Source organism: Doryrhamphus excisus, linkage group LG9 (assembly GCF_037039965.1).
Source record: "Doryrhamphus excisus strain RoL-2023G ecotype Guam linkage group LG9, RoL_Dexc_Guam_v1.1, whole genome shotgun sequence".
NCBI classification, from domain to species: domain Eukaryota; kingdom Metazoa; phylum Chordata; class Actinopteri; order Syngnathiformes; family Syngnathidae; genus Doryrhamphus; species Doryrhamphus excisus.
The window spans coordinates 18,504,339-18,755,027 of record NC_136365.1 but is presented as its reverse complement, the minus strand read 5'-3'; the positions used below and the strand labels follow the sequence as shown (position 1 = coordinate 18,755,027).

At 41.8% G+C, this 250,689-nt stretch overlaps 10 protein-coding genes, 1 long non-coding RNA gene and 17 other non-coding genes across 36 annotated transcripts; 23 read left to right on the top strand and 5 right to left on the bottom strand.

Moving 5' to 3' along the window:
• Nucleotides 1–10,542: 10,542 nt before the first annotated feature.
• LOC131125187 (protein CutA homolog) lies at nucleotides 10,543–14,037 on the top strand. 2 transcript variants are annotated; one of them, XM_078793555.1, is made up of 7 exons: nucleotides 10,543–10,630; nucleotides 11,132–11,207; nucleotides 11,447–11,565; nucleotides 11,681–11,740; nucleotides 12,844–12,889; nucleotides 12,981–13,030; nucleotides 13,137–14,037. In XM_078793555.1, the coding sequence occupies exons 2-7, from the start codon at nucleotides 11,145–11,147 to the stop codon at nucleotides 13,234–13,236; spliced, it is 438 nt and encodes a 145-aa protein (XP_078649681.1). In that variant the 5' UTR covers nucleotides 10,543–10,630; nucleotides 11,132–11,144; the 3' UTR covers nucleotides 13,237–14,037. The 2 variants fall into 2 exon arrangements, with proteins under 2 accessions (XP_078649681.1, XP_057922503.2); XM_058066520.2 differs by having other exon boundaries at nucleotides 11,417–11,565; nucleotides 13,137–13,932.
• A 1,371-nt stretch (nucleotides 14,038–15,408) lies between these two features.
• On the bottom strand, nucleotides 15,409–18,053 carry sst3b (somatostatin receptor 3b). The gene is made up of 2 exons (XM_058066645.2): nucleotides 17,319–18,053; nucleotides 15,409–16,065 (listed from the first exon to the last, which is right to left on the bottom strand). The coding sequence occupies exons 1-2, from the start codon at nucleotides 18,045–18,047 to the stop codon at nucleotides 15,427–15,429; spliced, it is 1,368 nt and encodes a 455-aa protein (XP_057922628.2). The 5' UTR covers nucleotides 18,048–18,053; the 3' UTR covers nucleotides 15,409–15,426.
• A 7,304-nt stretch (nucleotides 18,054–25,357) lies between these two features.
• LOC131124971 (ras-related C3 botulinum toxin substrate 2) lies at nucleotides 25,358–32,608 on the bottom strand. 2 transcript variants are annotated; one of them, XR_013628141.1, is made up of 7 exons: nucleotides 32,452–32,608; nucleotides 28,956–29,027; nucleotides 28,734–28,851; nucleotides 28,163–28,225; nucleotides 26,410–26,569; nucleotides 26,204–26,348; nucleotides 25,358–26,089 (listed from the first exon to the last, which is right to left on the bottom strand). XR_013628141.1 is itself a non-coding variant. In XM_058066045.2 (7 exons), exons 1-6 carry the CDS (start codon nucleotides 32,484–32,486, stop codon nucleotides 26,208–26,210), a joined length of 579 nt encoding a protein of 192 aa, XP_057922028.2. In that variant the 5' UTR covers nucleotides 32,487–32,606; the 3' UTR covers nucleotides 25,358–26,089; nucleotides 26,204–26,207. The 2 variants fall into 2 exon arrangements, 1 of the variants encoding a protein (XP_057922028.2); XM_058066045.2 differs by having other exon boundaries at nucleotides 26,204–26,338; nucleotides 32,452–32,606.
• cyth4b (cytohesin 4b) lies at nucleotides 25,358–43,144 on the top strand. Of its 5 annotated transcripts, none has more exons than XM_058065921.2 (14): nucleotides 25,358–26,304; nucleotides 26,504–26,587; nucleotides 34,952–35,034; nucleotides 35,107–35,177; nucleotides 36,216–36,279; nucleotides 37,292–37,410; nucleotides 37,609–37,689; nucleotides 38,034–38,146; nucleotides 38,331–38,479; nucleotides 39,971–40,082; nucleotides 40,285–40,361; nucleotides 40,430–40,501; nucleotides 40,589–40,743; nucleotides 40,840–43,141. In XM_058065921.2, the coding sequence occupies exons 3-14, from the start codon at nucleotides 34,981–34,983 to the stop codon at nucleotides 40,925–40,927; spliced, it is 1,155 nt and encodes a 384-aa protein (XP_057921904.2). In that variant the 5' UTR covers nucleotides 25,358–26,304; nucleotides 26,504–26,587; nucleotides 34,952–34,980; the 3' UTR covers nucleotides 40,928–43,141. The 5 variants fall into 5 exon arrangements, 4 of the variants coding, with proteins under 4 accessions (XP_057921904.2, XP_078649680.1, XP_057921636.2 ...); XR_009128943.2 differs by lacking the exons at nucleotides 25,358–26,304; nucleotides 26,504–26,587 and adding an exon at nucleotides 34,089–34,166 and having other exon boundaries at nucleotides 40,840–40,981; nucleotides 41,076–43,144; XM_078793554.1 differs by lacking the exon at nucleotides 25,358–26,304 and having other exon boundaries at nucleotides 26,448–26,587.
• fam83fb (family with sequence similarity 83 member Fb) lies at nucleotides 42,754–51,141 on the bottom strand. Its single transcript, XM_058065572.2, has 5 exons — nucleotides 50,469–51,141; nucleotides 46,787–46,954; nucleotides 45,080–45,201; nucleotides 43,314–44,053; nucleotides 42,754–42,994 (listed from the first exon to the last, which is right to left on the bottom strand). The coding sequence occupies exons 1-5, from the start codon at nucleotides 50,943–50,945 to the stop codon at nucleotides 42,948–42,950; spliced, it is 1,554 nt and encodes a 517-aa protein (XP_057921555.2). The 5' UTR covers nucleotides 50,946–51,141; the 3' UTR covers nucleotides 42,754–42,947.
• A 2,947-nt stretch (nucleotides 51,142–54,088) lies between these two features.
• On the bottom strand, nucleotides 54,089–54,705 carry LOC131106407 (uncharacterized). The gene is made up of 3 exons (XR_013628065.1): nucleotides 54,563–54,705; nucleotides 54,372–54,423; nucleotides 54,089–54,143 (listed from the first exon to the last, which is right to left on the bottom strand). It is a non-coding gene; the product is annotated as an uncharacterized LOC131106407 (long non-coding RNA).
• An 18,933-nt stretch (nucleotides 54,706–73,638) lies between these two features.
• cacna1ib (calcium voltage-gated channel subunit alpha1 Ib) lies at nucleotides 73,639–203,734 on the top strand. Its single transcript, XM_078793552.1, has 37 exons — nucleotides 73,639–74,004; nucleotides 96,723–97,101; nucleotides 114,538–114,649; nucleotides 118,318–118,451; nucleotides 127,730–127,827; nucleotides 132,085–132,244; nucleotides 133,235–133,577; nucleotides 134,982–135,074; nucleotides 140,122–140,458; nucleotides 142,024–142,433; nucleotides 148,517–148,668; nucleotides 150,878–151,063; nucleotides 151,196–151,313; nucleotides 152,240–152,395; nucleotides 152,722–152,809; nucleotides 153,006–153,166; nucleotides 156,131–156,201; nucleotides 156,380–156,821; nucleotides 158,836–158,936; nucleotides 163,610–163,733; nucleotides 164,654–164,722; nucleotides 169,065–169,370; nucleotides 170,439–170,564; nucleotides 170,647–170,736; nucleotides 173,403–173,595; nucleotides 174,267–174,418; nucleotides 175,875–175,984; nucleotides 184,811–184,944; nucleotides 188,825–188,895; nucleotides 190,697–190,775; nucleotides 190,843–190,964; nucleotides 192,877–193,305; nucleotides 193,972–194,112; nucleotides 194,431–194,565; nucleotides 195,821–196,001; nucleotides 198,139–198,350; nucleotides 201,152–203,734. The coding sequence occupies exons 2-37, from the start codon at nucleotides 96,737–96,739 to the stop codon at nucleotides 201,719–201,721; spliced, it is 6,771 nt and encodes a 2,256-aa protein (XP_078649678.1). The 5' UTR covers nucleotides 73,639–74,004; nucleotides 96,723–96,736; the 3' UTR covers nucleotides 201,722–203,734.
• trnar-ccu (transfer RNA arginine (anticodon CCU)) lies at nucleotides 176,907–176,979 on the top strand. Its single transcript has one exon. It is a non-coding gene; the product is annotated as a tRNA-Arg (tRNA).
• On the top strand, nucleotides 177,195–177,267 carry trnar-ccu (transfer RNA arginine (anticodon CCU)). Its single transcript has one exon. It is a non-coding gene; the product is annotated as a tRNA-Arg (tRNA).
• On the top strand, nucleotides 177,718–177,790 carry trnar-ccu (transfer RNA arginine (anticodon CCU)). Its single transcript has one exon. It is a non-coding gene; the product is annotated as a tRNA-Arg (tRNA).
• trnar-ccu (transfer RNA arginine (anticodon CCU)) lies at nucleotides 178,035–178,107 on the top strand. Its single transcript has one exon. It is a non-coding gene; the product is annotated as a tRNA-Arg (tRNA).
• On the top strand, nucleotides 178,330–178,402 carry trnar-ccu (transfer RNA arginine (anticodon CCU)). The gene has a single exon. It is a non-coding gene; the product is annotated as a tRNA-Arg (tRNA).
• On the top strand, nucleotides 178,615–178,687 carry trnar-ccu (transfer RNA arginine (anticodon CCU)). The gene has a single exon. It is a non-coding gene; the product is annotated as a tRNA-Arg (tRNA).
• On the top strand, nucleotides 179,739–179,811 carry trnar-ccu (transfer RNA arginine (anticodon CCU)). The gene has a single exon. It is a non-coding gene; the product is annotated as a tRNA-Arg (tRNA).
• trnar-ccu (transfer RNA arginine (anticodon CCU)) lies at nucleotides 180,037–180,109 on the top strand. Its single transcript has one exon. It is a non-coding gene; the product is annotated as a tRNA-Arg (tRNA).
• Nucleotides 180,335–180,407, top strand: trnar-ccu (transfer RNA arginine (anticodon CCU)). The gene has a single exon. It is a non-coding gene; the product is annotated as a tRNA-Arg (tRNA).
• trnar-ccu (transfer RNA arginine (anticodon CCU)) lies at nucleotides 180,730–180,802 on the top strand. Its single transcript has one exon. It is a non-coding gene; the product is annotated as a tRNA-Arg (tRNA).
• Nucleotides 181,409–181,481, top strand: trnar-ccu (transfer RNA arginine (anticodon CCU)). The gene has a single exon. It is a non-coding gene; the product is annotated as a tRNA-Arg (tRNA).
• Nucleotides 181,723–181,795, top strand: trnar-ccu (transfer RNA arginine (anticodon CCU)). The gene has a single exon. It is a non-coding gene; the product is annotated as a tRNA-Arg (tRNA).
• On the top strand, nucleotides 182,441–182,513 carry trnar-ccu (transfer RNA arginine (anticodon CCU)). The gene has a single exon. It is a non-coding gene; the product is annotated as a tRNA-Arg (tRNA).
• Nucleotides 182,751–182,823, top strand: trnar-ccu (transfer RNA arginine (anticodon CCU)). The gene has a single exon. It is a non-coding gene; the product is annotated as a tRNA-Arg (tRNA).
• On the top strand, nucleotides 183,000–183,072 carry trnar-ccu (transfer RNA arginine (anticodon CCU)). Its single transcript has one exon. It is a non-coding gene; the product is annotated as a tRNA-Arg (tRNA).
• Nucleotides 183,445–183,517, top strand: trnar-ccu (transfer RNA arginine (anticodon CCU)). The gene has a single exon. It is a non-coding gene; the product is annotated as a tRNA-Arg (tRNA).
• Nucleotides 183,674–183,746, top strand: trnar-ccu (transfer RNA arginine (anticodon CCU)). The gene has a single exon. It is a non-coding gene; the product is annotated as a tRNA-Arg (tRNA).
• Nucleotides 203,735–212,300: 8,566 nt separating the features above from the next.
• LOC131139653 (arf-GAP with dual PH domain-containing protein 1) lies at nucleotides 212,301–221,575 on the top strand. The gene is made up of 11 exons (XM_058089454.2): nucleotides 212,301–212,611; nucleotides 215,718–215,848; nucleotides 215,913–216,004; nucleotides 216,772–216,854; nucleotides 216,929–217,041; nucleotides 218,140–218,286; nucleotides 218,367–218,450; nucleotides 218,525–218,587; nucleotides 219,988–220,059; nucleotides 220,169–220,397; nucleotides 220,581–221,575. The coding sequence occupies exons 1-11, from the start codon at nucleotides 212,533–212,535 to the stop codon at nucleotides 220,607–220,609; spliced, it is 1,122 nt and encodes a 373-aa protein (XP_057945437.2). The 5' UTR covers nucleotides 212,301–212,532; the 3' UTR covers nucleotides 220,610–221,575.
• Nucleotides 221,576–221,585: 10 nt separating this feature from the next.
• On the top strand, nucleotides 221,586–222,673 carry uts2r4 (urotensin-2 receptor 4). Its single transcript, XM_058089467.2, has one exon. It carries the CDS (start codon nucleotides 221,597–221,599, stop codon nucleotides 222,635–222,637), a length of 1,041 nt encoding a protein of 346 aa, XP_057945450.2. The 5' UTR covers nucleotides 221,586–221,596; the 3' UTR covers nucleotides 222,638–222,673.
• A 1,299-nt stretch (nucleotides 222,674–223,972) lies between these two features.
• lgals2b (lectin, galactoside-binding, soluble, 2b) lies at nucleotides 223,973–227,398 on the bottom strand. The gene is made up of 4 exons (XM_058088336.2): nucleotides 227,334–227,398; nucleotides 224,916–224,989; nucleotides 224,682–224,841; nucleotides 223,973–224,294 (listed from the first exon to the last, which is right to left on the bottom strand). The coding sequence occupies exons 1-4, from the start codon at nucleotides 227,334–227,336 to the stop codon at nucleotides 224,148–224,150; spliced, it is 384 nt and encodes a 127-aa protein (XP_057944319.2). The 5' UTR covers nucleotides 227,337–227,398; the 3' UTR covers nucleotides 223,973–224,147.
• An 848-nt stretch (nucleotides 227,399–228,246) lies between these two features.
• Nucleotides 228,247–234,861, top strand: gtpbp1l (GTP binding protein 1, like). 3 transcript variants are annotated; one of them, XM_058088335.2, is made up of 14 exons: nucleotides 228,247–228,270; nucleotides 228,943–229,135; nucleotides 229,670–229,781; nucleotides 230,106–230,286; nucleotides 230,390–230,573; nucleotides 230,661–230,825; nucleotides 231,365–231,488; nucleotides 232,178–232,292; nucleotides 232,717–232,861; nucleotides 232,925–233,107; nucleotides 233,403–233,538; nucleotides 233,642–233,820; nucleotides 233,882–233,998; nucleotides 234,075–234,861. In XM_058088335.2, exons 2-14 carry the CDS (start codon nucleotides 228,947–228,949, stop codon nucleotides 234,189–234,191), a joined length of 1,947 nt encoding a protein of 648 aa, XP_057944318.2. In that variant the 5' UTR covers nucleotides 228,247–228,270; nucleotides 228,943–228,946; the 3' UTR covers nucleotides 234,192–234,861. The 3 variants fall into 3 exon arrangements, with proteins under 3 accessions (XP_057944318.2, XP_057944316.2, XP_057944317.2); XM_058088333.2 differs by lacking the exon at nucleotides 228,247–228,270 and adding an exon at nucleotides 228,583–228,678; XM_058088334.2 differs by lacking the exon at nucleotides 228,247–228,270 and adding an exon at nucleotides 228,644–228,789.
• Nucleotides 234,862–250,689: the final 15,828 nt, after the last annotated feature.

Genomic DNA, 250,689 nt, shown 5'->3' with positions numbered 1-250,689 from the left:
TTAAAGAAACATCGATGGCTGCACAGCTGTCTAGTGGTTAGCGCACAGACCTCACAGCTAGGAGACCAGGGTTCAAATCCACCCTCGGCCATCTCTGTGTGGAGTTTGCATATTCTCCCCATGAATGTGTGGGTTTTCTCCGGGGACTCCGGCTTCCTCCGACATTATTAGAGCACTCTAGACATGAGATAACACCCCTACAGTCACCTTTACACTCTTATTACTTATTAATCAGCTACTTAAGGCATAAATAAAACTCCTGTTGCAGTGACTGTGTTCCGGTGCTCGTACAGGAACAGAATAGGTGACAGACAGGAAGTGATGTTTGGACGTTTTTCAAGTTGTCACATGTTTTATAGCTATTTTTTTTCCCCGGGTACTCCGGTTTCCTCCCACATTCCAAAAAAACATGCTAGGTTAATTAGCGACTCCAAATTGTCTATAGGTATGAATGTGAGTGTGAATGGTTGTTTGTCCAGGAGACCAGGGTTCAATTCCACCCTCGGCCATCTCTGTGTGGAGTTTGCATGTTCTCCCCGTGCATGCGTGGGTTTTCTCCGGGTACTCCGGTTTCCTCCCACATTCCAAAAAAACATGCTAGGTTAATTAGCGACTCCAAATTGTCCATAGGTATGAATGTGAGTGTGAATGGTTGTTTGTCTATATGTGCCCTGTGATTGGCTGGCCACCAGTCCAGGGTGTACCCCGCCTCTCGCCCCAAGACAGGCACCCCCGATGACCCTCATGAAGAAAAGCGGTAGAAAATGAATGAATATTTTCATCGATGGCTGCACGGTGGTCAAGTGGTTAGCGCACAGCTAGGAGACCAGGGTTCAATTCCACCCTCGGCCATCTCTGTGTGAAGTTTGCATGTTCTCCCTGTGCATGCGTGGGTTTTCCGCTTTTCCGGTTTCCTCCCACATTCCAAAAACATGCTAGGTTAATTAGCGACTCCAAATTGTCCATAGGTATGTCCATAGGTTTACTAATGTGCCTTGTGTTCTCTAAAAAGTACTTAATGTTATTCAATTGGGGCGGGGGGGGGGGGGGGGGTGTATATGTTTATCTCTTTGGCAAAATTAGTTTCATATATTTCGGCCCATTTTTTGGATATCAGCTTCTTGTTGAATTAGCGCTAAGGCAACCAAAATAAGCCATCACAATCCTATCACTATTTGGCAACCTTCTGTTGCAGTGCAAGTGCAGTGCAAGGGTACCTAAAGGGGGGCAGGGCGCCATGTTGATTGGCGTACAGGGAATGGACACTTCCGGAATGGGAAGAAGACCAAAAAAAAAAAAAAAAAAAAAACAAGAATGGTGTTGTTTTCAATCGTCAAACACATTCAAGTCTTCTTTTGGTTCCTTTGCTTCCAGAGACGTGTTATTCCGTGCTGCCTCCTCGCGGTGGTGAAATGGACAGATCCCAAAAGCAAGGCGACACATGCTAGCCCCCCCACACAACCGCAAACGCACGTGATTGGCCCGCTCGGCCGTCACATGATGCAGACGGCCGCAGATGCACACGCATAAAGACGTGCAGTGAGTGCACCGCATGGCCTGCAGCTACTGGAGACTTTTTGCTTTCATTGTGTGGAAGATTGAAGGCGCATGCTAATGGCTAGCGGCTAAAGCTTTATGCGCGTGTTCAATTACTGTTAAGAATCTCTGCAGCAGCGTGTGGACTCTCTCTCTCTCTCTCTCTCTCGCTCGCTCTCGCTCGCTCTTGACAGAGCAGCTGTGTGACGCGCTGTTGTTGCAGGCTTGGAGTTCACCTCCCACACATGCGGTACTAGCACTAGCCGCCTGCTAGCTGTGGGCTACTTTGCGCCGCTACAAAGCACTGCAGAGCAGTTTCTCCCTTCCTACACAACATTTGAAGGGTTTCAGCTTTCATAGCGGCCGCTCGCTGCCGTGGTTACTAAACCGGGCACTTTTAGCCTCAAGAGGGAAGCGTTTAAACTCAAAACGGCCGTCCCACGCTGCAGGTGCCGGCAGTTTTCTTGGATGCTGCAAAAACTCTCCGATAAGCTCAGGATGTAACCGAGCACTCACCAGTTTACCACAAATCATCATTGACCTTTGACCTCAGATACTTCACACACCTTGAAATCTCTATGCACATCACCACAAATAATCCAAGCCGATTACTTGAAAAATACTACTGTTAGAGTGCAGGAAACTACAAACCAGGAGGACTAGCAATAAAGAAAATATAAGGCTGGATGGATGGTACTGAAATGCTGTCTCTGTCCAACAGAGGGTGACAGAGGAGTCCAGAGAGTGGCTGATGTCATCGCAGCGCCCCAATTAATGTGTTGCTCAGATGCAATGCATTATGGCAAGAATTTTTTTTATTTTAAACTCGTATCGGTATGTTTTTGTATATTTATTCGTGACACCTTTCGAATTATAAGTTGTTGTGTAAAACAAAATAAATGACACAGTGAGTCATTTTACATTGTTGTATATTAATGACCTCTTGTAACTGCATGGCGATCGAGTGGTTAGTGCGCAGGCTACACGACTAGGAGACCCGAGTTCGATTCCACCCTCGGCCATCTCTGTGCGGAGTTTTTTTTTGTGCGTGGGTTTTCTCCGGGTACTCCGCTTTCCTCCCACATTCCAAAAACATGCTAGGTTAATTGGCGACTCCAAATTGTCCATAGGTATGAATGTGAGTGTGAATGGTTGTTTGTCTATATGTGCCCTGTGATTGGCTGGCCACCAGTCCAGGGTGTACCCTGCCTCTGGCCCGAAGACAGCTGGGATAGGTTCCAGCACCCCCGCGAGCCTCCTGAGGATAAGCGGTAGAAAATGAATGAATGAGTATAAATATAGGGGTGTTATTTCATGTCTAGAGGGCTCTAATCATGTTTGAAGGTGGTAAACAGCGACCCCCGTGAGGATAATCGGTAGAAAATGAATGAATTACTATAAATATAGGGGTGTTATTTCATGTCTAGAGAGCTCTAATCATGTTTGAAGGTGGTAAACAGCGACCCTCGTGAGGATAAGCGGTAGAAAATGAATGAATTACTATAAATATAGGGGTGTTATTTCATGTCTAGAGGGCTCTAATCATGTTGGAAGGTGGTAAACAGCGACCCTTGTGAGGATAAGCGGTAGAAAATGAATGAATGAATGAGTATAAATATAGGGGTGTTATTTCATGTCTAGAGGGCTATAATCATGTTGGAGGTGGTAAACAGCGACCCTCGTGAGGATAAGCGGTAGAAAATGAATGAATGAGTATAAATATAGGGGTGTTATTTCATGTCTAGAGGGCTCTAATCATGTTGGAGGTGGTAAACAGCGACCCTCGTGAGGATAAGCGGTAGAAAATGAATGAATGAGTATAAATATAGGGGTGTTATTTCATGTCTAGAGGGCTCTAATCATGTTGGAGGTGGTAAACAGCGACCCTCGTGAGGATAAGCGGTAGAAAATGAATGAATGAGTATAAATATAGGGGTGTTATTTCAGGTCTAGAGGGCTCTAATCATGTTTGAAGGTGGTAAACAGCGACCCTCGTGAGGATAAGCGGTAGAAAATGAATGAATGAATGCACGGATTGGTCAAGATTGGCTCCTGCCAAAGAAAGAGCTACCATTCATACTATTTAAAATGTGACCCATGACATTAAGAACCTTAGTCTAAGAGCTGAACGTGTTTCATTAGTTTAATACATTCACAGTAAAGACACGCCAGGCGTATGAGTGGTCCTGTGTGGTCCTTGAAAGAGTTGAGGACTTCTTAGGACGTTTGCTCCATCAATAATCCTGTCGAGCAAATGTCATTTCTTCCAAATGAGTGTTGGTTCAGCGACGTCCTGGAGGCTGATATCATTTTGCACGCCGGAGGAATGATGAATACGGTATGTGCTCCTCAAACGACGAGAAGGAAAGAGCGGGTCTGCCGTGTTGGCCGCACTCCCTACTCTTCCTCCTCCTCTGGGGTCTAAAGGACACGTTTAGCATTCCGCTCCCCTCCTCATCCTCATCCAGCCACGTCCTCCATCCCCGTTGCTGCACTCGCTGATGGCCGCAGAGTACGTCGAGTGTTTGTTGTTGTTGTTGTGAACGCATGAAGGTCAGGACAATTGTTTCCGCTTCAAATGTGAAGAGTCAGCCGATGAGCTATGATTTATGTCTGCATGCGCGGGAAATCTGATTTAGCTCCTGATGAATGTAAGTGTCGCACAAAAAAAAAAAAAAGAAGGTTGATGGCAAATATCCGTAACGCTAATCTACTGCTTTGACATTGCAGGACCAGGATGAGGTAATGCTAACCACCCATCTCAAGTCACATGACTCTTTATTACTTCAATGTCATACAACATTCTTCTTTAATAATGCTCACTTTTGGGAAAAACACACTAGCTCTATGTGCACTTTAAATGTGAAAGTCATGCCTGTTACACTTGCCATGCAGTACTATTTTTTATTCAAATAACCCATTTAATTCATTCAATGCTGTGGCTGTAGGTGACTTCCCTGAATTTTTGTGTCATGAATGCATCTTTATCTCTCTCTGCATATGCTTGAAAATATTGTTGTTGGTGTGAAAGAGTGTTACACTTGTTATACTGTCATTTGCATCAAATCAACTCATCGGCACTATTAATGCTGATGCAGCATATTACAACATTGGTTCTGTTGCTTCTGCTGTGCAATACGCAATGATGAAAATGAGCACACCCCCAACTTTCTCATGCACTCCAAAGCATCAGGGGTCTCAAACTCAATTTACTTGGGGGCCACTGGAGCTAGGGTTTGGGTGAGACTGGGCCAGGTTTTCCAAAAAAAAAAAAAACGCATTTATTAAAAACAAAAAATTTTTAAAAATTTGCTTTGGTTCCAATTTTCTACGATAAAAGCTCTGATAAAACATTCCACTGTTCTCAAATATCTTACTTTTTATTTTTCTACACAAAATAAGATGAAAAATAAACAAATCAAGAATAAAGAAAATCAATCAATCGGTAATAAATAAATAAATATAATAATGATAATAAAACGGCAAATAATAAAAATTTAAGAAACCACATATAGTTGGTGGGTAGACAAATTATTTTTTTCAGATTAAAATGAACAAAGCATTATTAGAGCCCTGTAGACATGACAAAACACGACTATAGTCACATTTATACTCTTTTTATTTACAACATATTGCGCAACTGCAGGGTCTTGAGACACATGCTAACTCGCAAACTAGAGAGCTAGCGACCTAAACGGTAGCCTTCAAGTTATTTCCTTTCAACTTAAATCGCCAAAAACTTACCACTTCCACACGGATAGGGAGAATAACTATTAACAGTTATTTAACCTTTAACATGAACATTAATCAAACGTAATAATTTTTTCTGGGTACATGATACCATACAGCATCCATATCAAATTTGCACGGGCCGCACTAACATTAAACTTTCATATCAAGGCTGGGGGGCCTCAAACTAGTGTCCTGCGGGCCACATTTGGCCCGCGGACCGCATGTTTGAGACCCCTGCCAAATCATTATAAGCAAAGGTTTGGTGACACTTTGCCATACCACAACATGATAAAGTGTCTCCAAACGTTGCTACAGAATTCCAAATATCGCCTACTTCCAATTAGCCAAGCTGTCCTTTTTAGCTAGATCAATGGAGCAAACCTCCAAGGCCCCCCTGGGAGGCAAATGTTATGAAGTGTCATCACTTTGTGTGGACAAAGGCCGCGGCGCCTGCTTGAAAATGTGTCTTCCAGGTGATGATGTTGCTAGGCAACAGACTGCAGCATGCAGACTGCATTGTTGTTTTAAAAGCGCCGTGAAAGTTTCGCTGGGCGTTAGCTCAGGAGCTCGAGACTCCTTCCTTGTCGTGTCTGATACCTTCAGCCATCTTCCTTCTGTTTGAGCTTCTGTCTGCTGGCGTTTTCTCTCTTGATACGCTGCCAAGTGTTTTTTTTTCCGGCCTTCCCCCCCCTCCTCATTCTGTCCGCGGCGGCCTGAGGGCGAGTTGGGGCGTCGAGTTCTTCTCACTCTGCTCGTCACTTTCTGCTCTGCATGAATGATTTTGCTCTTACCTGCCGCAACCTGGCCTACTTTGTAACTTTCTCCTCGCTTCTTTTTCTTCTTCTTGGCTGCTAACCACACCACAGCTGACAGGAAGTGGAAACTCGTACGCGTTCAGTCGTTTTTAGACTTCTATTGTTGTCACCATTTGTGGTGGTGTTCCTGATGTCGCTCAGAGTGTAAAAAGTACCTCATGTCAGTGGAAGTCATTGTATTCAATTACTCTATATGTAGAACGATGACTAAAACATGATTAGATATAATATTTAATATTTGTAATGCAATCTAATGTAATTCAAGTAATTTATTTTCTTGAAATTAATTTAATGTAAATTATAATAGAACTGAATGATGTGAGGTTTATTTCAGCATTATATTGGCGTTATAATAGTAGTGGTCAAGATTGGATATATTTTCTTATTAATTATGTTTTTAATTTCATCTTACTTGTAAGTAAGTGATTGTACTTTCTGTGCTGAGCATAAATAGTATTTTTTTTCATGGGGGCTCATTTGGGACTGCAGCCAACCATAGTGAGAGCCATTATCTACAAAAATACACATACATTTACTAGGAGAAAAAATTCCCCTAGATTAAAACGTGGCTTAAACATGATTTTATCACACCTGAGTACAATTTCTCTAGCGAAACTCAAGCCTGATTGCTGCCACACTTGCTGTCAATCAAGAAATCACTGACAAAGTGAAGTACGCAAAAAGATCTTCAAAAGCTAGACGTCTTGCTGGGGCCTAAAGTAATTCATGAACCAATGAGAAAATAATTGAGAAAATGTTATCAAGTCATTTCTGAAGCTTTAGGACTCCAGCAAACCACAGTGAGAGCCATTATCCACAAATAGCAAAAACATGGAACAGTGGTGAACCTTCCCAGGAGTGGCCGGCCAACCAAAATGACCCCAAGAACTTATCCAGGAGGTCACAAAAGACCCCACAACAACATCCAAAGAAGTGCAGGCTTCACTTGCCTCAGTTAAGGTCAGCGTTTGTGACTCCATCATAAGAAAAAAACGTTCCAAGACCAAAACCAATGCTGAACAAAAACAAAATTTAGGCTCGTCTCAATTTTGATGATCCTCACCACCTTTGGGAAAATCCTCTGTGGTCTAACCAGACAAAAATTGACCTTTTTGGAAGGTGTGTCCACCATTACATCTGTTGTGAAACATCACAGTAAGAGTAAAATATGGTGGTGGTAGTGTGATGGTCTGGGTATTTTTTGCTGCTTCAGGACCTGGAAGACTTGCTGTGGTAAATGGAAGCATTGATTCTTCTGAAGGAGAACGTCCGGCCATCTGTTGGTGACCTCAAGCTGAAAGCAACTTGGGTGGTGCAGCAGGACAACGATCCAAAACACACCATCAAGATGTATAAATAATATATATTCCCCATTCTTGCAGGGTGATGTAAACAGGATCACATGACTAAAACGTCAATCGGGGCTGAAATAGAGTGCGTACGATGTGGAGGAAAGACTGCCTCCGATTATCTTGATGGACGTCACATATTCAAGGTCGGGACACAAGGTCAAAGAGCTAATTAGCAGACAGCATGCGCGTCTGCGTCGCCGAGCCACGGGCGCCGTTTGAATAAGCAGATAAGCGATGAGCACAATGGAGGCAATGAGGGCTAATTGCTGTGGGTTCTTTCGTCTGGCGGAGGCCTGAATCTCTGCACTCGTCTCCAGGGGGGCCACACACGGGGGTCCCAGAGGTGCTCCTACTCTTTAACAGGCAAATAATGGGGTCAAAGGCAAAGGCGCTTTTTTTTCCCACAATAAAAAGATGGAGTCAATTAAAGCATATGGACAAAAGTATTGGGACACGCACAGGACGCACAACGATTTGGCTCCGACACATTTTCATCACAAGTATGACAGCTGGTTGAGTATTGACCGAGGCGTTCAAACCCCACCCCACCAAATTGTCCATAGGTATGAATGTGAGTGTGAATGGTTGTTTGTCTATATGTGCCCTGTGATTGGTTAGTCAGGATGCATTGATAGTATTATGACTTTTATTCATTTTCTAAGCCTCACTCGGTGTGCTGGAGCCTATCCCAGCTGAATTTAGGCATGAGGCAGGGTACACCCTTGGGCACCTGGGCACACAAACAACCAATACTGCTCACATTCATTCATACCTATACAGACAATTTAGAGTCGCCAGTGAAGCATGCATGTTGTTGGAATGTGGGAGGAAGCTGGAGTACCTGGAGAAAACCCACGCATGCACGCACGATCTCCTGACTGTAGATGCACCGTGCACAAAATTATGACATAACATCCCATAATATTATGTCATAATATCAACAATAAAAAATATTTGAGAAAAAATGAAAAAAAAGACGGTTGCACGGCGGTCTAGTGGTTAGCGCGCAGACCTCAATCCCACCCTGGGTTCACTATGGGCCCCTGGGTGGGTTTTCTCCGGTTACTCCGGTTTCCTCCCACATTCCAAAAACATGCTAGGTTAACTTGCGACTCCAAATTGTCCATAGGTATGAATGTGAGTGTGAATGGTTGTTTGTCTATATGTGCCCTGTGATTGGCTGGCCACTGGTCCAGGGTTGTACCAGGGGTGTTATTTCATGTCTAGAGGGCTCTAATCATGTTTGAAGGTGGTAAATAGTGACCCTCGTGAGGAAAAGCGGTAGAAAATGAATGAATGAGTATAAATATAGGGGTGTTATTTCATGTCTAGAGGGCTCTAATCATGTTTTGCATGATCACAAAACTAAATTGGAATCAAAAATTATATTTAATTAATCCACATGCACTCCGATTTCCTCCCACATTCCAAAAACATGCTAGGTTAATTGGCGACTCCAAATTGTCCATAGGTATGAATGTGAGTGTGAATGGTTGTTTGTCTATATGTGCCCTGTGATTGGCTGGCCACCAGTCCAGGGTGTACCCTGCCTCTCGCCTGAAGACAGCTGGGATAGGCTCCAGCACCCTTGTGAGGATAAGCGGTAAAAAATTAAGGACTGAATGCAGTTAAGTGCTCGCTCGACTGTAGTTTTGCAGATTTTGAGGCGGATTGGTCCACTTCCTGTTTGTATGGGTGTTCACCTTCAGGGGTTTGGGCTGTAGATTAGGCCGACACACCTGATAAAGCGAGTAAAGAAATTAGGTCCCGCTTCTTCAAATAACATACTGATCTGAATGTGATCGTTTTCCCTTCAGGGATGCCTTTTAAAAAAAAAAAAAGTCAACACATGAAATATTTGTTCTGAATGAGCGCAAATGAAAGAATCTGGCTGGGAATGAGAGAAAAAGCAACAAGTTCTCCGCTGCTACTGCGAGCTTTGCCGCAGATGAAACAGCAAGCATTTGGGAATGGATGTGCACAGTGATGGTGCAGTTCTTCATCCTCCTCCTCCTCATCATCATCATCCACACAGGCTACACGGCGTCAGCGTCCTTTGGCGGAGCTTTGCCACCGCGCTTCTTACCGCTTGGCCGTGTGCACGTTTAAAAGGGCCGCTTGAGGCTGATTAGAATGCAGAGGAGGACGGCTCTGCTGCAAATTGAAAACATATTGATTCTCCTCATGCTTTGCCGTGGGGTGGGGGTGGGTGGTTGGTGTGGGGGGGCTGATAGACAGGCAGAGAGAGGGAGGAGAAGAGGATAAAATCTGCTAATAATACAGAATGCGACTACAAAACCATGCAGCGCTTGCATGTCTGGACACTGCTCACTCAAATCCAGTGGGTGCGTTAGAGGGGGCTTCGTGGTCACCATGGCGATGGGGGTCAGGTCAGTGTATGCATCCTGGGAATGTATCACGTCCAGCTGTGGCAGGGAGAGGCCACAGGACGCGGACAAGGGAGGACATAACATGTACAGATGTGCTGACTGCACAGTTTCCATGGGAACAAGCACCCCCCCCCAACACAGATCCCCTCCTCCTTGTGTTATCACTCCTCATTGGGCCGGCAAACGCTTGACAAGCAACGCTAATATGTCTTCCTGCGTCTTTATGTGCATCCGTGCACACCCAGTGGAGCTCTTCGATCAACCGCAGCTCCATTTGTTTGTGCGTTGTGTAGCTCATTCCACTAATCAAAGATGGGGAGAGTGTGTGAGGGAGGTGAGGAGGATGTTATCAAGCTGAGTGGCTGCTTACCCACACACCCACACACACACACACACACGTACACACATTGATTTAGGGCAGGTTTGTGTGTTAAAGACTCCCAGAAGCTGATCATCAAGCTCCTTCTTCATTCTTTGAATGGGCAAGTGCTGAAATGCTGCCCCCCTGTGGCTACTTTCTGCCGTTGCAGGGTTTAATCGTGTTCTGCAAAATAGTGCTTGCAGTTCAAAAACAAACAGGTAAACAACTCACTAAATATCATCACAAAGGTTAAATGGCCAGAACTGTGTCAGCTGTGCAATGTACAAACAATGTAATGTCTTCTGGTGTGTTCGATCTCCGCCAGCATTCAACTGCTCCAATTTACAGTTCAACACAGTCACGACCGCTGATGCGCGACAGACGGCAGTTGATCCGCCACACTTTACGGCAGTCCATGTCGCTCGTCTGCAGTTAACTCAGCAGGTATGCGACCCACAAATAAATGCCATTTAATGTAGGACTCCGTTTTTTAGCCTGTAGCTGATAATTACGTCAATTTCTACGGCAGAGTCTTACGAAGCCCTTTATTAGCAATCGCTTCTAACATTAGCTAACTGATAATCCAAACAGAGCAAGTAACAACTGGACCAGGAGCGCAATACCTGTTCAAATTACTTGCTTCTCAGCTTTTTACAACATTTTATACTTGTGTGAATGTACAAAAAAGTGTAAATAGAAATATCTTGTTATTATTCGAACAATAACAATAGACACCTGGCTGCAGCCGTTAAGCAAGCCGACTAGGTAAATCAGTTTTGCGCTTCAGAGCCACATATTCGTCAATTTATGAAAAAATTGTATTCTATTGTAAAACAAACCGCGTAAAAAAATTATATATAAAATTATACCGCCAGTCAGACCCTGCGTCAGTATTAACATGTAATGCCCATGCAGTAATATGTTAACGTGATACTTCTCTACCAGGTGTGTTCTGGTCATGCGCATTGGACTTCCCCGTGTAGTGGCGCTGCAAGGTGGATCAACTCGAGCTTGTTTTCTGGTGAGAAAAGCTTGTAATTTATGTTCATTATTCTTTCATTACTGCTTGTACAGCTCAATATAAAATAAAACTCTCTGGAATTTGACCACATTTATTTTATTTCGAGTTTATGATTGTGTTTGATCTTTGCACCTGTATTGTAGGACTAATAAAAACTAACGTTATCTTTTAAGTTTATGCATGTGACCACGCTGCTTCCTCCTTTCCAGACAGTTCTCCTGAGTGTGTTTATGCTCCAGCTGCTGCGGACTGTCGGAGTGAGGTTGTTCACCATGGCGTCCGAGACGTACACATCGGGGACGCACTCGGCGGCCTTTGTCACCTGCCCCAATGACACGGTGGCCAAAGACTTAGCCAGGTGAGCTTAAGTGCTGTTTTCTGTCATTTGTATTCCATTTGAACAAAGAAAAGGACGATTGCCGCATTTCCCCCTTTCATTCTAATGATTGCTGTGTTCGTTCTGTGTCTCACAGAGGTATGGTGCAGCAGAAGCTGGCCGCCTGTGTCAACATTGTGCCCGCAATCAAGTCTGTGTAGGTTTGCAACTTTTATTTTGAAAGGCAGAATATATATATTCATTCATTTATTTATTTATATATATATATATATATATATATATATATATATATATATATAGGTGTAACAAAGTGTTTCCTTCCTGATTTATTAATGTTTGTAACACTTAAATGTTTTAGAAAGTAATTTAAATGAGTCAATGACAACACATACGTTTATTAAAGGAGAAAAAAAATGGCCATCAGGTTAAAACATGGCTTAACCATGATTTTATCACACCTGAGTACAATTTCTCTAGCCAAACCCAAGCCTGATTGCTGCCACACCTGCTGTCAATCAAGAAATCATTGACAAAGTGAAGATCTTCAAAAGTTAGACATCATGCTGGGGTCTAAAGAAATTCATGAATCAATGAGAAAGAAAATAATTGAGATCTATCAGTGTGGAAAATGTTATCAAGCCATTTTTCAAGCTTTGGGACTCCAGCAAACCACAATGAGAGCCATTATGCACAAATGGCAAAAACATGGAACAATGGTGGACCTTCCCAGGAGTGGCCGGCCAACCAAAATGACCCCAAGAGCGCAGCCAGGACTTATCCAAAAGGTCACAAAAGACCCCACAACAATGTCCAAAGAAGTGCAGGCCTCACTTGCCTCAGTTAAGGTCAGTGTTTGTGACCATAACAAAGATACTGGGCAAAAACGTTCCAAGACCAAAACCACTGCTGAACAAAAACAACAATTGTCTTGGCTTGTCACAATTTTGCCAGAAGACATCTTGATGCTCTCCAAAACCTCTGGAGGATAAAACTATGTGATCTGACCAGACAAAGAACTTTTTGGAAGGTGTGTGGCCCATTACATCTGGCGTAGAATTAATGCCAATTTTTAGAAAAACAACATCACAGCAACAGTAAAATATGGTGGTGGTAGTGTGATGGTCTGGGGCTGTTTTGTGGACTGGACTGGACCGGATGGCCACAAATCAATGAGAAACACTCTTTTGGTGACGCTGGAGTCTTACTGCTTTCTTACTTCATGTAACATCCTGTTTGTATTCTTCGTCTTACCTTCTTCTGTGAACATCTCTTGAAATCCTTAATTTGTGAATTGTCCAGTTATGAGTGGCAGGGGGCGATCCAGGAAGACAGCGAGGTTCTGCTGGTGAGTGCCAATTTCCCACTTTTGTGCAAGATGTTTTTTTGTCCTATGATATTTAATGAACACTGTCACCTGGTTTTTCCTCCACTGCTAGATGATTAAAACTAGAAGCTCCAAGGTTCCTGCTCTCACCGATTACGTCCGGTAAGCATTTGTTTGTTATCGTTGTGACCGAAAACACATTATACCGCCATGGTTAATGCAGTTCAACTCCCAGCTTTAATTAATGGCGCTTCTGCTTTGCTTCCAGGAAGAACCATCCTTACGAGGTGGCTGAGGTCATCAGCCTGCCGATAGACCAGGGCAACCCCCCTTACCTCAAGTGGATTGGAGACATTGTGCCTGAATGAGGACATATTCAAGGATGGGTGATTATGCAAAATACTTTAACGTTTAAATGACTTCACAATCCATTGGCCTTTATGTGAAATTACTTCCGACACACCCCTTTGCACCAATTTAATAAATGTCAGTTCATAGATTTGCCTTTAGGGGGCGTCACAGGTCTTTGCTTTCAATCATCTGTACATTTTCAGTTCACTGAACCACTGAACAGAGAGTAGCGTTTTATTTCTTATGACTAAATATGTTGAAATAAAACAGCTCAATATATATTTTTACATTCACTTGATGACATTCAAATGTTTTGAAACACCCAGATCAATGATTAGACGTCACAAAAACTAGAAACAATGTGGAGTGATGCTCTTGTCAAAGCTTGTCAATCAGAATTGATTGTTGATCAACCACATCCTCATCTTTCTTCTAATGTGTCTACACCAGGGGTTGGCTAACTTTTTGACTCATGGGCCACGTTGAGTTAACAAAAATTATCCGGGGGCCAGAAAATATATACACACACACTATTTTATGCTTATAATTTTAACATTATGCATTGAATTAGTTGTCTAATTTTATCTGTAAAAGTGTCCTACTATCAGCTGTAAGTTCTCATGTCTTTTTTTCATTCATTCATTTTCTGCCGCTTATCCTCACGAGGGTCGCGGGGGTGCTGGAGCCTATCCCAGCTGTCTTGGGGCGAAAGGCGGGGTACACCCTGGACTGGTGGCCAGCCAATCACAGGGCACATAAAGTATTCCCATATAGTGGGATTCCTTATTCATAAATGTGGATATTTTCATGGTGACAGCATAGAAAACCTGGTTACGACCTTCTAAATATAGCTGTTAACACTATTAGAGCCCTCTAGACATGAAATAACATCCCTATAGTCACCTAATATAGTAAACATTCATTCATTTTCTACCGCTTATCCTCACAAGGGTCGCGGGGGTGCTGGAACCTACCCCAGCTGTCTTGGAGCGAGAGGCGGGGTACACCCTGGACTGGTGGCCAGCCAATCACAGGGCACATATAGACAAACAACCATTCACACTCACATTCAAACCTATGGACAATTTGGAGTCGGCAATTAACCTAGCATGTTTTTGGAATGTGGGAGGAAACCGGAGTACCCGGAGAAAACCCACGCATGCACGGGGAGAACATGCAAACTCCACACAGAGATGTGAAATTACAAAATTGAATTAATTTTTTTTTTTTTTTTTTTAAATCGGACTTGCAAGTCATGTTGCCAAAGTTGAAATACTGGCGGGCCGGATTCAAACGATGGGTGGGCTGCATGTGGCCCGCGGGCCGTAGTTTGCTCACCCCTGATCTACGCTATAATAGTATGAAAGCAAACTGTGCTCTAGTATCCAAACAGTATTGGTATCAACAGCTATCCAAATTCATAGGAAGTGATAGTAACCTTAATTGTAATCTGCAGTTAGCATAAACATATGCCTTGCAGTGGCTTTGGGTAACTACTATGTCAAATTTGTACACTATTCCATCACGCCGTTACCACATAACCCACACAAACATTAAAGTACAGCATTGTGTAAATGATCAACATGCACTTTTGGGGTGGTCGTCAAGTAAGCGGATGCTTCACATACAAACATGCTGGCAAATCCCAACAAATCCCGGTCTTCCCAATGGCTGCATACATGTTGATCTACTGTACATTGCACATTTCACAAGGTCCTCTGGTTACGTACATGTTCCGTTCCTGCGACTGTCATGTAAGTCGGGTTCGTCGAAGCACAGGATATATGTCCAAATGTGAACAAAACCAAGCGATGGCTGGAAGCTGAGTGAAAATCATGAAAAGGTTAGAGTTCAATGTGAGGCCAGAAGTGGAGATATAGTGGTTCAACCTACCTGACTCCAGTCAGTGAAGGGGTCTTGTTGATTACAATTCGCTGAAGGTGCCTTGCAGACTCCTTGCAGCACATATATGGGACCTTTTTAAAAAAAAAAATGTTTTTCCAACATGAATATTGTCTTTATTTCTCAGCTGGTAAAAAACAAATTCCATAGAAAAGTCTGTGAATGTATGCCACCCAGTGGACGCTCTGTTTTTGTGGGTGTGTGACTTAACTTTGAGCATTACGTGAAACTGAATCGCAGACCACCAGACTGACTACCAAGTCATGACCAGAGTACCGAGTACTACAAGAACCCACCCTAGAAAGTCACAAGTAGCTGATTTCCAGCACTGACTTGTTCTCCAAAAGTGCACCAGGTTGCGACGTACTTTTTGGATCCGAACCTTTCTCTGCTTGCTCTCCGTGTTTGGTTTCCATACCGTAGTCCCCTGATTGTAGTATCTTCACATCCGGCATCCTAGAACCTTCTGGAGCATCTATACTCTTTCCATTATGTGATGTTTTGATTATTTCGATGATCTGGCCGCCATCTTTTGTTATTTCCTGTCGCTGACCGGCAAATGTGCTCCTTTGTCTGTGAAGCGCAATACCACCCCATTCCTCAGTGGGCCGCTGTAGTTCGATGTCGGCTTTGTCATGGCTCTTAACCCGACGTGATGTGCGGCACAGAGCCTTGCGGAACCCCCGTTTGAAGTTATCGGATAGGAAGCCGTATAGGATGGGGTTGGCACAGCTGTTGGCGTACGACAGCACCACCACGAAGAAGTAGAGGCCTCGGAAGTCGCCCGGCAGCACCACCAACAGGTTGACGATGTTGAGGGCGTAGAAGGGCAGCCAACACATCACAAACACGGCCACTACCACCACCACCATTCTGGTGATCTTGCGCTCAGATTTCCTGCGGCGGGACGACGAGGCTTGTGCACGTTTCCCAACGCTCCGTACCTTAGGAAGAGCAGATGGACACAAAATGTTGCCTTAGCTTGTGTACATTTTTTGGTCTATAATCTATAATGTATAATCTATAGTGATTGCCTATGAAAACAGTTTTTGTCATTTTAGGTGTAGAAAATAATCGAAATCTATATAAATAGATAAAATCACAAATATTTAAACTTGCTGATATAGTTCATCTTCAAACAACTAAAATAATGCATAAGTCTAAAAACAACCAATTAGCTAAAAATGTCATCCAATACTTCTCTACAAGAGAGGAGAAATATGATCACAGGGAAGAAGTACATTTGAAACACTTATATGCTAGGACTACGTTAAAAAAGCCATAGCATTTCAGTATGTGGAATCAAACTATGGAATGGATTGAGTGATTGACACTTACTATGGTACCCATTATGTCATTGGATGCTCATATCACCTAGTACTTTGGTATGTGACAAAAAGTAAAAAAAAAAAGTAAATTAAAAAAAATATATTGTAAATTTTTTACATTTGTAATTTATTATTTAAAAAAAAATTAATTTTTATTTTTTTAATAAAATAAAGTTAAAAAAAATAAATTATATTAGGAAAGCAGGAAGTGAACAAATTTAACAGTTATATTGACACTTACTATGGTACACATTATGTCATTGTATCATCATATCACCTTGTACTTCGGTACGAGGTACATTATTAAAAAAAACAAAAAAAAAACCTTAAACTGTATTATGGAAAGCAGGTAGTGAACAAATGTAACAGTTACTGATTGTAAAAGTACCAGATGGAGGGGTAGGATTTAATAAGCTTTGCTTCTTCCTACTCCTTTTGGACATGTGGAACTGTGAACTGATTATGGGATGCATTCAATTGTAATCTGATGCATGTTCAAATGAAATAAAACCATTACCACTACCATTAACAAATGGCGAATGAAAGGGAAGTCCGCTGGGGGTAATCAGGGTGACACAAAAAACGAACTACTTAGCAATCAAATTAAACCAAGAATGATGGCAGAAAACGTTTTATTCGTAGTAACTGAAACCTGAAAACATGCCAAGCTCAGAGTGGAGAGGAGCCAGATGAGGTGGCTTGGGCATCTCGGTGGAAAATCTGCCTTGAACGCCTCCCCCAGGGAGCAGGGACCGTTGAGCAGCTTCCTTGAAAGGATTGCCATTTCTCATGCATTTGGATACACCAGTTGATGTTTGCTGAAAGTTAAATGAGGTACAAAGTCGCGGCTGGTATCGTAACTGCTCTACCTTGATGACGATCAGCAGGTAGCACAGGCAGATGACGAGCAGGGGGCAGAAGAATCCCACAGTGAAAGTGTAGACGATAAACGAGGTCTTCCATAGCTCCGCCGGTTCGGGCCAGACAATGCTGCAGTTGCCGTCGTCCTTCAACACATCGGCGAAAATCACCACGGGAAGTACCACCACAAAGGACGCCGCCCACATGGCCATGCTGATGGCCTTGGCAACTCGAGGACGGCGCCACCAGCTCGAACGGATTGGGTGCCCCACGGCAAGGTAGCGGTCTACGGACATTACGGTGAGGCAGAAGATGCTTGTGAACTGGTTGATGGCGTCCACCGTCATTACCACACGGCACATAAGCGAGCCAAATGGCCAGGAAAGCAGTGCGTTCTGCACCGCCAGGAAGGGAAGGCCTAACATGAAGAGTTCATCGGCGATGGCCAAGTTGAGGATGTAGATGTTAGTCACCGACTCGTTTTTGGTGTAGTTGACCACCACATGAATCACCAGCGTGTTACCCACCAGGCCGACGGCACAGACGATTCCATAGATGAGAGGGATGAAGATGCCGGCCAAACCGGGGAGGGATTCCACATCGGTACAGTTGAGACAAGTGGCATTGAAGAACGAGGATGTGTCATTGTCCGAGGCCAGGAGGAGGGACTCGGACGTGGAGGTAATCGGAAAGTTTGAGCGAGGAGAGGCATCCTGGGTGACCTGGATCAGCTCCATGACGGCTCAGAGGAGTCAGTTGTCAGCCTGCGAGCAAAGGACAACGATTACATTGATAAAGGCAAGAGTCGAGTGACATCACAACCTTTCTGAAAACAGTCACCTGACCTGAGGAACTCCTCACTTCACCAAGGATGGAACTCAAGCCAAAAAAGTCTGAGCTTGTCAATTCAAAAAGGAAAGAGGAGCCCTTAACCCCTTTTTTCCCAATTGGAAAAAATCCTCCTTCACACAGAGCAGCCAGTAAGAAGCCTCAGTGGGGGTGAGGGGGTGCATGGTGAACATCACCAACCCTAACCCAACACAGCTATCCCGGGTGTGGTGGCTAAAGTTGCACGAAATATCCACAACAAGTAGGAGTACATCCTGGAAATGGTCGCCAGCCAATCACAAGGCACATATAGACAAACAACCATTCACACTCACATTCATACCTATGGACAATTTGGAGTCGCTAATTAACCTAGCATGTTTTTGGAATGTGGGAGGAAACCGGAGTACCCGTAGAAAACCCACGCATGCACAGGGAGAACATGCAAACTCCACACAGAGATGGCCGAGGGTGGAATTGAACCCTAGTCTCCTAGCTGTGAGGTCTGTGCACTAACCACTAGACCGCCGTGCCGCACCATTCATTAATTAATGTCTGAAAAAAACGCAATATAGTGAGGGATTGACAATCAAACCGCAATGTTCCGAGGCACGACTGTAATAATCTTATTAGATTGTGTGCCTAATAATATGACCCGTAATGATATATATGTTTACACTCAAGGTGTCATTAAACGGGTCAATGTGTTGTTCAAACACTTCAATGGGCTGGGCTGAATACAAAAGTGCTAATCATCTTAGCATGCCGCCATCACAACAAAAACAAGCCTCGCCATTAGCGCCGGCGCTTGTTTTTTGCGAAGCCATCCGGACTTCTTAATGACCGTAATGCTGCACACAGGCACACCCGCATCCCTGGCGCTGATGGCTGATAATTGATGGATTGGAACAAAATGTAACAACCTATGGAGGCAAAATGGGCTGTTTTGACTGCAGGGCCGGAGTCCATGGTTATGAAGATAGAAAAAGCTCAAAGAGTTCTGAACACACCACGAAAACATTTATTTTGGTACTTGGCGCATGTGAATTATTTCATATCATTTCATTTTCTGCCGCTTTTTCCTCACGAGGGTCACGGGGGGTGCTGGAGCCTATCCCAGCTGTCTTTGGGCACACCCTGGACTGGTGGCCAGCCAATCACAGGGCACATAAAGTATTCCCGTATAGTGGGATTCCTTATTCAGAAATGTGGATATTTTCATGGTGACAGCATAGAAAACCTGGTTACGACCTTCTAAATATACGTAGCTGTTAACACTATTAGAGCCCTCTAGACATGAAATAACACCCCTATAGTCACCTTAATAGTCACCCAATATAGTAAACATTCATTCATTTTCTATCGCTTATCCTCACAAGGGTCGCAGGGTGGTGCTGGAGCCTATCCCAGCTGTCTTCTTCGGGCGAGAGGCGGGGTACACCCTGGACTGGTGGCCAGCCAATCACAGGGCACATATTGACAAACAACCATTCACACTCACATTCATACCTATGGACAATTTGGAGTCGCCAATTAACCTAGCATGTTTTTGGAATGTGGGAGGAAAATCAGAGTGCATGTGGACTAATGAAATATAATTTTTGATTCCAATTTAGCTTTGTGATCATGCAAAACATGATTAGAGCCCTCTAGACATGAAATAACACCCCTATATTAATACTCATTAATTCATTTTCTACCGCTTATCCTCAGGAGGGTCACAGGGGTGCTGGAACCTATCCCAGCTGTCTTCAGGCGAGAGGCAGGGTACACCCTAGACTGGTGGCCAGCCAATCACAGGGCACATATAGACAAACAACCATTCACACTCACATTCATACCTATGGACAATTTGGAGTCGCTAATTAACCTAGCATGTTTTTGGAATGTGAGAGGAAACCGGAGTACCCGGAGAAAACCCACGGGGAGAACATACACAGAGATGGCTGAGGGTGGAATTGAACTTGGGTCTCCTAGCTGTGAGGCCTGTGTGCTAACCACTCGGTCACCATGCAGCCCACAAGAACATTTAAAAAAGCAAAAATGGAAAAATCTGCAGTAATTTTAAAAACATTAAGTTCATTCATACCTATGGACAATTTGGAGTCGCTAATTAACCTAGCATGTTTTTGGAATGTGGGAGGAAATCCCACATGATTAGGAAATGATTAGAGTCGCAGGGGTGCTGGAGCTTATCCCAGCTGTCTTCGGGCGAGAGGCGGAGTACACCCTGGACTGGTGGCCAGCCAATCACAGGGCACATATAGACAAACAACCATTCACACTCACATTCATACCTATGGACAATTTGGAGTCGCCAATTAACCCAGCATGTTTTTGGAATGTGGGAGGAAATCGGAGTGCATGTGGATTAATTAAATTAATTTGATTCCAAATTAGTTTGTGATCATGCAAAACATGCGGCATACCAAATCCAATGCATACGCCCGGTGAGAAGTAAAGCATATTATAACGAGCTATTATCTTTGATAAGGCGGACTGTTTGATACATGCAAATATTAATACAAACAGACTACGTGCAGCAATTAACTGCAGCGAGAGTGCATGAACACAATAAACACAACAACAAAGACAACAGCAATGCATGCTGGGTGATTTCCAGGAATAAACAAACACCTTGCTTTCTTTTGTACATGATGTGCAACATGCAAAGTACAATTAAGTGAATCAACACACACACACACACACACACACACACAGTATGCGTCCTAATCTCGTGCAGCAGCCTGACGATTCTTTTGTTTGGACTTGTATTGTCTCCGCTACCTAAAACTTCCCATGAGGTGTTGCTATGGTGATGGAGGGTTAAGACAATGCCCAGAAGATCGCAGAAAAGGGAACCCGCCGGTTCGGGTAGAGATTAGATGATTGTTCAAGTGGCCGATGACTTTAGAGACCTCCCGTCGAGGCCTGCCTCCCATAATAGCGGCTGTCGGTGCAGCGAGGGCACTCTAATGGATTCAGATTGTTTTTGCGGAATGCCCACACTGTTCCACCTCGCAACCTCGCAGCAGTCTGCCATTTGAATTGACTGCGGTCACAAAGTACAGTGTAGTCAATAAGTGTGCTTATTAAAAATATTTACATGTGGATGAATGGATGGGTGATAAAATCAAACCTTGCCAGTGTTGCCAGGAAGTTGGAAACATACACAGCCGTGACAGGCAAACATTATAATAAAAAACATTATAATAACACAGCGACCGTTGTGCCAGTACTCAACTCTGAATCCCAAGCGTCACTTCCTGTCCACACGCAGAGAACAGATTTGGAAGCATGAGCCTCGTTTATGTCTTAAATGGCATATTTTCTCTGATTTGATGGACTATGTTGGGTAATATGAGTGTAAAGGTGACTATAAAGGTGTTATTTTATGTCTAGAGGGCTCTTATCATGGTAAAAATTCTATTTAGAAAGACAAACACATTTTCTACCCTCTGAATATTACAATATTTTATTTTATGTTTATTGCTATTGAATTGAATTTTGTCTCTGGTGTCTTTGGACAGCTCTTTGGTCTTCGCCATGTTACAAGTTAAAGTCTTACTGATTGTATGGGGTGGACAGGTGTCTTTATGCAGCTAACGACCTCAAACAGGTGCATCTGATTCAGGATGATACATGGAGTGCAGGTGGACTTCTAATGGGCAGACTAACAGGTCTTTCAGGGTCAGAATTCTAGATGATACACAGGTGTTCAAATACTTATTTGCAGCTGTATCACACAAATAAATTGTTAAAAAATCATGCATTGTGATTTCTGGATTTTTCTTTTTAGTTTATCTCTCTCACAGTGGACATGCACCTACGATGAAAATTTCAGACCCCTCCATGATTTCTAAGTGGGAGAAATAGCAAAATAGCAGGGTGTTCAAATACTTATTTTCTTCACTGTATATATTATTATATGTACATAGTAATCTTGGGAAATTACAAAATTATTTTTTTTTCCATTCCTGCTTTTTTGTAAGTTTTCAAATATCTTTATTCTTAATTTTTTTCTGTGAATTAATTTTTCAGAAATTATAGCTTTATTTTTTACTTAATTTTTTTTTACTTTTTAAAAATTAATGTTATTCCTTTAAAAAAATAAGGGATTTTTTTCTTGAATATTTTAACTTTATGCTACTAAAAATATATTTATTTCCTGACAATATTACACAATATTCACAATATTCTCATAAAGTTACAACAGTTTTTTTTCTCTCAATATCTGGACCCTTTGTACTGAGTTGTGGACTCCTATAGAGCAGCTACACACAATAACCCGCACAAAAAGCTTTCTTTATCTTCCAGAATCTGCACCTGTTCCAGCTGCTTTTACTTGGATTTGTTTATTTCTAGAATAGGATGTGGGGCATTAAAAAAATTGGTGTTCAAAAACACTTTAGGCACCTCTGCTTTATTAGGTACACAATGCAATCAGACGCAACACACACATTTTTCTGACTTTCAAGTGACAGTATTAATCGAGCACATATCACACATTAATTTTTCAGAAATTATAACTTTATTTTTTACTTAAATTTTTAGATGTTATTCCTTTAAAAAAGTATTTTTTTCTTTAATATTTTAACTTTATGCTGAAAATATTACACAATATTCTCAGAAAGTTACAACAGTTTTTTTCTCTCAATATCTGGACCCTTTGTACTGAGTTGTGGACTCCTACAGAGCAGCTACACACAATAACCCGAACAAAAAGCTTTCTTTATCTTCCAGAATCTGCACCTATTCCACTATTTGTTTGTTTCTAGAATATGGCGTGGGCCATTAAAAAAAAAATTGGTGTTCAAAAACACAATAAAATAAAGCAGCACCTCTGCTTTATTAGGTACTCAATACAACACACGCAACACACAAATTCTTCTGACTTTCAAGTGACAGTATTAATGGAGCACATATCCTTAGAAAGACCTGTGGACTGACGGGCAAACAGTGGAGAGTAAACTCCACCGATGCATCCATCGTCTTATTCCCCGAGGAGCTTAACGTGCTCATCAATTCTGAAGCCAGCACGAAAGCATCAGTTACTCTCAGGAGGATTGATAATGTGTTCATTCAGTGAAAAACATTCTCCTGATTTCATGCCAGTGATGCTTTCATGGAGTTTAGTAAATGCAAAAAGCCAATATATATCTCTTTTCAGTCATCGATGAAAGATGAAGATGAACCAATTTTAAATGATTCTTCATCTATCTCATCTCTTCTTGTAATCCTTCAATAGGCAACATGAAAACACGCACTGACCCCGCCTCTCATGATAACACTCATTTAAAATCATGAATGCATGCGCCACCATGGAAAAAATGCACTTGAAAACATGATTTATTACATTTATTCCATTAATTAAAATAATATGACGATTAAATAATAGTAAATAAATCAATATTAAGGTTATTTGGACTAAACATAACAGAGCAAAGATTAGAAAGCCAAATAAAGCTTACCTGTGTTGCTGCTGAACCTTTATTAATCTCCGAAGAAGGACTTGAACACTGGAGCCCCGACGCCGAGCCGCACAAACCCCCTCTCTGCGCTCCTTCCCTCCCTACGAGTGTGTGCGCGTGTACACCATTGTGATGCTAATAAAGTATTGACCACGTGCGTTTGATGCGCGTGCACGCATAGCAGGCTAATGGGGGGCGGGGAAAAAAAGGTCAAAAGTCAAATCATGACATGATCGTTGCTCTGAGTGATCGATATTTAGAACTTGTGCAGGTTTTTAGTCATCTGTATTGCGTCAGTAAGCAAGATGTAGATATGATGATGTATAACGTACATTTGGTATAACAGTGTGCATTGAAATTGGGGTGCGCAAGACCTGGCATTCAGGTGCAGGTGCCAGCTCCAGGTTGTGCAGGGGCGTCAAATGGCAGCTGACCCTGTGGGGATGTTGCAGAGGGCATCCCTCATGACCTGGTCAAGTAGAAGCAATATATATATATTTAAATATCCGTGGCCTTTACAAACTCTAGAATAATATTAATATTATATATAATATAATATTAATGTAATGGTTTTATTTCATTTGAACATGCATCAGATTACAATTGAGTGCATCCCATAATCAGTTCACAGTTCCACATGTCCAAAAGGAGTAGGAAGAAGCAAAGCTTATTAAATCCTACCCCTCCATCTGGTACTTTTACAATCAGTAACTGTTACATTTGTTCTCTTCCTGCTTTCCATAATACAGTTTGTTTTTTTTTATTTTTTACTTTTTTGTCCCGTACCAAAGTACGAGGTGATATGACCATACAATGATGAATATTAATAAAAAAAGATTAATAATAATAATAATAATAATAATAATGTTTTGGCAAATTATTAGTATTTATTTGGCAAATAAGGTTTTTATTTTTAATTGTTTTTTTTTTACACAAAATAACAAATGATAACAAATGATGTTTTGTATGATGCTTGGTTTGCACACATCCTAATACAGTAAAGTCTCGTTATATCGATATCGGTTAAAACGAATTACTACTTATTACGATACTATTTTCATTTCCCGGCAAATTTCTAGTCTTTTATGATATAATTAGCTGCGTTAGTACGATACCCAGTTATTATGATAATCCGGTTACTACGATGCCCTTTTCATCTCCCGCCAGCCAATTTGGTCTGCTTATATCGATACAAAAGCAGCTTAAATCAATCTTTGCTTAAGGATTTCAATACCAAAAAAGAACACGGCGAACGGCTGCTTCCAGTCAACTTTATTTTTCACACTTCCACCACCAGAGCACAGCACACACAGCGGAAAACACCCGACCCTCGCGCCTACCCCTCCGGGTGGCAACACCTTCCCTATCGATAGTTCCGGGGTGAATTATGTCCCGGTAACCGGTAATCACTACAGCGTAAGTTTATTTTTATTTACTGTAGTACAAAATGTATTGTAGTACAAAAGCATGCTAGATACGCAATCCATGAACTCAAGGAGAAAATTACATGCCATATCAAAGATCCGCCCACTTTTAATGCAGTTCGGCGCAGGATCGGATATATGGATAGTCCGGTTATATCGGTATTTTTTCCGACTCCCGAGAATATCGATATAACGAGACTTTACTGCATATGAAAAATAATAACGCACATAAAAGAGTACCTTTGAACAATAACACTATTTTAGCTTTTAAAATGCCATTTCAGCTCAAGAGCTTAAAGAAAGAATAAAAGAATGACTTGGCTGCTAATCATGTAGGTCATCCTGACAGTGGGTGGCGCTCTAATGCGTTGGTTAAACACACTAATTCAACATATGAATATTATGCAATACTAACTTTCTCTCTGGTACATTTTTTTGTCCTTTTAGTGCGGCCTTCAACCTTTATAGTATTCCATATATTATTCCATCCATTCTACCATATGTTGCAGCCTGATAAAAATAAAGCCACGGGACTTTGGACACGTCTGCCTCCGAGTGTGCAAGTGTTCCTGAAAACGTCCCTTGAGCTTCTAAGACAACAAAGCCGGTCTTGGGTTAATTTGTTTTCACAAACAATGCTAATGACTGCGATTAATCCGCTAGCTGGTGATCAGCGGTGCTGCAGGCAGGTAGCAAAAATACATTGAGATGAATGAGACGGCGGCTGCGCTCATTCATCTCGCATCTCATGATGATGATGATGATGATGATGACGGGGACGATAACGCTAATGATGATGAAGCACAGGAATTATCGGTTCCCGTATTTTAATCACAGCAAATAACACATTCATCATTCATTTGATCCAAATACAGCTTTGGGCGTTAGGAATCTGTCAACATGGCGTCCACTTGGATTTGGACTTTTTGACGTTAATAAGGGACATCAACAAAAGTATTGGGACGTTGACGGGCGAATTGAATATCTTGCTTTTCCAGTTGAGACGTCAAACGCAGCTCATGTTTGTCGAAATTCTTCTGGCACATCTGGAATGTTCTAGTTGAAAACAGACAGGCTTCGCTAGTCAGTCGGATCGTTTCAACTGTAATGTCAGCACTTTTTGCTCAAGTAGCTACGCTAGTGTTGCTAACGTCCATTTTGAGCTTTTACCTCCTCAGAGCAGGAGACACGCCTTCTTCTTGGCTTTGGGCGTCTGAGGAATGAGGACCGCTCTGATGGCTTCATCAAACACCGTCTTCAGACCTCTCTGGGTGAGCGCTGAACACTCCAGGTACTTCACTGCATCTGGGACACACTGTATGGACAAAAGTATTCGGACAGCGACAGGAAACGAGCAAAACGTTGGATTTGGTTACCGATCTCCTTGGCCAGAGCGAGGCCTTGCGGGTACGTGATGGGCGACAGTTTCTTCTCCTTCAGCTTGTCGATGGTGTCCTTCTCGTCCCTCAGGTCCAGCTTGGTGCCAACCAGGATGATGGGGGTGGACGGGCAGTGGTGGCGCACCTCCGGGTACCACTGATGCGGGGAAAAGAGGTGAGTAGGAGTAGTTGGTTGGTAAGTAGCTGGTGACTGCTGATGGATGGAGGCGGGATGCCGTGCATGGTTACTTAACGCTTTGATTTGCTTGACATTTGTACGCTCGGCTGCCTCCACGTCATTGATTGATTGATTGATTGGGAACGTGGAGAAGTGGACTCGCGTCGATGCTGCCCACTCCACTGTCCTTTGCATTTTTATTTTTTTAAACTTAAAGAATGAGTCGGAAAACTAGTTCCTGCTTGTTCATATGTTTGTTAGCTAGCAGGCTGCTTCCTGGTTCATGAACCAGGCTCTGTCCAGACGGCGACTTCCTTATATGGGCGTGCCCGGGTACAAGCTGCTAGCTGTACAAGCTTAGAAAACATCAAAAAGAGTAAAAACTTTTTTTTTTAACTGTAGATGTTTGCTACTTTGCTACTTCCTGATTCATGGACAATGACAGATGATGGACCGTACCATCTTTTATTCTTTCTCAAGGGAGGGAAGGTTCCGCTGGGATTAAAATAGCAAAAAAGAATATTCACTCATTTTCTACCGCTTATCCTCACGAGGGTCACGGGCATGCTGGAGCCTATCCCAGCTGTCTTCGGGCGAGAGGCGGGGTACACCCTGGACTGGTGGCCAGCCAATCACAGGGCACATATAGACAAACAACCATTCACACTCACATTCATACCTATGGACAATTTGGAGTCGCTAATTAACCTAGCATGTTTTTGGAATGTGGGAGGAAATCGGAGTGCATGTGGATTAATTAAATATAATTTTTGATTCCAATTTAGTTTTGTGATCATGCAAAACAATGATTAGAGCCCTTCAGACATGAAATAACACCCCTATATTTATACTCATTCATTCATTTTCTACCACTTATCCTCATGAGGGTCGCTGTTTACCACCTTCAAACATGATTAGAGCCCTCTAGATATGAAATAACACCCCTATATTTATACTCATTAATTCATTTTCTACCGCTTATCCTCAGGAGGGTCGCTGTTTACCACATTCAAACATGATTAGAGCCCTCTAGACATGAAATAACACCCCTATATTAATACTCATTCATTCATTTTCTACCGCTTATCCTCAGGAGGGTCACGGGGGTGCTGGAACCTATCCCAGCTGTCTTCAGGCGAGAGGCAGGGTACACCCTGGACTGGTGGCCAGCCAATCACAGGGCACATATAGACAAACAACCATTCACACTCACATTCATACCTATGGACAATTTGGAGTCGCTAATTAACCTAGCATGTTTTTGGAATGTGGGAGTAAACCGGAGTACCCGGAGAAAACCCACGCATGCACGGGGAGAACATGCAAAATCCACACAGAGATGGCCGAGGGTGGAATTGAACCCTGGTCTCCTAGCTGCGTGCTAACCACTCGATCACCGTGCAGCCGCAAAAAATAATATAAAATCCGAAAATTTCGTGGAACATGTTGAATGTTTACTAGCAGCCTACGTGATGTGGATGCTACCATTTTAGTCCAGGGGAGGCAAGGACTCTCCTGTGACACAAACGTCAACAAAAGAAAAATCAAAAGAAGTTTGTAAACAAAACTCACCTTTGCTCGGACATTCTCGTGCGACGCCGGACTCACCAGGGAAAAACAAATCAGAAACACATCCTGGACACAAAAAAAAACAAACACATAAAAATATGCTATTAGAATATTCAAGCAAGTTTGATTGATTATTTTTTCCAATTTTGCTTTGTCGAAACTAAATTGACTTCAAACGGAATTAACCCAAGTTGGCCTCTAGGTGGCACAAGGCGTTATCAGCGCCATGGCTAACCCGTGGATGATGCTACATTGAGGGTAACGCCATGATCAGTACATGACTGCAACCCGTGAAAATATGCCCCCTGCTGGCTGGATCTATATTAATATAACTAAAAACAAAATTACATCGAGAAATGTTCTGTGCTTCATTCGTGCTGCCCACCGCATCCAAACGCCTGGAGAGCACTTCGAAATCGCGCTTACGTCAAGCGGTTTCCATAGCGACCACGCTCGTTAAATTGAGAGCAATAATGCATGGCATTCTAACTCCTCGCTGGTTACCATGGAGACAAACACCACTTTTGAATGACATGCCGTATAATAACAGGTTTGTTTCTTTGTGTGTGAGTACCGTCTGGGGGTAGGACAGGGGGCGGAGCCTGTCGTAGTCCTCCTGTCCGGCCGTGTCCCAGAGGCCCAGATTGACCGGCTTGCTGTCCACCATCACGTTGGCCGAGTAGTTGTCAAAACTAGAAGAACATGATTGATTGGGTATGCGTGTCATTCCGATCAACACAGTTGGACGCACAACGTAGCAACAGCTGTGTGTGTGTGTGTGTGTGTGTGTGCTCACACTGTTGGAATGTATTCACCAGGGAAGGCGTTGGTTGTGTAGCTGATGAGAAGACATGTTTTCCCAACAGCCCTAAAACACACACACAAAGACAAAAAGTGAACATAATATATACTACATATTGTACTCTACTACCCAATATACAGTAGTAGTAGACATCATACAAGAAGATGTTCCTTTTTTTTACTTCCAAACAGGAAATAATATTATGCTAGTATTAGCATGTTAGCAATGCAAACATTCTAACATTAATAAGTTTAACACCTAGAATAATAGTGGTGTTTATGTAAGTGCCTCGCTATTGGAAAATGGCTAGAAATGCTACCATGCTAATATTAAGCTGCTGCCAATGCTAACATGCTAATGTAAGCATGTTAACAGAAGTGTTTATATAATTGCTTAGTTATGAAAATGGCTACAAATAATATTATGCTAGTATTAGCATGTTAGCAATGCTAACATTCTGATGTTAATAAGTTTAACACCTAGCATAATGGTTAAGTGTTTATTTAAGTGCCTAGCTATATGAAAATGTCTAGAAATGCTACCATGCTAATGTTAAGATACTACCAATGCTAATGTGCTAATGTTAACAGAAATGTTTATATAAGTGCTTAGTTATGAAAATGGCTACAAATAATATTATGCTAGTATTAGCATGTTAGCAATGCTAACATTCTAATGTTAATAAGTTTAACACCTGGCATAATAGTGGTTAAGTGTTTATTTAAGTGCCTAGCTACATGAAAATGGCTAGAAATGCTACCATGCTAATGTTAAGATGCTACCAATGCTAACGTGCTAATGTTAACAGAAATGTTTATATAAGTGCTTAGTTATGAAAATGGCTACAAATAATATTATGCTAGTATTAGCATGTTAGCAATGCTAACATTCTAATGTTAATAAGTTTAACACCTAGCATAATAGTGGTTAAGCGTTTATTTAAGTGCCTAGCTACATGAAAATGGCAAGAAATGCTACCATGCTAATGTTAAGATGCTACCAATGCTAATGTGCTAATGTTAACAGAAATGTTTATATAAGTGCTTAGTTATGAAAACGGCTACAAATAATATTATGCTAGTATTAGCTAAACAATAGCAGTGGCTATTGTCTCATCAATGTAACATTACTGACACCTAGTGACTATTGTAGAGTACTACATATATCACAACCTCTTTGAATGTATCTTCTGAATGCCGCATATTTGTATTTTACTTCATGTAGCCATTTTTACGCTTCAAAATGCATAATTTATGAAAGAAATATGTACATTTGCTTCAATACACATATAATTTTGACAAACAGTAGGTCGTATTCAACCATGAAACAGCGTGATTTATACATTTATATATTTTTTCAAAATATCTGTAATTGTATGAGAGTAAAGTCAAAATATTACAAGAAAAAGTTGCAATTTTACAAAAATAAAACTCCTCTCTATATATTAAAGGAAGATGAGAAATAATGAGGACAATTATGAAAAATAATGTTATTTTTGTCACATACAGTGGGGAAGCCAAAATATTAAGAGGACAAAAAATTGAAATATTCGGAACGAAAAAATATATGGTAAAAAATGAAGTTGGTACTACTAGGATTTTTCACTTATATGACAAAGCTGAGTGTTATATGATTTTTTTTGAAATATATACCATAGAACATGCTTGCATATCTACATGTTACTTCCTTTCATATTTCACTATATCTTTGGTAAAATAAACAGAGTCAGTGCCAGCACGTGTGTCGGTACGCGTGTGAATCAGAAATAAGGAAGTGTTGGAGAAAACAGGAAGTGGGTGGATTTAAAGCATCACATATGATCTCTTCATGGGGATGTGTTGTTGCGTCTCATCTTCTGTAACCACCACACAGGATGTTAGAATGAGGTCTATGTCAAACGAGTAGATAAACATTTTTACAGCGGAGTGGTACGGTCCAGGAATCCAGCATGTCTATTGGCTGTCTTTCTCCATCAAGCAGGAAGTAGCTCGCTAATTAACAAAGAAATCCCAATTGACTTCACATTTAGTTGGCCTGGGTGGAAAGGCTTTGCCTTGCGAGGCTGCGTGGAGGCTGAACCAGAGTGAAACCTGTTCGTGTTTACTCATCTGCGCCACTTCTGCTTCACAACTTCCGTCATGATGGCCCCATTTCTCACCAAGTTAGAAGCATGCGGTTGGGCAAAATGTTTGCTTAAGACTTAAGAATTAAGCCGCGTTTAATTCAAGCGTTCATAGATTTGATTTGACTAAAAGTTGACAGCGTAGTACAGCGACGTTGTTGTTCAAAGGATACTAAAAATGCTAAAGGATACTAGCATTTTTTACTATTTTCACAAGTACACACATGTATAAACACAATGCTCACATTAGCACGTTACCATTGGTAGCATTTCAACATTAGCATGGTAGCATTTCTAGCCATTTTCATGTAGCTAGGCACTTAAATAAACACTTAACCACTATTATGCTAGGTGTTAAACTTATTAACGTTAGAATGTTAGCATTGCTAACATGCTAATACTAGCATAATATTATTTGTAGCCATTTTCATAACTAAGCACTTATATAAACACTTCTGTTAACATGCTCACATTAGCACGTTAGCTTTGGTAGCATCTTAACATTAGCAGGGTAGCATTTCTAGCCATTTTCATATAGCTAGGCACTTACATAAACACTAGGCACTTACACTAGGCACTTACAACAACCAATATTGCTAGGTGTTAACCTTATTAACGTTAGAATGCTAGCATTGCTAACATGCTAATACTAGCATAATATTATTTGTAGCCATTTTCATAACTAAGCACTTATATAAACATTTCTGTTAACATTAGCACATTAGCTTTGGTAGCATCTTAACATTAGCATGGTAGCATTTCTAGCCATTTTCATATAGCTAGGCACTTACATAAACACCACTATTATTCTAGGTGTTAAACGTATTAATGTTAGAATGTTAGTATTGCTAACATGCTAATACTAGCATAATATTATTTGTAGCCATTTTCATTACCAAGCACTTATATAAACACTTCTATTATGCTAGGTGTTAGCATGCTAATGTTAGCATATGTCTAAAATATAAATATTTCTGTTAACATGGTCACATTAGCACGTTAGCATTGGCAGCAGCTTAACATTAGCATGGTAGCATTTTTAGCCATTTTCATATAGCGAGGCACCAAGAACTTATATAAACACTTCTATTATGCTAGGTGTTAGCATGCTAATGTTAGCATACGTCTAAAATAAATGCAGGTGTAAACCTCAATATGGTGGGAACGACGGTGGTAGACGGTGGCCTACGAGTGCTTTTCCATAGAAAAGCCGTTTAGTTTTTAGCTTCTTTTTCTTCATCTTCGGACACCTCACCTCGCTCACACGACACATCACAGCGGAAGTCGCTCCCGCTCGCCAACTGCACGTTCTTATGTTTCAAATGGTTTTATGACATAAGTAGAAAGTAAAGAAAGTTAAAGGCGTACCCGTCTCCCACAACCACACACTTGATGGCCTGCATCCTGCTCCACTCGGCACTGCTCACACACACTGCACACACACTCCGAGACGCAGATCTACGTATGTGAGGCCACTGGAAATTGTAACACACACACTCTTCCTACTTCTGCTGTGTGTGTGTGTATGTGTGTGTGTGTGTGTGTGTGTGTGTGTGTGTGTCAATGCATTGTGGTAAAGTGCACTACATTCCTCATGAAGGTGTTGCAGTCACTTCCTCCTATGTATTTACTAAATGCATGTGGTTTTGTTTCTTTTAATTTGACATACATATTTTATGAAATAATGGTAATTGTTATTCAAAAATTTCTTTTTTTTACATTTTTGTTGATATTATTATTCTATATTAAATATTTTATACAGTATATGCCCTGCTATTGGCTGCCTACCAGTTCATAACTAAGCACTTATATAAACACCTCTGTTAACATGCTCACATTAGCACGTTAGCATTGGCAGCAGCTTAACATTAGCATGGTAACATTTCTAGCCATTTTCATATAGCTAGGCACTTACATAAACACTTACCACTATTATGCTCGGTGTTAAACTTATTAACGTTAGAATGTTGGCATTGTTAACATGCTAATACTAGCATAATATTATTTGTAGCCATTTTCATAACTAAGCATGCTCACATTAGCACGTTAGCATTGGTAGCAGCTTAACATTAGCATGGGAGCATTTCTAGCCATTTTCATATAGCTAGGCACTTACATAAACACTTACCACTATTGTGCTCGGTGTTAAACTTATTAACGTTAGAATGTTAGCATTGCTAACATGCTAATACTAGCATAATATTATTTGTAGAAATTTTAATAACTAAGCACTTAAACATTTCTGTTAACATTAGCACATTAGCATTGGTAGCATCTTAACATTAGCATGGTAGCATTTCTAGCCATTTTCATATAGCTAGGCACTTAAATAAACACTTAACCACTATTATGCTAGGTGTTAAACTTATTAATGTTAGAATGTTAGCATTGCTAACATGCTAATACTAGCATAATATTATTTGTAGCCATTTTCATAACTAAGCACTTATATAAACACTTCTGTTAACATGCTCACATTAGCACGTTAGCATTGGTAGCAGCTTAACATTAGCATGGGAGCATTTCTAATACTAGCATAATAGGCTAGTATTGTCATAATAGGGATAGGCTCCAGCGTACCCCCGATGAGCTCACACATTTTCAAAATGAAGGCCATTGTTCATTTCAGGTACACGCTAAATGAAGATATTAATATTTGGAAGTGTTGCACATTCAAGATTGAATGCTTGAGCTAAAGTCGTGACGACAATGCAGCCTTTCGACACTTCCTGCGGGGTCGGGACAGGACGTTACCTTTGGTTGGCGTAACTGGAAGTGGCCAGGTCAACGTGCGTGTGAGCTGACACTTACATAATAATAACAGAAATAATGATGCGTGATTTAAAGCAACCTACAGTGTCATCTTATCAAAGTATTACCACCGCAATGAATGATTAGTAGTGAATATTTTATTTTGAAGGGTTTTTTTTTTTTAAGTAAAAAAGGATGAAGTGATACTGAGTGGAAGGAGGCGTGGCTAGAGGAGATTTAATGTGCTGATGCTGCCACCTCACAGGCCACTTTAGACCTTTACTTTGACAGTCTTCTTTTGTGGTTGGATCTCATGACTGACTGCCAAATGGGTAAGACTCATTTTTTCATGTTTTTGTTATTATTATTATTTATGTGGGGGTCTTTTTCTTCTATTTTTGTATTTTTTTCTTCTAGTAATAGTCACTTTTATGTGTGATTTTGAGTATTTAGACATGTCATTGTGATTGGAGACATGTTAAGTGTTAATAATAATAATAATAATAATAAAATGAGAAAAATAATATATTTGCATTTTAGATTACTTAATATAATGTTGTCATGTGACTTTGTGTAGGTGACATCCATACGTCTTGATGTCATGCATCTCCAAATAAGCCAAGGTTTATAAATCCGTGTTTCTGTGTACATTTCATTTCTTCCACATGGTCGCTCTTTAAATGCTTCTTCTTTTCCCATCATGTATCGACTTCACATTTTAGATGACTTATTGTGTGTGTGTGTGTGTGTTCGTGTGTGTGTGAGCTCGCTTGTTGCACAAGTGTCGCACAGGAAGGGTGTGGAGCTGGCGTGTTGTCGTTTACATGCGAACGTGTGCAAAGAGGAAGTGCGGCGGCGTGATGAGACTAAGTAGAGCTTACTAAAGAACACGGAGATGTTTCAGACTGAACAGGAAGTGAAGTCAGAGACACACGCCTGATCAGGTGTTTGCATACGGGCTAGCGCATTGGGATAGCTAGAGAACGGGAATAGTCTTGACTATTCCAGGATGGTCCTGACAGTAAACATGGAAGTCGTCCCACAGAGTTAGAAGCTTGTGTTTCTCCTCCAAATGACCAACTTTCCTCCACGTGACACCGGTCTTGTTGTGTTGCAGTTCTGTCAGACTTCACGGCAGATGAGAAGATGGAGCTGGAGAGCATCAGGATGTACAAGAAAGAACTTCTGGACGACATCCAGGTACGGCATCCGTCACGTCGTCCACACATTCCAAGACAAGACAAAGACTCCAGTTGTGAGTTTTCTGTGCAGAAGCTGAAACTGCAGATCGACAGCGTCATGGCCGAGGTGCTCAGGTTTGAGTCGGCCGAAGATGAGGAAAGGTGAGTCCTGGTTCAAGTCTTGGATCACTGAGGCGGTGTCATTGCAAAGATTTGGACACAAGATTTGGACACACGTTTGGACACACGTTTGGACACACGTTTGGACACAAATGGACTCAGACAATCAGCAATCAGCAATCCCTTTTTTATCACAGTTAAATGGTAATGGTAATGGTTTTATTTCATTTGAACATGCATCAGATTACAATTGAATGCATCCCATAATCAGTTCACAGTTCCACATGTCCAAAAGGAGTAGGAAGAAGCAAAGCTTATTAAATCCTGCCTTCCTAATTTAATTTAATTTAATTTAATTTAATTTAATTTAATTTAATTTAATTTAATTTAATTTAATTTAATTTAATTTAATTTAATTTAATTTAATTTAATTTAATTTAATTTAATTTAATTTAATTTAATTTAATTTAATTTAATTTAATTTAATTTAATTTTTTGCCACGTACCAAAGTACGAGGTGATATGACCATACAATGACATAATGGGTACCATAGTAACTGTCAATATAGTGATATATATTAGATATTACTCAATCCATTCCATAGTTTGATTCCACATACTGAAATGCTATGGCTTTTTAACGTAGTCCTAGCATATAAGTGTTTCAAATTTTGTTCTTCCCTGAAATCATATAAATGGCTCCAGACCTGACTATGAAGTAGGATTCATTTTTTTAATGCCATATTTTTGTAGTTATGGCATAGAATATACCTGTTTCCCACCTTCTAAATATGTTTTTTTTTTAACATTAGAGCCCTCTATACATGCAATAGCACCCCTATAGTCACCTTTACAGTCCAGTTACTCATAACATGAGTAGACATAACATGAAATAAATAAGTCTTATCATCACAGAACATAGTCAATTTCTGACATAAAGCTTGTCTGTGTTGCACTAAATGGGTGGTGGACAGGAAGTGACAAAGGGGGTTATGGCTACAGCACTATCCCGTGTTGTTATTGTTATTATTATTTTGCCTGTTGTCTCGACAAACAACTTCTGGCGATGTTTCCTGTAAGCAGGACCATGGGGAGGAAGCAGTTCTACAACGGCAAGAAGAAGTTCAACATGGACCCCAAGAAGGTGAGATGGAACAAGTTTCTGTTGTTGTTCCAAATCGAGCGATGACTTCCTGTTTAAACGCGTCAAGAGCTTGTGCGGTTTCCTCTAGTCTGCTGATAATGTTTGACGGAAACAATACGCCACGTGAGCATTGAACCCAGGGTGAAAGTAAAGCTGTCCGCCAACAATGTAAATACGATACACGAGATTGGGTTTTAACATTTTAACATTGATTTAATTTCTACGATATTACCACCATGACAAACCGAGACTATATGACTGAGAAGAGGGCTCACTCTGCTCATGCCGTTGTTCTATGGAAAAAACACACCAAAGTACAGAAATGAATGAGCAGAATGACCCAATATTGAGGAAAAGCGATAGAAAACTCCATCCAAGTCTTCTACTGGTGGCGTCTGGTGCTTGTGTGTCTCAACCCAACATAACAGTCGAGTACCCCGCCTCTCGCCCGAAGACAGCTGGGATAGGCTCCAGCACCCCCCATAACCCTTGTGAGCATAAGCGGTAGAAAATGAATCAATGAATATAAATATAGGGGTGTTATTTCATGTCTAGAGGGCTCTAATCATGTTTGAAGGTGGTAAACAGCGACCCTCGTGAGGATAAGCGGTAGAAAATGAATGAATTAATAAATATTGTGTTAGCAATACCATGAGTGGTATTGAGTGGACCTCACAGCTAGGAGATCGGGGTTCAATTCCACCATCAGCCATTTCTGTGTGGAGTTTGCATGTTCTCCCCGAGTTTGCATGCGTGGGTTTTCTCCGGGTACTCCGGTTTCCTCCCACATTCCAAAAACATGCTCGGCTAATTGGCGACTCCAAATTGTCCATAGGTATGAATGTGAGTGTGAATGGTTGTTTGTCTATATGTGCCTTGTGATTGGCTGGCCACCAGTCTCTTGCCCGAAGACAGCTGGGATAGGCTCCAGCATCCCCCGCGACCCTCGTGAGGATAAGCGGTAAAAAAATGAATGGATGTCATGTGACTGGTTTGCTGTGTGTGTGTTCAGGGTATAAAGTACCTGCTGGACAACAAGCTGCTGGACAAAAACGCCCAATGCATCGCAGAGTTCCTGTACAAGGAGGAGGGACTCAACAAGACGGCCATTGGAGACTTCCTGGGAGAAAGGTGAGGAATTACTACTACTACTAAACAGGAAGCTAAACAGCTAGTCAATCAGAGTCATGGTTGTAACACCTAGCGCTTTGGTAGATAATCGAACATCATTGGCCTGTTAAGATAAGGACCAGGAGAGAAGGCGGACCAGACCAAAACCAAAACCAAAAGTCTCGGTCAAGCTCAACCGGACTTCTGCTTTTTCCTCAGAGACGAGCTCCACCTGCAGACCTTGAAGGCCTTCGTGGAACTTCACGAGTTCTCGGACCTCAACCTGGTCCAGGCACTCAGGTCAGGACTCCCCAAGAAGCGCTTTTATGTAACTCTTGTCCAACAACGTAACGTAGCTTTCTATTTGCTGAAGAAAACATCTGATGGATAGTTGGCAGAACCTTATTTTAGTATGTGTAGCGAAGCCTGCATTACATCTGTGTAGACTGTAGTCTTAACACAAAAGCCAAGTTGGAACCACTACATACGTCTCTCCAAACCTTAGCATACATCCCGATTTGCACGCTTATGAAGGGGCGGAGCTAGACTCAGAGGCGTGTGTTGATTGGTGGACACAGGGTGGTCACTTCCAGAACAGGAAGAAGAGATAATGTGTTTGACCCCGCCCTCTGGTCACATGACAGACAGTTCCTGTGGAGTTTTCGTCTGCCCGGCGAGGCCCAGAAGATCGACCGCATGATGGAGGCTTTTGCCGGACGCTACTGCGATTGCAACGTCAACGTCTTCCAGTCCACCGGTGAGCTCGACGTATAATCGACCGAAACGCCTCGAATGTAACTCGTGACGAATGAAATGATCTAGTCCAAGCTCCCATTGAGTCAGAGCGTCTTCCTGTTGGACTTTCACTTCTCGTTTCTACGTGCTGGGGTGGGGGGGGGGCATGATGTCATTGCTAAAGGCACTTCCTGTCTGACTGACAGACACCTGCTACATCCTGTCCTTCGCCATCATCATGTTGAACACCAGCCTGCACAACCCCAGCGTGAAGGACAAGACCACGCTGGAGCGCTTCGTCTCCATGAACAGAGGCATCAACAACGGCGAGGACCTCCCCCGCGACCTGCTCTCGGTAACCACGGACGACACGCGTCATCATTAGGAACGCTAGACGCCATCCGAAAACATGACGCATGATTAGGAACGCTGTTGTTGTTCATTCATTCATTCATTTTCTACCGCTTATCGTCACGAGGGTTATGGGAGTGCTGGAGCCTATCTCTTCTAAATATGGCTGTTAACACTATTAGAGCCCTCTAGACATGAAATAACACCCCTATAGTCACCTTAATAGTCACCTAATATCATAAACATTCATTCATTTTCTAACGCTTATCCTCACAAGGGTCGCTGAGTGGTGCTGGAGCCTATCCCAGCTGTCTTCTTCGGGCGAGAGGCGGGGTACACCCTGGACTGGTGGCCAGCCAATCACAGGGCACATAAAGTATTCCCGTAAAGTGGGATTCCTTATTCATAAATGTGGATATTTTCATGGTGACAGCATAGAAAACCTGGTTACGACCTTCTAAATATGGCTGTTAACACTATTAGAGCCCTCTAGACATGAAATAACACCCCTATAGTCACCTTAAAAGTCACCTAATATCGTAAACATTCATTTATTTTCTACCGCTTATCCTCACAAGGGTCGCGGCGGGGTGCTGGAGCCTATCCCAGCTGTTTTCGGGTGAGAGGCGGGGTACACCCTGGACTGATGGCCAGCCATTCACAGGGCACATAAAGTATTCCCGTATAGTGGATATTGTGGATATTTTCATGGTGACAGCATAGAAATCCTGGTTACGACCTTCCAAATGTGGCTGTTAACACTATTAGAGCCCTCTAGACATGAAATAACACCCCTATAGTCACCTTAATAGTCACCTAATATCGTAAACATTCATTCATTTTCTACCGCTTATCCTCACGAGGGTCGCGGGGGTGCTGGAGCCTATCCCAGCTGTCTTCTTCGGGCGAGAGGCGGGGTACACCCTGGACTGGTGGCCAGCCAATCACGGGGGACACATAAAGTATTTTCGTAAAGTGGGATTCCTTATTCATAAATGTGGATATTTTCATGGTGACAGCATAGAAAACCTGGTTACGACCTTCCAAATGTGGCTGTTAACACTATTAGAGCCCTCTAGACATGAAATAACACCCCTATAGTCACCTAATATAGTAAACATTCATTCATTTTCTATCGCTTATCCTCACAAGGGTCGCGGGGTGGTGCTGGAGCCTATCCCAGCTGTCTTCTTCGGGCGAGAGGCAGGGTACACCCTGGACTGGTGGCCAGCCAATCACAGGGCACATATAGACAAACAACCATTCACACTCACATTCATACCTATGGACAATTTGGAGTCGCCAGTTAGCCTAGCATGTTTTTGGAATGTGGGAGGAAACCGGAGTACCCGGAGAAAACCCACACATGCACAGGGAGAACATGCAAACTCCACACAGAGATGGCCGAGTGTGGAATTGAACTCGGGTCTCTTAGCTGTGCACTGTTGTTGTTGTCGTTATTAATTTGCACTTTATTTATTTTTGAAATCCTCAGAAACTATACGACAGCATCCGGAATGAGCCTTTTAAAATTCCGGAAGACGACGGGAACGACCTCACTCACACGTTCTTCAACCCTGACAGGGAAGGATGGCTGCTTAAACTTGGTAAAAAAAAATCAATAATTTATGTTAATTTTCCTCCATGAAGACAAGGATCAATACTCTTGTTGTATCCCATCATGCACCTGGCGACTATGCAGGCTTCACTGTTCATTGGTTCCATATCTATATTGCATAACAATGACATATAATAGTATATCAGTATATGTATTCCAATGGCATTGAGTACTGTGCTTTTTGACGTCAGGAGGCCGAGTGAAGACGTGGAAGAGGCGATGGTTCATCCTGACTGACAGCTGTCTCTACTACTTTGAGTTCACCACCGTGAGGACCGCACTTCCTGTTAGCGCCAACCAGCTAGCCCTCTCTTGATGGTTTGTTTCTCCTTGCAGGACAAGGAGCCCCGAGGCATCATCCCGCTGGAGAACCTCTGCGTCCGAGAAGTTCCCTTTCCCCGCAAGCCTGTGAGCTCTTCGTTCGTCGGAACGTCACGGTAGAAACGAAGCCGCAAACGCCAAGTTTTGATTTCATTTGGTTCTGTCATCGTCTAGTACTGCCTGGAGCTGTACAACCCTAACAGCCGAGGACAGAAGATCAAAGCGTGCAAGACGGAGACGGACGGCAGGGTGGTGGAGGGCAAGCATCAGTCGTACGCCATCTGTGCCAGCAGCGCAGACGAACGCGACTCCTGGATCGCCGCCATCAGGTAAGAATTGCTTTTGAAGAACCCCACAAGAACCCGACTGATTTTAGGAGAAACCCTCTGAGGGTCACGTTCTTCGTCTTGTCCCTCATGGTCCAGGGCCAGCATCACCAAGGACCCCTTCTATGACCTGGTGTCGCTACGCAAGAAGAAGCTAATCACGCAGAACCAGAACCACCAGGACTGAGATGGAGGTTTCCTGGCTTAACGGAAGACGGCAGCGGACGTTCTCCTTCTTTGGGTCAGAACTTGGCCAGCGACACTGAAGACGTTTGTGAGTTTTCTCCTCCGGGTTTTGAATAGTTTTTATTCTTTTTCTTTTTGGACCCTTGAAGAGGAGACTTTAAGAAACTGGACTTGGTTGAAGCTTGGAAGGTGGTTCAAAGAGGTTCAGATCTGACTGGAGCTTCATGGCTTCCTGTTCCTCCTACGCTGAGCTCAACGCACTTGATGTGACTTCTGCTTTCATTTCAGGAGGACAAGGACAGAAATAACATCTTAATAATATCTCAGTGAAGATAGCATCCTCCTTTTGTATGACGGATTACCAAACGTGTTTTTTCATAGACGGAAACGTACTTCACAGGTTTGTAAAAAACACTTACCTCATCAAGGAGACTGTTTTTTTTCCAAAAATAATTTAATATTTTTATATTCTACAATAATAAAATAATACATAAAAAAACACTTATCAAAAAAAGCATCACTGTCTTCCCACGGCATACGAACTCTGCCCTCAAGTGGCCACAAAAGGTTACTGCATGTGATACTACATTTTAAATGTATTTCATTCACATTTTTACATAATTAATTCTACATCATAAACACTATGTCAGTCTGGTTCCGGTCCATCAAAATCCCAGGAGGACACTTGAGTGTCAAACCAAAGACCCACTAGATTTTAGACCCACTGTAAGCGTTCCCATAAGTGACCGTGAAACTGACTTAACAACCGCCGGTCACCTTGTACTACTGCGTTTTACCGCCAGAGGGCAGCAACGTACCTTTGAATTCATTTTTAATGTAATGCAGTCGTCCCTCGTTAACCGGCCGGACAGCTTGTAGTACTGCGTCTTACCACCAGAGGACAGCAAGGCACGTTTAAATTCATTTTTAATGTAGTGCAGTTGTCCCTTGTTAACCGGCCGGTCAGCTTGTACTACTGCGTCTTGCCTCCAGAGGGCAGCAACGCACCTTTGACTAAATTTTTAATGTAGTGCAGTCGTCCCTCGTTAAGTTGGCGCATAGAACATATAATGATTTTCTAAATACGGATTTCAACATTATTAGAGCCCTGTAGACATGAACTAACACGCCCACAGTCACATTTCCACTCCTATTATTCATTGTTTACAACACATTGCACAACTCTTATGCTGCAGGGCCTCCAGACAGGCTAGCTAGCAAGCTGGTGAGCTAACGTCGAAACTTAACCCTTTAGGCACCAGTTTTTCAAGAGGTTGTAGCTTGAGAATGGTTAGAGATAATAGCATACTGTCAATGAGAAAAGTCCTCGGTATGATTCAAATTTTGTGATGGAAGTAAATGTACTCATGTAATTTACATAATATGACGTCACCAGGCTCAGAATTTGTCAGATCCTCGTCTCCAGCTTACCAGCTCATCAAAATGTCTGATTCAGTTGTGATACTCCTCCTCATTGCTCAAGCATCGTCACTTAAAGCGATATCTTGAACATCACTGTACTTACCACTTCCACACAAAATGGGAGTATTTTATTTTCATTTTTTTACAATATGACGTAGATGCGATGGCTGACTTCATGCAGTGTTAAGGTGATTTAATGTAAAGAATTATTTTGTATCATTACTGCCACCTAGTGACCAGAATACCACATATTGAATATTTTGACTGAAAATAGACAATTTATCATTTATTAGGTAATTTCTGAACAACTGTGATATGAGAGATGATTGTAACAAAGTATACAATATTCTTTACTACAAACTTCAACATGATATCAAAAAAGGCACATAAATGGTCACACTGATGAATTGATAAATGTTATTTATTTTCCTGAGTGTCAAATGTAGGAGGCACTTATCGATTTATGAAAGGTCAGCGCTACTTCCTGTGAGACACTGCAGCAAGTCTTTTTTGGGGGAAAAAGTGATTTTAGTGCTTGTAAACCATTAGAAAATGAAAATAACAGTAATCATCTTTAAAAAGACGTCCTTGACGTGACCTCAGGACACTTTGCAGACCTGTTTGTTCCGACGGTGACTCTTTACACCTGTGGACAAAACAGAGGAAATAAATATTAATTATGATATCTTTTAATAACAATTCCGTTCACAGACGATATTAGTTCGTTTAGAGCGATGCCATCCGAAATGATTCAACATTCCCTTTGACCCAAATGGAGTCATTTATTATATTTAGCCAAAATATCCCAACGATTCCACAACAAACACAAAAACAAACATGACAATATTTAGTATATTTAATATATTCTACTATTTACTGTTTATTTTCTCTGGGTTTGTAATGATGAAAATACATCAAAGATTGTGTATGACCAAAGAGGGCTCACTGTGTTGCTAAAGACTTACTGATGGTGTCCTGCATGGAGTCCACCGTCTGTACGGAGTTGGTCCTGGGTCCCAGTGTCGACGGCCTCTTGAGTAGTTTGAGCTTGGGAGGCGACTTCACCGTCACCTCGAAGTTGTCATCGCTCTCCAGGTGGCCGGCGGATCCCACGGGGGCGTGGCCGGCCTTGTTGGCGGGGCTGTTGATGGACAGCTTACTGGACGACAGTTTTTTGGAGAGCCTCTGCTTCAGCGTCAGTTTCTTCTTCTCCTGCGGAACGCCTTTGGGCTTCTGGAAGAACTCCTCGGGCGCCATCGACGGCAGCGGACTGAGGCGGTCCAGCTTCTCGCTACTGGTGACTTGCGGCGTTCCCGGATCCAGCATCTCAGCGTTCCGTAACAGATCCGGCCCCCTGGACGGCCCCTGCAAAGACCTGGGAGGGTGCGGGACATCCGGGAACAGGAGGTAGTATTTGGGATTGTAGTACTTGTGGGCCGGCACTTGGATGCCCTCCTTCCGGGAGTCTCCCAAGCTGACCTGGAAGCGCGATGTGGTGGCCGGCAACGGGGGCCTTTTGGGGCCCACTTTGGAACGGACCGTGGCGCTCCTTGTGACCGGCGGGCTCACGTGGAACTCCTTGAAAAGGTCCAACTTCTCCGAGATGGCATAGAGCTCGCGGAAGTCCTGGTCGAAGAACTCCACCACCTGGCCCGTCATCACGGTGATCATGTTGCGATCCATGCGGGACGTGGCCCATGAGAAACTACCGGAAAGACACAAGACCTTTGAGAACCGAGAACCTTTGGAAGTCCTCATTTGGATAAGAACCTTCATGTCCAAATGTCGGGATAATATTCATTCATTCATTTTCTACCGCTTATCCTCACGAGGGTCGCGGGGGCGCTGGAGCCTATCCCAGCTGTCTTCTACACCCTGGACTGGTGGCCAGCCAATCACAGGGCACATATAGACAAACAACCATTCACACTCACATTCATACCTATGGACAATTTGGAGTCGCTAATTAACCTAGCATGTTTTTGGAATGTGGGAGGAAACTGGAGTCCTCGGAGAAAACCCACGCATGCACGGGGAGAACATGCAGAGATGGCCGATGGTGGGATTGAACTCAGGTCTCCTAGCTGTGAGGCCTACGTGCTAACCACTCGACCACCATGCAGCCCACAAGAACATTTAAAAAAGCAAAAATGGAAAAATCTGCAGTAATTTTACAAACATAAAGTCAAAATATTGTGTGAAAAATTGTGTAAGTTATTAAAAATATATACATAATTTTAGTGGCATAAAGTTTAAATAATTATAATACTGTGAGATACAAATAAAACAAAGAATAAAGTTAAAATTTTTGGAAAATTTGGGAAAAAGTTCTAATATTCTGAGAATAAAGTCCAAATATTATGGGAATAAAGTCAAAATTATGACAGGAAAAGTTACAAGAGGAAAGTTGAAATAGTGTGATGCTAACCACTCAACCGCCGTGCAGCCCGGGATGATGTCTCATGGCGTCTTACAGATGAAGATCACAAATCAAAACAGAAACCCGCATGAGGAAGCACTTGGCACGTGGCACACAACCCAGTCGTGATGCTGTCAATCATAACAGCATCATTTAAGAACTAGAATATCGAGTCACGGTTGGCGCTGCTGGGTGGGGTCCGGGTGTTTGCTGCATTGTTGCAATTTGCTTTGTGCTCAATCAGCAGGATTACACTTGCATGACACTTAAGAATGTACAAAAAGATACACAAAAGATTATTGTAGAGCCCACCTGTAGGATCCAAACGCCACCTTGTCCCCGTCCACCAGCATGTACTTGGCACACATGGAACCAGGAAGTCTCCCGAAGGACAGGTTGAAGCCAACTCCGGTGAGCGTTCTTGCTCGGATGTTCTGCAGCCACAGAGGGTCACAGTGGGTGGGGGTTGGTGAAACAGAAGGTAGACATTTTAATATGCAAAGTAGCTGACCGAAGCGGTTTTCCAAAGTGCACGCGTCACTTTTGAGAGTCATGGAAGACCAAACAATGTTTTCATTTTTCAGAATTTAAGCTCACCGCTTCCTTCATTTCTGTGTTATGGAAGAACGAGGCGAGGTGCACCTTCGCTTATGTCGCATGAGGAAGTGTCTTTGCACAAATATTAGCAGGTGTTGATTGCACACAAACGCCTATAAACACGTTTACCCCCTCCAATAATCAAGCCTGTTCTGCCACTAAATTGTTATAATGGAAAAAAGTGCCATTTTATGAAGATAATGTGGTAATACAATGTGGAAAATAATAATATAACAAAATATGATCGGCTGCACGTTGGTCGAGTGGTTAGCACACAGGCCTCACAGCTAGGAGACCCGAGTTCAATCCCATGTGGAGTTTTCTCCGGGTACTCGGTTAATTAGCGACTCCAAATTGTCAAAAATAAATAAAGTGCAAATTAATAACGACAACATCAACAACAGCAGCGCAGACCTCACAGCAAGGAGACCAGGGTTCAATTCCACCCTTGGCCAGCGATAGAAGATGAATGAATGACTGAAATTATATATATAATTTTAATAACTTACACCTTTTTTCACATAATATTTTGACTTTGTTTGTAAAATTACTGCAGATTTTTTTTAATAATATCCAAAAATTTAAACTTTATTCTTTTTATTTGTATCTCACAGTATTACAATTATTTAAACTTTATGCCACTAAAATTATGTATATATTTTTAATAACTTACACAATTTTTCACAATATTTTGACTTTATGTTTGTAAAATTATTGCAGATTTTTCCATTTTTGCTTTTTTAAATGTTCTTGTGGGCTGCACGGTGGACGAGTGGTTAGCACACAGGCCTCACAGCGAGGAGACCCGAGCTCAATCTCACCGTCGGCCATCTCTGTGTGGCATTTGCATGTTTTTGCATGTTTTCTACGGGTACTCCGGTTTCCTCCCACATTCCAAAAACATGCTAGGTTAATTGGTGACTCCAAATTGTCCATAGGTATGAATGTGAGTGTGAATGGTTGTTTGTCTATATGTGCCCTGTGATTGGCTGGCCACCAGTCCAGGGTGTACCCCCGCTTTACCTACTTTTATATTATACTTATACTTTTTACTACTACTTTTACTACTACTTTTTTTTACTGGACCCAGTACTGCTCTCTGTGTTGGTCTGGCTACAGAGTCTGATTCCCCATGAGGTGGGCGGAGCTACTGGACGATCACAGCATGGGCATCAACACAATTCCTGACTATCAGGTAGTTTTTACTTCCTTGTTTACAGTCGTCCTGCTCGGAGTATTTTGTTGCTGCACATTCCTTTAAAATAAAAATATTTTTTTTTCATCTGGAGCGTCCTCGCCTCTGCATCCGGGGATCCAAACCCGTACACACACAGCCCTTGCTGTACAGTTTGGACACCCCCTTCACTAAGGGAGTATTAAATGCTGTGACTAACACTGTTTCTGAATTCCTTGTCGTCTTACCCGCAGGTGCTGGGCGCCGATCTGCAGCCGGGAGCACATGTCCAGGAAGTGTGGTACGCCGTGGTTGTCCAGCAGGATGTAAACGGGCACCGCGCGGCGCCAGGCGGCGTCCATCAGGTCCTGTAGGATCTGCAAGTCAGTGAGCAAGTCCATGACGATGGCGATCACCTGGCAGGAAGTAAACAAACAGGCAAGAAACAACCATTATGTCAAAATGTTGCGTGCTTCGGTTTTTGTATAATTTGGTTTTGGTTGGACTTTTTGGAGGGAATTTCACTTTAGGGATGGGAATGGGGAAAACGATTCCTGGGAATGGTTTACCAATTCTGCAAACCATTTCCCAATCGATTCCAGTCACCACACTGGTTGTTTACCACCGACCTATCATAGTGGTATAGTGGTATAGTGGTATAGTGGTATAGTGGTATAGTGGTATAGTGGTATAGTGGTATAGTGGCATTGGACTGAAGATGAGCTATCTGCTCCACTGATGTTCACCAAAGGCGTGTGTTGCAAGCTCGTATACACGGTGACGTGTGAGATCAGCGATGGCTTTATTTTGTCAGGCTGCCCTGCGGCGTGTTGAGTCGTGCATGGAGACATTTGGGAACTTTTTAGCACTGAGCATAAAAAATGCAGAGACCGACATTCAAGCTCAGACTTGTGGAAGTTAAGTGTTAAGAAAACATCTTGGTGAGAAAATACCACGTGATAATACGCCTCCAACTATGCTATGTCCAAGCTTTCTCCAGCGAGGGCCACTCACGAGGGTAGCGGGGGTGCTGGAGCCTATCCCAGCTGTCTTCCGAACTGGTCGCCAGCCAATCACAGGGCACATATAGACAAACAACCATTCACACTCACATTCATACCTATGGACAATTTGAAGTCGCTAATTAACCTAGCATGTTTTTTGGAATGTGGGAGGAAACCGGAGTACCCGGAGAAAACCCACGCATGCACGGGGAAAACATGCAAACTCCACACTAGAGATGGCAGAGGGTGGAATTGAACCCTGGTCTCCAAGCTGTGAGGTCTGCTTGCTAACCACTCGACCACTGTGCAGCCTAAGGTGTAAGTCATTAAAAATATATATATATAATTTTAGTGGCATAAAGTTTAGATAATTGTAATACTGTGAGATACACAGAATAAAGTTTACATTTTTGGAAAATTAAGTTGGGAAAAAGTTCCAATATTCTGAGAATAAAGTCCAAATATTATGGGAATAAAGTCATAATTATGATAGGAAAAGTTACAAGAGGAAAGAAATAAGAAATAAATAAACTGTAATTCTACAATAATAAAACCAAAAAATTAAGAGGAAAAAAAACAAGGAATGTTCTTACTTATGCATATTTTTCAACTAATAATATTCCTAATACAAACAGAAACTGTATGATTTATTAGTATATTTCTGCAAAAAAAACATGATAATGGGAAGTGCAATGTGGATTTTATATTGGATGACTCTACATGGTGTACCTAATGAAGTGGCTTTTCCTTTCTTTCTTTCTTTGAATGGAAGTTTTCAGACTGGAGCAAAACTCCAAGACTGCAAACAAGGCGGAGTCCGTGTTAAACGTACACAGGCGCATAAAACACACTGGCACTCTCTCCACTTGAAATTCTACAAGTGTGCCGAGTCAGATCTCTGGCAACCGACGTGAAGACAACAATCTGGAGGAGAAAGTGTAATCGGGGTGAAGAGTGGGAAGGAAAGAAAGAAAGGAGTTTTTCCAGCATTAATTAAGTCCCGAGTCCGAGTTGTGCAATAACAGTCAGTAAAACAAGCCTGTCACTGACCCAGTTCTAGCCCAGGCCGGTCCGAGCCTAGCAGGAGGAAGGGATGAGTCAGCGGAGCGGTGCCACTCGGTGAGCAAACATTAAAGTCAGGAAGTATAAACACACAAAAGCACTGGAGGACCTTTTTAATGGAGGCGTGATCACGTATTAATCACTTATATCCTCACTGCCTCTTTTATTCTTCATTTAATTATACAAGCAGGAAAGGGGCGCTGAAAGAAACTGATAAACACAATAATTGGTGTACTTTTACTATGAAACTGTACTGCAATCTCTGTAGCCATGTTTACATGAGTTTTTCTCTTTCCGAATGACCTTTCCGAAAGCAATGGTATCCATGGAAAGGAATATTCCAATCGCATGTCTACATGCGCTGCTATAATCAACCAGAATAGTCAATGGGGCATGCCCAGTAAAACGTAAACATATATATTACGTGATACCGACTTCCTCGAGTTTTTCTTTCACTTGTTGGAATAACTCCGTATTTCGTAATAACCCAAATGGACTTATATTGGAATATTTGGGTCCATGTATACGTGGCTTGTGTGGAGGTTTTCTCCGGGTACTCCGGTTTCCTCCCACATTCCAAAAACATGCTAGGTTAATTGGCGACTCCAAATTGTCCATAGGTATGAATGTGAGTGTGAATGGTTGTTTGTCTATATGTGCCCTGTGATTGGCTGGCCACCAGTCCAGGGTGTACCCCGCCTCTGGTCCAAAGACAGCTGGGATAGGCTCCAGCACCCCTTGCGACCCTCGTGAGGATAAGCGGTAGAAAATGAATGAATATTATCAACTTTTGAAAGCTATTATTAATTGGAACAAATTTTAACAGCAGAATACAACAAATAGAAGTGTAATGGAAGCTAACTCTTAGCGTAATGACAGTATCATCTTGGTTAAACCTTAATGTGCAGCGACGTGCTCACATCCAGAGCAAATTCCGACTCTCCCAATATTCTGACTGCCAGATTTGGAGGGAATTTTGGGGTACCAAAGTAGTTCAGAGGAGATAAATCAGAGTTGATCAAATAGTATTGCTCGTATAGGGTCTTACAGAAAGTCATATTTTTTTCCCCAAAATGCGTATTTCCCCCATTCGGGTGTTAAAAAAAAATACTTTACATTGTGAAAGAAGCCAGCTCTGGAGCTGTGGGTTGCTGACCCCTGTACTAGTGTAAACTAATAAAGCTGCATCCTGGAACTACTTGGTACACCTTGAAATAAGCCACGCTTGCTAGATATACGTAAGATAAACAGTGGGAAAAGTAGACCCCTTTATGCATTGGTGGTCCCGGAACACAACAAAACAACACAAAAACTGTCCAGGATGCACATCCTCGGCAAAATGCAAAATACCAGGTTCATCCTCGGCCTCGAACACACCCCTTTATTCAATATGTCCAACTCAAACAAAGCTAAACAAAGCCAACATGCAGAAACAGTAAGCTCCTTGGCAGAGGTAACCATGGTAATTATAAGCCTCCAACTATCATGGTCATTACATGTGAGCGGAATCAAACAGCACACTATTTTATTGTTCATATGGCATAATGCGCCTTTCATGACGTGGACCGGCACGGCAGATGGTGGACGTACAAACACACCATTGTGCCATGGAGACACAATAAAGCAGAAACTCTCAAATCCAACAAAAGCCACTCATTATTATTCCCATTGGAAGTCATGGATTCATCTGTTCCAGGGTCAAGCTGTGGCCATCCTAAAGCTTTATTTATATTAAATGTGAATTTAGCATTCTCATGTGTCCTAAAAGTGGGAGAAGAAGGGATGCTTATATATTATTATAATATTTTCATCTTCTCACCTTCTCCTTGTAGAACAACTGATAAAAGTTAAAAACAAAGCTCACCTTGGTGGCCCCCTGTATGAGTCTGCGCACCACTTCCTTAATATGGGGCCCGTTGTCTTTGGGTGGATGCGTGTGGACCGCCACCCGGGTCACCCCCTTGAAGAACCCCCAACTGGGCCAGCCTATGTCCAGAGGCGGCACCTCCGTGTCCGACATCTGGGGCCAGTAGGTGGAATGAACCCCCGAGTCCTCCGGGGACGATATGGAGTTTGATTCCACCGCTGCTGCTGCGTGGTCCCCCTCGCCGATTTCCTCGTAGTGCTTGAACGTGCTAGTCAATATTTTGACCTCTCTGGCGGACAGGAAGTCCCTGGTATTGTCCTCCTTTAGGCGCATTTTGAAGGCGCCATCGCCGTTCTTTAGGAGCTCCTCGACGGCGGCGCGGTGCTCTTCGCTGTAGTAGAACTCCGGTTTGGTCTCCGGGACCGGGGCCCCTATGTGGCCGTCCTCCATGCACATAAGTTGGGATTCGGCCATGGCTGCGGCCCGGCAAAGTCGCTGTCAAGTGCCCGGAGGTATTCGTCCCACTTGACGGAAAGCGGCGGTGGATGAGTCACTGCAGCCGGGAAAGTTACCTGCTCGGTAAGGGGGCGTGGACGTAACATGATGCCTTCAAGGACAGACTGAATTTAAAATAAAAACTATTTTCAAGCAATACTACCCTGTGATTATCGTAAAGCCTTGGTGGTTTACATTAATACTTTTACACTCAAACTTTTGCCAGCCACGCGAGTCCTCAGTTTGTGGAAACATTAACAATTAGGAATTTCCCAGCCGCGCTTAAATGCATCAAGCCTTTTAAGCTTCTCTTGAATTATGCTTTTATTTACAAGTTTCTCTGCTGTCATAGAGTTCAAAGGTTAGTTTTATATGAACAATAACACTATCACATGCTGTCGTGGAACATTGCTTCCACTCGGCTCTTAGAACCGTATTTAAACACTTTTCACACTGTCACTTGATTTATGATTTTTGTTGTTGGTCGTCATTAAACAATATGCTTATTATGGTGCTTTGCCTGGTGTAATGCATATTTACCTTATAGAAGTTGGCTCGATTTAAGACGTGTGTGTGTATTTGTGTGTCAAGGCAACAAGTTGGTCTTGATTCTTGTTGGTGTCAGTTTACTTCCGTCAACAGCAGTGGAGCTTGGCGTCACGTGACGCTGGTAGAACTACTGGAAATAGTTGATTATTTTATCTCTTTCTATGGTGCGTTTTGGAACCAAATGAATATTATTGTAATTCATCAAATGCTTACCTTTTGGATGCTTTACGATATTTTATTTTAAAACACAAAAAACATGCCATTCATTAAAATAGTTTAATTATTTGTAGATTAATAGAACTCATTTGACTGTGAAAGTACAAAGAAAGCAAAATCAATGTATAATGTATTGGCCTCTATTTGAGTTGTACTTTTTTCTTGTTTATGTAACTGCTTATTGCTATATGTTGACCTACATTAGACTTATTAGCACGTTTAAACGCCTGATAGTGAAGAATATCAAAGCTCGCACAGCTCTTAAGTCTATTTTGGGAATATTTTTTCCAACTACTGGACTGTTTTCTTTATGTAATTACTCTATCGGACACATGAGGGCAGCAGGCTGCAAGAAAAAAAATATTTTCCACCAACCATTGAAACACTGAAAAATGCAGCCTTGTCTCCTTTTTCTTTTTACATTGCATTTGTCTTTGGTAATTTTAAATTTTAATTTATTTATTTATGTATTTATTTATGTATTTATTTATTTAGTTATTTAACACATTTTCCAATATTTTTAGGATTAGACTACCGTTCTTTTGTAATCAGCAGTAAAACATGGGTAAGTTTCAGGAAATTATCAGTTCCCAACTACAGAATTTTTTTGTGAAAAGATACATTTCAAGCATAACTTTCACTTTGGCACTCCCAGTGGTAACTGGGAGGAAATGGAAGGCTGGAGAGGAGGTGCAGTTGCAGTGGGAAGAGTCCAATGGGGAGCGGTGGAGGTGCGGCAGGCAGGCGTGTTGTGACCATGCTGCCGTGTGTGCCTGTTAGTAATATAGTCCATATAGTTATATAAAAGTTATAACTTATGATACTAAATGTGTGTGCACATCACAAAAGGCGCTTTACTAGCTTTCACTGCGATGCAGCACAGTAGTACACCACCGCATACTCCAAGCACATTGGGTCAATAACTGGGGCGTCACGGCTACAGCACGTGGAAACAACCTCATGATTGTTAGCTAGCTCGCAACTGCAAAGCCACAACAGTCCCTAATTGACTCCAGGAAACAATCTCATTATTCCCACAGATCCTCACCCCTGTATTTATTCAAGATGATAACATGACCCCCCCCCCTTACCCTTACCCCTTCATTTGCTGTCATTGTCCTCTTGTGCCAAACAGCAAATTAGAGAAAGGGGTCGCGTTCACACAAAAGGTCTGTCTGCGACGGAACCATTAACACCTGAGACCCACATGAGGTTCTTGTTGCCTGCAAATGTAATTGATTTATTACATTAAATGTGATTTATTTCCAAGGCTGCACAGTAGCATGCTTGACTAGCACTGCGACCTCACCAGGAAGTTACTACAGTAGAGTGTTGCTTAGTATTTCATGAAAATGCTACATTAACTTCGCTGTGGATTAAATTGTTTTTGATGTTTATGACAAATAATGTCCATAAGTCCATACATATTTGCAGCAAAAAAAAAAAAAAAACACTGTCGAGTGGATGTTTTGTCGTCTTCTCAGACCTCCGTGGACAAAAATCTATGAGTCAAGCAAACACTTTGCCTACGGAATACTTAAACGTTTTGACACTTTTTGTTTGCACTCTTTCTTGAGAGGGTGTTTGAAGTCTCTTGGTGGCACAAAGCTGCGACTGTCTGCGTTTTGCCACATACACACACACACACACACACACATACGAGTTAACGGACCCCTTGATGCTGAATGGCAGCTTGGTGCTGAGGGCTGGGTGAGGCGTTTCCACCTGTTTAAACAAAGCTTTATGAGAGCTGTCATGGAGCTAGATCGGGTATTCACACGCGCGCGCGCGCGCACACACACACACACACACACACACACACACACACACACACACACACACACACACACACACACACACACACACACACACACACACACACACACACACACACACACACACACACACACACACTCATGCCTAGGCCTGTCGTGATCACAAATTTTGCTTGACTTTCCTGGAAATTATTGCCAGTAAACAACATTGTCCATATTGTTGCGAGACCATTTTTTTCATTAATGTAATTCTAATATTCATTCATTCAGCCAATCACATATATTTGTGACAAGTTTCTGTTTTGCTTTTTGAAAACACCATACACAAGAAATTTTTCCCCTTTTACACAAACTGCGCAGTGAGTGTGTTTAAATTCTTTTGACACTTGTGTGACCTTACGTTTAAATAGTTTGTCTTTTTTGTTTTTCGTTTTATTACAGTGGTTAACTTGTGTGACAACGTTTATCCCCATGGCAAGTTTTCAAAGTCTGTGCTTTTACACAGTAAAAAGGCTTACCTTAGCTTACCTCTTACCTTAAGTAAGGATAAGAACGAATAAGTGGTTGAATGAATATGGATGATTAAAAAAACAACTCCACATGAAGGTATCTATCCTTGCGCGTCTTTAAAAGGTACCTGGTACAAAAAAATAAAGACAGTTCAGATTTTGCATTTGACATTGAGATTTAGCACTTTAGCAGACATCTGTAGAAACACGACTCAGCACAATATGTCAGTATCATAAGCTAGCATGTTTTAGTTAGTCTGCCAAAAATTACTTAGCAGCTCAGACATTTGGTGAAGTACAATTTAGTAGAGTATATCGAGAAAAGTTGCTGGCATAGTAGCTAGGTGCATACTTACATACTGCAGGTCAAAAGGCCAGGTTAGTTAGCTGGTTCTGGTTGCATCCACACTGCAGTTCAACAGGACAGGTTAGTTAGCTGGGTGCACAAATACATAAATATATACGTAATACATACAAATACTGCAGTTCAACAGGACAGGTTAGTTAGCTGGGTGCACAAATACATAAATATATACGTAATACATACAAATACTGCAGTTCTGGTGGCCAAGTCGGTTAGCCGGTTCTGGTCGCATCCAAACTGCAGGCCAACTGTGGTACCTGTGTGGATACGTGCATACATACATACTGCAGTTGAAGAGGCCAAGTTAGCTGGGTGCAGACATACATACATACATACATACTACAGTTTTGGTGGCCAAGTCGGTTAGCCGGTTCTGGTCGCAGGCCAACTGTGGTACCTGTATCATACATACGTACATAGTAGCTAGGTGCATACTTACATACTGCAGGTCAAAAGGCCAGGTTAGTTAGCTGGTTCTGGTTGCATCCACACTGCAGTTCAACAGGACAGGTTAGTTAGCAAACACAAGAGCTGTTATTCAGTTTTTTGTGTGCCCTTTGTTTTACCATTTTTCCTGCGGGGGAAAAAAACTTTGGTGATTGAGTTAGTGTTATTTTTAGATTTGTTTTTAAAGTTAGTGCTTTGATTATGACACACACACACACACACACACACACGACCTCTTGGGTTTTTTTTTTGTAAACCAAAAAAAAAAAAAAATCACACTTGTCACAACATTTTGCAAATTTTTTGCTTTTTTTTGACCAACCTTTTAACACTTGTCCCAACAATGTTTTGCACCTTTTGCTTTTGTGAAGTTTGCACATTTTGATTTTTGTTTTGATTTTGACACACACAAGAGCTCTCGTTAAGAAGTTATTTCATATATTTGTGACAAGTTTCTGTTTTGCTTTTTGAAAACACCATACACAAGAAATTTTTCCCCTTTTACACAAACTGCGCAGTGAGTGTGTTTAAATTCTTTTGACACTTGTGTAGCTAGGTGCATACTTACATACTGCAGGTCAAAAGGCCAGGTTAGTTAGCTGGTTCTGGTTGCATCCACACTGCAGTTCAACAGGCCAACTGTGGTACCTGTGTGGATATGTGCATACACAGATACATACATACATATATACTGCAGTTCAAGAGGCCAAGGTAGCTAGCTTGTTTTGGTTGAATTTTCAAAGAGTAATTTTCAAAGTTCTAAATACCCTCGTCTTCTGACCAGTAAGACAAGGGTGTACACTAGGGTTCTGTCGGTTTTTTGGACAGAATAACACACACATTACTTGTTTAACCTACCTTATTTGTGGATCGAAAGGACGCCGGTCGCTCTTCCCGCAGCTTAAATGGCGCCAAAAGCGGGCGCATTTTGGTGACATCATCCCAAATCGCCAAGTTGTTTTTTTTAACTCTCGAAGGACACGGTTTGGTCTCTCCACTTTTAATATTTACTTTTGGTATAAATGTAATGGTTTTAAATATTGTGGAGCAGAATGAGGAATGTATTTTGTGATACACTTTTGCCTTACAATGGTTGCCTGCGGTGGGCGGAGCCTCGGTTTTAAATGAAGTCCTATTACAGGCATTCTAAGACATGATGGGTGATACCAGTTACCGATACCACTCTTTTGTCATTTTGAAGATACCGATGCCATTACTTTGAGTGACTTGTTTCCCTCCCAAAAACACACGTTAAATACTGTCCATTGCCAACCATAATATGTATTTTTGTAACATATTAGTCAAATGACTGTACTTTAATACACAATATAACATAAATATGGCTGCGACAAAACTCATCAATTATATTATTTTTCATTTCTTCAGTTCTGATCATAAAACTCAAAAAATCAATCACATATCAAGTATTTGTGCTTTTTTTAAAAAAACAACACATAGTTAGTTACCCTTAAAGATGTGGAAGTGCCTTTTCATTAATTAAGTTGTATTAATAGTTTAGTATATGTTAAATCGCTGTTATAATTAATTTAATAAAAGTTGTTGAATAAAAAGTTTAAAATTAAGATTTATATTTTATATTTTCATCGAATTTTTCCACTCTTTTCATCATTTTTTTTTATAATAAAAGATAATAAATAATTAAATGAAAATTATTATTTTATCAATTTCGATGCCTTGCTTTGAGGCTTTATGGTCTGATAGAGATAAAAAGAATTTTTGAAAGACATTTTGTGTATGGGCTATTTATTTAGTTTCTTTCATGTCTGTTTCAATCATGAAGAGAATTAAACAAATTTGACTTGCCAAAAAAACTGTTTCAATTCAGATTATGATTCCTAGATCGGTCTTTGATTAATGAAATTTGGAATTATTGTGAAAGTAATTTCTTTTGTTTTATGGGATATTCTCCCATGACAGTCAACTTTTTTTGAAATTAATACCAACATGAATTATAAAATTATTGAATTTAAACAAAAAAGTTATCTAAACAAAGAATAAGAAAATGAAATAGTTGATTAACAAATCAAATTTTAATTATTTATACATTTTTTTAATTTTTACATTTATTTTACAAATTATTTCTATTATCATAAGGACATTAATATTTTAGATCTTTAAAAAAATATTTTTTCAAAAAACATTCATAAAAAAGATGATCAATTTACTTTGAAGGTTGCTTAAAATTTTCATTCATTCAGCAATAATTAAGAGATAATTAAACTTCCTTATGTAGAAATCAAAAAAACTAAATCGATTTATATTTTTAAAATTTTGATGTTAGATTCTAATAGATTTAATTGAATCAAAAAATTCCAGTATAGCAATACAATCATATCTTTTTGAGTTTATTCATATTTATTTTTCTATTATCATATACATTTTAAATAATCATTTTTCTATGAAAAAAAATCTAAATTTGGTATTGAGTTTCTGATTTATTTGAAGATTCATCGAATTTTCTTTTTTACTAAGAATATAAAAAACAACATTGAAATGTTATTTTTATATGTGATTTGTTCTAGAAAAAATCTGAAGCAATTGTTTTGAATGCACTCAATTTATTTTTTAAAATAATTGATTCATATTTTCAAACAATTGAAAGATGTAATCAAAAGATTTTTTAAATATTTTGAAACTATATTCATCCTACATATGAAAAAAGTAAATTATTTCTATGAAATTTTATATAATTTGAAACCACTTTTTTTGTAGTTAAATTATCCTCCATACTATTAAGAATATCTTGCAGATTCTTATTGCAAAGCTTTTTGATCATTTCCTTAAGATTTAATATTAAGGAAAAATTTTCTATTTTTGAAATGTATAAAAAGATAATCAAAAGATTAATAAATTACTCCTAAAGAATAAAAGTTTGTAGTCAAATCATATTTTTATTGTTGGGATGAAAATTCATATTAACTAATCGATCTCCTTGCAATGCCATTTTTACTCAAATTTACTCATAAAACATTATGAGCATTACTTGACTTAACTTGTTTTGTACATGATCTTTTATTTCTGTGAAAATATTTTCGATCAAATGCTAAAACTCTGCATCTTTATATGCAAAAAAAATGTCAAATATTTGCTCTGTATAGTTCTTTCCAATAAATCCAAGATGACATCAAATCTCTGCAATTAACCCACATTTTAAATCGATGAAAATTCATCAAGTCATTTAATCATTTTAGCAAAAACAATATCGCAAAAAGTCCCATTGTGTTCTATTCAAAAATTGTATTAAAAAAAACAATATTTGTGTATACGCATTAGTATAGTGGTTTGCAAATCAAATATTGTGATTGACTTACATTGTAAAAAATGACTGTCTCAGACAGAAAAACATCTTCAATAATGAGCCTAAGTGTTTTTATTTTGCAAATTAATACAAGACAAAGAAAAATGATTGCGGAATCTAGAAAGACATCAAGTTATTCAAATTCTGCAATGTCATATTTATTATATAAAACCGATTGTAATCTCTTTTTTCGATGAAATTTGATCTGTTAGTGAAATAGGTTAAGATTCTTGTTTTAATAAATATTCCGTGCACTAGTTAGATAGAAAACTCATTTGATCACTAGTGATCTTTTTTATTTCTCACACTGAATTTCAACTTTAGTCAAATGATTTACTATTGATAACAGAAATCGGTATATACTATAGTCAATTAATATAGAATAAATCTTGTGAAAAAATGATATTTTTAATTCCTTTGAAAGAGGTTTTTTACATTACATTACATCATTAAAAATTTTCAAATAAATTTAATTATGTTTCCAAATTTTGAGATGCTATGAGCCTTTTCTTAGATTTAAAATTTAACGATAAAAACAATAATTCATTAAGAGAATTTTTAATTCATGTCATTTAGTTTGAACATTGAAAATATTTAGAATTATTAAAGGTATATTCAAATTGATGCATCAATTCTAACTTTTGCAAATTCAGATTTTACAAAAATGATTGAATTATCATAAAAATGTCATTATTGAGTGTTCTCATCTTCTAGTTGGTTAGAATAGCTCTTTTGATAAAATGGTAGATTTTTAATACTTTATACATAAATTTGTTCTGTTAGTGGAATGAAAACCTATCATAGTTTTAATTTAGTGTTTATATGTAAGATTAAACAAAATGTTTTTTTTAAAAGAGCTCTCTTACAAAAGGTAGAAATTGAAAGAATTATGACTTGTGTTGGGCTATTAGTGTCAGAATTGCTGTGTGAAGAACAATAATTTGATTTCGTTGGACTCATGAGGTTTATCAATATTTTTCTTGCATATTTGGTTAAATTAAAAAATAAAGAATATACAAAAAACCCAACTTTCAAATTAATCAAGGAATAATGGCCTTATTGGGCATTTAAATATAATTATATGTATACTTATATATGTATATTATTGTGTACGTATATTATATATATTTATAAATAGTATGTATATTGTATATACTACTTATACACTCTCCCCTTTTTTTTTATTTGAAGGTTTTCACCTGTGCTGTGCTGTGCTGTGCTGTGCTGAGCTTTAGTGCCTCACTAAATAAAACCCAAAAACAGCGAAAGCATCGAGTGGATCCAGTCTTTCTTCAGTGTGGCTACTCGGACCCCTTTGTCAAGTTCAGGGGATGCGCAAGGCTGGAAGGAACTTGACACGTATCATCATTTTAATGATAAGCAGACCACGACAAAACATTACATTTTTGAAATGTCTGTCTGAAAATACTCAATGATTTATAATATAAAGACATTTTTATAAATCTTTATAAATTTATTGTGTATTGCATTGTGTGTGTGTGCGCGGGGGAGCGCGAGGGAGCGCGGGGGAGCGCGGGGGAGCGTGCGAGAGCGTAAGGGAGCGTGTGGGAGCGTGGGGGAGCGTGCGAGAGCGTGGGGGAGCGTAAGGGAGCGTGGGGAGCGTGGGGGAGCGTGGGGGAGCGTAAGGGAGCGTGGGGGAGCGTGGGGGAGCGTGGGGGAGCGTGCGAGAGCGTAAGGGAGCGTGGGAAAGCGTAAGAGAGCGTAAAAGAGCGTGGAGGAGCGTGGGGGAGCGTAAGGGAGCGTGGGGGAGCGCGGGGGAGCGCGGGGGAGCGTGCGAGAGCGTAAGGGAGCGTGTGGGAGCGTGGAGGAGCGTGCGAGAGCGTAAAGGAGCGTGGGGGAGCGTGCGAGAGCGTGGGGGAGCGTAAGGGAGCGTGGGGGAGCGTGGGGGAGCGTAAGGGAGCGTGGGGGAGCGTGGGGGAGCGTGCGAGAGCGTAAGGGAGCGTGGGGGAGCGTGGAGGAGCGTAAGAGAGCGTAAGAGAGCGTGGGAGAGCGTGGGAGAGCGTGAGAGAGCGTAAAGGAGCGCGGGGGAGCGTGCGAGAGCGTAAGGGAGCGTGGGGGAGCGTGGGGGAGCGCGGGGGAGCGTGCGAGAGCGTAAGGGAGCGTGGGGGAGCGTGGGAGAGCGTAAGGGAGCGTGGGGGAGCGCAAGAGAGCGTGCGAGAGCGTGGGAGAGCGTAAGGGAGCGTGGGGGAGCGTAAAGGAGCGCGGGGGAGCGTGCGAGAGCGTAAGAGAGCGTGGGGGAGCGTGCAAGAGCGTAAGAGAGCGTGGGGGAGCGTGCGAGAGCGTAAGAGAGCGCGGGGGAGCGTGGGAGAGCGTAAGGGAGCGTGGGGGAGCGTGGGAGACCGTAAGGGAGCGTGGGGGAGCGCAAGAGAGCGTAAGAGAGCGTGGGGGAGCGTAAGGGAGCGTGGGGGAGCGTGGGAGAGCGTAAGGGAGCGTGGGGGAGCGCAAGAGAGCGTGCGAGAGCGTGGGGGAGCGTAAGGGAGCGTGGGGGAGCGTAAAGGAGCGCGGGGGAGCGTGCGAGAGCGTAAGGGAGCGTGGGGGAGCGTGCGAGAGCGTAAGGGAGCGTGGGGGAGCGTGCGAGAGCGTAAGGGAGCGCGGGGGAGCGTGTGAGAGCGTAAGGGAGCGTGGGGGAGCGTGGGAGAGCGTAAGGGAGCGTGGGGGAGCGCAAGAGAGCGTAAGAGAGCGTGAGGGAGCGTAAGGGAGCGCGGGGGAGCGTGGGGGAGCGTAAGGGAGCGCGGGGGAGCGTGCGAGAGCGTAAGGGAGCGTAAAGAAGCGTGGGAGAGCGTGGGGGAGCGTGGGAGAGCGTAAGGGAGCGCGAGGGAGCGCGAGGGAGCGCGGGGGAGCGTAAAGGAGCGTGGGGGAGCGCGGGGGAGCGCGGGGGAGCGTGCGAGAGCGTAAGAGAGCGCAAGGGAGCGTAAGGGAGCGTAAGGGAGCGTGGGGGAGCGTGGGGGAGCGCGGGGGAGCGCGGGGGAGCGTGAGGGCACTAACTCAATCACCAAAGTTTTTTTCCCGCAGGAAAAATGGTGAAACAAAGGGCACACAAAAAACTGAATAACAGCTCTTGTGTTTGCCATGGTGTCAAAAACAAAAATCATAAACTGCAAACTTGACCAAAAAAAAGCAAAAAATGTGCAAAATGTTGTGACAAGTGTGATGATTTCTTTTTGCACGTTTTAAAAAAACAAGAGGTCTTGTGTGTGTGTGTGTCATAATCAAAGCACTAACTTTAAAAACACTTGTGTGATAAATCTAAAAAAACACTGAATCACCAAAGTTTTTTCCCCCCCAGGAAAAATGGTAAAACAAAGCGACAGCTCTTGCTATGGAGTCAAAAATCAAAAACTGCAAACTTGACAAATAAAAAAGCAAAAATGTGCAAAACGTTGTGACAAGTGTAAAAGGTTTACTACTGTGAAACAAAATAAATACACTGCTATTGTTTTTTTTTTTACCAACCGCTATGTTGTGACAGTCACTCGCCACTAGAGAGCAGCAAAAGCACAGCAAGAAGAGGCCGCAATGCAGCCTCATTTAAAAAGTGCCTCATTCCATCGTTTCAGCCTGCATAAACCTGTCTCATAATGCTTCACACATACATACACAATTGCGTATGTGTAGATATATTCATATATATATTCATATATGTATATTTTACGTTTAATTTTAATTTTTTCCATCAAGTCCAGTTCATCAGATCTCCAGTTTGGTTTTACAGCATTTTTTAACAGATTTAAATCTGATTATTATTCATGAAAAATAAAAATAAAGTCGGGAAATCTCTGGATGTCTTTAAGCCAACAAAAAAAAAACTGCTACCTTCTTTCTTTGGATTGTCATAAAAAAATAATTCATCTCCTCATACTGTATACTGCATATTATCCTGATTTTAAAAAGAGCCGTTAAGTATGGAGGACCAAAACTGCCAAAATAAAAAATAAATATAAATGGAAATAAAAACTAAAATAAAAAATATTGATGTATATATTTTTTTCTTTTTGTTTTTATTTCCATTTATATTAATTTTTTTGTATTTAGTTTTTTGATTTTTTTTTCGTTTTTGTTTTCACATTTATTTATTTATTTATTCATTATTTTGGCAGTTTTGGTCCTCCATAGAGGGAAGAGGCAAAATGATAGAAAACCACACAAACAAGACTTGATTTTCTTCTTTCCTGGAATGACGGCGTTGGTTTGTCAACAGTGACCTCGTGTGGCCGGATTTGGAAACACAACGTACACTCACCAACTAGAACACACGTAAGCTACACGTGCCAACACATACTTCATAGTTAGAACATAAACACTGCATAATGTATGATAGAAATGCACAATGTATTTTCCCCAAACTTTCTGCTTCTCTTCTACTTTATAGAATGTAGATGTAGATGTAGAACGTCACAGGCAGGAGCCCAAATAACTCCTGACAGGAGAAAGACAAAACACAAAATATATGTATGTATATTTTATTATTATTTTGAAATTATTACAATTCATTACAAAAAATAGAAAAAATTATGAAAAAAATTTCAAAAAACTGGGTAAGTATCTTTTAAATGTTTTGTTATATTAAAAATAAATCCCTGAATCTAAAAATACCCAAGGACCAGTAAAAAAAAAAGAAAAAGAACAGCTGCTGCTGTGTTCATGTCAAAGCAGAATCTGTACTAACTCTACATTTCAAACTTTGAACCTATCAGAACATAGCTTCTGTTTCGCTACTTCCTGGTACGGCTCTCTATAAGCATCATGGGCACTCTAGTTCTTCTGTCATCACCCTTTGTTCTGATCGCCCCGTGAGTGAGATCGAGGTCGGAGGTTGATTAACTTTTACTGTGATCATACTGTGAGCAAGATAGAGGTTGGAGTTGATGACCCTCTGTTCTGGTCGCCCCGTGAGTGAGATAGAAGTCGGAGTTGATGATGGTCACATATTTGTCAATTTTGACCACCTCAGGGTAAACAGGCTGAAGAGTCAATTGTGTGGTCAACTCACCAGAAGACATGACACCAACGGCCTGGATGGCGTTCCATTTAGCAAACATCCAAGCATCCTGTGTCGGGGGGCTGCAAGCGAGCGCAGATACTGGTATCGATCCTTCGGGATAACACTATCTGATTACAACCACTTTTATATGACAACTGATGGCTTTGGTACATTTGTGGTGCCAAGGTGGCCGCCCGACGATGGCGATGACGACGAGGAGGATGATGATTGTCAGCAGCATGGACAGGAAGGACGCCTGCCAACATACGCACGGTTTACAAGACGCACGTTCCAAGCTGATGTTGCACAATCAAAGCACTCACTTTGCCAAGCTTGTTGATACGTCGGTAGAGCAAGAGCGGCAGCGTGCAGAGCAGCGTGCTTGCCAGGATGACAAAATGGCGGTTGGCCAGGAGGTACTGTGGACCGACTCTCAAAAAACTCTTGTCGCGTCTCTGTTGTGAACTTCACCCCTGCACCACGGCGCCATCTTGCCTCTTTAACTTCTACCATTCCAGCTGCGGAGTCGCCCCCACCCCATGTGACCTCGCCACCCCATGTGACACCGCCGCTGCCACCTGTCCAGGCTTCTTCGGCACCCCCCCCCCCCCCAACCACCATCATCATTGGGGACTCCATCACAAGGAACATTCGCTTCTTCAACGCCATAACGTACTGTTTCCCCGGAGCCACTGTCCCCCTCATCCACTCAAAGCTTGTTGACATTGTTGAGCGATCTCTCCCCCCTTCTGTCCTATCTTCATTAGTGGCCGTCTCTCACCTCACAACCGCGGGTATGGTATATTCAGTCGCATCCTCTCCCTCCACACCTGGCTCCAGTCTCCTACAAACTCCCTCTCTCTTAACTATATCGATAGATTTTACGGACCTCATCACCCAATTAAATGCCATCTCATCATCCATCCTTCTGCTCGGTGATTTCAACCTTCATATTGACAATTCCAACTCCAAACCTGCGACAGAATTCCTTGATCTTCTCAGCTGTTTCTCCATCACTCAACAAGTTAACTTCCCCACCCACACCAGAGGACACATCCTGGATCTTGTCTGCTCTACTGGTATCAATATTCACAACCTCACTAGCCATAACCTGCACATATCAGACCATCTGGCCGTCACATTTGATTTACACACCAAAAATCAAACGTGAAATAACCTTCAGGAATCTCCAATCCATCAACCCTCATGCCCTTACCTCACTTCTAACTGCAAAATTTGCTATCTCCCCTCCCCCGCTGTTCGAGGACCCCTCTGAACTTGTCTCCTACTACAACAATACCCTTTCCTCCTGTCTTGATGAACTGGCCCCTAAAAAAACCAAATTGGTCTCCTTCTCCCACACTGCCCCCTGGTACACCCCTCAGCTCCATAATATGAAGACCCGTAAACGCCAGCTTGAGAGACTGTACAAGAAATCTGGCCTAACTGTTCATCTCCAAGCTTACACAGATTTTCTACAGCAATATAAAGATGCCTTAAACACTGCCCGCTCACGATACTACTCCAATCTGATTACATCTGGTTCCAACAATCCGAAATCCCTTTTCAACAATCAACACACTGCTAAAGCCAAATGACAACTCCTCCTCATCCTTCACCACCACCAAATGCAACAACTTCTTAACCTACTTCCAGTCCAAAATGACCAAAATATACAGCTCCCTAAACCCCCCCTCGGCTCACTCGCTTCCCCCTGACCCTCTGCTATCTGGCTCCACCCAACGACTCTCCAAATTCACACCTATTCACTTCAAAATTCTTCTCATCACCTACAAAGCCCTCCATGATCTGACCCCCCCCCCCCCCATATCTCACAAACCTCCTCAATCCACATAATCCCCCGCATAAGTCCCCTTCGCTCCTCAGACTCAAACCTCCTGGCACTCCCCTGTAAGACCAAGCTCCGAACCTGGGGAGACAGAGCCTTCTCCATCGCTGCCCCCACCCTCTGGAACTCTTTGCCCCATTCACTCCGTGCTCGCCCTGACCTTCCTACCTTCAAAAAACAACTCAAAACCCACCTCTTTAAATCTGTTTTTAATGTCTAACCTTTTATATCTGACTGCTGTGCCCCGCCCCGCCCGCCCCGCTTTTTTAACTGTGTATTAACCAATGAATGTTGTATTTTGGTGTGTCTCTCATTCTGTTTACTTGTTCTATTCAACTTCATTCTTTTGTAAAGTGTCTTTGAGTATCTTGAAAAGCGCTATACAAATAAAATGTATTATTATTATTATTATTATTATTATTTACACTCCTATTACCCAATATAGTAGACATAATAAGATCACTGTTCAGTCAGTAACTGGTAGAGGACCTCGGAACTGGTCTCTGTGGACACTCGGGCATACTGAGAATGAAGGAAAGCTATACCGTAGAATGTGTCCAATATAAGGCCTGTGAGCATTTTTGGTACATAAAACATCCTCTCTGTGGCAGCAACAAGAGGTCACGGAGGGTCAATGACAAGGTCATTTCGTGGAACCTTTTAAACACAGGAGCAAGTCATACCTGCACCTTTTTTAAAGAAGCAACACTCCTTCTTGCGGATGTTGTGTCTGATCCAGGCGGCATGCTGGAAAGAAGGTGAAAGAGAAAGTACCTTAATGGCACCACTCGCACTTAAGGTCAGATTCTGACCTTAAAAAAAATGCCGCGTTAAGAAGCCGTACAACGACAACACGACATGCAGACCCCCTTAGTCAAGTCTACCGCCGCCAAGTGCCTATAAGGAATAAAGCCAAATCCTGTTTGTAGGACCATACTGAATTCCATTTTTTTTCCCTTTTGCTTATTTGCATCATATTGCAAGAAATTGCACCATATCGTATCGCCAGAAAATTCCATGTATCGTTAAAGTATCGTATCGCTGGCAGTGCATCGATATGTGTATCGAATCGTCCTCGGTTCTGAGATTCACACTCCTAGTATTTACTTGTTTTTGGCATATCATATCAGCAAATGTACGAATGTTGCTCATCACCATAGCAACGGTTTTCATGTTTGCACCGTCTCCTCCATTGATGGTGGCATCGTGCAGAAATGACCCTCATTTGAATACAATGCATATTCATCCCGTCCAGATGACGCATGGATAAAGACTGGGTCAAAATGGATGGCAGGATGAAGAAACACTGGGAGCGCATGGACACACACACACACACACACACACACACACACACCTGCCAGGCGGGGGGGTTGAATAATTCAGCAGGACAAAGGTGTTTTTGAGGGCATGTGTGTGTGTGTCGAGTGTCTGCCACAACTTGTATGATGCATTAGGAGCTCCGGTGTTTGACACCATTAGCTAATAGGGGTGTCACGAGACGAGATTCTAAAAAAAAAAAAAAAGTTTTTATGATAATAAATCAATAACACCATAAATAAAAATGAATTGGATTTTGCCAGCCTCCATGTGCATGTGTGTTAAATTTTCAAGTTGCGGAGTCTTCGTCCCCACAAGTGAACAGAAAACAGTGTGGGTTCACAGAAATTCATAGCACGAATTGCTGCTGTTTGATACAGTTGAAAAGTCAGCACTTAAAGAAATGCTGCAAATGTTTGACAGATGATACAAATTGCCTTAAGAAAATACAAATCCCAAACGTGCTATCATGTGTATCATGAAGTGATCGATTCGGAAGTGAAGGGAAATGATTGATTTTTACATTTGGTGTTTGCTAGAACAGTAAAAAGTGACTTTTCCATAAAATGGCACCTGTAAGTGTAAAGCCAGTCTTTGAAGTATCATTTTCAGGATGATTTAGCTGATTTTTTTTTTCCATTTCTCTCTTTGTCAAAAGTCATTTTTGTTCCTTCTTGACTGCTTTTCTGCCTGCTGTGCTTGCAGCAGCACTTCAGCTGGCAACAGCATGCAGTTCCAGCAATTTGCTCCAATAGGGAGCAACTTAAAGGAATTGTGATGGGGGGGGGGAAATGCTTTCGGCTCAGCTGCTTTAGTGTCTCTCTAGGTGGCCGCGGCGGTGAACACAAAAACATGAACACTACTAAGGTTTTCAGTATTTCAATCCCATCACCTTTCCCCTCCAGTGCTGAGTTGAGCCTGCGGCGGTGTTGTGCGTGATGCCGTGTACGGACGGTCCGGGTCATACGGTCGCCCTTCAATGCCAGGGTCACCAGATGGTCCAACCACATGGAGCTGGCTTCCTCGTTATGTAGCATCACTCTGCTCCTCCAGGACTTTGCTCTTTTAGCCTGAGTTGGTCCTGGAAGGTCGCAACTGATCACAAATGTTGACTAACTTGTCTTTTTTTTGTGTTTTTTGTCCTTTTTTTTTTTTTTTTAAACTCCAAACGATGCCAAACATGGAGGAAATGGATCACAAGCTGAAATGGTGTTAAGGTCCATGCAACCTTGGTTGGTAGGATGGTTGAAGTAAAGTATGGCCAACAAGACTGATGTCAGCAAGATCATCATCTAAAAATGACCACTTTCTTACGTTTTTTTTTTTTTTTGGACCATCACAATTTTATTGATTGAAATAGCGTTAGCTTTCAGTAAATATGACTTTTGCTGCTAATTCACGACATGACCACCATTTTCGGTTCTTCACAACCAGTGCAATGCTGTGAAATTGTGTTGAGCATAATAATGTGGAATGGTGCGTTTTAAGTTTTAATAAAAAATAAAATAAAATAAATATTGTTATTATTGGGAAGTTTGTTCAATGACACTGAAATTGTCCTCTAAAAGTTGATGACTTGAAAATTATGATTTTATTTCTTCTGGTTTGGGGAGTTTTATGTCATTTTTGAGCGCTAGTCTTGAACTTTTGATGAGCTGATAAACAGCCTATTAAATTTTTATTGTTATTTTCAATAAATGACTTTTTCAAAGTGCTTTTTGGATCACTCCCCATTTTTTCTTTTTTTTGTGAAAATACAATACACATAAATGTGTATAGTTTATTTCACTCTTCAATTTTCAATTAATGAACAATTAATTTACAGTATATTTACTGTACATTTTACAATTATGCATTGTAGGCAGGCTGAGCATAAATCAGGTGTCAAATAAGGCAGTGGTTGCCAAACTTTTTTTTTTTGACAGTTTTTTACAGTCAGGTAATTTGACCTGAAGTCATGCAACCCCGACTCCTGCACACTTAAACATAAAGTTTATTATTTTAATTAACATGAATATTGAAGGCAATTCATTCATTCATGAAGGAATTCATTTTGTAGTAATGTGTATTTTGCATGCTAACATTAGGATAGTTTGACATGAGCACTGATAGTTATCCTACCATTATCTTTTACCCCCCCCCCTTTTTTTTGCTTTTGTATATTGTAGCTCTACCTAAAACCTCATAATATCCAAATGTGCAAAAGTTATTTTTAACTGGTTTTAAGATTTTGATTTATTAGTGCAACAAATGATTAGTTTCCGTTCAAATCCCAAACTGTGCAACGGGGGCTTTCCTTTGATCTTCCATTACCCTTTCAGGTCTTCTTTCCCAGGCCTCTTGTGCTCGGTGATGACTGCTCCACCAGATGATGGTCTGAAGCGGCAGATGCGGCAAATGTCACTCTCGCCCGTGCCAACACTAATTTGTCCCATCCTTAAGCCCCCCCCCCCCCCCCCCCCCCCCCGTTTGATGGCTGGATCACCGGAATTGACAATAAAGTACAGCGGTGGACGGGTGTTAAATGTCAGAGGGGGAGGGGATGAGACGCGTGAGAAAGGAAAGTTGCAAAGCAGGGGACGAGGGAAGACGCCATGAGGAGATAAGAGGACGAAGGTACAAGTGTGTGTCCAAGTGGGTGACATTTGGGTCGGGCCCCAGACTGATACCACAGGCTCAGTATCCCCTTCAGGCTCTTTGTCAGCTGGTCTACAGCACCGAGGAGGGCTCGAATGTTCAATGATGAGCGCAAAAAGGCACAGGAGATTTAAAAAAAAAAAAAGGGCAGCTTGTGCTTGCAGAACACACAAAAAAACCAAATACTCCAAAATGTGTCTTCAGTCAAGGTAAAAGTGACGTTAAATGCTCATTTATCCTTTTCATTCATCATTTTTATGCAGTTTTTGCAGTTAATTTGTTCCAAACCCAACCACGAGAGCAGATGAAGTAGACTGTATGAGCCGGCACAGGATGCAACCTTTTATTATTATTATTTTTTTTTCTACAAAAACTTTTTTGTTCTGTTTTCTCATGGCAACTTAAAATTTTTTTTTAAATATTTCAAATCTACCCCACTAAAATGACAAATTTTTTCTTGTTAGAATACAACTTTTTCTCTAAGTATTTTGACTTTATTCTCGTGATATGACAGCTGTTTTATGCTTGAAATTTTCCACTTTTCAGTTTTCTTGTTCAATTATATGCGGTGGGCTGATAAAAAAACAGCCACAAATGGCCCCCGGGGACCCCACATTGGGCGCCCCTGCATTATCTGAGTTTGGTAACAGTAATGGTAATAGTTTTATATCATTTGAACATGCATCAGATTACAATTGAATGCATCAAATAATCAGTTCACAGTGCCACATGTCCAAAAGGAGTAGGAAGAAGCAAAACTTATTAAATCCTATCCCTCCATCTGGTACTTTTACAATCAGTAACTGTTACATTTGTTCACTTCCTGCTTTCCTAATATCGTTTAAGTTTTTTTTTTTTGGAGTGTATAGTGCCACAAACAGGTCACGTCTATATACTATGTAGTTTTGCATTGTTGTTGTGCTTCCATGTGCAGGAATATTTCCTGATATAATCCCGTGTTCCCCGAAACATTTTAATTTCTTCCCCCAGAGTCATGTGGCAGAAAACTATTTTTTTTATTTTTTTTTATTTGTTTTTATTTTGTTTAATTTATTTTTATTTTTTATTTTTTATTTTTTATTTTTTATTTTTTATTTTTTATTTTTTATTTTTTATTTTTTATTTTTTATTTTTTATTTTTTATTTTTTATTTTTTATTTTTTATTTTTTATTTTTTATTTTTTATTTTTTATTTTTTATTTTTTATTTTTTATTTTTTTATTTTTTGGACTGTATAACGCCACATACAGGTCACCCTATGCACGACGTAGTTTTGCATTGTTTTTGTGCTTCCATGTGCAGTAATATTTCCTGATATAATCCCCTGTTCCCCAAAACGTTTTCATTTCTTCCCCAGGGTCCAACTCATGTGGCAGAAAACTGAATTTACAATGACATGTGATGTCTGAATTAGCGCGTCCTCCACCAAAATCCGATCAGCGCTGATTTCCATTAGTGGCGTTACTGCGGCAGTGTCACATACTGTAAATCCTAAACATGATGTACCATCACGACTTCCTAGAGACATCTTACTGTAAGTCATTTCACGTATCGCTACAAGGTCACTGTGAGATTGTATGGTCCCATTTTTTATAAAACATAAAATATGACTTTGCTAGAGGAACAATAAAATATATATTTGAATGATGCATGCGTAGAATGGATAGAAATTTTGGGCCTTCCTCATTCAGTATGTAAAAATGTCTCCAAACTTTTGACAGGTAATGATAATGTTTTTCTTCTTATTATTTACTCATTTCATCCTGTCGGGCATGGTTTGTAATCAAATGGCGGTTTGTCGGTTGGGTTCTTGTCTGGCGTCCAGGTCCTTCCTGTCTGTTTAGCGCCTCCACAAGGGCCATTGTGATGCTAATGAAATGCGCCTCTCTCTGCGTGTCTGCATGTGTCACCTTTTGCTCGTCGGCTTGTCCATCTGCACGCTCTTTCGGGAAGCGGCCCCGTGCCATTTTGTGCCGCAGGAGGTTGAGCGCGCCGGCGGGCCTTCTGTCCTCTGAGGTATCTGTTGATAGACGGGCTTTCATTCGTCAAGCTTGAGCTGCACTGAGGTTTCCTGTCACCTCTCTGCCATTTGCAATTAGCGAGTATTCTTCTGTACGCTGTCAGGGATTATGATGCAATATCGTAGCAAGAGCCCTTTTGATTTTTATTGATCTTGATTCTTGTGGCGGGTGGGGCGGAATGTCCACAGCACGTCCTGGCAGTGTTTTACTCCTTGAGAAGAAGGCAAATCGGTAGGTTGGTTTCAATCGGTAAAACCCTCACTTTTGACTTCCGATCACTCCTTATCATGTTGGAAAACTGTGCTTCCCAATGTTGGAATTTCTCTTCACGTCTGTCAGAGACCGTATGTTGGTAAGGTGAGTAACGAATGTCGGTAGATATTTAGGTAGGAAGGACTATAGGCGTTCCAAGAGGTGTTCCGGGCATGCCCAGCCGGGAGAAGGCCCCGGGGCAGACCTATAGGACACGCTGGAGGGACTATGTCTCACAACTGGCCTGGGAACGCCTTGGTGTCCTCCCGGTGGAGCTGGAGGAGGAAAATGGATGGATGGATGGATGGACTATAGGCGTAGGTGCTTGTTGGAAGGAAAAACTGCTGACTCATTAGCTACACACTTGGCATGGATGACACGTGAGTGCATACTAACACACACACACACACAAGGTTAAATGGCACTTTGCAGCAGAGCCCTAAGGCCAAGTGGTGAGGTTGTGGCATTGCAGTTCTACCCACTCCTGGCCAATAGCTCGACACTTCTTCTCTGTGTGTGTGTGTTCGGTAGAACATCTGTCATGACACCGTTATACAGCATGAGAGCGACGTGGGCACATGCATTATTCATCGTGCCACATGTACACTTCAGAGCCACACAGGCGTGTGATTCGGTGCGCACGTATAATGTGATTCTTTGTCCGCCTCGGACGAGCTGGTCCAGCTCCAAGGGCTGTTCCTTGGCTGTGGAGCCCAGATTAGTGGGCCCCTGGCTGGGCAGCCGTGGCAGAGAGAGCTGCCTCATCATCCAGGGGCTTCACAAAAAATAATTGTATGATGACATACGGTGATGTGAAAAGGTTTGCCCCCTTCCTGTTTGTCACATTTAAAGGAGACCTATTGCATTCATTTGAGTTCTGGGTCACTTAGTCACTTCTTTGGATGTTGTTGTGGGGTCTTTTGTGACCTTTTGCATGAGTCGTTGTTGTGCTCTTGGGATCGTTTTGGTTGGTAGGCCACTCCTGGGAAGGTTCACCAGTGTTCCATGTTTTTACCATTCATGGATACCCTTTAGAAATGACTCCTTAACCCTTCCACACTGATCCAATTAATCTCTTTAATCTCTTTTCCAATTAATCAGTTTTAGTTTCGTTTTATGCCACCAAACGTCCTAAAAATCACAACTTAATTCATTGTTTTGATTTGTTCATAATATTACAACTTTAAAAATAATTGAAATAACTTAAATATGTATTAGTTATATATATATATATATATATATATATATATATATATATATATATATATATATAGTATATATATATTTCAACTTTATCCAACTAAAATTATGTTATTTATCTATAGTATTATGACATTTAAGACATTTTCAAAAATAAAATTACAACTTTTTTGTTATTCATTCATTCATTCATTCATTCGCTACCGCTTTTCCTCACAAGGGTTGTGGGGGGGTGCTGGAGACTATCCCAGCTGTCTTCGGGCAAGAGGCGGGGTACACCCTGGACTGGTGGCCAGCCAATCACAGGGCACATACTACGTATAGACAAACACCATTCACACTCACATTCATACCTATGGACAATTTGGAGTCGCTAATTAACCTAGCATGTTTTTGGAATGTGGGAGGAAACCGGAGTACCCGGAGAAAACCCACACATGCACGGGGAGAACATGCAAACTCCACACAGAGATGGCCGAGGGTGGAATTGAACCTTGGTCTGTATTAGTTTTATATTTCAACTTATTTCAAATTATGTTATTTATATTCATAGTATTATGACATTTAAGACATTAAAAAAAATACAATTAGAACTTTTTTGTTATATTTTCTCTAAAATATTTTGACTTTCTTCTCGCAAAAATTCCTGCAGATTTTTCCAAGTTTTGCTGTTTTTGTTTCTTATTAAATTCTATTTTTAGAAGACTCCTGGGCGCACTTTGGACACCCCTGGATTATGCCGCAAATATGACGTGCTACACACAGTGTTAAAATATTAATTTTGCCACACCTCAAAGGGATCCTTTTTTCCTTTTGTCCCCTTTCAAAGGGACCTTTTACTCCCACACACTCACACGCAGTGGGAAATGATTTTCGGAGGCAGCAAAGAAGGGTCCCCCCCCCCCCCCCCTCTTCAAGCATCAAGTGATAAACTGTTGATTTATTTTTCATGTGTTTTCATGTGTTTTTGAATACCAACGTGCACGCGCACGAGAGCGCTCCGTAGGTGGTTCCGGTGGCGAGCCTCACTTGAGGAATTCCCAGGGAGAACTGACTCGGGACTGGCACCTGGACTGGATGACGACGTTTTTGGAGGGGGTCGTGAAGGCAGAGAGCGAGGGAGAGAGAGCGAGAAAGAGAGAGAGAGAGAGAGGGGTGGTTGGTGGTGGAGGGGTGGTCTCGCCAGGAGGAGACACTCCCTCCATGCGCAGGTTATCCACAGCAGCGCAACACGTCCAAACTAGCCTCGCTCACAGTGTTCCAGCCCGGACCACTTTGGAAGCACAGCCCGAGTCAACTTGAGCCTGGATTAGAGGACAGGAAGGAGAATGGAAGACCGGAAAGACCCCTGACGCGCGTCTTTTGCGCACCAAAGTGAGAAAGAGGATGCATCCAAAGGGTTCCAGTAAAGGAATGCTCCTGCAGGTGGGATAGATGCTCTGAGGATTGGATACATCCAGGAGAATCTGGACTTCCAGACCGGATCCGGGTTGTGAGGGAGCTCACATTTTGAAGGATTACCAGGAGGAGGAGTTTTTATTTTATTTTTGCTGCGAGCGTAGAGGTTTCATGTCGGAGAAGGTAAGTCCTGTTGCTTTTCCCGGAACCACACCAGCAGCAATCACGACCACAGCCTCTTCTGGTTCCTTCTGTTTATTGGCACTTTTAGTTCTTTGGAGGGGGTTGCGCAACACAAGTCGCCATCTACACAAACCCTGACTAAAGCTCCTTTTATAGAAACATAATGTTCCTTGGCGTCTGGGGAAGGATCGGTGCAGCCGAGTCAAGTGAGTGGATGACGGATATGACCGCGAGGGAGCGACAGGGGGCGCTATTTCAGCTCAAATGCACACTCGCTCAAAGCCACTTCAAGCACACGCACCCATTGGGCTCCAACACGGCAAATAACGCCTTTGCGGAGGTAATCATGCTCACTTTCATCCACAGCTTTGTTGTTTCTAATATTGTGACAGGTTGTCAGGGTCCAAATATTAGGAACAGCTGTCAGCATACGATTTGATGTTATTACGTTTGTATGGCTCCCTCAATCCAAGCCCTAATCAAGTCCCGGAGAGAAAGTGATGCCATATTCCTCAAGGTCACCTAACTAACCCCTGAGGTGGCCTGGCCAGACGCCATCACTCCGACATCAGCGGCGGTCTCTAGAGGCAGGGGTTGGCGGTCTGGCGCTCCCAGACCAATGGCTGTGAGGGAATCAGTGTGTGTGTGCTAGCGAGAGAGGGAGCGCCTCTCTGTTAAAGCGGAAGATTTAGCCTTGACTTGTAAAAATAAAAAATAATTACTTGGCACCAAAAACAACTTGTTGCATCAGAGGAGCGATATTCTTACACTTTTGACATCTAAAAAAAAACTGTAGCTTTGTTAGCTGAAGTGCTAGCATTACATTTTAACATCAAGCTAGCTAGCTAGCTGAAGAAAAAAACAAAAACAAATGATCAAACTTACAGCTACAATGGCTGTAGCTAACAGAGCTTCATTTATAGATGTTTTAAGATACTAACAAAGCCTATATATATATATATATATATATATATATATATATTTACTTTAGTTTTTTTCACAAAAACACACAAGGCTCACAGAGCTGGGGTGGGTTCACATCGAGACTGTTTCTGATACCAGCTATTCATTCTCTAAAAATACTGATACTTTTGATACTTCAGTCATTTTAGGTAATGTAATGTAATGTTTGACTGTTGAAACTATACACTATATGGAAATTGTGAGTAAAGTTTTCATTCTTATGGTAGTTCTACCTCAACTGTACTGCTAAACAAAGCTAACCCAGCTAGCTTGCACTAGCTAGTATTGCTGTTGACAAGCTCGTGCTCGGTGACAGGAGTTTCAATGTTGCCGATGTTTTCGGTTGTCGCCTTGACATTTTTTAATTCCGGGGGTGTGTGGGGGGGTCTGGTTAGTGTTTGTGAGGATGTGCCGCTATGAATTCTGAGGGAAGTATTTCCCCACATTAAGGTTCCTTTTCCTCACAGTATAGGCAGAGTTCACTGATGGATGATCGGTATCAAAATTAGCATAAATCCCTGATTGGAGCATTTCTATTGGAAAGTGCACAGCGTGTCGTCTCAGAAACCGTAACTTACCGTAAATCCTTTTGCCGACAATACAGCCGTTATAAAATAAAACTTCTTAACAGACGGATATATCTGGTCTTGTCCAACTTCTCCATCAAGGTTGCATCTTCATGTGTGGAATGAAAAAAAAAAAAACTATCAATGAAAAAACCAAAACATGTTTGGCCTCCAATAACAGCTTGTGCCATTTGTCGGTGACATTCCTCGGAACATCTTGGCATTCGCTTCCTGCCCGAGATGCTCCTTGCGTCATTCCTACGGTCCGTCTTGTATGTTTTTGTGTTTTTTAGCAAATGTGTGAAGTCCATCTGCGGTTGTCAGACTTGCAGCCTCCCTTCTGTGTCTTTGCCAAGAACTGTTTACTTCTCCCGCGCGGTGAATTATTTAGCTGCTGTGGTGACAGAACGCCGACAGGCCCGACTGTCGCACCTTTGCTTCATCTCGATGCCTTGACTTGTACACTCGCCTGTGGCTTGACTTTTAAACGCTACTGAAAAGTCAACTTTACCGACTTTGTCTTACCGCTTTGAACGCCAGTCCGCTTACCTCACATAACTTCCTGTTCATATTCTCCTTCTTCCCATAATGCTTTGACGAAAAAGAAAACTAGCTTTCAGCAAAAGTGTCATTCAGCTTCAGGTACCAACAAAGGAGGCAGGGCTCAAAGATCCGTTCAGTTCTGTGGCTAGAATAGGATCTGCTGGCCTAAAAACCATCGGGAGCACTGATTTACAATTTAATTTGTGGATTTGTTCTATGAAATTGGACTCTTTTATTCCCAACAGTTGATACAGTTGTACCTCGGTTAGCATCCGTCCTGGTTGGAGCTTTTTTTTTATCTAATCTGACAACATTTTTTTTCTCTTGCTTTTTTGTCATCTAATCTAATATAATAATAAATCTATATATATATATACATATATATATATATATATATATATATGTATATATATATATATAGATTTATTATTATATTAGATTTTTATAATAGTTTGTATATTCATTTTATATTTGACTGCAATTCATATATTGGAATATTAAACATTAAAAAACTATTAATTGAATAAAACAAGTAAACATTAAAATTAATGAAACATATATCACATTAATAAAAATATATTAAATATGTCATAATACTTCATAATTAAGTATTTATTTTTATTTATATTTTATCTGTATATTTATTTATTCATTCATTCATTCATTTTCTACTGCTTATCCTCATGAGGGTCGCGGGGGGTGCTGGAGCCTATCCCAGCTGTCTTCGGGCGTGAGGCGGGGTACACCCTGGACTGGTGGCCAGCCAATCACAGGGCACATATGTATAGACAAACAACCATTCACACTCACATTCTTACCTATGGACAATTTGGAGTCGCCAATTAACCTAGCATGTTTTTGGAATGTGGGAGGAAACCGGAGTACCTGGAGAAAACCCACACATGCACGGGGAGAACATGCAAACTCCACACAGATAGGGCAGAGGGTGGAATTGAACCCTGATCTCCTAGCTGTGAGGTCTGCGTGCTAACCACTAGACCACCGTGCAGCCTATATGTATTTATTTTTTCTTTAAAAACATTTTTTTTCTCTTGCTTTTTTGTCATCCTAACATGCTCACCCTAAAGATCAGGAACTGTATCAACAAAAAAAAACCTGTAAAGTCACATGACTAGGTAGACCAGCTTGATGCAAAACTCCAGTGTAGTGTTGCTTTCACCTTACACTCTGCTACTACTGCTAACATCTGCCATTCCAGCAGCGAGACTAATGGTAACGCTCCCCTCGTTCCTCGCTTGCCGTGCAGCATTCCGCCGTCTTGTCTGCACACCACCCTCAATCACCGGCTACAGCTCCCTGTGATCGATACGTCCTCATAACTCAGGACGGCTTCTGACCCTGACCACCGGTCCTTAGTACCCCCTGGAGAGGATGCTGACATGCACACACACACACTAAGCTGCATCATCATTGTCTGTAGTCCTGCTGTAGAGGTATTTATTAAACAATGAGGATGTCTTGGGTAGCTAAACACACCCATGTGTGTGAGGGCGTCTATTCCTGGTCTGACCTGGCTCTAATGATGTTTGCCTGGGCCGTCCTTCCATGGTGTCTGCATTGAAGCTCCTCTACGGAGGAGCCAACCCTAAGATGGAACTAGTGGTTTATGTGCGTTGAGGATAGACGTCAATGATGCATCATGACTGTCAGGTGCACAGCAGTCATGTTGACCTTAGTTAAACAGTGAGTAGTACAAGACGGATGAAAGCTACTGCATTCGATTTATCTCAGATAGATGAGGCTCCCCCGCTGCTGCGCTCACATTCAAAGCCGTCGTCTGCAGATTATTTGCGGTGTGTCGTGTTTGAAGTGACTATGCATTGTCATTACAGCATTGCAAAGACAACATGAATGGCGGCCCCCAGATTTTTGGACACAGTATGTGGTGCTGTAATGACCGTGTCATTGCTGTCAGATGATATATTTCTTTTTTATTTCAGGAACAATAAAAAGAAAAATGTTTTACAGCGAGACAGACATCACATACTGGATGTTAGTAATGTGCGATACCACTGATTTTGTTTACGATTTGACAGTGAGTAAAATTCAGGCTGGTATTGGCGATACCGATCCGACACCGGTACTTGGTGCAAATTCACCAGCTGTCTGGTAAATGTTAAAAAGTTGTGTATTTCATGGTAATGGTTTTATTTCATTTGAACATGCATCAGATTACAATTGAGTGCATCCCATAATCAGTTCACAGTTCCACATGTCCAAAAGGAGTAGGAAGAAGCAAAGCTTATTAAATCCTACCCCTCCATCTGGTACTTTTACAATCAGTAACTGTTACATTTGTTCACTTCCTGCTTTCCTAATGTAGTATAAGTATTTTATTTATTTACATTTATTAATTTCAAATTGTATTTATTTATTTATTTATTTATTTAAATTTATTTTATTTTATTTATGTCACATACCGTAGTACGAGGTGATACAATGACATTTGTTCACTTCCTGCTTTCCTAATATAGTTTAAGTATTTTATTTTTTAAATTAATTTTCTTTTTTTATTTATTACTTTTTTTAATTATTATAAAAACATATTTTATAAAATAAATATGGCCATCCAATGACATAATGTGTACCATAGTAAGTGTCAATATAGTGATATGTATAGCACATCATGACTGGTTCAAGACTCTTCATCCTTGTATTTAGCAAACATCAACTGCTTGTATTGTTTCTTGAATTGGCTCATCGTTGTGCATTGTTTGAGGTCCTTACTCAATCCATTCCATAGTTTGATTCCACATACTGAAATGCTATGGCTTTTTAACTTAGTCCTATAGTCCGTATTGGATTACATTTTTAGCCTTATGCATTATTTTAGCTGTTTGAAGATGAACTATATCAGCAAGTTTTAGTGTTTGCGATTTTAGAAATAAGGAGTTAGTATGTTCTCTGTAGGCGGCATTATGAATTATCCTTACTGGCCTTTTTTGCAGTACATTTAGCGAGTGAAGATTGCTTTTATAGTTATTAGCCCATATTTCCACACAAGCATAAGTAGCATAAATAGTGGGAGACCTGATTCAGGGGTTGTCTTTTGAAAAGAATGAGAATTTCATATTTAATACTTCGCTGTATTCTACACTGGTCACTTGGTGTGAGTGATGTTACTGTAATGTTGGCTGAGCATTGAGCCACATGGGCAGTTGTCCAGGGGGGGCACTGTGGGGAAAGAAATAAAACAGGAAATTTGTAATTCATTTCATAACCAATTAACCGCGATAAACGAGAGATTACTGTATTGTGTGCTAATTTTGGGAATGCACGAACGTCCTTTGGATGACTTGTTGAGTGCATGGATTGCAGATACAGGAAGCAGGCATGAAGAGGTGGAGTTGAGCTGTGATTTGTGGCATGCCTTGCTCGGCTACATCTATGCCACTGAGCGAGAGAGAGTGAGAGAGAAATACAAGCCCAACAATGTCATTGACTTGACTCCATTTTCTGAAGACAACATACTTGTAAGTGTCGCAAATATATGCAGGTATGCAAATATGTGCACACTTGCGAATGTAATTGACTATTGACTTCTTAACACAGCCTTAATGAACAGGATTGATTCCATCCGAGTGTTTGTGTCTGGAGGCTAAACGGTTGTCAGAGAAAAGTTGTATGCGTTTTTATTCTGTATTAAATGAACATTTGTCGTGCTCTCTTGCAGGTCACTTTCTTCTTGGCAACGTTTCACTTGGCCTGCAATCTTTTGATTGTCTCATCTCTTGTTTGAAATGAAGTAGAGTTGATCATTTTGGCCTGACACTGCAGTGCATTGCAGATATTTTATTCCCTGTTATCTTCTGTGACTTACTACGTGCATAAACAATCACCCGCTCATTATTGCAACGTGGCGTTTGGCCAAGATGTTTAATGAAATTATATCTTTGAAGTTTGGCCCGCTACGGCGTGATGCAACTCAATGAGGACACAATGTAACGCAACCTTGAAACAATGCAGCTGTGTCATAGTTCCGCATTTACTGCTGTGTAAATACCATCCATCCATTCATCCATTCGCATATCTGTTCTTCCCAGACTTCCCGGGTGGATCCGGAGGCATTCATAGTCTCTTCACTGTATCCTGGGTCTTCCCCGATGCCTTCTAGGAGGCATGCTGACCAGATGCATGAGTCTCTTCCCCTATGATGGTGCTCATTTCGGCCGCTAGTACTAGCGATCTTGTCCTTTCGGTCAAAGCTGATGTTTTTTGGCTTGGCTGTCTCCTCACTACAATGGACTGATGCAGAGTCTCCAACTTATCAAATCAAACTTTATTTGTAGAGCACTTTTCATGCATAAAATGTAGCACAAAGTGCTTTACATGTTAAAGAAGAAAAGGAAGAACAAAGACACACACACACACATAAGATGTTTTTGTTTTCCTGAGTACAGAGGAACCAGGTCAGGAAGCGCTGCCATCTGCGCTGGGGGCTGCACATGGCCCAGGCCAGAATGCCGCAACTCAGGGGGCCACCAAACAACAGGTAGGTAGGCAGAGGACCCATGGCGCTGCAGTGGGGCACCGCCACAGAGGTCTTGCTGTGAGGTCTGCGTGCTAACCACTCGACTGACGTGTAGCCCCCTACGGTGTATATATATACGTATATGTATAGTAATACTTCGTTTATAGTCATTGGTTTTATACCTGACTATGACAAGTCAAGTCTGATTCCTTATTTACAAATGTACTATGCTCCGGAGCATAAGAAAACATTTTAAACACATATTAGAGCCCTGTAGACACAATATAACACCCCTATAGTTACCTTTACACTCTTATTTGTAATAGACATAATAAGAGAAAATGGTAGTTAAGCTCATCGGCGTGATGGACCTATTCTACCTATGCTATGCTAACATCTACACAATTAAACAATACTTGCTTTCGTTGCCACTATGCTGGCATGCTTCCTACGTATATGCTCTCCTTCCACTTCCATTTCCTTCTTAATTAATCCTCGCTGCCCGACTTCTCATTTCCAAGCCCCCTCGCAATATCGCCATGACTGTTTACGGCTCCCACCAGCGTGTGTGTCTTTGTGTGTACGTACAGTAGAGTATATGCGGCCTATTGTTCATATCTGCCGGTGTTTACCATTGTTTTTTCTTTATGGAGGCGTATGATTGCGCGTGCTGTTAAAATATGAATGTGTGATCCTGTGTGTGTGCGTGCGTGCGCCCGTCCCTCCCCACCTGGCTGTCAGTAGCGCTTATTCGCTGACGGCGTTCACCAGCTGATAATTAAAGCTGAAGCGTGGAAAGATGGACGGCGGGGCGAGGAGGCGCGCAGCCGTGAAGTCGAGCGACGGGAGCGTCACTTTCATTCTGCTCGCTCGGCTCCTTCCTCCTCGTAGAGACACATAATTGTTATCCTGCCATCCTACCCCCCCCCCCCCACCACCCCCACCTTCGTCTCTTTTTTACTCCGCACCAGTAAAAAAAAAAAAAAAAAGAAAAGTCTGCATCCAAAGTGAATCCGCCCACCTCCGCTGGAAGAGAGCAGGGATGCTATTTCTGCTTCACATGCATCTTCATCCAGCTTCAGCACCAACTTCCAGCAACAACTTGAACAGACACAGGAGTGTCCAAACCTTTACACATTAGATACATTTCAAGAAAAAAAAATTCTGTTATAATAAAAAAATATTTATTTTTCCAAATACTAAAATTAAATTTTTTTGAAATTATCTAGATAATTTTTTTCTTGTAAAATTTCAACTTTGAATTTTAAAATTGACGACTTTGTTTCATTTTGTTTGTTTGTCACGGTATTATGACTTTATTTATAACTCAATGCTACTGGGACTCCAGCCAACCACAACAAGAGCCATTATCCACAAATGGAGTGGTGAACCTTCCCGGGAGTGACTGGCCAAACAAAATGACCCCAAGACCGCAGCTACGACTCATCCAAAAGGTCACAAAAGACCCCCCAAAACTTTGGGCCTCATAAAATTATAAGAATATGAATAATACTGGGCTGCACGGTGTTCGAGTGGTTAGCATGCAGGCCTCACAGCTAGGAGACCTGAGTTCAATTCCACCCTCGGCCATCTCTGTGAGGAGTTTACATGTTCTCCCCGTGCATGCGTGGGTTTTCTCCCACATTCCAAAAACATGCTAGGTTAATTGCCGACTCCAAATTGTCCATAGGTATGAATGTGAGTGTGAATGGTTGTTTGTCTATATGTGCCCTGTGATTGGCTGGCCACCAGTCCAGGGTGTACCCCGCCTCTCGCCCGAAGACAGCTGGGATAGGCTCCAGCACCCCCGCAACCCTCGTGAGGAAAAAGCGGTAGAAAATGAATGAATGAATGAAATGAATGTAACTTACCAGATATGTTTATTCCGGCGGCAACAAGTTCCCAAGCTGCTGCTTTTTTCTTCATATCGCTATATTTGTTTTTAGCTTTCTTTCAATCATTCATTTTCTACTGCTTATCCTCACGAGGGTCGAGGGGGTCTTTGGGCGAGAGGCTGGTGGCCAGCCAATCACAGGGCACATATAGACAAACAACCATTCACACTCGCATTCATACCTATGGACAATTTGGAATCTATTGGATTTTTTTATTTATGGAAGTTTGGAATGTGGGAATAAACTGGAGTACCCGGAGAAAACCCACGCATGCACAGGGAGAACATGCAAACTCCAGACAGAGGGTGGAATCGAACTTGGGTCTCCTAGCTGTGTGGCCTTTGTGTTCTGTTTTCTTGTTAAATAATATTTTTAGAATGTACCACGGGACACAAACGGCCCCCTGGTTGCACTTTGGACACCACTGATATGGACTCACTTGGGAGATTTCTTGTTCTAGTAACCAGTGTAGAATACTACATATTACGTGTCCTTGAATGCGTCTTCTGAATACCTGTATTTATATTTGACTTCATTTAGACATTTCCATGCTTGACTATGCTTCATTGAGGCCAAAAATGTCGTTCATATTCAGTCATTAAGCAACATGATTGACACATCAATCCATGTGGTATTTTAAAATGTGGTATTTTAAAACTCGGGTAGCATTCCAGTTGACCTAATGAACTTCTGGTCTGCATCGCAGGCAAATGAATCAAAGCTGCTTTCCGTTGTTCTCCAACGCCCACATCCCTCGAGCCCGCGGCGCTGATCCGATTCTGGCGATGGTGATTGAGCAGCGACGTGCCACGGCGTATTTAAGTAAGAGCGACTGCCCACGACGCCACGTCGTGTTCTCTCTTGCTAGATATTGGAGTCATTACTCTTCAAGAGGTTCCGGAGTGGCAGGGAAAATCAAGTTCCACTCCAGACGAGCGAGGACGATGACGGAGACGTAAACAGACCAGGGTACGACTCGGTTGGGTTTTAACGCAACACAATGGCGTAGTTTTTAGATTGGAAGCGATTGGAATGCCGACATATACTATATGATTTAGTGGACCAGCCTGGAAACATCTAGCTGGGGGAGTCTGGAGCAAAAAAAATCAATTGTTTCTTAGTGATACTTTAAGAAGGATGACATAATGGAGGAACTATTTCCTTTTTTCCGACGCAGATGAGCTCATGAGTTGTCTTGAAAAAAGTCCGGACGTCACATTTATTTAGTTCTAAGATAAAAAAACAAAGCAGACTGGGTAGAAAATAAAAGCGAGAACAGATTGAGGAGCAATTACGATGTGGCGTCGCGGAGCAGCGGAGGTGAACGGAGGCCAATCGGATTGAGAAAATGGAGGGCAAACTGAATGAGTCCGGAAATTGGGAGCAGGTGCGTCGGCGTCGTCTTCTTTCATGATGTCTCAGCATCTCGATGCAGCTCGGATCGCATCCTTCATTTGTTGTTTCGCACACCGACTGTTAGCTAAACCGTATCGCCGCGCTAGACAAACAGAAAAAGTCATTTTGAAGACTCGCTTTTCTCGCCTTGTCCTCCAGGGGGCGCTGTTATCACTCAGACGTCTGCGTCGCACTTGTCTGCTACGTGTCGGCCGTTCGGTGAATCAGAAGGCGAACGTGTCTTGTAATCGTTCACACGTTGTCGCCGACGCCTTAAGCGGGGCACATTGTCGCACAGCTGAGAATCGAATCTGCGCTGATAAGATGGCGGCGAGCAGATGGGAAAAAAAGGAAACGCGACACCCCTGCTTGATGAAGCAAATCATGGCTCTTGTCAGCTCTGGATAAAAACGTTCAAGGTTCACGGTTCTATGACAAAACATCCCAGGTAGCACAGGTCAAAGGTCATACTAGTTACCAGGTTGACGCAGCTCGCCGTCAGCGGCGACATTCTCGCCACACGAGCGCCTCTTAATCAGCGCGGTGTTAATCATGTTTGGCTCTGTTAATTAACGATGACATGACGAGACAGGGGAGGGGAACCGCACCCCCCATACCCCCCACCCCCCAAACTGCTGCCATCTCTGCTGACGATGTACGCTCGGCTTGCCGCTTCAGTCTGTCACGCCCACTCGCGAGTCATCTATTCCCTCAATGAGTCAAATTGCCCAAAACTGTCACTAATAATAGTCATTATCCCAAACACAAAAGGCCCAATTAGTCTAATCTTAACATCACAGTCTTTAACTCTTTTGCCTTTTGTCTGGATTTCTTCTCTTTGTGCCTCAAAAATGAGAGGAATGAGTCAAACGTTAGCAATGCTCGCATGCTACATTAGCAAAGCCTGGCGTCATTGTGTGAATGCTGAGATGCATTATTCTGTGCTCAGGTCCCACAACAGTTGTCTCCAATTGGATGGTTGCAGGTTCAATTCTCAGCCGGTGAAGTGATTTTAACACATTTTTTGAATGTGTTGTTGTTGACTAGAATGACTAAATGTGTATCAATGCCTCGAAAAAAAGAAGGTTGAGATGAGCCGGATGAGGTGGATCGGTATCTGGTCAGGATGGCTACCAGGCGCCTCCCTGGGGAGGTGTTGGTAATGGTAATGGTAATGGTAATGGTAATGGTAATGGTAATGGTTTTATTTGAACATGCATCAGAAAGGAGTAGGAAGAAGCAAAGCTTATTAAATCATACCCCTCCATTTGGTTCTTTTACAATCAGTAACTGTTAGATTTGTTCACTTCCTGCTTTCCATAATACATTTTTAAAAAAAAAAATTGAATTTTTGAATTTTTTGTCCCATACCAATGCCAAGTACAAGGTGATATGAGCATCCAATGACATAATGGGTACCATAGTAAGTGTCAATATAGTGATATATATAGCACATCATGACTGGTTCAAGACTCTTCATCCTTGTATTTAGCAAACATCAACTGCTTGTATTGTTTCTTGAATTGGCTCATCGTTGTGCATTGTTTGAGGTCCTTACTCAATCGGTGTTCGAGGTACGCCCGACAAGTCGGAGTCCTCTGGGAACACAGAAAACTCAACTGGTCTGGGAACGCCTCGGCAGCCGTTGGGAAGACCTGGATGAAGTAGCCAAGGAGAGGGAAGTCTTGGGTTGCTGTCAATGGACAATGGATGGATATATGGAGGGATGGATGGATGTAACGGAGGTCATGAAAAGCTGCAACTTCAAAAGCGGGAGTTTGAGTGCCTCATTGGTGTGTAAAACTACAGTAGCACATCATTGAATTACTGATTGCAGACTCTACATCACTCCATCGTGGTGAAGATGGAGCCAAGATGGAGCCAAGATGGAGCCAAAAGCTCTCAATTCACCAGTCTATCTATGTTCCTCACCCTGGTCGTGAGCTTTGGGTATTGACTGAGAGGACAAGATTGTGGATACAAGTGATGGTTTTCGATGTCGGGTGGATGTGGTCTCACTTGGAGAAACTCTGTGTAGAACCTCTACTTTAGCTACTTTACTTTAAATTGGCTTGAGCATCTGGTCAGGATGACTCCCTGGTGTTCAAGGTAGAAGGCCTCAGGGTTCATGCATGGATGGATGGATGGACGGAGGTCATGAAAAGCTGCAACTTCAAAAACGAGAGTTTGAGCGCCTCATTCGTCCATCAATTACTCATTAGACTTGACACTTGATGTACCAAACGCATTTTAAGCTGAATGTTTTTTTTTTATACATTCATTCATTTTCTACCGCTTACCCTCAGAAAGGTCGCGGCGGGGGTGCTGGAGCCTATCCCAGCTGTCTTCAGGCGAGAGGCGGGGTACACCTTGGACTGGTGGCCAGCCAATCACAGGGCACATATAGACAAACAACCATTCACACTCACATTCATACCTATGGACAATTTGGAGTCGCTAATTAACCTAGCATGTTTTTGGAATGTGGGAGGAAACCGGAGTACCCGGAGAAAACCCACATATGCAACGGGGAGAACAATTCCGAGTGTGGAATTGAACTCGGGTCTCCTAGCTGTGAGGCCTGCATTCTAACCACTCTTCACCGTGCAGCCTTTTTTTTTCATACAGTGTATATTTAATATGGTTTCATATTACTGCGCCATTATTCATATTTAATCTGGGAGTTGTTAGCCAAACAAGCAGCGACTAAGACGGAGCCAGCAATTAGTGGGAAAACAAACACGTCATTCCTTATTACATCGCGACCGCGTTTCTTTGCCAAATTGTACAAATTGGACTTTAAATCATTGATACAAAGAATATTAAATTGAACTTAATACAGCACCCGAGTGTATAAACTGGTGGAAGATCATGAGATGAAGACGAGATGATGAATGTGTCGGTGTCACATGGCTGATAACCTCCTGTGTGTGTGTTGGACATATGCATATATTGTATATATTTCCCAGCATGCACTGCACATGTGCATGTGTCATGTGCACACAAGCATGCAGTGGGATGACAAGAACACTCCTGGGTGGCAAGAGATGCCAAGTAAGACAAGATGTAAAAGTGAGGAGGAGGACGAGGCCAAGGGGGGAGGCTGAGACCGACACACACACACACACACACACACACACACACTTTCCCGCGACCCTGCACAGGATAAACGGTAGAAAATAGATGGATGCATGCTACATTTGAGTACTTTTGAGTACAAAATGTCCTTCCCCTTGGACCCACCCCTAGCTTAGATGAGTCTGGCCCATGTATACACCCATGACTGGCTTTGCTACACATCTTAAATCAAACATCTGGTAGCTAAGTTGTTTATTCAGTGAATAGGCCAAGCTAGCATGAGTAGGCTGGAGTTTTCATTCGAAGACACAATTGTAAAAAAAAAAAAAAAATCATCTGACAGAGACTTATAGCGCTCGCTATGTAGGTTGTGTATATTTATGCACGGTGGCTGTTTGAACCCAGGAAGTAAAAAGAGGTGATTTATCCACGCCGCTTCCTTCCCTCAGCGACGATGCAGACGGATGGCGCGGACGCTAATGCGCCCACGGTGCGCCACCGACACACTCACCCTCGCCGGCTATTTTTTGCCCCTCCATAGATCCTTGCGCTCTGCTACTGTCACATCCTCACAAGCTGAGGAATCACACTGCAACCCTCCAAGGAGCTAGCATGCTAACGGATTAGCAGAGGCTACGCTTTGTGTCTCACACAACACAAAGTGAAAAAGAATTCTACTTTTTTTTTTCCTGTAATATCGTCACAATATTTCTTGCCATAGCGTAGCTTTATTTTTCTGAAATTCCGACTTTCTTGAAAAATTTTTTTTTCATGTTGTCTTCATAGTGAAGACATTTAGTTGCGTCTTTTTCTTGCTTTTATTTTACATTATCTGGACAATATTTTTGCATCATCAATATCCTGTTACATCGTTATTCTTGTTGTCCCTCATTTATCACAGTGAATTTGTTCCGATAAGTGAATTTCTGTGAAGTAGGATTCGGTATAAATAAATTATAATAATATAATATAATATAATATAATATAATATAATATAATATAATATAATATAATATAATATAATATAATATAATATAATATAATATAATATAATATAATATAATATAATATAATATAATATAATATAATATAATATATAAATTATATATATAAAAACTGTCAAACACATATTTATAAAAAAAATGCATATTTACAAAAATATTATTTCTCTATATATTATATATAAAAATATTTTTGTAAATATGCAATTTTTTCAAACCCATATTCATAAAAACTGCATATTTACAAAAATATTATATATATATAAAATGGCATATTTACAAAAATATTTTATTTATATATTTTATTATATAAATAATGTTATTATATAAATATTTTATTTATTTATTTATTATTATTTATTTATTATTATGTATTATCATATATATAAAAATAATATTTTTGTAAATATGCAATTTTTGTATAAATATGGGTTTGACAGTTTTTAACATACTATTATTTTGCACAGGCTTCGGGATCACTACAGGCACATAGAAGAGCAAACTAGCGAGCAACTAGCTAGCAGTTGCATCTAAATGATCTGCATTTGTATCTGTACTCGGAGTAGATAGGGCATAAAGCAGAAGTGGGTGTGGTTTACCCAGAAAAGGGCGGGACTTGACTACTGAATGAATGGAAACAACAAGCTTCACGTTCACAAATGAAGGAAATAATCGCCAGTTGCAGCCTTGCTTCTTTGTTTTTTTTCATACAGTTTATGAAGAAAATCCAGTGGACACAATATCCCTGGAGCTGTGACGCTGTTAAGTGTCTGTCATGTGTGGTTTTATTAAGATTCATTTGAAGACTAATTCCGGTCTTGGTGTGTGCCAAGAAGCATGGGGCGACCGTTTCTTTTCTTAGAAGTTTTGTGGTGGCATTTAGCAAAGAGCAACACTTCCAACAAAAGGTCCTCTAAGCAGAAGTATTTCTTGGACGCCCCGGACAAGCCGTGGGCGGATGTGATAGTTGGGATATAAATAGCCTGCAGGAAGTTTGAATGGGGCGGATTAGCAGCAAAATCGTGTGTAGCGATCATCCCTCTTTCTTTAGAATGCGATGGATCTTTGGCGCTATCGACAATCTGTGGAGCTCACACTCCAAGCGGTGACGTCTGCAATTGTTGTTGAGGATGTGAGTGTTCAAGGATTAGAATTTGATAATGAAAAAAAGCTGCGTGTGGAACAAGAATAGAAAGTGAATATGGAGAAAGACTTATTAAGCAGGAAGTCCAGTCAGGTTATTTAGTACGTGTCACCCTGCTGTGATTCTGAATGAGCGCCGAGCGGAGATGAAGTCATTTGTCACTGGAAGGACTTTTGTTGATGGCATTGTCACGTGACCTGCTCCAATCAATGCTCTTCTTCTGATTTTTACACCGTCACCACCATCATCATCATCATCATCATCATCAATGTGAAACCTCCATAGCAAGTGCGATTGTTCACCAAAGCACTAAAAACAACACAACACATTATTCAATGATGACATAAAGCACACGATTTTCACATTTTTCATGACAATGGCTAAGAGCGACTCATTTTTGATCGGCGGAGGGGATCAGTGTTTTGAAGCAAGTATCGGCCTGTATCGATACCGTGATTTTTCCACTGATATCGGCCAATGCCAATCGGTGGCATTAAAAAATGAAAATATTAAAATGTTTTTTTCAAATCACATAATCACCATTATTCAGCATTAGCAACTATTTCTGAAATAAGCCCAATTTTTTGTATAGAAAGATAAATGACAGGACAAGATGATAGATATTTATATTTATGCATTAACAGTTCATGATTCTAGGCAAAACCGGCCTGCATGGCAGAGTTCCAGGACCAAAAACAACATTAAGACTCATCTCCATTTTGCCAGAAAACATCTCGATGATCCCCAAGACCTTTGGGAAAATACAAAAGTTAACTTTGGAAGGTGTGTTACATTGAAGTAAAACCACATTTTAAAAAAAACATCTATCAACAGTAAAATATGGTGGTGGTAGTGTGATGGTCCGGTGCTTTTTTGCTGCTTCAGGACCTGGAAGACTTGCTGTGATAAATGGAAACATGAATTCTGTTAAAGGAGAATGTCCGACCATAAGTTGGTGACCTCAAGCTGAAACCAACTTGGGTTGTGCAGAAGGGCAACGATCCAAAACACACCAGCAAGTCCACCTCTGATTGGCTGAAGAAAAAACAAATGAAGATTTTGGAGTCCAAGTCCTGGCTTGAATCCTATTGAGATGCTGTGGCATGACCTTAAAAAGGCTTCATGCTGGAAAAGCCTCCAATGTGGCTGAATGACAATTCTGCAAAGATGATACATCATTGAGGAAAATTAATCATTGTAATCAAAATTAATCAAGTAATCATTGAGTAAAATTAGAGATGTTTGAACATTGATGAACATTTTCAGAGTTTGTTTCTGCGTGTTGCTACCTTGTTCTTCACTGAGAGAAGGAAAATATCAAAGATTGTCTCATAGCGGTGAGAGCTTTTAATTTTGCTTACAATTAATATAAAAATTGACACAAATGCTTTCATTTTCTTTCTTTCTTTCCTCGCCTCCTTTCTTTATTCCTTCTTTACTTCTGTTTGCTTCATTCGTTCTTCCTAGTTCCCTTCCTTTAATTTTCTCTTCCTTCATCCTTACTTTCTACCTTCCATCTTCCTTGTGAATAGTATATCATTATTATGAATACAAAAATCTTATTTTTATTCAATAGCATTTTGTCCATAGGTATGAATGTGAGTGTGAATGGTTGTTTGTCTATATGTGCCCTGTGATTGGCTGGCCACCAGTCCAGGGTGTACCCCGCCTCTCGCCCGAAGACAGCTGGGATAGGCTCCAGCACTCCCACGAATGTAAAAAATAATAGAAGAAGGCGGCACTGCGGTCGAGTGGTTAGCGCGCAGACCTCACAGCTAGGAGACCAGGGTTCAATTCCACCCTCGGCCATCTCTGTGTGGAGTTTGTGCATGTCCTCCCCGTGCATGCGTGGCTTTTCTCCGGGTACTCCGGTTTCCTCCCACATTCCAAAAACATGCTAGGTTAATTGGCGACTCCAAATTGTCCATAGGTATGAATGTGAGTGTGAATGGTTGTTTGTCTATATGTGCCCTGTGATTGGCTGGCAACCAGTCCAGAGTGTACCCTGCCTCTTGCCCGAAGACAGCTGGGATAGGCTCCAGCTCCAGCAAAGGATTTAATGTAAAAAGAATATAATAATATAATAGAATAAATAATAAGACCTCCTCTCTGGTGTGAAGCCCTCATATTTGTTCAGGTTTGGCATCAATCTGTGCATGTTTGAGGGAGGGGGTTTGGTGCTTCGGGGTTGCTAACGTCATGTGTTTCTGCAGTGAAAGTTGATAAGCAAATGGCTTCTCGTCCTTGTTGTCGTGCGCTAAAGGACATGGCGATGCCGCTCCGGGCTCCGCATGCTCGGCCCCAACCAGAACCTTTCATGTGGTCCAGCAGAACATCATTAGCCGAATTCTCCCTCCCTCCTCTCGGCTTTCAGCCGTTGATTGAAAAGCTGGCAAATCCCCAGCCATCATCTTTATTCATGACGTCAGTGACATAAAACACACAAGGCTAATTAGCTAACTGACTGACTGATAGCCGCTTGCAATCAATACGTCTCGATCACGTCGAGGCTACATTTTCTTAATGACGCGTGCACGAGTGTGTGTGCGCTGCTGTTCCCGACGTCGTTGTGTTTGAGCGTTGTATTTCTTCGATGTGGTGCGCGGTGACGAATATAACGTGTGATCAGCAGAGGTCAAAGGGCAACCGGCGTGTCGTCAATTTGTGAACATTTGAAGGATTTACGGCTTTCCAAGATGCGACGTGCCAGCAGAAGTAGCTTCTTTGTTCACAAACATGATGTAGAGCTACTTCATGAATATCATAATCAGCCTATAATAAAAATAATAACAATGACGTTCTATTTAGTTATTGCATGTGTACTCATTTTATTGTATTTATGAGTCAATTCTCATTTTTTCTAATGCCAGATCATAACAGAAGCTGCCTCGAGGCGTTTTACACATGGAGCAGGTCTAGAATCAAACTATGCATACATTAGACCACAACCAACTGAACACCCCACCAGCAAGCACTTTGTGACGGAGGAAAGGGAATTTTATTAATAATAGGAATTATATATTTTTCACGCCCACTCCGCTGTGATAATAAATGAAAGTCTTTGGGGAGCTAATTGAAAAGTCTTTAGGAGCTACTGGCAGCTCATGATGGACTCCATGGAGACCCCTGACTTACATTGTATAAACTCAAAGAATAGGCACCGCTGGTGTTTTTTCGACCTCGCCTGACAGAGGAAGAGCACTCATTGTCGCACACATTTTGTCAGGAACCATCCTCTAATTAAACCGCATTCATTGCCCATCATGTCCTTGTCTATATTTTCCTAGAGCAGGGGTCTCAAACTCAATTTACTTGGGGGCCACTGGAGCTAGGGTCTGGGCGAGGCTGGGCCGCATCAGGTTTTCAAAAAAAAAACAAAAAAAAACCGCATTTATTTAAAACTGAAAAATGAATAAACTTTGCTTTTGTTCCGATTTTCTACAATAAAAGCTCTGATAAAACATTCCACTGTTCTCAAATATTTTACTTTTTATTTTTCTACACAAAATAAGATGAAAAATAAATAAACAAATCAAGAATAAAGAAAATCAATCAATCAGTAATAAATAAATATAATAATAATAATAAAACGGCAAATAATAAAAACTTAAGAAACCACATATAGTTGATGGGTAGACAAATTATTTTTTTTCAGATTAAAATGAACAAAGCATTATTAGAGCCCTGTAGACATGACAAAACACGACTATAGTCACATTTATACTCTTTTTATTTACAACATATTGCGCAACTGCAGGGTCTTGAGACACATGCTAACTCGCAAACTAGAGATCTAGCGACCTAAACGGTAGCCTTCAAGTTATTTCCTTTAAACTTAAATAGCCAAAAACTTACCACTTCCACACGGATAGGGAGGATAACTATTAACAGTTATTTAACCTTTAACATGAACATTAATCAAACGTAATAATTTTTTCTGGGTACATGATACCATACAGCATCCATATCAAACTTGCGCGGGCCGCACTAACAGTAAACTTTCATATCATGGCAGGGGCCTCAAACTTAGTGTCCTGCGTGCCACATTTGGCCCGCGGACCGCGTGTTTGAGACCCCTGGCCTAGAGTGTCTAAGGTTAGAAAATCTAGATCTTCACCAAAAATGTACCAAATGAAGGAATTTAAAAGTTCACTTTAGCGTTTTTGCACTTGGCAGAAGTAATAATAACGATTCCATGTGGTCCCATGAAGTAATGTGCATAAAAACAGTAAGAGTGGTGGCAGTAAGCACAAGCTGCATCGTGTCCATTGTCCTCATTAAAGTCTCCTCGTGTGGCTGGCAACTAGGACAGCTGTGAACGCCGCTGCAAAGTCTCACTATGGCCCCAAACTTGTCTTTAATTGCTTTCACTGGAAGAAACACTGCAGTGACACGGAAGCTGCTGACAGTAAACAATAAACGACTAGCCACTAGCCATGTTTGAAAAGGTAAAGGAAGCAAGATGAAATGTTGGCAAAAGTCCACAGGTTGCATTTTTCTACATATGGCTGAAACGTTTAAGGCATTTTCCCGCCAGCGCCAATGAAAAAGGACTTTTTCATTTTGTGCTGGAGTGGTAATGAATAATTCAAAGCTCCTTGCTGGTTCGTCTCCACCTGAGCGGACTGCGGCTCCATCCACCCGGGAACCAAAGTACCACAGGCCAATTAAATGTGTCCCAAAGTGCCCCGCAAACATTGCTGAAAGAAGAGCAGAGACCTTGTGGGGGGTGTTTGGGGGGTGGTCAACACGTCTGACATAATAGAGGATAAACACGATGCTGACACATCATTAGGAACACCTATGACTGCCCTTACCTGGACATTAACCTTCTGGGGTTGTTTTGAATTCAGCTTCACTCCATCCCTGTTTTTCAATTAAATAAACTAAACTAAAATAAACTAAAATCAAATCAAAAATAAATCAAAAATAAATCAAAAATAAGTCAAAAATAAATAAAAAATAAATAAAAAATAAATCTAATCAAAAATAAATCAAAAATAAAATAAATAAAAAATCAAAAATAAAATAAATCAAAAATGAAATAAATCAAAAATGAAATAAATCAAAAATGAAATAAATCAAAAATAAATCAAAAATTAATCAAAAATAAATCAAAAATAAAATAAATCAAAAATAAAATAAATCAAAAATAAAAAATTTTAAAAATTTTAAAAAGAAAGAAAAAAAAATTAAATGAAATACATTTTTGTGGTAGAATACGGCCTATTATTAAACAGAAAATATGCATATTTAAGCACATCTTTTCCCTAAATTAAGCATTTTCAAGCATAAACCAATGAAACATGATTAAGTGAGAAATTACTGTATTCATCCAGCCATCCTCGCTTATCCTCATTAGGATGGCAGGGGCATGCTGGAGCCTATCCCAGCTAACTTTATGCAAGAGGCGGGGATACCCTGGACTGGTCCTATAGACATCATTCACACTCACATTCATACCTATGGACAATTAAGCTAACATGAACGTTTTTGGGATGTAGCGGCAAACCGGAGAACCCGGAGAAAACCCGGGTAGAACGGGAGAACATGCAAACTCTACACAGAGATGCCCAAGTGCACAATCGACCTCAGGTCTTCCCAATCTGCTGACTGTGTGGCCAACATGCCAACCACTCATCCACCAAGCGGTTACTTTATTCAGTTATTTTGTATTATTTTAACCCGGTAAATGCCTATTTGAATCAATGATGCGCTGTTGTATAAGTGATTTTCCAAACGTAAAAGTGAGGGGGGGGGGGGGGCAGGTGTCTGGTTAGCCTATGAACACATTTGATATTTGAATTTTGTGATTAAAAAAAAAACGCATTCAATATGGAGTAAGACAACAAAAATTATGAGGCAAAATGTACCCGAAAAAAAAAAAAATCCAAGTGCTTTTTCTAATATTTTGATGTTATATTTTGAAAGTAGTCATCATTGGTGGTCAATCACATCGCCAGTCGTTAATGACAAAATGTTTCCAAATAGAATAGAAATAGGCCTCGACAGAATACAATACAGTCCACATAATAATAAATGCATTGCTACATCATAATAATGTCTGCTTTGTATTGGAGCTCACAAGATGGTGTGCCTAATGAAGTGGCTTTGTTTTAGGTGTCATTTCCATGACGGTGGCCGTATGTTTTTTTTTTGAAAAATCGTAACTGCGCCAGCATCACTGGAGCGCTTAGCAGGCTTCTAAATGTGCTTTTTTTATTTTTTTAATTAATGCACGTTGTAATTGTCAGCAACATATGGCTGCATGACATCAGAACATTTCCATCTTTTATTAAAACTCGTATCTCTTTGACTCGTTGCTGGTCGTCTGCTACAAACATCTCATTCTTTTTCATTTTAACACCTGTCAGGGAAACAAACCATCACCTAATTTCCATGTTTTTCTGTTTCTTGCATTTTATACGATTCCATGAGCACCCCCACCAATACCCCTGTCATTTGATTGTAGGCACTCCACTTGGTACCAGGCCATTTTGAGATGTTTGTGTAAGCTTCTATTCCTCCATGGCTGGACTTAAAAGGGTGAACATGTCAAAACACGCACCCCTGCTGTGTTAACTGTGCTATTATTATATATTATTATTATTATTATTATAACACACAAATGCACCACAGGGTGGTGCTGTTAAGAAGCTGGTTAAGTTTGATTCCATAAGTTGGTCACAGATCCCGGCTCACATGGCCGCCATGCAAGGTCCATGAGTATTGATAAAGATTGAGGAGAAATTGTTCAATAACAGTTAAGCAAATGGGGCGGCACGGTGGGTGAGTGGTTAGCGCGCAGACCTCACAGCTAGGAGACCAGGGTTCAATTCCACCCTCGGCCACACATCTCTGTGTGGAGTTTGCATGTTCTCCCCGTGCATGCGTGGGTTTTTCTCCGGTTTCCTCCCACATTCCAAAAACATGCTAGGTTAATTGGCGACTCCAAATTGTCCATAGGTATGAATGTGAGTGTGAATGGTTGTTTGTCTATATGTGCCCTGTGATTGGCTGGCCACCAGTCCAGGGTGTAGACAGCTGGGATAGGCTCCAGCATCCTCCAGTGAGGAAAAGCGGTAGAAAATGAATGAATGAATGAGTTAAGCAAATGTTGAGCTGGCTCCTCTCCATATGAAGGAGAAGCGGTTCTTCTAAGATGATCTCCAGAGACCAGCCACCCTACAGAAGAAACTCCTTTAGGCCACTTGGATCCGCGATAAACAGTAGTTGTCTCTCACGACCCAAAGCTGAGAACTTCAACTGACCAGTAAATTGGTCTCATGGCATCATGTGTACGTGATGTCGGGAAAAAAGTCGACTAAAGTTTCCAGTCAGACGTTTCGTTTTGAGAATCGAGAATCCATTCCTGGCCACCACTCAGTCAGTCTCTCCTAACGATTTGTCTTCCTCCTCCTCCTCCTTTCTCCTTCATGTCATGTCAGTAGTGTTGAGGACCAAGACCAGAAGTCACTCCAAAAAAAGACTTCACAAAAAGCCTCGTTGTGTATTTTTAGCCTTTGGCGTTTTCCTCCCATAATGGAAGCCGTGCGTCCCGCTGCTTCCTGCATTGATTCTTACGGCAAAGTGGATGGCCGCAGAGTTTAAAAATGTTCTTTCTTTCTCTCCCCATGGTAGACTTTTGCGTTGCCATGACGAGCGAGGAGGAGGAGGAGGGCCCCGGCGTTGCGGCATCATCGGCTCAGTTGGCTGTGACCATCTCCCGGGCGACAGCGGCCGATGGCGATGGCGGCGATGATGCTATCATCCAACCCTCCTCCCCCTGCAGGCGCTCCACCTACCACCTCCCTTGTCCCGAGGAAGAAGAGGAGGAGGAAAAGGAGAAGATAGAGGAGGACGAGCAACTTGAGGTAGTGGATGATGACGGTGATGATGATGTCAGCAGTACCACCAGCGTTCTGGTGGTGCCGTATCCCGAGCTGGTCCCCGTGGTCTTCTTCTGCCTCAAGCAGACCACATGTCCTCGCAGCTTGTGCATCCGCATGGTCTCCAGTCCATATCCTTTTTTTCTGGCCACCTTGGGGGGTCTGGGGACCCCTGAGGTCAAGAAGATGCAGACCTTCTGACATCCCATCATCACATTGGTGATTTAATAGCTTTTGCAAAAATACATACAGTAGGTTAAAAAAGAATTGCATATAATACAAATAATATAGGGCCTCACAGCGAGGAGACCAGGGTTCAATTCCACGCTCGGCCATCTCTGTGTGGAGTTTGCATGTTTTCCCCGTGCATGCGTGGGTTTTCTCCGGGTACTCCGGTTTCCTCCCACATTCCAAAAACATGCTAGGTTAATTAGCGACTCCAAATTGTCCATAGGTATGAATGTGAGTGTGAATGGTTGTTTGTCTATATGTGCCCTGTGATTGGCTGGCCACCAGTCCAGGGTGTAGCCCGCCTCTCGCCCGAAGACAGCTGGGATAGGCTCCAGCACCCCCGCGACCCTTGTGAGGAAAAGCGGTAGAAAATGAATGAATGAAAAAACAAATAATATTTATTGTTACTATTTTACAGTATGAGTGATGTAGATATGGAATTTTCTACATACTATAATAATAAAAAACACATTATTTTAATAAGTAATTTAAATTCTAAATGAACACAACTTCAACTTATTAAGATGAAATTAATAATAATAAAATAACACATTCCAATATGTATTATTAAGCATAAAATTTATATTATTTTTGTGATATATTGCTTAAAAATATATTTTTCCACATTTAATGATGGTAATGGTAATGGTTTTATTTCATTTGAACATGCATCAGATTACAATTGAATGCATCACATAACCAGTTCACAGTTCCACATGTCCAAAAGGAGTAGGAAGAAGCAAAGCTTATTAAATCCTACCCCTCCATCTGGTACTTTTACAATCAGTAACTGTTACATTTGTTCACTTCCTGCTTTCCATAATACAGTTTAAGTTTTTTTGTTTTTTTTTTAAATAATGCACCATACAATGACATAATGGGTACCATATAATATAATGTAGATTTTTATGATAATATAGATTTTGCTGTAAATGAATAAAATACAATTATTCAACTCAAACATGTTAATTGGCGACTCCAAATTGTCCATAGGTATGAATGTGAGTGTGAATGGTTGTTTGTCTATATGTGCCCTGTGATTGGCTGGCCACCAGTCCAGGGTGTACCCCGCCTCTTGCCCGAAAACGGCTGGGATAGGCTCCAGCATACCCCGCAACCCTTGTGAGTATAAGCTTTTAGTATTTAGAGTATTATTGTTCTTATCATGTATTATTCCAACATATTCAACAGGCTTTTAGTCCATCATTTTGACTTCTGCTGACTTGTGTATCTTTGGGCTCTGCTGCGTCTTTCTGCTACGCTAAGCTAATCGATGGCCGGCCTCCTCCGGCTTCCCGCTTGATGAATAGACAGACGCTTTCAGTCCAAGTCTCTGTTGTTTGTCAAAGAACGTCAAGCTCTGCAGCAGCGGCATTCAGCTCAAGCGTGAGTCGTATTTTATTGGCTTATCGCTCCGTGAATGCATGAATGTAGCGCTAGGTTTGTGTTCTTCGGAGTCTCCAGGTCCGGTAGCGCTGATGTACATGACTGTGATAGGATTGCTGGATGGCGGTGGTTGAAATTCACTGATGTTGAAGGCTTCACTTCATAAGAAGGACGGAAACGGTCATATTTAATAAGTTCATACCTTTACAGACTCTTATGACGGATCACGACCTTAGTAATCCTGTGGGGGAGATGAAGGCATCCCGTTTAAAATGATTTTATTATGTGCGTCTGCAGTGGATTGTTTGCGCTAAATGAATTGCTAAAGCTGCACTGGGGCGGCAGCGGGGGGGGCTTTGGACTTTGGTCCGCAGTCCCTCAAAAATAAATCACTTTGACATCGGTAAACTGAATCCGAGTCTCCATCTCGTACTCCCGCCTGACCTGAAATGGTTCATTCAGTCTTTTCAGCTCAAATGTAAAAAATCGATTTCTTTGCCGCGAGCTCACATGGGCCACAGACCTGCGATCACACCTGGCGCCTGGTGCGTTTATGGACAAAGTATGGTTTAATGTCACCCTTTACGGGTTCCTCCCAGCCACGCCCCTCCGGGTCACACCATTATTGCCCACATGGCCCTTAAAGTCTCTTAGTAGACTTTTCTCTTTTCTGTGCGTTCTAAAGATATAAAAACAGTCCCAAAGAGGAATCCGATTATATATTCATTCGGATTGGCACTTTTCTTTCGGATTGAGGTGTATACAAATGTTACATTTTTCCATTTGAGCAAATAGACCGAATGCAATTGGAATATTCAGGTCCATGTATACGTGGCTAGTGAGGCAGATTCTGTGGGAACATTTGGTGTCTTGCTGGGAAAGGAGAGCCGCAGATTCCGCAGAAATGGCTGAAAAATTGGTTGGATGGTGAAAAATAATCTGACCTGACCTGAAAGCTTTCATTGTAGCTCACACTTCCTGTTTTAGCGCTTAACTTGTTGCTCTAGTTTGTACTAAATTTCTCCTAGATGGGTTACATCCAGAGGTGTGGACTGCAGACTTTGGACTTGACCTGATTTGCAAGACTTGCGACTCAACTTAGACTCTGACATCCATGACTTGGGACTTGACTCGGACTAGTCTAATGACTTGAAAATACTTGAGATTCTCCAGTCTATGACGTGTTAAGTAAAAATGTCCCTTTCAAAGTTTTCAGTTTCCGTGATGTTTTCCCAGCAAGACATTAACACGTCATAGACTGGAGAATCTCAAGTATTTTCAAGTCATTAGACTAGTCCGAGTCAAGTCTCAAGTCATGGATGTCAGAGTCTAAGTTGAGTCGCAAGTCTTGCAAATCAGGTCAAGTCCAAAGTCTGCAGTCCACACCTCTGGATGTAATCCAACTAGGAGAAATTTAGTACAAACTAGAGCAACAAGTTAAGCGCTAAAACAGGAAGTGTGAGCTACAATGAAAGCTTTCAGGTCAGGTCAGATTATTTTTCACCATCCAACCAATTTTTCAGCCATTTCTGCGGAATCTGCGGCTCTCCTAGCTGCTCTGCGATTAATGCTGCTATCAGTCACAATGCTAATGCCACTTTGATGCATTTCAGAGCTAACGTCACGGTGCCGACCCGCACCGCTTTGAAGGCCTGTATCTTTCACTTTGTAAAAAGACGGAGAAGTTTCTCCATTTCATGATCATTTTGGGATCTGAAGAAAGTAAATTATGTTAAAGTCGAACACGAGTCTTTTTGTGGTGGTGATCAGTTTTTTAACGGCGATGCGCGCTTTTTGACGATTCCTTTGATGACTTTAATAGGAAATGTATTTCTTTTAACCGGGCATAAAAAACCCTCTTTGTTGTCATAGCAGATAATGCAACATACTGAAATATCACAGCACCCCTCTAATTGCCTTTTTTTTACTTTTGCAACATTTTAATGTTACAATAATAGTACACTGGGCGGCATGGCGGTCTAGTGGTTAGCGCGCAGACCTCACAGCTAGGAGACCAGGGTTCAATGCGTGGGTTTTCTCCGGGTACTCCGGTTTCCTCCCACATTCCAAAAACATGCTAGGTTAATTAGCGACTCCAAATTGTCCATAGGTATGAATGTGAGTGTGAATGGTTGTTTGTCTATATGTGCCCTGTGATTGGCTGGCGACCAGTCCAGGGTGTACCCCGCCTCTCGCCCAAAGACATTTGGGATAGGCTCCAGCACCCCCGCGACCCTGGTGAGGAAAAAGCGGTAGAAAATGAATGAATAATAGTACACTTTAAGTCGGTGCCGTTTATGTCGACAAAAAAAGTGCCTGCTTAAGTCGACATCAGTATGAAAAATGGTCGGTTTCTGTGGTTTCTGTTTATGTTGTAGCCCGGCCTGACCGATAAAACAACGAAAACTTTAGGAACGCAAACAAATCTTTTGGAAAGGCAAAGTTAAACTTCAGGAAACACAAACAAAATACAGTAAAGTCTCGTTATATTGATATCGGTTAAAACGAATTACTACTTATTACGATACTATTTTCATTTCCCAGCAAATTTCTAGTCTTTTATGATATAATTAGTTCTGTTAGTACGATACCCGGTTATTATGATAATCCGGTTACTACGATGCCCTTTTCATCTCCCGCCAGCCAATTTGGTCTGCTTATATCGATACAAAAGCAGCTTAAATCAATCTTTGCTTAAGGATTTCAATACCAAAAAAGAACACGGCGAACGGCTGCTTCCAGTCAACTTTATTTTTCACACTTCCACCACCAGAGTGCAGCACACACAGCGGAAAACACCCGTCCCTCGCGCCTACCCCTCCGGGTGGCAACACCTTCCCTATCGATAGTTCCGGGGTGAATTATGTCCCGGTAACCGGTAATCACTACAGCGTAAGTTTATTTTTATTTACTGTAGTACAAAATGTATTGTAGTACAAAAGCATGCTAGATACGCAATCCATGAACTCAAGGAGAAAATTACATGCCATATCAAAGATCCGCCCACTTTTAATGCAGTTCGGCGCAGGATCGGATATATGGATAGTCCGGTTATATCGGTATTTTTTCCGACTCCCGAGAATATCGATATAACGAGACTTTACTGTATATGTATAGCACAATTGTAGGAAAACAAACATTTCATTCTGTAAGCTAGGTTTCTTCACTCGTGTTTTGGTTTATGGACTTTTGCTACACGCCTTCTTGGGCGTCAATAATTCATTGGTCACATGGATCGCTCCCATTTGGAGAGCAAGCCCAACGGTGATGTTTTAGCACCTCGGCTGCCATGTCCACTCATGTCAAGTGTTGTATTTATTTTATATATAGAGCATATTTCTGCTTACTTTGACATTGATGACAGTGTGACTGGTTTTGAAACGCATCAAACTTCTCTGATAGCTACGGCGTCCGAAGAACCAGGAAGAGGTGTGTCAATCAAATTATATGCTGGGGTATGCTGGAGCCTATCCCAGGTGATTTAGGGCGCAAGGCGGGGTACACCCTGGACTGGTCACGAGCCAATCACAGGGCACATACTATAGACCAGTGGTCTCAAACACGCGGCCCGCGGGCCAAATGTGGCCCGCAGGATGCTAGTTTAGGCCCCCGCCTTGATTTTGTTTAATGTTAGTGCGGCCCGCGCAAGTTTGATATGGATGCTGTATGGTATCATGTACCCAGAAAAAATTATTCCGTTTGATTAATGTTCATGTTAAAGGTTAAATAACTGTTAATAGTTATCCTCCCTATCCGTGTGGAAGTGGTAAGTTTTTGGCTTTTTAAGTTTAAAGGAAGTAACTTGAAGGCAACCGTTTAGGTCGCTAGCTCTCTAGTTTGTGAGTTAGCATGTGTCTCAAGACCCTGCAGTTGCGCAATATGTTGTAAATAAAAAGAGAATAAATGTGACTATAGTCGTGTTTTGTCATGTCTACAGGGCTCTAATAATGCTTTGTTCATTTTAATTTTAAAAGCAGTGATTTATCACTATGTTTTTTTTTTATGAGAAAAGTAAGGGTGTGTTTTATCTTGTGAAAATAATCGAAAGTGCGTTGCTCACTTCGGCTAGCTTAAATTTTGCCGAATTCGTCCGAACGAAATTGTAAACGGTTTGTATTTGGACAAATAAATGGCACACTCGAGATCTAAATGGCCACTTAAAAAAAAAAATCTCAATAAAGTCAATAAAATCAGCTTCAGCCTGTGGATTTCGGCTCGGGTAGGAGCGCAATGCATTGTGGGTTATCATGTAGTACGCTGTAGCGTAAACGCTTTGCATACTGTCTAATGGATCTCTGGAATTCCTGTATAAAACCTATGAACACACATGGAGAACATGCAAACTCCACACAGAAACGCCCAAGTAAAGATTCGATCCCAGGTCTTCCCGATATTCCGAGGTTTTCTATTCCATAACTACTAAAATATTCCTTTTATTAATGTTGGATCCAAGTCTGGAACCAATAAACCGTGATAATCAGGGCGGTTGATATTATGCGTTAACTCTGGACTACTTGTCGGGCCGCCATCACCACCACCTGCTGAGTGTGCAGGTGTCATACTGACACACCCGCCGAGTCACGGTCACGTGATGCAGTCACATGACAGGGCGAGCAGGGTCCGGAAAGGTGAAAGGTGAGCGGCAGAGTGGTTAATTAGCACCGCGGGGTTGCGTTTGCACGCCAGACACTTTGACAGCATGGCCTTCTTCTGATGCCGTTCCTCGTCCTCATCATCCCCTCTTGGGTTTGGTCCTGTGGTCCTTCGCCGTCGCCATGGTGACGTGTCAGCTGCTTGGGCCCCCGTGCTGCATGCGTGTTATTTTTAACCAGACTGTCTGCATGGCGTCACGCAGGAAGTCAAGGTGTGACCCCCGAGCGCCACCAAAAACCAATCAAGTTCTTAATCACTTGAACTTGTACTTTGAACTTTGCCCTCACAACTCAAAACATCTTGGCTTTCGAAGTGATTTAAAAACCAATAGCGTTCTTGCTTATTTCACTTATTTCACTTATTTCGCTGATTTCACCGCAGCAGTGATGGAACATGGAAGAAATTGAAGAATTCCCAAAGGCAAACAGATCCAAAGGCATTAGCCAAGTGGAGGAAGGTCACATGGAGGTCTCCTTTGTCCTTCCTAGTCTTCATTGATCTGGTGCCAGATCATACTGATCTGCTCCAAGCAACCAGAGAACCCTGGAATGCTATTCTTCTGTACGGATGCACTTGGTCTTCTCCAGGGATGTGGAGAGAGTGCTATCACGCTGATTAAGGAAAAAAAAAATTCCCAATTTTAGAAGGTATATTGGCCGGAATTGACTGATATCTGCTTCATCTTTCTCTTTGGGAATTAGCACGCTTCTGGCCCTCCACACCTTGGGAATTATTCCCGCTTTGCCATACTATCCTTGTGAGCTTCCACATATCACGTAGAACATCAGGTGCGTTCTTATACAGCTTATATGACATTCCATTTGGCCCAGGGACCAATGCTCATCTATGTCTCTACTTCCTTACATTTTGGAGGCATTATTTTGAACTAACGGAAGGGTCTTGTAGCTCACATATACACTTATACAATATCTATATAGCATGGCGGATGAGTGGTGAATGCGCAGACCTCACAGGCAGGAGACCAGGGTTCAATTCCCTCAGCCATTTCTGTATGGCGTTTGCATGCGTGGGTTTTCTCCGGGTACTCCGGTTTCCTCCCACATTCCAAAAACATGCTAGGTTAATTGGCGACTCCAAATTGTCCATAGGTATGAATGTGAGTGTGAATGGTTGTTTGTCTATATGTGCCCTGTGATTGGCTGGCCACCAGTCCAGGGTTTACCCCGCCTCTCGCCTGAAGACAGCTGGGATAGGCTTCAGCACTCTTGTGAGGATAAGCGGTAGAAAATGAATGAATGAATGAATGCCTTATTTTCCAGCTGAGTGGTTACCACGCAGGCCTCACAGCTAGGAGACTCAAGTTCAATTCCACCCTCGGCCATCTCTGTGTGGAGTTTACGTGTTCTCCTCGTGTATGTGTGATTTTTCTCCGGGTACTCCGGTTTCCTCCCACATTCCAAAAACATGCTAGGTTAATTAGCGACTCCAAATTGTCCATAGGTATGAATGTGAGTGTGAATGGTTGTTTGTCTATATGTGCCCTGTGATTGGCTGGCCACCAGTCCAGGGTGTACCCTGCTTCTCGCCCGAAGACAGCTGTAATAGGCTCCAGCACTCCCACGAATGTAAAAAATAATAGAAGAAGGCGGCACTGCGGTCAAGTGGTTAGCACGCAGACCTCACAGCTAGGAGACCAGGGTTCAATTCCACCCTTGGCCACCTCTGTGTGGAGTTTGCATGTTCTCCCCGTGCATGCGTGGGTTTTCTCCGGGTACTCCGGTTTCCTCCCACATTCCAGGGTGTACCCCGCCTCTCGCCCGAAGGCAGCTGGGGTAGGCTCCAGCACCCCCGGCAAAGCGGTAGAAAATGAATGAATGAATATATATATATATATATATATATATATATATATATATATATATATATATATACACTTACATATATACACACATATATATATATATATGCAGCATACATACATATATATACATACACAACACCTCATTGAAAAGGAGCAGGAAGAAGCTAAGCTTATTAAATCCTACCATTTCTCCACGCCAGAGCAGTTACCAATTCAATGATTCATGGAAGATTGAAAATTCAAAGACAGTTACAGTAATCCATCCCGGAGGTTACTGATTGAAAAAATAATTAACAATTAAGACCTATGAAGATTTTGATCACAGCCACTGCCGACATATTGATTAGTTCCAGAAGATCTGTATTGAATCTGAGACTCCCAATCCTGTCCAACAAGGAAACGGTGTGTTTGAGGTGCAGCCTTGAAACACATGCACAGATGTGCCTCCAACGTTCTGGGCCGGCTGTGAAATAGTGAAGGTGTTTCAAGAGAGAGTTGACATAATCATAATGACATAAATCAAGTTGATTCCAGTCATATTTAATGTGGATTTATCAGCATAATTACCAAGTTCAGAGAAATCCACAGGTTTTCCCTGGAAGGAAAAGAACAAAAGTTACTTTTCCATGCTGTATCGAAAGTGTCGATTCAAAGCGAAATGACTGTCATTAGCGCGTCATTAGCGGCGGTGTTTGTTTGTTGTTTGCTCCACCACGCAGCTCATCCTTCTGGGTGCGTTTGCTACTTTGACTGACGTCTCTGCCTCGGCGTCATCTCGTTAGCCTCATGAATGTTTATAAATCACCTCGTTATACAGTATCTCCACCAGGAAATAACGACGCCAGACAAGAAACAAGGCCGGCCTCGCCATTGTTGACCTCCCTGCACAAACACTGATGCTGCAGAAAGAGGAATGTTGACATAGAAAGTAGATTTATCAAATGAAATAGAAAGTAAAAACTATCGTTTTATCACATCTATGGCGAGCTTTCCTATGAGTCACGCTAATGCATGCGTGGGGAGCAGGAGTCGAGGTCAACGACCTAATAATAATGCAGAAGACAGCCTAATAATCACCTTAATTATCCTTGTTTTTACTGTGATACACTGTGTTACAGATGCTTGGCTTCAAACTAACCCAAGGGGACGCCTTTTCTATGTCGGACAATGTCACTATTTCATTATCTGGCACATTAAACATTCAGGCAAAACAGTAACGACTGTTTGACGCCATCGCCAATTGGAATTTCTCAGTTGGAAAAACCCAACACATTTCACAAAACACAAAAAAAAGCAGGCCTGACGATGACAAACGGAGCATTTTATGGCGTGTGTGCAGGCTATTAAAGTGGCTGCCGTGCAGGCCTGGTGGCCTATTTATCATTTTTAATGTTTTCTTTAAAACATTTTGTGTGGAAAAGACAATTTGCGTCTCCATGAAGTCTGCAGGGAAGCGGGTGGAGGACCCGGGGACATACTGTACAATCCTGTACAGTTTACACTTTATGGTAATGGTTTAATTTCATTTGAACATGCATCAGATGACAATTGAATGCATCACATAATCAGTTCACAGTTCCACATGTCCAAAAGGAGTAGGAAGAATATTTTACAATATGAGTGATATAGATATGACATTTTCCACATACTGTGATCATAAAAACACTATTTTAATAAGTAATTAAAATTTTAAATGAACACAACTACAACTTATTGATATAAAATTAATAATAATAAAATAACACATTCCAATATGTATTATTATGCATAAAATTCATATTATTTATGTGATATATTGTTAAAAAATATTTTTTCCATATTTAATGATGGTAATGGTAATGGTTTTATTTCATTTGAACATGCATCAGATTACAATTGAATGCATCCCATAATCAGTTCACAGTTCCACATGTCCAAAAGGAGTAGGAAGAAGCAAAGCTTATTAAATCCTACCCCTCCATCTGGTACTTTTACAATCAGTAACTGTTACATTTGTTCACTTCCTGCTTTCCTAATATAATTGAAGTTTTTTTTAAACTTTATTTTATTAATAAAAAATAAAAAATTAAATTAAAAAAATAAATAAATAAATAATAAATTACAAATTGAAAAACAATTTTTAATTTAAATTTTTTTGTCACATACCGAAGTACTAGGTGATATGACCAACCAATGACATAATGGGTACCATAGTAAGTGTCAATATAGTGATGTCACGTATCGGCTAGGCTTTGTTGCGGTACGACCCCAGGATGCAGAGAGCAGGACCAATGGCAGGTAAATAATATTTATTTTTGGCTGTAATTGTAGCAGGCGGCAAAAAAGGCAACTCAGCAGCAGCGAGGACAAACGACAAACAAACAATGATCCAACAAAAGGAAAAGCACACACCTGAACTAAATAGGGAATCACAAATTAGAGACAGGTGTGGGTAACCATGGTAACTAAGGCAGACGGGGCAAAAGAGGAAGTCCAACACAAAACCAGAGTTTCCAAAAGGGAAATCAAAGCCCAGAACGGGAACATAAACAAACTGTCAAGCACGAACCCACACAGGGCGTGACAAGTGATATATATAGCACATCATGACTGGTTCAAGACTCTTCATCCTTGTATTAACAAACTGTTATATTTGTTCACTTCCTGCTTTCCTAATATAGTTTAAGGTTGTTTCTTTTTTTTAATTAAAATTTTTTGTCCCGTATCGAAGTACGAGGTGATATGACCATGCACAGAACAAATAGTATGTGTGCTTCATGATAAAGATGGCAGGGTTGATCAAGAAAAATGAAAGAAAAAATTAGAAAATTAAAGACTAAAAATGTAATTTGACATTAGGAAATCAAGTTGCAATTTTGGGGACATTTTAGTTGGGTAATCACTCTTGTAATCATTCTTGTTCTTGCAGTGAAAACTGAAAACAGTGTGACTCTGGTGTTGGTGTTGGTGCGCACAAGCAGGAAAACCTACACACTTCAAGTTGGCACTGTGTTCGTGCTCAGCTACATCATCGGGATGATAACACAGAAAAAAAAAAACAGCAGAGAAAATCCCAGCAGATGGTCTCAGTCAGGATTGCATCTTCTCTTTGTTATTGTACTTTCCGGCTGTGTACCTGTTCTGTTCTTTATGCTTCACTGATAGTGTCGTTTTTTTGTTTTTTTTGAACGCACCGTAGCAGATTGAGATTGTTGTGTATGACTTTCTCAGACGCTGCATAGACAGGCGTACTTTCTATTCAGGTTTAATAATGTTGTTAACCCTGGGATGAGTGCCAGCATGCATATTTGTTTGGTGCAACATCTCATGCTGTTGGAGCTCCTATGCCCATTTAGCTAGGTAATAAAGTCAGAATTGCAACTTGAAATTTTTCCAGAAGAAAGTTGAAATACGGTAAAAAAAAAAACAGCAGTGAAGTCAAATATTTATAGAAAAAAGTCATATTTAACAGGGGTGCTGGAGCCTATCCCAGCTGTCTTTTTGGGCGGGGTAGACCCTGGACTGGTGGCCAGCCAATCACAGGGCACATATAGACAAACAACCATTCACACTCACATTCATACCTATGGACAATTTGGAGTCGCTAATTAACCTAGCATGTTTTTGGAATGTGGGAGAAAACCGGAATACCCGGAGAAAACCCACGCATGCACGGGGAGAACACGCAAACTCCATACAGAGATGGCCGAGTGTGGGATTGAACTCGGGTCTTCTAGCTGTGAGGTCTGCACGCTAACCACTCGAACGTCGTGCAACCCAGTATTATTCATATTCATATAATTTTATGAGGCCCGAAGTTCTTTGGGGTCTTTTGTGACCTTTTGGATAAGTCGTGGCTGTGGTCTTAGGGTCATTTTGTTTGATTCACCAATGATTTGTGGATAATGGCTCCCGCTGTGGTTGGCTGGAGTCCCAAAGCTTTAGAAATGGCTTTCTCACCTTTTTAACAAATGGGCACAAATGCCCATTTTTTTTATTCCTTCATAAAAAAAAACATTTAATTTAAAAACTGCATTTTGCCTTCAGTTGTGTTGTAATGACACAGTGCTTTAAAACACATGTTCACACATGTTCTGGTGCTTGTGTGTACATTCACCAAGAGACAATTAAGGACGACATGCACTTATGTAAAGATTTCCTTTAAAAAAAACAAAGTCCTGTTTTTGTGAATAAAAAAGAATAAATGAGTGGTTAGCGTGCAGACCTCGCAGCCAGGAGACCCGAGTTCAATTCCACCCTTGGCCATCTTTGTGCAAGTTCTCTCCATGCATGCGTGGGTTTTCTCCGGGTACTCCGGTTTCCTCCCACATTCCAAAAACATGCTAGGTTAATTCGCGACTCCAAATTGTCCATAGGTATGAATGTGAGTGTGAATGGTTGTTTGTCTATATGTGCCCTGTGATTGGCTGGCCACCAGTCCAGGGTGTACATACACCGCCTCTCACCTGAAGACAGCTGGGATAGGCTCCAGCACCCCCGCGACCCCTTGTGAATGAATGAATGAATTGTGGCATTGTGTTACTATGATGGTGGTAGTGTGAATGAGTGCTGCTGGCACCGGGGGAACCGTGGTTCAGTGAGGCGAAACAGTTATAACGATTGTGGGCTTTATGACATTGGCGGCCGTTCCAGGCTGGTAGCATCATGGTGCGGGGCTGCATGAGTGCTGGCGAGCAGTGGTTTACTTTTACTTTTTTTTTTCCCGCTAAGGAGCTCAAACTCGTGGCCTGACATGCATTCCATTATTTCGACCCCCTTTTGTTTGGTTCTGTGTGAATCTTTCACAAAGGTTCATGTTTCCCGTATCTTGCCTTTGTGGAAAAACCTAACCTACTGTAAGTCGTCGGTGTGTGTCGCCCGTGGCTGCCATGCCAGTAAGATGCAACATTTTTCAGCTGTTAGCAAAGCTTTGTGACTTTATCGCCTCCCTGCCACGCCGTCACTCCTCCCTGCCGCCGCTCTTTATCTCCCTCAGGCAATTTTAGGAGGTGATGGACTGCTAAATGAGCTCATTCTGCACCGATAATCTCACCAAAACCAACCGTTGCTTTTTCTTGTGTGTGTGTGTGTGTGTTGGAGGCGTTTCACTGCTGGCTATCAGAAGCTGGTGTGTGTGTGTGTGTGTGTGTGTGTGTGCATGTGTTGAAATGATAAACTGTCGATTTCATCTGCCAACTTGTGAGTTATTCAAACACAACATACACGCAGCCTTTCTAATATTTTATTTCATTTTTTTTTTTTGCCAGTGCTGGTTGCCATGGCAACACATGTCTCCAAGAGTCCTGTGGCATCTGTGCAGTGGCAACCGGGGAATGAAACCAGGTTGGGAGACGCACCCACCGAGTCACATGTTACAATAAATGTCGTCATTGTCATATGTGGGGGGGCCCATCATTTTTATTGGCCCACTGCACATTCCAATAAAAACATAAAAAAGGCCTTACATTTGAAGAAAATCAAATAATAATATAAAAAGTAATAAAACAGCAAAAAATAGAAAACAGAGCAGTAATTTATATGGCTAAGACATTTTTTATATTATCCTCCAGCACAATATAAAAATTTGAAATTAGAACGCAACACATAAATCAATAAAATCACCAAATAATTAAAATAACATTAAATTAAATGAAACAGCAAAACCTGCACGGTGGTAGAGTGGTTAGCCCGCAGACCTCACAGCTAGGAGGCCAGGGTTCAATTCCACCCTCGGCCATCTCTGTGTGGAGTTTGCATGTTCTCCCCGTGCATGCGTGGGTTTTCTCCGGGTACTCCGGTTTCCTCCCACATTCCAAAAACATGCTAGGTTAATTGGCGACTCCAAATTGTCCATAGGTATGAATGTGAGTGTGATTGGTTGTTTGTCTATATGTGCCCTGTGATTGGCTGGCCACCAGTCCAGGGTGTACCCCGACTGGGATAGGCTCCAGCACCCCCACGGCCCCATTATTATTTGTCCATTTAAACATCAAACAGTGGTTAGCACACAGACCTCACAGCTAGGAGACCAGGGTTCAATTCCACCCTCGGCCATCTCTGTGTGGAGTTTGCATGTTCTCCCCGTGCATGCGTGGGTTTTCTCCGGGTACTCCGGTTTCCTCCCACATTCCAAAAACATGCTAGGTTAATTGGCGACCCCAAATTGTCCATAGGTATGAATGTTGAGTGTGAATGGTTGTTTGTCTATATGTGCCCTGTGATTGGCTGGCCACCAGTCCAGGGTGTACCCCGCCCCTCACCTGAAGACAGCTGGGATAGGCTCCAGCATACCCTCGTGAGGATAAGCGGTAGAAAATGAATGTATGCTGAGAAAAAAAAACAGACTGGGTTCTAGCACACCACCCTGTGGGATCCCTCATGATTGTATTTTCATGTAAATGGATGAATGAATGAATGAAACAGCAAAACCAAAGTCCGAATTTTTAACGAAAAAAGTAAACTTATGATGAAAACAGTCCACTGAGTAGCGAATGTAAAACTCCCACAGTGCATCAGGCCAACGCGGATCCATGAAGTCGTGCTGACAATCATCCCGCCGCTCCTCCACTGGAGTGGAGGCGCTGACATGAGGCTGTGTGAAGCATCGCCGTGTGATGTCCCATGACATTTACTGCTGTCCAACACACACACACACACACACACACACACACACACACACCCTGGAACCCCCCGACAGCTTACAATTTGGATCGAAGACATTTCAGGAAAGAAAACGCCTGTGAACATTGTCCCCTCACGGAAGACGGACAGTCCTTAAATCCACCACATCATGGCTGTCATAGAGAATCTTTGACTACCACTTTAACAGTCCATTCTTAAATGTAGTAGGGCCATAAAACTAGCAGGGTGTCCTGTCGTATAGACGATCTTTGTCCAGCCCTTTGAAACAACAAAGTGCTTCTGTCATTAAGAATCTTTGACCTATTTTGGTGCAGGGCCTTAAAATTAACAGTGTGCTCCTGTCACATATAAAGGATCTTTGACTCCTGGTGTAATATAGATGTCTTTGACCAGTCTTTTTATTGGTCTTAAAAAAACTACTGTACTGTACTCTCATATAGAAGGTCTTTGAAACCAACCTTGCATGTATAGCGGATCTTTGACCAACACTGTTGCATGCAGTTGGTTCGTAAAAACAGAGCTTTCTTGTCATTTTAAGGAGCTTTAAAAAATGAAGCACGCCTGTCATATTGAGGATCTTTGACTTGTGTTTTTTAAACCAACAAAGTGGTCCTAGTATACAATATAGTTGCCTCCAGCACGGCTTTCCAACAGGGTGTTTCTGTCCTTGAAAACAGCAAAGTTTGCTGTAGGTCATGTATAGAGGATCTTTGATCATAGAGGATCTTTGATCCACACTTTTGAAGTTGGTCCTTAAAAACAGCAGCATGCTTTGGTCTATAGAGGATCTTTTACTCGTGTTTTTTGAAGAAGGTCCTTCAGGGTGCTTCTGTCACAAATACAAGATCTTGGATTCCAGCATGGAACTCCTATAATAGAGAGGATCTTTGACTGTTGTTTTTGCTGTAGGTCTTTGAAACCAACGTGGTGGTGTTGTCATACTGAGGATCTTTGACCAGCATTTATGCAGTTGGTCCTTAAAAACAGCAACATGTTTTGGTCATATAGAGGATCTTTTACTCGTGTTTTTGAAGGAGGTCCTTCAGGGTGCTTCTGTCACAAATACAAAATCTTGGATTTCAGCACGGAACTCCTGTCATAGAGATGATCTTTGACTATTTTTTTGCTTTGAAAACAACGTGGTGGTGTTGTCATACTGAGGATCTTTGACCAGCACGCATGCAGTTGGTCCTTAAAAACTAAAAACGGCAGCATGCTTTGGTCATAATGAGGATCTTTTACTCGTGTTTTTGAAGGAGGTCCTCCAGCGTGCTTCTGTCACAAATACAAAATCTTGGATTCCAGCATGGAACTCCTGTCATAGAGATGATCTTTGACTATTTTTTTTGCTGTAGGTCTTTGAAACCGACTGGGTGGTGCTGTCATGCAGAGGATCTTTGACCAGCACGTATGCAGTTGGTCCTTAAAAACAGCATAGGGCTCTTATCATATTAATGATCTTTGACCGGCTGTAGGACTTTGAAGCCAAGTGAGTGGTGTTTACAAACCAGCAGACTGCTCCTGTGAAATAGGGGATCTTTGATTAGCGTTTTTGGAATAGAGCTGTCAAAACAGCAGCATGCTCCGGTCATATAAATATAACCGGTCCGTTGGAGGTTTGTAGGAACATGGGCTGGTCTGTGGGTCCACACACTCATATAGAGGATCTTTGACTAGCATTAATGTAGTAGGTTTCTGTCATGTAAAAAAAAAAAAAGAGTGGTCCTGTTATATAAGAGTGGTCCTGTTATATAGAGGATCTTTGACTATACAGGTTTTTTTTTTTTGCTTCTGATTTTTTTAAAAACAGATTGGGTTCCTCTTATACAGAGGATCTGTGATTAGTGGTTTTGAATTATGCCCTTGAAAACAGCCGGGTTCTTGAAAACACAAGAGCCTCCTGTCATATGGAGGATCTTTGACTGGCGTTATTGCAGTGTGTCCTAAAAAAGAGCAAGCACTCCTGTGGCACACAGGATCTTTGACTGGATGGGTTGATGGATAGATTTAGAGACGTTTTGGTGTGTTTTGCAGTAAAACCAACAGAGTGATTATGTCATATCTTTAGCTTTCTCACCATTTAGACACGAGAAATATTCTGAAAAAAAAAATGCAGGAGTTTGGTGTTGTTGTGCAGACGTGTCATTAAGAAGCAGAAGGCCTGCTGCCGTCTTCACCAATGACCTCATTTCTGTTGCTGAACGCTCGAGGCTAGAGGCGCTTCCTGAGCCTCCTCACGATGCTAGCACGCAGCATCCGGAACCTTCTTCCTGACTTGCATGGGTGAGGGGAGCCCATTAGACTTGTGAATGGAAGTTGAAATCATCCGTGTCGGTTGTATTTTTGTAAACAACCCCCGAAGGCGTCACGGAGCTTCTTTCAGTCAAATTCACTTTCACTTCGGGTACACAGGGCTAGGTATGGCTTCTTGCGAATAAAAGGAGCTAATTGTGTTGGGGTTTAAGTAAATTCACATTCCAAAAATGACGTGCCAACCAGCCTTAATTAGTCCACAAAATAATGAAAAGGACGTATTTGGTGGAATAATTAGCATCCAATGCTAAATAGCTGATTTTATTTCTGTCTGCAGCGCTGGCAGTATAGTTGTTGACGCTGTTTTGACAACTGAGACTGGCTTTGAGGCTTAACATGAGGGTATGCCAAGCTAGACCAGCAGTTTGGAGAGATCTAAAGGGGTGTTGGTAGGCCACCCTGGGGTACTCCATTCCTAAAAACTGCACATATGTGGCAGGAGATGCTGAAAACTATCAAGAAACTGACCAAAAATTTGGAGCGAATGTAGAAATCTTTTATTTTGGAGGTTGCACCTACTTTTCCTCAACTTTGTCCTCACTTGGTTCGAGCGTGTGAGCATGATGGTGATCCTGCTGAACTGCGTCACTTTGGGAATGTACCAACCCTGCGCCACCATCGACTGCTCCTCCGATCGATGCCAAATACTGCAGGTAAACACACACACACACACTTTTACATGCAAACGATCCAAGAGACAACGTATACAGTTGTCTCTTGTTATATCACGTTTGAATAATCCTGTCTCATTGTAAAAATAATGAATTAATAAATGGAGGCTGTTTTGTGGTTGACTATGGCCCATTATTAGTTTAAAAAAAAATACAGAAAGTCAAGTTTGATGCAGTATTTTGGCCACTAGGAATTAGTAATGCTATGAGATATGATGTTAGATCACATGACCTTTCACACTGCATGGAGACTGGCTAATGAACCAGCAGAGCCGAGCTGACATGCCATGGCTGAGACGGACATGTGGAAAAAAAAAAAGGTTCTCCTCTCATTTCGTGTGGAAGTGGTAAGTTTTGGGCTTCTTTGTTCTTCTTCTCCACTCTGAAACACTTTCTTAAGTTTAGAATACGTACATTGGTGTGGCTAGGAAGTAACTAGTAAGCTGTTATGTACATTGCACTGATCCCGTAGCATGTGCAATGAGATATGTAATCAAAGAATGCCCTGTGATTGGCTGGTCACCAGTCCAGGGTGTACCTCACCTATCGCCTGAAGACAGCTGGGATAGGCTCCGGCATGCCAGTGACCCTTGTGAGGATAAGCAGTAGAAAATGAATGAATTAATGTTATTATCCCATAATATATATTTTATAAAGTACCACTTTATTTTGGTTTGTTTCACATAGTCAATTTAAAAAAATATTTAATATTTCAACTTCTAAAATTGCTATTTTTACTATTAAAAAAAAACAGCAACAGGCCACAAATGGCCCCCGGGCCACACTTTGGACACCCCTGTGTTAGGCAAATCTATATTAGTAGTTATGGTAGTACAGTAGACAAACAACACCATTACTCCTGGAAATTAGTTTTTCCAGGAGTAAGTGGGAGGTCCTAACCAAGTTCTATTGCCTGAGGAGAGGACCACCGTGCCCCCCCCCCCCCCTGCCCCCCAAAGGTAGGTCAAATCTCAGAAGTTCTGCAGATTCCACAAAAGGCACCAATCCACAGCCCAGCTGTCTTCATGTTTAGCAGCTTATTGATGCCTGCAGCTCCTTGCCGTGACTCACAGCTAGCATGCGGCGGTCTTCATGGTCTTGTGAGCATCTCGACTCCCCCCCCCCCCTCGCCCCCCTCCCTCCTGGTGGCCTGCCTGTCAGAATCCCCACCCCCACTTCTCCCTCACTGGTGTCAAAGGTGGATGAGTGGGTGTAACACGGAGGCTAGCGCGCATACGTTTCAGGCCTGTTAGCGCACTGCCTCACACACACACACACACACACACACACGTGCACACACTCATAATACACACACAGATAACACACGTGCACAGATTGATTTGGCTCTCTGGGGAAAGGGGGGGGCTGTCGACTCGGACCTAATAGAATTCTTCCTGCAAGTATCCGTAAAGCCTGGTCAGTATCGGCGTGGCTTTATCGGGTAGCGGCACCACAATCAATGGGCTTCTCTCAGAAAAGGCGTAGTTGAATAGCATGGCGTACAATGGTGCCTTCACGTGCACGAGCGCCACGAACGCGAGTCTAAACTCACTAGCCAGGGGTGGCTAGTTGGAGGAACAATAAGATGGGCATTATTGTATTATTTTATTATTATTTATTGTTTTATTATTGTCATTATATATTATATATACGATTAAAGGCATACCTTAATTATATATATTATAGTATATATAATATAATATTATATATTATATATATTTATATATTATATGAGACTATATTGCCTGACAACAAATGATATATAATATTACATATTACATATTATATATAATATTTTATATATATATGCTAGCCAGGGGTGTCCAAAGTGCTGCCCTGGACTGATTTTATTGGCACATGGTGCATTGTAGGAACAATAAGATGGCCATTATTGTATTATTTTAATATTATTATTTATTTAATTTATTTAACATTATTTAATTATAATTATTTAATTATATATTATATATTATAATATATATGATAAATAGTTATATATTATATGAGACTATATTGCCTGACAACAAATAATATATAACATATAATATTATATATTATCTGTAATATAATATTATATATATGTATATAATATTATTATCATATTATATTATATATATAATATAATATATATATAATATAATAATATTATATATTCTATATAATTTTTTGTCAGGCAATATAGTCTCATATAATATATAAATATATATTATATTTATATAATATATATAATTTAAATTATAATATATAATATCTAATATATATATAATATATAATGACAATAATAAAATATAATAATTCCACTAATTATGGGCCTGCCCATCTTATATAACAATATAATATAATATATTATATATTTTATATTATATCATATTATATATATTATAAGTTATATATATATATATAAATATATACATATATATAATATTATATATATAATATTACATTTTATCATTTGTTGTCAGGCAATATAGTCTCAAACATGTGCACCACCAAACACACACACTGCTGCACATTTCAGACAAAGGACAGGGAGAGTCGGCAGCCTTTGGCTAGGGTTAGCACCCAGATTCACGTGCAGGCACGGCACGCTTCCACTCTTTTGGCACAATGAGACGAGCTGTGCCAGGCCCCGGTACTTGGCATACTCAGAGCTACACAGAGCCACCTGCTGGATCTACTGGGGCACTGCTTCACTTGCCCCTTTTGCCAATTCAATGCACGCACTTCATTTGTTTTCACTGTCGTTGTCCATCTTTTAAGTACGACAAAGGTCAAGGTTGCACGCGTTCTCGTCCAAAAAGTGCTGAGTCGGATACTTCTGCTGCAGCGCTGACAAAACAACGAGATCGGACCCTCATCACGTTGCCTCCTGGGGAGGGAAGAGGGGGGCTTTGAGCGTAGCGAGGATGTAATCCTCCTGCACAACAACAACAGCTAATCTTCAGCTTTCTGCACACAACAGCAATAACACGCATTAGCAAGCACAGATCTTTGATTTATTTGGGCTTTTTTTACCCCCCCTTTCTCTCCCGCTCGTCTTTTAATTAGATGCCTGATTAAAGCTGCGACTGCTGGGGAAGGGCTGGAGGCGGGAGGAGGGGCTGGTCGCAGTGGGGGTTGATGACTGCGTTAGCAAATGATTTTACACGACGCCATTTAACACAATTATTTGTTTTCGTAGAACAGACACCTGGCAACTCGCCGATTAATGGATTACAATAATCCCTCGTGTATTGCCTGATGATTGGTTCCAGACCCGACTGTGATCACTGAAGTTCCGTGAAGCGGGGTTCCTTATTTGTCATATTTAATACGATACTAAATACGATTTTTAACATTATTAGAGCCCTCTAGATATGAAATAACACCCCTATAGTCACTTTTTCATGTCTTATTCTTTATTATTTATATTTTTGTACTTTGTACTTCCAGTGGTGGCTAATGTCTCATCAATGTAAAATGCCTAAAAAAGGTCATATTCAATCATGAAACAGCAATTATTTATTCATTAATATATTTTTGCAAAGCAAATAAAGTGAAGCCGCAGAATTTGGAATCTTATTTTTTTATTTTTTTTTTGCACAAACGCACAAAATGCGTTTGACGATGAGCGATAACGACTTTTAACTTTTTCTTTCTCCTCCGTTCAGGCCTTCGACGCCTTCATCTACATCTTCTTCGCCATGGAGATGGTCATCAAGATGGTGGCGCTGGGAATCTTTGGCCGGCGCTGTTACCTTGGCGACACGTGGAACCGACTGGACTTCTTCATCGTCATGGCAGGGTGAGGCTGACACTGTTGTTTTTCTTCCCATAATCCGGGGGGGGGGGGGGGTCACAATGTTTACCAGTGATGGTCACTTTGTGAAAAAGTATAGGATGCAACTTTGCCAATTTGATATTTTGCAAAGACTTGTATATTTTTTTCGAATTTTTAATATATATCTAATATTTTACATTTTTCCCAGATCTATTTTTTCCAAAAAATACAGCATTTTTTGTTTTGCTTCTCATCATATTACAACTAATATTACAACAAAAAAAATCATTATTTCCCTTTAAATGATCTCTAGTTTTTTTAAACTTCATATTGTATCATCATTTCAAATATTTACATTGGCCGCTGAGATTGAATATCATAATGGTGGCTTTATGAAAATCATAATGAGTTTTAAGCCATTAATGCATTAATATGTTTGTTTTTGTTGTGTTTTAGCTTGAATCATGTGGGCAGCTGCTTCAAATATGAATCATTTTTTTACATGAAAATACAATTTTGAGGTGGGGTCCCACAGGGTGCTGTGCTAGAACCCAGTCTGTTTTTTTTTCTCATTTTCTCATTTCTCATTTTTTTTCATTAAAAAAACGTTTTTAGCATATCTATATAAAATACAGTATTAATGTCCCCTTTCTTGGATAACAAACTAGAACCATTCTATTCTTCTTCTCTTGACTGAGGTGTCCCTCAAGGTTCTGTGTTTGAGACAGTTCTGTTTTTGAAAAAACTCTGGATATTTTGTGTAGGACATTTCAAAGAATTATTATAACCAGGATGCTGGTAATGCGTTCTTCTTCATTTTGGATGAACCCCAAGAATCGGCTTTCAGTGCCTGCTGAGCTGAGCTGATGCTAATGCAGTGCGGTCGGATGCTAATACAGTGTGGTCGGTCACGGATGAGGAGCAGTGTCACGGCAGGGAAACGAGGCCATTATGAGAGTGGTGTAAAGGGCCTGATAGTTTGATTCTCACGGGGTCGTAAATGACTTGGCAACAGCTGTTGGGATGTTGGCGGGATCTGCAGGTACGACAACACAGATGCTGGTTGTGCGTAGCTGCCAGTTGTATTGGCAAGGCTGCCGTGCATGGTGGTCATCTTTCTTTCGATTCAATGCAGCCAATTATTTCATAGCATCAACAAAGACCTCTAAAAGCGATGGGTCCGATTCCCAAAGGGTAAAAACTCAAGCCATATTGCCGTCGTACTGTACTGTATATACTTATTGTTCATACCTTCATTACTTAAAAGCCCTCCAGCCACATAAATAAAGATGCTTGGCAGTGGCCTGCGGGGAGCGGAATATGCATTTTCTTCATTCATTTATTAGTGTGTGTGTTCTTGTCCTCTATAGACGTCCCCTTGTCCACGGGTGTCCAACCGAGGGCCAAATAGTGACAAATGAAAAGATGAAACTTTGCCACTTTGTTACCTTGGAAAGCAATGCTTATAGATATGATCAGAAGTAAATATATATTGCATATTTGTTGGTTGTTTCTCATAATATGTTTTAATATATATAATACTAATATTCCATAAAATATTATATATAAATGTAATTTATATATAATAATTTCATATAACATAATATAATTATATATAATATAATATATAATCATTTATATATAATATACATATACAAATATTTTCTTTCATATTTAAACTCTATGCGACTATAATTATTGTTTTCTCCTAATATTACAAGTCATTAAAATAATATATATAAAAATATTCATATATAATATATTTTCTTTAATATTTAAACTCTATGCTACTATAATTATTGTTTTCTCCTAATATTACAAGTAATTAAAATGTGACTTATTTCTTGTTAGAATAAAACTTTTTTGTCAAACTTTTGTTTTGGTTGTTTCTCATAATATTTTTTAATATTTATATATATATATGTAATATTTTATATTTTATACTAATATTTAAAAAATATTATATAATTTATATATAATATTTTATAATATAATATATAATAATTTAATAAATAATATAATTATATATAATATAATATATACTAATTTATATATAATAAAAATATTTTCTTTAATATTTAAACTCTATGCTACTATAATTATTGTTTTCTCCTAATATTGCAAGTCATTAAAATAATATTATATATAAAATATTAACATATAATATATCTTCTTTAATATTTAAACTCTATGCTACTATAATTATTGTTTTCTGCTAATATTACAAGTCATTAAAATGTGACTTATTTCTTGTTAGAATCAAACTTTTTTTCTTAATATTTTGACTTTATTCTCATACAATTACAGCTGTTCTTTGCATTAAAAAAATGTAGAAGCAGAAATTTGAAATGTTAGAAAAAAAGCAAAAATTGAAAAAAATCAGCCATCAGACAAAGATTGTAATTTAATGAGAAACAGTTGAAGGAGAATAAATGTGGGAATTCAGTTAGAGGAAGATAATCTCTAAGAAAAAAAAGTAAAAACCCATTGCACACAGCCGCTTTTAAGCATGGCAGTAAAAGGGCAGCATGATGAACCAAACTGGAAAAAGAGGGGCACAATAAACACCACAAAACAGCAAATACCTAAACTACAACACATTTAAAAGGTATATTCATAATATTAGATGGAAATAGTCGCAATCAGGACACATTTATTGCTATCATGGATTCTTTACAAAGACAAATGTAAACATTCATTTTATCTGACTGGTCAGTAAACGTTGCATTCATTACTACGTGTTTAACTTTCGATGGAGTCTGCAGCAACATCGGGATATCGGCATAAACACATATTAGATACCATTTTGCCCGTTCTGGTGGCGGTACGGGTGCTTAATTGGCGCAAATAAAACGTAATGGCAATTACCAGCCAGCACGAAACGTCTCATTTTGTGCCAACAGAGCGGGCCTGCGTCCTAATGGAGACGGTTGCATGAATTATTAACAGGAGATGAATGGATGCAGTCTTTTCTGTCCCAGAAGTTCAAGTCAAGAGGAGACACATTTGGCTCACGTTTCACCTTCTTGGGTGCTTAACTTTCTGTCTCTTGGTGTTTTGGTTTTAAAGGTAACCATCTTTTTTTTGTCCCTTGTGTGCAAGAACGTCGGCTTTAAAGTGAGACTCTCCAGTAGAAGTGTAACGATACGGCATAATCAAGATTCTCAATGTACAGTAGCGTGCTTTTAAGGTGATAGTTGCTTCATTTTAGGTGTATTTTGGGTGTACACACAAGGTTGGTTCATCTAGTTAGGGGCAGGTCAGAGTCCATGAAGCGGATGTTTTTGTTTTCTTTATTTCAAACATGAAAAACATCCAAAACACAACAAACCAACCAAAATCAATACAAATAAAAATACCTATGTATATATAAACGTACACATGTTCAAAAGGGAGGGGGAAGAAGTCAAGACTTATCTAGTCCTTTTTTTTTTCTACACAAAATATGATGAAAAATAAATAAACAAATCAAGAATAAAGAAAATCAATCAATCAGTAATAAATAAATATAATAATAATAATAATACACCAAATAATAAAAACTTAAGAATCCACATATAGTTGGTGGGTAGACAAATTATTTTTTTCAGATTAAAATGAACAAAGCATTATTAGAGCCCTGTAGACATGACAAAACACGACTATAGTCACATTTATACTTTTTTTATTTACAACATATTGCGCAACTGCAGGGTCTTGAAACACATGCTAACTCGCAAACTAGAGAGCTAGCGACCTAAACGGTAGCCTTCAAGTTATTTCCTTTAAATTTAAATAGCCAAAAACTTACCACTTCCACACGGATAGGGAGGATAACTATTAACAGTTATTTAACCTTTAACATGAACATTAATCCAACGTAATAATTTTTTCTGGGTACATGATACCATACAGCATCCATATCAAACTTGCGCGGGCCGCACTAACATTAAACTTTCATATCAAGGCGGGGGCCTCAAACTAGTGTCCTGTGGGCCACATTTGGCCCGCGGGCCGCGTGTTTGAGACCCCTGCTTTAGAATCTTCTAAAGTAAGCCCCTTCTCTCCGAAGCGGAGCAAACCAGTGAGGGAGGTGATGGTTTTATCACGTTTGGTGCTCAAGGGAACTTCATTAGAAGGTCACTTTTGTACAATAGGAGACTTTAGGAGTCCATATATTCAAAGGCAAACCTTAAATAAGTTTTTTTTTTTTTAAATTTTTACTTGAACATTCCCAATGTTTGGATGTGTCCCGGCTGTTCCCACTTCCTCTCCTACATAAACACAAACCCCCGCAGAATATTCCCCAGGCTTGCCGTTCCACTTGAGAACGTTCCACGAGGCGAACCTGTGACGGGGAAAGTAAACATGCGAGGTAGAGCAGCCCCCCAGGGAGGGGGGGGGAAGCAACACACACAGAGAGAGAGAGAGAAGCAGCGTGTCTTTTAATTGGTTAAGACGAAATCAAGAGTTGTACTTTTTTAAATATTCAGGAGGCTGTTGGGTTGCGGTAACTTGATTGCTCTTAACGGGCTCTCAGACGGACAAATTAAAGGCTTGCAGCACGCTTGGCTTTTTCAAAAAGACGTGTTGGTATTTCGACAAATTTGGGAACATGTTTTCTCTGACATGGAATCTCATCATTTCATCAAAGATGGCAGATTGCACCAAGAATTCATCCAAATTCTGGCCTCAAAGGGAATATTTAATAGTAGCGACCAGCAAGTTTTTAAAGACAAAAAGAAATGAGACATTACTTGTCTCAACTTCAAACTTTTGGATTGTATTGCAGTAAGTGGAGCCCTGACGGGTACAAGTTGTTGACGTTCCTGCCTGATACTTAGGCCCCCGTGACATTTGACTTCCTCTTTGTCCCCAAAATAGCACAGAGGCCCACAAAGCGTGTTTCAAAGTACCAAAACACACCCTGTCAGAGTGGCGGAACAATCGTTAGATAAGAATAGAGGCCGGGAAAGTGCTGAGGTGCCGTCCAACTCTTTTGGTGTTTTTTCCCCCCATCGGATGTCGGCTTGTGGCTTTTTAGATTTTATTATTCTGTCAAGGGAACGTCTGTGTGATATGAGACAAGTTCTTTGGGAATAATGAGAGGAATAATTAAATAAAACTTGTATGCAAGGAGACAAATCAATACAACCCAAACAGACAGAATGTCAGACTCTTCATGCTAAAATGTTAATATAGGCAACAATGTCTGTGAGGCGGGACAGGGGTGGGGGGCGGGGTGATCTCCTCCTCCTGAGAAGGATGGCGTCTGGAGAGGATGAAGGGCTGACTCACATGCCCAGAATCAGTTAGTGGTTGGGGTAGATCCCAAACAGACACAGGTACATTCCAATAAATCTTATATTTTCAGGCTCAGCTTAGGAAAGAAGGTCTATGTAGTCTACAAAAATTACTGGCTGGGGGGAGGGGGACGGGGGGGTGAAAAAGCAAGCTGAGAAAAAGCACAGAATAAAAGGTGGGGCACTCAGGAATTCATGGAAAAGACACAAAAAAGGTTAACTAACAGCATAAAAACATAACTATAGGCTATTTGAATCAGGTTATAAGCATGTGGAGGACTTGTTTTGGAGACAAGAGGTGTCTTGAATCAGGTGAAGATCATGTGGAGGACTTGTTGTGGAGACAAGAGGTGTCTTGAATCAGGTGAAGATCATGTGGAGGACTTGTTGTGGAGACAAGAGGTGTCTTGAATCAGGTGAAGATCATGTGGAGGACTTGTTTTGGAGACAAGAGGTGTCTTGATTCAGGTGAAGATCATGTGGAGGACTTGTTTTGGAGATGAGAGGCTTCTTAAATAAGATGAACATCATGTGGAGGACTTGTTTTGGAGACGAGAGGCATCTTGAATCAGGTGAAGATCATATGGAGGACTTGTTTTGAAGATGAGACGCATTTTTAAACAGGTGAAGATCATGTGGAGGACATGTTTTGGAGACGAGAGGCGTCTTGAATTAGGTGAAGATCATGTGGAGGACTTGTTTTGGAGATGAGACGCATTTTTAAACAGGTGAAGATCATGTGGAGGACTTGTTTTGGAGATGAGAGGCCTCTTAAATAAGGTGAAGATCAGGTGGAGGACTTGTTTTGGAGAGAGGAGCCGTCTTGATTCAGGTGATAATCATGTGGAGGACTTGTTTTGGAGATGAGAGGCGTCTTAAATAAGGTGAAGATCATGTGGAGTACTTATTTTGGAGACGAGAGGCATCTTGAATCAGGTGATGGTCATGTGGAGGACTTGTTTTGGAGACAAAAGGCATCTTGAATAAGGTGAAGATCATGTGAAGGACTTGTTTTGGCGATAAGGCGCGTCTTGAATCAGGTGACGATCATGTGGAGGTCTTGTTTAGAAGACGAGAGGCTTCTTGAATCAGGTGAAGATCATGTGGAGGACTTGTTTTGGAGACGAGAGGCGTCTTGAATAAGGTGAAGGTCATGTGGAGGACTTGTTTTGGAGACGAGAGGCATCTTGAATCAGGTGAAGATCATGTGGAGTACTTATTTTGGAGACGAGAGGCATCTTGAATCAGGTGATGGTCATGTGGAGGACTTGTTTTGGAGACAAAAGGCATCTTGAATAAGGTGAAGATCATGTGAAGGACTTGTTTTGGCGATAAGGGGCGTCTTGAATCAGGTGACGATCATGTGGAGGACTTGTTTTGAAGACGAGAGGTTTCTTGAATCAGGTGAAGATCATGTGGAGGACTTGTTTTGGAGACGAGAGGCATCTTGAATCACAAGATAAACATGTGGAGGAATTTTTTGGAGGCCAGGGGCGTCTTGAATCAGGTGATAATCATGTGGAGGACTTGTTTTTTTGGCAACTGGAGGCCTCTTGAATCACATGATAAGCTTGTTGAGATCTTATTTTGGAGACGAGAGGCTCCAGTAGGTAATTATAGCCAGTGTGACATTAATGTGTACCTTAGCAGAAATACATGTAAGTTAGCACATCATTGCTATATATAAAAAAAATAAATAAAAGGTACAGACATGCAAGATATTGGATTGGCTGTGTAATAGGAATGCTATACTGCTATACAAGCTGTACAGTGACTAATCTAAAGTGCTGTATATCCAAGTTTGCTTGCTAGACATAATAAAATGTGAGGGCGGTCCTGACTGACATCTCACTGACCTTACATTTGTTTTCTTTTTGTGTAGAAGTAGATGATGCACTAAATTTCTGTCAGATTAAATCTTATCTGAACGCTAACGAGTCCGACAGACACATGGAGATAGTCAGGGACCTACGACCTCTTAGAGGTCGCAGCTGCTCGTCACCCGAGAGGTTCTGCCGCCAACTTCGTTCCTATTTCTTGGCTCGCTGAGGCGGCTCTTTCCTTACGGTGACGGCCACTCGCCTCCGATGACGACTCGATCCGACTGGATTCACCATTAACCTCGAAGCACAATCGTTCTTCTTCAACTTCCTCCTGAACTTTACTCTTCAGATTCTTCCACAAAACTTTTCCTTTCCACCTGATTGTACTTTGGAAGGTCCCGGCGGGCGATCAAAGAACTTGTGTGTTTTATTATTTCATTGAAATACTACAGGTTTCCTGCACTGATATGTAGGTCAGAGGTCGTAAAAGAGTAATGCCCGGTGAAATAATAGGAGGAATACCTGAGACTGCTCAGCCAGGTGGATGTATATTAGCCTCGTCTCTGTCTCCAACGTTCCTAATTATCTCCGACCCGTGATAAACGCCCCGGCCTCAGGCTCCCTCACCTCCGTGCTTCCCTCGTTCTCCATCTGCCTTTTATTATTGCCGTCGTTATATTGCACTCAATCATCTCACAGCATTTTGCTGGCCTTCTCCTGATTGAGAAGTCCTCGTCTGGTCTGGTCTCACATTCATACCTATGGACAATTAGCATGTTTTTGGAATGTGGGAGGAAACCAGAGTACCCGGAGAAAACCCACGCATGCACTGGGAGAACATGCAAACTCCACACAGAGATGGCCGAGGGTGGAATTGAACCCTGGTCTCCTAGCTGTGAGATCTGCGCGCTAACCACTCCACCGCCGTGCCGCCGCCCAATCATTTTTTTTCAGGGAAAATTGGTGTATTTGCAAATTTCCTGATCATTCCCTGGCAGAAACGATACTAAGATGAGGCTGCAGTTCTGCCCACCGTCTGAGTGCACTCGCTCGGATCATGACATATGCCAGTTTCAGTTAGTCAGCGTGTCACCAAGGATGTATTGTTGCAAGGGCAGCAGCGGCTCAAGAGGTAGAACAGGTCGTTCAGAGAAAATAGATGAATCCACTCAGTCTTCGGGCAAGAATGAATGTGGGTTGTGGTCGAGGGGCCGTAGGGGTGAATTGGCAGCCATGTTTCTGTCAGTCTAGATTCCCACCACCAATGTGTGACCTGGTACCTTGAAGAGCGCTATATCATCAGATGGAGAAGATGTAGGCTGTAAGATGTCCAAATTGTCCATAGGTATGAATGTGAGTGTGAATGGTTGTTTGTCTATATGTGCCCTGTGATTGGCTGGCCACCAGTCCAGGGTGTACCCCGCCTCTCGCCCGAAGACAGCTGGGATAGGCTCCAGCACCCCCGACCATCGTGAGGAGAAGCGGTTGAAAATGAATGAATGAATGCTCTTAATGAACTTGTGTAAATACACGAGTGAGCCAAACTGAGACACGGCGCACATCTTGAAATGAAAAGCTCGATACGTTCTTCCAACCTTCTACGGTTTAACATCCAGCACGGTTCTCCACCCTCTCCTCCTCCTCCACCTCGTGCTCCCCCAGCAGGTTTTCATCTTCTCACATGGTTATTAATCTTCTGCCTATGCCGCTGGCAAGACGCCCACAAACTGGCAGCGAGCACTGTGATGCTTTCAAGACATGCCGTAAAAAAATGGAAATTAAAAAAAAGTACATGCAGGTATTAGTGAGCTTGGTTGGGAATGACGAGGGAACTGCTGAGTACATTTTGAATGATGGTTGAGGTAAAAAAAAAAACCTTAAACTGTATTATGGAAAGCAGGAAGTGAACAAATGTAACAGTTAGTGATTGTAAAAGTACCAGATGGAGGGGTAGGATTTAATAAGCTTTGCTTCTTCCTACTTCTTTTGGACATGTGGAACTGTGAACTGATTATGTGATGCATTCAATTGTAATCTGATGCATGTTCAAATGAAATAAAACCATTACCATTACCAACCAGGTAAAGACAAGAATGTACCTGTACAGTATACATCAACAACAACAAATATTAGTAGTGTTTTACAGTACTCTACAGAGTACCTTATTTATCATTGACTCCAATATGTGTGTCTTTAGGATGGTGGAGTATTCCCTGGACCTGCAGAACATCAACTTCACAGCCATCAGGACGGTGCGTGTCCTGCGACCGCTGAAAGCCATCAACAGAGTGCCGAGTAAGTCGCAAATAATGTGTTGCAATGATGGGAGACTTTCAGCACCACGGAGAGCGACAAAGTTGCTGTCCATGGTGTTGAAAGTTGAGCGATTCCTTTTCTGACATTGTAGAGTTTGTCCAGGGGTGTCTGTGTTTTCAGTGACATGCACATTAGTAAGACAATTAATTATTTATTATGAGTTAATTACTAGGCGGCACGGCGGTCGAGTGGTTAGCGCGCAGACCTCACAGCTAGGAGACCAGGGTTCAATTCCACCCTCGGCCATCTCTGTGTGGAGTTTGCATGTTCTCCCCGTGCATGCATGGGTTTTTACTCCGGGTACTCCGGTTTCCTCCCACATTCCAAAAACATGCTAGGTTAATTAGCGACTCCAAATTGTCCATAGGTATGAATGTGAGTGTGAATGGTTGTTTGTCTATATGTGCCCTGTGATTGGCTGGCCACCAGTCCAGGGTGTACCCCGCCTCTCGCCCGGAGACAGCTGGGATAGGCTCCAGCACCCCCCGCGACCCTTGTGAGCGGTAGAAAATGAATGAATGAATTACTAATTATATATATATATATATATATATATTTATATATTATATATCTCATTCTAGTGTACCTAATCTTGTGTATGGATTCGAGTTTGGGTTGAATTCATTTTCCAAGGTCCAGTGTCAAGTCGTTTACTTGCTGGACAGCTTTTATCAATGCTCATGATTTTCTGTTGAGAATACTTTAACAGCTCATTTGTTCATGTTTTTTTTTTTAAATGGTTGCGCCGTCATGTCAAGATGCAGCAAACTAATCTTCCCGTAAATCGACCTCCAGTGTCGCCTCCGAGGCAATCCAGCCAGGGTGTGCATACCAATTAGAATTGATATCGACAAGTTGTCTCAGTAAGTCTCTGTGCACTTCCACAATGCTGGTAAGGGGTTGGGGGGGTGGGACTGTCTGTGTTTACTTTAAGGGGGCTACAAGAGGAGGACAAATAAGTGCTAATGAGTTTAGCTGATGTGCATCAATCATTTTGATAGATGTCATTTGGGAGTTACGAAAAGAGGCCTCACTTTGTTGTGTTCCTAAATCCTGGACTGGTCACCAGTCAATCACAGGACACAAAGAGATGCATCCTGAAGGGGGGCCCCAAGCCAGTTTATGATGATGATGATTGATTTTTTTTATATGAACAATCTTTTTGGTAATGGTAATGGTTTTATTTCATTTGAACATGCATCAGATTACAATTGAATGCATCACATAATCAGTTCACAGTTCCACATGTCCAAAAGGAGTAGGAAGAAGCAAAGCTTATTAAATCCTACCCCTCCATCTGGTACTTTTACAATCAGTAACTGTTACATTTGTTCACTTCCTGCTTTCCATAATACAGATTAAGGTTTATTTTTCTATTATTATTTTATTTTCAATAAAGTACCTTGTACTGAAGTACGAGGTGATATGAGCATCCAATGACATAATGGGTACCATAGTAAGTGTGAATATAGTGATATATAGTATAGCACATCATGACTGGTTCAAGCAAGTTGAAGTATTTGTGATTTTAGAAATAAGAAGTTAGTATGTTCTCTGTAGGCGGCTTTATTAATTATCCTTACTGACCTTTTTTGCAGTACATTTAGCGAGTGAAGATTGCTTTTGTAGAGAGCGTTGGAAGATGTAACTGTAACTGTTACATTTGTTCACTTCCTGCTTTCCATAATACAGTTTAAGGTTTGAGATGTCACACTGTGTTTTTATTGGTCCTTGAATGCTCCACGGTTGTGCGCTGCAATGCCACAACCTTAAAAATGCCATCTGTTGTTATTACATCCTACATCATCTTTCATTGGCGGGGGAAGCAACGATACACGTTATCCCCGACCTTTGACAGCAAGGCAGACGCGCTACCGTGTCGCTGGCCGTCTTGTTGCTGTGATACGAGCGACACGTCAGGATCATCATTCCCAGTGTTTGATCACTCCGACGGTGACGCTCCTGGGCGATGATCACAGCTTTTATTATTTGCATGTCCCAATTGTACCTGACAAGTAATCAGCATGGAGAAGAGCTTAAATGAGATACGCTGGCGTTGGAATTTGTTTTGCTTCTTTTTTATGACGAGTGCACCTCCCGCTTTACATAAATTTACTACTTAGCTTTCTCATAAATTCATCATACAGCCAGGAATTGGAGCGGAAGAGTACATGTATTAATATTTGGAAATTTTTTATACATAAAATGCAGTATGGTACATCGGTCCCTACACAGTGTTTGACAGGCGTCACATTGTTAATGGATTCAATCTCAGAGCGATTTTGACTGGCGGATAAATAAAGGAGCAGCCCACCATATATTCCACACCATTTAGCACCGAGCTCATCTCAGGGATAATTTCATCTTGCCGCTCGACCGGCTGAGATTACGCACATACACGCGGTCAGGTACGCGTCGGCCAATGACGGCCCAGCACGGCCATAAACACTTTGAAGGATTAAGAATAATGTGCACTCTCTCTCTCCGAGGCAGCGACTCGCTTAATGGGAAGCTAATGGAAGCCAGCCTGGACTCGTTCCCAGTGGCCACGGCTTAAAGGACTGCACCTATTTACTACATTACCCATAATGCCCCTTGGGAGAGGAGATATTAGCAGCCCAGATGACGGCCTACTTTACATTTCCATTCTTGTTCACTTCCTGCTTATTTGTGTAAGCTTTCCCCTCGTTTCCATGTACTTCATTACATGTACTATTTCTTAATCCGCAACATTGCCTCAGTGACTTAAATTAATAGATTGAAATTATGTAAATTATGTAAAAAGCCTAGTTAAACTTTTAGTCACATTAGGTCTCGGAGGGTTTGACAGGCATGCTAGAAACCGACAAAACACATCATTCATCTTATTTGGGTGAGCGGTAGAAAAAAAATATTTCATTTAATTTCATTGAGATGAGTGCTAGAAAAGAAAAAAATACATTTTGATTAATTCAATTTGGAACATGCAATGAGTTAAATCATTCATTCATTCACTTTCTACTGCTTTTCCTCACGAGGGTCGCAGGGCGTGCTGGTTTTATACAGGTTTTAACATTATTAGAGCACTCAAGACATGAAATAACACCCCTATAGTCATTGCCCATATAGTAGATATTCATTCATTCATTCATTCATCTTTTACCGCTTATCCTCACAAGGGTCACGGGGGGTGCTGGAGCCTATCCCAGCTGTCTTCGGGCGAGAGGCGGGGTCATATAGACAAACAACCATTCACACTCACATTCATACCTATGGACAATTTGGAGTCGCCAATTAACCTAGCATGTTTTTGGAATGTGGGAGGAAACCGGAGTACCCGGAGAAAACCCACGCATGCACGGGGAGAACATGCAAACTCCACACAGTTGGTCTCCTAGCTGTGAGGTCTGCACGCTAACCACTAGACCACCATGCAGCTGCAATGAATTAATGTTATTTTATTATATTTTCTATGGGTTGTGGAAAATAAATCAATGATCAGTAATTTAATTGTATATACATGAGGAGTACATTTACATTGATTTCAGTCAATTTGGAATAATTAATAATTTTTTTTAAAAAATTTAATTATTAAAAAATATATATTATAAAATTAAATTTTGTTTAATTTTTTTGTTTTGTTTATTTGTTCATTTTAGTGGGCCAGAGAGAAATTTATAAGAAATATGATTTCCTTGGCATTCTCGTCAGTGAACGCAAACCCAAACTGAGCGCCTATGAATCATCACATATTAAAATGAGAGCATTACCAAAGGTCATGTGGGAGGAAGGTCCTGTTTTGCCCTTTAGTGGATGGGGGGGTGGAGCTTTAAGCCAAGAGGAAATGATTGACATTTTGCAAACATAAATCACTCAAATATTAAATCCTGGCTTTAGCACTTCCTTGTCGTGTCTTAAACACTTTTAATGATTCAGCCCCTGGAGGGGGGGGTACTGTTTGTGCCTATATGGTTATTCTAAATCTATCCTTTTTATTATGTTTCTGGTCTTTTCTGTACATAAAAGCTGCTTTGGTTTCCCGGAGGAACTCAGAGGCAAAGTAATGGATGCTTAAGATGACAATTAGTGAGTAGAAGATGTAGCGATCAGAGAATTATGATAATACGGTGGCTCCAATGGCAACATAAGCCCAATAAACATCAGCCCTGCTTCTTGCTCCAATGTAGTTTGGCAAAGATTAGGATATATTTGGGCTGGTGTTGCATCCTAAATGAGTCTTGTTGTGTATATTATTAGGCATGCGTATCCTGGTCAACCTGCTGCTGGACACGCTCCCCATGCTGGGTAACGTCCTGCTGCTGTGCTTCTTCGTCTTCTTCATCTTCGGCATCATCGGCGTGCAGCTGTGGGCGGGCCTTCTGAGGAACCGCTGCTACCCGGAAGAGAATTTCACGCTGTGAGTATGTGTGTGTGTGTATGTGTGTATGTGTGTGTGTGTGTGTGTGCAGTCCATTGACTGACACTGAAAGTTGGGATATGCTAATTTCACACAAGGCAAACATCATTATCTTACTTAGCATCTTTTGTGACACTCATTAAAAGTCAACTGGCTTTTTTTGCAAGTTTTTTTTTACCATCCTGTCTCATCTGTCAGCTGCGTTCCTGATAGGACATAATAGGAATAGAAATCGTCTGTTCCAGGGTCAAACTCTGGCCACGATAAAACAAATGTACTGTTAAAGCTTAAAATTAGACATTCTGACGATTGATCAAACTAAAATCATTGTCACTCAATTGATATCAATATTCAATCGATATCAGTAGGATCCTTGATATTGTCCATTCTGAATAGGCGTCTTTTTTTTTTTGCCTGTTGTGTATCCTTCGCTGATTTTGCACCCTTGTTACTTGTTTTTTTAGGGGGATTTTTTTTTTTTGGCGGGGGGTAGAAGGACATTGGGGAAGAAAATAATGATCTCACAAGGCCCTTATGGGTCAGCACGTTGCCGTGGCAACCAATTTGGAGACGAGATGGAGCGTGAGTGCAATCATACAGTACGGTGGCCTGACCTACCTGACTTAATTTCATTCACGCTGCCAATAACAACACACACACACACACACAAAATGAAGACGAGCAGGAAATACTGAAAAAGTCCACCTTTGGCCGTCCACCAGACTGGGACTCCTCAGCCGTGACGGCGTCCGGCTGATACGATGGCAAACATAATTGCTTCATGTTTGATGTCCGACCCGATAACAAGCCGGGTTTTGATCCTCAGATCCGCTCGGGGGCCGATATGTCATGTGGCACGGGATGAGGTGAGAGGAAGAGCAGTGTGCCAGCTTGAGAGTGAAACAGGAAGTCACATGTAGCGGCGTTTTTTGTGATTTGTTGATTCTCGCTGCTGTGTTTGAACGCTAAGTCAAAATCTTGCACTTCCAGCACTTCGGGCATCAGCCTGCCGCGTCCTTATTACATGGCGAGTGAGGATGACGAGCGGCCCTTCATCTGCTCGCTGCCAGTCGACAACGGCATCATGTCATGTTCATACGTGCCGGCGCGCCGTGAGGGGGGCCACACGTGTTGCCTGGACAAGGACGACGTGCTGTACCGCCAGTCGCTGGGCCTCAGCGTGGAGGTGCCGGCCAACGGCAGCATGGGCGTGACGGGCCTGTGCGTCAACTGGAACCAGTACTACACCAGGTGTCACACCGGGTCCAGCAACCCCCACAAGGGGGCCATCAACTTTGACAACATCGCCTACGCCTGGATCGTCATCTTCCAGGTAGGAATCTTGGATGATTGTCGTCTTTTTAACATTTTATTTTGAAAGGAGTAGGAAGAAGCAGATAATTGCAACAGAGGGGTTAGGTGGACCATCCATCCATCCACCCTCTTCTGCTTGGGGTTGGGTCACGGGGGCAGCAGCCTAATACGGTCCTCTCCCCAGCTGCTTAGTCCAACCTTTCCTAGCAAGCGGATCCCGAGGTGTTCCCAGGCCAGTTGAGAGACATGGTCTCTCCAATATGTCCTGTGTTTTCCCTGAGGCATCCCACCACAAGGACGTTCCCCCGGGCACCTCTTCAGGGTGGCATCCTGTAAAATTGGCCGAGCCAAACTCATTTCGGCTTTGTGTACCTGCGGTTTTGCTCTTTTGGTCACTACCCAAATCTCATCGCCGTAGGGTGGGGGTACCAACGTACATCCAACCAGTAAATTCGATCTTGCGTTGGGGTTAAGTGGAGCTTTCGGGGTAATCCATATATTTTTTGGAGATAATGTACATATCAAATTGCAAACATCTACTATGAGCCACATTGATTGAATTGTGCCAGAAATTATAACAAACATGATTAAGTAAGCGGCACGGCGGTCGAGTGGTTAGCGCGCAGACCTCACAGCTAGGAGACCCGAGTTCAATCCCCATGTCTGTGTGGAGTTTGCATGTTCTCCCCATGCATTCGTGGGTTTTCTCCGGGTACTCCGGTTTCCTCCCACATTCCAAAATCATGCTAGGTTAATTAGTGACTCCAAATTGTCCATAGGTATGAATGTGAGTGTGAATGGTTGTTTGTCTATATGTGCCCTGTGATTGGCTGGCCACCAGTCCAGGGTGTACCCCGCCTCTCGCTCGGAAAAAGCTGGGAAAGGCTCCAGCACCCCCGCAACCCTTGTGAGGATCAGAGAGAAAAAAAACAGACTGGGTTCTAGCACATCACCCTGTGGGATCCCACCTCAAAATTGTATTTTCATGTAAAAAATGATTCATATTTGAAGCAGCTGCCCATATGATGCAAGCTAAAACACAACAAACACAAACATATTGATTCCACCCATGGCCATCCTATCCCTGTGCATGCGTGGGTTTTCTCCGGGTACTCCGGTTTCCTCCCACATTCCAAAAACATGCTAGGTTAATTAGCGACTCCAAATTGTCCATAGGTATGAATGTGAGTGTGAATGGTTGTTTGTCTATATGTGCCCTGTGATTGGCTGGCCACCAGTCCAGGGTGTACCCCGCCTCTCGTCTGAAGACAGCTGGGATAGGCTCCAGCACCCCTGCGACCCTCGTGAGGATAAGCGGTAGAAAATGAATGAATGAATGATTAAGTAAGAGTAATGTATAAATAGTATAAATGTATATATAAATGTATTTATGTGAGTATAATAGTTGTTCCTGTCATTTTAGGTGATCACTCTGGAAGGCTGGGTGGAGATCATGTACTACGTGATGGACGCACATTCCTTCTACAACTTCATCTACTTCATCCTGCTCATAATTGTGAGTCCAAATACAGTATATTCTTTGACAGCAGTGTGACATATAATATACAGTGTTACCCCGTTTATTCTGGGATAGGTTCCGAGCTCTTTGGTCTTGCCCATCATGATGGAGTGGTTTGACTTTGAGTTGAGTTTAGTAGTACTGTAATCCCTTGTTTATTACAGTGAATTGGTTCCACGCCCACAACAGCGATAAGTGAGGGATATAAGTGGAGCTCTTTGTTTATAAGCGGAATATTTTTGTAATTTGATAGACTTTCTAAATACGTTTTTTTTTTTTTTTTTACATTATTCGATCCTTAGCAAACATAATAAGAAAAAATAACAGTATTTCCTGGGTCAGAATTTTGGTATAGTAGATGATCAAACTCTTACTTCACTCAATCAAATATAAATGAATTTAAAATCGTTAATGTTTTTTTTTTGTTTTTTTTTATTATATTCTGTTTTTTTTTCTTATCTTTTTAACAGATAACTATGGGAATATGGGAATTATGATGAGGACGGAAAAGAAGCTTTATGGAAGGTCAGGAATGTTGCGGTAATGATAAAACATCTTGGGAAAAAGACAGAGGAGAGATGAAAGATGGATGGATACCGATAAGAGCGTACGAGTGCTGATGCGTTCACATGCCGGGGCCTCGCTCTTTCATCCTCTCAGCAATAATAGTTAATTATGAATGAATGAATGATGCGCTATAAAGTCCAGCATGCTGACACCATCACCTTTAATCAGACATCCATGTCTTTGATTAATGGCTTCCTGTACCCTACCGCATCTTGCTGTACCGCGCTAACTCTTTGGTAAATGCATAAATTAAAAGTGAAAACAGGGTTTTAATTGGAACGCTGGGAGTTGTTAGCTCGCATTAAAAGCAATAAAATGTCTCAGCGGGTCTCTGGGCATGTGTAAAAGGCTGGGAAATACATCATCATCATCATCAAACTGTGATGGAGAACACAATGGATGGACAAAAGTAATGGAACCGTTGCTGAAAGTGAAAAGTAAATAAATATGTAGTGCAATTCACTATACTCGTTTTATATTAGTGGTTAGCGTGCAGGCCTCACAGCTAGGAGACCCGAGTACGACTCCACCCTTAGCCATCATGTTTTCCCTGTGCACGCGGGTACTCCGGTTTCCTCCCACATTCCAAAAACATGCTAGGTTAATTAGCGACTCCAAATTGTCCAAAGGTATGAATGTGAGTGTGAATGGTTGTTTGTCTATATGTGCCCTGTGATTGGCTGGCCACCAGTCCAGGGTGTACCCCGCCTCTCGCTCCAAGACAGCTGGGATAGGCTCCAGCACCTCTGAGACCCTCGTGAGGATAAGCGGTAGAAAATTAACGAATCAATGAAATTACCACATAAGCTAGGAGACCTGGGTTCGATTCCCTGCTCTGCCATCTCTGTGTGGAGTTTGCATGTTCTCCCCGTGCATGCGTGGGTTTTCTCCGGGTACTCCGGTTTTCTCCCACATTCCAAAAACATGCTAAGTTAATTGGAGACTCTGAAGTGAGTGTGAATGGTTGTTTGTCTATATGTGCCCTGTGATTGGATGGCCACCAGTCCAGGGTGTACCCTGCCTCTCGCTTGAAGACAGCTGGGATAGGCTCCAGCACCCCGCGACCCTCGTGAGGATAAGCGGTAAAAAAATGAATGAATGAATGAATATCTACTATATGGGCAATGACTATAGGGGTGTTATTTCATGTCTTGAGTGCTCTAATAATGTTAAAACCTGTATTTAGAAAATTGTAAACAGGTTTTCCATGCTATAACTACAAAAATATTCCATTCTTCCTTTGTGGAAATTAAGGTCTCACAGTTGGGTCTGGAACAAATTAATGGTGATAAACGACGGTGTTATGACACTTAATTCATCACGTGTAACGCAACGCTAAGATGTTCAGCATATATTGACGTATGCTTGATTGTTTTTAGCATCAGAACGTCGTTTCCAATGAGAAAGACGCCAAAGAACAAACGATTAGTGTAAAGAAAAGAAGGTTGGCGTAAAAGACAAAACAAGGTGTCAGCCAGAGGAGACGTCGGCGTGAGTTTTGTGCTCGGCAAAGATTGCCTGCGACACTTTTTGTCTTGATGGACTCACTGGAGGGAGTCTCGGCACCCTCATGGATGACATCCTATATTTATGTTCACACTTTGCTGGGCCAAGCAAATTCAACTCGACGGCGGGTGGGGCGTGTGTGCGTGCGTGTGTGTGCGCGTATCCTTCAGATGGTGAGGACATGACATTTATGAGGACCCACGGCCCACTTAGATCATGCATGCGGCCATTGTTGGTTGACATTTCTCCAATCAGCAAAATCATTGAACATTATATTTTCTCCTTAAATCATTCATAATGACTTGAAAAGTCGGATATTTCTTTTGATATTATATATGTATATATATATATGTATATATATATATATATATATATATATATATATACAGTTGGAGTGTAGAAACATGGTAAAGACGGTCTTAACATTATTAGAGCCCCCTAGACATGAAATAACACCCCTATAGTCATCTTTAGACTCCTTTTACCCAATATAGTAGACATTCATTCATTCATTCATTTTTTACCGCTTTTCCTCACAAGGTAGCGGGGGTTGCTGGAGCCTATCCCAGCTGTCTTCTGGGCGAGAGGCGGGGTACACCCTGGACTGGTGGCCAGCCAATCACAGGGCACATATAGACAAACAACCATTCACACTCACATTCATACCTATGGACAATTTGGAGTCACTAATTAACCTAGCATGTTTTTGGAATGTGGGAGGAAACCGGAGTACCCGGAGAAAAAATCCACGCATGCACGAAGAGAACATGCAAACTCCACTCAGAGATGGCCGAGAGTGGAATTGAACCCTGGTCTCCTAGCTGTGAGGTCTGCACGCTAACCACTTGACCAGTGCAGCCCTATAGTAGACATAATAAGAGAAAATAAGCGGGTTTATTCCATTGCTGCTCAAATAACAAAAATATAAAATGAACTAAACTTCACATTTTTGTCCAAAATAATCGTCTCTGTGTGAATGGATCCCAGACAACAGTTTTTCTTCAGTACTACGTTTCCTTGAGAACTTTTTCAAGAGCAAATGTAACAAAGATGTTGTTGAATGCGGGACATAATGACTAGCATGTCATACCAGCATGCAGCATGTTAGCCAAGGCCACCAGGGAGCTTAAAGTGTGTCAAATCAAGGGGCTTAGCATCCCATAATGCCTTGTGGTAAAACAGGTTGAGGGTGTCATTTTCTGCTTGTTAAACATTAATTCCACACGGCCCGGCTATTTCCCATGCAAAGCCTTTAATTACACCCACCGCCTGTTGACTAAACACGCATCCATCTCCCTCGTATCCGTCCTGTCATCTCCACCATCGCTGCTCTTTGCCTCCTTCCCTTTAAAACCTTCCATCAGCCGGAATGGAAAAGTGAGCCAAATTGCCAAGGAATCTCCGACAAGCTCTTGGCTTTCCGCGGAGCTCGCCTCCATCTCCCTCATGTGAAGCCGCATTAGAGGAAACATAATTAAAAGTCGTCTCATCCGCTCAGATGAGGAGCCCGCAGGAAGTTGTGTCGGTTTTCCTCGACTGACTGAGTGCGCCGGAAAACACGAACAACACGTTGCCTGTCAAAACTTTCAGTCGCTGAGACGGGAATAATAAAAAAAAAAGTCTTTCATTTTTGATTGTGTGCCATAACATTCCGTGATGAATACATTTAGTTTGGGAAAAAAGATGAACGCTTCCTCGCACGCTGAAGCGTTATTAATGTCATAAAGTAACCTGACTTTTTAAGTATTTTTTTTACAATTGATACATCTTTTTAAGCACATTAAATGCATTTAAGAAATCAGGAAAATACATAAATATAAAATAAATTTATTCCAGATTATATTTCCCAATGTATTTAATCAGTCAATAAATAAATGAATGAACAAATGCGTACATATACAGTCATCCCTCATTTATCACTGTTGGTTTCAGACCCGACCGTGATAAATATTTATAAATATTTTTACAAATCCTCAATCCGTGTTTTTTCATTAGAGCCCTCTAGACATGACATAACAACCCTATAGTCACTTTTACACTCCTATTACACAATATAGTGATCACAATAGGAGAAAATAAGATTGTTTTGCATTGTTCTTGTTCATTCATTCATTCATTTTCTACCGCTTTTCCTCACGAGGGTCACAGGGGGTGCTGGAGCCTATCCCAGCTGTCTTTGAGCGAGAGGCGGTGTACATAAATACATAGACTAGTTTTGAAAAAAATAAATCTATTCCAGATTATATTTCACAATGTATTTAATCAGTCAATAAATAAATGAATGAACAAATGCGTGCATATACGTATGTACAGTCATCCCTCATTTATCACTGTTAATTGGTTCCAGACCCGACCATGATAAATAAATATTTATAATTATTTTTACAAATCCTCAATCTGTGTTTTTTCATTAGAGCCTTCTAGACACGACACAGCAACCCTATAGTCACTTTTACACTCCTATTACACAATATAGTAATCACAATAGGAAAAACGAAGATCCACTTATCCTGACGAGGGTCACGGGGGGTGCTGGAGCCTATCCCAGCTGTCTTCGGGCAAAAGGCGGGGTACACCCTGGACTGGTCACATTCATACCTATGGACAATTTGGAGTCGCCAATTAACCTAGCATGTTTTTGGAATGTGGGAGGAAACCGGAGTACCCGGAGAAAACCCACGCATGCACGGGGAGAACATGCAAACTCCACACAGAGATGGCCGAGGGTGGAATTGAACCCTGGTTTATTGTTCTTGTTAGATTTTTTTTGTTTACTTCCTGTTCTGGACAGTACCTCCTGCAGTGGTGATTGTCTCAGCAATGGAACAGCAATGACTGACAACATGTGACCGGTGTAGAATACTACATACATTATCATATTTGTATTTTTGTAGGCATTTTTATGCTTGACATCCATGCATCTTTTTGTGTGCAACGCTCTAACTTCTGACCTCTTTTTCCTGCTTCCCAGGTGGGCTCCTTCTTCATGATCAACCTGTGCCTGGTGGTCATTGCCACTCAGTTCTCGGAAACCAAGCAGAGGGAGCATCAGCTGATGCAGGAGCAGCGAGCCCGATGCTCGTCGTCATCCACGCTGGCCAGCGAGCCCGGCGACTGCTACGAGGAGCTCTTCCAGCTCATCTGCCACATGATCCGGAAGGCCCGCAGGCAGACCGTCACCCTCTTCAACACCCTGCGCGGGAAACCTCGCGGCTTCAGGGGTGTCGGAAGAGGCAGGCGAGGCGACGGCAGGGACAGGAAGACCAACGGGAGAGGAGGGCGGGAGAGAAGAGCCGTTTTCCGACCTGGTGAGGATGGTGAAAATGTCATGAATGGGTTAGTCCATGTTTCGGATTGTGGAATCTCGCTTCTTGGAGACACACACTCACAACACAGCTCATTAACATTTGAAACCAAACACACAAACAAAATGGCGTGTCCGTTTTTTAGCAGCATCTCCACTCTCCATCATCAAAACAAGACCATGAACACAAATGTATAAATACTCACTGTTTCATTACATAACCTTCTTCAAACAATAGCTGTGTCCCAGAAGAACGGCTGCGTCCTTCGTCATTATGCCGCACGAAGGCTGAAACATTTCTAAGGCTCTTTCAAAGGCAAGCACAAAAACATGTGTCCTCCTTTTAAGTGAGGTTAGCTTAGGTAGCCGCCATGTCAGGCAACAACATTTGTCATTATTATCTAAGCAGCCGGCGGCACAAGTGAATGAAAAGGTGGTGGTAGTGCATGAGTGCTGCTCAGACTAAGGGAGATGTGGTACATATGAATTGTGTAAGTAAATAGCTGCCAACATAATTGCGTCTTGTCTGCAGTCAAACATGGTGGTGGTAGTGTGGTGGTGTTACTATCCGGGGCTGAACAATTGTTGCCCAAACTGGGGGGAGATATGGTTCATACATGTCTTGTGTTAGTAAAGTAGCTGGCAACACAAGTGAGGAGCAAGGTAAGTAATTGCGTCTTGTCTGCAGTCAAACAAAGTGGTGGTAGTGTGGTGGTGTTACTATCCGGGGCTGAACGATTGTTGCCCAAACTGGGGGAGATATGGTTCATACATGTCGTGTGTTAGTAAATAATGTAGCTGCCAACACAAGTGAGTAGTACGTAAGTAATTGCGTCGTGTCTGCAGTCAAACATGGTGGTGGTAGTGTGGTGGTGTTAATATCCGGGGTTGAACGATTGTTGCCCAAACTGGGGGAGATGTGGTTCATACAGGTTGTGTGTTAGTAAATAATGTAGCTGGCAACACAAGTGAAGAGTAAGGTAAGTAGATTTTGCATACGCTCAAACATAGTGGTAATATAGTATCACAGTATTAGACTGCACGAGTGCTACCCATACTGACGTAGCTGTGGTTCATACATAGACTGGGTCAGTAAATAACTGGCAACTGCGTCTCGTGTACAGTAAAGCGTGGTGGTGCTGGTATCACAGTCTGAGGCTGCACGAGTGCTACCCATACTGAGGTAGCTGTGGTTCCTACATGGACTGTGTCAGTAAATAACTGGCAACTGCGTCTCGTGTACAGTAAAGCGTGGTGGTGGTGTTATGGTCTGAGGCTGCACGAGTGCTACCCATACTGAGGTAGCTGTGGTTCCTACATGGACTGTGTCAGTAAATAACTGGCAACTGCATTTTGTGTACAGTAAAGCGTGGCGGGGTCATGGTCTGAGACTGCACGAGTGCTACCCATACTGAGGTAGCTGTGGTTCATACATAGACTGTGTCAGTAAATAACTAGCAACTGCATCTCCTGTACAGTAAAGCGTGGCGGTGGTGGTGTCATGGTCCGAGGCTGCATGAGTGCTGATCTTCCAATGTGTATTGTGAAAACGTATGAATTTGATTGCAGGTCCACCTTGCCCCCACCATTACAAACCCAACCACGCCCCCTCAGGTGAGCCCATGGCACTTACCAACACCCCCTCCACTGCGGGCGGCTGCCCCCAATGCGCCGCCACCTTGGCGCTCACTGATGGGACCATGGCGGCGGGACGCGTCACAGCCAAAGAGGAAGCGGAGGATGGCGCGGTGGAGGAGGAAGACAAGGAGCGGGGACAGTGTGGGATCAAAGAGAGGTCATGCCAGGGGGGCGCCGCGGGGGGCACCACAGGCTGCAGCCTCCGAGAGCGGTGCGGGACACTGTGGTACGACGCGAGGATGAAGCTGTGGGGCATCGTGGAGAGCAAGTACTTCAACCGAGGCATCATGATCGCCATCCTAATCAACACTGTCAGTATGGGCATCGAACATCACGAGCAGGTGCACACTTCTCTTCTTCTTCTTTTCCTTGTTCATTCTCTCTGCTGGAGCCTATCCCAGCTGTCTTCAGGCGAGAGGCGGGGTACACCCTGGACTGGTGGCCAGCCAATCACAGAGCACATATAGACAAACAACCATTCACACTCACATTCATACCTATGGACAATTTGGAGTCGCCAATTAACATGTTTGAGTTCAATAATTGTATTTTATTCATTTACAGTAAAATCTATATCATGGAAAAATATATTTTTAAGCAATATATCACATACATTTTATGCATAATAATACATATTGGAATGTGTTATTATTATTATTAATTTAATCTCAATAAGTTGTAGTTGTGTTCATTTAGAATTTAAATTACTTATTAATTATTACTTATATAGTGTTTTTTATGCTCATAGTATGTGGAAAATTCCATATCTATATCACTCATATTGTATAAAATAGTAACAACATATATTATTTGTTTTTTCATTCGGCGGGCACAATTCGGTCGAGTGGTTAGCGCGCAGACCTCGCAGCTAGGAGACCAGGGTTCAATTCCACCCTCGGCCATCTCTGTGTGGGTTTTCTCCGGGTATTCCGGTTTCCTCCCACATTCCAAAAACATGCTAGGTTAGTTGGCGACTCCAAATTCCAGGGTCCAAAACAGCTGGGATAGGCTCCAGCACCCCCCCACGACCCTCGTGAGGAAAAACGGTAGGAAAATTCTGTTTTTTAATTCATTCATTTTCTACCGCCAGCCAATCACAGGGCACATATAGACAAACAACCATTCACACTCACAATTTAGAGTGGCCAATTAACTTAGCATGTTTATGGAATGTGGGAGGAACTCGCTATGGACATGTTTTTTTTTAAATGTGTTTTTAGCAGCTACAGTTTCCTGTCTCCGCTTTGTCTTTCCATCACTCTTGCTACGCTGGCGCCCCCACATTGGTGGCTCGTCTCTCATCTTGGAGGCGTCTAAAAATAGTCAGAGAGGATGGAGTCTTTGCTGCATTTAATGAAGGGAAGAGATCGACTAGGCTGCTTGCGCCTTTCGCTAAGCAAACTTAACTAAACTCTTGTGTTTGAATGTGCATTTTCACTCATGCAATACACCCGTGTCGCCCCCTGAGACCCCCACCAGCTCCCTGTTTTCGTTATGTCGAAGAACCACATGATCGAACAAGAGTGCTCGGTTTTTCCAGCATCTTTTAGTCTGGGTTCATCCTTCCTCCTTTTGTGCTTGTTGTTTATTTACATTATTTATTGATTGGTTATTAACTCATGAGAGATACGACTCAAATCAACAAAAGGTAATTGTGTCTTGTCTACAGTCAAGCATTGGGTAGTAGCATGCACGAGTGCTGCTAACATGATCTTCTCACTTTTTGTCTCACATTTATTGAGGCATAACAACATGCAGCATATCATGCATTGTCTTCCTGACAAGGGCATGAAAGTACATGTATATCATAGACACTGATGGTAGTGTGCACGAGTGCTGCCGGCATGATCCTCTCACTTTTTGTCTCACGTTTATTGAGGCATAACAACATGCAGCATACCATGCATTGTCTTCCTGACAAGGGCATGAAAGTAAATGTATATCATAGACACTGGTGGTAGCGTACACGAGTGCTGCCAACATGATCCTCTCCCTTTTTGTCTCATGTTTATTTAGGCATAACAACATGCAGCATATCATGCATTATCTTCCTGACAAGGGCATGAAAGTAGATGTATAACATAGACAATGGTGGTATTGTGCACGAGTGCTGCCGGCATGATCCTCTCACTTTTTGCCTCACATTTATTGAGGCATAACAACATGCGGCATATCATGCATTGCCTTCCTGACAAGGGCATGAAAGTAGATGTATATCCTAGACACTGGTGGTAGTGTGCACGAGTGCTGCCGAGAATTGAGGAGCTGCGGTTCATATTTGCGGAAGATGAATTTGGATGGTGACATTGTGAAGAGGAGGGTCATCCCCTCTTTTTTTTCTCACATTTAATGACACAGCAGCATGCGGCATATCATGCTCGGAACATCAAAGTATCCACACTGGGAATTCTGTATTACTGTATATCCAACTTTACTTGATATACTTTTGTCCCTTTACAAGATGCCACCAAAAAATATCATTTCTTTGTTCGAATCTCGGATCTTCGGATCACTGTTAAAATTATTCTGACATTTAGGAACAAAAACAGGGTATGAAGAAGTGTAAATGTCAGAAGGCGTCCCGGTTGAGAGCGCCAAACACTCCCGGGATTGTTCTTGACATTGCAATTATGACTCGGAAATCCCCGGATTGTGTGGCGATAGAATGGCGATCTACAAGGCGCATTAGTCGCCGTTGAGTGCGAGGCTAAAGTGTGTAGCGCACAGAGCGTGATTGATGGCTTTGCCTCGCGAATGAATAATGCAGCGTGGCGCTTGTGCTGGAGAAGTGAAACCAGGCTGGAGAGAGCGAGAGTGAGACGATACCCACGCTGGTTTGTCTTAACAAGAGTGTTAGCGTAAATAAACTGATGTATTAGCAAAAATGCAGCAAAAACAGTGTTGGGCTCTAACCAAAACCAACTTTAACCAGGGGTGTCCAAACTTTTTCCAGAGAGGGCCACATAATGTAAAATGAAAGGATGTTGCGAGTGGCTGCATGAGTTCAATTCCACCCTCGGCCATCTCTGTGTGGAGTTTGCATGTTCTCCCCGTGCATGCGTGGGTTTTCTCCGAGTACTCCGGTTTCCTCCCACATTCCAAAAACATGCTAGGTTAATTAGCGACTCCAAATTGTCCATAGGTATGAATGTGAGTGTGAATGGTTGTTTGTCTATATGTGCCCTGTGATTGGCTGGCCACCAGTCCAAGGGTGTACCCCGCCTCTCGCCTGAAGACAGCTGGGATAGGCTCCAGCATGCATGTGACCTTCATGAGGATGAGCGGTAGAAAATTAATGAATGTTATGAGTTTATTGTTGAAATATTGCGACTTTTTTCCGACTTTTTTATCTTAAAATTTTAACTTTTTTTCGACTATTTCTACTTTCTTCTTGTAAATTGTCTTATTAGGACTTTGTTCCCATAATATTTAGATTTTATTCTCATTAAATTATAACTTTTCCATACAGTTATTTTCAAAAAATGACAACTTTATTTGCCATTTTGTTTATTCATTCATTCATTCAATCATTTTCTACCGCTTATCCTCACGAGGGTCGCGGGAGGTGCTGGAGCCTATCCCAGCTGTCTTCGAGCGAGAGGCGGTGTACATAAATACATAGACTAGTTTTGAAAAAAATAAATCTATTCCAAATTATATTTCACAATGTATTTAATCAGTCAATAAATAAATGAATGAACAAATGCGTGCATATAAAGTCATCCCTCATTTATCACTGTTAATTGGTTTCAGACCCGCCCGTGATGATAAATAAATATTTATAATTATTTTTACAAATCCTCAATCTGTGTTTTTTCATTAGAGCGTTCGAGACATGACACAACAACCCTATAGTCACTTTTACACTTCTATTACACAATATAGTAATCACAATAGGAGAAAATAAGATCCACTTATCCTGACGAGGATCACAGGGGTGCTGGAGCCTATCCCAGCTGTCTTCAGGCGAGAGGCGGGGTACACCCTGGACTGGTGGCCAGCCAATCACAGGGCACATATAGACAAACAACCATTCACACTCACATTCATACCTATGGACAATTTGGAGTCGCCAATTAACCTAGCATGTTTTTGGAATGTGGGAGGAAACTGGAGTACCCGGAGAAAACCCACACATGCACGGGGAGAACACACACATAGAGATACCCGAAAGTGGAATTGAACTCGGGTCTCCTAGCTGTGAGGCCTGCGCGCTAACCACTTTATCGCCGTGCAGCCCCCTTTTTGTTTAGTTTCTCATAATATTACGACTTAAAGAAATTTGATTTTCTTTGATATTTGGAGATTTTTCAATATCCGCCATTTTTTTTTAGGTAGATGAAGTGAATTTGTACAGCTAAGAAATTGTAATTTGAGGCGGGTGTACATTAAGTGCAAATGGAGACGACGAGGGAGAAGAAATGACAGAAACGGAGTCCATCTAAAGTAGTTCACTTATTGTTGAGCTCACATTGCCCACAGTTGGCATCCACGAGTGCGGATTGTTAGTGTGACTTCAAGTCAGGAACACAAAGGTCTTTCAGATCCGATCCCAGGTCTTGCCGTAACGAGAGGCGGCCCCTAATGGATCTCCAGGGGTTGCGGCGCCGTTTGGTTGCTCTGCAAACAGCGGTCACTTCTCAGGTCATTACCAAAAACTGGTGGGCATGCATCATTAGCCTGTGTTTTCCTCCCCGGCATGCTAAGCTCTTATTACCGCAACACACACACTCATGTAAATGCAACACCAACACACTGCTCATTGATTTGTGGCGGCGGCGGCGGCGGCGACCGGCTACAGCGAAATGTCATGAACGTCACTGGTGGAGTTGCAGAGGAGCTGTGCGGAATTGGGATCTGCGACCACATCCATGATGGAGCCAAATTTAGATGTCTACCTCTGTGTGTGTGTGTGTGTGTGTGTGTGTGTGTGTGTGCAGACAAATAGACTTGTTGCTCTCAGTTGCTGTGAAAATGTCAGCAAACACACACAAAGTGAGAGCCAATAATAGCCTGCAATGCGATGACTCGTTGTTGTCAGCCGGTCCGGCTCGTTCAATCGCTTCCTGTCAGCAAACTTTCACTGATGCTTTGTCTCAACTGGAACGCTATTGATTTTTAATAATAGCCAATCAAAAGATGGCATTGTGCATCACGTTTGGATTGCCTTTTTGTACAAACTACAGATTGCAATGACTACTTCCTGTACGACTCAAGCCACAGTCGCAAAAGAAGTCATATTGCTTATTAAGATTAAGACACTTTGTAGCCTGATGTGGCCCACGGGCTGCAGCTTGCCCAACCCTGCATTTGATAGTGTCTCTACTGTTTGTTCTGTATGTTAATATGGTATTAGAATTATTTTGTATTTGATTATATTGGTATTGGTAATGGTTTTATTTCATTTGAACATGCATCAGATTACAATTGAATGCATCGCATAATCAGTTCACAGTTCCACATGTCCAAAAGGAGTAGGAAGAAGCAAAGCTTATTAAATCCTACCCCTCCATCTGGTACTTTCAATCAGTAACAATCAGTAATTGTTACATTTGTTCACGTCCTGCTTTCGGAATATAATTTCAGTTTTTTGATTTGATTTTATTTAAATTTTTTGTCACGTAACGAAGTATGAGGTGATATAATATATGATATAAGTGTTTTTATTTCTGTTTTTAAATGTTACATTTTTTTTTATTATTTATTTATTTTTTTGTCACGTACCAAAGTATGAGGTGATATGAGCATCCAATGACATAATGGGTACCATAGTAAGTGTCAATATAGTGATATATATAGCACATCATGACTGGTTCAAGAGTCCAAACAAAAAGTCCAAACATTATGGGAATACAGTAAGAATTAAAAAAATTTTAAGAAAAAAGTTGAAATGTCGTTGCTGGAAATTTTACAAAATCCAGCAAAAATGGAAAAAAATTATATTATATAAAAATATTACTTTTTTATTATTTTATTTATTTATTTATTCATTTATTTATTACTTTCAGTAACTGTTACATTTGTTCACTTCCTGCTTTCCTAAAATGATTTACGTTTTTTTGTTTGTTTTTTTTGTCACGTACAGTAAGAATTAAAAAAGTAACATTTTTAAGAAAAAATTTGAAATGTCGTTGCTGGAAATTTTACAAAATCCAGCAAAAACGGAAAAAAAATTATATTATATTATATAAAAATATTACTTTTTTATTATTTTATTTATTTATTACTTTTACAATCAGTAACTGTTACATTTGTTCACTTCCTGATTTCCTAAAATGATTTAAGTTTTTTTGTTTGTTTGTTTTTTTTGTCAAGTACCAAAGTAGGAGGCGATATGAGCATCCAATGAACTATATCAGCAATTTGAAGAATTTGTTGTTTCTGTGTATGTTTTCTAATTTTTTGTATTTATTTGCATATTGAGCCTGAGGAGCTGACAAACGTGCTGGAGATCTGCAACATCGTCTTCACCAGCATGTTTTCTTTGGAGATGATCCTCAAGCTCACCGCCTTTGGCTCCTTCAACTACCTGAGGAACCCTTACAACGTCTTCGATGGCGTCATCGTCATCATAAGGTACCGGTCATGTTTTTCAAGCGGTTTTGTCAAATATTAAACGCTTTAGAAGTATTTCATGTACATGGAACAGAGGCTTTTTTTTTAGGTTTGATGCTCACGTTGAACAATCTCTGAAGTGGTGATGAATGAAACGGGTGGTTTTTTTTGGAATGGATGTGCATTGAAATGATTGACGCTGAGCTCCACCTGCTAAAGATGCAGCGCCTGTCAAGCGTTTGGATGCCAGAGCGTCAAACACGTTCATCTCCAGGTTGCTTTTCATCTCTTTCCTGTTCCTCCGTTCCCCTGTTCATTTATGGCGTAATGGACGCCGCCGATCAAATCCACATCAAAGCTCAACAAGAAGATCAAATGAGGCCGTCGCAACTAGATGGCCGTTGATTGAACGTTTGTGTACTCGCCGTCTTATCGCCGCAATTTCCTGCTCTTCCATCCATTCAGCCGCGTGGCTGCATAAAACCCGCAGCGTAAAAGCGGCGCCGCTTCATTGTCGGCTGAACAGAAGCGATGTTGTGATGTGACAGACGCCATTGCCTTTGATGGCCTCACTCGCTCGCTTGCTCTGAATGCTTCACTAGATGGGAGGAAGGGGAGGAGCGGACTCAACAGGCTTTAATGTTATTCACCAAACAAGCTTTCCTTCGTTTGAAAGAGAATCATTGAACTTCTAATTCGAATGAACCAGCGGCTCTTCGTGGAGGTATCTAGCCGGCCTGGAAGCTAGCAGACAAACGGTAGGGCAAAGGGGTGTCCAAATTTTTTCCACTGAAAAGTAGTGAAAAATAATGAAAAATGAAAGAATGCAACTTTGCCTTTTTTATATAAGGTATAAGGCAGTGGTCTCAAACACGCGGCACGTGGGCCAAATGTGGCCCAAGTTTGATATGGATGCTGTACGGTATCATGTACCCAGAAAAAATTATTACGTTTGATTAATGTTCATGTTAAAGGTTAAATAACTGTTAATAGTTATCCTCCCTATCCGTGTGGAAGTGGTACGTTTTTGGCTATTTAAGTTCAAAGGAAATAACTTGAAGGCTACTGTCTAGGTCGCTAGCTCTCTAGTTTGCGAGTTAGCATGTGTCTCAAGACCCTGCAGTTGCGCAATATGTTGTAAATAAAAAGAGTATAAATGTGACTATAGTCGTGTTTTGTCATGTCTACAGGGCTCTAATAATGCTTTGTTCATTTTAATCTGAAAAAAATCATTTGTCTACCCACCAACTATATGTGGTTTCTTAAGTTTTTATTATTTGCCGTTTTATTATTATTATTATTATATTTATTTATTACTGATTAATTTTCTTTATTCTTGATTTGTTTATTTATTTTTCATCTTAGTTTGTGTAAAAAAATAAAAATTAAGATATTTGAGAACAGTGGAATGTTTTATCAGAGCTTTTCTTGTAGAAAATCCGAACAAAAGCAAAGTTCATTCATTTTTCTGTTTTTAATAAATGCGTTTTTTTTTTTTTTTTTGAAAACCTGATGTGGCCCAGCCTTGCCCAGACCTTGGGCAAGCCTTGAGTTTGAGACCCCTGGTATAAGGGATAAAAAAAAATTATCAAACTGGCTCGCAGGCAACCTTTTCTGATGTTGGTTTCATCTAACGGCCAGGCCCACATGTGACAAAGTGTGTGCGACAAAGCCCTGCGTCTTGACTTGCAGGTGAAAGCTGAAGGTGTGCGTTCACAGTTACACAACTGATGGTTCTTCCAAAGTGGATGCCAGACACCATTAAATTCCACCAAGACCGGGACCAGGGACGTTTGTAGGGAGGTTTTGAGAGCACGTGATGCTTGAGTTGACCAGGGCTCCAGGGGGGTCGGGGGGGGTTTTAGCTAATTGGTTATTTTTAGCCTTATGCATTATTTTAGCTGTTTGAAGATGAACTATATCAGCAAGTTGAAGTATTTGTTATTTTAGAAATAAGGAGTTAGTATGTTCTCTGTAGGCGGCTTTATTAATTATCCTTACTGACCTTTTTTGCAGTACATTTAGCGATTGAAGATTGCTTTTGTAGTTAGTGTTGGAAGATGCTGCTGTTAAAGTGTGAGTGTAATGCTAGCAAAGCATCTCACATAGCTAGTAGCTAGAGCTAGTTTTGCTAACCAACCAACCTTGGAAAATCTCTGTAGCTTTAAATTATCTGCCATTATGAAATGTTCTCATTCTCTGTCTTTCTGGTTCACGTTTATTTGTGCAGCGTCTGTGAGATCGTGGGTCAGTCCGACGGCGGCTTGTCGGTGCTGAGAACGTTCCGGCTGCTGCGGGTGCTCAAGCTGGTGAGGTTCATGCCGGCCCTTAGAAGACAACTGGTGGTCCTCATGAAGACCATGGACAACGTGGCCACCTTCTGCATGCTGCTCATGCTTTTCATTTTTATCTTCAGGTAATCCGTCAGTCATTCCATTACAAGGCAGAATTCATGACAGGCTAGACCAGGGGGGGTCCCGAATGGTGCAAATATCAGCATTGACGTGCTGACTCATCACCTCATCACCGCTCTGTTGTGATGTTGCAGCATTTTGGGGATGCACATCTTTGGCTGCAAATTCAGCCTGAAGACCGAGACGGGAGACACAGTACCAGACAGGAAGAACTTTGACTCCCTGCTGTGGGCTATCGTCACCGTCTTTCAGGTACTTTTGCTGCAGCCACCGAGTGCCTCGACAAAGATAATAACGGTGGGGTTGCACAATTTTATACATCAAAATTGAGAATGAAAAATGTACATAGATAAAATACTGTAATAAGTAACATTTTGTTTTAAATAAAATACAATTTTTGAAATGGTTAAAGTCACCTTGTATAGAGCAAAGAACCAGATCTAGTAACTTCAAATCAGGTCTAATAGGTATTTCAACCATTTGATTCCTCCCAGCCAATCAGCAAGAAGCAACCCTCGTAAGGATAAGCGGTAGAAAATGAATGAATGAATGAACAATATGGCTAATAAAGTTGTCATTTTTTGAAAATAACTGTATGGAAAAGTTATAATATGATGAGAATAAAGTCTAAATATTATGGGAACAAAGTCCTAATTACAATAAGACAAAGAAGAAAGTTGAAATAGTAGAAAAAGAAAAAAAAAGAAAGAGAAAAAACAGTCAAAATACTAAGAGAAAAAAGTCGGAATAAAGTCGCAATTTTTCAAGAATAAACTCATAACATTCATTCATTTTCTACCGCTTATCCTCACAACGGTCAGGGGCATGCTGGAGCCTATCCCAGCTGTCTTTGGGCAAGAGGCGGGGTACACACTGGACTGGTGGCCAGCCAATCACAGGGCACATATAGACAAACAACCATTCACACTCACATTCATACCTATGGACAATTTGGAGTCACCAATTAACCTAGCATGTTTTTGGAATGTGGGAGGAAACCGGAGTACTTGGAAAAAACCCACGCTTGCACGAGGAGAACATGCAAACTCCACACAGAGATGACCGAGTGTGGAATTGAACTCAGTCTCCTAGCTGTGAGGTCTGCGCGCTAACCACTCGACCGCCGTGCAGCCACACTTGAATGAAAAACTGATAATGAATGCTATGTGTTGTGGTAGATCCTGACCCAGGAGGACTGGAACGTGGTCTTGTACAACGGCATGGCGGCCACATCACCCCTGGCCGCTCTCTACTTTGTGGCATTGATGACCTTTGGGAACTACGTCCTCTTCAACCTGCTGGTGGCCATCTTGGTGGAGGGCTTCCAGGCGGAGGTAAGGAAGTTTAGCTTGTTTTCGCTACTTTGGGGAGATGATGACTCAGGTGAAAACATCAGATGCTTTTTTTTATTGATCTTTGTTGTCATGCTGCTGCGTTGACGTCGCCTGCTTCGACCCGTCACTACTTGGGAGATTATTGAATCTATTTGCTGATTTCCACTTCTTGTGGATCCTAATACTGTTGTTTTTGCAGTAGATATCAAGGTGAAGGTTGCCATGGTTTGGAGCACCATGACCGTAGAGGACATCTGTCTTCTTCTTGTTGTTGTAATATTGATCAATCCTTATGATTAGAAATGAATGTTCCTCATGTCCACCAGGGTGATGCCAATCGTTCTTATTCAGACGACGACCGCTCTTCTTCCAACTTTGATGAGAGCGAGAAGCACGACTCCATAAAATTATCGGGTGAGATTCATATTTTTCTCACTTTGCGCTGCCAAAAGATCTTATGATTGGGACTTAAACAACGTCAGCAGCAATTTTGAAGGGAAAGCCTCCGAGGATTAAATGTTCTTCCACAATTAGACTCCATCACGGATTCATATTCTTGGAATTGGCAGTTACAGATGGGACAAAAACTACCCTTTTTTTTTTCCTCCAGACCCAAGGATCTGCACCTTGACGCCCAACGGTCACCTGGAGCTGGGAGCCCTCGCGGGGCCAAGGGGCTCCCACTCCTCAGAGAGGCGGAGTTTCACCGGCGAGTCCCGAAAGAGCAGCGTGATGAGCAAAGGCAGCCTGGAGAGACGATCCCTCTCTCTGGTACAGTCCCACCACACTGCAATGACTTGTTCCATAATCCCGATACTTTTTTTATAAGTGGAAATTTGTCCATTTTTACTGTACATTAATCCTGCATGTAATTGGAGTTGCTTTTTTGTTATTTAAAATGAATTATACAGTAATTGCATAATGGGAAAGTCAGTATTATACACTTCAGAGTAGTCAGTGTACAGCTTGCATCACAGTATGGATTTCCATGGCGGTGCTGCCATCACACTCCACAGCTACATGAGTGCTAGGGAGCTGCGGTTCAAGGTACGCTGTAATAAAATATTTACTGAGATCGCTTTTTGTCACATCCTGCAAGTTACTCCTTTCCCAGAGTAACTTGCTAGCGGAGTAATAAAATATGAAATATGAAGTATGCCGGACCAGCGCCATCTCATCACCGGCGATAATTGGAGCTCATCTAACGCTTATAGAGGATTAATGGCGGCTCCATTGTGACTCCCAATCAACATTTTAATCACCGCGGTCATTTGTCCACGCGTCTCCGCGCAGAAGGTCAGGCGCTGATTGATGATATTTGCATGGCGATGCACGTCCAATACGTCATGGAACATGTGCCTCTTTTGTGTCATAAGAAAGGATTCATTGTGAAATCATTAGTTTGCTCTCTGTAGCCAAGTTAAGGCACTAACATGGCGGCACTTACATATACAAGAAATATGTAATAATAAGCAATATGCAATAGATTCATCTTCTATTGCAATTACTTGGTTCCAGACCTTTTCCTACCTTCTGAATATGATTTTAAACATTATTAAAGTCATATGTACATGAAATAACAACCCTATAATCACACACCTATTACCAATATAGTAGACATAAATGGGAAATTCCCGTATAATTTTTTTTTTTTAATACATGTAGGTACTGCTTCTTGACATGAATAAACTACCAGCTAAAATGCTGTCATGCTAACAGTTAGCATTCTTAGTAGCAAACATGCCAGGCCAGTTCTATAGTGACCTTACATCATACATATATACATTTGTATTGTAACATTATTACAATAAGCAAAAATTTTACATGCTAACAGATTGATTTAATTTTTTAATTTAATGTAATTTAAATATTTTTTTAATATTATTTTAAAATATTTTTAAAATGTCAAAAATAAATAAAATTCATGAGAATAATACAATTTAAATACATAAATATTTGTTCAATCATAAAAATATACAAATAAAATTTTTGAACGATAACGGCAAATAACGATAAATGAGAAAGTGGGCAATTTTTCTGTAAAAATTGACAGAACAAATACATTTTTGTAAAGATTGATTTGATTTTAATATTTTTTTATTTATTGTAATTTAAATATTTTTTTAAATATTATTTTAAAATATTTTTAAAATGTCAAAAATCAATAAAATTCATGTGAATAATATAATTTAAATACATACATATTTTTAAATCATAAAAATATTCTAATAAAATTTTACAAAATGTCTTTTATCTGATTATTTTGTGGCGGGCCAAATAAAACTATGTCGGGCTGAGCAGCAGTTGCCCTATGTGTATTTACTTACCTGTTACATGTTGTGCTGTCACTGTGATTGTAGTCAGTGCTCTGTCATCTAACCCCCTATTTGTTTGCTTGACTGCATTCATATTAGCTGTTGTAGCTTCCAGTGTGGCACAAATGATAACAATTAGTTGCGTCTGAAACACATCGAGGCACGCTTCATCTCTGTTTCCATAGAAACGGATATGTTTTTCTTTTACTTGGATTTTTTTGGCACGTGGGAGCTGCTCAGGCTGCAGCCGGCAAGTTCCAGCGAGGGTAAAATATATAATTAGGTCCATCACGCTGAGAGGATTAGACACGCAGAAACAAACACAACTTGGTGTTTTCCTTAAAGTGGGAGTGCCACTCGGGGTTTTGCATTTTAAAATGCGGCAGCCAACCATGGAGGAGGCGAACCCCACGTTTGGAAAACCACAAGTTTTTAATATTTTTGTTTTCTTGTTTATTCATTCATTCATTCATGGATGATTGACTGTGGTGACGCTTTTCCATTTCAACATGGGGGACTGCCCGACATCCCCTTTGTTGGTGATGAATGGTACACTCTGCTGTTGTTTGTGCGGGTGCTGCAGGTTTGATTCCCGGCCATCAAGTGGTCAGTCATATTCATTCATTCATTTTCTACCGCTTTTTCCTCACGAGGGTCGCCTATCCCAGCTGTCTTCGGGCGAGAGGCGGGGTACACCCTGAACTGGTCGCCAGCCAATCACAGGGCACATATAGACAAACAACCATTCACACTCACATTCATACCTATGGACAATTTGGAGTCGCCAATTAACCTAGCATGTTTTTGGAATGTGGGAGGAAACCGGAGTACCCGGAGTAAAAACCCACGCATGCACGGGGAGAACATGCAAACTCCACACAGACATGGTGGAATCGAACCCTGGTCCTCCTAGCTGTGAGGTCTGCGCGCTAACCACTCGACCGCCATGCCGCCCGGTCAATCATATTATTTTCCTTTATTTTGAAGGCCTGACTGATGTGTTACACTGGTGTTGCCGAGGGCAACAGAAGCCACATACAGGAAACAATTGCAAGGGGAGGGCAAAATAGGGAAGTTTCCTGTTCAAAATGGGGGTTATGTATATGATGTATACAGTTATACACTATATATACAGTTATGTATATGATGGCGGTTGAAACTTTAAATATTGAAACTGCTTCTGGGTCCTGAATTCATGATCTCGATGAGGGGTGTCCAAATGTTTTCCATTATAGACAATCACTCCTCTGCATTATTATTCACAGCAATGTTTCTGTCTGACAGTATGTTTAATAGACAATCTTTGTTCGTGGGTGTCCTTTGCTTTCTCTATTTGAATCTCGTTGTCTGCTGTTTTGCTTCACAAGCGACAGAATTAAGCCTTAAGGGGGAGGTGACTGCTGTTTTTTTGTATTTTTAGCGGCACGGCCGCAGTTCCAACTACCACAACTGGGGGCGCCCTCTTCCCCCGCAGGCAGCATGGAGCCGCAGGTAAGGCAATTGAAATGATGTTAACAATTTCCCTTCATGAAATTTGAATAGCTTGATAATGTTAATGTCTGATTAGTGCCACGGAAATGTCAAACCTTTGTTGCTGATTAGTTTCACAATTAACAGCTTCATAAAATACAAATGGCTCCTCTGTTGGATGGAAAACATTTGGTTTCAGGTCCAGTTCAAACAGCCTGGGTCGCAGGAACTACGGTTTTGGCGGAGCCCCGCTGGTGGGGGGCAGCCTCCGTGTGCACAGCACCCGCACGCATTACTCCCACACACATGCCCCCGAGCAGGAGTCCCTTCTGTCCCGACCCCTACAACACCATCCGCCCCAAGCCGGGCTCTTCCTGTCCAGACACTTTGCTGCCAGACGGGACCGCCGGGCGCTATCCTTGGAGCTTGGACAGCCCCCCTGCCTTCCTCCTGTCAACACAGACTCTGCAAAAAGGTCTGCAGCCGGGGCGTCTATCACGGAGGGTTCCGGGACCGGAAGCGGCTTCGGTGTTCACCACCGGGACTGCAATGGCAAGACGCCCGGCGCCCACAGCCTTCTGATGTCCGACGTTTTCCCCCAAGTCAACGCCCGCAAGGACCTGGAAGAAGAGACGGACTATGTGAGTGTCTTGAATCCTATTGATTTTTCTTACTTCAACTGTGTCGTTATAGAGGAACTTGAGTCATCACATCTTCTTTGCAGGAAATGATGTGGAAGGAAACGCTTGATTTAAAAACTCGAAAAAGTCGAAACATATCATCTTGACCTGTCATCCCACATTAACCCCAATTTATTTGAAATCCTGGCTATGTTGGCTGCAACAGAAAATGGTGACGACATCTTCAACTTAAGTCTGTACAAATAATAAACACAAAGAAATTTGTTTTTTTTATGTAATGGTAATGGTTTTATTTCATTTGAACATGCATCAGATTACAATTGAATGCATCACAGAATCAGTTCACAGTTCCACGTGTTCAAAAGGAGTAGGAAGAAGCAAAGTTTATTAAATCCTACCCCTCCATTTGGAACTTTTACAATCACTAACTGTTACATTTGTTCACTTCCTGCTTTCCACAATACAGATTTTTTAAATAATGTACCTCGTACTGAAGTACTGCTATGGCTTTTTAACGTAGTCCTAGCATAGAAGTGTTTCAAATGTACTTCTTCCCTGAGATCATATTTCTCCTCTCTTGTAGAGAAGTATTGGATGACATTTTTAGCTAATTGGTTATTTTTAGCCTTATGCATTATTTTAGCTGTTTGAAGATGAACTATATCAGCAAGTTGAAGTATTTGTGATTTTAGAAATAAGGAGTTAGTATGTTCTCTGTAGGCGGCATTATGAATTATCCTTACTGACCTTTTTTGCAGTACATTTAGCAAGTGAAGGCCTATTAATGTTGTTTATGTACATGTAGCAGTTGCAGAGCAAATTCCGGGTTTACAGCAGCAAAAGTGCATTAGCACACAAGAGCAGATAAAGTGCAAAAACAGGGTAATACTAATACAAGTCAAAAATGATTTACATTATATAGATTTATCTAGTACATGTTGACCAAGTTCACTGGTGTATTGCAAGGTTAACTGCACTTTATTGCATGGTTATTGCACGGTTATTGCACGGAATGTTTGAACAGTTTTTATTGTATAGTCAATATACAGTAAAGTCTCGTTATATCGATATTCTCGGGAGTCGGAAAAAATACCGATATAACCGGACTATCCATATATCCGACCCTGCGCCGAACTGCATTAAAAGTGGGCGGATCTTTGATATGGCATGTAATTTTCTCCTTGAGTTCATGGATTGCGTATCTAGCATGCTTTTGTACTACAATACATTTTGTACTACAGTAAATAAAAATAAACTTACGCTGTAGTGATTACCGGTTACCGGGACATAATTCACCCCGGAACTATCGATAGGGAAGGTGTTGCCACCCGGAGGGGTAGGCGCGAGGGACGGGTGTTTTCCGCTGTGTGTGCTGCACTCTGGTGGTGGAAGTGTGAAAAATAAAGTTGACTGGAAGCAGCCGTTCGCCGTGTTCTTTTTTGGTATTGAAATCCTTAAGCAAAGATTGATTTAAGCTGCTTTTGTATCGATATAAGCAGACCAAATTGGCTGGCGGGAGATGAAAAGGGCATCCTAGTAACCGGATTATCATAATAACCGTGTATCGTACTAACGGAGCTAATTATATCATAAAAGACTAGAAATTTGCCGGGAAATGAAAATAGTATCGTAATAAGTAGTAATTCGTTATAACCGATATCGATATAACGAGACTTTACTGTATATGGACAAGAGCTTTATTTTTTTTCAAAAGAGAAAGTGGACACAGCTATCATTAAAAAAATGCTTTTTTTCATAACTCATTAAAAAGTCACGCTGTGGTACAAAACACAGCCGGCCTTAATGGTGATCTCTAAGAGAATAATAGCGTCCTCAGGCCTACCTTTTTATTTCCCTAAAGATAATTAAGACACTGGAATATTGTGCAGAGCCTCCAGGGGAGCAGTGGGTGTGATGTTAAACATTAGTTAACACTATAAGACTACACTGTAGAGTCTACTAACTGCGGGCTGTTATTTCCACCCGTTTAAAGTCTCCGTCTTTTCCTTTGCAGAGTGTTTGTTTCCGCATGCAGAAGATGTTTGAGGTATACAAACCTGACTGGTGTGAAAGCAGAGAAGACTGGTCGGTTTACCTCTTCTCCCCTCAAAACAAGTGAGTTGCTTTGGTTTATGTCTGAAAACTCTTTTAGGTGGCTTATCGGTTTCATCGGCAAAAAAATATCCCATTTTTTTTTTATCATTGATGATCATCAGCTCGGATCAGGTATGAGGCCAGTCGACAGTTCTCCGCTTTCTGAGCATTTCACATCGTCTAATGAGTCTAATGATGTCTCGACAGTCACAAAATTACCTCCATCGGGGCTATCTTTAATTTCACATGTTCTCATTGAAAATGAATGGGCAATTTATTTGATGCCCGGTCTCTATCTTCCACATCCATGTTACGTCATGTTATAGCAGAATATTCCCAGACGTCATACTTCCATCTTCTTCCATCAATACATTTTGTCTGTCCTTGTCTTGGTCGTGGGGGCAGCAGTCTCAGTATTCCCAGTCCTCATCCACCTACTCCAGTAACACAAGGAGGACACAGAGGCGTTCCCAGACGAGCTGTGAGACGTAATCCCATCAGTGTGTCTTTGATCTGCCCTGGGGCCTTTCCCTTGCTGGGCATTCCCGGAACACCTCACCAGGGAGGCATCAGGAAGGGATCCAGACTCAATGCCCGAGCCACATAAACTGGCTTCACTCCATGTGAAGGCCCAGCAGCTCTACTCTAAGTCCAAGTCCTAAGTCTATGGGCAAAGCCAGTCACACTCTGACTGTGACTGCCAATCACAACAAGGATGCCATCTTGGTGAAGATTCCGGCTTTGTAAAAGCAGTTGGATCAATTGGGAGACCAGAATGGACAATTGGAATGGTCTATTGGAATGTGGCTGTCCCGAAATAACCCAAACAATATTCTTAATCTGGATTTCGGCGTCCCCACCACTGCTAACCAAGGTCGTGTTGTGAAAACAACTTTTCCCAAGAGAAATTTTTTCACGGACACCTATTGTTTCTCTCTTGGGGCCCACCATGGACTTCTCCATGGCAACCGTTTTTCCTCACAAGGGTTGCAGGGGGTGCTGGAGCCTATCCCAGCTGTCTTCGGGGCAACAGGGTACACCCTGGACTGGTGGCCAGCCAATCACAGGGCACATATAGACAAACAACCATTCACACTCACATTCATACCTATAGACAATTTGGAGTCGCTAATTAACCTAGCATGTTTTTGGAATGTGGGAGGAAACCGGAGTACCCGGAGAAAACACACGCATGCACGGGGAGAACATGCAAACTCCACACAGAGATGGCCGAGGGTGGAATTGAACCCTGGTCTCCTAGTTGTGAGGTCTATGCGCCAACCACTCGTCCACCGTGCAGCACAGTCTGATTATTATTCCAAAAGAGTCCAAACTGTGCATTAATGTAACGCATAGAGTGTGTGTCAATGTGGCAGGATGAGGCAGAGGTGGGGTGTGAAGAGTGTCAGGGGGGGTTCCGGGCCCTTGTTGATAAGGCTGACAGCAGACGGGGGAAAAAACTCTTCTTGTGGCGTGAGGTTTTGGTCCTGATGGACCGCAGCCTTCTTCCAGAGTGGGATTTGAACCGGAGAAATTGATCTACCACTATGGCTGTTTTTTGTTTTTTTTTTGATGAGCGACATTTTAAACAAACATTTATCCCATGCACAGATTATTATATATAAAAATTAAAATATTTAGGCAAAAAACAGCAAAAATGAAAAAAACGAGCAAAGAAAGTTGATACTAATATGACAAAGCTGTGATGTAGTTTTTTCTTAGTCTATCTACATGTGTTGGGGGCGGCACGGCGGTCGAGTGGTTAGCGTGCAGACCTCACAGCTAGGAGACCAGGGTTCAATTCCACCCTAAGTCATCTCTGTGTGGAGTTTGCATGTTCTCCTTGTGCATGCATGGGTTTTCTCCGGGTACTCCGGTTTCCTCCCACATTCCAAAAACATGCTAGGTTAATTAGCGACTCCAAATTGTCCATAGGTATGAATGTGAGTGTGAATGGTTGTTTGTCTATATGTGCTCTGTGGTTGGTTGGTGACCAGTTCAGGGTGTACCCGAAGACAACTGGGATAGGCTCCAGCACCCCCTGTGGTAGAAAATGAATGAATGAATCTAAGTTGCATCCGGGATAAACCAGCGGAACAGAAAATGGATGAATCGATGGATGGATGGATAAAGAAAGTGGTCTTGACAAGTGATACCCCGGCCATGAAACCAAACATTATCCTAGCGATAAGGAGCGCCATGTCGCCGCATAAAGAGCCTCCCGCAGAGAAAAGCGGCATCACAAATAGCCACGTTTGCCTCATGTTTCGCTTCCCTCCAAAGACTGTCTTCCCATCCGGAGACTGTTAGCGCTCCAGAGATTGTCTGCGCTATTATGTCTAGGTTTTTTTTTTCCTTCAAGTCATCAAATCACGGCCGCTGGGAACACCCCTGAAGGCAACCAACATACGATCACTCAGTCATCCCTGCGTGCCGATGGCCACTTAAGGGAACCCTGGATTTGGGCTCGGTTGGCAGGTACCATCTGTCAAGCTAGCTGTGTGACGACGGTGTGTGTGTGTTGTACATGCTACTACTTGTTTACACCATTTGTTTATAAGCGCATAAGCTGACATCAGAGGTGGACGTAGGAGACGTATCAGTACAAGCAGCGCCTCTGGCTGCGCTCGATACTACGGGACAAATGGGCCAAGTCTGGAGGGAATGTTCCGATTAGTGACTGATTAGCTCCCCGTGTGAGCACACGTTGCTATCGCCTGTGATTTTTTATTTTACATTTTTTTTTATTTTTAGCTTTAGCATCCTGGAAACAGTTTCATGGGAAGGGTTTTATTGGCGGCGCACCGGCAACCAGGCTGCCGGTGCGCTAGCAGATAGCGCCTACGCCTGTCAGGCCGTGACTCCAAGACTTCCAAGCACTGTGAAACAAAGCAGAGCCTCCATTGTGCTGCCCCCGGTGACAATTTGCATGTGTCTATGCATTTTAAGCAGCCCCCCCTTCCCCACACACACACACAACCGCCACCCCACAACCCGGACACCTCCAAACCTCCTGGATTGTGTCCATGTCACTTGATGGAGGATGCCAGAAACATCCAGAAAGGAAAACATCGCCCAGATTGATATGACTTGTGGACAAAAGTATCGGGACATAGCTTTTAATCAATATATGAATCAATCAGGTTGCAAGGCGGTTGAGTGGTTAGCGTGCAGACCTCACAGCCTGAGTTCAATCCCACCCTCAATCCCACCCTACTCCGGTTTCCTACTCCGGTTTCCTCCCACATTCCAAAAACATGCTAGGTTAATTAGCGACTCCAAATTGTCCATAGGTATGAATGTGAGTGTGAATGGTTGTTTGTCTATATGTGACCTCTGATTGGCTGGCCACCAGTCCAGGGTGTACCCTGCGTCTCGCCCGAAGACAGCTACGACCCTGATGAGGATAAGCGGTAGAAAATGAATGAATCAATGAATCAGTCAATCAGACCTTTTTTTATTAAAATAATAATAACTATGATGATGATGATTATTATTATTATTATTATTATTATTATTATTATTATTATTATTATTACTATTATTATTATTATTATTATTATATACAATTATTATAGAATTATTCTTAATATTATTATAATCTTTATATAATAATAATAATAATAATAATTATTATTATTAATAATTATAATTATTATTATTAGTTTTATTGTGGTATTATCTATGATTATAATAATAATTATAATAATAATCTTTATATAATAATAATAATAATTAGTATTATTATTATATAAAGATTATTATTATAATTATAATAATAATTCTATAATAATAACAATAATCATAATTATTATTATCATTATGTTTTTTTATTTTTTAGGTTTCCTAATTATAATAATATATTGTTATTATAGATATTATAATTTCAGAATTCACATGCAATTTTTACTGAAATTGCTTCCTTTGCTGTGAAGCAAATCATCGCTCGGGTCTCTCATTTGCACTGGGTCAAAACACATTGGCATTGACAGCTGTGGCTGTAGGCAACCTCCTGGTGTAGTTTTTTTTTTTTTTAACCCACAAGATGAAGGTAGTTCCATTTGAAGTATCATAAGTGGTCAGCATGCAGCGGCTTTAGCTTGCTCTGCGTGCGCTTTAAAACGTTGCCACTGGTTTTGTCCCACTGTTGTTCCCAGTCAAGTGTTCTGTTGCTGTTGTGTTGTACAACATGCTTGTAATAACGAAGAGATCTTCCTCAAGCAGCACAAGTTATTATTAAAGTTAAACAATGAACTATATACGTATATAGTATATATATTATTGCCTTCTTCCAATTAACACTCCGACCTCTTTGTACTTGAGCTAAACAAACGCCTCAGCTACAATTACAGTAATTTTGTGCAAAAGTTTCTATGTTGCTCTAAAGTTTATTATGTGCTTTTATTTGTTTTTTCATCATTAATTAATCAGCGTTTCAACATATACAGTAATTCTTTGCCTTAAGTGCAACAATCTTGCTCAGCAAGCTGTTGAAGGTGCATTGTTGTGGATTTCAGTATGATGGAGTGACTCACCACATTTCACTTCAACGTTTATACGTATATATATATATAGATGTGTATATATATATATATATATATATAGCTTCCAGAGCATGAATTGTGTCAAAAGTCGGAGAAGCATTCTCAGCATGTTATTAAAGGAAGAAATCTTCTGTGTTTTCCCACCGCCAGGTTCAGGCTGCTGTGCCAATCAATCATCGCTCACAAGCTCTTTGACTACGTGGTCTTGGTCTTCATCTTCCTCAACTGCATCACGGTGGCGCTGGAGAGGCCCAGGATCCTTCAGGGAAGCCTGGTACATCAACCATTATTCCCTGAATGTATCATGTTCTTACCACCTGTTTGACCTTTTGTTATGAATACATTTTACTCATAAGACACAATGGAAATAGAATTAATCTGTTCCAGGTTCAACTTTTGCCCTCACAGATCAAAAAAGTAAAAACAACAAGAAAAAGTAACAACAATCTCAGCTAGTACTTACTTAAAGTACTTAAAAGGGGATGGGCGTACTATACTATAGAGCAGAGCAATAAGGTAAAAATGACAACAAAACGTAACAAAAATATTGGCTGGATTTAAGAGGGGACAGACGGCAATAAATATAAGAACAAAAAGCAACATCACTAGCTATGTATGTCCGTACGTACGTATGTATGTCCGTACGTATGTATGTATGTATGTATGTACATATGTATGTACGTATGTATGTACGTATGTATGTATGTATGTATGTACATATGTATGTATGTATGTATGTACGTATGTATGTACGTATGTATGTATGTATGTATGTATGTATGTATGTATGTATGTATGTATGTATGTATGTATGTATGTATGTACGTATGTACGTATGTACGTATGTACGTATGTATGTATGTATGTATGTATGTACGTATGTACGTATGTATGTATGTATGTATGTATGTATGTATGTATGTATTAGCAGACCAATAACAATGAAAACAAAAAGTGACAATGATATTGGCGAGTCGGGGAAACATAAAACAATAAAGATGAGAACAAAAAGTAATAACAATATCAACCAGTACTTACTTATACTAATTTGTGACATCACTAATACTTCATAACTAATAGAGAATTCTTCTTATTATAAGAAGTATATGTACGTATGTAATAAAGACGTCCCAGATTTCAGTTTCCTGCAATACTTCAATGACTTCCTGTTCCATGTCCTCTCGTTTCTTGCAGGAAAGGCTTCTTCTCACGCTTTCCAACTACATCTTCACCGCCATCTTTGTCACCGAGATGACTGTCAAGGTAAAAACATCCTCCTCGTCTCCCCAATGGTAACTCCTGCTCATGTCTTTTCAAGAATCGGGGGCTGGGGGTGGGGGGGGTGGTGTTGGGCTTTTCCAGGATGTCGGATCTCTGCTCCCTGGCTGTCATCTTCATCACCCCACCGATATCCATTACCTCCTCACCATTTTTTAAAGTCACATCCTCCCTGCGCCGCATTATTATATCTCCTTTTCCTCCTCGTCCATCACCTCCTTTAACTTTGACTTTATTCCCTCGACTTTTTCCACACGTCCATTCCCCTCTCCATCACCGGGCTGGTTAGGAGATAATGAAGTTAATTAGCGGGCTCTTGCGCCTCGTGAGAGGGTCTTTAGCTGCTGGTGGACTTCTCCTCCATAAACACACAAACATGTTCACACACACACACACACACAGTGGCTTTAATCCACGGCAGGAAGTGTGGTATTATCTATCATTCATCCATTATCAAGGGCTCCTTTCCATATCGGTGCTAATTCCGTCTGGAGTTAATGAAGGCGTATTCGTTGTAGGCGCATCATCATATAAGGGTGATGCAGAGTTCACATGTTCAACTTCTTAGCATGTTGCGTCCTTTTGATTCTTCTACGCGATCACATGTCCTCATTTGAGGCTTGCCTAGCCTCCTTTGAGTTTTGCCGTTTCAGATGTATTTTTTATAGCCATTTTATTAGTGATGGAATGACGCCATTGCTAACCTGTCCTGTTCTTTAAAAGTCTGATTTGTGCTAAAACTAATTTGGGACAAATGAAAGGATACAACTTTTGCTACTTTGTTGTCGAGATTCTCTGAAGTTATAGTTCGAGAAAAAAACTGCATGTCAGCTTTGTCGTATAGTTTAATAAGCCTATTATTAATATCACTCTTGGCAAATATTTTTTATTCCCATAATGATATTTTTCCCCAAACAAAATGTCCAAAAATTACTATACAACTTCATTTTGTTGTGTTTGTTTCTCCTAATATTATGACTTAAAAACACAAATTTTTGACTGTAATATTTCAACTAAAATTAAATTTTTCCTCATTATTATGACCTTAGTCTTGTTAGAATACCACTTTTTTCATGTGATATTTTTTTATATAATATCATATTTTTTTTTCATTTCTGCTGGATTTTGTAAAATTTTCAGCATCAACATTTCAATTTTCTTCTTATAAATTTTCCTTTTCTAATTCTTACTTTATTCCCACTTTTTGTTTGGACTCTTGAACCAGTCATGATGTGCTATATATATCACTATATTGATACTTATTATGGTACACATTTTGTAATTAAATTAAATTAAATTAAATTAAATTAAATTAAATTAAATTAAATTAAATTAAATTAAATTAAATTAAATTAAATTAAATTAAATTAAATTGTAACTAGATGGCAATTTAAATAAAATTGGGAAAATGTATTAAATTAGGAAAGCAGGAAGTGAACAAATGTAACAGTTACTGATTGTAAAAGTACCAGATGGAGGGGTAGGATTTAATAAGCTTTGCTTCTTCCTACTCCTTTTGGACATGTGGAACTGTGAACTGATTATGTGATGCATTCAATTGTAATCTGATGCATGTTCAAATGAAATAAAACCATTACCATTACTTTTTCCATGGCAGAGCAGCACTAAAGAGCATGACATGTTTGACTTTTTTTTAGTTTTAGTTACATAGAAGGTGCCGTGGGCCAATAAAAAACAGCCACAGGCTGCAAATAGCCTCCGGGCCACACTGTGAGCACCCCTGAGCTGGAACATACTTGGTTTATGAAGGGACAGACAGAGAAAAATGAAAAAAAAAAGAACAATAAAAAGCAACACTGACATAATTGTCTTAAGAGGGGACAGAGAAAAGAACAGCGCAACAGAGATGGGAACTAAAATAGAGAAGGGAACTAAAATATTCATATCCCAGGGTTTCAACATAAGCGGGTATATTCTCATCTCATTGGATCTCATTGGATTGCGTACCTAATAAGTGGCCGGTGAGTTACTTTGTTTATTTTCATCCCCCTGGTGAGCCCCTCCCCTCTTGGATTTCTTTAATCTGTTGCTCCAGGAAAGATGAGATTCTCTATGTGGGGTAATAATTAAAAGGGTGGCATTAATTCAACTTTGGACTTTTCTCCTCTGAAGATGCACTCCATTTCCCATTTAATTCCTTGGCCCCGCCCACTGGCCAAACACACACACACAGTCGCAGCAGTGATGGATCTACCTGATGTTTGTGAGTCTGACCTTGAATGTGGGACTCTAATTAGAAACAATGAGAATATATTTCACTTTTCCTTTTTTATTCTTTCTTTTGAAGGCAGATATTTATTGAGACGGAAACATAAAGGCTTCAGGCATTTTCATTTTGCCTCCTAGGAGCATCCGTGTTTTTAATAAGACCCCCTAATGTCCGTGCACAGCACAACAAACACAATTAACGCCATTTAGTCCTTTTGTATGCCAGCATACATTGTATGATCGTATGTCCCCACAGGGGACAAACAACACAACTGTTGCCATGACGACCCAACATAACATACCTTATCTCATATAAACTGAGGCATGTTTTTTTCCCCAACGTTTGGGAGTGAATTCCAAATACAATCTCAGAGGTTCTGTTTTTGTAAGCACTCGGCGGTTCTTGGTCGACTTCCAACAGCCGTTGTTCCCCGAGACATTCCGACACCATCTGCCATCTTTTTTTTTTTTTTTTTTCCCAAATTCTGTTTGTTTGTCTGAAGAGAGAAAGTAATGTCGTGTTCCCTGGTGGGGTGTCAAAGACGCCTCACCTCTCCAAACATCTCACGTGATGCGCCTTTGTCTCGTAAGCCCACACATCGGGATAACCACATTCGGAGTCCTTTGCGTTCATAATGCCACCAACAGAGAACATACTAACTCCTTATTTCTAAAATCACAAATACTTCAACTTGCTGATATAGCAAGTTAAAAAATAAAATAAAATAAAATAAAATAAAATAAAATAAAATAAAATAAAATAAAATAAAATAAAATAAAATAAAATAAAATAAAATAAAATAAAATAAAATAAAATAAAATAAAATAAAATATTTGTGTCCATAGGTATGAATGTGAGTGTGAATGGTTGTTTGTCTATATGTGCCCTGTGATTGGCTGGCCACCAGTCCAGGGTGTACCCCGCCTCTCGCCCAAAGAAGACAGCTGGGATAGGTTCCAGCACCCCCGCAACCCTTGTGAGGATAAGCGGTAGAAAATGAATGAATGATTTTTTGTTGTTTTGCAAATTTGGAGTGGTCGACCGGAGCAGGAGGGGATAGAAAAGAAGAAAAAAGAAAACAGACAAGTGCATTTTTAGACAAAATGTCTAAACAACGATGCCACAACGATGCTACTTCCCACATTCCAAAAACATGCTAGGTTAATTGGCGACTCCAAATTGTCCATAGGTATGAATGTGAGTAAAATAAAATAAAATAAAATAAAATAAAATAAAATAAAATAAAATAAAATAAAATAAAATAAAATAAAATAAAATAAAATAAAATAAAATAAAATAAAATAAAATAAAATAAAATAAAATAAAATAAAATAAGCGGCACGGCAGTAGAGTGGTTAGCGCACAGACCTCACACCTAGGAGACCAGGGTTCAATTCCACACTCTGTCATCTCTGTGTGGAGTTTGCATGTTCTCCCCGTGCATGCGTGGGTTTTCTCCGGGTACTCCGGTTTCCTCCCACATTCCAAAAAAACATGCTAGGTTAATTGGCGACTCCAAATTGTCCATAGGTATGAATGTGAGTAAAATAAAATAAAATAAAATAAAATAAAATAAAATAAAATAAAATAAAATAAAATAAAATAAAATAAAATAAAATAAAATAAAATAAAATAAAATAAAATAAAATAAAATAAAATAAAATAATGCATAAGGCTAAAAATAACCAATTAGCTAAAAATGTCATCCAATACTTCTCCTTTGCATTTCTTGGTGTGGGCTAAAACTAGGGGTGTGTATCTCGTTGTGGTAGATGATTTGACGATACGCATCTACCATAAACGATATATTTTCAAAACAGAAGGATGCAGTGTAAAAATAATGGTTGACGGTTCCGTTTGTTAATGTAAACATGCTAGCTTCAGAGCACCGACTGCTATCGTTTTGGGGGAACCAAAGTCTACAGCGGGAAGAGCCGCCTGCTTTGGCGTATGGCGAATACGTCGGGATGAGATTTTTCCTCTTTTCCAGGAATCATACAACAAAAAAAAGCTAAATAAGACCAGAAGATGTTCATAACAACAAAGATGGTGTGGGCACGATACCGCTCCATCTTCATCCCGTCGTCATCTCCACAGGTGGTGTCCATGGGGCTTTACCTGGGAGAGACGGCCTACTTGAGGAGCAGCTGGAACATTCTGGATGGCTTCCTGGTCTTCGTATCGCTCATCGACATCGTGGTGTCCATGGCAGGCGGCGCCAAGATCCTGGGCGTGCTCCGCGTTCTCCGGCTGCTCCGAACGCTCCGCCCCCTCAGGGTTATCAGCAGAGCTCCCGGTCTGAAGTTGGTGGTAGAGACCCTCATTACCTCCCTCAAGCCTATCGGCAACATCGTCCTCATCTGCTGTGCCTTCTTCATCATCTTTGGAATCCTGGGAGTTCAGGTAAACACCCAACTGTGTGTGTTGGCAACCATCATCTTAACCTTATTCTTCTCAGCATTCCAGCAGTTCTTCAATGAGGCATCTTCTCTTTTGTGAAGCTGTCAACATCTCGTGTTGACGGAGTCTTTCATGTGTGAGAGGGAGCTGCGTTCGATGCTAATTACGGAACTGCTTCTAAAAAAAACAAAAACAAACAAACAAAAAAACAAGCGATGAGGATTTCATGGGTACCGCAATCTGAAACAATCTTCACTCGCTAAATGTACTGCAAAAAAGGTCAGTAAGGATAATTCATAATGCCGCCTACAGAGAACATACTAACTTCTTATTTCTAAAATCACTAATACTTCAACTTGCTGATATAGTTAATAAATAAAATAAAATAAAATAAAATAAAATAAAATAAAATAAAATAAAATAAAATAAAATAAAATAAAATAAAATAAAATAAAATAAAATAAAATAAAATAAAATTCATATGGCTAAAAATAACCAATTAGCTAAAAATGTCATCCAATACTTCTCTACAAGAGAGGAGAAATATGATCTCAGGGAAGAAGTACACTTGAAACACTTCTATGCTAGGACTACGTTAAAAAGCCATAGCATTTCAGTATGTGGAATCAAACTATGGAATGTATTGAGTAAGGACCTCAAACAATGCACAATGATGAGCCAATTCAAGAAACAATTTTTTAAATTTTTTTAAATAATTTTTTATTTTTTTTTATTTTTCCTCCCACATTCGAAAAACATGCTAGGTTAATTGGCGACTCCATTTTTTTATTTTTTTTATTTTTTAATTGATAAAATAAAGTTAAAATAAAGTTGAAAAAAAAAACGAAAATTATATTAGGAAAGCAGGAAGTGAACAAATGTAACAGTTAGTGATTGTAAAAGTACCAGATGGAGGGGTAGGATTTAATAAGCTTTGCTTCTTCCTACTCCTTTTGGACATGTGGAACTGTGAACTGATTATGTGATGCATTCAATTGTAATCTGATGCATGTTCAAATTAAATAAAACCATTACCATTACCATGTTTCTCTCTGTGTATGTAAATGTCAGCTGTTCAAGGGCAAGTTCTACTACTGTGTCGGCCTGGATGTGAAGAACATCACCAACAAGTCGGACTGCCTGGCTGCCAATCACCGATGGGTTCATCACAAATACAACTTTGACAATCTTGGACAGGTACTAAGCGGCAACAAGTATAGTTTTCAAGAAATATTATGATATAGCTACTGTATTTAAAATGTGTGTATCCCTTTCCAAGGCTCTGATGTCCTTGTTTGTGCTGGCCTCCAAAGACGGCTGGGTCAACATCATGTATCATGGACTGGATGCAGTGGGGATAGACCAGCAGGTAACACACACATAAATACTACAGTATAACTTTTCACCTCATGTATCATAAATTCCTGGTACTGGTCAGTTTATACGCATCGGCTCCTTAAAGAACCAAGATGCTAAATGTGTTTATGTGCAAATCAGACAAGTTTGCACGTGTGCATCACATATGGTGCCTTCAGGCGCATGCTCTCAAAGTCAACTGAACACGTCCCGCTCTCAAAATTGCTTTTGAAGTCCATTAAGTAATCCATTACAGGGAGCTTTTCTTCCTCTGGCTCGGAGGTAGAAAAGTGTCAGCGCGCGCCATCGTGGCCGCTATGAATGACTAATCCAATTTTAGCTTTCATCTATGCGTACAATTGAGAGTGTGACTCTCATCTGGGCTTTGTGTGACACTTGAGCCTAACTGTTGTTTGGTAATGACTCCATGTGATAACTACCTGCATGGACACTCCCCCCAATCTGCTGGAGGTATTGTGTCCGCTGCTGGAATGATGTGGTAGCACTCGCTACCTGGGTTTGGAATAATTGGCTCACACTTCTTTAGAAATATGGATATATTGTAAAACCTATTACCATTTTGAATGTGATTCTCATTTTTTTCGTCAATAAAATTGGAATCACACACTGAATAGAAACCTCCCACCTTTATATTACTGGGTTGTACACTCAAAAACCACTAGAGATGTGAATCTCTTTTACGAGTTAAAAGAATGAGATTCATGATTCATGCCGTGACTCATTAGTTGGCATCATAATTTTGCCATTTTTACCCGTGACATGTTTGATGTGATATCAGATGTGATGGTTTTTGGTGACGTGTGTGCACCGTGCACCCGTGAGCCAATTTACCACTACGCTGGGTGCACTTTTCCTGCACCAAGAATAGACAAGGTTGGAGGTGGCCATCTTTAAGGGCACCTTGGGTGCGCTGTTTTGTCACAAAATTTTCATTGCTGTAAGCTGAAAATGGACGCAGTCCAGTTTGACCAAATTGGCTGCGCACATTGGCTGTACCCTGGATGAAATTACCACTGGATGGGGTGCGCCATGCTGCGCCACGCTGCGCCACCTTGCGCTGCACTAGGGGTGTAAGAAAATATCTTTTCGGCAATATATCGCAATACTTTGTTCCATGATTCTGTATTGATATCAATATTTTTAGGCATTTATCATAGACTGTATATCAGGGGTCTCAAACTCAAATTACTTAGGGGCCACTGGAGCTAGGGTCTGAGCGAGACTGGGCCGCATCAGGTTTTTATTAAATAAAAATAAAAATTAAAGGCATTTATTAAAAACAGAAAAATGAATGAACTTTGCTTTGGTTTTGATTTTCTACAATAAAAGCTCTGATAAAACATTCCACTGTTCTCAAATATCTTACTTTTTATTTTTCTACACAAAATAAGATGAAAAATAAATAAACAAATCAAGAATAAAGAAAATCAATCAATCAGTAATAAATAAATAAATATAATAATAATAATAAAACGGCAAATAATAAAAACTTAAGAAACCACATATAGTTGGTAGGTAGACAAATGATTTTTTTCCGATTTAAAATGAACAAAGCATTATTAGAGCCCTGTAGACATGACAAAACACGACTATAGTCACATTTATACTCTTTTTATTTACAACATATTGCGCAACTGCAGGGTCTTGAGACACATGCTAACTCACAAACTAGAGAGCTAGCGACCTAAACGGTAGCCTTCAAGTTATTTCCTTTAAACTTAAATAACCAAAAACTTACCACTTCCACACGGATAGGGAGGATAACTATTAACAGTTATTTAACCTTTAACATGAACATTAATCAAACGTAATATTTTTTTCTGGGTACATGATACCATACAGCATCCATATCAAACTTGTGCGGGCCGCACTAACATTAAACTTTCATATCAAGACGGGGGCCTCAAACTAGTGTCCCTGGACTTGATCGGCTTTACACTCGTATTACCCAATATTGTAGACATAATAATAGTAAATAAATAAGCCATAAAACCTAATAAGACACAAATAAAGTTCCTGCTCGTGTTTCTTGGGGGACTTTAATCCAGGCACACAGGAAGTGACATTGGAGTTTTCGAGTTGGGTTTTTGCTTGTCGTGGGTTATAACACAGTAGCCTGTGTTATTATTAGGATTGTGATAATGGTTATTATTATTGTTGTGTAAGATAATGTAAGCCTATAATAACTGTCTGTTTTGGTATTACCTCTCACATACTACACTGACAAGTAGTTTATTGATTTGTTTTTGTATTTTAGTTCATTTAGTTGGCTCATTTAGCCATTTTATGCTTGAAAATATTACATTTAGGGCAGTGATTCTAAATTATTTTTAGTTATGTCCCACCATTTGAAATACTATTGGGAAACTGATACTAATAAAATACTAATAAAACTAATAAATGATGGTGGAGGCCAAGAATAAGTACAATTTGAATTAATGTGTAGTGGTTTTTAATAATAACAGGCCATATTCAACCACAAAATCATTTATTGATTCGATCTAATTTGAAAAACTACAAAACCACGAAAGGATGACTGTAGATCCCCAACAATTCCACACGGATGACGACAAAATGTTTTTGACACGTGTCAAAGCCAAGCCAAAAAAAAGCAACGCACAGAGTTAACTTCCCTTTCCTGATGTCGCCGCCTCGCAGCCAGTGACCAACAACAACCCGTGGATGCTGCTCTACTTCATCTCCTTCCTGCTCATCGTCAGCTTCTTCGTGCTCAACATGTTCGTGGGCGTGGTGGTGGAGAACTTCCACAAGTGTCGACAGCACCAGGAGGTGGAGGAGGCGCGGCGGCGCGAGGAGAAGCGCCAGCGCCGAATGGAGAAGAAGAGACGGAGTAAGGATCATGACTTTGTGGGATGAGATGAGTTTTTTTTATATGTTGAGAGAGCAACATATAAAAAGTGAAGTACATTAATTGATGGGAAAACAAGACCCTGGACTGGTGGCCAGCCAATCACAGGGCACATATAGACAAACAACCATTCACACTCACATTCATACCTATGGACAATTTGGAGTCGCTAATTAACCTAGCATGTTTTTGGAATGTGGGCAGTAGCATCGTTGTGGCATCATTGTTGAGACATTTTGTCTAAAAATGCACTCCCTTGTCTGTTTTCTTTTTTCTTCTTTTCTATCCCCTCCTGCTCCGGTCGACCACTCCAAATTTGCAAAACAACAAAACATCATTAATTCATTCACTCATTTTCTACCGCTTATCCTCACAAGGGTTGCAGGGGTGCTGGAGCCTATCCCAGCTGTCTTCTTCGGGCGAGAAGCGGGGTACACCCTGGACTGGTGGCCAGCCAATCACAGGGCACATATAGACAAACAACCATTCACACTCACATTCATACCTATGGACAATTTGGAGTCGCTAATTAACCTAGCATGTTTTTGGAATGTGGGAGGAAACCAGAGTGGATTGAACCCGCCTTAATTATGGAATTGTGTGTATTTCTTACCATTTGTTTATCTCCACATCTAACTGTGACCCCGTTGCAGAGGCCCAGAAGCTTCCTTATTTTGCATCGTACGGCCCGGCGCGCCTGGCCATCCACACGCTGTGCACCAGTCACTACCTGGACCTGGTCATCACCTTCATCATTTGCATCAACGTCATCACCATGTCCCTGGAGCACTACAGCCAGCCTCAGGTGAGACGGTTTAAACAATATGGCCGACTGGTCGCCTCATGTTAAAAACGTGTGCTCGGAATAGAAAGCAATTGTGATGTTTTTACTGGCCTTTGAGTTTGCTTAAGTGGTCATGAAAAATAGACTCCGGATTAATTAGCTGATAAAAAGTTTAGATGAGGGGAACACGCGGGATGGCCCAAAAGAAGAAGAAGAAGACCTTAATGAAGCGCAGTCCTGTTAAAAAAGCCAGTCATTACCACACAGACCAGGGACTTCATTCATGAGGGATGCCCCCCCCCCCTGCAACATCTCCACTTTGACGCCCATGCACAACCTGACGCCCCATTGTTCCATTGAAGGATACTGATTTCTATTTTGCCATGTGGAAAACATCTCAGGTGGGATCTTCTTGTCATGCCAGTAATGTTGGAAGCCATCAGGAATGTCAAGCGTACATTTTTCTCATCAGAGGATGAAACTTTCTTCTCCTTTTGTGGTGTTGAAGGAGACGAGGCCTTCGGAGACATTTTGGTTCTGAAAAGCCTTCTCTGGCAGATGGTGTCTGATGGTTATTGGACTGTACTCTGTATCAGTACCACCTGGACCGAGGTCCTTGAGGTCCAATAGTGCAAATTATGAATTCCTGCAGTTTTTCATTCATTCATTTATTTTCTACCGCTTATCCTCACGAGAGTCGCGGGGGGTGCTGGAGCCTATCCCAGCTGTCTTCGAGTGAGAGGCGGGGTACACCCTGGACTGGTGGCCAGCCAATCACAGGGCACATATAGACAAACAACCATTCACACTCACATTCATACCTATGGACAATTTGGAGTCGCCAATTAACCGAGCATGTTTTTGGAACATGCAAACTCAACACAGAGTTTAATAAAATAATAAAATAATAAAATAATAAAATAATAAAATAATAAAATAATAAAATAATAAAATAATAAAATAATAAAATAATAAAATAATAAAATAATAAAATAATAAAATAATAAAATAATAAAAATAATAAAATAATCTCCTAGCTCTGAGGTCTGCGTGCTAACCACTCGATCACCGTGCAGCCCTTACAGTTTTTCAACTGGTCTTAAATATTTTGATGTGAAGTATACTGTACACAGTTTGGGGTGTAAGCTTAGGGTCCAAAATGAGGTCCAAATTTCTGGTATATGAGTAGAAATTGCTAATCAGTCGTATTCCCATTCTTAAAGTGTATTCTAAACTCTGATGTCATGTTTGATTCTACTCGGTTAGCTTCATTCTTCCAGCTCAGTTGGTTCCATTTACTTAAAGTTACAAGTTAAACTTGACTTGTCTGCATTATTTTTACTGTATTGAACTGTTTTTAATTAAATAGTATATACACTGACACTAAAAAGTGCATGTGAACCCAGCGCCATTAAATAAAACTAAATGAAAGTTGTTTCGGACTGTATCATTATAAAAGTTATCCTTTCCATTTCAGTCTCTGGAAACAGCACTGAAGTACTGCAACTACTTCTTCACCTCCACCTTTGTCATTGAAGCATCGCTCAAGCTGGTGGCCTTCGGATTTCGGCGTTTCTTCAAAGACAGGTACCAACCCACCATTTGTGTATTTGTCATTCTTTGAACTTTATAGTCCAAGATGAATAAATGTAAGGGTAAATAAGTGCTCAGAATCAAAAGGATTAAATCTTATGAGCAATGCATGACTAATTTGTTTGGACAAGCGCGTCTTCTTCGTAGTGAGGAAGAAAACTGGTAATGACATTTGGGGGGTTTTCATCTTTTGGGGTGGAATATTTTCTTTTTTTTTTTAAACACCTACGCCAAAGCTGTGCAGGTGCAGAAAATAGAATGTTAATGGAATCAATATGGAGTCGGTCCTCTGCTGTCCAGCCCGGCATGGCACTGGCCTCCATGTGGAGCAGCTGTTGCTGCATATTACTTCACATTTCCCTCTGTAGAAATATTTATTATTACATCTGCTGCTCCATTTTTAGAATGGCGTGTGTGTGCGCTGAAGGAACTGAATGTTTTGGGGGGGGGGTTTGTTTGTTCTGCTGTCCGTCTTTTTGGTCTATCTGCAGATTTTGTACTCTTTACATTGTTGACCATGTATGACTATTTGCCTCTCACCCCCAACTATATAGCACTTCATGTGTTTTGGATCAGTTTGGTGGCCTCGTTTTCAGTGTGTTTACTACTTTTTCTATCTCCTCCATTGAGATATAATCTGGGGCAAGACTGTACAGGAACATTTATCCCATTCTGCTACTTGGCAGCAAAACGAGTTCCCAAAAAGTAAACTTTTGCACTGTGAAAAATATGACTTGTGTATTGATGGAGCTGTGATTACATTTTTCTTAATCGAGATGGACACCGCAACTGATCCCTCGCTAAGGTCTGTGACAATACTGAATAAGTCCAGCTCAGTACAGCGTGGTGCAGTGAGGAAGTGAAAATGACACATTTCCTGTTTTTTTCTTCTTCCAATGTTGGATTACCTTTAACAGCCCCAGTGGCCTAATGGATAAGGCACTGGCCTCCTAAGCCAGGGATTGTAGGTTCGAGTCCTATCTGGGGTGTATGCAGCCTCTGTGTTACTACATTTCAACTGTAAACGATTCCCACTCTGTGGCCCAAGTCAATTGATGCCTCGACTCACATCTGGGGTTGTACCAGTTCTGGTTCTTTTCTGGGTTTGGACCGATGAAGCTTCCCATTCCACTTTGTTTGGCTTGTTGGACGCCTGTCAGTATGAACATAACTGCCTTTGTTGCTCTTCGGATAGCACCAGAGAGCCCCAGTGGCCTAATGGATAAGGCACTGGCCTCCTAAGCCAGGGATTGTAGGTTCAAGTCCTATCTGGGGTGTCCATCTTGGTTTGAAAAAGTACTTTAGTCTCTTATCTACCAAGTTGAAATGATGGTTCTTCCTGTGGTTTACCACCCAAAGAAGTTGAGTCAAACGCCTCTTTCAGGCACAGATGACAATCTTTTACACAAGCGCTCTCCATGAATGTGGATCTTTTGTGTTACTACATTTACATTGTTCACTGCTAAACCATTCCCACTCTTGGCCCAAGTCAATTGTTGTCCTCACTGACATCTGTGGTTGGTTAGTTCTGGTTCTTTTCTAGGTTTTACCCGATTCAGCTTCCCATTGCACTTTCTTTGGCACTGGCCTCGACTCACGTCTGGGGTTCTACCAGTTCTGGTTCTTTCCCGGGTTTGGCCCGATGAAGATTACACTTTTTTTGGCTTGATGGAAGACCATCAGTATGAACATAACTGCCTTTGTTGCTTTTTAGTTCACACCAGACAACCCCAGTGGCCTAATGGATAAGGCACTGGCCTCCTAAGCCAGGGATTGTAGGTTCGAGTCCTATCTGGGGTGTCCATCTTGGGTTGAAACAGTACTTTAGTCTCCCATCGACCAAGTTGAAATGATGGTTCTTCCTGTGGTTTACCGTCCCACCCAAAGATGTTAAATCGAAAGCCTCTTTCAGGCACAGATGACGATCATTTACACAGGCACTCTCCATGAATGTGACCTCCAAAGGTGGAATGTCTTTTATGAAGTCTGGTCCTCCATGTCTGAAGACCATCAGCATAAACAGCTCTTTGGATGACACCAGAGAGCCCCAGTGGCCTAATGGATAAGGCACTGGCCTCCTAAGCCAGGGATTGTTGGTTCGAGTCCTATCTGGGGTGAATGAGGACCTTTTGTGTTACTGCATTTACATTGTTCCATCTAAACCATTCCCACTCTTGGCCCAAGTCAATTGTTACCTCGACTCACATCTGGGGTTGTACCAGTTCTGGTTCTTTACTGGGTTTGACCCGATGAAACTTCCCATTCACTTTGTTTGGCTTGTTGGAAGATCATCAGTATCAACATAACTGTCTTTGTTGCTGTTCTTTTCACAGTCGTGAGCCCCAGTGGCCTAATGGATAAGGCACTGGCCTCCTAAGCCAGGGATTGTAGGTTCGAGTCCTATCTGGGGTGTCCATCTTGGGTTGAAACAATACTTTAGTCTCCGATCTACCAAGCTGAAATGATGGTCCTTCCTGTGGTTTACCGTCCCATCCAAAGAAGTTGAATCTAAAGCGTCTTTCAGGTACAGATGGCGGTCTTTTACACAGGTGCTCTCCGAGACATAGACATAGACTTTCTTTATTGTCCATCAGCATAAACAGCTCTTCGGATTACCCCAGAGAGCCCCAGTGGCCTAATGGATAAGGCACTGGCCTCCTAAGCCAGGGATTGTAGGTTCGAGTCCTATCTGGGGTGTGCGTGCAGACTCTGCGTTGCCACATTTCCACTGTTTGCTGCAATTGTTACCTCGACTCGCATCTGGGGTTGTACCATTTCTGGTTCTTCCCTGCCTCCTAAAGCAGGAATTGTAGGTTCAAGTCCTATCTTGTTTGAATGTGGATTTTTGTGTTACTACATTTACATTTTCCATTCCCAAGGCCCAAGGCAATTGTTGCCTCGACTCACATCTGTGGTTCTTTTCGAGGTTTGGTCCGATGACGCTTCCAATTCCACTTTGTTTGGCTTGTTGGAAGACCACCAGAATTAACATAACTGCCTTTGTTGCTCTTCTGTTCACAGTGGCCTAATGGATAAGGCACTGGCCTCCTAAGCCAGGGATTGTAGGTTCGAGTCCTGTCTGGGGTGAATGAAGCTCTTTTGTGTTACTACATTTACATTGTTCACTTCGAAACAATTCCCAATCTTGGCCCAAGTCAATTGTTACCTCGACTCACATCTGGGGTTGTACCAGTTCTGGTTCTTTTCTGGGTTTGGCCCGATTAAGCTTCCCATTCCAGTTTGTTTGGCTTGTTGGAAGATCATCAGTATGAACATAACTGCCTCCTAAGCCAGGGATTGTAGGTTTGAATCCTATCTGGGGTGTGTGCAGCGTCTCTATTACTACATTTCAACTGTTTGCTGTTAAACGTTTCCTATTTTCTGGCCCAAGTGAATTGTGTCCTTGACTCTGGGGATGTACCAGTTCTGGTTCTTTTCTGGGATTGACCCAATGAAGCTTCCCATTCCACTTTGTTTGGCTTGGTGGAAGACCATCAGTATGAACATAACTGCCTTTGTTGCTCTTCTGTTCACACTGTTCACTTCTGTTCAACAGTACTTTAGTCTCCTATCGACCAAGTTGAAATGATGGTTCTTCCTGTGGTTTACCGTCCCACCCAAAGACGTTAAATCTAAAGCCTCTTTCAGGCACAGATGACGATCTTTTACACAGGTGCTCTCTATGATGTAGACAAAGACTTTCTTTATTGTCCATCAGCATAAACAGCTCTTCGGATAACACACGAGAGCCCCAGTGGCCTAATGGATAAGGCACTGGCCTCCTAAGCCAGGGATTGTAGGTTCGAGTCCTATCTGGGGTGAATGAGGGGCTTTTGTGTTACTACATTTACATTGTTCACTGCTAAACCATTCCCACTCTGGGGCCCAAGTCAATTGATGCATCGACTCACATGTAGTGATGCTCTACTTCTAGTTCTTTTCTGGGTTTGGTTCGATGAAGCTTCCCATTCCACTTTGTTTGTCTTGTTGGAAGACCATCAGTATGAACATAATTGCCTTTGCTGCTTTTTAGCTCACACCATAGAGCCCCAGTGGCCTAATGGATAAGGCACTGGCCTCCTAAGCCAGGGATTGTAGGTTTGAGTCCTATCTGGGGTGAATGAGGGGCTTTTGTGTTACTACATTTACATTGTTCACTGCTAAACCATTCCCACTCTGGGGCCCAAGTCAATTGATGCATCGACTCACATGTAGTGATGCTCTACTTCTAGTTCTTTTCTGGGTTTGGTTCGATGAAGCTTCCCATTCCACTTTGTTTGTCTTGTTGGAAGACCATCAGTATGAACATAATTGCCTTTGCTGCTTTTTAGCTCACACCATAGAGCCCCAGTGGCCTAATGGATAAGGCACTGGCCTCCTAAGCCAGGGATTGTAGGTTCGAGTCCTATCTGGGGTGCGCGTAGGATCTGCGTTGCCACATTTCCACTGTTTGCTGCAATTGTTACCTCGACTCGCATCTGGGGTTGTACCAGTTTTGGTTCTTCCCTGCCTCCTAAAGCAGGAATTGTAGTTTCAAGTCCTATCTTGTTTGAATGTGGATTTTTGTGTTACTACATTTACATTGTTCACTGCGAAACCATTCCCAAGGCCCAAGGCAATTGTTACCTCGACTCACATCTGGGGTCCGATGACGCTTCCAATTCCACTTTGTTTGGCTTGTAGGAAGACCACCAGAATTAACATAACTGCCTTTGTTGCTCTTCTGTTCACAGCAGAGCGCCCCAGTGGCCTAATGGATAAGGCACTGGCCTCCTAAGCCAGGGATTGTAGGTTCGAGTCCTATCTGGGGTGTCCATCTTGGGGTGCAACAGTACTTTAGTCTCCTATCTACCAAGCTGAAATGATGGTTCTTCCTGTGGTTTACCGTCCCACCCAAAGAAGTTGAGTCTCACGCCTCTTTCAGGCACAGATGAAGATCTTCCACACAAGCGCTCTCCGTGAATGTGGATCCTTTGTGTTACTACATTTACATTGTTCACTGCTAAACCATTCCCACTCTGTGGCCCAAATCAATTGTTGCCTTGACTCACATCTGGGGTTGAAACAGTACTTTAGTCTCCTATCTACCAAGTTGAAATGATGGTTCTTCCTGTGGTTGACCATCCCACCCAAAGAAGTTGAGTCGAATGCTTCTTTCAGGCCCAGATGACGATCTTTACTTTAGCTCTCCATGAATGTGGATCTTTTGTGTTACTACATTTACATTGTTCACTGCTAAACCATTCCCACTCTTGGCCCAAGTCAATTGTTGTCCTCACTGACACCTGGGGTTGTACCAGTTCTGGTTCTTTTCTGGGTTTGCCCCGATTAAGCTTCCCATTCCAGTTTGTTTGGCTTGTTGGAAGACCATCAGTATGAACATAACTGCCTTTGTTGCTCTTCTGCTCAAAGCAGAGAGCCCCAGTGGCCTAATGGATAAGGCACTGGCCTCCTAAGCCAGGGATTGTAGGTTCGAGTCCTATCTGGGGTGTCCATCTTGGTTTGAAACAGTACTTTAGTCTCCTATTGACCAAGTTGAAATGATGGTTCTTCCTGTGGTTTACCGTCCCACCCAAAGAAGTTGAATCTAAAACCTTCAGGCACAGATGACGATCTTTTACACAGGCGCTCTCCATGAATGCGACCTCCGAAGGTGGCATGTTTTTTATGAATTCTGGTCCTCCATGTTGGAAGACCATCAGCATAGACACCGCTTTGAATGACACCAGAGTGCCCCAGTGGCCTAATGGATAAGGCACTGGCCTCCTAAGCCAGGGATTGTAGGTTCGAGTCCTATCTGGGGTGTATGCAGCCTCTTTGTCAAGTGCATTGTTGCCTCGACTCACGTCTGGGGTTCTACCAGTTCTGGTTCTTTTTCGGGTTTGGCCCGATGAAGATTACACTTTTTTCGGCTTGATGGAAGACCATCAGTATAAACATCACTGCCTTTGTTGCGCCTCTTTTCACAGCTGGGAGCCCCAGTGGCCTAATAGACAAGGCACTGGCCTCCTAAGCCAGGGGTTGTAGGTTTGAGTCCTATCCAGGGTGAATGTGGATCTTTTGTGTTACTACATTTACATTGTTCACTGCTCAACCATTCCCACTCTTTGGCCCAAATCAATTGTTTACTCACATCTAGGGTAGTTCAACTTCTTTTCTGGATTTGGCCCGATGGAACTTCCCATTCACTTTGTTTGGCTTGTTGGAAGACCATCAGTATGAACAAAACTGCCTTTCTGTTCACACCAGAGAGCCCCAGTGGCCTAATGGATAAGGCACTGGCCTCCTAAGCCAGGGATTGTAGATTCGACTCACATCTGTGGTTGTACCAGTTCTGGTTCTTTTCGAGGTTTGGTCCGATGACGCTTCCAATTCCACTTTGTTTGGCTTGTTGGAAGACCACCAGCATAAACAAATCTGCCTTTGTTGCTCTTCTGTTCACACCAGAGAGCCCCAGTGGCCTAATGGATAAGGCACTGGCCTCCTAAGCCAGGGATTGTAGGTTCGAGTCCTATCTGGGGTGTGCGTGCAGGCTCTGCGTTGCCACATTTCCACTGTTTGCTGCAATTGTTACCTCGACTCGCATTTGGGGTTGTTCTGGTTCTTCCCTGAACGATTACTGTTTTGTGGCCCAAGACAACTGCCTCAAGTTACTTCAACAGACATCAAAGGTTGTACCAGTTCTGGTAGGTTAGACCCAACGAAGCTTCCCATTCCACTTTGTTTGGCTTGTTGGAAGACCACCAGCATGAACAAAACAGCCCCAGTGGCCTAATGGATAAGGCACTGGCCTCCTAAGCCAGGGATTGTCGGTTCGAGTCCTATCTGGGGTGTTTAGGGAGCTTATGTATTACTACATTTACATGTTCACTGCTAAACGATTCCCGCTCTGTGGCCCAAGTCGATGCCTCGACTTACACCTGGGATTGATTCCACTTTGGCTTGTTGGAAGACCACTACCACCAAACATACATAACTGCCCTTGTTGCGCTTCTGTTCAGAGCAGAGAGCCCCAGTGGCCTAATGGATAAGGCACTGGCCTCCTAAGCCAGGGATTGTAGGTTTGAGTCCTATCTGGGGTGTCCCTCTTTGGTTGAAACAGTACTTTAGTCTCCTATCTATCAAGCTAAAATGATGGTTCTTCCTGTGGTTTACCGTCCCACCCAAAGAAGTTGAGTCTCACGCCTCTTTCAGGCACAGATGACAATCTTTTACACAAGCGCTCGCCGAATATGGAACTATTGTGTTACTACATATACATTGTTCACTGCTAAACCATTCTTAACTCTTGGTCCAAGTCAATTGTTGTCCTCACTCACATCTGGGGTTGTACCAGTTCTGGTTCTTTTCTGGGTTTGGCCCGATGAAGCTTCCCATTCCAGTTTGTTTGGCTTGGTGGAAGACCACCAGAATTAACATAACTGCCTTTGTTGCTCTTTTGCAAACAGCAGAGAGCCCCAGTGGCCTAATGGAAAAGGCACTGGCCTCCTAAGCCAGGGATTGTAGGTTCGAGTCCTATCTGGGGTGTTTAGGGAGGTTATGTATTACTAAACGATTCCCGCTCTGTGGCCCAAGTCGATGCCTCGACTTACACCTGGGATTGATTCCACTTTGGCTTGTTGGAAGACCACTACCACCAAACACACATAACTGCCCTTGTTGCGCTTCTGTTCAGAGCAGAGAGCCCCAGTGGCCTAATGGATAAGGCACTGGCCTCCTAAGCCAGGGATTGTAGGTTCGAGTCCTATCTGGGGTGTCCATGTTCCTCTAATAATGCTATGTTCACGGAATCTGGGGCAATTTGAAATGTTGACATTTGCTGTTCAACAATTATATTTTGCTTGTTGGAGATATAAACAGGAGGCCCAGGTTGGCTCCTAAGGCAGAGAGTATAACTTCGAGTCACATCTGGGGTTGAAACATGACTTTTCTACCTACCAAAATTATGGGTATGCCTGTGGTCAACATTCTCACCAACAGGAGTTGAATCTAAACTGGTAATCAGCCAATGAACAGCATTTTTTTTGTCTTATTTTATCATAATTTATTTGTTCTTTTTGTATTTTTAAGCTCTGCCATTTTCAACTGGTCTTGAAATTATATTTTCTGTTTTTTCCTCTGCCGACGTACCTTCTACAAATTCCTGTGCAACAATTCCTGCAAACAGGAAATGTATTTTTTTGTACAACATACGAACCCGTACATGTAGTGGTTTCTTTCTTGGGGAAATGCTGCACGCCTCCACAGGTTCGATGCACATCTTTGAGTATTTGAGTTCGACCATCGGCCTGCACACAAACCATCATTGACACTAACATCATCTCTTCGGAGGAGGTAGTAAATTATTCAGATGACTTGTATATATATGTAACTGCTGTGCCCACAGACATCACTGCTTTCTCATGCTGGAGTTCCTCCTGACCTCCATCCGCCCACATTAGCTGGACCTGCCAACACTGTACGTGGTTGTTATCACACATGCACATTTGTTATTGAGCTCTCAAATGGCAGCAGATGAAGGAATGAAGCTAAAAGGTAAATGGTCCTTCAGTCTCTGTGGGATTGAACGTGGTCTCCTTGTATTGACATAAATATTCATCGGAGGGAGCAGCCCGGGCCTCAGGTGTGATGAGCTGCCAGGTCACTGGTGGGAGAATCATGCAAATGATGCATGAAGTTAGTGTAAAACATTAATATTCATTGGAGAATTAACATAACATAGGAATTCCTGAAACTCAAACCAAGATAAGGCACACAATTCACTTGGTTGCACTTCCTCAGATGATGACAAAGTGTGTGTGTGTGTGTGTGTGTGTTTAGATGGAACCAGTTGGACCTGGCTATTGTACTGCTGTCAGTGATGGGCATCACACTGGAGGAGATTGAGATCAATGCCTCACTGCCCATCAACCCAACCATCATCAGGATCATGAGGGTGCTCAGGATAGCACGAGGTAAACACACAAACGTGCACGCAAAAAAACGTGGATGACATTCCAAATCAATGTGAAGAATATCGATAATTCAAAATAAATCTTGTTGGTGGCCTTATAAATTGTTACCCAAATTCTTTCTTTCTGTTTGAAGCCCATTATGTGATGGGTTATATTGCCCCCAGTGGCCGAATGGATAAGTTGCTGTCCTCCTTAGCCAGTCATTGTGAGTTTGATTCCCATCTGGGGTTTATTTTTCTGAGGTTTTTTTCTACACCCGAAATGCAGTTGAGAAGGGGAAGTCTAATTTGTCTTATTTATTATGTATTACGTAAAACTAAAACAAGAACAACATCAAATTAAAAGCACAAAATGAATACAGACCCCCACCCCCACCCCAGCCACCACTACAAGCCGGAGAGAAGATTATAACATTGTTGTTTGTGTGTGGTAAGAGCCTGTGTCCTAGCATGAATTAACTCGAGGTTGTGCGCAACAAATATGTTGGAGAAAGTTATCTGGTGCATTCAGGAACGTCGAACAAAGTGGGACTGGCCATTTCTCACAACAAACAACATATAAATGCAAAAACTGGGGGATTTCTAACTGTATATTATTGTTTAAAATAAAATAATATCCAATTGTTCCCATATTTCCTAATTGAACATCCATTTTCACAATTTTTTTTTGTTGTTATTCATGTTTTTTAGGTGTTTTTTTTATTTTATCACTGCACCTTTATTTCATCATTGGTCGAGTGGTTAGCACGCAGAGCTCACAGCTAGGAGATCAGGGTTCAATTCCACCCTTGGCCATCTCTGTGTGGAGTTTGCATGTTCTCCCCGTGCATGCGTGGGTTTTCTCCGGGTATTCCGGTTTCCTCCCACATTCCAAAAACATGCTAGGTTAATTGGCGACTCCAAATTGTCCATAGGTATGAATGTGAGTGTGAATGGTTGTTTGTCTATATGTGTCCAGCCAATCACAGAGCACATATAGACAAACAACCATTCACACTCACATTCATACCTATGGACAATTTGGAGTCACCAATTAACCTAGCATGTTTTTGGAATGTGGGAAACCCACGCATGCACAGGGAGAACATGCAAACTCCACACAGAGATGGCCAAGGGTGGAATTGAACCCTGGTCTGATAACAATGTTAATAATAATAATAAAAATAACAAAAGGACAAAATGGAGCATTGTTGACGACTTTTGGAGCTTTTCAAAGGCTTCATGGACGGAATAGATGCGTCCCATTACATGCATTCTCAGCGGTCTCTTTTTAGCTGTTTGTATATCTTTAGAAGGCACAGACAAGAGAAAGAGTGTGTGTTCATGTCTCACATAAGGATTGTGACTGACGGGCAAAATTCCCCAAGTCAGGTGTAACTGCAGTTCAACTTTAGAGGTATAGTACAGCACATATTGGCCAAAAATCTTGAGTAAAATCCTCAAACAATAATATGAACAAGCACGGCTGACAGACGCCCTGAATATTTTTTTTTTAATCCAAAGTGAAACAAGGAATCAGAGATTCTTGCAAAACAAAGTATGATTTTTACATTTCCAGTTCTTCTCTTTGCATGAAGTCACACTTAATATTCCGCTTCCTCCTTCTGCACGCACTCTTTTAGCTCAAACGCTTTCGCTTAACTTTGACTCAAGGAGGATAAAGGCTAATTACAGCAATCTCACTTAATCCTGCCCCCCTCTCAGCATCCCCTCTCTGCCCTTTACCCTGGCCGGGGAGCACCGAGCGGGCCCGTGGGTTATCCGCTAATGAAACGGCAGCTGGTGGTAATTAACAAGCGAGCTGGGCGGGAGTTGGAATGGTTAGTTTGAGGGTAACCGGCCACTTTACTTGTGGTTTCATCACCCGGGGCTAATGTTAACTGCCTGTTCGTGTCTGTGGGAGACGATGTTAAACGGCCACCGGTTACTTCCTGTCTAAAAATGAAATAAGATGCATGTTTTGTATGGAGATACAGGATAATATTTGCTATTTGTCCTTGAAGATGGTGAGCAGGTCTTATGCTGCATTTGAGACAACAAGAAAGTATTATTATTATTATTATTATTATTATTATTATTATTATTATTATTATTATTATTATTATTATTATTATTATTATTATTATTATTATTATTATTATTCATTCATTTTCTACCGCTTTTTCCTCACGAGGGTCGCGGGGTGCTGGAGCCTATCCCAGCTGTCTTCGGGCGAGAGGCGGGGTACACCCTGGACTGGTGGCCAGCCAATCACAGGGCACATATAGACAAACAAGCATTCACACTCACATTCATACCTATGGACAATTTGGAGTTGCTAATTAACCTAGCATGTTTTTGGAATGTGGGAGGAAACCGGAGTCCCCGGAGAAAACCCACGCATGCATGGGGAGAACATGCAAACTCCACACAGAGATGGCCGAAGGTGGAATTGAACCCTGGTCTCCTAGCTGTGAGAAAAACTACAATATGCTCAAGTTAAAAAACAGAATATTAACCCTAAGTTACTCCTTTTGTCGCCTGAATATTGGGACATGTATACGCCTATCGGGATGTCCCCATCAAAAGGAATATTGATTTGTGCTCTGCGCGTGTTCCATCCGAAAGGAAATGTAGGACTTTGACAGGAAGTATTGAATTTGCAAACATGTTTACATTTTTGGTAAAACACAAATAAACACAATCAGTAACCACGTTTACATGAGGAGATCAATATTCCAATCGCGTGTCTACATGCGCCGCTATAATCAACCAGAATAGTCAATGGGGCATGCCCAGTAAAACGTAAACACCAACATCACGTGATACCGACTTCCTCAAGTTTTTCTTTCACTTGTTGGAATAACTTTGTATTACCAGTTTTTGTTTCGTTCCAGTCTTGAAATTTAGTTTGAATCAAAAACAAACTTTCCGCAGCAGTCCAGTGCCGATTGCTCGTCTCCATTTTTTTTAAATCGAAGAACGTCTCGAGCTGCGTGTTACGTCATATCTCAGCATTCTCTGAAAGAATGCACCCGGGAACCGGAAAAGATAAAACTCAATCTTGCTCATATTTTATAATTAAGCTCGGCACATGTTTTTATATAGATATATATTTTCTTTTTTAATAAAAGTGGACTTGTGAATGGCGTATAGAAGGGTTTAGATTCTGTTCCACAGGTGGCGCTAATGCACACAAAAGCTGCTTGCCAACCGCCAATAAACAACAGAAGAAGAAAAACACCACGAAGAAGAACGCAGTCTGACAACTTTCCGTTTGAGCGGGTACAAGATACCTCAATCGGATTGGGGAAAGGAATATTCCACCCCTGTGAATCCGATTATATATTCATTCGGATTGGCACTTTTCTTTCGGAATGAGGTGTATACAAAGGTTACATTCTTTCCGTTTGAGCAAATAACGCGAATGGAATTGGAATATTTGGGTCCATGTATACGTGGCTAGTGTTTATCCGGTATACTCCAGAAGAGCATAACTCTGTGATGTGTGTGGTCCGGTTTGGGGGGGTTTGGGTGGGAGTGGGTATACTTCTCCCCTCATCCAATGCCAAGCTGTGACAAAGAATGCTTTCCACATTCCACTCAAGCCAACTCTCTTCTCCTTATGAACACTCCAGCAACCTTTTAGCAGAAGACCATCTCCCGGGAGGCTTTATTGTTGGAGTTTCTATTCCCTCTCACTGCTAACAATCTTGGAAATTGGGCCATTGGGAATTAAGGGGGTCCTTCTAATGGGGAAGGCGATCTAATCGGGAGCGATCCCATTTATTGATCGTATGTAATTGTTCTCTTCTCCGCTCACTCTCATCCTGCTTCATCGAGTCTTCATTTTTTATCCACCTGTGTTCTTTTTATCTCACTTGTGTGGGTTCTCTTTGCAGTGCTGAAGTTGTTGAAAATGGCCACCGGGATGAGAGCATTGCTGGATACGGTCGTTCAGGCTCTGCCTCAGGTACCACACACACATACACAAACACACATACACACACTCATAAGAACTCCAAGGAGTTCATTAACATTTATGGAATGATCAATGGCCGCCGTCCCCTGAGAGTTTGACCTTCAGGATGTCATTTTAGGACTAAATTTTGGTCCCGAGTGCTACATCACCTCACTTACTTTCCCTGTGTTAACTTAATTCACATGGAAAATGTAATGAGAACCATTTAATATCTTTTTTTTTTTTTTTTACCGTCTCCACCGCCGCTAATGAGACGAACCCAGCTACATTGTTCTGCTTCCGTGGCTCCTTAGAAAGCTCCTGACCTCGATCTTTAAGTTTTTCCTTGTTGGGGATTGGGGATTTACAAGTAGAGTGCAAGTGCAGGACAGGTTTAGAGTCTCTTGAGACTTGAGTAATAAATTGCCTCAATGTCATAACGTTGCAGTAATTAACCAACCCATGCAAATATTAGTTTGTTCTACCTGGAATGCAAATGCGAGCAAATTATTTCTTGTTTTCTCACCTGTAATGAGAAACAACATCATTGTAATTGCAAATATTTCTTTAGTTAAGAAAACATACTTCATACTCATTCATTCATTCATTTTCTACCGCTTTTCCTCACGAGGGTCGCGGGGGTGCTGGAGCCTATCCCAGCTGTCTTCAGGCGAGAGGCGGGGTACACCCTGGACTGGTGGCCAGCCAATCACAGGGCACATATAGACAAACAACCATTCACACTCACATTCATACCTATGGACAATTTGGAGTCGCTAATTAACCTAGCATGTTTTTGGAATGTGGGAGGAAACCGGAGTCCCCGGAGAAAACCCACGCATGCACGGGGAGAACATGCAAACTCCACACAGAGATGGCCGAGGGTGGGAATTGAACCCTGGTCTCCTAGCTGTGAGGTCTGCGCACTAACCACTAGACCGCCGTGCCGCCCACACTTCATACTAAAAAATCAAAAATTAACGTTTCCACTGTTGATTAATACTATTTTTAGAGGGCCAGTAGCACAAGGGTCGTAGCGGTGCTGGAGCCTATCCCAGCTGTCTTCAGGCGAGAGGCGGGGTACACCCTGGACTGGTGGCCAGCCAATCACAGGGCACATATAGACAAACAACCATTCACACTCACATTCATACCTATGGACAATTTGGAGTCGCTAATTAACCTAGCATGTTTTTGGAATGTTGCGGGGGTGCTGGAGCCTATCCCAGCTGTCTTCAGGCGAGAGTGTGGAGTTTGCATGTTCTCCCCTGTGATTGGCTGGCGACCAGTCCAGGGTGTACCCCGCCTCTCGCTTGAAGACAGCTGGGATAGGCTCCAGCGACCCTTGTGAGGAAAAGTAGAAAATGAATGAATGAATGAGTTTCACATAGAACCTCCCTAAACTCCAACAGTGCAAACTGTACATTTTGGGCATTTTATAGGAATAAAGCGATAACATTGCCAAAAAAAATGTACTAAGACTATTTAAAAATATATTTTTTTAATAAAAAAAAACAATAGCAAAACATTCATTAATTCAATTTCTACTGCTTATCCTCACAAGGGTCGCAAGGGGTGCTGGAGCCTATCCCAGCTGTCTTCGGGCGAGAGGCGGGGTACACCCTGGACTGGTGGCCAGCCAATCACAGGGCACATATAGACAAACAACCATTCACACTCACATTCATACCTATGGACAATTTGGAGTTGCTAATTAACCTAGCAACCTAGCACTTATTTTGTTTCCTGTCATTGTGAGACATTTGGATAAATGATGTTCTTGCTGTGGCTTGATGTTCTTCCTGCATGTCAGGTGGGGAATCTGGGCCTGCTCTTCATGTTACTCTTCTTCATCTACGCCGCTCTAGGTGTGGAGCTCTTTGGTGAGCTGGGTAAGTAAGTACCGCACCCCAAAATTATGGAGCATTGTTATCAAAACCGCGTGTGTTTTCTCGTCAGTGTGCAACCTGGACTATCCCTGCGAGGGCATGAGTCGCCATGCCACTTTTGAAAACTTCGGGATGGCCTTCCTTACCCTTTTCCAGGTCTCCACGGGGGACAACTGGAATGGCATCATGAAGGTACTCCATCTTGTTTTTGTGGTATTTATGTGTTGACACCGGGTTGCACCAAGTATGAGTTAAGATATATTGTGGTGAAATACCTCCTGAGCACATTATTGGTTATTTGTGCCGAGGCTGAGAAACAGGAATTGAAAACGAAAGGTCACAAATTCCCTCGCCCACAGCAGCCAGTAGACAATGTTTTTATGGGGATGCAATGAATAATGAAAGCATCCGTTTGCAAAGATGGTGTCAAAAGGCAAAAAAACTTCTCAACAGAACCTTCTGAAGGTGAATGAAGATCACACATTTCATTCCTGCATCTCCATCAGCTTTTCGTCTTCAATCACAGCCAAGTGCCCCTCCTGGTTTTTAAACAATCTCTTCAATCTGGATGTCTGGAGCACGATGACGGGGTCAAACGCGGAGGACACAATTTGTTGAGTGAACTTTTAATTTTAAAGAAGACTTACTATGCTTTTTTTTTTTTTTTACACTTTTCTGACCTATAAACGGAGTCGGAATGTTGCCAAAGGATGACAAGAAAACTAGACATGAAAATAGACATCACTTCCAGACAGAGGATGCCCTCCATGAAGCCACCTGGATCAACATTCCCACTAGCCTCCTGGAAACTCTGGCATCGAGCATGCCCAAAGCCATTTTCAGCTCATTAATGGCACAGCTGCTCATGACTGACTCCTTTTTTTGAAGATTTTATTTCGATTTTAGGGCAACCCTGTTTTTTTTTTCTTTAGCTATGATCTTAAACCTCTGATCAGCTATTTCAATAAATTGCTTACTCTTTTATTTTTGTATTTTGAAGCTCCACTTAGGGGCTGCATGGCGGACGAGTGGTTAGCGCGCAGACCTCACAGCTAGGAGTTCAATTTTGCCCTTGGCCATCTCTGTGTGGAGTTTGCATGTTCTCCCCTGTGATTGGCTGGCCACCAGTCCAGGGTGTACCCCACCTCTCGCCTGAAGACAGCTGGGATAGGCTCCAGCATACCCAGCGACCCTCGTGAGGAAAAGCAGCAGAAAATGAGTTCCACATAGAACCTCCCTAAACTCCAACAGTGCAAACTGTAAATTTTTGGCATTTTATGGGAATAAAGTGATAACATTGCCAAAAGAAAATGTACTAAAACTATTTAAAAAGAATTTTGGAAAATAAAAAAAAAACAATAGCAAAACATTCATTCATTCATTTTCTACCGCTTATCCTCACGAGGGTCGCAGGGGTGCTGGAGCCTATCCCAGCTGTCTTCAGGCGAGAGGCGAGGTACACCCTGGACTAGTGGCCAGCCAATCACAGGGCACATATAGACAAACAACCATTCACACTCACATTCATACCTATGGACAATTTGGAGTAGCTAATTAACCTAGCATGTTTTTGGAATGTGGGAGGAAACCGGAGTACCCGGAGAAAACATGCACAGAGATGGCCGAGGGTGGAATTGAACTTGCGTTTCCTAGCTGTGAGGCCTGCACCCTAAACACTTGACCACTGTGCAGCCGAACAGCAAAACAGTTGATAGTAATAATTGGGTTTTTCCCCTACAGTATCGTGAATCACTGTATGTCCTAAACCGAATCTAAAAAAAACAGCCATAAAGAATCTTGACTCTATATATAAGCTAAGCTTATACAAGCTTATATATAAGCTATAAGCTCTATATAAGCTGATATTCATTTTTTCCAGTTGTTATATATTTATTATTTGCATACTATATAGTGAATGGTCCTTGCATCCTTTAATTTCTCAGTTTGTGGCCCTTGATGGAAAGACCCCCCCCCCCCCCCGCGCTGAGTCATCACAAAAAGCCCCCCCCCACCAAAAAAGCAAAATTGCTCACTGAACTTTTGAGGCTTCTCTTCACATTCCGATAACCCTCCAATTTTGAAAGCTTTAACTTCTCCCCGCCAGGACACCCTACGAGAGTGCCCCCCGGGCCGCCCGAGCAGCGACTACGGTTGCCACGCCGGCCTACAGTTCATCTCGCCCATGTACTTTGTGTCCTTCGTGCTGACGGCACAGTTTGTCCTCATCAACGTGGTGGTGGCGGTGCTCATGAAGCACCTGGACGACTCCAACAAGGAGGCGCAGGAAGACGCCGAAATGGACGCCGAGATCGAGCTGGAGCTGGCCCAGGGCGGCCTCTGCTGCATGATGGGGGGTATCGGGGCCATCGCAGGCGCTACCAGTGCGGCCGCCGGCATGGGCGGCAGGGCGGCTACCGCAGCAATCGGGGCTCCTAGCAGCACTTTGACGGCGACACCAAAGGATGGAGGAGGAGCTTGTGGTCCTCAAGAGGGACTCGCTAATCACAGATGTCGACTTTATTCTCCTGCTCAGGTAAACTGCCTGTTTATCGGCGTCAATTCAAGAAATGTCATGACCTGCCATCAGACAGCGTGTGGTCACCTGATTTCCTGTATCATGGCACTTTTTTGTATTTTTAACAATATCAACAATACAGTATAAATTAATCTCAGAGTAATAAACTAGACCATGTCAATCAAAAGGCAGAGTATGATCACATGAGATGAGGTGTTTCTAATGAAGTGGCCAAGCTCACACACACACACACACACAGATATATATATATAATAGCCGTTCTAAAAATAGCATGTTATTCATCACCTCCTTTACGGCTGCAAACAGGAAGTCACAGTGTTTTTGTTTTTTTTTACTGAAATTATTTTTATTTATTCATGCCAACGTTCCAACACATGAGTATTTTTGGAGGTAGGCTCGCAGCACCCTGAATAACAATAATAATAATACATTAACGAATAATAAACAATATTGTATCATTTACTGTCTATTCTGTTTATGTTGGCATGTTTAGTAGCAGGACTAGGTTTCATAGTAAAGTATAGACTTTATTAAATTAAAGACTTGAGACTTTAATTAAGCCTCCAGAGCTGATAGTCACTTTCCTTCTCTACCAGCAGAGCTTTTTTTTCGGGATAAAAACTACCATCAACTTTGCTGTAGAAGTGTGTGTGTGTGTTGCAGGAGAGCCAGTGGCTGGACAGTGTATCCCTGCTTATTAAAGACTCAGCGGAAGGTGACATGATCGACAACCTCTCTGGTTCCGTCTTTCATCACTACTGCTCCGCACCCGTCTGCAAGGACTGTGAGGGACACCCGCAGGAGGTGAACTCACACACACATACACACACACACATACATACATACAATGGTGTGAAAAAGTGCTTGCCTACTCCCTGGTTTCCTTTTTTGTTTATGTCATACTTGTTTCAGATCAAACAAATGTAAATAGAAATTAAACTTTTTAACATTACATCACCTTGTACTTCACGTGAAAAAAAAATAAAAAATTAAAACATTAAAAAATGTCCAAAATCTCCTTTTGGACATGTGGAACAGGGCAAATACTTTTTCACACCACTGTATTTATGCGCGCAGTACACACCCACAATAGGGGCCGACTGTGTCATTTCTTCGGGTCAGATCCGGCTAGCGGAGGTGGAGCAGATGTCCCTGATGTCGGAGCAACTGTCGGACAAGTCGTCATCTCCAGCGCTGCCTGATGACCTGAGCCTGGATGAACATGGAAGCTATCAGCTCCTGGTTGGTGGAAGTCAGGTGCTCGCTCACACACACATAAACACACACACACACACACACACACACACAGTGGTACCTCAGTTATTAATTTGTTCAAAAACGTCTGAGCATGAAGCATGAAGCGTTCTTGTAAAAATAAGTGGTAACTGTAACATACAGGAAAAATAAAATAAAATTCCTATACTGCTCATGTTGCAGGCTAAACACACATCAGCTAACAGTTAGCTAGCACACGTATTATGATGTACAGTACCAATGAAGAAAACTCTGCACACAAGGCTTGTTTTTCTTGCTTTATGAAGCTTTCTTGTAAAAATAAGTGGTAACTGAAGCATACAGAAAAAATAAAATAAAATTCCAATACTGCTCATGTTGCAGGCTAAACACACATCAGCTAACAGTTAGCTAACACACGTACACTAACTGCAAATGCAAGCTAGCAGTAGCATGAAGCTAGCGAACTTGACAAAACAAGTATAACTTTTGAAATAGAAATTGCATCTATGTAAGTGTTTTATACACCAATATACTTACAAAGACGATAATTTCCAAAGAAACAAGCGTTTAGAGCAACTTTCAGCGTGTTTTTGAGGTTTTCTGTTTCGTTTCTGCTATCAATGAGGCCAGCTTGCTTTTCACCGAAAACGACAAAGCTTGTCTACATGCGAGAGCACTCACTCTTTAGTGGCCCAAAACGATACTTTCTAGAGAAGATGACTCACTCTGTAAACTTTTTAACCTTAGCGTTTTTAACAATATTTATTAGAACTTTTAGCTATTTATTATTATTTATATTTCAAATAACTTATGAAACTTGTGAATTATTAATGTATTTGACCCGAAGACATGACAGTAATTAGCGTGATTTACTAATCTCTTCTATCCACTTTATTGACTTGTTAATCTTCACAATTCAGATTTGCATGCTTTATTGAGACACACGCCGTCATGCTATCAACACGTGTGCATGATTGATTGCGGTTCATTTATGATCTGCGGGAGGTTGCACCTGGCACGCTTTCATCTGTGCAGGTCTGATCAGACATCAGTTCATCAGATTTTAATCTTTGCTGCTGGCTTCCTCTTCAGAGGTCCCACATTTAATCAGATGGATAGTTGCGGATGGATAAAGCCGCTCATGAAACGGGAGCTTTACTGCGGTCCCGCAGCGATGAGAGGCGAATGACAAGCCTGCTGATCTGAGGATTGAACACGTCCTCGCCTTTGTCTTCTCCCTCCTCGTCCTCATCGTCTCTTCTTGTTTCCTCCTCAGAGGGGCAGCAGTGACTCCCACAGTTCGGGGGAGTTGCCCACAGATGTCCGCTACAGTGGGCTCCATCCTCCCGGAGGCAATGAAGAGGAGGAGGAGGTGGACCAGGAGATGTCTGAGGCTGGCATCCATCCTCGCTTGTGTCCTCCCTCGGTGGAACGACAAAGCCCGGCACACTGCAGAGGTACCAGGTGACATGTGACCTGAAAAAGTATCTAGATGGAGATACTCAGTAGAGATCAGACCTCTCCCAAGGCACAACTATACCTTCATACCAGGGGTCTCAAACTCAATTTACTTGGGGGCCACTGGAGCTCGGGTCTGGGTGAGACTGGGCCGCATCAGGTTTTCCAAAAAAAAACAAAAAAACGCATTTATTAAAAACAAAAAATGTAAAAAACTCCAAGAATAAAGAATATCAATCAATCAGTAATAAATAAATAAATATAATAATAATAATAAAACGGCAAATAATAAAAACTTAAGAATCCACATATAGTTGGTGGGTAGACAAATTATTTTTTTCAGATTAAAATGAAGAAAGCATTATTAGAGCCCTGTAGACATGACAAAACACGACTATAGTCACATTTATACTCTTTTTATTTACAACATATTGCACAACTGCAGGGTCTTGAGACACATGCTAACTCGCAAACTAGAGAGCTAGCGACCTAAACGGTAGCCTTCAAGTTATTTCCTTTAAATTTAAATAGCCAAAAACTTACCACTTCCACACGGATAGGGAGGATAACTATTAACAGTTATTTAACCTTTAACATGAACATTAATCAAACGTAATAATTTTTTCTAAACTTTCATATCAAGGTGGGGGCCTTAAACTAGTGTCCTGCAGGCCACATTTGGCCCGCGGGCCGTGTGTTTGAGACCCCTGCTTTATACTATACCTAACTATTTTAATGTTAATCAGTGAACACAAATACTGTATCGATTCATTATTCCTGACGTGGTAACTAAAGTGTGTGTGGGGGGGGGGGGTGGCGGGCGGATGATTCATCAAAATGAAATGGGTTCTTGCCTGGAAGCGGGCCGTCTATTAAAATAGACCGTTTTCATGAGAAACAGGTGAATAGGTGCTGGTTATTGTGTGGAGCTACTCTATAGGAGTCCATAACTTTACATAGGGCCCAAAGAATGATCATAATAGGCCCCCCTTGAACGAAAAAGACCGGCAAACCTTTCCTAAGGCTCAACAAGACACAGGAGTGACATATTCGACATCATAATGGCCTGACACACAAACCTTCTTTGATAACAGTGGCTGTGAAATAGCACCTCAAAGTGTTGCCACCACCTTAATGAATATTCATTGAGGACATATGATAAAAAATGTTCCTTTCAGAATAAACATGCAATATTAGTTGTATTATTATCCATCTGTCTATTTTCTTTGCCGCTTATCCTCATTACAGAGATTATGTGCAGGCGGGGATACAACACATGTCTTCCCGATTATTTCCTTTGAACTTAAATAGCCCAAAACTTACCACTTCCACACGGATAAGGAGGATAACTATTAACAGTTATTTAACCTTTAACATGAGCATGAGCCACTGTGTGGCTAACATGCTAACCACTCGGTTATACTATTGTTTTTTTTATCAGTACTATTTTATTATTATTATTATAATTTTTTGCCCTGGCAGAGATCGTTGACTTCTAAATTGTTTTTTATTTCCAAATAAAAGATATACCGTATTTTCCGGACTATAAGTCGCACTTTTTTTCATAGGTTGGCTGTTCATGCAACTTATAAATGAAAAACTGTTTATGTTACATAAACACTGGACACCTTTTCTGTTCATGTTTATTTTTTTTGTGTCGCTAAATAACCATTTTGTTAGCATATCTTACACCTATTCAGTCTGTTCCGTATTCTTTTATTATTGTTAGAACTTGCCTTTCAAGACGACGTAATGTCTGTTTTGGTCAAGTAAAATGCGACTTATACTCCAGTGTGACTTATGTATGTTTTTTTCTACTTAGTTATGCATTTTTGGCCTTGTGCGACTTATACTCCGGAGCGACTTATAGTCCAGAAAATATGTTAATCTGTTCCAGGGTCAAGACGTTGCCGCCATAAAGAGAGAGAGACAAAAACATCAGCAACAACAATTCCCATGACAACAACAGTGACAAACAGAACTGCATCAGTTAAATGTCAGTGAATATGATATCAATGAAATGAAACAGTCAAACTTAGCAGTGTTAGAGTGTTAAATGTTAGTAGAGGTTGAGTGTCCATCTTTATCTGCTGCGTTATTGTGCAATGACAATAAAGGAAGTCTATCTATCTACAGATGACTCCGTCAGCAGCAGCAAAGGAGCCCTCAGGTCCTCGCCGGTCTTTCATCTGCCTGCCGACTTCTTTCACCCGGCTGCCGCGGCCCAACCGGGCGCTCCCGAAATCGGCGCCAGCCCACGAGAAAGAGCGCCGGCCAGGTTGGCCTCGCCGACTTCCTGGGCCTCGCTCCGATCACCTGGAGCTAACAGCGGGCCGCCGCAGTCACGGGTATTTATTGTGGATGGATGGATTTTGGGTACACTGATGCCTATTTGTGTTTATAGCGGATAATTGACTACAGGTGGGTGGCACGGTGGTCTAGTGGTTAGAGCGCAGACCTCACAGCTTGGAGACCAGGGTTCAATTCCACCCTCGGCCATCTCTGTGTGGAGTTTGCATGTTCTCCCCGTGGGTTTTCTCCCGGTACTCCGGTTTAATCCCACATTCCAAAAACATGCTAGGTTAATTAGCGATTGTCCATAGGTGTGAATGGTTGTTTGTCTATATGTGCCCTGTGATTGGCTGGCGACCAGTCCAGGGTGGACCCCGCCTCTCGCCCGAAGACAGCTGGGATAGGCTCCAGCACCCCCGCGAAAAAGCGGTAGAAAATGAATGAATGAATGAATTGACTACAGGGGGCTGCAGCATTTTTTTTTAAAAAAAAGGTGAATAGTGTATGAACTCAGAAAAATAAAATAAAAAATAAAATAAAAATGTCATATCGGTAATTGTAATCTGCGATGATTGCATCCAATGGCTTTTTTTTGTTGCTTCAAGACATTTCACCTTTCATTCAAAAAGCTTTTTTAGCGTTATAAATGAGGTGGGCAGTTTCTCTATTCGTGCATCTGGTGGGTGTGTCCCCTTTTGAGTCAGTAATTATTAGTAGTTATTATTATGAATATCAACAAATGGCCTCACTTTGAAAGAATGAATGCTTGTTGCGTCTTTCTACATGAGATAAAGCAGAAACAGGGTCCATCTTTTTTCCCTCCGCGTATCCCCGGCGACAGGCTTACCTGTTGGCTTTGTAGAGCTCAGAGTCTTTGTGATCTTCGCCCGCCACGGCCATGCTTGGTGGCTAATTAGCACGGCCGCCGTTCCAAGCTGTGCGCATTCTTGTCTTGTTTCTCTTGAATCTCGCTACATTTCTCACCAGCTTTTGGTGTGCCTTCTATTTTTAATACCTCCTTCTCAAGACCGCCTTGACCTGAGACTCGTGTCACGATGTAGAAAAGCTACTTTAAAGCCAAATTCATGCGGCTAAAAAATACAAAAGATGGCAACAAAATAAGATATGGCGGAACATAGTGAGTTGCTGCTGGGACATAAAGCCATTGCCTATATGTCAGTCACACAAACGCATAAGACTTTCATCTGTAGTTCCGATGAAAAAAGCAAAACACTTTAGCCATGTATACATGGACCCAAATATTCCAATTCCATTCAGGTTATTTGCTCAAACGGAAAGAATGTAACCTTTGTATACACCTCATTCCGAAATGAAAAGTGCCAATCCGAATGAATATATAATCGGATTCACAGGGGTGGAATATTCCTTCCCCCAATCCGATTGAGGTATCTTGTACCCGCTCAAACGGAAAGTTGTCAGACTGCGTTTTTCTTTGTGGTGTTTTTCTTCTTCTGTTGTTTATTGGCGGTTGGCAAGCAGCTTTCGTGTGCATTAGCGCCATCTGTGGAACCGAATCTAAACCCTTCTATACGCCATTCACAAGTCCAGTTTTATTAAAAAAGAAAATACATATCTATATAAAAACATGTGCCGAGCTTAATTATAAAATATTAGCAAGATTGAACTTTGATTGAACTTGAGACGTTCTTCAGTTTTAAAAATGGAGGCCAGCAATCGACACTGGATTGCTGCGGAAAGTTTGTTTTTGATCCAAACTAAATTTCAAGACTGGAACGAACAAAAAACTGGCAATACGGAGTTATTCCAACAAGTGAAAGAAAAACTTGAGGAAGTCGGTATCACGTGATGTTGGTGTTTACGTTTTACTGGGCATGCCCCATTGACTTTTCTGGTTGATTATAGCGGCGCATGTAGACACGCAATTGGAATATTCCTTTCCATGTATAACAGAGGTAGGGAACCTATGGCTCGGGAGCCAGGTAGGGCTCTTTTGATGACTGTATCTGGCTGTCAAGCATTTCTTACCACAATAAAAATGTATTTTTGCTAACATTTTAAAGTAAACCATCACAGAAATGACTGTTAAAAATAATATTCAAAATCAACAACTTTTTTATGCATTTTAATTCGTCCATCTATATTCTGCTGCAATATGGCCAACCATATCTATCTTTCCTGATGATATTTTCCAGGTCAAACACCAAAACTCGATTATTACTGGGTAATGCTGTAGTCTACCTCGGTCATTGAGATGTCAAAAAAACATGTAAATGTAAACTTTCCTCCTTTAGTCAAATAGCTAAAGCTGCAGAACCAAGCCTTCTGACGAAGATGGCCAAAAGAATGAAATACATCTACGGAGTACGGTGCAAAACTATGCAGCAGCAGAAGTTGTATTAATGACAACAAGTATTTGATTTATTATTAGACATTGCGCTGCTCACGAAAGTGTGCTGGCCACACCCCATTGGCGTGGGGTAGTGTGCCTGGTCTACGTAATTAGAGCCCATTATCTAAAACTGTTGGTCTTACATAAAAATGCACACATTTTATTGCATTCAATGTTTAAAAAAATGTATATGGCTCTCACAGATACACATTTTAAAATATCTGGCCTTCATGGCTCTCTTTGCCAAAAAGGTTCCCGACCCCTGATGTATACCATAACTTTCGGAAAGGTCATTCGGAAAGAGAAAAAATCCTCATGTAAACGTGGCTAGTGATAGACTTTCTATAGACGGCCTTGGCAGTGAATGTGTTGATTGAGTGAAGCCACGGAATTTGCAGTGCAAAGTGGCGTGGGATTAGTGTATATCTAAAACGTCTTGGTGTATAAGTTGAATGTTTCCACATTGTTTTCCCTCTCTTTCCTCAGCACACGTCCTACAGTGACTTGTCCTCGGCTGCAGGCAGTTCAGAGAGCAGCATGCAGGCAGTGCTCGAGGAAGGCCTAAGCTTTAGCGTCTCGCCACCTGGTGATCCGGATCTCCCGTGTCCGCTTCTCAGCCACACCTCAAACCTGACTGCAGGCGAGCAGGAGCAGGGATGTCCAATCCCCCTCCAGACCACTAGAGGCCACCAGAGAAGCCAGAGTAGCTCTGGTGGAGGCAGCTCCAGCCCCGGCTGCGACCGCCAGGACTGCATGGACCCTTCCAACGAGGACACGGGGGCAGGGGATTGTGGGCATGCCTCTCTGAACAGTCTCTCGCTGACTTCGCCGATCACGCCGGCATCTTTGGCGCCCCCACCGGTGAAGAAATGTAACAGCACAGGCACATTGGACCAGACTAACAAGTCGGGCAGAGGTGGATGCCAGTTCTCTGAGGACGATGCTCAGAGGTACTGGACGGCGGCGGGTAGGGCGAGAGACGAAGACTGCGATGTCACAGACTTCAGCGGGAAAAACAGCAGGGAAAGGGACTCGAACTCACGAAAGAACAGATGAAACTCTTGACCAGGGAAAGATTCTTCCGACTCGTTCTGTGATCCCAAATCGTCTTTGAACCATCTGTTCTCTGTCACTCCCCTACCGGGATTCGGCTGTTTGGGGTCGGTTGTTTTGTTCGGGCTTGTTCAGTGCTAACTCTGTCATGACGGCAAGGAGCTTACAACCTTAAAGATGTGTTCCTCCCGGGTTCTTGGTTGAAGCTTCATTCAGAGGAAGCTAGCCTGAAAACAGGGGCAACAGAGGAAAACAGTATTCTCAACCCAAGTGCAAAAAAAGGCAATAGTCAGTTCTGGTCACATGGCACATTTTGCTGAAGAAGAAGCAGGATTTGAGTTGTTTTTATAGAAATATCACTAAAAAGTAGCATTAGACAACCAACGGGATATTTTAAAAGGTTGTCGAATTTTCTGTGAGCTTGTGTAGACTCAAGTGTCCTCGAAAGACCTCCCCCATCAAGTGGTCCAGTTTGGTTTAGTTTGTCACGATACGATTCTGAAGGCTAAACCTTTATGTGGTCTTTATTCCAACAAGTGGGATGAAAGTACCCAAAGTGTCACAAATAAGGAGCCGTTCAGAAACGCCATGAAATTCAGGCACAAGGGGCACTTTCTGGAGTGCCCCCGAATGGGGCGGCATCTGGGAGATAAAGTTAGAACAATTCAAATAGGTTTGCAATTGGGGCTATACAGGGGCCCCAAAAATTGGTTTGTAGTGACAACACCTGCCCGGGGGATTTTTTTCCCTGGTGTCGCCGTTGCCCCCTTAGACCACCTAGACCGGTCCCTTTATAAGATACCACCCCTCATTGGAACAAGTCTGACAAGACTGTATGAAGGAACCATTCTCTAGTTCGTCATCTTGCTAATTTTAACTGTGAAAACCCGAACGAATGCAACCAAACTGGAGTTCTTGGTGGAAACTGGTCTTAGGAGCTTGCCAGGTCTGAGAGTGGACTGAGAGTGGATCATCGCTGCTGCTGCTGAGAATACATGTGGGCTCCTTGGTGGTTCTCACATATCCATGAAAGGGCTAAAAAGTACCGAGTTGCAGACCTGGGCCAAATACTGTTAGCGGGTCTTTGTTGCCAAGCATAGAGACTTTTTGTCGGAGCAAGATTTTAAACGACGATGCGATTTATTTACCTTGTCTTGTGTTGCGCCCCCATGATGGATATTTTTGTGTCTTTGTTCTTAAACCAACGCCGGACTTAGTCCAGTTTAGTTTTAAAGGCTACCTCGGGGGCTAACTGAAATCCCCTCGGTTTCGTCTTTCGTCACACATCCGATTTTGCCGTTCATTGGAAAAACGGAAACTGACGGGATCAACAGTTCCATCCAAAGTCTTATTTGACTCAGGTCTGCCGAAGTGTAGCAAGAGAACAAACAAACTATGGTAAGCAAATGCGGAACAAAATGGATCTCACTTGTAAACGTCAAGAAAAGCCACCGTTTACCCGACTGGCCGGGTACGTAGTCAGGTGTGGTGTGTGGTGTGTGGTCCTCACGGCCATGTGTTGTTGTGATGTGTTTGTGTCTCGCATCCAGAGCAGGTAGACCTCAGGTGGACTTGAACACACGCACCCATTCAAACACAAACACACACACACGAGATGTCAACACACACTGTGGTGTTTTTTGTAGCTTCATCTTCATTCACTTACCTTTCCTCGGGGAAGCCACAGTATTAGATAAGTATCGAGTCCCCACAACCCCGGCTACCCTCACCCGCCCTTTGGAGATATGCAATACGCTATAGTAGATGTACAGTTAGAAGTATGATCTCAGAGAAGATTATATTTATTATGACCGGTGTGATAGAATCAAATGCCAGCTGGATTGAAAGGTCACTGAAAGGATGATGTAGTGTCACATGTGATGTGTATCAGGAACCCCCCCCCCCCACCCCCAGGCACCCCGCCTCACTGAGTTTTGTTCTGCAAAAATGCATGTGGGGTTCTGTTTCTGTTTCCCTAAATGTCACTCTGGTGTCATATAAAAGTGAACAAGCTTTTCCGGTGTCTCTGCTGGTCGTTCATTCCCTGACGCATGTTTCATTTTGGACTCCCAACCTCATCTGTTTTCTTCTTTTTCAGGAATTCAGCCAGGTAGTCCAGCTAGCAGCATATCATGCACCATCTGGATGAAAGGAAAGTACCGTAAAACGGGGTTATAAGGGACAGTGGGGTAATAAGGGACAATTTTTGGAGTAATATATGGGACAATTTTCGGGAATTTTTAAAAAATTTAATTCTGGGGGCTGCACGGTGTGTGAGTGGTTAGAGCGTAGACCTCACAGCTAGGAGACAAGGGTTCAATTCCACCCATTATTTCCTATGAGGGAAAAATGCATTTGGTTAGAGTAGGTTTTGGTTTAAGAAGGGATCCGCGATGCTAACCAAGGTTCCACTGCAGATGAAAGAAAAGCCGACAATACAACATTTGATTATGTGACGCTAGTGTGTTGCAGTGATAACTGCTTAAAATGTGCGGCACAATCAGGTGTTTGTCGCCCCTCACTGCTCTTCTGTTTCTGTCTCTGCGTTTGGAAACAAACCCCACCGGGAATATTAAGTCCAGTGTTCACCATTTCCGGAACTTCCTTTTTCCAAACAGCACGGCCATGCACATGCACAATGGGTACCACTACAGTAATAAACATATTGCTGAATTAATACCAAAACAGGGCATTGTTATGTATTGTATCTCGTTAGTTGGTGTACCTAAGCGCTTTAATGGGCATTGTTTCATTGGAAAAATAACACTGCCTCAGCGCCCATGAATAAAACAGGACACACACTAGCTGCCTGGCGCTCCACTCAAGCGGAGTGGAGAAAGCAATGTTTGCAAACTGGTGATTGAATTAATAGTGAGCATAATGGCGCCGCAATCAAGTGTAGAGCTCTTATTTTAACACGCAGCAAAACAACTCTTCGTGTTTTCGCTCACTCCTAAGTCACTCACACGGTGCAGAGAACACATGATAGATGTTCATTCATTCATTCATTTTCTACCGCTTATACTCACATAGGTCGCGGGGGGTGCTGGAGCCTATCCCAGCTGTCTACTACACCCTGGACTGGTGGCCAGCCAATCACAGGGCACATATAGACAAACAACCATTCACACTCACATTCATACCTATGGACAATTTGGAGTCGCCAATTAACCTAGCATGTTTTTGGAATGTGGGAGGAAACCGGAGTACCCGGAGAAAACCTACGCATTCACGGAGAATATGAAAACTCCACACCAAGACTAGGATTAAACTTGGGTCTGTGATCTGTGAGGCCTGCGCGCTAACCACTTGTCCGCCGTGCATCCTATTTAAATGAACCAGTTATTAGGAAAAAAAAATAATGACACCACTGCAGGGTATTGGCTTGGAAACAAAATCAGTGTTTACATCTTAAATTCCGCTGTATACGCCGCTAAGGTGCAGCTAATCCATGGCTAAATTCCAACCTCCTGACATTTCCTTTTCTTCAGAACTACCACTAATTGTTTAAATACCGTGTCCGCGTATGAGTCAGTATGGAAATGATAGCGTTTTCTTGGCAGGAGCCAATCTCGAGCTATCAGTGCGCTAACAACCAGCTTGTCAACCCACTGGAAGTCAGTGGAGGTCAGCATATATATAAAAGTATAACCACGTAACAGTCTGACTCACGGTGTCTTTCAACACTTTACAAACAACACTAAATTCATCACAGAGAAACTTAGTACACTTAATAATGATTGAATATGACCTATTAGTCCAAAAATCGATATACTTAAATGAAGTGTTTTTAAGTAAACAAAAGGCTAAATGAAATACAAATATAAGGCATTCAGATGACACATTCAAAGACATAATGATGTGTAGTGTTCAATACCAGTCACACCATGTCACTCCACGGCCATATAAGGAAGCTTGCCCTTCTGTGACATCACAAAGAAACAGTTTGACCACACCTTTTGAAACCAAGCATTTTGAGCCATCCCAAACTTCTTTCAGGGTTCACTTCCAAATGCGCAAAACCTCATTATATGGAACGTTGGCATGGTTTAACACCAAAATAGAACATTCTAACTACATTAATTGGTCAGAAAAGTGGAAAAAGCATAACAGGTCTCCTTTAATATTAAATATGCCACACCGAGCTAAAACTCAACTCTGAAACCCCTAACGTTACTTCCTGTCTGTCCCTCACTCAGCTCCCCTTATTTGTCTTATTATATTGGGTCATTGGAGTGTAAAGGTAACTATAGGGGTGTTATCTCATTTCTAAAGGGCTCTAATAATGTTAAAAACAGGTTTTCTGTGTTCTAACTTCAAAAATATCAATTGATACTGTAAATACGGAACCCAGGACTTCGTGGACAGACCTGGTAACATTCTCTTGACAAGCGCATCAAACCACCAGCGACTCTCTGCAGGGATTCCGAGGGAAAATAATTCCCCCAGCCCCTCGGCTTTGGTGGCCAGATGCAGTCAGCAGATGTTTGCTGTTAACGAAGCAGCTGACGGCGCAGATGCACGAGGTCGAGAGGCGAGCATCACAGCAGCGCCGGACGCACCAAGACTTCGCTCAAACCTGACGGAACCAAAGCAGTCCGAGGCCAATTAACGGCAAATAATTCAAACAGGAAGCCAAGAAACGTCAATTCCCATTCTGTGTTTTTCACGGAGACCAAGACCGGTTGGTAGATCACAGCATATCATAGCATCATCTGTTGGACGTCACTGATTGGAGATGGCTGAAGTTTGAAGGTAAGCTTAATGCATCACGGTACACAATTTTTAAGGGATTGTTGGTGTATGCCTGACCAAGAATTGTTTTGATTTTTTGCTAGAATTCTACTGTTTTTTTTTGTATTTTGACTTTATTCTCATAATATTACAGCTGCTTTTCCATTTATGTTATGGTTTTCTTTCCCTCAATTATTTCAACTTTCTTCTTGTAATGTGGTAATTGGGACTTTGTTCCCATTATATTTTGACTTTATTTCACAGCACTATAACTTATGTGTACTCGCTTATTGCTAATTGTTGAACTTCTTCCAACTGTTTATTTTTTTAAAGTGGCCACAATTGTGGCCTTGTTGCATGTCAGAGTAAGGACTGTTATTATCTTTCACTTTTATCACTTTTTGTGGTTATTGCTCAATTTTAAGGAAGACAAATATTGATTTTGATTACAATGGTACAATCCATATCCATATCCAATATCATTTTTAAAAAAAATCAACATTTATTAATCATTTTCTGTCATGTCTTTGGGTCTAAGACATTAATAATTCATACTTTTCATAAGTTAGTTAAAGTGAAAGTCATAAATAGCTAAAAGTTCTAATAAATATTGTTAAAAACGCTAAGGTTAAAAAGTTTACAGAGTGAGACATCTTCTCTAGAAAGTATCATTTTGGGCCACTAGAGAGTGAGTGCTCTTGCATATAGACAAGCTTTGTCGTTTCCTCTCGGTGACAAGCAGGCTGGCCTCACGACAGAAACGAAACGGGAAAACCTCATAAACACGCTGAAAGTTGCTCTAAAGGCGTGTTTCTTGGGAACTTATCGTCTTGTAAGTATATTGGTGTATAAAACACTTACATAGATACATTTTCTATTTCAAAATTTGTACTTGTTTTGTCAAGTTGGCTAACTTCATGCTACTGCTAGCTTGCATTTGCAGCTAATGTACATGTGTTAGCTAACTGTTAGCTGATGTGTGTTTAGCCTGCAACATGAGCAGTATTGGAATTTTATTTTATTCTTTCTGTATGTTTCAGTTACCACTTATTTTTACAAGAAAGCTTCATAAAGCAAGAAAAGCAAGCCTTGTGTGCAGAGTTTTCTTCATTGGCTCGCTGGCTGTCTAGCGGCATACAGACACTGTTGTGAGGACAGCACAATGTCATTGTCGAGTATTGTGGTGTAAAAACTGGCAGAGCAACGTAATATTGGTCCGTGCGGCAACACATAGCTAGCTGATTGCTAGCAGCAGGCCGGTAAAGCGCTGCTCAGGTCACGCTAACAGCATGCTTCTTTTTCCAACATGTTTGCACTCACCCTCTTTAAGCCCGCTTGCTGATGCCGGAACACGCTTTCCACGTGTGCGCATGCCATGTGTGCCCTTCATTTGTAGTCACACATGGCGCCTCATGAAAAGGAGAACAGATGCGGTGAAATTAGCCAACGGTGGTGAGGAAAGAGCTCAAAATGTCTCGAGGGAAAAAACAATTTGGAGGGTAAGAAATGTCAACACAGACAAGAGCTGAGTGATTTCAGCTTTAATCTGTCACTTTTTTTAATGTCAGTAGAGCCAAAGATGTTTTTATGTCAAGAGCAGAAAAAAAGCAAAAATATTTTTTTAAAAAGGTTGTTTAAAATAGAAATGTTAAAAGACATTTTCAGATAATGAGGTTTACGCTTTTGGAAGTGAGCCATGAAAAAAGTTTGGGATGGCTGAAAATGCTCGGTTTCAGAGGGCGTTGCAAAACTGTTCCTTTGTGATGTCACAGAGGAGCGGGCTTCCTTATATGGGCAATGCACTCTCTGCTCCTCCCCCAGCTCTGCTTCTCTGTTTGGAGCATTTATTAAAATCATTAAAATTCATTTTCTACCGCGTATCCTCACAAGGGTCGCAGGGGTTGCTGGAGCCTATCCCAGCTGTCTTTGGGCGAGAGGCTGGGTACACCCTGGACTTGTGGCCAGCCAATCACAGGGCACATATAGACAAACAACCATTCACACTCACATTCATACCAATGGACAATTTGGAGTCGCCAATTAACCTAGCATGTTTTTGGAAACCGGAGTACCCGGAGAAACGAGGAGAACATGAAAATGAGGGTGGGATTGCTAACGCTAACCACTCGACTCCAGCGTGCAGCCCATTACTGGAGCAAGAGAAAGATATTTTCATCTGTCAACGGTATTTCACATGGGACTGTTTTTGTGAAAATGAATGTGAAATATCTGATTCTGGAAGATCTAGAAAGCTTTCTGTGTGTGTTATTGTGTGTAGCTGCTCTATAGAACTCCACAACTCTTATTTCTACACACATTCTCAGAAAACTGGATGAAAAATGAATCATAAAAAACGAAAAATCGTGACGCGTCTTATAGTGTATTGGTGCTGTGTTGGCAAACAGCACCATGACTGCAAGTCAAATTAAAAACAATGTATTGAAAAACAACAACAGTGTGCACTTTACTTGACACAAATCTCATTTTTCTCCTTTTGCCACATAGTCAATGTATGGTATATTGAATGTGTGTGTGTATCTCTATACACACACATACGCACACACATTATAGACATATATGATATAGGGTCTAAACCCAAGCCCACTCATCACCTCCGAGCGGAAGAAGACATTTTCTCTCTCTTAGTGTCACGTTGATGGCCAATCATGTGACCTCTATGTTATATAAGGAGCATAAACCTCTTAAAAATAATAATAATGTTCCGCCCTTCAGGGCGAAGGTGGATAATCCAGCATGATGCCTCAGCAGCATGAACATGAATGTATCTTTTTTTGTTTTAAAGCTGACATTTGCACCTTTTTTAGTCGTATTAGTGGACGTTTTAGCACCTCAGAACAGTTTTATAAAAATATATTTTTCATCGTTATGAGCAGTGTGTATATAACGACGGCCGAGTGTTTAGCGCAGGCCTCACAGCTAGAAGACTGGGGTTCAATTCCACCCTCGGCCATCTCTGTGTGGAGTTTGCATGTTCTCCCCGTGCATGCGTGGGTTTTCTCCGGGTACTCCGGTTTCCTCCCACATTCCAAAAACATGCTAGTTTAATTAGCGACTCCAAATTGTCCATAGGTATGAATGTGAGTGTGAATGGTTGTTTGTCCATATGTGCCCTGTGATTGGCTGGCCACCAGTCCAGGGTGTAGAAGACAGCTGGGATAGGCTCCAGCACCCCCGTGACCCTTGTGAGGATAAGCGTTAGAAAATGAATGAATTAATGTTTTGCTGCAAATGTGTTCCAGTGCTAGTGGACCTAATTGTGGGGCGGACAGGAAGTGACATCGGGGGTCCAAAGTTGATTTTTACAGTGGCAACAGTAGACTGTGTTAGGGATTATAGTGCATGTTGTGTCTCAACCAACATTACAGTAACATTACAGACATCTAGTGGTCAGTGGAGATACTACATCTGCCTTTTTCTTGTTAGATTACAACTCATTCATTCACTTTCTACCGCTTATCCTCACAAGGGTCACAGGGGTGCTGCAGTCTATCCCAGCTGTCTTCAGGCGAGAGGCGGGGTACACCCTGGACTGGTCGCCAGCCAATCACAGGGTACATATAGACAAACAACCATTCACACTCACATTCATACCTACAGACAATTTGGACTCGTCAATTAACCTAGCATGTTTACAACTGTTTTCTCTTAATATTTTGACTTTAATCCTGTAAAATTACTGCTGATTTAAATTTTTTTGTTAAATTATAATTTTCAAATGTGCTGCGGGCCAATAAAGCTGCAGTTTGGACACCCTTGGGACACTTGTTGTCGGGTGTGCATGTATTGGTTCTGTTGCTTTTCCCAATGATTATCGGATTACTATTGCAATAGCTCATCTTAAGTTTGATTAAACTAACCTTTTTCACCCCAGCTCATAATTTTCAATCAAACCCCGAACGAATGAAGCGCATCGGTGCTCTACAATTATCCAGATCCAATCCAGAGTGGACATTTTGTCATTGTTTTGACTTAAAACTCAGGATGAATTCTGGATCCGGATGAAGCTTGACCCCTTTTAGTGGGGTTACCCATAAATCTGTCCATGTGTCCCCCTGGGATCCGCCTCATCCATTCCTGTAGAGTAAAAACCAAGAGGGCGGGAAAAATCATTTTTTCTTCACCTCCCTTTTTGCCCGACTGTCAGTCCTCAACCTAACAGGTTGCACCGTGACCCAGCTCGTTAAACCCTTTTGCCCTTTTTGCTCAGCCGAGCAGAAACCCCATCACTGATGTTCAGGTGAGGGCTGGCCAAGATGAGTCAAGGATGCTTTTAATTAATACCGAAGATCTTTTATCCCCACTTCCAACGCCTTCCTAACTTTTCCGGGCATGGAGTCCTTAATGATGGTAAACAAAGACGATCTATGACTTGTCATCTAGCCAGGATGCTCCACTTGCTCTCATTTTCTTTGGTCTATTTTTAAGACAACGTAGCAGCTAGTTGCATATAGAACACGGCCAGAGAGTTAATGATCTTTTTGTATGCAAAGGCCATGCTTCCGAAAGGCGGCGGGATGATCGGAAGCGGCAAAAGCTCATTAACTCCATGACAGACTCTGCCAAAAGCCTCTTACTCGCTCTCACAATCTCTCCTTCCCGTTCTTGATCCCAAACTAACTCCGCTTTTTGTGTCTTCTTCATGTCGACTGGACTGTTCTTCATTCTATAGTTTCCACGTCCTGTTTCATCAAGCGGAATGATGCAAAGGATCAGGACGTATTGCGAATCGGAGCAGAGCGCGTGTGATTGTGACGGGGCTACACATTACACGCAGGTCTTTAACTCGGGAAGATGATAACAGAAGAGGAGAACGAGGAGAAATGGATGTGTCGATGTCAGCAACATGGATGCCCGCTTTTCCGGTGTAAGGTAGAAACACCAACACCACACTTGTCTGCGTCATCATAAAGTTCACCATCAAAAATCACAAAACTGAAATCGAAGCAACTAACAGTAACAAACGTTACTGTTACAAACAAACGAGGTTCTCGAGGGTACATGGATGAAGAAAAAATAGCAAAAAAATAAATGAGATAGATTTTCAAACAAGGGAATACGCTCGATATGCTCACACGAGCACCAGGACTAAAATGCATTATGAAATATTTATCTTTAGGCTTACATTAGTGGATGTAAACATCACAGTAGTCCTTGCATGAGTACTCATGGTAACACTTCCATCTAGTGGTCACAATGACATACAACAAGAAGACATACTTCACAGAGTTAAAAAATATAATAATATAATAAATGAAAATACAGAATACATGTTAACATGTCAATTACATGACTAAATGAAAAAAGGAAACAGAATTATGAAATATGACTGTTTTGTAGTCACACATAGTTATAAATTGTTATGCGATTTCATGCATCAATAATAATCTGAAATGCATATATATATTCATTCATTTTCTACCGCTTTTCCTCACAAGGGTCACGGCAGTTGCTGGAGCCAATCCCAGCTGTCTTCAGGCAAGAGGTGGGGTACACCCTGGACTGGTGGCCAGCCAATCACAGGGCACATATTGACAAACAACCATTCACACTCACATTCATACCTATGGACAATTTGGAGTCGACAATTAACCTAGCATGTTTTTGGAATGTGGGAGGAAACCGGAGTGCATATATATATTTATTTTATTATTTTTTAATGACTGTAAATAACTTAAATCACTGACATTCTAATTTTCGACCACTCATGTAAACTTTCCAGTGGACATTCAGCGATCCTGCTGGTTCTGAGGTGCACCAAGCGCGCTTGCGCAGCAACCTTTTTGTGCAATAACGTGGAAAAAAACAAGTCTGCACAACCTCTGCAATGCACTTCCTTGTCTCAGGTTACACACACACACACAACGTCAGTGTAGGAATTTACAGGCTAATCAGTGTGTCTCCTGTATGAGCCGCATGGACGCCCTCACTATGAGGACTTTGTGATCCTGCAGTCCAGCCGAAGGCGTACTTCCGGCGGGGGAAGAGGCACACCTTGAGAGACCCCCCACCACCACCATTGTTGTCTGTTTCTGCATACAAGAACATTTCATCTGTCCATCATGTCTCGGAATGAACGGGCCTTCAGGGAGATCCTGCAAAGACCAGGAAACGACACCTGTGCTGACTGTGGCGCGCCAGGTAAGTGGACACGATGTCCCTCTTGTCCGATGTCTCTTTTCCTACTAACTACACTACAACACTTTCTTTATTCGGATTGTTATTTTGTGCTTTTTGAAGTCATTAATTGTTATTTTTGCGGTGTCCAGGAAAAAAAACAAAAAACACTTTAGTTGTATGCGTGTGTGTTTTTTGCAACCTGGAGGCTTGTGGACTAAAAGTCAGTGCGAGTCGGAACATGTTGCTCACGCCCTCACCTTGCTCTGGTTGTCTGTGTTGGCATGTGAAGGAAGGAAGAAGACTCCACAGTTTAGTTCAATGAATCAATGAAGTTCCTTGCAGTGTTTGTTTTATGGGAAGCTAGCTTGCTTTATTGCTGCACAAATAGGCAAAGGTCATACAGCAGAAAGGCAGAGAAGTTGCCAAGCTGTTTAAATGTGTTTAAAGGTGTTTAAATGTGGGCCCCCGCTAAGCTAACGCTGCTCTTAATGCTTAATGTCCCCAGCATTGAATTGAAGCAGGGGTGTCCAAACTTCTTCCAGCGAGGGCCACATAGTGATGACTTGCCACTACAATATTTGTCATGTTTTGGCTTGTAACCGGTCTTGGTAAAAAAAAAGCAAGAACAAAGAAACAGCATCATGACAGCAATGCGGCAACAACTGAAAGAAAAGAAAATTTGTGGTAGTTGCGGGTCACCAGAACGAAAAGCATACAGGACAAAACACAGGGCAAAACAGGAAGCAACTACAAAATAATAGAACATAAACAAGCTGTCATGCAGGCTGCCACACAGGACGCGACAGTACCCCCCTCAAAGACGGATCCCAGATGTCAAAAGGTCCAAAGTCAAAGAGGGATAATATATGCCTTTATTCGTCCCTCAGTGGGGAAATTTGCAGGTTAGATTATCTCTTAATATTTTTACTTTATTTTTGTAAAATTACTGTTACTACCACATAGGACGCGACAGTACCCCCCTCAAAGACGGATCCCAGATGTCAAAAGGTCCAAAGTCAAAGAGGGATAATATATGCCTTTATTCGTCCCTCAGTGGGGAAATTTGCAGGTTAGATTATCTCTTAATATTTTTACTTTATTTTTGTAAAATTACTGTTACTACCACACAGGACACGACAGTACCCACCTCAAAGACGGATCCCAGATGTCAAAAGGTCCAAAGTCAAAGAGGGATTTGGCTGGTTAGATTATCTCTTAATATTTTTACTTTATTTTTGTAAAATTACTGTTAAATGTTATTATTTTTAAATTGGGCATCACTGGATGAAAGCATTTACAACATGCAAGTGATCCTCTTGTCCCCTAGGTGTCACTGTAGTGACAGTAAATGGAACCCTGACACATGAAGCGCATCAATCGGAGTCATTAGTCCTCATTCATTCATTCATTTTCTCCCGCTTATCCTCACGAGGGTCGCGGGGGTGCTGGAGCCTACCCCAGCTACATGTAGCAGCAAATCAAATATAGCCTTAGCTGCCATGTGTGCTGATTGTTATTGTATAACAGGGTCATTTAAGTCCCTGTAAATGTATTGCATCACCATATGTTATTGTTGTTTGTCACAGCTCTAATAAATGAGACACTTCCCTCCTTATTAGTTTGTGCCACGCCTTTCTACTTCCCCTTTGTTTGTGATAGTTAGATGTTAAGAGCACCAAATGAACTCAAGCTAAAAGATTGTATACATCTGAAACATAATTACCTATAGTACCTTTAATGGTAGCAGAACATTTGCATCACACTTTAACTGTCTTCTTATGAGCAGTGACTGCTATAGGCAATTTGTCTTTGTTTATTTACAGCACACATACACTCGTAATAAAGATGTTGTGATGTTCAAAGTGTCCCTGAACTCACCTCGAGAACGTTGTCCCCGCGCCGAATGGATAAACATGTTTGCGAGTTTGCCATACATAAACGGTGCTGCTGTCGATGTGTTCAGGGACCCTAATCAGTTTGTCCTCATCACAGCCGTGTGTGCCATGCCAAGCATTATAGTCTTTTGTTTCATTTTTGAGTTTCATTTTTAATGCTTGTGTAGTGTACCGCAGACTATTAGGGCCACTTAAAAATATTGAAATCAGAGATTTTGAGAATAATGTTGTAAAGGAAAAAAGTCATACTACATTTAGTTGTACATTTACGTGAATTAAGTTTTACATTCATGAGAAAAAGTAATAAATTTACGAGAAAAAATGTCAGAAATTTACAAGAATAAGGTCATACAATTATGAGGATAAAATACATAATTTATTAGAATAAAGTTGTAAATTTCAGATAAAAAAATTTCATTAAAAAGTTGAACATTTTTGACAATTAAGTTGTAAATTTTGTGGGGAAAAAATCGTAAATTAACAAGGATCATACATTAAGAGAAAATAAAATAAATTTAAGAGAAATAAAATCAGAAATTTACAAGAATTTGCTTCCATCACACCCTTCTCACTCCCGGATTCCTACAGATTCCTAACATTAACATCCAACTGCTAGCTACTAGCCGGCTAGCAAATAGCTTCACCACACACTTGCTCACAGAGCCTCAAAAAGGTAAGGCTTGGAGCTGCCTATTTCTAGGCAGAATAGATGTGTCCCGTTACATGCATGAATTACTTGTCTCTTTTAGCTGTTTTTGTATCTTTAGAAAGACGTGTGTTCGTGGATGATGGGCAAAAAAGTGTAGTTTTCCTTTAATGTTACTGCTCATAACGTGTTATTTTTGACAGTCCATACTTTTTATTGTTTGTTTTTGACTTTCTGCTTCTTCTCATTTGGCTCGATCTTCTTTAAGGAATGCTGTGTTCTTCCAAGGCGGACCGTGTTACTGTGCTGTAACGATAAGAATGTTTGCTAGCGAGATAAGAGCAAGCAAAGGCAGCCAAAGTTTGACATCAAGTACTGCAGACAGAACACAAGCTGACATTTTTGAGTATTTTTATGTAACAGTCAACATGTAATCCTTTAAAAATCTAACATGAGCAAGATGTGTTGAGTATTTTAACATTTTTTTTTTCTGCGGAGGCACCAAAAGTACTAAACAAAGCCACATTTTATGAGACTCACAGTGCACACTGTTCAACAACAATGCTGTCCTGTTCTCTTTGCACAGATCCAGACTGGGGTTCCCCCTCGTTGGGCATCTTCATCTGTCTGGCCTGTTCCGGGATCCACCGCAACATCCCGGATGTGAGCAAGGTGAAGTCCCTGGGTTTGTCCCACTGGGAAGACCATGAGGTGCAGGTGAGGTCATCAGCAATCATGAAAGCAGGGTGTAAATATCATTCCAAAATGTTCGTGTTGTCAGTTCATGGCAGAGAACGGTAACGAGGTGATGAAGAGCAAATACGAGGCCGCTGTCCCCGTCTACTACTATAAACCTTCACATAAAGACTGCCAGTGAGTAAGCACAGCACAGACACATGTGATTTTTGGGACCATAATTCATAAATCAAAAGTAATTTATTTTGATTTAGGTCACTTATATTTATTTACATTTATTTTGATGTGGTTTTCTGTCATTTTGGTTTCAGGGAGTTGGGTTTATTTTTATCTAGTTCATATTTATTTAGTTTAATTTTGGTTTACTTTAGTTTAGTTTAGTTTGCTTTAGTTTAAATAAAATAAATCAAAACTGATTAGATTGTTTTTGTTATTTTGGTTTAGTACAGTTTGTTTTAGTTTAAAATGGTTTAGTTTATTTGATTTTGGCTTAGTTCAGTTTATTTAATTAATATTTGTTCACTTTAGTTCAGTTTGGTTTGGTTTAGATAAGTTTAATTTGATTTTGTATTCATTTGTTGGGGGTGTTGTTCATTTTGTTACATTTGTGTTCAATTTGAGTTTAGGTTGAGTTACTTTGATTTATTTTGCTTAATTTTTTGGTTTTCTTTTTTTGTTTAGTTCACATTTATTTAGTTTTTATTTATTTTGGTTGAATTTAGTTTTTATTTAGTTTTGTATTTGTTTAAGTTTGGTTTTGTTTAAAAAATAGTTTAAAACTTTATAAGGAAAAAATGTATAAGGAAAAAAGTCATACATTTATAAGAACTAAGTTGTACATTTACGAGAATTAAGTTGTACATTTATGAGAAAAAAGTAATAGATTTTTTGAGAAACTAAACTTTACTTTAGTTTTTGTGTCGTCAATTTGTGGATGCCTTCAGGGTACTGAAAGAGCAGTGGATACGAGCAAAGTATGAGCGTAAGGAATTCACAGATCTTGCGAAGACGTTTACGTACGAGGAAGGCAAGTGAACACACACATAGACACATAGACACACAGACACAAACATCAACACACACTGACCTTTGATCCTGCAGGTACTCGAGACGGTGCCTTGATGAAGAGAGGGCGGGACAACGGACAGTTCCTCAGTAGGCGATTTGTCCTGTCAGAGAGGGAAGGGACGCTGAAGTACTTCACTAAATATGATGTAAGCACACACACCTACACACACACGTGTGTAGAGCGCTATCTAGGCTGGACGTGTTGAAACAAATCGGCCAAGCATTTGTCAAAGAAACAATTACAACAGCAAGTGTTAGCACTATTTTCTTTGGCGTACTAAACCTGTTTCAACATACACTTTCACACCATGAAAACAAATCAGAATTCACTGCAAATGTCGGTCTAAATCTGGGAGATAACGCCCTAAAGCTTCACGGAATAAAACTAACGGAGCGTTTTATCTCTTTTAAAGTCTCTGGAGTGTGAAACGTTCCCTGGCCGAATGACGACTTTCGTTTCATTACAAGTGGCGGTAATGTTCTAAGCGGGCTAATTTGAAATAGTCTACTTTCATGGGGGTGGGAAAGAACATTTATGGTATGTTTTGGTTTAAGGATGTTTGTATCCATGGCCAAGTGACATAATGTCAAGTATGATGAAACATTTTATTTTTTATTTTATATTATATTATATTTTATTTATATTATATTTTATATTTTATTGTATATTTTATTTTATATTATATTTTATATTTTATTGTATATTTTATTTTATATTTGTATTTTATATTTTTTATATTTATTTATTTATTTATTTTTATTCTAATATTTTGACCTTATTCTTGTAAAATTACACAAAATTTTCTCAGATAATATTATAAAAGTGGGCGGCACAGCGGTCGTGTGGTTAGCGCGCAGACCTCACAGCTAGGAGACCAGGGTTCAATTCCACCCTCGGCCATCTCTGTGTGGTTTGTTTGCATGTTCTCCCCGTGCATGCGTGGGTTTTCTCCGGGTACTCCGGTTTCCTCCCACATTCCAAAAACATGCTAGGTTAATTGGCCACTCCAAATTGTCCATAGGTATGAATGTGAGTGTGAATGGTTGTTTGTCTATATGTGCCCTGTGATTGACTGGCGACCAGTCCAGGGTGTACCCCTGGACAGCTGGGATAGGCTCCAGCATCCCATGCGACCCTTGTGAGGAAAAAGCGGTAGAAAATGAATGAATGAATGAATATTGTAAAAGCGAAGCAGGGTTAATACAGTAATAATACAGTAATAAAAACCAATACAATCGTGCAGGCCAAGGAACCCAAAGCTGTGATCAAGGTCGACTCCATCAACGCCACCTTCCAGCCCGAGAAGATCGGACACCCCAACGGTCTGCAGATCACGTACCTCAAAGACTACAGCACCCGCAACATCTTCCTCTACCACGACAACGGCAAGGTCCGACTCAGGTGGGGGGGGGTCGAGGGGTCGTCGGTGTGCCGCCATCCCAACCCTAACTCCTGATGTTCTTCCTGCAGGAGATCGTAGACTGGTTCAACTCCATCCGAGCCGTTCAGCTTCACTACATGAAGGTGGCGTTCCCCGGAGCCACCGACTCAGAGGTCAGCGCAACGCAAATGATTTGTCCTCACGCTTCCTGTCAACTTGTGTGACTTTGTCTGTTTGAAACCCCCAGCTGGTACCCAAACTCACCCGCAACTTCCTGAAGGAGGGATACATGGAGAAGACGGGACCCAGGGTGAGTCCTCAAGTGTGTCTGTATCAGTGTTTTTGCCTAAAAACAGCAGCACCCTCTTGTTATGTAGAGGATCTTTGATTTGCATTTGATTTTTTTGCCCACCCTCGGCCATCTCTGTGTCCCACATTCCAAAAACATGCTAGGTTAATTGGCGACTCCAAATTGTCCATACGTATGAATGTGAGTGTGAATGGTTGTTTGTCTATATGTGCCCTGTGATTGGCTGGCCACCAGTCCAGGGTGTACCCCGCCTCTCGCCCAAAGACAGCTGGGATAGGCTCCAGCACCCCCTGCGACCCTCGTGAGGATAAGTGGTTAAAAATGAATGAATGAATGAATGAATGGATTTTTTGCAGTAGGTCTTTTCAAACCAGCAGAGCACTCCTGTTGTATAGTGGATCTTTGACTAGCATTTCTGCAGCAGGTGTTGAAAAACAGTTGAGTGCAGTTACAGCATTGTCCTTGCTAATAATTCCCAAAACAAGCAGCCATTGTTTAATTATTAAAATTATTTGTGCAATTTACTGTTTACGCTCTACATTGTTGTTCATATTTGATGTCATCTATTTATTCTCCACATTATTATTCAGTCATTCATTTTCTACCGCTTTTCCTGTCCCAGCTGTCTTTGGGCGAGGGGCAGGGTACACCCTGGACTGGTGGCCAGCCAATCACAGGGCACATATAAAACAAACAACCATTCACACTCACATTCATACCTATGAATTAATTTGGAGTCGCTAATTAACCTAGCATGTTTTTGGAATGTGGGACGGGGAGAACATGCAAACTCCACACAGAGATGGCCGAGAGTGGAATTGAACCCTGGTCTCCTAGCTGTGAGGTCTGTGCACTAACTACTCGACCGCTGCCTTCACATTATATTATTATTATTATTATTATTTATTATTATACGGGAGCCAGGCAACGACATTTTGTTGGCAATTTCACTGCTCTACCTATCTATCCATCCATCCATCTATTGTGCACAGAATGTGCACGTGTGCTTTCATGCAGACTGCGTGTCCACGGAGACAAGCTGGCTAACAAGAGCATCAAAGACATAAACACGTGGAAAGAGGGCGTGTTCCCTAAGCTCTAGCGAGTGTTTGATTCCACTGATGTGAACATTTGGCTTTCGGCTTTCAAATGTAATATGGAAGATTTAAACGACTTCCCTCAGATGATTTGTTATTAAAAAGCCTCAAATCAAGTGTCACTCACTTTTATGGTGTGAACATGAATCAAGGGGACATGCGAATGCAATTGGGCTAAGTATGTTGTTCATCCATAGCAGACAATGTGTTTAAATGACTGTACTGTTGACTAATAACAGGTCAATCCAAATACAATGCTGCCATTGTTGTTGGTCTGATTGTGTCTTTTGTGTGTTTGTGTAGCAAACAGAAGGCTTTAAGAAGCGTTGGTTCACTTTGGACCAGAGACGACTCATGTACTACAAAGACCCTCTGGTAGGACAGTAACACACACACACACACACACATCCAAATGTTAACCGGGGCGGCCATAACTGAGGTGTAACTTTCTATTTGTAGTCGTGCTAACCGTTTCTCCATGCAGGACGCCTTCGCCAAAGGCGAGGTGTTTCTGGGCACCAAAGACAACTACAGCGCCTCAGCCGGTCTTCCCGCCGGCACCTACTGCAACGGCGCCTGGCAGCACGGCATCACCATCGTCACGCCCGAGCGCTGCTTCCTGTTCACGTGCGAGACGGAGGCCGAGCAGCAGGACTGGCTCAAACACTTCAATGACGTCATGAGCGCTCAGATGTCCCCCCAGGAGTACACCAGTACGTGCATTCTTAGCTTCGTCTTTTTTAGCTCTTTTATATCTTTATAATGCACAGAATAGAAAACATTTTCATGTGTCATCATTTTTTTTCCATGCATGTGTCGTGAATTATTATGTCATTTTCCTTTTGGACATGAGAATAAATGTTTTTTCTTTCTTTCTTTGTGTGTTTTTGTCCCAGTGGAGGCTTTGTTCAAGCACCGACACTGACTGACCAGAGGAGGCGCCCTACCCCTCGTCGTTTCAACTCAGTCAACTTCAACCAGGAACTTCAGTGCAAAGTATTCCAAAACATGGAAGTCAATCATGTGAGTCAGTCTAATTGTATCATTATTGACTGAAAAGTGTCATACAAACATCAACATTTTTAATAGTATTATCTCTCGGTAGAGTTAAGTAAAGTGGAGGTTTAGAGGTTAGAAAGTCACATTTGTCATAGTTTGTCACATACTGTGCTGTTTATAGGCTATTCAACGGTGCATTGGCGCCCTCCAGTGGCTCATTTAGTCACTACCAAGTCTCACACTATGTACTCAAACATTGAAATATGTTTTATTTGACTTTTATTTTCATTTTTTATTGTTGCCACAGTTATGTTCATGTTTTCTAGGGAGTTGTTTTCACCAGACTTCCTCCCAAAATAGTAACCAAGTAGTTTCATATGTTTCTTACTGTTTATTTTTTCAAATATGGCATGACAATATGAAAAACCTAGAGCTTCCAATAATAAAATGTTTATTTGGGGAGTTTTTTGTTTAATTCCATACTTTATTTTTCTATATTTTGCATATATTTTTTTAAACTTGTTCAACTAATTTCTACAAAAAGGGATGAAAAACGTTCTCCACACTGTAGCGACGCCCTCTATTTGTCTCCACCAATGAAAAGAGTCCTGTTAAGTGTGGTGCATGATGAGGCACACTCCTTTACAAAACTTTGACACCCTGCTGAGGAAAAACCACAAACGGAAAGGAGGAAAGGAAGAAAAGACGGGGACGACCTCCAAAGCACCGGAAGAAGCTGTGAGGATTCATGCGTGATATCGGCGCCTGAACATGGACTCAGCTGCTGATGGTCCTCATGGGGGGTATGTTGTTCCTGGAGGTACTGGAAGTGTCCCAGCTTGGAATAGTTGGGTCTCAAGTGACAATACTGGATCAGACTAAGGAGACAATTTAATGCACTTTTGGATCGGCAATGAACCGCAGTGCCAGCAACGCCACTGGAGACGCTGGGTCCTCAGAGGGCGCCGGCGGTCTGTGGGTGACATCCCTGCTGGGCTCCACGTTGCTTGTCATGTGGGTCCTGGGCGTGGCGGGCAACGCATACACCCTGGTCATCACAAGATCGGCCGCGCTGCGCCGCATGGGCTCCGTGTACGTTTACATCGGGAACCTGGCCCTCGCCGACCTGCTCTACCTGTCCACCATCCCTTTCGTGGTGTGCACCTACTTCGCCCACGACTGGCTCTTCGGCGACGTGGGCTGCCGCATCCTGCTGAGCCTGGACCTCCTCACCATGCACGCCAGCATCTTCATCCTGGTAGCCATGAGTCTGGAGCGCTACCGTGCCGTTGCCAGGCCCTTCAGAGCCCGCGATTCTTCTACCCGTAGACGGAAACTGGCGGCGGCGGCCATCTGGGCCACGGCCTTCATGCTCACGCTTCCCATGATGGTGATGATCCGACTTCGGGAGGGTAAGCCATCTCCGAGCGGTGAGATCAAGCGGATGTGCTTCCCGACTTGGACCCTGGAGGCCTTTAAGGCATATGTTACCATCCTCTTCCTGACAAGCGTTCTTGTCCCCGGGTTAGTCATCGTCGGACTCTACGTGGGTCTCGCCAAGCGCTACTGGGCGGCACAGGCCAGACTGGCGGGAAGCAGCAGCTCAGCCAGAAGACGAGGACTCAAACACCGCGTCATCTCCATGATCTTCAGCATCGTGGTGGCCTACTGGGCTTGTTTCTTGCCTTTCTGGGCGTGGCAGCTGGCCCAGCTCTTCTCTGCGGAGTCCCTCAAGGCGCTGTCCTCGTCCACGCTCCATTACGTCAATTTCTTCGTCACGTGCTTAACATACGGCAACAGCTGCATCAACCCTTTCCTCTACACGCTCCTCACACGGAACTACAAGGACTACCTGGCCCAGAAAGGTCAGTCGGCCGCCTCGAGCAGGACCGAGCCGATTTCAGCTGTAAGCCCGCCTTCGAGGACGCGTAGTCCAGGTGGAAGTCTCGACTGAACGTCTGATCTCTGTGTCGCTTCTCTTAATAATAAACAAAAAGAAACCTTACGAAAGCAGGTGCAGGTATGCTCACTATTTGGCGTGTTCAAGCTACTGCAGTAAAGTAGTAAGCTTAAATATGAGCTCACTATTTGGCAAGCTGTCGGTCAGTAGCTGGCTTGTGTCTTGGCTTGGGAAATATTCAAAAATGGTCCTTTTATAGAATATTTTAAGTCCCTTAATGACCATATGGTGCTATTTTGTATGTTTGTGCAAGATTTACATTTTTCCACACAAAATGCTGAAAAATTCAATATTTTAGGTTCCATTCTTACATTTTTTTTTAACCAATCCATGTAGACATGCTCAAAGTTTTTTGTATTTCAAGAAAAAGCAGCCTGCATTTTGGCTTTGCATGGTCTGTGACAAACACGTTACGTTTTATGTTTATATGCTATGTTTTTATTTAATTTTTTTCCTTTTTCTCACGTACATTTTCTTCTCTTCATATTATGTCTTTATTCTCGCAATATTTAGACTTTATTGTCGTATTATTTTACCCAACTTGAATTTCCCTAAATTGCAAAATATAATCTTTGTTTTTTTCATAATATTCCAGCTGTCATTTTTAGTCATTAATATTTCATTATTTATACATTTTTTTCTCTTAGTATGGATATTTTCCTAATATTTTGCATTTATTCTCATAAAACTACTACACGTTCTTTGCCATTTTTTGCAACTTTTTGTGGTTTGTTTTTTTTTATGTATTTTCCAGAATGTTCCAAGGGTCAATAAAAAAAAAAAAAAAACAGCCGTGGGCTGTAAATGGCCCTCAAGGCTCCATTTTGGACACCCGTGTTATAAGGTGATAGAACCATGTGATTTCTTCAAGCCAATCAATAATAATAATAAAAGAAAATAAATAATAAAATATAATAAATAATAATGAATATTCTACAATTTTCTTAAACTAAAGAAATTACAAGTGTGTATATTTGTCTTAAAAATGTAGTTTAAAAATATATATATATATATTAAAATCTTGCAATGAACAACGGTAATTTTGTAAAAAAAAAATTTTAACTTTCTAAGTATTCCCATTTGGCTTCCCGGGAATGTCCTGACGTCTTGCAACATTCCTCATCCTCTTGTACTTTCACGTCCTCCTACTAATTGTCCCTTGTGTCCATGTCACACGCGTTTTGTTTTTTATTTTGGTTGCTTTGTATCTCTTCCAAATAGACGCTATGCTACAAAATGATGCTTTACAAATAACATAATTATACATTGGAGATAATTTGGTCTTATGTCAAGAAGTCAAATAAAAAGATTGAACATTTTTATGGCATTTATTAGCAAAGCAGTAGACTTTACAGTACACTGAGATAGGATGCGCTCTGGCACCCTCTGCAGGTCTTTATATGATATTACAAGGTCACTCCTGCAACGTCCACGTTTCCAGGAGCCTAAGATGAAGGAGGAGTTGCGTCCGGGTTTGAACGTTTACACATGCTGACGGATGCTACTACTTGATCTTGATGCCGACGATCCTGGCGTCGCCGCTCACGTCGAAGTACTTGTACTTGACGTCCCCCAGTCGGTTGGGGAAGCTCATCATGCTACCATCGGGCAGCTTGATGTAGAACTCCTCGTGGTTGAAGTTGATGTAGAACTGCAGGGAGGTGAAAGGAGAAGAGTCAAAAGGTTTTTCGCTCAAGCCAACCCATGTAGAGAAGACCTGCTTGGACTTCGGACCTCAAAGGAGACCCCTTATCTTTAAAAGTGGCTTTATGGCTCAATAAAGGTTCCTGTGATTATTACCTAGCGGAGGCATAGTACAGAATACTGCCTCCACTAACGATCCTTGTCTAAAGATTGGAGTGTCGGACCAATAAAAGGACTTTAACGACACCAGTAAACATCCTTAAACGCTCATGAGCAGAGTTTAGTTAAGCCAGACTCAGTGTCACTGTACGACCTTGCTTATTTCATACTATGAACAGAGCTTGTCTTCTTTTTACACTTGTGTGACCTGACCCCCTAAAAAAAAAAGGCCCACCTTGCACTCCTCCCCTCGCGTGAAGCCAAAGTTGCTGTCCCGGTGCTCGTCGCCCCAGCAGCCTCCAGACAAGGAGTTGCACACAATGACGCCGTCGTCGAAGCGAGGGTTGAAGTGCAGGGCGATATTATCGGAGTCGTGGCCGACGTTGATGGCGAAGCTGTGCCGTGAGGACAATGTGTTAGAAAGATGAATTTGAAAAAGAAAAAAAAAGCGCTGATAGCGAGCACTCACGTGCAGCAGTCGTCTTTGGGCTTGATCCTGATCTTGAACTCGTGCCCCTCCTTGAAGGTCATGTCCTTGACTTTCTGTGAAGGACAACAACAACAATGGTAGACTGCTGTCAACTTGTGGTTGAATAGTTGGATGGATGATGATTTGTTTGTGCTTTGATGAATGGATGGATGTAAAGGATAAATGATAGATTGTCAATGGATGGATGGATGTTGGGATGTCTGCTGGGTGTATAATAGAGAGTGAGGAGATGGATGATTGGTTGGATGGATGGTGGATTAGCACTGGACAGTTGGACGGTTGATAAAGGATTGTATCAAAGCATGGATGAAAGGCTGTTGAATGAATGATAACTTGTCACTGGTTGCATGATTGGATGGGCAATGATGGACGTTAGACCGCGGTTGAATGGTTGGATGGTAGTTTGTTGAATGGATGAAGACTTGTCAATGGAAGGGTGCACATAAGATGAATGGCTGGATGCATGGGTGGATATAAGGTTGACAATGGATGGACGAATATAGGTTTTCTGTATGGATGATACATTGTCAATAGATAGACGATTGGTTGGATGGATGGTAGATTTCCACTGGATGAATGGATCCTTGTATTGAACACTTGTCGATGGCTGATAGTGTGGATGGATGAAAGTTTGTTGGATTAATGATGACTTGAATGGATGGCTGGCTGATTTGTCAATGGATGGGTGCATATTGGATGGATGAATATGATGTTGTTGGATGGATGATTGATTGCCAATGGATGGATGTTGAACCAATGATTGTTTACTGATGGATGGATGGATGGATGGAAGCTTGTTGAATGAATGATGACTTGTCAATGGATGGGTGCATATTGGATGGCTGAATATAATGTTGTTAGATGGATGATGCCAATTGATTGCCAATGGATGTATGGATGTTGGACCAATAGTTGTTTGCTGATGGATGGAGTCAATGGATGGGTGCATACTGGATGGATGGATGGATGGATGGATGGATGGATGGATGGATGGCTTGATGTTGGTCCAATGATAGATTGCCATTGGATGAATGGAAGTTTGTTTGAATGGATGAACACTTGCTGATGGATGGACGAATGGATGGATGGTTAGATGGATGAAAATTGACTGGATGGATGATTGTCAATGGACTGGTGATTGGTTGGATGGATGGTAGATTAACAGTGGATGAATAGATGGTTGGATGAATGGAGGTCTGTTGGATGAATGATGACTTGCCAATGAGTGGTTGCATTTGAGATTGATGAATATTATGTTGTTGGATGGATTGCTATTGGATGGATGGATGGATGGATGGATGAAAGTTGGCTGGATGGATGATTGTCAGTGAACTGGTGATTGGTTGGATGGATGGTAGATTAACAGTGGATGAATAGATGGTTGTGTGGAAATTGTTGGATGGATGATAGATTATGGATGGATGGAAGTCTGTTGGATGGATGATGACTTGTCATCATCATCGTTATCATGATTGGATGGCTGAATGGATGCTGAAGGGATGATGACTTGTCAATGGATGGGTGGATATTGGAAGGATGGATGAATGTAAGGATGAATGGATGGATGATAGGATGGATTGTGGTTGAATGGTTGGATGGATGGCAGTTTTTTGGATGGAAGATGCTTTGTTGATGGATGGATGGATGAAATATGTTTGTTACATATATGGATGGATGGATACGAGGATGGCTGGCTGGTTGATAGATGATAGGTTGCCATTGGATTGTCAAACAGATATATACCGTATCTGTGTATTTTTTATAGTACTTTATACAGTACTACAATTAGTTTGTAATGAGCAGATATTCATATGGTGTGATTGTATGTGCAGGTAAGCGGTGTGGTTCCACAAATGATTATCAGAGGTGTTCTTATCATGGTCATTGTTGATCATCAACCAGGATACAACATGAACATCATGGCTGTAAAAAGCACCGAAACAGGAAGGTGCTGTTTGTTCGCCGCATGCACCGCCATATAAGACAATAAAAGCATAAAGACACGCCTCAGTGGGAACCTTCTGGCAACTAACGTAATACAATACATGCAGAATGGAGTGCAGTTGTCCCTTATTATGAAATGGATGAAACCCATACTACTGATTTCAAATTGTATCCATGGAATTTACAGTTTGTTTTCCTAATCAATAAAAATATAACTTAATGTTGCCTCTCATCAACACACAGCTAGATACTCTGTCACATGTCATTATTATTATCCTAATGATTTCCATGACACGTTATGCACAAATACACATCAATAGCAATATAGACACATAGTTACATAATAACAAACTTTACAATTCAACATTACAACTCATCAGAACGACCAAATTAGTATTGACATGAGTAATAACATTTCATTTGATCTGGTGTGAACTTTATTGCTCCACTTACCATCTTGGCTGTCTTCGGTGGGTCTTCTGCAGGTCGTGCCTCGAGTGACAGAGACCCGTGATGGCAGTTTCTTTGCTTTATATAACACAGGTGAGCCGATGCAGGAGGGGGCAGGTCGCTGCAGGGGTCAGCTAGTAAAACATTTCCCACCAATGACGGCACGGGAGCACTAGGTAGGCCTACAAGTTTGCTGTGGCACTTCCTACCTGCTCATGTATTGCAAAATGAAAAGATACTGCACGGGGTGGAATTGAAATTATATTACTGATAGTTGTTGGCCAATTAGATAATATACATGCTTAAAATGACTGTATGATGCAGTGCAGAGAAGTGTCAATCCAAGCTGAGCACTAGCTCTCACTACATTCAACCTGCAAATCTAACTCTTTAAATCTTGTTTCGTTTATTAACGTTTATTTTTCAATTCTTAATTAAATATTGTATGGTGTTTTTTTATTTATTTATTGCTGTTTTCTTCTGTTTCAGCATAGTCGCTGACGTCAATTTCAATTGGAGACACTTGATTGGATAGAAGTTATAAGTGGGTGTAACCAAAAGCAAAGTAGCCAATCGCCTGTGTGTATTTTGTAATAGGCGTTCTTTACACTCAAACGCTGAATACTCCACTAGTATAGCCAACAAATGTTTTTAAAGTCGGTGCACGCCTTTTGGAGGGGTTATTGAAATTATTTTAAGAGACGCTAGAAGTATATGAGCAGGTTTCGCGTAAAGTCGGGCATGAACTTTCTGGTTTCAGTCGAACTGCTGACGGTAAGGCGTAACATGGACTCTTGATTGGATAAATGTCTAAACTCGTTTTTTAGGTAGGCCAATCACGTCTGCGTATTATGCGATGGGTGTTCCCAACAAACCACTGCACAGTGGTGATGTGAGATACCGCTAGATTTGGAATAGATTCGATACCAAATAAATGCAGGTATGGCCAATATTGACACTGATACTACTAAAAATGTAGGTGGTAGCCACTACTATTACTATTACTATTACTATTACTATTACTATTACTATTACTATTACTATTACTATTACTATTACTATTACTATTACTATTACTATTACTATTACTATTACCTAGTAGAACACTAGTTCAACAACTGAAACGTTGTATGAATTTGTATTGGAGGACGAACGTCATTGGTGCCCCCATATTGAGACAGCTTATTGGATGAACTTGGATTGAAGTGGGCGTGACAAAAAGTAAAGTAGCCAATCGCCTGCGTATATTTTGTGATGGGCGTTTCTATCAGTTGAGCCAGTCACAGACAGACAGACAGAAAGTGAATCCACAGCAGCTAGTAAACAACCAACAAGTTAGCAAGACCAGGTAGTTAGCTAGCAGTTTTTTTAAATTACTGTGCGTTAAATCAATAAGAAAGTTATTAAAATGACGTTTAAGGTAGCAGTGTATTTAGACAGCTGATCAGCTGCCACGCGAGTAAGATAGCGTTGGGGTTTAATGACTTTGTCAAATGTTTGTGTAGCATTGAGTTAGCCGGCTAACCCTTAACTCAAGTTCCCCAGTGTGTCGCTAACGGTGAGCCACCGCGGACTTGTCTCAACTTGTTCCCGTTGCTTGTTCCCACCACAGAGACATGGCGTCGTCGGAGTGGACAGGAGCAGCGTCAAGCCCGGATGGTTCTATATCCACCGCCGAGTGCACTGTGCCCGCTTGTATGTTTGCACCGGACCGGGGGTGCGCGGACGATCCGTTCGGGGAAGAGTGCTTGAACGACGGGGGTACCAACGGCCAGTCCGAGGGTCTTATAGATTTAAGCAACAAGGTGGACCTTCATTGTTGTGTTTTTATGATATATATGTATTCTATTTTAATATTGTGCTAGCAGTGAAATATGAGACAGTGACACGTACACACCACATGCTGGAGCACCACTAAATGTTTGTGTAGCAGAAAGCGATAAGCTTCATAACGGTATTTGAAATGTGGTTTGATTGTTGTAACTTATAAAAAATAGTTTGCTTGTTTGATGGAAGCAGACTTACAGCAGAATGAAGACACTGCTGTCATGCTTTCATGTGTTCGTGAACTATATTTTCATCTGACAGATTGCGACAAAAATGCTAGAAAGATGCTGGTAAAATATTTAAACTGCAAGGAGTTGAAATACTTAAAATTATCTTTAAAGAAGGAGAAAATTGCAGCAGCCATGGTTCATACATTGAACAAGGATTGGTCAAAACAGTGACTGGTGGTGTTTGGTTAGCGAACTTGTAAGCATTTTAATCATTTGGTAAGGGAGTGTACATTGTATTATAGCACTGATCTAAACTGCATATTTATCTTCTCCCCCACACAGTTGCTCCTGGTGAGTCCAACGGGGGAACAGTACGACGCACTGCTGCGACATCTGCGTCAACGGCTAGACGAGGGCTGCGGGGAGACCATCTATGTGGTCGGGATGGGCTCGGGTAAGACCGGTAGAAACTGCTATGAGCAAACCCCACACCATCGGATGCCGTGTCTTGTCTGATCTAATCTTGGCTTTAAAGTGTTTTGTTTAAACCAGCATCTTTGTAAAAGTCAGCCAAACCCGAAACACTGAGCTAACTGTCTTCACATTCGGGGTGGAAAAAAAATGTCTCAAATGTAGTACATTATTTGAGGGGTGTCAAAATTGCATGAAGAAAGCCAAAGGGCCCGAAGCAGACACCCCCGCTCTGTTTGATTCCTCACAGTCGACCAGACATGTATGTTAGGATGATTCAAGCGTGTCTGTTGTTGATTGTTTTTAGACGGCAGTGACCACGGTCTGAACGACAAGGACATGGAGGCGTCCGTCGCCACGGTAAGGTCACTGTGCGAGCAGATAGAGGCCGACCTCATCCTGCTGAGAGAGAGGACGGAGGCGGGCGGAAAGATCAACGACTACCTCATCCGCCGGCGTGTGGACGAACAGGACTTCCTGGAAGTCAGGTAAGCTTTTTTCGTGACACTTTGCTCACAAGACTAATGGCTCAGCACGTGTACAGCTTTCGTTTTGTGGTGATTATTTCTTACGGTGGGATTTTTCATGCAGGGTGGCGGTGGTGGGCAACGTGGACGCCGGCAAGAGCACGCTGCTGGGTGTTCTGACCCACGGAGAGCTAGACAACGGCAGAGGATTTGCTCGCCAGAAGCTCTTCAGGCACAAGCACGAGATGGAGAGCGGCAGGACCAGCAGCGTGGGCAACGACATCCTGGGTTTCGACCATGAGGGGCAGGTGCGCGTCTGGACAGGAAGTGACCCTTCAGGATCCCTCCTGCCCTCGCAGGAAGTCACTCTGTTCTCTCATCATGCTTTTCTTCAGGTTGTCAACAAGCCCGACAGCCACGGCGGCAGCTTGGACTGGACCAAGATCTGCGAGAAGTCCTCCAAGGTCATCACCTTTATCGACCTGGCAGGACACGAGAAGTACCTGAAGACCACCGTGTTTGGAATGACCGGGCACCTGCCCGACTTCTGCATGCTCATGGTAAAACATTCATTCATTCATTTTCTACCGCTTATCCTCACGAGGGTCGCGGGGGGTGCTGGAGCCTATCCCAGCTGTCTTCGGGCGACAACCATTCACACTTACATTTATACCTATGGACAATTTGGAGTCGCCAATTAACCTAGCATGTTTTTGGAACGTGGGAGGAAACCCACGCATGCACGTGGAGAACATGCAAACTCCACACAGAGATAGCCGCGGGTGGGATTGAACCCTGGTCTCCTAGCTGTGAGGTCTGCGCGCTCGCCCGCCGTGCAGTCCATATTGTTGCAATTATAAATACACAAGAGAAAATAAGACATTTCACTTCATAGTGAACCACCAATTGTGTTCACTTTTTCAATTCTCCAAAATTTACATTATTGGTTGTTTGTTTTATGACTGGAAGTCTTTCTTTTTTTTATATTTCAACTTCATGCTACTAAAATGAAGTTTTTTCTTTTAGTATTACGCCATTCTAGTGAAATTACAACCTTTTCTCTTAGTATTTTAAGACTTTTTGTTGTGTTGTCTTGCAGGTTGGCAGCAACGCCGGCATTGTGGGCATGACCAAAGAGCATCTGGGCCTCGCTCTGGCACTCAACGTCCCGGTGTTTGTCGTGGTAACCAAGATAGACATGTGTCCCGCCAACATCCTGCAAGGTAGGACTGTGCATGCATTTTTATGAGGGTGTCTTTTGTGTCACATGACATTGGTCAGTCCACATCAAGATTCCTGTTGTGGCGTCTCAAGGAGCCCCCATTAGTGCATTTGTCATCTTTATTATCTAATTTCCAGATAAAATAAGTGTAGAAACAGTCTGTACAAAACGTTGTCATTGTAGTTGTAGCCGTTGGTTTCATGCAAAACCATGAAAAGTAAGTCAGTTGCACCATGCACACCCTGAACTTTGTTACATTTTATTGTTGCTATTGTTTTATGATGACTTGAAAAAAATCTCAGCATGCCTTTAGTTTTTTACATGTTGCCTTGACTTTGGCTGTATTGTCACTTCCATAATTGTTTTCCTTGATTTTGTAATAGCAATATTTGACAGGAATGGTGGAAATCATGAATACTACATAGTTTGATTGACTCATTAATGAACGCAACAATGTATGAATTACAACCAATTACCTTCAGTGCCATGGTGAATTGATTTGTGTTATTTATTTGATGATTATTATACAAAGTATATGTATGTTCAACTTAAAGGCTTGAAAATTTGTGTGTGTGGTTGTTATATTAAAAAAATTACTGAACCGTGGATTTTATGTTGTGTTTGTATTGGCCCCTTACCACCAGCAAAAAAATCTATAATTTATGATTTGTTTGTTTTTTTTGTCCCCAGAAACCCTTAAATTATTACAGAGGCTGTTGAAGTCTCCGGGCTGCAGAAAAATCCCGGTGCTGGTGCAGAACAAAGACGACGTCATCGTCACGGCGTCCAACTTCAGCTCGGAGAGGTGAGACATCATTTTTGTAGCAAAAAGTTGAAACATTAAAGAAAAAAGTAATATATATTGTAACTAAACAGATACAGCGTGATTGTTGATTGGGGGATGGAGGAGTTGATTGATTGAGTGATATGGGAATAAAGTAATATTAGAAGAATGAGTTATTAATAAGAAAGTTGAAATATTAGCAAAATTTAGAAATGGGAAAAGGTTAAAGACCAAATAATGTAGGACTTTTTTCCCCCTGAAATATAGATAAGCTCGCAATGCACATTTGTTACTTCCTTGCATCGTTCCGTCCACGGTGGAAAAAGTTTGGACACCCCCACCATGTGCTTAAAAGTGGCCGTATTTACTGTATCTGGTGGCTTGGCTATCGTGACCACCCTTTGAAGATCGTTTTCAACTTGCTCTCTCACTCCCCTGCCCACAGAATGTGTCCAATATTCCAGATTTCAAATGTAACGGGGGAGAACATGGACCTTCTGAAGATGTTCCTGAACCTCCTCTCCTCCAGAACCAACTTCAACGACGACGAGCCCGCAGAGTTTCAAATAGACGACACGTACTCTGTACCGGTATGTACTGGAAGGTCCGGGTGGGACATCCCAACCTCATGCTCTCTTCACATGTCCCACCAGGGCGTCGGCACCGTGGTTTCAGGAACGACATTGCGAGGAAGGATTCGTCTGAACGACACGCTGCTCCTGGGCCCGGACCCCCTGGGCACCTTCATCCCCATCGCCGTCAAGTCCATCCACCGCAAGAGGATGCCCGTCAAGGAGGTCCGTGGCGGGCAGACGGCATCATTTGCCCTCAAGAAGGTCAGCAGGAGAATTCTTGCGTTGCTCGTTTGGGCATTTAACTTTGTCCGAAACCTTTCTGAGCGGTTGCACTGTTTTTCTGTGCTTGAGCTTTTTCTTTGGTTCATGTAGGAAGCAGCTTTTTGCCCTATAAATGTGTTCAGGTGCGTTCTGCTTGCTCTCCACCTTCATCTGCTTGAGGCTCATTCCCACCTTGTCATTCTCCAGGGCCACTTAGCTGCCTGGTTCTGGCTGCTAGCATAACACTGGGTCCCTCACATCCCAAATATTCCTCTTGTTTCTCGTCTCTCTTCAGATCAAACGCTCATCCATAAGGAAAGGGATGGTGATGGTCTCCCCGAAGCTGACGCCGCAGGCCACCTGGGAGTTTGAAGCCGAGATCCTGGTGCTCCACCACCCCACCACCATATCCCCGCGCTACCAGGCCATGGGTGAGTGTCCATGCCCGAGTTATCGAATAGCAAAGAGGAGAAACTAAATTGTCGGGCACCTTGAGCATGAGGTTAAAATGTCTCTCTTCCGTCTGCTCATCAGTCCACTGCGGCAGCATCCGTCAGACAGCCACCATCCTCACCATGAACAAAGACTGTCTAAGGACGGGCGACAAGGCCTCGGTCCACTTCCGCTTCATCAAGACGCCCGAGTATCTGCACTGCGACCAGAAGCTGGTGTTCAGGGAGGGACGCACCAAAGCTGTGGGCGCCATCACCAAGGTAACACGGCACCATTGCTGTCACACGCCGAAAAAAGTGAAAAAACAAAATGTGCTTGCAGCTCCTGCAGTCAGTCAACACCCAGGCGGCCAAGTCGCAGCAGGTCAAGATGCAGGCCAGCAAGAAGAACCCCGAGGAGGGGAGGCCACCCAGTCCCAACACGGCGGCGGCGCTCACAGTGAATACACACACACTAACGTCACAGAGCAAAGACGGTAAGATGCTATTGATCTGGTGCTATGCTTGATCTGCAGCTCAAGTCAGGAGGCAGCGGGCGGCGGCGAGGCGGCCAGCGACACCGAGGGAAGGGAGGCGGGAATGTGGCCACGACGCCTCCGGTTGTCACAGCGGCAGCGACCGGTTCCGTTTAAATGTTTCACATCCATACAAAGTGAAGGTGACTTGACTGGGCACACGTTTTATCCTGACTGTTGGCCACTGGGGGGCGCTGCTTCCTCTTTTAAACAGCAGTATTTCCTGGCAACTTCCTTAACACAACTAAGCCACTTTCATTTCATAGTTGAGGGCTAAAAAATATATATATAATAGAATGGCTGAATTCACAGAATCTAAATGCATCACTTGGAAAACAATCACCAGCCATCTTCAAGCACCAATCGTCTTGTTTGGTCCAAATGCCCTAAAGAACTCACACAGTTTGTTAGTATTCTATACAAAGTAAATCAAACCACTAACCGCGATACGACATCAGTTTTGTGTTTTGTTTTGTTTTTCTTAAGAGCAATGAAGTTGCCTCGCTGACTGAAATGTTCAAACAGCAGCCCGTTCAATAAGCTAAGCAGCGCATCGCCAACTTGTTTGATGGTCCCTTTAAACCGAGCGAGCGCCTCGTTCCTCACACTGACCTGAGGTAACCAGTGTGAGCCAGGACAATCCGAGTCTTGGTTTTTTTGTTTTATCTTTTGAAGAAAAAAAAATCTTTTGTTGAGCACATTGCATGTTTACGTTCACTTCATGCCGTTTAAATTAAACGGCTGCAGTGTGGGTTGTACATCCTTTTCGATAAAGTTGTTGTCAAAACACATCATGCTCATTGTGTTACATTGTTCTTCCTGTCAGCTGTGGAAGAAAAACACCTTGACTTGAAAAATGACGGCAGGATAATTAGGCAAGATTACCAGAGCAAATCAGGCACTATTTTTATGTCCTGACTGTGACTTTAACAACCCGTCGTAACTTCCCCCGAGCTCACTTTCAGGGAAACATTTCACTTGATCGGCTGTGGCCAAAAAAAAAGGCTGTGGCCAGAGATGTCACATTGGCTGCTCGGACCATGTGTCCAAATACAGTGCACCATGCTGGGGCACATCAGGGCACTCCTCCCCTTCTTTGTCTGGGCTGGAGGAAGCAAGATACGACTCATTCATTCATTTTCTACCGCTTTTTCCTCACGAGGGTCGCGGGGGGTGCTGGAGCCTATCCCAGCTTTCTTTAAGCGAGAGGCAGGGTACACCCTGGACTGGTGGCCAGCCAATCACAGGGCACATATAGACAAACAACCATTCACACTCACTTTCATACTTATGGACAATTTGGAGTTGCTAATTTACCTAGCATGTTTTTGGAATGTGGGAGGAAACCGGAGTACCCGGGGAAAACCCACGCATGCACAGGGATGGGATGACTGTGGGTGGAATCAATATGTTTGTGTTTGTTGTGTTTTAGCTTGCATCATATGGGCAGCTTCTTCAAATATGAATCATTTTTTTACATGAAAATACAATTTTGAGGTGGGATCCCACAGGGTGATGTGCTAGAACCCAGTCTGTTTTTTTTTCTCTCTTATCCTCACAAGGGTTACGGGGGTGCTGGAGCCTATCCCAGCTTTCTTCTTGCGAGAGGCGGGGTACACCCTGGACTGGTGGCCAGCCAATCACAGGGCACATATAGACAAACAACCATTCACACTCACATTCATACCTATGGACAATTTGGAGTCGCTAGCATGTTTTTGGAATGTGGGAGGAAACCGGAATACCTGGAGAAAACCCACGCATGCACGGGGAGAACATGCAAACTCCACACAGAGCAACTCAATCTTCCTTATTTTCTAGAAGACCCGCTCTACTTCTTTACCCACTCTTGCCCTTAGGGTTACGGTTTGGGTGTTAGGTCTGGGTGAGGGCCACAAACGAGGGTCACACATAATAATGGCATATAGTGACTTGATGTTGCGGCTATCAATACTTCATGTCCTTGCAATGGCCCGACCCTTAATGAAGCAGGATGTTCACCCAGGATGCATCCCACATATTCTCTCTTTTATGGCGTCTGCTTGTCAACGCCTCGCATCCCCAGAGGGGGCGGCGCCGACCGAAAGGAAAACAAAGCAATCAGCCATTGGAAAGTACCAACAGGCCAACTCTATTTGCAATCATTGACAGCGGATGGCTGACTCTTTTCTGCACTGTTGAGCAAATGTGATTGAAAGTCATTTGCACAGAAAGATGATTGTTGGTCTTTATAGAAATGACATCATCACTTCCTGCCTTCTGTACACGGCGAAATGAGCTGTTCTCAATGTTTTGTCTTTTAGCAACCAGCAGTTAAAAATAACTGATATGTATGATGGGCCGGCCTAATGGGCAGTGGTCTCAAATTCAAGTTCTACTAGTCTAAGTCTAAGAAGTTTGTCTGCATGTCGTCACTTTTTAACAAATGCCAGTGGACAAACTTCCACCCAAACTTTCCTCACCCTCTATTTCCAGCAATCCAAATAAGGCAGAGACATTTTTTTTAATGAGGGGCGATTATACGCCAATTAATCAGGCGCTTCGGCAGTAAACAAAAAAAAAAAAGAAGAGCGGATGAAACCTGGTGGAGCACAAAATAAATGTCTTAATAAATAAAGATTCACATGCATTATTGAATTTGGCTCTCAGGGCTTTTTTTTCCCACCCTGCTGTCATCCAAAACAAAGTCGTTGGAAATAATAGCAGCTCCAATTAGAATACTTGATTCTGTCTTCATTTATACTTCTATCATTTGGATTCTTTGAATTATTAATGACACTTTTAAAACTCTTTCATTTCTTTGTGTGTATGTGTGGAAGAGAGAGAACTAGATTGTGTGGTAATATGGTACTTGGCCAGCAGGTGGCATCGCTGTGTAAGGCGCCAGTCAATGCTTTGGGCAGGATATTGTGGGGTGGGTGTTGGTGGGGTTTAAGTGTGTAATAATTCCACAGAATGGCTCTACCTCTTGAACCAGCATCCACCCCACCCCCACGGGGTACTATTGCAGTGAATGAATAGAATAACATACAGAGTGCCAGAAAAGAGGAAACGTGAGTGTGCTTTTTTATACTACTAGAGGAGGGGCGGTGGGTGGGGGTGAAAATGTGATTTTCGTAATAGCGTCACTGCTCAGAGTCAAACACTGCATGGAGCAAATTGCTAAATGCTACAACAGCTTTGCCATTTTGCTATTACATTCCAACTCTATATGGATGCTAACACCGACACATTAGCCAATCAAGATTTTCAACCAATTACAACCATACCTACTCAAGTTAGCATTAGCATGCTAAGTCAATGCTACAACAGCTTTGCCATTTTGCTATTATATTCCAACTCTCTATATGGATGCTAACACCGACACATTAGCCAATCAAGATTTTCAACCAATTACAATCATACCTACTCAAGTTAGCATTAGCATGCTAAGTCAATGCTACAACAGCTTTGCTATTATATTCCAACTCTCCATATGGATGCTAACACCGACACATTAGCCAATCCAGATTTTTAACCAATTACAACCATACCTACTCAAGTTAGCATTAGCATGCTAAGTCAATGCTACAACAGCTTTGCCATTTTGCTATTATATTCCAACTCTCTATATGAATGCTAACACCGACACATTAGCCAATCAAGATTTTCGACCAATTACAACCATACCTACTCAAGTTAGCATTAGCATGCTAAATCAATGCTACAACAGCTTTGCCATTTTGCTATTATATTCCAACTCTCTATATGGATGCTAACACCGACACATTAGCCAATCATGATTTTTGAAAAATTACAACCATACCTACTCAAGTTAGCATTAGCATGCTAAGTCAATGCTACAACTGCTTTGCTATTATATTCCAACTCTATATGGATGCTAACACCGACACATTAGCCGATCAAGATTTTCAACCAATTACAACCATACCTACTCAAGTTAGCATTAGCATGCTAAGTCAATGCTACAACAGCTTTGCCATTTTGCTATTATATTCCAACTCTCTATATGAATGCTAACACCGACACATTAGCCGATCAAGATTTTCGACCAATTACAACCATACCTACTCAAGTTAGCATTAGCATGCTAAGTCAATGCTACAACAGCTTTGCCATTTTGCTATTATATTCCAACTCTCCATATGGATGCTAACACCGACACATTAGCCAATCAAGATTTTCGACCAATTACAAGCATACCTACTCAAGTTAGCATTAGCATGCTAAGTCAAGACAAACGTGCTGCTACATAAAGATGTACAGTCCATGATATGTGTGTGCGAACTCCTCTAAAACTACACACACGTTCCTTAAGAAAGTGCTGAGTGGACTAGACCAGCTCCTCCCCAGGATTCATCAGCGTGCTACCACAAAAGTCTGCTGACTAGAGTAAATGTCGGCAGCCGACTCCATGATGAATAAATAAACAAACACACCTTGAAGGCAGCATCTTGTTCTGCGAGCAGGCATGAGTAGGGGCAGAAGGGTCGCATCACAGCCTGTTAAAGATCAGGGTTTAGGGTTGGGGTTGGATTATGGTTTAGGTTTAGTGTTGATTGTTGGTTAGTTTATTTATTATGGATCGGGTTGGGGTTAGTTATACCGTTTTGAGTTGTTGGTTTAGGTTGTGGGTTTAGGTCAGGGTTTTTGGTTGAGATGAGCAGTTGAAGCCTCATGAAGCTTTTGAGGCTTTCCTTCAAATTATCCCGGACAGATTCAAACCTTTGGTGCTTCAATGAAAGCAACATTAGTGACACACGGGGGAGGAGTGAAGTCAAAGTAACCTAGGCTGACAACCAGTCCAGGGTGTATACCCTGCTACCATGCCTCTTGCACAAAAGGGATAGGCTCATAAGAATGCATGCACACTGAAGTCATCATTCATTCATTCATTTTGTACCGCATATCCTCACAAGGGTTGCGGGGGTGCTGGAGCCTATCCCAGCTGTCTTCGGGCGAGAGACAAACAACCATTCACACTCTTATTCATACCTATGGACAATTTGGAGTAAAAAAAAACGGAGTACCCGGAGAAAACCCACGCATGCACAGGGAGAACATGCAAACTCCACACAGAGATGTCAGAGGGTGTGATTGAACTTGGGTCTCCTAGCTGTGAGGTCTGCGCGCTAACCACTCGACCACCGTGCAGCCCTGAAGTCATCATTCATTCATTCATTTTCTACTGCTTTTTCCTCACGAGGGTCGCGGGGGGTGCTGGAGCCTATCCCAGCTGTCCTTGGGCGAGAGACGGGGTACACCCTGGACTGGTGGCCAGCCAATCACAGGGCACATATAGACAAACAACCATTCACACTCACATTCATACATATGGACAATTTGGAGTCGCCAATTAACCTAGCATGTTTTTGGAATGTGGGAAAAACACGGAGTACCCGGAGAAAACCCGGGGAGGACATGCAAACACCACACAGAGATGGCCGCGGGTGGGATTGAACCCTCGTCTCCTAGCTGTGAGGTCTGCGTGCTAACCACTGGACCGCCATGCAGCCCTGAAGTTATCATATACTACAAAAACTGCTCATTATAACATAAAGATCATGGATGAGTTGGTGTTTTTATATCAAAAGTTGTTTTACATCAAATGTTGGCCTAAAACTTTGGTGACTTTGGTTCTTGTTTCCAAGTCACATGCTGTGTTCTCGCTCTGAAAGGACGATAAATGAGAGGAATCACACGTCCTCCCCTTGGGTGAATTCTCTCTCCATCGGCTCCTAATAGGACGCTAATATAGCTCCAGCCTATATTATCTGCAGCCTGGAGGCCTTGGCAGGCAACATAAAGTGGCAGCCAAGTCTTTCTGTCATGTAAAAGTCCAGCGTGCTTCTATTAGTATGTGTGTGGGATACAGATTGGTGGGAATCTATTACAAGTGTGCAAGAGTATGTGTGTGTGTGTGTGATGAATCCTTCCGGTGTTCGTTTTTCATCAAGCTGACTATTTCACTGGAGAGTCCCGAGCACGAGTCACTACTGGATCGTTAACAGTTCGCCGCTGATTTGTGAGGCGGCAGGGAAAGCGAAAGTTTCCATCATGTGTCGCCGGGCACTGGAGATAAACATTAATCCTGCAAATGCAACTAACCACCTCAGCCCCCCCCAATTTCTCCAAACTGGGGTGTTTTAACAATCAACTGTAAAGTAGTATGGCTCCATCATACTTAAGCACATGGAAAAGTAATGGCACGTGCCGAGAGACATGTTTCTCAAAAGTCATATTTTTTACAATACACTTCTATGTGTTTTTGTAACAGTGCTGTAGTATGTCACATGTGTGTGTATATATATATACATATATACATACCATATTTTCCGGACTATAAGTTTTCATAGGTTGGCTGTTCCTGCGACTTATACTCCAGAGTGACTTATAAATGAAAAAACTGTTTATGTTACAGTGGTTACCATTATAAATCTGTTTCAAAAATGGTGCATTTGTTTTCAAGACAGCAGGCACGGTCGTGCATCAGTCACTGACTGTATTTCTTTTTGTTTGCTTACTTCGGCTGCTTTGCCAAGAATATCAGGGCTGCAAAGAAAAACTACTCTGAAAAAAGTCAAGATTCTCAGGAAATGAATCTACAGCTGTGTGGAAAGGTTTGAAAACTATTACCAACTACAGAGGAACAAAACGCTGTCCGACAACCTGAATGAGTTCTAGTGCAGAGTTCTACTCAAAGCTCCAATCTCCACTTACCTGCACCCCCGACCCCTCCCCCACAACACTGCAGCGAGGATCTGTGTGAAAAGGATGTCTGTCTGCTGTTTCAGCAGCTGAAAACAAAAGCCCCAAGACCTGACGGCGTATCACCTACCACCTTGAAATCCATTTGTGGAACAGCTGACACTCATCTTCACTCACATCTTCAACAGATCACTGGGGCGGTGCAAAGTACCCTCTTGTCCCGATTCCCCCCCGAAACCATTCATCACAGGATTGAATGACTACAGATCGGTGGTCATGGAATTCTTTGAGAGACCGGTGTCAGACCACCTGAAAGGGCATTACCAGTCCACTACTGGAGCCCCTGCAGTGTCCTGACCAGCCAAATGTGTGTCAAGGGTTTAGGGTCCTCTGTTTGTGGACTTCAGTCTGAGTACGGATACAAATACAGATCATTTTGGTAATAATTGTCTAACCCTAACCCTAAGGACAAGATGCAGGAAAACCATCAAAGACCATATACTGTAAGACGCCCTCTTGCCCTCTAAAGTACCCTCTTGTCCCGATCTCCCCCGAAACCATTCATCACAGGATTGAATGACTACAGATCGGTAGTCATAGAATTCTTTGAGAGACCGGTGTCAGACCACCTGAAAGGGCATTACCAGTCCACTACTGGAGCCCCTGCAGTGTCCTGACCAAACAAATGTGTGTCAAGGGTTTAGGGTCCTCTGTTTGTGGACTTCAGTCCGAGTACGGATACAAATACAGATCATTTTGGTAATAATTGTCTAACTTTTATAAGGACAAGATGCAGGAAAACCATCAAAGACCATATAGTGTAAGATCCGCAGGTTGTTGGTTATTAGATCTGCATGTACCAATTTTTTTTTTTTTTTGGGGGGGGTTGTATTTGCATTTTTTGTGTGTGTTCTGTGTCGTTTTTGTAGAATACGTCACAAGCTAATCACAAAACAAGTCTGAAGACTCTTACAAGTAGTAAGCGGTTGATATGCCAGTTGTACCAGTTGTACCAGTTGTACCAGTTGTACCAGTTGTACCAGTTGTGCCAGTTGTACCAGTTGTATGTACGCAGCGCTTTGCAATTAGCAGATAATTGTCGTTTGCTCCTGGCTCTCCTCTTCATGTTTCCCAGCTGGTGTGTCATCGTTGTCCATTAGGCCATCCTCTGATTTTTTGGTCCAGACTGATTCTCCATTTTGTCCATTTCTACCCAGCTGTTGAGTCTTCTGGTATGTTTTGTTGTTTATTTAATGCCACTGAATTTTCTTCTCTTCTCTATTTAGTTCAATTCCAAATTTGAATTGATTTCTCTTTTAACTCCCCTTGCATTGTCTTAACACCTCTGCTATGTCAGTTTTTCTCTCTGCGGGTTAATGAGTCCAACAGGCAGTCGTCTCTGCTAGGGATGCTGAATTATTGATGCAACGGGGTCACCAGGAAGAAAAGATGGGGTCGGGTGGGGAGAAATTAGTGTGAAAGAAGGGAACATTTACTTTAGTGGCACCGAGTCGATGTTCGGGCACTGATAGTGATGAGATAAGAAGCCGGGGAGAAAGATTGGGAAGAGATTTAATTTGTAATGAACTCGGCAGGGGGAGCCCACTTGTTTTAAATCCAATGCCCCCAAACTAGGAGTCATCCTGTGGTTCCTATAGGGGTGATGGAACTCCAGTGATGAACTTTCAATATTAGAAAGTGCAATAGAGCCTCTGATTTTTAGAAGTGGAGGATGACCGGGCCCCTACACAGTGGTACCAAACCAATTAGTAAGTACAAAGGCTGTAATAACACGACCAATTGAATGGCGGGTTAAACCTCTATGGGCAGAAGTGTTTAAAATGCAGTATCTTATGTTGAACTTCCCTTTGTATCGGCAGGACTGAACAAAAGTGCTGTTGGGCCTCAGTGTTTGTTGACTATAATTGAAAATAATTCAATTACAAATGTTGTTTTGAAAAGGGTGAAATTGACGGATTGATGATTTCCAGGGCTCGGTTCTTCCTCAGGGCTTCATCGGATCGTTCTAAAACTTTAGCTAGACGTATCAGATGGATGAGTTATGCTGAATCGGGATTTTGTAGTTGGTCAGAGTTTAGCGACAAAGTTCACCCGTCTTTATAAATCATAACATATCACAAGGGCTGCACGGTGGTCGAGTGGTTAGCACGCAGACCTCACAGCCAGGAGGCGAGGGTTCAATTCCACCCTCGGCCATCTCTGTGTGGAGTTTGCATGTTCTCCCCGTGCATGCGTGGGTTTTCTCCAAGTACTCCGGTTTCCTCCCACATTCCAAAAACATGCTAGGTTAATTAGCGACTCCAAATTGTCCATAGGTATGAATGTGAGTGTGAATGGTTGTTTGTCTATATGTGCCCTGTGATTGGCTGGCCACCAGTCCAGGGTGTACCCCGCCTCTCGCCCGAAGACAGCTGGGATAGGCTCCAGCACCCCCCATGACCCTTGTGAGCATAAGCAGTAGAAAATGAATGAATGAATATAAATATAGGGGTGTTATTTCATGTTTAGAGGGCTCTAATCATGTTTGAAGGTGGTAAACAGCGAACCTTGTGAGGATAAGCGGTAGAAAATGAATTAATAAATATTGTGTTAGCAATACCATTTCTCCGAGTACTCCGGTTTCCTCCCACATTCCAAATACATGCTAGGTTAATTGGCGACTCCAAATTGTCCATAGGTATGAATGTGAGTGGGAATGGTTGTTTGTCTATATGTGCCCTGTGATTGGCTGGCCACCAGTCCAGGGTGTACCCTGCTGCTCGCCCAAAAAGACAGCTGGGATAGGCTCCAGCACCCCCGTGACCCTGGTGAAGATAAGCGGTAGAAAATGAATGAATGCTTTGATATGTATATAAAATCGTCCCTCACAATATTGTGGTTCGATTATCACTCCCTCACTATATCACTGTTTTTCATAAATTGATTACAGTAGTTTCGAGGGATGAGCTGAATACTCGTTTATCATACATTCTTTTATTATCTGTATTTCTGTTAAAAGAAAATGCTGTTTATATATTCACTTTTCACGCTCTGTGATTGGCCAGTCACTCACCTAGACCGACTAAGGAAGCAGCCCCCACAGAGGAGCTTGGCTGTGCAAAGTTGAAAACGGCTCCAATGCCTCCACTTTATTGCGTTTTCTTCAGCTCGCCTATTTTTGTAGTACACAGACAGTAGTACACAGACAGTAGTACACAGACAGTAGTACACAGACAGTAGTACACAGACAGAAACGTATAGTTGTCAGAATTAGGTACCAATCCATCTTGAACATTAGATGCATCGTTTTCCTGAAAAACCTTGTCAAACCCAAATTGTTCTCCGTTTGACATTTGACTTTATGGAAGTTTTTCCCAGTTTCACAAAAATGCAGATGATGCTACACACTACTAACTCTGGAGTCAAACCGGTAACTGCAGAGAACCATTTTGAGACACCAAATAACCAAAACAAAAAGTGCACAATTTGTAGAGTGCAACGTCCGGTCAGCCTTTGTTCAATTGTTAATGAGAGGAAAGGCAATTAACGGGCAACACGAGCAGTAGATAAAAGCCTGACGGCAACGAGAGTAAAGCTCAGATGATAACTGGACAGCCTCAAGGGTCAGATGCTGCAGAAGGGGGCCATTGTTTGATCGTTTGATACTTTTTCAAGAAATAAGGGACAATAAATTACGAATGCGAAACCTTTGTTTCCTAAAGCTCCTGTTTGAATTCGATTGGAAATTGTCCTTGATAGTATTTCACAGCGGTTGGAATAAAAGAATGAGCGACCTACTGATTCTTTGGGCGAGGAAGGGTACGGACAGGAAGCCGACAGCTGGGGTCCCTAACAAATGGAGCCACCAATGAAGTCAAGAATTTACTGTCACTCCCTACTGATGGAGTTTCTTTACTGATTTCTATCTTTTAACAAAAATATTGTAATGTACCATATCGAGCAGGGGTCTCAAACTCAATTTACTTGGGGGCCACTGGAGCTAGGGTCTGGGCGAGACTGGGCCGCATCAGGTTTAAAAAAAAAAAAAAATGCATTTATTAAAAACAGAAAAATTAATAAATTTCGCTTTGGTTTCGATTTTCTACAATAAAACATTCCACTGTTCTCAAATATCTTAATTTTTATTTTTCTACACAAAATAAGATGAAAAATAAATAAACAAATCAAGAATAAAGAAAATCAATCAATCAGTAATAAATAAATATAATAATAATAATAATAAAACGGCAAATAATAAAAACTTAAGAAACCACATATAGTTGATGGGTAGACAATTTTTTTTTTTCAGATTAAAATGAACAAAGCATTATTAGAGCCCTGTAGACATGACAAAACACGACTATAGTCACATTTATACTCTTTTTATTTACAACATATTGCGCAACTGCAGGGTCTTGAGACACATGCTAACTCGCAAACTAGAGAGCTAGCGACCTAAACGGTAGCCTTCAAGTTATTTCCTTTAAACTTAAATAGCCAAAAAACTTACCACTTCCACACGGGTAGGGAGGATAACTATTAACAGTTATTTAACCTTTAACATGAACATTAATCAAACGTAATAATTTTTTCTGGGTACATGATACCATACAGCATCCATATCAAACTTGCGCGGGCCGCACTAACATTAAACTTTCATATCAAGGCGGGGGCCTCTAACTAGTGTCCTGCGGGCCACATTTGGCCCGCGGGCCACGTGTTTGAGACCCCTGATATAGAGTATTCATATATGATTATTTCTTTCTCTCTGCTCCTGCTTGAGCAAATACGTGGTTCTATCTATGGCTCCCAATATTCCCTCTTAGGGATCAATCCCCTCGTTAGCATATCACAACGTCAAGATCATTCCTACGTGGAAAACGCATCGTTTCCTTCCATACATATTCGGTGCTTCACACATCCTGGGCTCTTTGGATTAAAAACATAGATCCCGGCTCGGATGAGAAGCCTCGGCGGTCCCAATTAAATGTCGTTGCGGTGTAAAAGTGAAGCGGCTCCGCTGAGGCGACGCGAGCACAGCTTGCACATGTGGAAGTTTGTCAGTCGAGATCACACAAGAATGTTCTGACAATCGTTGCGTCAAGCTGCCGCTCCATGTGATGTTTTATGATAACTTTGACTTTATTTTTTAGCAGATTTGCTTCATAGACAGCAGGTCAGGGAACACATTTGAAGCGACCAAATGGCCAATTTAAACTTTTACTCCCTGGTTTCTGAAAGATCATGGAATTAAAGTCCCAAACTGCAGAAGATCTTTCTATCGTTCGAGTAAAATCGCAAGGTTAGCGCTTGAAAACCTACTGGGAACACACCGACACATTTCAGTGTTAATTATTCACCAATTATTCATATTCTACCGCTTATCCTCACGAGGGTCGCAGGGGTGCTGGAGCCTATCACAACTGTCTTCAGGCGAGAGGCGGGGTACACCCTGGACTGGTGGCCAGCTAATTACAGGGCACATATAGACAAACAACCATTCACACTCACATTCATACCTATGGACAATTTGGAGTCGCCAATTAACTAAAAAAAATCTAAAACCCAAAAAAGACCGCTGGGATAGGTTCCAGCACCCCCCGCGACCCTCGTGAGGAAAAGCGGTAGAAAATGAATGAATGTGTTTGGAATGTGGGAGGAAACCGGAGTACCCGGAGAAAACCCACGCATGCACGGGGAGAACATGCAAACTCCACACAGAGATGGCTGAGGGTGGAATTGAACTCCGGTCTTCTAGCTGTGAGGCCTGCGTGCTAACCACTTGTCCGTGTTAATTATGATAAACAGTATTAGAAACGAGACCTGAAGTTGCGATCCACAGTGAGTTTAAATGTATTATTTTACTCCACAGTCATGGAGGAAATCGATCCGCCACCCATGTGACCATGTCCAAATATGGGCAAGGTACCGAGCCCCCAGTGATGCCGCATCATCAGTAGGTAAATGTTCAACAGTGACAAAGCTTGATTAGTTTTTTGTAGCACTTTTCCATGCACCTAAACACTTCACAATGAATGAAACCAATTATTTATTCACTCCTCATACACTGGTGGAGGTACCCTACATCTGTGGCTACAGCTGCACTGGAGTGGTGTGACAGAAATGTACAGATGAAAGACCAACCCATTTCAGGTTAAACCCACACCCACCTCTGTTTTTTTTACCCCTCCCACTCAGAGTGCAGATACACCCATTTAGATGGATGTACTCGCATGGGACATGCCATGGCTGACTTCATGCAGTGTTAAGGTAATGTAATGTAAGCTAATATTAATGATAATATTAATATTAATTAACCAGCTCACACACACACAATGTGTGTCGTTTTGTACGTTTTGCTGGTCAAAATTTACGGACTCCAATATGTGTGGTACGGTGTGGCACCCCCCCCCCCCCCGGAATTAGTGCAATTAGTGTGGCCAACGCACGTGCCAATGTCAACATCTTATTCCTTAATAAATGGTCTTCACCGCGACTACGTACTCGTGGGCAGAACAAATGCAGCAATTTGAGAAATGCCAAAAATCCCCCATGCCAAAAAAAATGGTATGTCCGATTGCAATGGAGGCTTTACAAAGCTGTTCTCGATCAAGTGGTGGGCTTTAACTACAGTGGACACCCCCCCCCCCCCCCCAAAAAAAAAAAAAACAACCACCCTCTTCAACCACCTCTTCATTTCTGGTTTCTTCGTGTTCGGACTGAACGCCGCCTTCCTCACATTCTGCGGCGGCAGACGTGCCGCCGATTTAATCGTCTTTATTAACCGCCACTCACATTTTGTTCACTGATGTCTAGCAGCCCTCTTTCACCTCGCATTTCTTTTTCCTACTACCCCCCCCCCCCCCTCCCTCCCCGCGCCGTGTTCCTGTTTGTCAGCTCCATTAAGGCGAAGGCGGTGGAGAGCTGCCCCGGCCGCTTGACCTCAACTGGCCTCTCCGTCACCGGAGTGGGTGCTGGAGAACCCTCGGGGAGGCGCTGGTTGTCTGCATGGGTCCTGGCGGCGCCGGGCTGCCTTGGACAGTAATTGGATGGCTCGGAGCGCCGGGATGGGGCCCTCTGCTGACAGCTGGTGGGCAGACGCTGAAGACCAATTAGAGAAACACAGTGGAAAACAGGAAAGACAGAAGCGAAAGAGAGAGACATACTGGCAACGTTTCTTTGATTACACAAGTAAGTGTGACATGTTGAGATGGGAAGACAACACAACAAAAGTATGTTTCTCCGAAACGGGATTGTTCCAGTTGTTGATCGTGACTCACAACAAACACACACACACACACACACACACACACAGTTCTGAATCTCACATAAGTGTTTAACTATAGTCTGCAATTTATTATTCAGTGATTCGAATTCTCACTCCACTCTTCAAAAGTAATGCAGTAGTTACTTTTGTAGCAGAATAACTAACTCAGTTAACTCAGTTAACTCAATAACTCAGTTACTTTTTTTTGAGAAGTAACTAGTAACTATAAGTAATTACTTTTTTAAAGTAACATGCCCAACACTGAGGGCTGCACTGTAGTCGAGTGGTTAGCACGCAGACCTCACACCTAGGAGACAAGGGTTCAATTCCACCCTCGGCCATCTCTGTGTGGAGTTTGCATGTTCTCCCCGTGCATGCGTGGGTTTTCTCCGGGTACTCCGGTTTCCTCCCACATTCCAAAAACATGCTAGGTTAATTAGCGACTCCAAATTGTCCATAAGTATGAATGTGAGTGTGAATGGTTGTTTGTCTATATGTGCCCTGTGATTGGCTGGCCACCAGTCAAGGGTGTACCTCGCCTTTCGCCCAAAGACAGCTGGGATAGGCTCCAGCACCCCTCGCGACCCTCTTGAGGATAAGCGGTAGAAAATGATTAAATATTATTTTGGGGCTGCATGAGTGGTTAGCACGCAGGCATCACACCTAGGAGACCCGAGTTCAATTCCACCCCATTTCTGTGTGGAATTTGCATGTTTTCCCCGTGCATGTGTGGGTTTTCCGTTAAGATTCCAGTTAAAACTGGTTAACAGCCAGGAGTGTGCACAGTGTTTGCTAATTCGACTTAAATGTGCTAACAGCAAAAAATGCATTAGCGGACGTTACCTGATGTAAATACAAGACCCCTGGAATAGTCCATTGCATAAGAGGGCAGTGGTCGAAACACAGATAAAAGATTCCGCATTTTGGCGTTTAACACGTGATTTAATACTAAAACATTAGTATGTACTTTAAATTGAAGAAAAACAGTTTTTATGAGTCGTTCAGGGGGCCCTGGAAATTCCGATGCTCCAGCTAATTGTGTTTTCCTAATGCTGTGGAGGTCTACTGCACCTCAAGATGGTTTGATGCCAGAAGTCTTTATCAAAGGTGGCGTGTTGTAAAGTTAGAGATGGGGGTGTGGTCGTGAGCTCATCCAATTATTTCAGGGGGATGTTGTCAGCGGTGAAATTTAGACCGTTAACAAGCGGCGTGACAGCAAATCGGTTCAGCAACGTAGCTGTCACTGGTCTTGTTTTTTTTTTTTTTTCAGGGTTTGTCAATTTAAATGAAACATTTACCCCGAGCCTCGTAAATCACATGCAGACGGGTTAGATGCCACATGAAAGGGTGTTTTTCTCATTAAAAAGGTAATGCTATTTCCAGCCTCATTAGTCCTGTGGCAAGAGAAATAATAAAATAAGACAGCAAAGTGACAAATAAAGTCGCTCTTGTCAACGATCAACTCTTAGTGTTGCCAGTCGAATAAAAACTGCGTGTTCACGTCATTGGCTTATTCACTATTTGCTTATACGGTACAAATGTACAATATCTGATATACCATAAAACAGGGGTTATAAGGGACAATTTTCAGGGTAATAAGGGACAAAAAATGCTTTAAATGTGGGCGGCACGGCGGTCTAGTGGTTAGCGCGCAAATTGTCCATAGGTATGAATGTGAGTGTGAATGGTTGTTTGTCTATATGTGCCCTGTGATTGGCTGGCCACCAGTCCAGGGTGTACCCCGGCCTCTCGCCCCAAGACAGCTGGGATAGGCTCCAGCACCCCCCGCGACCCTTGTGAGGATAAGCAGTAGAAAATTAATGAATGAAATTACCACACAAGCTAGGAGACCCAGGTTCGATTCCCTGCTCGGCCATCTCTGTGTGGAGTTTGCATGTTCTCCCTGTGCATGAGTGGGTTTTCTCCGGGTACTCCGGTTTCCTCCCACATTCCAAAAACATGCTAGGTTAATTGGCGATTCCAAATTGTCCATAGGTATGAATGTGAGTGTGAATGGTTGTTTGTCTATATGTGCCCTGTGATTGGCTGGCCATCATTGAACAAGAAACAGAAAAAAACACAGCAGAAAATGTAATATTCAATATTACAAATGTAATATTACAAGAATAAAGTCACAACAATACAATAAAAATAAAATATACATGCTGAAATACATTTAAAAAAATCCTAAACACTTGTCCATAGGTATGAATGTGAGTGTGAATGGTTGTTTGTCTATATGTGCCCTGTGATTGGCTGGCCACCAGTCCAGGGTGTACCCCGCCACTCACCCGAAGACAGCTGGGATAGGCTCCAGCGCCCCTCGCGACCCTCATGAGGATAAGCGGTAGAAAATGAATGAATGAATGAATATTATTTTAGGGCTGCACGAGTGGTTAGCACGCAGGCCTCACAACTAGGAGACCCAAGTTCAATTCCAGATTCCTCCCACATTCCAAAAACATGCTAGGTTAATTGGCGACTCCAAATTGTCCATAGGTATAAATGTGAGTGTGAATGGTTGTTTGTCTATATGTGCCCATGTGCCATGCAAACAGGAAACAGGAAGCTGCTTTGTGTTGTTTTTTTCAAAGAAGCATATATTCTTGAAGAAATTGTTCAAAAAACATTTTTCTGAAA

Coding starts and splice junctions, on each gene's coding strand:
- LOC131125187 (XM_058066520.2), top strand. CDS start 11,145: ATGCGCATTGGACTTCCCCGTGTAGTGGCGCTGCAAGGTGGATCAACT. Junction 11,566..11,680: donor GTGGCCAAAGACTTAGCCAG/GTGAGCTTAAGT, acceptor TGTGTCTCACAG/AGGTATGGTGCAGCAGAAGC. Junction 13,031..13,136: donor GCTCTCACCGATTACGTCCG/GTAAGCATTTGT, acceptor CTTTGCTTCCAG/GAAGAACCATCCTTACGAGG.
- sst3b (XM_058066645.2), bottom strand. CDS start 18,047: ATGGAGCTGATCCAGGTCACCCAGGATGCCTCTCCTCGCTCAAACTTT. Junction 16,066..17,318: donor ACCTGCTGATCGTCATCAAG/GTAGAGCAGTTA, acceptor GCTCTTCCTAAG/GTACGGAGCGTTGGGAAACG.
- LOC131124971 (XM_058066045.2), bottom strand. CDS start 32,486: ATGCAGGCCATCAAGTGTGTGGTTGTGGGAGACGG. Junction 29,028..32,451: donor TGTGTGGTTGTGGGAGACGG/GTACGCCTTTAA, acceptor TGTGTGTTTTAG/GGCTGTTGGGAAAACATGTC. Junction 26,339..26,409: donor CGCTCTGGCCAAGGAGATCG/GTAACCAAATCC, acceptor AGTGTGTCCCAG/ATGCAGTGAAGTACCTGGAG.
- cyth4b (XM_058065653.2), top strand. Junction 35,035..35,106: donor AACTTCTGGACGACATCCAG/GTACGGCATCCG, acceptor TTTTCTGTGCAG/AAGCTGAAACTGCAGATCGA. Junction 40,502..40,588: donor TTCCCTTTCCCCGCAAGCCT/GTGAGCTCTTCG, acceptor GTCATCGTCTAG/TACTGCCTGGAGCTGTACAA.
- fam83fb (XM_058065572.2), bottom strand. CDS start 50,945: ATGGCCGAATCCCAACTTATGTGCATGGAGGACGGCCACATAGGGGCC. Junction 44,054..45,079: donor GTGGCGTTTGGATCCTACAG/GTGGGCTCTACA, acceptor TCTTTCCGGTAG/TTTCTCATGGGCCACGTCCC. Junction 42,995..43,313: donor CTCCATGCAGGACACCATCA/GTAAGTCTTTAG, acceptor TTTTGTCCACAG/GTGTAAAGAGTCACCGTCGG.
- cacna1ib (XM_078793552.1), top strand. CDS start 96,737: ATGACGAGCGAGGAGGAGGAGGAGGGCCCCGGCGTTGCGGCATCATCG. Junction 173,596..174,266: donor AATGGAGAAGAAGAGACGGA/GTAAGGATCATG, acceptor ACCCCGTTGCAG/AGGCCCAGAAGCTTCCTTAT. Junction 196,002..198,138: donor AAGCCCGGCACACTGCAGAG/GTACCAGGTGAC, acceptor ATCTATCTACAG/ATGACTCCGTCAGCAGCAGC.
- LOC131139653 (XM_058089454.2), top strand. CDS start 212,533: ATGTCTCGGAATGAACGGGCCTTCAGGGAGATCCTGCAAAGACCAGGA. Junction 215,849..215,912: donor GGGAAGACCATGAGGTGCAG/GTGAGGTCATCA, acceptor TCGTGTTGTCAG/TTCATGGCAGAGAACGGTAA. Junction 216,005..216,771: donor CCTTCACATAAAGACTGCCA/GTGAGTAAGCAC, acceptor GGATGCCTTCAG/GGTACTGAAAGAGCAGTGGA.
- uts2r4 (XM_058089467.2), top strand. CDS start 221,597: ATGAACCGCAGTGCCAGCAACGCCACTGGAGACGCTGGGTCCTCAGAG.
- lgals2b (XM_058088336.2), bottom strand. Junction 224,842..224,915: donor CCCAAAGACGACTGCTGCAC/GTGAGTGCTCGC, acceptor CTCACGGCACAG/CTTCGCCATCAACGTCGGCC. Junction 224,295..224,681: donor CGCGAGGGGAGGAGTGCAAG/GTGGGCCTTTTT, acceptor ACCTCCCTGCAG/TTCTACATCAACTTCAACCA.
- gtpbp1l (XM_058088335.2), top strand. CDS start 228,947: ATGGCGTCGTCGGAGTGGACAGGAGCAGCGTCAAGCCCGGATGGTTCT. Junction 232,293..232,716: donor TCCAACTTCAGCTCGGAGAG/GTGAGACATCAT, acceptor CCCTGCCCACAG/AATGTGTCCAATATTCCAGA. Junction 233,999..234,074: donor ACACGGCGGCGGCGCTCACA/GTGAATACACAC, acceptor CTTGATCTGCAG/CTCAAGTCAGGAGGCAGCGG.